The following is a 262,529-nucleotide window of genomic DNA, read 5'->3' on the forward strand; positions in this document are numbered from 1 at the left end:
GTCGAGATGTGCGCTAGCCTATGGGTTAGCAAGGGCCTGATGCATTAACATGCATAGGCCTACACATGAAAGTCATGTCAAATAAAGAAATAGCTCATTTCAAGTGGTCAGTGTTATTTTGTAATGAAATTGAAACTGTTCAGGTATGATCTAGGTATTAGTCTTTTCATAGTAATGCAAGGACTTTGGCAATACCTGCCTATAGCCTCTAATATATTATAATATAATAATATAAATCTGATCAGTGAGTGTTTATCTGGGTAGAGTAAGCCATTCTGACGTTGAAGGTTCTTTAAAGTGGACAGAGTGGAAAACATGTTGCAAAATGATCTGTGACAACATGAAATAACATAATTAGGCTTATGTTATGTTTCATGGAAATCATAGCCTACAAGCTAGAGAAATCAGATCAGAGTTATCTACAAGTTGCTGGCTTCATCTCAATCAATATACTATTATCACAAAATCAAAATCTCCAACTACCTCAAACACTGACTGTCAGGGCTCAGGCAGGGACTCAGGCGCGGACCACGGGAGCTTCGGGTTCCAAGCGTCTTTAATAGAATCGTGAGGCAGAATCGCTAATCAGAAAACGGGCAGGGTCGAAAACCGGGAGACAGTCCGTGGACAGAGCGAGGATCGGGAAACGGGAGCAGGCAAGGTCGGGAACCGGACAGGCAGGCAATCAGGCGAACGAGACAAGGAGGCAGGCAAAAACGAGGTCTGGGTAAGAGCAGGGTCAAAAAACGAAAAACAGGCAGACAGAAGCAAAACGCAAACGGCGGGGACGAAACAGGCGAAAAACACTGTGACGAACTAGCAACAGGACAGGGAAAAGCAGGGAAGATATAGGGCAGGGCAGACGAGGGAATGGGAAGCAGGTGTGCAGGCAATCAGGCGGGCGGAGACCGGGCGGGGAGCGGGGCAGGACTAAAACACAAGGAAAACAAAAGCACATGGGCAAGGAAAAAACAAAAACACAACAGCTAAGGAGGCGGAGCACTGACACTGACAACAACCCATGCATTTTAGAGAAACAGTCGAAATGTTGCACCAAAATTGAAACCTTTCTCGAAGCAGCAGTGAAATGAGGCTTCAAACGGCACAGGGGACGTCATTTCGCCAAAACAATACAAGCCTCAATACGGAGCTCCGACAGGACGTGCTTCATGTTTTTGACACAAGCTTCGAAACCTCGGTTTCAAGGGTAACACCACTAAGAAGGAGACACTTGGGGAACAAGTGCCCTGTGTTGGTGATTCGTAATTGCAAATAGTTATTTATTTGTTTTGTTTGTAATTGTTGTATAGCACTATTAAACGTCTTGTCTTCGTTTACCCCAATCTCTGTTGTCGTCACCTGTTTGACGCTCTCCGTCGCGTCACAAGCACCTCGTGTTGAGAGAGTTGTGTGTTTTTCACAGAAATGACCTGTTGCATGAGCTGTTTTCTGCGGGGGTGGAGAAGCTGCAAAGAGTGGGAAGATGATCTGTGTTTAGAGTGAGAGGTGGGGCAGTCGGGAAAACTGGGCGTTAAAGGGGAGCTAGCTGGCAATGTGCAGCAAATTCTTTAAAAAGCTAAAAAGTTTTTATAAAGCGAAAGAGTCAAGTTTGCTTTTTTTTAATCTGTGAGCACATGGGAGTATGTGAGTGGTGGAGGTGGCTTACCTTGTGGTGGTGTGCTTGGAAGCTAATGTAAGGTGGACCCTGTTGTGTTGCTGATGGAGGATCAGGGAATCTAGGAGGAGTTGATAGGGATAAAGGGGATGGTATTCCAATCTGGCCAGCAGGTACTGACAGGGGGCGCAGAACCTGCAGGAGCAGGAAAAGACCACACTCGCTACCCTCGTAGGCCTGTACGAATTCTGGAGGGTGGCATTCAGTCTCTGTAATGCTCCTGCCAACTTCCAACACCTCATGCAGGGCTCTACAGAATGAGTCATGACAGAATGACTAGACATACCTCCATGATGCAATGGTGTTCTCTTCCATTCATAAATCCTACAGCACCCTGAACAGGGCTTTGTGAGGCTAGCCCAGTGCAGGCTTAAGATGCGGCCTCAGAAATGCAAGCTGCTGGAGGGGGAGGTGTGGGTACCTTGTTGAACTGGGCAGGGGTGGCAACGGATCCAGAGAAGACTGCTATGGTCCAGGATTAACCACGTCTAAAGACCACTCGACAGGTCCACAGATTGTTCAACCAATTCATTCAGTACCCCCCCCCCCCCCCCCAATCTGCTTTCTTTATTTGACTGCTTCTCTGACAAAAGTGTGGTGCCAGATGCACTACGGCTCATTATAAGAAAATGCAGCCCATAAAACTACTTTCAAAATTCTTGAAAATAGTTGGATTGAACCATGAAACATGCAAACATGAACATATGAACGTGCATTCCCTGACCTTTGACCTCAGAAATTGCTTATTGATCTCTCTGGAGTAACTCTTCAGAAATTCATTACTTTTTGACATTTAATTACTGCAGATAACATTTCCATATGTCATTGATGTGAAACACTATACATTGTACCCATATCATGAACTGACAGATTCAAAAATGTTTCATGGTCTCTAATGCTCAGGTGGTACGTACTGAAACAACTTACTTTCACCACTACAGCGATCTCTTTTTGGCCTTGGACAACAAAGCTTCAAGTGCTTCAGGAATTAAAAAAGAGGATTACGTAATGCAAATATCAAGGAATTTTTCCATTCGTTGTCAGATGCATTGTTTCTGACAAAGAAAACAAGCTGGAAAAAACCTGTAAAGCAATACAAAGGTCATCTTTTTCCATTTATTTTCAGGTGTGTTGGAATTCTGGTAATGCCTCTCAGTTTCTGGAAATACACATCCACATGAGTTTCTGTGCAGTCCATTGCGTGTCAAATCGCAACAGGAAACATGTAAAAACCTTGGTGTTTTTCCTAATATATTCTACAAAAATATGCATATAATTGAATATTCTATCCAACGTTTTGGAGGAAAAGAGTCATATTACTGTATTACAATATTACTGTACATTAAGGGTACTCCTTATAGTTTGTATATCAAAATAGACAGTGATATTATTCTTTTCCGTCAAAACTTCAGATAAATCCCAAAATCAATAAAGATGACTTTAATTCACTATGAAACCTCATTCCACATGTGCTTGCTTTTTTGTGGGTATTGTCATTGGAATTTGGCTTTTGAAATTAAAGTTCATTGTATAGACCAAATCTTTTACTGCCTTTGTACTTTCAGTCACTTGGGTCAGAATAAGTACTCATTTATGATACCTTGATTTGTAATTGTAATGAAACAGACTGGGATCCAAATGCGGTTTACGGGTTTTAATGACAGAATCCAAAAACGCGGTAGGGGGCAAAACAGGTTGGCAGGAGGAATCAGAAGCACTCCAAACCAGAATCAAAAAACACACAAGCAAGGTCCAAAAACAGGCGAGAGTTCAAAACACAGGAATAACACAGTGGAATGGCAGAGAGCAGGCTTGGTAATGAATCAGGGAAACAATACCTCACAATGAGGTAACTGAAACTGAGTCCTTATAAAGGCAGGGCTTAATTGAAGGAATGGATCGCAGGTGTGCTTGAGTGGGTGTGGTTGAGTGGGTGTGGTTGAGCCAGGCTGAACTGGGCGTGGCTGAGCTGGCTGACTGGGAGCGGGTGTGACAGTAATGTACATTAGTGTTGTTACAAGGAGCAACGTGAATCCAAGTGCAAAGGTGAGGCAGGACACCAATAGGCTCAGTTCAAAGAAAATAATTTTTCCTCTACTGAGGACTTGAGAGAGGGCACAACAAGCTTTGTACAAGATTTCACACAACAACAACAACAACAACAACAACAACAACAACAAGCATAGCAGCTCAAGACTGTGCAAATACATTGACCAAGTGCAGGGCTTAAATAACAGAAAATGCAGGTGAAGCCGATAACTAATTAGCACAAGTGAAAGACATTAACTAAATGAGACATAGAGCCCAGAAACTGGTCATCTTGGCAAGCAGCAGCTGAATCCCTGATAAGTGTGACATTTGTAGCGTGAATATTTAGAGAGAATACGCTGAAAACGAACCAGTTTTCACCATTTTTAAATTAGCCCTGTATTTGTCTTGGTGATTTGTATTGCTGGTGTGCAGTAGATCTGCCAAGAAAAGAAACAAGAAGTACAGGGGAATACCTTCCTCGGCATGTTCTGCCAGTCCTGGGAAATACCTACAATCATTTTTTCCATTGATTATTTGCATGATTAGGAACAGCACCGTCTTGTCTGAAAAAAGTTCAAGTTTTGACTTGTCATTCTCAGTGCATATCAAAGATCACAACATGTCAGAGTCAGTGCAGACCTGGAAGGGTGCATACTGTAAGAGCTAAAACTTTGATTAATATTAATCTGTTGGCATATGCAGCAAACATCAGGGTGGGAAAAGGGTTCTGTTGACACCCAGGTGGTTGGCTACAGAGAGACATTTAATATGATGGCATTAACGATCAATGAATAAAATCTGATTTAGTGAGTAACCATTTTTCCAAGTCATTTTTCATGTCAATGTTGACAACAGGTGTTTTATTTGATGGCAGATGAAGCTTGAGCAACTCCAGCAATTATGAAATAATAAACAGAAGAAATACAAATTTGGAGAATGTATCCTCAGAAGAGGTATGTGCAACAGCCATGACCACTTTTGAGCGGATTCCAAATGTTTTTAACTAGTACAGTTGTAATACAGAGTTGAAAACACTCATGGCCTGTGTTAGTGTTGACATGTCAGGGTTTTCTCCAGATCAAAGTGTTGCATACTGTGTTTTTTACTGAGACTGTTTTGAGTTGTTTTCAAATAATGTACTGGACAGTTTATTAACAGCGATAATTAAAAAATGTGAGTGATTTCTGATTCTGTACTCTGTTTGTAACATGGTAGTATTACATTATACTAACAAGTATATTGTTATGTTATAATAACAAGTATAATAATAATAATAATAATAATAAAGAAAGTGTGACTCCACTTTCTTCACAATAATAAATTCACTGCAATTACAATTCATTCATCTGCCATACAAATGCAGGTCTATTTGATTTTCTCCCTCAGACAAATATCGACTAAGTTCAAGATGACTGAAGACACAAGGAGCACTGCATATCTTTCTGAAACAGACATCCTAGACAGACCATAATTTCTCCTCAGTTTAAATTGTACACTTATACGACTGTAAATGATTTCCATGTCTGAGCCAGCCTGAAAAAACAAATGTATTTTCTCTGGCAGTTTTAATTTTGTACCTTTGCATGTGAAATTGGTTCCATGGAGCTAAAGCAAAATAATGGAATATGACATATAGTCTGAAATGGTGCTATAACACTAAAAGAAGTGATTGGCTTAACATGATCGTTGCATTTCCTATGAGAGTATATTGAAATCTCTGTCCTTTCAGTTTCATTTACTCTTAGGTGCTGTATAATGTAGTGATACTCCTGTATGTGTGCATTGTACAGAATGCCTATGGTTGTTTCCTGACAGTAGAGGGCAGTGCTGTATCATCTAGGGGAAAGAGGTTTTGATGAGGCAAAGTGCTGTCTTCTGATGACAAAAATGTTGAGTTGTGCCAAATCTGTTTTCTAAGATACATTCATTTTTATCAGATGCCTTTTCCTTTAATATAAATAAATACATGAAATAATTGTGCATGGTAAAATCATAATCATTCTGGTGCTAGGTATCAATACTTAATGGAGAATGCCTGTAAAAAGCATATTTCAGACATAATGTATAGGAAAGGGGTTCTAAAGAAATAACAGCTTGACAAATAATGCACACATGACGATATGTTCACTGCTGTTTTTAAGATATTTTAGACAGTAGTGATGGACAGTAGTGTTTAGCAATTGGTTTGTGTTGTAATATTACATTTTAGGATCTTAAACTTAGACAATGCTGTCTTCTACAGCATTATCATCACTTCCTCTGTTGTCTTAAAGGTGGTTGCACAGTATAGTGCTGGTTCTGTTTGTGCTTATTTACCATTGAAAAAAATGAATACTTGTATGTTTCATAGGGTATTTATGTTATGGTGACAAGATACAATGGCATCATTTTCTATGAAGACTTAGTAGCTGTGCTGGAGATTAGTTGGGTTGCACAACATTTCTTCTTAACAACCTACAATGTTGAATATCACCTTTGACTGGTAGGTAAAGGAAGTTAAGTGTTTATAATTTTTCATCACCTTCTTTAACTTTTTTTTTGAACTGTATACCTATTTCTATTGGTCTGTGTCATATGGTCACATGTTTAATGAGCAATTCCCATTGGCTATTGGAAATGTCAAAAGCAAGTTGTGTTTTGATTGGTAATGAGCATATCATGTGTGAACAGGGCTTGCCTGACTCAGCCATTTCCGAAACCACCCTGAAGAAGAAATTGCTGAAACACATTGATGTGGTTTTAACCAATAAATTATTCTTGTAGCCCAGTATGTCCCCTATAGTGTAACTATATGTAACTAGAATTACATTGCTATTTCTCAGAATGTTTCTACATGAATGTTTCTCATGAATACTGTTCTACAACTCTACAACTTAGATGACTTGACAAGAAAAGCCGTTACTGTAATGTCATCTATGAGTAAAGCCGCAATAACAGAATGAAAACTTTTTGCACAGGCATTTACCACAACTGACAGCTGTGTCCATCCACCATTTCGTTTGTCATTTTCAAAGATGTGTAAATGTCTACAGCTCTGTTAATGGTCACTGGCTTCATCTGGAACTCTTTCACGCTATCAGTTTGAAAGAGGACAATTAGAGGAACAGCTCTTGCTGTAGAGTTTCTTGAAAATCAGGTGAGTTGGACTTCCAGCTTCTTGTAAAGCAAAAGCGCACAATGAATAACAACGGACTTGTCTCACACATGAATCCAGAGCATACAGAATCCAGTCAATTCGAATTACTGACCCTGTGACACAATTTCCCTTACCTCCCTATTGAATACATAATATTCAATCTAAAGCAATGGCGTCATGTCCTTAATGTTGAGTAAAAAAGTGTCAGCAAGTATTCCAAATTTTAGCTTGGTACACAAGATATTTCGTTTATTTTCAGAGGCTGCCAAACTAAATGTTCCTAAAAACCTTGTACCCATTTAAGTCACCCATTTAAGTGTTCATGAGCAACATGCCAGCAACAGTAAGTGCCATAGCAGTATGACAAAAGTTTCAACGGCTCCCCTTCTGATCATGTGTCAGGACGTGACTTAAGAGAAACGGTGACGATGTTACGTGAAGTCTGTTAGTATTTCAACAGTTCAAACTCATTTTGTCCAGTGGGCAATTTAACACATCTTGATACATTCACACATAATGCAAGGTTATCCTATCCAAACCCCAAGCGATTGACATCACATGCTCCATTTGCGTGTCCCAACAGCAGCTTTGAAAACCCCTGCTGTAAGTGGTCATATGTCAAGCGATTGAGTCAATAGATGGTGGACTCCACAGAGGTCTGCAGGGCTTCAGAACTGTGGGGCACTGACTCATTTTTGGTTGTAGTCATCAGAGTTGAGGGGGTGTCAGTCTGAGGGGGACTGGGGTCTGCATTTGTCATCGGCTAGTGCAGGCATAAGAAACCATGACCTTTTACAGTGGAGTGGAAGGAGTGGAGTGGTATCATCAATTAATGCAAGCTGCTAGGAAGTCAATGTGTCAAGGTCCATTTCATTTTATGTGGTTTTAAAAGCTCACAGGAAGCAGTGTGACCACCTCTACACCTAACCCAGAATACATTTCCTTTGAAGGGCCTATGTGACATTGTGAGAGTATGTCAAGTACTGGGGCTCTGAAACAGTCTGCATTTAAAGGGCACCAAAAACATCAGTCACTTACCTTACAGTTATTGTTGAACCTGTATGAATAATCCATACAACTTAAGTCATTTTTTCTGGGGAAAGTATGCCAAGAAGTACTTGAATGTGAACCCCTCAAATTTAGCTTCACTTTACCAAACAGACACCAAGCTGGTCACCACTAAGCTGATTTTTAAATGATTGGTATGTCCAATAAATATTTTGCCCTGGGTTTTATTTTTTCATTTTTCCCCTTTAGTGCCTTTTAAGTTACATTGCATTACATTACAATAATTTAGCAGGTGCTCTTATCCAGAGTGACCTCCAGCACAAGAGAACAGAAGTGGATCTGTTAAAGTTGAATGAGCAACAGTGCCAGACCAGGCTAACAACGCTCCCAGACCAGTGAGTTTGAGCATAACACTACTCAGGCCCTACCAAAAGCTAACTTGTGCAACCTAGGTGTGAGATGAAGTGCTAGTAGCCATATATTTAGCACTGCTTCACACTCAGATGTGACTGACACTTTTCCAGTTGGCCAAACGTTCCAGCACTTTGGTCATTGAAGATGAATGCCTTTCACAAAAGGGTTGGAAATAGGCATTTGCTTTGCCAGTGAAGTCGATTCTATTGTTTAAAAGACTACTGTAGTGGTTCTCTGACAAATTATCAATACTTTACCTTACTATTGCCATTTATCATATGTGGGAGGTTCTCACCATGTGCAAGAGACTCCTGCTAATTGGACAAAAACTGTTGATGCTTTCCTGTGCCTTTCTGCATTTTATTATACTTCACTAATGCTAAAATCTCTTGCACAAAGGGGGATTTGTTCCATGTTCCAGGTATGGCAACAAGTACATTTAAGTATAAAAATATGTAAGACTGCAATAAACAAGTGATCAGTGTATACTGAAATTAATACATACATTCATGGGACCAGGAGTACTAGTGCTGTCTGACAATTACATGAAAATAATCTGAAAATCTGTAAATGGTAAGTGTCTACTGTACATGGCATTTTAGGCAAATGATTTCTGCAACTGTGACAACAACGTGTGGCAGCTTCAACGTCCTCCTGGGGACAGATGACGCTCCCTCTTATCTTCCTGAAGTGTGAAGTGGCTGCCACACAGGGCATTTGGTCTGGGTGGCAAATTTTGGTTGTAGTGAGCTTTGGCAATGCCAGTTGAGCTTTGGCACTGCCCCTCCCTGTGGTCTCGGACCAGGATTTCTTTCCGAGAAGACTCAGCCCTGGGGTAAACCACACAGACACCCAACAGCCTTTGAGAGTCACTGCCCTGAATAAGATTATCGTAAATAAACAGTGGTAATGCCACGTACCGTGCATACAGTGCGCGGTGTTGCACCACTTTGAGAATTGTGGGTGCTGGTGGCAGGGGTGACAAGAAAGGTCTTTCAAAAGAACTGGCTCTTCTCTTTCATTTGAGCACAACTGCCAAGCGCTGGTACCAAATCTGGGCTTCTTTGAGTTTCAGACTTATATCCAGTTCTCTGTATCTCTCCCTATTAACCTGGAATATAACAATTTATGTGATGTATCTTAAAGGAAATGTGAAAAAGCTTATTTTTTGTTTCCACAGACAGGGTTACAGCTGGGTTTAAATTGATGCACTGCAGTGATGCATGATAAAAGTGCTTTATTGAATTGTATTCTTCTCATTACCATTTCTTACCATAATATAAAAAACATTTACAAAAGGTATAAAGCTGTGGGCAAGTGATAGTTTGCAGAAATGTGTATCAGTTGGGTTATAGCACTTACATTGTGTTTAACTATATGAGTCTTCCTGTTCTTTCTGTCACTATTGAAAATGCAGGCTTCTGGGTGGCAATGGCCTTGTCTTGATATCTGGCTGAGCCCTATGGCCTAGATTCAATCCTAGCCATGTCATGAGCCAACAATGACCAGGAGCCCACAGCAGTAGAACAATCTGGCTTTCTTCTTCTGACATAGAGATGAGTATGTTGGCTGGGTTTTACATTTCGAAACATAGGGTATTTATTTTTCTACACTTTGCTGTTTCAGCGTCTTCAAACATTGTTTTGCAACCGACTGCATGTCATTTCAAGAGTGACTTTTTCCACCTGAGGAATACAGCTACGTTTAAACATTTCCTGTCGCTAAAGAAAGAAAAAACAACAAGAAAATTTTATCTATACATTTTTCTTACTGTCAGACAGCCCAAGCTTCATCCTCATTTTCCTTCAACAAGCACTGGATACTGCGACACAGATCCTACATAAAATCAAAACTATCTGACCGCACCAAAAAGGGAGTTAGCAACACTTCACTGACAGGATGTAAAGTTCCAGGTTGACTAGTGCTTCTCCTACCCTTGATGTCTGTCAGCACTGCAGTCTCAAAGATTTCATACGTTACATTTGTCTAATTTATTTGTCAATAAATTGTAATAATTCAAAGGTTAGCCCAGGGCTGCTGATGTGTAGAATGAAATGTGAACAGCTTAGTGGAGATTCCCAGAGAATTCAAGCTCAGACCTTAATGATCTGGAGGAAATAAACCTGACCTGCAACCACCTTTTGATCTTTGAGAGGATAAAACCCCTCACTGAATATTCTTGCCACAGTCACTTGTGTGGGACTGTGAAAACCACTTAGCAATTCTATGGGTGATACATTATTACATTTCATTCCATTATTGTAATTTAGCACGTGCTCTTATCCAGAGCAACTTACATAGGTTATAGTTTTTATCCGTTACCCATTTATATCACTGGATATTTACTGAGACAATTCTGGGTTAAGCACCTTGCCCAAGGGTACAACAACAGTGCACCAGCAGGGAATTAAACTGGCAACCCTTTGGTTGCAAGTCCTGCTCCTTACCAATATGCTACACTGCCGTCCAAACCTGCAGTGGATGGACTTGAACATTGGCCTCCAAAGAGACTGAAGCCTCAATGCAGCATCTTAGACCACTCAGCCACAGTAGTGTCATTTTCATATTTCAATAAAAGTTGACTGACTGAGTGAGTGAGTGGCTAGCTGACTGGGTGGCTGACCAATAAACTTACTGACTGGGTGGCTGAATGACTAATGCACTGTACACTTTTTTTGTAGCCAGTTCCCACATCCATTAATGGTCAATGGTTTAAGGAGAATCTTCTGGATTGCAGCCCTCCAGGTCCACAGTTAACTGCCCCTGGCTTAGGTGAGTTCAGACACTTTTACTTACAGTCTTTGATCAGCTTTGCAAGGAAGCTGACAGTAATATCGTGAAACGGGACAAACAACTGCACTGCTTCCTGCTTTACTGTAAAGTTGTGAAACATTTTAACGAAATTACTCTAACCAAACTTCTGAAAACAGCACACTCGACTTAAATGACTCATGTTTACTTTTATAATTGAACCACAGTAGTTCATCAAAAAGATACTATCAAAGCCCGATTTGATAGCAGTTGCTGTATTGCATTTTTTTTTATTTGAACAGCTATAATAGTTTGCCTGATTACATAAAATACTTTTTTTTATTTTAATCCCAAATCACACCATAAATCCAATTGTCCAAAAGAAATGTGTTAAGGAAATAAAACCTCTGCAAACACATAGCAGTTAAGAGCCACATTTCAATATTTGGAATGGATTTAAACCAAAAGCTTTCCTTGTTCCATATATAGTATTTTTGTCATTCATTTCTGTGTCACTTACTCTGAAATGAGCTGCACTTTCATCAAGGGCTTGTTTCTGTCCTGTTCATACAGTTTAGTGTTGGTTTAAAAAAATCAACCAGCCCTTGCTCCGTGTAGTTTGAAATGATCTAGAAGCAGACTGTTTCGTAGTACTTTGATCACTGGTCACTGTGGCTGGGGGCCAGTTTTCTATCTCACCCTAGGAAAGTGATGCTCTGTTGAAGAACAGTGCTGTGGTTGGTGTGGCTTTGAAAAAGACATGGATCTCCATGGACAGCTTCACTTCTGACTGAATGACACACTGTCAAATCCTTCTCCAGCTACAGTTCAGAGTATCCCACAATGATGTTTGCAGCACATTGAAAGGCATTGGTGTAAGGAAGTCAGCTGGTCCCCAATTGTCTCCTGAAGCTCACAGTGTAGGTAAATTATAGGTAAAAAAAAAAACATAACCCATATTTTTTATTTTTAATGGTCAACTAATTCTATCCCTGCTGTTTGGAAATTGGCCTATGTCTTAATCTTTTCAAAAAGGAGACTCTTCTGATCTAAATAACTATCAATATATTTCTAAGCTCTCTTATCTTGCCAAGATATTAGGGGCCAATGTGAACAACCATCTTGAAGATTTCCTGGAGATGAATTTAATCTTGAGCAATGTCCAATCAAGGTTTGGACAAGGCCATAGTATTACTTCTGCCAGTTTGTCAGTAATTAATGGCATTACCCAAGATGTTGATTGCAAACATTACTGTGCCACTCTTTTATTGACCTTTTCTAAATCATTCAAAACTCTTGATCACATCTTATTACTGCAGAGATTACAATGCATAAGAATTAGAATGAATGTTGTTAGTTGGATTCAAAATTCTCTCTCAGATATCAAGATATCAGATATCAAGGATTTTGGAGGTCTCTAAAGGGGCCCCTCAGGGTTCACTCCTGAGCCCAGTCATGTTCACTCGCTATTTATATTAACAACACTGATTCAGTTATGAAAGCCTTAAACCCATATAAATGTAGATGGTATTGTTGTTTACGCTTCCCCCACCTTAACCCAGGAAATGACTGAACTGCAACAGATTTGTAACTGTTCAGGTCACTTTTTACCAATTGAAACATGTGCTTAATTCAGATCTTGCCAGCTGACACAGAATGATATAAACATGTTTACTATCAGTGGGAAATTTATTGATGATGTTGTAATCTACAATTACTACAACCTATTAATTACCATACAATCAAAGCTTGAAGGTTGCATTGATGTGGTTATAGTGGTACCTTATTTGGTTTTGAGTTCAACAAAAGGATAGCACCGGGACAAGAGCCAAAGTTATTGACCCCCCCCCCCCATGTGGAAATGGGGAAAAGAAAGGGGGAGATGAGGTGGAGGACAGATGCTCTAAACAGCTTATGCAGAAAGGAAGTGGAAAGTGTGATTCTTATATGGGATGGGAATGGTTTGTCTAGGTTTCGTTAATTGCATGGTAATTGCCTATGAATTCTCCTCCAGACTCTTTGCCTGGAACTTCATGTATCATATGGATCAACAAAAAACTCATATTGACAACCTTATAATGAAGGAAGCTGAAAGTGAAACTGGGTTTTAATTTTCATATAGCAAATCCTGCATTTCCTTTGAAGTCAAGCATAATCTTGTCTCAATAACATTTGTAGTGATGATTGACTGCTGAGATATCATTTACATGCTCGCGTCATCCACATTTTTGAAATCATTTGACGCAGCTTATCATGGTGCCTTGAGTTTTATCACCAATGCTAAGTCACTCATTCATCACTACCTCTTGCAGGAGACGGCAAGTTTTCCTACTTCTTGGTATTTCTTCCTTTGCAAAGCTATCCTTGCTTTAGTCCTGTATTATCTCTGCTCTCTTCTATCTTGAAACCGCAATAACTACAACCTTTGTTCCAACTCATTTGTTTCTTACTCCTTAAGGTACCTCATACTGTCTGTCAGCTGGGAAAGATGGGTTTTAACTACTATGTACCATGGTCCTGAAATTTGCTACAGAAAGAAATGTAACTGGATATCCTTATTCCTCTTGTATTGTTCATATGCTTGGTATATAACGTTAGTATTGTGTAATGTTCCTGCTTTTAATTTGTATGGATGTACACTGTGACTGTAATGTTTTAATCAAGGAATACTGTACATTAATATATTTTGTGTGTTTATGTAACTTTACCTGCCTTTTGGCCAGGCATCCCTTGTAAAACAGATTACTATGTCAATGAGATTTTCCTTGTTAAATCAAAGATAAATAAATATAAATTTAAAAACTTAATAAAATGCTGATTGTTGAGAGAGCTGAGTGGCTCATAACCAAAAGATTGCTGGCTTGAGTCCCAACTAGGGCACTGCTGCTGTACCCTAAGCTTGGGCAAGGTACTTTACCCAGAATTACCTCTGTAAATATACAGTGATATAAATAGACAGCATGTAAAAACTGCAACCTATGTAAGTTGCTCTGGATAAGAGCATCTGCAAAAATGGCAATAATGAGTGCCTCGGAAGCAGATTTTAAGAGCAGCAAGGAAAATATAGGGAATATAGGGAAACTTTGCAATTCAGGGAAAAAAATAAATACAATAAAGATAATTTTACCTTCACTTGCACTCCATGGTGGGGTTGGGCTGAGAGCATGCCATGATATTTAAAGATCTCACTTGTATGATTCTGAATTGTGATAACTAGGTATATTTAATATGGCAAATAGTGATCTGTGATCAACTGCTGCTCGTGGTAAGAAGAACATTCTTTTTATTTCCATTATATTCACTAGCACTCCCTGGGTCAAAGCAACACATATTTTCTGACTTTCTTTGCAGTCAACAGCTGAGGGAGTGAGCAAAGTACATAGAACTGCCACAGCTTATCACCACATGTGACCAATAGTGGGGTAAGAATCACATTACACCATAACCTCTTGCTGTTCTTTTTTTTTTCTCCAATCTATTTATTGAATTTAGACATGCATACACATATACATGCAACACTAAAAGGGACAGAAATAGAAACCATTCTAAAAAGATATTAGAAATATTCTAAAGAGAAAGAAAGAGAGATAAAAAAAAATCACCCGCTGTTCTGTACATCAGAGACAGAGGGAGCGTGGAAAGTGTAGGTTGTATGGATTGCATTCATAGTGGGTGAAAGAACGGACAACCTTGAACCAAAACCATTATTCAAACTTCCAGGTCAAGTGAGGCCCCACAAAACGGCACTTTCCATCATATCTGATGCACTGTAACTTGATCACAGACAGATCCAAACACCCAAGCTCCGTTTGCAGTAAGCCTGCCGCACACAGAATGAAAATGGTTCTCATCAGGAGCCGACCGCAGAATTGCAACCTGTACGGTGGACACCTAACCATTCTGGCTTTACCGCAGCAACCGAACACGAGTGTGGGGCGCCGGACCGACGCTAGCAGCACTGCCGCGCAGTGCGAAAGGAGAAGCGAGAACGCAGCGAGTTGGGGTATACCTTAGACGAAGCCCCAGAGGGTGGTAGGCAGTGTGCGGTTCCCCTTTTTTTTCAGACTGGGAAAGACCCCCCTACTCCCACACGCGGCATGATTCAAGAGCACATGAGACAGCTGTCACTGACCGTACTTCCATCACCTCATCGCCAAAAGCCCCCAGACCTGAAACCCCTGCAGAGACACTCCCCTCGCATGTGTGCCCTGCACTGTGTCATAGTTTGGGGACCAGCCCGACTACGACCTGCTATCACTGAGTTAATGGCCTCCCCTTAATAATATATAAGATACTTGCAACAATGACTGATTGCCTTTATTAGAAAGTTTCAGGTACACAGTAGCATCTTGCCCTGAAGTTTACACCCCTTGTGTCTTCTGTCTATAATGTGAACAACCAAGAGTGTCCTTGTTGAAGTGTACACATCAAAGTGCTGTGTGCACTTCAACCTGTATAAAATAATTATTCATCAATTTTTTTGTCTGTTTTATGTATTTATTTATTTACTTATTTACTTATTGTTTTTTATTTTTTATTTTTGGCATTTACACTACTTTTTACCCAGTTTCACTCACTTTCACTGCACTGAAATTGGAAGGAAGATCAATTTTAAAAAGATAATGCAATGTTAAAACACAGATTTCACTCGTGTTACTAATCATTTCATTGATAGGAGATATTTCGGTGAAAACAGTAGTGATGAGGGAATTCTGGGGTGGTGTAAGGACTGTTACATGTACTGTGGTTCACTTTAGGTAAGGAGAGCAGAAACACTCACTGCGCCGTGACTCACTCTCACCACGATGCACATTTGAGTGGGGCTGTCATTTCTCTGTAAACTCTTGCGTTTCCTAGGCAAGAACCACGACACTTCTGAGGAACTAGAAACACTATGCCATACACGCATGTGCACATTCACGCACACACACACACACACACACACACACAGACACACACACACACACACCACACATACATTTCAAAATATAACACAAACACACAATCATGTGTACTCCCACACACATACACACACACACACACACACACACACACACAAAGACTACTCACATAATACACACACATATACACATGTGCACACGAAGGACCTGGGTGTCTATTTTTAGGTAGTGAGGGAAATCTATGCACTTATCACTAAAATCTGAAATAACAGTCAATTCACACAGTAGTACCAGAGAGAAGTATCAGCCTCATGATGTAACTACCTGAATGGAATCTGCATGTGGTTACAAGTAGTGCACAGGGTTGTAAATCTGGCTGGCTTCTCATGGTAGACATAGAAGTGATGTACAGTACGTTTGCCTGTGTTTCACTCCAGTGTCAATGGACAGCATCAGTCAATGCACGGTGAACAAGGATGTTCACTCAGAATGCTGAAACTGTACCAGAGGGAGGACTCCTAAATCATTCACTCACTCAAGAGCCACGACCGCAAGAAGAGGGACTGCCCCGAACTAAAGGAACATACTCCTCAGATTACAAAATACACCAGATTCGTTTATTCAAGAATAACCAGGCAAATTTCTGGGTCAATGATTCCCCACATGACCAAGTTCAAGGGAAAACCATTCTGATTTGCATGCAGGTGATGCAAGGAAACAGAAAACTTGCCTGTTGAAAGTGCCTCTTTGTGTGAGAATTTGTGGTCGATGGGATAAGAAGATCTATCAAATTGCAATTTGAGCTGTTTAATGGTGGTGGAACTTTGAGGGGAGAATTTACTACAATGAGACTATACCCTGTTGACACAAATCTGTAGTTGTTTCTTTCTCTGGTTTGCAAACATATTTACTAAAACCCCTGTTTCTGTAACCTTGGACCTAGTTCCAGTAAAGTACTGGTAACGTTACACTATTGGGTTCAGTGTGAATGGGGCATATGATGTGAATGCAACTATGTCACCCACAGGAATTTTCCGTTTTGAGATCTAGTCATGAAAGTCCTAAATTCTGTTTTCAGTGTGGTGTGAATAGAAGAAAAAACATGTTATATGTATTTTGTAGACCACTCCAAACATGTTTTTCCTCACACAAGTAGTATTACATGCAAGTGGTATGCAGTCATTTTTGCTGCTGTTTTGTTTTGTTTTTGCATGCTTTTTTCCACTGTTTTTTTTGGGATCATCAGTTGTACACTACCCTTGTGTCATGGCAGCAACGTCTGCACTTGGGCAGAGGCACTGAGATAAGGCTGATGCAATCCTCCAATACACTCAACAGCAGCCATGGCTATTTTTGGCACTACAAATCACACAATGCACTGCAACAGAGTCAGTGTACTTCTGCCACTCAACAGATACCACCTGGGCTTTCGTTAAACATGGCTTATCTTTTATGGGAATCCATTAAATGCTGTAACACAAGAATTAAATAACGAAATGCCTGATTCAGGTATAGGGGGTCTGGTGGATGAGGGGTCCAGTTTAGGTGCTGCAGGTCCCTGCCACTCCTCTCTTAATCACAGTGGCCCAGTTGTTCAAAAAGTTTAATCTGGATCAGAATGACCGGATTTGGAAATGAAAATGTTTTGCCATCCAGGATCAGGTAATCCATCTTACTTTTGTGCCGGTTTTTCAAAGCAACATTGGATTGGATCACCCTGATCCAGATACAGATTTTTCAAGATTACCAAATCCGGATTACCAGTGCTCTAAATGGGACTACATATTACGATGTAGGCTACTAGCTATGTAAAGAACAACAGATAGAATAGCCAGCGTGGGGTCACTTTAAGTGTTTTTATTCAAAGAGACAGAAAACAGCACAGGGAGCGTGCAACATAATACTTGCCTGTATTGTCCTGCGCAACATCGCTACCAGGCGCAATGTCCCTCTCTGTGATGACGTTTATGATGCACCTGAGCCTGTTGAAGACCTGGACCAATCTCCAGCACTCTCTCTGAATGAGGGACTGACTGGACGTGCGATAAGGGATGCAATTGTTAGTAACTACTTTTGACTGGTTCATCTCTGATGATTGTGTCATTTGTAAATAATATACAGTGATAAATGACAGTTAAAAATAAATATATTATTTTTGTTTGATATTGACAGCTGTTTGGGAGATTATTTTATAGGGACAAAATCTTTTTTTTTTTACTTTACTATACTGAAAGGCTTAATAGGTAGCCTAATGTCTACTGTTACGACCCTGTCTAGGGTGGGGTGAACATAAACTCAACGTCCTCCGACCCCTGCTACCTGAACAACACACGCACACACTGCGTCTTCACGTCAGCCTTTTTCATTTTTTTTTTTCTTTTGAACAAATAATACTTCAGGGGTTAGCCAGGCCAAAATAATAAACAAAACACAACTAACTGGGGAAGAGGGAAGCTAGCTAACCTACCGAGAAAAAAAAAACAAAACACAAAACAACTTCCCTAACTCCCTAACTAACAAAAACACGGGAAAATGGTCATGAAAAAAATTGCGCCGTAACCTGGAAGGGGAGCAATAGGGAGAGAGGGAGAGAATACATACACAAATACGTCTTAGGGCGTAACACTACTTTATCTACTTTATCACTGTCCTGGTTAAGCAAATCAGGTGCAAAATATAAATAAATGTATATATACTACATGATACAAATGTATTATTTGACCAATTTTAAACTTTTATTACATTTTGTTCCTGAAATCCACCCTTCTGCTGGGATCAGGATAATCCTGATTTTTTGGATCAAAGGTATCCCAATCCTACTAAAAAGTTTTGAACAACATTTACTGAAGGTTTGATCCAGATCAAAACCGAGACTGGATTACGTGATCAAATCCGATTTCAGAATCCTTTTTTTTTCTTTTGAACAACCCATTTTCAAGATTTGATCCAATCCGATAGCCAAAATCCAATCAGATTACTTCTGAACAACTGGGCCAGTGTGGTGAATATGAATGAAACATGTGGCAATGGAATGGATGGCAATCATTTACTATAATCAGAAGACCATGCTGTGTAGTATGACATTTTCATTCAGTTACATTACATGTGCCATCAAGTCTCATAAAGGCTGTGATTCAGAAACTAAATATAAACAACAATACTTGCCATCACACTATTCTTTCTCATCACCAGAAAGCACAAACTGATATTGATTTAACAACCTATTAATGGAAAAGAGAACAGCTGGAATGCCAATACAAAGGTGTGATGGATTCAAAATTTGAAGCTTCTTGGGAGATGCTGTCGCCAGAGGTACTGTGACTAGACTTGCAACCCTATCCTTCTCCGTGGGATGGCTGTCATATGTAGATATTTGAGGAAGAGAGACAGGAGAACAAAAGTTAGGATTGATTAAGGTCAGAAAACATTGTAGATAATTTTACCATTTTACTGTGCAGCAAGCTAACTTATCAGCATACTGTACGTGAAACATATGTGTTTCAGATGCACTACACTATAACAAAAAGCTTTTGGATAGTTATGTATTTTATATATAAAGTGATTCCATTTATTTACAATAATTTTTATACATTAAATTCAGTAAATGTAAATTAGATTGTCCATTTTTATAACAAAACATACATAATGGTCTTTTTTGTTGAGAGGCTGTATCATTGTGATTTGTCTCTGTGGCAGCTGCCTCCCGTAGAGACTACAGATTATGATATGACCAGTTCAGCTCCGCCTGAACAAGGCAGGGTTTACTTTTTTAGTTTACATCACCTTCACCTACACGTTGGCCCACTCCATGACCAGTCTCTGTAGCTCACATTCTCTGGAGGAGATGCCACCTCTATTCATACTGACTACAATAGCATTTTGTGTGATTGATAACGTATTCATTCATTCATTCATTCATTCGTTTTTAAGTCAACCAAGGGGATGGGACAATTTGGAACCGTGAACTAAATGCTGGTTAATTCATGCCAGGTAAGCATTTGGTTTGTAAAACAGATGAAAAAAAAAAATGTGAGCCCAACAAGACCTCCAAGTGACAGTGTGGCAAAAAATTAATTATCCACGCTTGTAACAAGAAGGTTAGGTGTTTGATTCCTAGGTGAGGCACTGTCTTTGTCCTCAAAGCAAAACTACTGTACTTCCCCAGAATTGCTATAGTAAAAGTGTGTGTCATCCACCTGCTCAAATGTAAGTCAACTGCGATTTCAGAAATTTCCAGCCAAATAGACCAAGCATTAAAATATTTTTTTAAAAGGCACCACGCTGTCACAGTTTTTAGTTATACGTGAGGGCAACATGAATTAAATCAAAAGCTTAAACTGAATAGTAAAAGCCTTTATAACATCTGCAATGTGCTCTGTCCTTGACTTGGAGCAATGAATGTAAATGTGTCACATTCATAAATGTGTCTTTTTTTGGTTCTTATGCAGACGTTTCCACTGATTTCCTTTATCACCAAACTCAGAGCATTGTCCAAGAGACCCAATAATAAAAAATAATACTTGTTTAAATCTATTAAAGCAGAAAATACAATACGGTTAAATTAAATAGAGCCTTCAGTCGCCCTCAGTCACAGTTCCCATGTTCTGAGTCATCTGACCGTCAATGAACAAGACAGAACTTTCATATACAACACATATCGCAAGGCTGCGCAGTTCAAGAGAATTTCGCATGAAGCTGCATATCAGCTTTTTTTTTTTTTCTTTGCTTCACTTCTTCCAACCACAACCCCAGGCATCAGTTTTTGAATGGCTGGCGTCTCTGGTTCAGAAATTACTCTGGCGACTCTCCGGAGCGACGCATGGCAGTTTGTCATTCATTCATTCTGTGTCACTTACAGTCATCGCTGTAGTGGTCACCCCCCGAGCTGTGGCAGAGTGTCACCATCACAAGCACGGTCTGACTTCTTCCAGCCCTTATCTGCCGCCTTCTCACCGGCCCTGCTCTCATATTGTATCTTGTGTCAAAAACAAAACAAAACAAAACATGACCATCTCTTAATGCAAATGATTTCTAGTCTGAGAATGGGGTCAAGAAACTAAAAATGAAGGAACCGATGCGGTCTAAAAAAAACATCATTTAAAAAAAAAAAAATGGCCACAAGCTGGAAATGAATATTTCAGTCAGAAAAATGCATCAGTCCAGCTGTCCGGCACAGGCAATCCTCAAGAGTTGAAAAAAAGGGAGGTGAAGATAAAAGACCTGATAAGTTAGGGCTAAAAGCAGAGGCACGTTCCACCAGGTCTGCAGCTGTGGGTTCCCTTCATTAGAATGAGCAATTAAATGCTCATATATGCACCCCCCCACCCCCCCACCCCCTGTTCCCTGCTAATAATGTGACTCAGTGATACCAGGCAGAGGTACTGTGACGAACGTTAAACTGACAATAGAGGGGGCCTCACAGGTGGTAGGGGGGAGGCGGGGGGAGATGTGTGCGTGTGTGGGGGGGGGCTTTTGATATTACTGTAGGGTTTAGCCGCATACCAGCACCCCACACAGCGGCCCTCCCCCTCGGACCATCTCCGGGCCCTGAGTTTTGAAGGGTGACTGTTAATTTGCAGAATGCAAAGCGATCTTCCTGGTAGCGTCGGATAAGAACATCTGCGTGAGGTCCAGAAAGCTGGCGTTCGACTCATCTCAAAACCAAAGGTGCAAAACGTTTCTCCCATGTTCCTTTCCAAGGGGAATCCAGGACGCCAATGAAATGAAGTGGATATGAACTGAATCCATCAAATTTTTACCGTCAATAACTCTCCGTGCCCTGGTGAATTTCATCAGCATCCACTGATGACACACACTGATGGTTATGAGGACCGCTCATGCTTACATCAGTGGCGTTGTTAGGTCTGATCACGCGGGGCTATGGCCCCGAATATTTTAAGCCTAGCCCCAAATATAAAGGTAGATATAACCTCTCCAACCTACCGATGCCGATCTCCCTTGAAAAAAAGACAAGCCCCAGGCAAAGCTGACTTAGACCCTGTTCTTTTCAATAGCTAGAAACACCCCTGGCTTACATAACTATTGAAACTCGGTCATGCAGCGCTTCTAATATTGTGACTCCGTGTACGACTTTTGCTTGTGTAGTACTCGCCCTCACTCGCAAGTTGCTTTGGATAATAGCATCAGCCAAATGAATAAATGTAAACGTAAATGTACACACAGTAGCTACAATCATCTTTGGGCAAAAGCCTCCCAGTTTAAAACAAGCTCATTTTATCAGACTCTGAAATCAACAGCAGACTGCGGATATACATCTTCTCACGACAGACCTGCGGGGATGGTCTGTGGCGGTGTTTACTACTGGTACTGATTCTTGCAGTCTAATGTGGTTGTCGCTGCTTCCTGCTGCAGAAGGGGCTGGGGGTGTATTCTGGATTTTCCTGCGTGCCCGTGGCTCGTGGCTCGGTCAGTGCTGCATGAGATCAGAACTACAGGCCTGATTCAGCTCTCCCCGCCCCAGTGCCGTGCAGCTGAGGTAAACCTTCTCAGCCTTACTGCACGACACCCATTCGACGGTGGTCGAAACGGCCGTGAAATGTCACGAAATTAACTTGAGTAACATCAGTTCTCAGACAAACACTAGGGGAGTTAAGATCTGATCCACGGCAGCCAGACCACGGTTTTTCTGCTTTCCTTAGCGATCGGCAGACTTTATTGCAGGAATTTATTGTAACCTGGATTGTGATTGCTTGCCACATTTAACAATGGACTTCTACTAATAAAAAATCCACCGGTTCAGATTTGGATGTTAACTAACTATGAATCAGCAGTTAATGCTGTTCATTTATAGTCATTGCTGTTGATTTTCGGTATCTGATACATTCATTATGAAATTACAGATTTTATTTAATGGTTTAATAATTTGTACGCTCAATTGTTTGGTTTTGTTTTGTTTTTGTTTTTTTTTTGTTTTTTTTTTCCAAGAAATGCTATTTAATATTTCAAAACATAATGCAAATTCAAAGTGATTCCATCTAAGCGAATATAGAATACATACCATTTCATACCAGAAACACAATTTCTGGTACAAACTCTTTATTTTGACTTCAAATAATTCACTCCACAAGTTAATTGATTACTTTCACCCACACTGGTAGGACAACACTAAAATTGATATGCTTTAATTAAGGCACAAAATAAAAAATAAGAGTAAATGAAGAGAAGTAGCACATATCAAATAATATATATTTTTTGCATGATTTAAAAACCTTCCATGTAAACAAAAACAATATGATGAATACACCAGGTCCATGTTTGTAAGAGTGATATTCCAATTCAGGTGAAAGCAGGGAGTACAATGTTAACACCAAATATGCTTGATGTGTGTCTGATCAAATAAGTGTTTCCATCTTTCAGCTCAGGTCATGAGTCAGCAGAGTAGTCAGAGGGCTTTGCGCTGAGAGAAAGGCATGGGTGGGCTGGAAGTGGGGGGAGGGGGAGGGGGAGGGGGGCTGGGGGTGGTTGGATGTGGGGGGGGGGGGGGGGGGGGGGGGGGGGGATGGGCAGGTTACTTGTGGCAGGGTAGGAGGGCGGAGTAGCTGAGGAGGGAGTAGTTTGGGTTACTGTATGTACAGTTTGTGAATCATTGTGAAACCGATCAAGCTGTGACACTATGCTGGCTTGTTTATGGCAAGCCGCCACAGACACGTTTTTCTTCATGAGTTCTCCCTGATTCTGGCAACAGCTCTGCGAAGGGAAACGGGGGAGGAGCCTTCAGATTCATTGCACAGGTCAAATTCAAGCTCCTTTGCAACTCTCATATTCCTCTCTTCCATTTGTTGGTCACTGGTGGAAGGAGCGTGAAGAGACAGATAATCTCTGTGACCCCGCTATGAGTTGGTTATCAGAGCAGCACTCTTAACACAAGCACTAACAATATGACGAATGTGAATATGACCATACAATAAATTAATTTTCAGGTGTGTCTAAGTTGCTAACAATGCTAACAATGTGTTTTCAGCAGTGTTATAGGTGTTACAGGCATACCCAGACAGGAAATGCTAACAGAAATGTTGAGGAAACAGTGATCATGTGAGATAACACTACCCCTGAAGCCGTTCATGAAAGAATTCACCACAAAGGATAAAAATGTCATTTGTACACCTGAAACTCACAGAATTTTCTGTCCTGTCCAGTGCCTTTAATATTTCTTGAAAGCTAACCTCACGGGGTAGAATAACTCGCATTTCAGCTCCGCTACTTTTACTACGACACAATCCCTCCATCTTAAAACACCCCACAGAAAGCTGCACAACATCCTGTAAGAAATCTGTGCTCAAATTTATGAGACACCTTCAGTTCAGCTCATTTTCACGGTTCTCTGACTGTTACACTGACTGTTCTCTGTTCCTTTTCTTATTCTCGATCATTTCTGACCTTTTTAATGAAAAGCATGGGGGGGGGGGTTCGAGCACAAACGTAACACTGACAGACAGAACACTCATAGGCTTATTAATCTTCCATTAGTGACGGAAACCCCCTCCTGTTCAGCATGTCTTTGTCAGTGAAGAGGACTCAGTGGACAATTTTTCGCCCTCAGACACACGCCACCCCCACCACGGCTTGTAGGTCACCCCGTGATGAAAAATAAAGTAGAGATGGAGGAGAGAGATATAAACTCTATTTTTAAAAGACTATCAGAAAAGCTTTCAAAATTTAACTAGTCATGTGGAAGGGAAGTTAATTTGCATCTCAGAAAGACTGATCTGTCAAAATGCAAAAAAAAGAAAAGCTTGCTTGCTTTTTGTTCACTTGCTTTGTATTTTTTGGTCCTTTAATTATTTGGTTTGCATCATGTTTCCATGGAGGTTGTTATTGTGACTCTGAGGTTACAATACACCCACAGCTCCAAATCTATAGATCAAATCTTTGTCTGGAAGCTCTTTTTTCCCTCCTCTAAGCACAAATTACACCATCAAACATGATCTTTTAAACATTAAGACACCAGTTTTTTCAAAGTCTGTTCTTATTATTTGCATTCTTTGCAAGATTTGTTTCTTAATATCTGAAATATGCTTTACAATGATGCTTTTCATTGCTTTGCTTCACAAAAATGTGGAATATTTTGCAACATATTTTTTCAACAAAGTCCACACTGTCTGACAAACTTCCAGAAATGCCAAAAAAAAAAAATCTTTTTGGGGTTAAAGTGTGGGCAAAGGAATTAGAAATGAACATCAGTATTTGCTCATGTAATTATTTACCTTAAATGGTTGGTCTGTGTTAAAGTGTCTCCAGATGAGAGCCCGAACTTCCACAGAACATCGCTGACCGTCTGTGAATTTTGGAAAGCTGTTTGTCTCATATGCAAAACCTGACATTTCTAGGCTGGGGAGGGGTGGGTTGGGGGGTTCCTGGAAATTCCTGGACCAGTCAGATTGTTCAGTGGGCCGCCCACAGGTTGCACTGTGTTTCGGAACATTGTCTGTAGCTATGGCAAGCAGTGGCATAAAGATCTGGCTGCTGTCGGTGCATAACAACAGGGTCAAAGGTACAGGCAGAAAGGAGGTAACTTACAATGTCACCAGCTACAGTGTGCTACAGTAAGCTCCAACAACGAGCCTCCAAGCCCCATCTATTCTCCAGATCAACATTTTATTGTGCATGCATGAAGGTAACACATACATGAGTGTGCTTGGATGTAGAAGTCTTATCCAGGTAACAGTGCCAACGCCTCACTGAAGAATTCTTGCCCGTGGGGGTGTGGGGTGGGTTGTGTGAGGCTGGTTGGGGGGGGGGGGGGTTTGGGCTTGAACCACTCAGCCCAGACTTCATAAGTTCCCACAAATGAAGTCACTTCTCATATAATCATGGTTTTTGTGTAACCAATTAAAACTTTTTTTTTTAACCAAATTCAGTGGCTATAGTGGAGGAGGAGAAAAAATGACTATATATACAAAGACCCACACTTCATTAATAGTTGATTTTTGTGATTACCATTTTGTGATGTCACCACTGATTTCAGTTCAGAGTGCCAACCTCTAACTAACCATAAAATGTAAAGCTAAGAACCTAGGATCATGACAACTGTCTTCATGAAGATAGTAACAGCTTTCTTGACCTCATCAGAAATTAGTACATTTTCAAATTGGCGCTACTACGTTTTCAACTTACTAAATCTTGCTGGGTAGTACACAAGCTGCTCTAACATTTAAACAACTGTTATCAGCATTTCAGTCCTTTGTGTCACCAGCTAGATTAGCGAAATCTAACTATACCAGGTAAATAACTATATATCTATGTAAAGTACAAGCTTTGTCTGACTAACGCTGTACTGAGGTTTCAAAACGTGAATAGTTGCTAAAAGGGACATTAGAAACATCCCATGAGAAATATTTAAAATGTAACTCATCAACTTCTCTGTTCTGTAATTTCTAAATTGTACATTTATTTACAAGTTATTTATTTTGATGTTATCTGTTTTTGCCACTTTCACTGCAAGAGCACCAACTAAGTAGCACTGATCCAGTTTGTATTTTTTCATTTATGCTAACTGCAGGGGTCACACAGCAGACAGCAGTGTGTTCTCTCAGGTATTGACAAAGTGGTTTGCAGCCTGCTGGAAGCCTGCCATCAGTGCCTTAAATATCCAGTCAGCAAGGGTGTGCACTCATTGCACAAATAGCGACCACGATATACTAGATATGATGTTATACAAGATGAAATTCACAGTCATTATTCACTGGTGTTTGTTAAAACAAGGCTGGGTGCGGTATTGCAAATTTCTGACTTGCACTATGGTCAGCACTACATTAAATTACATTACTGTCATTTAGCAGGTGCTCTTAACGAGTGTGACATAGGTTACAACTTTTACATGTTATCCATTCATACAGCTGGATATTTACTGAGGCAACTCTGGGTTACGCACCTTGCCCAAGGGTACAGCAGCAGTGCCCAAAGGGGGGAAACGAACCTGCAACCTTTCAGCTACGAGCCCTGTTCCTTACCAGTACACCATACTACCGCCACACTCCGCTAGAAACTGTTACGTTCAGCTGAAGTCTCAGTCAGTTCTTTTTCATCTTGTGTTGAGCTTATGGTTACAGAGCAATGCCACGTATGCTGCACAGCCCTGCACTGCAGTACCAAGATGCAACTCTGAGGTAAACATGAAAACAGTTTTCCATTAAGCCACACATACACTATATGGAAAAAGTATTTGGCCACACCTGTTTTTCAGGGTTTGGGCTAGGCCCCTTATCTCAAGTGAAGGGCAATCTTAATGCTTCAGCATGCCAAGACATTTTGGACAATGCTATGCTTCCAACTTTGTGGCAACAGTTTGGGGAAGGCCCTTTTCTATTCCAACATGACTGTGCCCCAGTGCACAAAGCAAGGACTATAAAGACATGGTTTGATGAGTTTGGTGTGGAAGAACTTGATTGGCCTGCACAGATCCCTGACCTCAACCCCATCGAGCACCTTCGGGATGAACTGGAACGGAGATTGCGCGCCAGGCCTTCTCGTCCAACATCAGTGCCTGACCTCATAAATGCTCTACAGAATGAATGGGCACAAATTCCCACAGAAACACTCCAAAATCTTGTGGAAAGCCTTCCAAGAAGAGTGGAAGCTGTTATAGCTGCATGAGGGGGACCAACTCCATACTAAAGTATATGTATTTGAATACATGTCATTACAGTCCCAGTTGGTGTAATGGTCAGGCGTCGAATACTCCGAATACTTTTGTCCATATAGTGTATGTGAGGCCCACATCATCAGAATGGAACCCCTCACTTATTTTAGTCAGCGTGTCACAGGAGGCACAGCCACGACCCCTTGGAGCCTCTCTTGGCTGTGTTTGTCACACTTCCTGCCAAAGGTGGACGGAGCCAGTGATCTTTGGTAAGAGTTTGACTTTAAACCACATCAAATGCGGAGGAGTAGAAGACTCTGCAAAGACCTGTGAGAGTGCATGTATCTGTGAAGCGGTAAAAAACATTTGTTGTTTATAAAGTGTTTGATATCATGAGATCATGTTAAACATGAGATCATGCAATGCTCTGCTTTCTACTGTGTGTTATGCATTTGCATAAAGGCCCTGCATGATTTGTGCTAGAGAACAGCTGCTTCTTGAGAAAGGTTTAGCAAAAGGATTAGAAAGGAGCATCTTGGCTCACCATTTATTATTGCTTTTACACTTCTTTTGACATGACCAAGAGTGGAAGCATCCTTAATGTGTTCCATAACTTTCAGAAAATGATGTTGCACATAGAAACACCATCATTCAGAAAACCTCATGTCAACATTTTGAACACTTACATTTGATTCATTTGAACTTGGGAGGGTCCTGTATCCTGAAAATGCATTGAACTAAAATTCCTGTTCTTCTTCTTCTAGTCTTACACAATTAGAATAACATTATAGTGCATTTTGGGTTTTTTTGGACAGCATAACACATTGAAACCTTTTCAGTTGTGACATATGTATGAGATAAAGTAGAAATATTGGTGTGTGGTCTAATGGTTGGTGTGAATTTTAAGTTTTGTTTGTTAACTTTTGAAGAACAGCCCATAGCCATAGAAATTTGTAAAAACATTGTGTTGTCATAAGTGTCAAATGTGACTTTCTGATACAAAACTGCAACAGTTCCCAAGTGGTTTGTGTGTGTGTGTGTGTGTGTGAGAGAGAGAGAGAGAGAGAGAGAGAGAGAGACAGAGAGAGAGAGAGAGAGAGAGAGAGAGAGAGAGAGAGAGAAAGAACTATTACATGAAAAACATGGGTAATATTGACCAAGGTGGGTGTTTGTACTACCATACCCATTACACACAATTAATCAGCAGCCTTACCACATATATCAAATACAGGTTTGTTTTCCTGAAAGCCATTTCTTTTTATCTGTCACTTGAATAATCTTTAGATCTAAAAAACTGGAGAAAATTAGAACAGTCCTTTTACATGTCAGTCAGAATTCGCACAGTCATGGCATGGCGTGTCATTCAAACCAATCAGCAAACATAGACAGTCTGTTGCAGAACCTTAGGATTAAGTTGAAATATTCCTTATAATAAATATTCCTTGTATCCCATACATTAATATTGACTGCTTAGATTTTTTTGCACCATTTCTGGTCCAAATCTGTAGAAAAATTCTCAGCCAAACATGTTTTATTGCATATCTCAGTAATGATTCACAGCATGCATTCATTCATCTCATATTGGCCCATGTATTGGGCATAGACCTTTGATGCTGTATGTGCTGACAGCCTACTATTAGCCTTGAGCTTTGACTATATCCTGCAAAGTCGAATTTTTGCACAACGTTACACAGTATTGTTTGAGCAGGCTAAAATTGGGTACACTTACTGCACTTGCCTACATGCATACATGTGCCTAGATGTGAAATGCACTGTAAAACATTGTAAAATGGATGGTATCAAACTCATGTAAGTCATTCTGGATACAAGCAACTTTAAGCAGATAAGTTAATTTCCCCAGCTGTCAAATGTATTTTACACAATAATGGTGGCATTCACTCATTTGTATCACACTTGGCACCTGTGTAAGGACTTAAGATGTGTGACCTGCAGGTCAAGGGTCTACATATCTAATTTTGGATAGTCTGTAAGTCAGATTTACCAGCTATGTAGCTACCTGCAAAATGTAGCTTTCTTTGAAACATGGTGCCAAATAGAAGAAGTAGAGCTAGTTTAATATTTGTTGTTGTGGGTAGGTTATGCTGTAGGTGAGACTGTGCTACACCCAATAAACTTTCGGGCAGATCACAGATTTGTTTCTGTCATTTCCTGACTTTAAGCATATGTAACATACAGAACTGCCTTTGGAGACCCCTCTCCCCACTGACTACTCTCTAGACAGCATTCAACTGTCAACATCAAGGCAAAACTAATCAACAACATCCCCCCAGCTCTGAACGTGTTTAACAAGAGAACGTGTTATAAAGTTTTAACTCTTACACTATCAGAGAAAGTCTGACAGCAGAGTTTTAGGTTACATTACTGCTAAGGAAGACACTTTAAGAAATCAATGTCTTTGGAACAAAGCAGGTAAAAGCATGCTTATGATTTATACTCAAAGAGGCTAATCACAAAAAAAAAAAAAAAAATGTTCATGTTCATGTTCTTGCACACAGCTCTCAACAGCTTTTAGCTTTTTGAAGCTGATTCTTTTACAGGAGCAAGACTATCCTCCTCCAGCTCCTTCACCATTGTTATTCCTGACACATATTCTACTCCAGGTCATACTTGTGCTGCCTCATTCAGAATGTTTTTGATGTTATGCAGCACTACTGAAAAAGGAGCAGATGTAGGGGAAATGTATTGAAGTGAAAAAGTACAACACTGCTTTAGAAGTGGCATAAATTAAAAGCGAAATTATCCCTAAATTAAAATTCCAAAAGCACCAAATCCAGAAAGAAAAGAAAAAATTCTTAAGTAGCATAACCTAGTGTGCGTGTGTGTGTGTGAGACTTCTCACTCCTGCTAGTGAGACCTGAGCTGCCATCTCATTTTGCATTGATGTGCTCCTGAAATGGGCCCCATGTATCGTGTGAGAGTAAGAGAGTGAACTTCCTGAGCAAGAGGGAAAACAGCCGCACGTCACATTAGCTTAAACCAACGTTGACTGCATGCAGTGGAGACTGGGGTATAGGGGGTTATTCAAATGACCCACAGCCCCACCGTGTCACCATTAATCACTTACATTACATTACATCACATGCATTTAGCAGACGCACTTATCCAGAGCAACTTCCAGCGAGACAGAACATAAGTGTATCCATTCAAAATGAGCAACAGAGCTAACAGCTAAATGAGCAACCTAACCTTTGCATCCTGTGCTCCTTGGTTATGGGTTTTTTTACTGCTCAGTAGCCTGCTGCTTGCACAGAATTACCTTAGCTTCTTTATTCTATATAGCAAATCAGGGTCGAGGAAAGTAGACATTGTGTTCGAGGATTACAACCACTGTGCATCAGTCATGTAATATGCTAAGAATTTTAAGTTCTGCCAGCAATGTAAAAAAATAGGTATAGGGAGGCACTCAACATGAAATGAGAGGAGGACAAGGTGTGGGGGACTTGTTTAGATGGCTATGAAGACTTTGCTGTGGTTTACATATTGTTTGGATGGGGGGGGATTGAATCCGAAGCACAACATCCAAAACCACTCAGCGGTGAGTGTAATTAGACTGTAGGCGGAGGTGTTGCTGTTCATAGACCTAAAGTAGGGACAGGAAGGATCGGTGCATTAAAGGTGTCATGTCCAAACAAAACCTCTGTGTGTGTTTCTTTTTTGGTAATGCGCACAGCAGTGGGTGCGTCATTTTCCTGCATAGTCTCTTATCTGATCACAAACAGCAACAAGACATGCATGCCACTGATGTGTTTGTGAGGATGTTCAGAATGTGGCATCAGGTGTTTATTTTATGTTGTAAATGGATAGATTGTGACAGATTCAAAATGGAACCAAGAATAACAGGATCAGAAATGGCATGGAAATAAAGACATTCATCTTTGAGAAGAATTGGATCAAAATTAAATTTGTCAGACTGAGCCAAGCTTCATATTTCCAACACGACTAAGTGAAACTATAAAATGCAGTACAAGTATGAAGAAAAACAAAAGAAACCTTTGAAAAACCATTAGTTTTGCCATTCAGCAAGTTTTATCTTTCAACTAGCAGACACAAAAAAAAAAATCAAGTAATACCAAGAAATACATCCGCAGTCTCGTTATGGCATTGGTGACACCACTTCTTTTCCACCTTCGTCATCTGTCAGTTTCTCTTAAACCCCATGAAAGCCCTGGATGAAAAATCATACAAGATTTGATTAAAAAAAAAAAAAAATTCCCACACACTGATGAGAGAGGTTGCTTCACTGCCATGATGCAAAAAGTGTTGAATAAACTGTTTGGACCTGTGCGTCTTCATAAACATAACATGCTGCCTGGATGAAAAAGGTCAGAATTAGAACAAAACACTTTGAAAATGTTAAGTAATACTTATATTTCACATATTGAGGCTTTATTCGTATTTACAGTAACTCATATTTGTATTTGCAAAACCCCTTACACAGAAGTAATAGTGTTGTCCAAGTGACACTTGACCCGCAGTAAAAGTAAATGAACAATTTTGTTGCAATTATTAATTTTAAAAAAAGCAATTATTGTCATCAGCAAAATTTACAGCATTAGAACTGGCAAGTATGGTGGTTTTGTAAAGTCCTACTGCAGTTCAAAGCATTGATTTCACAGCAGACAAAAGCACACCAAAGCTCTGTATCCACCAGTCTGAGAACTGGCTAAAATTGAGGGGGGAAACTGTTGAAATACAATGAGATGAACAGCAATTCCACTGGATCTGGTTGTCAAGATGTTAGCAGTGCAATTACCCACGCAGAATGGGATCTCTTACTCCCACTTACCAACAGGACTATTCCAAAAAGTTTAAAAACAAGTAGGAGGATGTATGTTGTAGATCCACAGGTGCACCAGACATCACACTTTCCACAAAGGTGAGATAAATGAATGTGTTAACAACACAGAGTCAGGTTACCAGCTCTATCAGCTGATTATAAAGGCAGTCATAAGAGTCATTACCTATATTTGACCCAAATAATATGTATTATATTTTTTTTTACAAAAAAGCCATGTTTCCAGAGATTGAAACCAGTGAGGTGTAAAAGAGGGGATTTTTTTCTCTCCACCTCAATTAACATTAGAATTTGATGAAGCAAAGTGTTTACCGGATTTTGTAATGAGAAAATGGCAACAGAAAAGGCATCCTATTAGAAAAAAAAGATGCGTAAAGACAGATAAATCCTGTAATTCCATTAATACTCTCAAATTATCTGTCAGAAGAGACCCACAGAAAAGACCCCCCTCTTTTCACTTAATCATCTTTAATAATACTTTCTGCATACATAATAAATGATTCTAAATAAATCAGGGGTCATTTGGATGAATAAACAGAATTTCCTGTCACTTGGTGCTAAGGGATTTTCACCTATTATTTCTATGTGTGCAAAGGCTTCCCCTTAGTGTCTTTAAACCAAAGTGGTACTTTCAGTTCATACAGATAGGCAGCCTTACTTTCTTCTACAACTACAATCAGAGACCAGCAGAGTGAACTTGCTTTGGGTTCCTGAGATCAGACAGGTCATTCTTGATCTGCTCTTGCTAAATTGTGTGCATTTCCATATGATTTATGGATACCTGGGGACATCTTGTGCAGGGCCACTAGAATAGAGTCTGCTACAGATGTTTAAAAAGCACCCTGAGCTACTCTCTGACATGATATCTGCAGTTTATCTTGGAATTTTAATTTAATTATAGGCATAATCACTTACATCACACTATACACATTTGAAATTAATGTTAAGACCTCTGAAAAAAAAGCCAAAGTATTTGATGGTGAACTTCAGGGAATTCATTGTTTAGCAGCATTCTGTGTTAAGGAGGAACCACACAGTCATAGCTTCATATACAAGTCCATTTGCTAGGTTCTCCAGTGGCACAAAAAAAGATATTATTACAGAGTTGGTATGATTACAGAGTTGACTTCAAATCCATGAGAATTAGAGGTTAGTTTGTATTTAGATGTGTGACAAATTGCAACAAAACTACAACTGCTAACATTTTTTGGTCTTTTGGAAAACATAAAAGCTTGTGTCAGTGACTTTATTTTATTTATATTTTTATATAGAATGTGTTCCTTACACTTTCAGCAACTTCAGTAGATTTTATAAATACATAATTAGTCCCAGTGTACATTTTTATTTGGAAAAAGTAAATGATAATATCTGATGGCAAAGTAAGCACATGAGTCATTTGCATAATATTTTTAACTGAGGGGAAGACAGTACTAGATGAAAATAAGTGAAAATACAGCAACCAAATGTATTTTTTCTATAATACACTTTGAAGAATATCAAACTGGTTAATAAAGGCTGATTTTATTTAAGATTTATCTCAATCAGCAATATTGATAATATTGACAATTAGGTAACAGTGACTGTTTTAGTCAATAGCACATTCCCCCAAGAGGATACAAATGACCCACAAAAAAACAAACAAAAAAAACCTACTTATTTCTTTACCTTGTTTTTTTCCTCCACTCTCACAGTAAAATAGTATAATCCTCACAATTTTCACCACTGATTTTTTTTTTTTTTAATTCAGTTATTGACCTTATCAGTTGCAGTTCACATGCTTAAGACTTTTTCTGAAGAAGCCAGGCAGGCATGGGGAATTTGACTGAGAGAGTCATACACCAATCACTTTTCACGGCTGAGATGGCCACAGACCAATGCAAGAGCAGATAACCTTCTTGAGGGGCGGGGCTTTGCAGAGGTGGCTGCTTTGCCCCTCACCTACTCAGAGACAGCGCGATCTATGTCATTTCAAGCAAAGCCACAATGCGTGTCTGTTCAGCTCTCAGGATGGAGAGTGAGCTGAGTCACTCGTGAACTGGTGAGTCTAGCCAACAGATTGTGTGCTCTACACTGACTGCTTCTTTTTTTATGGCTTCTAACTCCAGTTCTCTCTTCCTCTCTGTCTGTCTGTCTGTCTGTCCGTCTGTCTGTCTCTCTCTCTCCCTCCCTTTCTCTCTCTCTCTCTCTCTCTCTCCAACTAGCTCTAGCTCATCTGTCTGTGGTTTCAGACTCAAGCTTCAAATCTTTTTACTCTACAACCGGCTCAGTCTAATTTTCAAAGAAACTGGGGCCCCCGTTCTTGTCAATTTGCTGTGAAATCATGGGGAAGATGTGTCACTGTCAAAAGATTTTCCCCTTCAGTTTGGCCTTTTGTGGACACGTACGAGGGTGGATCAGAAAGTTTGCATCCTCACCTAGACGAGGACACCCGCCTGTCCTTTTGTGGTAGTTTGCAATTATCTACGTACACTGTGATATGTCACACAAAAGCATGCTTCAGTATAGAGCGATATCTTCATTTACAGTAAGGATAGCCACTAGAGAATTGGCAGGGCCGTGTGAGGTCTAAACTGGAAAGTGGACAAGAGCGAAAAACGGGAAGTAATGACATACCTGCTGAAAAATCATGAGCCCCATACACCATATTCTTGTGATCTAGCACTACTTGACTTCAACCCTTCACCACAGTGTCGTGTCCCTCTGAGTGGTAGGGTTTTCATCAGTAGTGTAGCAATTGATGAAGTAATTGCTTTCACTATGGTGGGATATAGCAGCTGGGCGTATCGTACTGAATTCAGTGGGACTCATTCTGGAAAAAAAATAGCATTTAAGCAGTTTCAGGATGACCTTCTGAGAGACGCTGCATACTTTTATGATCCATCCTCATAAATTCGTGTTTTTGGTACATCATCTTTACCAGGCATTAATAGCTCAGTTTATCAAACCTGATGTGGTACACACGTCTGACACACAGAAATTGTCACAAAAAAAAAAAAAAAAAAAGATTGTAACCCTGTAACCACATGCAAGATTGATAACGCTGCAGCTAAATTCAGAGCTGAAGCTGCAGCATTTGGGGAAATTTTGGCTCATGGTTTACGTGCTGGCCTGCTGTTACCTGTATGTTTTCCTAATGTGTTGCTAATGTCACGATGTTCAACAGCAGGCTGCAGACTTCATTGGATGCTTCGGCATTCGTGTCAAATTTTTTAGCCAATAGTTTAGACTTTTCCAGTGGGCCACTGGATCTACTGCGAAACAGTCAGGACAAAGTGCATGAAATAAGTCTATCATGGCGTCCACTCTGGTGCTAACCTTTCCTTTATGCGCATCAGACCATCTCTTGGTGACATTCCAATGAAGACCAATATGTAAACGGAGGATTACGGAAAAGTAGCAAATGGTAGCAGATCTATATGGACGTATCCTACAGGATCTATCATTCTTTTATCTGCCAGAGTTTCTACGTTTCCACTTCAACATAATGTGCTTGCTAAGACTATTATTATTCATGCTATGCCAATATATCTCCAAATATTGATGTACCAAAGGCAGTCAATTTGCCTCCATACAACAGAATAGTTCACTCACTATCGTAAGGCCCAGTGAAACCTACTGCAGTTCACAAAGCCGTCAGTGAGGTTTGCATGTGATATAGTTGCTTTTTTGTGTAATGACTTGAAATCATTTTGTATGAAATATATTGAGGCATACCAGTATCATTGAACGCCTAGCTTGGTACATTTGAGATATTCAACAACGCTAGCCATTTTGCAGCATTTAACTGCAATGAAGTGTTTGGCAGATTAGCAGTGTAACATTTTTAGCATTCTATAATTTTGTGCAGGCCAATTATTTTTGTTCATGTTGTTCTTTATCAGTCTAATTTAGGTACGAACTTGAACTGTCCTGCATGCACCCAATATATTGCTCTCTGCTTATTTCCCTACTTATTTCTCATGCTTAGTACAAATCAAAGGATTTTCAACAATAATCCATTATGGAATCACTGATTTGAACACTTAAATCAAGCACATGACACTTCGTTGACTATATGTTTGCGATGTTATGTATTCCTGAAAAACATCAAATGCACCAACTTAGCCATTTAGCCTACTCAGTCAAAGTATTTCTTCACTGACGTAAAGTATTAATTTAAGCTTTTTTGGCTTTTTAAAACTGAAGCTCAAAATCAAAGAACACAAGCATTACACATACACAAACATAATATAAACATGCTCTTTGCACATACACGCCAGAATATGAAATTGAGAACATCAAACGCTGCTCTCAGGTTGTAGATATTGAGATAAGATTAATTTAGTCAGGAAATGGTAGCGGAATAGGTCGATTTTTCTCTTTTTTTCCACCATGGCCTACATACGGTGTTAAAAAAAAAATTGTTTAAAAATAACACCAAAGCATTTTGCAAACCAAGATCGTACTTAACCAAAGGTCAGGTACAGTGTGTCATGAATGAATTGTACCACTGGCACTCAATAGCATGCTGTTAAACACAGCTGCAGAATGACACATGTGTACTATATAAGATACCATTTCTTTTTAAATATACGTAGTTTAAACACAATTCATGCTAACTCTGTGTCTGAGCTTAAACACAGACCTGAGGCTGTACACTATATGTTTAAACAAGGAACTAGAGAGTCAAGGATTGTTTTGCACAGAGTGAGACAGATTTTAATATTTTTGCTGCTTGGCAAGTAAAATTCAAAATTCAAAAAAGTAAACAATCAATGCATTAAATGTAGAACATCACCTGTACATATTTGGAAGATGTGAGTGTATTCAGACTTTGTTATGTCTTTGTAAGATGCCAATGGAGAGATCACATATGTCTGATCCTACTGATGTTGAAACACTAAAATTAGCATATGTAATTAAGAGTAAATGCTGTCTCACCTTTGATGGAACAAAAGTCAAAACAGTATTTGTTAAAGTAATTTCTGCATTGACAGTGTGGGTTCCAATTTCTCAACCTCTCCAATGCAACTAAAATGCCATACATATAGTGATATAGAAAGATACAGTAGCGAAAGGGAGAGAGAGAGAGAGGGAGGGAGAGATTTTTTAATTGCTGCTAGTGGACACCTAGGAAAATGATAAATGTGTTTGAATGTAAAAGCTACTCTGTATGGATGCTTATGCTCTCCTAACATGAAACTTTCTGTTCCTCGTAATAAGACGGTTATTGATCTGTGTAATATTTTTAAATGGCATCATGGGATCAAGCTCTTCCGAGAATAATTTCTCGATATTTATCTTTTAAATGCACATTTACTTGAAGTTTTTTTTTGTTGGGGGGGGGGGGGGGGGGTCTATCGAAGAAGATAATATTTGCATATGTGAAAAAATACTGCAAACAAATTTTGCACAATGCTTCTCGCATGAATCACTGTTTTTTGGTTCAAATGATGCCAGATGTTTCAGCTGCACAGACCTTTTTTTGTAATCATTCAAAACATACCTCCTATATTCTGGTAATACAGGAAATGAAAAATGTGTGCATTCCGTTATACAGCACTTAAAACACTATGTCCAATAATTATTTTATGTCTCACTTACCATATTTCAGGAATAACAGCAATCGATAGCAAAGCACTGTCAGTTATGGTTCAGAGCATCTAAGTCAAAAGACACAAACAATTCAAACGCAAACATTCTTTCTGACCATGTATGTTATCGGCCGAGAACGGAAAATCCCGATCCGGATCTGTAATTATATGATAATTGGCATAATTGAGCAAGATGCCGTTTAATGATACAACATACCCATTAAAATAATTGATATGAGCTTGACAGAAGGGTGTTGACCAATAATGAAATTTGAAAATGATTATGCATGACAAACTATTTGACAGCGATTGTTATGTTTAAGATACATACATGTGAAACACAAAGTACAGTAAAGTATAGCCCTACATATGCACATACGTAGTAATACTTATGCACCAAAAAGACCATACAAATTCCAAATTAAAAACTGGATTGATTTTCCAGAAACTGCTAATGGTGAAAAAAAAAAAAAAAAACTTTAACATGCTTAAGCTATGAACAAAAGAAAATCCTACCCGCTTACATGGGTAGGATTTTCTTTTGTTCATGTTTTGTTTATGTTTACAGCTGAAAATTTACTGAGACGATGCGGGGTAAGCACCTTGCCCAAGTGTAGAACAGCAGTACCGAACAGGGGAATCAGATTTCCAGCCTTTTCATAATTAGTCCTGCTTCTTACCACACAGCCACACAGCTGCCCCAGTAGCACACAAGCGTGAGACTGAGACTGATGCGAGAATGGGAACAAAACTGAATATTTCAGTTATTGCAAATAGTGGTAGCTGTAACTATCATAAATTCATAGAGCAGTCTATGGTGCAATGCCCGGTGCATCACATTGATCTGCGTAAAAATTAATTTGCGTGCCACGTTATAAAAATGCATGGCACAGTCAAAATGTACAATAGCAATAGAATGCTATCTGTAAATAAAGTGTTGGATATGCAGAGAGCAGAAGTCAACCTTTGGTATGCCCACTTTCCTTGCAGTGTGTCCACTGTTGCTGTACTGTGATTGGTCCTCCGTTCATTCATTAAAAGGCTATACCTGCATATATACCTTGTGGGTTTTTGTAGCAAAAGAAACCATCTTTGCACATTAGAAAAACACTTAGTTGCATAGTTTCCAGAGTGCATAATTCATCTTGGTGAATATGAATTGGTGGTATGAGCATAAACAATATTCCAATAATTTACTGAGCAGAAAAATTCGACAATCCTTCGCAGAGTTGGAAATTTATCTTGCAAAGAAAATACGTTGTGAGAAGTCATGCTCAGTGCGTGCTGCCCAGTTTCTTTGTTCACACTGTCGAACAGTAGAGCACTAATGAGTTTAAGCATGTTTCTATTCTCCCCACAGGGTCCACATATTATTGTACAGATACCATGCTTTCACCTGCCTATCACACATGCATGCATGATTGGTTGTGTTACTCAACTCACATGTGTGGGTTTTGTTACAGATTTTTATTATGTAGCACTAAAAAAAAAACAACAACTGTGAATCAGATTTTCACACAAATCAGACTTGTTACCTACACATCTTTTTTTTTAATTGTCTGTTTTTCACAGTCACTGACATTAGAGTGATAGTAGTGTGTATTTGGTTTACTAAACCTGCAAGTGGCACTGTAGAGATTTCTTTTCACTGTTTTCTTTAAACCAAATGCAACTAAAAAAGCTCTGAGTGGTGAGACTAGGACACACACAGGAGCTATACGAGACAGACAGGTTGACAAAGAGGAATGACAGAATATCAGTGAAAGTGACTTACATGGTGTGCAAAACTCTGCAGCAGTATTATGGGTTTAGGGTCAGGGATTTTTGGTTTTCAACATCGTGATGAAGTTTTGGTCTATGTGTACATTTTTGGGTTTCACAGGTCATCACAGAGCAGGTCATCACAGTTGCAGCATTCACTGGGATAGTACAGATGACCCAATCCTCAATCAAAAACCTCAACAAGACAGACTCTGCTGTCATTAAAGATCCATGAAGCGCTTCACAAAGTGCATTTCTGATGCTAATTAACTCATTTTCACATGCTGCTCTTAATAGAATTTGTGGGTTGATATCCTACTTAGTGGAAAAGCCTTGAATTCCAGACATCATTATATCATACTTTTTTCCAATAAATTTGTGATAGAATCAGTGGAAAAGTACACACATACTCCACTAAGTTAGTGCTACAACTTGGACGTCAATCTGTGGCATACACAAAATGCTGCTAATTTTAGCTTCATTAAAAAAAAAGGATCAGATAAGGTGTAGTGTTACCAGAGTAATGGTAAAAGAGCAGAGTAAAATTTCAAACATACACCCGAAACACCAGTCTAATGGGCCACCAGGCCTGCAAGAGGATGTACCAGTCGCACATGAGATATCACAGATGCATGAATGCAAATACTGGCAATTACTGCGCTGTACAGACTAGATAGTGCTTTCCTTTAATCAGCTGCAAGAACTGTACCTATCCGCCATTATCTTGGGTGGGGGAGGCTGCATTTACGGAAATAACCATGAGTGCCTTGTCTCACTACAGTGCATCTTGCATTGGGTTATGAGAGCGAAACCATCTGAAATTCTCCTCTGCTCAGAGTGTGTGTGTGTGTGTGTTTGTCTGAATGCGTGAATGTATGAGCCTCAGTTCCAGTAATCACGACAACAAATATCGTCATTTCAGTGTTTCTGCTTTCCATCGAATCTACCTTCCTCGTCAGTTTGAGGAGGAGTTAACGTACGTCAGCGATGAATTCTGCGTTCTCGTCTGCACCGCGCGCTGTGAGGGAGGACCATGGGTTTTATATCAGACTTCTGGTTTTAGTCACAATCTCACTATAATCAAATTCACATTCGCCAACTGAAGCGCATCTGTACTCTAAGCTCCCAGTTATGTTACGTGAGGTTCCCAGCAGATGCAGTGTCTTGGCACAGTTCCCGTTAAATGCCCTAACTGATCGTAGTCCATTTGTACTCCTTAAAATTCAGTGGAACAGTACCGGTTGGATAGGGCATAAGCAGTATCCCACTTGGTGGTGGTTGAGGTAAGTCACCGCCCTCTCCTTCACTGTGAAGCACCTTGCCATCCTGGAAATGCACAATTTAAATTCAGCGTGTCATTATTTATTTATTTATTCATGAGCACAATAGTCGAATCATATATCCTGTATGCTGACTATGTTATGTTAAAGGACATGTTAAAGGGTGGCAGTGTGGTGTAGTGGTAAGGAGCAGGGCTTGTAACTAAAAGGTTGCTGGTTTGATTACCCTTACCCTTGGGCAAGATACACTATATGGACAAAAGTATTCAAACACCTGACCATTACACCAACCGGGACTGTAATAACATTGTATTCAAATACATATACTTTAATATGGAGTTGGTCCCCCTTTTGCAGCTATAACAGCTTTCACTCCTCTTGGAAGGCTTTCCACAAAATTTTGGAGTGTTTCTGTAGGAATTTGTGCCCATTCATTCTGTAGAGCATTTATGAGGTCAGGCACTGATGTTGGACGAGAAGGCCTGGCTCGCAATCTCCGTTCCAGTTCATCCCAAAGGTGCTCGATGGGGTTGAGGTCAGGGCTCTGTGCGGGCCAGTCAAGTTCTTCCACACCAAACTCATCAAACCATGTCTTTATAGTCCTTGCTTTGTGCACTGGGGCACAGTCATGTTGGAATAGAAAAGGGCCTTCCCCAAACTGTTGCCACAAAGTTGGAAGCATAGCATTGTCCAAAATGTCTTGGTTTTGATTGATTGCCCTTCACTGGAGATAAGGGGCCCAAACCCTGAAAAACAGGTGTGGCCAAATACTTTTGTCCATATAGTGTACTTAACCCACAATTGCCTTTGAAAATATTCAGCTGTATAGATGGGTAACATATAAAAATTGTAAGTGTCTCTGCATAAGAGTATCTGCAAAATGACAATCATGTAATGTAACGTGTTATTGCCGGCATCTGCTAAGATAATCATTTCTGTGCCCATTGTCTCTCATCATGATTTATTCACATGATTCCTCTGCTCCACACATAATGATCCTGTTTCTTCATACAGTTGCAGCGTGTTCACTGTCTTCCGCCATTTTATTCATTACCTGTGTTAGAAAGGCCAAGGACTGCAGCAGATTGCCCTGCGCGTATGCGCTTAGAACTGTGTCTCGTGCACATTTCATGACCTTTTCATTATGCCAGCCTCCCTCACTCTAATTACACACATTCATAGCCAGGAAAACTGTATACACCATCTGTGTGTATCTTAAATAATAATTCATTTTCATACATCAGATGTGCTGCTGTTTTTGTTGATCAAAAAACCTGCCAATCCGTTTGCAATCCATATGTGTAGTCTTGCCATTAGTCATGGTTTCGTATTTTGAAGAGGTTTGTGGCTTTAGTGTTTTTGTACCCGTAACCAGAATTTCAGAGCTGACACAAAACTCTGTTTCCACATGCAGCCCTGACAAGTGCAATCCTCTGAAATGGTTTTAAAACAGAGCATAAAAAAATTCTATCAATAGTAGGTTTTGTCTGTTACTGTACTTATAGAATCCATTACACCAGTCAAAGTCAAGGTGGTATATTTTGTACCATGTACAGTATTGACAGTCAGTGACTGAGAAATGGAAGAAGAATTTAAACCATTGACCGTTGTCTTTATTTATTTATTTATTTATTTATTTTGCCAAAAAAAAAAAAAAACACCAAAAGCAAAGCATTTTTAAATTCATGACTAACAAAATGCATTGAGGTGACCAGTACTCTTACACAAATTTGTGAGTTTAGCAGTTACAGAAATTAAATTAAACGTATCATGTGAGACAAAAAAACTTTAATATCTTCACTGATGTTTAAGAAGAAAGCAGACTGAAGATGGGTTGACTGCTTTCACAGTAGACAATAAACTCAGAATCGATCACCACCTAAAATCGTATTGGTTGTTCACTTGCAGCTGTTGAATTCTGAAAAAGATATGCTGCCTCTCAAAAAAATAGTGTTTTACTGTGCAAGGTCTCTGATTGCATGAAAACAAAGTTCAGAAAACAAGGTTCATGTTCTTCTGGTGTGAACAATTTTGTGATTTTTATATTTTCCTTAAATTTTTCTTCTGCTACAGGTTGGATTGCCAGAAACTACACTACTTTTTTCGATGATTAAAATAATCTTATAAATCAGCAGAAGATTAAAAATCAGTTCAGTCTTTCCATTCCAGCCACCTTAATTTCCACTTAACGACTATCTATCATCAAGATAAGAAAGCTGATATTATCACAGCCCCATCAACGTCTTTCTCACCACATAACTTCAAAAATATTGAAATGGAAACAGTTTTGGAAAAACAGAGTGGGTACAGTATGAACTTCTGGTGTGGGGATATTCAAATCGGATCTTAATTCTCTCAACTCTAGGTGTACTTTCACCATGATTTTCCTCTTAGTAGTGATCTTTGAGCGGAAGTGTTTCCACTGCAGAGAACCCTGATAACAGGCATACGATTCAGTTAAAAAATGGCAATTCTATACTTAATATGAAAGCTAAAATCTTGAATGGATCAATAGGTAATATAAGAGACATATAAGAGACATATAAGAGAACTGAGTTGCACGTACTTCTATTATAGAGAGTATTGTGGATTATTTAATCATTTCTAGTACTATTCACAGCTAGAGAGGTCTGGCTAAAGATGAAAGACTTCTACTGTATGGGTATGGTTAAAATGGTTGAATGAGGAAGCAGAACTTTGTGCATTTAAGAGGTACTGTACGTGGTCTGTTGTGGCTTCTCTGTAAATGCTCTCTCTGTTCCAGAATAACATTTTCCAATGAATCTTAATAATCAACATTTAAAAAAAAAAAAAAAATCTTTAATTACAGTTCTGTTGTCATTGCAGATTGTTGTTTCAATTTTTAAGATAATACCCCTCTTCTGTTGCAAGAAAACAGTGATTTACCCACTAATTTAAAATGTCAATAATTTCATGTCTTTAGCACATTCCTAATTAGGCCTTTTCATTCTAACCATTTTTTAACCTTCTAATTTGAATGAAATCAAATTAATCCCCTGATTTGATTAAAACCTCTGCATATATTGGGTGGGATTAGACAAAGAAGTCTTTACATTTTTACATTAAGAAAATAGAAAGAATAATAATGAGCTTCGGTTTGTTGCAGGTAGAACAATCACATATATCATACAGCACCAGACAACATCATATCAAGAATGTAGTCCCTCTGCTTTAAAACAATATTTACGCAACAACCCAAAAAAGCCTATTCTGACATGATAGCAAAGCAGTTAAATGAGCTTAGATCGCTTAGCTGAGAATGTTTTCAAAGGATTCTCAAAACTGTAAAAATGGGGAAAAAAAGTATTGTTATAGCTGAACACATGCACAGATGAAGGCATTATTTGCAGACATCGTGAAAGTTAAAGTGCAGTCACGCTTACCTTTGGTGAGGTAAGTCTACTGGAGCTTATGTACATTAATGGCAATGATTAAAACATCATGTGGTTTACCTGGGTCAATCAAATATCAAATGAAAGCTTTAGCATGACTAGACAAGGCAAAGTAGAGGAAATGAAGAAAAGAAGAAAAAATTAAAAAGAAGCTGAATTTTACTCATTTTAAATTATTTTTCCCCACATGCTCCCCTCTTTTCTATGCACCCCTCATTTTGAAATTGCCAACTGGCTGATATCATCCCCCTCCCTGATGACCTTTGTGCTCATGCGGGAGCACAAGGTTTAGCAAATGCAGTCCTCCGATAGGCTCGTACACCAGTGTGATGATAAGTAGCTATTGGAGGTTGGTGCACAGCTTTGCTGACATTATCTGAACAACCTGCAGGCGCCCGATGAGTCACAAGGTGCCTGATGGCGGTGAGATGAGCAACGCCTATCAGTTCACCCACCCCTATCTCCAGCAGAACGAAACCAGTTTGGTCCACCAACATGGACGACCAGTCATCATCAGCGGATGACATGGCTGGGATCAAACCCAAGCCTTAGAGCTCAGCTTGCTCTCAAAGCAAATACCTTTAGCCACCTGAGGTGATTGTGAGTCCTATGAAATTTGCCATTCTAAAAAATGTGAGTTGGTTTATTAAAAAAAAAACTGACATAAATTGTCAGAAAAAGGCTTTGTGAGTTTATTACATTGTTCCTGCTGTGGTGAACTGTGAACTGTGAACTGTGGTGAACTTTGTACAAGCAGCACAAAGCAGTCATCATCATACATTTAAGTGCAAACTTGTGAATTTGCACTTAAACATATGGAACATAGATTTCTCACTAACCAGTCCCATGTCTCTGTCTCTGTGTCTGTCTCTGTCAGGTTGGATGGAGACCTCTTTCTTGGCCTTTAGACCCCGCCCTCATCATCTCTCCCTCTCTCTCTCCAGCTCTCCTCCCCTTCTCGCACTCTACGATGATGGTCCAGCTCCACAATCGCCAGTACCCTCACCTCCTTCGCCATGCCGACAAGCTGCGGCAGTCGGGCGTGCTGTGCGACACTGTGGTGGTGGTGGATGGCCAGGCCTTCCAGGCCCACGGCGTGGTGCTGGCATGCGCCAGCAAGAAGCTGGAGCAGCAGCTGAGGGATGCAGAGGACGGGCCGCGTCGTCAGTGCACCATCAGCAACCTCTCCCCCCGCACCTTCCAGCAGATCCTTGACTACGCCTACAGGGAGACCCTGGAGGTCTGTGCCGGAGACCTCCGGGAGCTCCTGAGGGCAGCTGAGCTTCTGGAGATGCGGCCGCTGGAGGAGCAGTGTCTCGAGCAGCTAAAGATGGTAACAGGCGCCGGCCAGGTCCCGGAAGCCCCGGGAGTGGCCAGCGCAGGAGGGGAGGCACCGTCCTCGGAGGGGTCCCCGAGAGTCGCGTCCCTGGAGGAGCACTCCGACGTCGAGGTTGTGGAGGCATCTCCGTGCACGTCCCCTGGCGGTGAAAAAAAAACGAAGCCAGATGATGTTCCACCACAGGCGGCCCCGGCACCCCCCCGCGTCAGCGTGATTGCCAGCGCCGCCACCTCGGTGCCCTCCAAACTCGGGTGGAGCTCGGTCACCCCGCAGGGAATGGCCCACACCAGCACCGACTTCATGGCCATCCGCTCCTTCCAATCTTCCCGCCCCCTGCTGGCTTACTCCATACCCTACTCCGCCCCTGTGTGCTCCCTGTACCCCTCTCCATCCATGACACAAGTCCACGACTCCATCCTGGGATACGCGGGTCTATTCCACCCCTTGCACCACGGCCTCCTTCCAGCGGCGCAGAAGCTGGGCGTAACCATCAAGCAAGACCCTCTGGGGAAGAAGGCCTCGTTCGACGCAACACTGATCGGCAATGTGCCAGAGGAAGAGGAGAGGTAAGACGGTGTCCTGGTGGAAGAAGATGTCAACCAGGATTTGCTTAATTCCACTTCTCGGTTGTAAAATGAGCAGATTTCTTCTGCTTTTGGCCCCGCTTGGGTCATATTCCCTGTTACAGCAGAATTCAGAATCCCCCTCATTTGCCTACATGCCACACAGCTAACTGACTCACAGGTGTGTGCGTCTGTGTGTGAGAGAGCGAGAGTCTTTTCCTCCTCCTGTACTTTCCCATGTTAAGTTTCCCCTGTCGATATTTCCCCACTCATCCTGAATGAATTAGTAATGGAAAGGTTGGAGAAGGCTGCTCTACATTCTACCTGTGTTCTCTGTATTTGTCCTCTAACATTCATTCATCAATTGCTCTTAATTAATTAATTAAATAACTGCATTTATGGATCTGATATATGTTTACTGACATACATCTGAAGAAGATTTTTTTTGTAACATTTTACAGGGGTATTGCAAAAGTACCAAACCATAGCTACTACTCACTAGGATGTATACTGTGAGTATGGTTTGATTAGCTGATCAAAATCTTGATCAGACAGTCTCATTGCATTAGATATGTTATCATTCACAGTGGCTTTGGCACAAAGACCATTTTAAATTTTATTTGTCAGTTTTATATGCCATTTTGCTGTATCCTGTGGATATGCCCCTGACCAAATTATTAATCATCAATACTTGTAGAGGATTTGAATAAATGATTCATAAAAAGAAAAGATTAATAAAAACAACATGCAGCGAACAGGTAGAGGAGGAACGCTTCGATTAACGGGGAGCTATTTTAAAAGTTAACCTGTAGCACTGCAGGGGGATCCCCCTCTATTTCTCCCCTCCCTTGCAGCTAGGCACATGAAAGGCACACAGGTCCACCCACTGATCTGTACAAGCCGTTTCGCTCTCATTCTTAGACACTGCCTGATCCCCCACTCCCTACAACCTCATGACATAAGACGCACAATTCCGATGATCAAATTTTCCCCCCTCTCCTGCTTTGTCTGCTTATCTTGTTCTGCTGGCCGAATGCTACCTGAACCAACACTCGGCAGAATCTGAGACCAGAGCCAAGGGCCCAGCTGAGGCTCGTTTTAAAAACAGACCTGGAATTTGCGGTAGACCTCAGAGCCATCTGCAAGCTTCTTCAAGCTTAGCAGACTGAGATACCCGCGGCCCGAGAGAATCAGGTCTCAGAATCTTCTGTGTCGCTCTCTTTCTTTCTCTTTCTCCCCCAGTCCTGCTGTAGATCTGTATCTCTGTGTGTCGTATGAGGGGGAAGGAGAGTCAGAGAGCAGCTCTGCTGACTTCCTGTGGCCCACACAAAGGGAGCTCTCAGATACATGTTGATTTTTTTTTTTCTTTTGTTCATTGTGATGGATGAAAATTCAGGACCGACAGAAATAAAAAAAAATAAAAAAAAGAACATTATTGGAAGCAGAGAGTTCACATGCATTCACAATTAAATCCTTTTGTCATTATCCTACAAACCCTGGAACAATACAACAACGCTGGTCAAATCAAAGTGCAATATTCTCAGCATCCTGGAAAGACATCTTCCTGCTTTCTTTATGACTGGGGTCTTTGTCCAAATGATTCAGCCATTTTTTCAGCAACCCAATCTGTGTTTGCCCATTTTTTGTGTTAGTATGCCAGTGGTTTATGAACAGCAAGAAATTTGGCGCGGCAGTCCTTCGGGAACACTACCGATAGGTGTCAACAGTGCTGTGTCTCTTTATTAGTGCAGATTTAGTTTAAACAACTACTTCTCCATCTGAGTAATAATCCCACCCACAGCTAATTGTCACTCTTATTTTTTTTTCTCTGAGATGGTGAAACATGGTCAAATGTCTAGAAGGCATAGCTGTCTACTGATATATAAGTGCTCATGAAGATTCTTAAGATGACTTATTCAGTATCTGTTCGTTTTAAAGTCCATGTGGTAAATTATAATGCATTATTAATGTGAGGATTAAATAGGATGTTTTTATAGATGCAAATTTAGGTTTAAATGTAGAGCCAGTTTTGCTGAATTTTGATCAAAAATCTGTTTCAAAAACAACTAGTTCATTTTCTTGAAGAAAACACGCACAGATATCAGTGATGGAAGTTCCTTATGGAGTATTCCTCAGACAGGATGCACAAGAATCTGCTCCCAGATCATTGATCTTTCACAGATTATAGGGATACCCAGTGAATGAGTCCACAAACAGTATGCTGACTGTATGGCAAAGTTATCAAATAATTTGTACAGACTACAGCTCACGAACAACATGCTGACCACATAGCAGATGATACACACAGACACTCTCGAACTGAAGACATGATAAACCATACATGCAGAGTTACCAAATTCACACAACATACTATTTCAAATAGGAAACACTGACCCTGTAAGTTCTTTCTTCTACTGTGGCACAGAAATAGAGCAACAGACATTTTGTTTTTTTTTAATGAGACCATTATTAGCCATGTGTTTTGACACTAACAGGAGGCTATTAAAAGAGTAATACTTGTGTGCAGTGGTCAGGGAGTGTATGTGTGTGTGTGTGTGTGTGTGTGTGTGTGTGTAGGTGGAGGGGGGTGGTGTTTAGACCTGAGTTGTGCTTTGTTATGTATACATGAGGCACACTTAGTTGTTTTCACACTATCTCTTTTGCAGCAGACCTTTTTTTTTTTTTTTTCTGAGAAACACATATGCAGACAGCCAAACCACATGGTCACACATTGCACAAAGGATATTTTAAAGACAGCTTTATTCTTTGGTTCGTAGCAACAATGACAACATCTCTGTTGTCATTAGCACTGCTATTTGTAAAATACTGCCTAAAATGCACACCATTTTATGACATGTATGACATTTTATGTACATGTACCTGGAACTTTTAGCGAGACCACTGCTCATCTCTGCGGTGATCTGTCAGGGTATACAAATGCTCACTGTCGCTCCTTCTTGTTGGGCAGGAAGCTACAAGGAAGCGCAGACCGGATCTTCCGCTGCCTGCATTGCCACAAGGAGTTCCTGGACAACCGAAGACTGCAAATGCACGCCATCATTCCCTCACGTAATGTGACAAAATTCTGTCAATCACCCCCCCAGCCCCCCCACCCCACCCCCCCCAACAACTAACAGCAGCAACAAATTAGGGAGGCAGAGAACCGACCTTTAAACTGAAAAAATGTCCTTGAAGCTGTTTCCAGCGCTTAACATGCCTGCCAACTTTAATTCAGAATTACCCTTCAGCAGGTGATTCATTTTATCTTACTGTATCTCAGATTGAATTAAATATGATAGTGTAACCCTTGTCTATTCCACATGAAAGAAAAAACTGAATCATAACAGTATAATGATGAAAAGAAATCAATTTATATGAGCTCACTTCAGCTGGAATTTTTTTCCATATTAATGATAATGACTTGTGATGTGAAGTCTCACAAATGTAATGCTACAACATTTCAGTCAATCACTTTGAAAGGAATTAGTTGCTGATGGGTGATGCTTATTTAGACATCCTTGCTGGATAACCATTTGATTCGTTTGATTACTGCATTTATAGGTAGCTAAATTATGAGATGACTTGGACAGCTCTTTACTGTGCTGATTTTAAAGTAGCGCACAGCGCACCCTTTGACCCCTGATGAATCTTCGGTAAAGCAAAGGGTGCAGAGAGCATGCAAGAGAGAGAGAGATTGGTAGGTTATGAGCATTAGTGTGGTTACTAGGCGGAACGAACAGTATGTTCTGGAACGCACTAGTGGTTTTGGTGCTCTGCCAGAGGGGAAATAAAGCTTACTGTTCGTATGTATTTTTTTTTTTTTTATTTCTGCTTCAATTCCGCTCACACGTTACAGTACATGCATACCGGGGTTAAAGCTCTCTGGGCATAGCGAGACAGATGGCAGCAGGTACTGTATCTGACAGGAAGATGTTTATCTCCACCGGATTCAACATGCAAAGCGAGACGTGCCATGTCAATCGCACACTCAGCCAATATCAATATGCAACGCAGCATATCTAATTTCGAAAAAAGAGAAGGAGTGCTCGAAGTGCACTTTCCTTAACACCTCATGCATTACTGTTAAGGCACCGAGGACATAATCGTGAGGCCGTGGGTCCATGCGTAAGCACCACGAGGGACTTTACATGGTGCAACAGCATGCAGGGCTCTGAATAGTAACTGGCAGATCACATGGGGGGGTCCAGACCTCAGAACGCAGACTTTGGAGTGGAAGTGCCAGGCTTATGAGGTTTAACCAATGTTCGGCAGTGCGAGGGTTAAAGTCGGTCTGTCAGTGAGCGCGTAAAGCAATGAGCGAGGGCCCCTATTGTTGTGGTCGTGCGCTTCCTCCCCGCTCAGCATCCTGTGAGCTCTCTGCAGGCTCCGCGCTCTGACTTCAGCGCCGTTGTTGAAAAGCATCAAGCCACCGAAAGTCCAAAAAGAGTCGACAAGCGCCTGCGTAAAGTCGCGCGGTGTTGCAACTCCACGCCGAGGCGCTTTGATGAAGCAGAGCAGCAACGTGTGGGCACTTTTTCTGGAGGAAATGGACCATTTTTAACACTGTTGGAACAATGAAGGGAAAAAAAATGGCCAGCAACAGTATCCCATTGAAAGGACACACCACTGTGAATAAAAATCAGAGCAGAGCTTAACCCCTGGGTACTGATTAAAAAAAAAAAACAACTGTCAGCTCATTTAGCTATCGCTGCATTCAAACGGTTTAAGTAGTTCTTAAATTTGCACATGTAATTAACAGATATAACAGCAAAGATAGGCAGTTCAACTAAGTACTCACTACACATACAGACGCACACCTGTATTCAGCAACACTTTGAATTGCTTTCTGGGGACTAGCGTGAGCAGAACATTTTGGATGCATCAGATACAGTATAATTCTGTTGCATCCGTGCCAGCACTTCAGGAGATTTTGTGCAAGAAAGTGTACAGTAATAAGTGGTGCAAGACTATATTTGAGAGGGTTTTAGCTTTTAACCTACTAAACTCTAGTTTTGTAGGGCTACGGTCCAGTTAATTTGGAGGGATTAGACATGTTTTTCAAACAGTAGCAAGGTTGACATCTGGAGCAGAAAGAGAATCAATTCTGAGCCAAAGTAAATAAGACCGTAGCTGGACTGGAGCTCAGAAGCAGGTGTTATTTCCAGCGAGCTTGTCCCTGATTGGTGTAATGGCCTCACAAGAGACTGCCCTGCAGAGGGTGCACTTGCAGGAACCCAGAAATTGGATAAAAAAAAAAATGGCTGTTGCGGGCTCGGGCTCAGCCGTGCTCGTACCTTCTTATTTCGAGCGCGAAGCACAGCCTTGGCCCAAAATCAAAACCCAAATCAACAGACATCCTTTGAACGGCAGGTTTTGTGGGTGAAAGGCAAACACAAACAGACAAAACAAACCGCATCCTTTCTGTAGCTATTTATCTGATTGGTTTCAGTAGCATGCCCATCTGACAGGCCCTTTGTTCTGCACAGTGGATTACTGTACAGTTAAGGACTGTGGGTGGCTGATGGCTGCCAGCGGTGAGGAGACAGATACAGAAATAAAACCCACCCAAATAAAGCCACAAAAAAGGATTTAATACAGCAGCTTTAGCAATCCCTGGCAAAACCGTTCTCTGTGAAGCCTGCCTTTAATTAGTCTGTATTATAAGAGTTATAAAAATTGTTTGTCAAAGTTAAGTCAGACCCTTACACCATAATGGTATTCGTTAATGGTTTTTCTCTAAGCACATACTGATAGTCCATTACCTATCACATGCACACTTCACAGTGTGACGCAGTGGTAAGGAGCAGGGCTTGTAACTTAAGGTTGCTGGTTCAATTCCCTACCCAGGCACTGTTGCTACACCCTTGGGTACTTAACCCAGAGCTGCCTCAGTAAAATATTCAGCTGTATAAATGGGTAATATGTAAAGTTGTAACCAATGTAGTTCATTCTGGATAAGAGCATCTGCTAAATGCCAATAATGTAATGCAATGTGCTCACTCTGACAGGACAGGACTTTGCGCGCTCTCAAACTCTCTCTGCATAGCAGACACACTTTCACATCATTCTTTGATGTTATTAATGGTCAGCACTGCAAGGGCCCTTCATCGTGTCTACTGATAGGTGTAAATATGTATGTGAAAGCACTAAAATGAATGTGTACATGGTTATAGATAGGCTTAAGGCAGTCTTTGGTCAACAGCCACATAAATGTGTAAACATAGTGGTAACTATGTCGGTGGTCAGACCTGTGTGTCATGGCAAAAATATTGGCCCAGAGAGAACGGAAAAGATGTGATGAGCATTCTGTCTGTCTGTTAGATGTTGAAAAAGTGATAAAATAAATGAGTGCTAAATGAGTGCTAAAATAAATGAGCTGCTCCCACAGAAAGAGTCAGTTTTCCCAGTTTGCTCAGTTTTGGATCTTTGCCTTTTTCACATTGTGGTTTTAATATGCTCTCTGTAACCCTCTACATGAAGTGTCACTATCCTGCAGATTTACTAGGTATTTCAAAATTTGCAGCCATTGGATTCCTTGAAGACAAGGTCAGATGGATTCATTTATCACAAATAACTGGGATTTGGACAGAATTAGAAAATACTGATGTTTCTATTACAGTATGTTATTGTTATTTAGCAGACACTTTTATCTAGAGTGACTTACATAGGTTACAATCTTTGTAATCCATTTATACAGCTGGATATTTACTGAGGCAATTGTGGGTTAAGTACCTCGCCCAAGGATACAGCAGGAGTGCCCCAGTGGGGAATCGAACCAGCAGCCTTTCCGTTACAAACCCTGCTCCTTACCAGTATGCCACACTGCCACCCAATACCATAGATTTACTAGGTCTTTCAAAATTTGCAGCCACTGGATTCCTTGATCATGAGGTCAAATGGATCAATTTACCACAAATAACTGAATAACCAAGGGTTTGGACAAAAATAGAAAATACTGATATTTCTAGCTTTCCAGGTGTAAGGTATCCTTATCCTGTGGTCAGTAGAACGATATAGATTTGTAGTAATCCCTCTCATCTACTCTCTGCAGTCCCCTTGGAACCCCTCTTTTGTCCTTTCTGTGGCAAAAGCCAGGGAGCCCGAAGGGGAGCCCTGTCCCAGCATGCTCGGAGGTGGGGTCACCTCTGCCCGATCTGCAACCGGTCCTTTGCCAGCAACACTGCCCTGCGCCGGCATCAGAGACTGCACACAGGTTGGTAACTCCCAAATAATTAACACTGCCCTGCTCTGGCATCAGAGACTGCACACAGGTTGGTAACTCCCAAATAAATAACACTGCCCTGCTCTGGCATCAGAGACTGCACACAGGTTGGTAACTCCCAAATAAATCCACAAAAGACAGCTGTCCCTTCAATTAGGGCACTAAGACTGGGTACGGCAAATGATGTCCTCACCATGTAATACAGACTCGGGCTAACATCTACATCCCAGATGAGGAATGGCTGCTTGCAGGCTATGTTCTGTCAGTCGTTCCAGTTAGAATTCAGATGTGTGACTGAATGTACGGTATCATAATCAGAATCAGCATGCTTTTACACATGCAAGGAATTTGACTCTGGTTCCAGTGTCTCTCACAGTGCTTTCATATAATGTCATAATGTCAATAAGTGACAACAACAAAAACAGTAATGCAGGACACGTACTTGGAATAAGGAAGGAATGAATGCGGTATATGTGAACAGCTACTGCACAATGACATGAGTTAAGGTGTACATGAGCGCAGGCTATGGATATGTACAACTATAGTTACACAAATATTGCACTGTGAACATGCGGTAACAGAGACACCGTTTAACAGTTCAAGACTGTGATGGCATGTGGGAATAGGCTATTCCAGTGTCGGCTTGTTTTGGTGGGTAGTGATCTGAAGCACCTGCCAGAGGGAAGGAGTTTTAATATGTGGGGGCCAGGAAGCAAGGGGTGAGCAATGATTTTGCCTGCCCAACATCCTGGTTCTGGTAGGGAAAAGATCTCGATGATCGATGATATTTTCTGCAGTCCTGATGGTATGCTTCAGTCTTGTTTGGTGGCAGAGCCAAACCAGACCGTTATAGAGGTGGTGAGAACAGACTCAATGTGTGAAGGGGTGGAAAAAAAAGAGTATTGTATTTTATGCTGGCCAAGATAAGGCCATCCCCTGTACAGAATAATGCATGTATATTTTAGGCTACATGACAGACAGACAGACAGACAGAAAGATAGATAGTCAGACAGACAGACACAACGATTCACACGCTTCTTCCCCCTTTGGCACCCCTCTCCCCGGGTCAGGCGAGGTGTCCTTTGGCTGCGAGTATTGCGACCGCTGCTTCAGGGACGAGAGCTCCCTACGCTCTCACCGTCGGATCCACAGCGGGGAGAAGCCCTACCAGTGTCAGCGCTGTCTGAAGAGATTCAGCCTGAAGCACCAGCTGGACACCCATTACAGGGTGCACACCGGTACTGCCCGCTCCCTGGGTCCATGTGTTAGTGTGCTTTCACTGTCTCTGTGTGCGTCAGTTAGATCTTATTGTGTCTAATCGTGTCTATGTGGTCTCACCGTGTCTGTGTCTGTCTCAGTGGTCCCCCCCCCCCCATGTCTACATGTCTCTGTGTGATCACACTGTGTGTTTGTGTGGCCTCAATGTGTCTGGGTGGTCTCACTGTGTCTACACACATCTGTGTGTTGGCATATTCTTACTACGCTGTGTGTTATGTTCATTTCTCACCATCTATCTCTCTGACCTCTGCCCCCCCCCCCCCCACCCCCCCCCAAGGTGAAAAGCCCTTTGAGTGCCGTCTCTGTGGCCAGCGCTCGCGGGACTACTCGGCCATGATTAAGCACCTGCGCACCCACGGCGGCGCTGCTCCCTACCAATGCACCATCTGCCTGGAGTACTGCAACAGCCTGGCCGCCATGCAGAAGCACCTGAAGACCCACCCCCACCAGGACTTCCCCCCAGACTGGAGCATCAACAGCACCTACCTGTACACCTCCCACAGCTGAGCCCGTGAGGGAAAAGACCCCTCATGCGGCAGTGTGGTGTAGTGGCAGGGAGCGGGGCTCGCATCCGAAAGGTTGTTGGTTTGATTCCCTACTGGGGCACTGCCGTTGTACCCTTGGGCAAGGTACTTAACCCAAAACTGCCTCAGTGAGTACCCAGCTGTATAAATGGGTAAAATTGGAACCTATTGTAAGTTGCTCTGGATAAGAGCGTCTGCCACAAAAATTACAATAATAATGCAAATACAATGTAATCAGACGAGGAGACATCAGAACCGTTTCAACACATACCTTTGCATTACCCAACCCGGGAGTGAGTACTGAGTAATGACACGACCCATCTTTAAGCAGATGATCAGCTAGCAAACCTGCAGTTTTGAGTGTCATTTGGTTATTCCTTTGGCATAGCTGCACATAGGCCAAGCTCAGATATCAAGATGGGACAAAGAAGGAATGCACAAAGGTTACAGCAACACAAAGATGTTTGGTCACATCAGAACACGGGTAATTCACACTAACTACCTGTACATCTCCTCCAATTGGGCAACAATCATATGGGGACATTAACAAATAAGCACAGACAGATACGGGTTCGTCATAACCATCATACTTTACCATAGTGACTGTCAATGACTGTCATTACCAAGAAGCGTAGCACATCAGTCTTAAAAATAATACCATTGTATGAGCACTAGGAGGAGACAAAGCTACACAGCTGCTTCTCTGATTTGAATGTAGAAAAAAACAGCAGCATTATAGAACCACATGAGTGATTTTTGTGCCTTAAATGTGAATGACAATTTTGTGACGATATATATATCATTCTAAACATTTGCCTTTTATAAAGCTTTACAAATTTGCTTTGATGTCGGGCAGTAAAAAAAGCTTTTCAGTGCATACAATATACTGTATGTCTGTTTGTTGAGGGGTATTAAACAAATCATTGAAAGTTCTTCTTTCAGACCATAGTATGGTACATTTAATTTAGATATTATTAATATATTGGGCCTTTTGTTTCCTGTGATTTTTTTTAATCTCAGTTTGAAATACAGCAGGGGTCTCTAATTGATAAAGATGATCACTAAATTATTTAATTGGCTGTGATTAAACATGTTATTTCAGGTGATTAAACATTAATTGTTTGCTTAAACAGAACAATGGCAGTTTGATACAATCCCTTATATTACTTCATAAACAACTGTTTTAGTGAGAGGTGAAAATGGCAGTAGACAAAAGCTTACACAAATGTGTGCAGCACACCAGGTAGGCATATTTTTGTTGATATCAGTCCCTTGAATCAATTTAATGCAGCAGTCTCACATGTGATTTGGGCTCCATTGAGAAATAATTGCCTTTAATAAACCTGAATACTTTGATTATTCATCTATTTAAGAAGCTAAAGCGTATGAAATAACTTGTCAAAATTTGTCAAATCAGTATGAGCATTGAATCAGCAGCACTATAAAACTGTCCAGAATCCAGTTGGAACGAAACCAACGTACACAGTGCGTAGGCCTACCAAAACCAGGATTTAGAAACACTTGTGCCAGACTATGAAAAGATGAGATACTGCTCAATAAAATTCGATCAATTAAATCTCTAATTGAGATCATTAAGTTACCGCAACTGTACGCAAAGCAGCTTTGTTGGGCGTCTGTATTTCAGTGTATCTAAATCAAGAATCAAGTCGCAGGGAACGCAATGGCCCTAATGATAACAGCAAAGCTTAGATCACGAATGTCCGAAAGGCGGTTGACCTCATCACCCCGAGCATTTAAGGAATTGCTTGGTCGTGGTATGTTCAAACGTTATGCTTTCATTGAGCAAATCTCGAATTAGCTGCAGTTCCATGTTTTAGTGGAGCGTTCATTATTACACCACTAGTGTGTTGCTGAAGTAGCCGTTCAATTTTATGAATGACTCAGAAAACTAGACGGTAAATAGTCTTTTCAAAAGCTTTGCAGAACTACACAATTTTCTCAAACCTGATGACAGGTTCAACGCAGCTGTTGTATCCTTTAGAGTTGTACTTTTACCTTGATTACTAGCGGGGGGGGCAATATTCCCTGGGGGTGCATGCCTCCACTAAGTATATCTTAATCGCAGACAAATGGAGACGTGGTGGATTAAACACATGAAAAATGTCCCAATGACAAAGCTTTGATTACGCTTTTCTGAAACTCTCTTCCTCACTGAATTTGACTGAGCTTAATGATGTTTATATATGTATGTGAGCTCATAAAACAGTGTTTGCTGATTTTTGTCCGACTTAGCCTTCTATGACCTCAGTGTTACCTTCAGCATCAGTGTACATGCATATTAACCTATTGGTTTATAGAAAAACCTTCTTGTATTTGTAGTGCTTTGAGTGTGCTTGTGATTAAATTAGCTGTAACACGTCACTTTTAAATAAATAAAACTTTATTTGAAGCTGCTTCCAGTCGTTCACTATAAATCTCACAAGGAGCGCATCGGATCATTTAGAAGTAATTTCACTTGTGCATCGTAAGTAATAACCTTCTATTTTTATGGGACAAAGCTGCAAACGCCAAAAAGCCTTGCCTTAAAAGTACGTTTTTTTTTATTTTGCTGCATGGCAATGTTTACTTTATAATACCTCAGAATGTATTTTAAAACCACACTTATAAAATTACGTTTTTGTGTAGCCAGTGAGAGATGTTAAACTTATATTTAATTTCTACGGCTCAGAAACCACAAATAAGCCAGCTGTGGGACTTTACAGCCGCAAATGTGTATCATTAAATAAACCAAACGTCTTACCCATTTAATCAGTCGCTAAACTAGCATTCATTCAACTCCGAGACCCGTTCTTCCTGGATTTTATCAATACCAAAGCCGTGAGTTTTCTGGACCTCTCTATCCTCCCCTTCCTCGCAGTCGTCTGCAGCCCCCCACTCGCTGCTGAGAGTGCCCGGGTCGCGCTGTTCAAGGTCCAAAAACATCTGGAGCTGCTGCGTCTGGCGAGCGCTGCACAGCGGCACCTCGTAGGTGCTGTGAAAGCGCCGCAGGTCCACACGGAAAGCACCCTTCTCCATGGTCATGCACGGCTCGAAGCGGGCGCCCCACTCGATCTCTGTCTCGATGTAGGACGTCTTTGCCTGGCACATCATACCTGAAACGGTAGCGATGGGCCGTTATAGCGTCCGCGCTGGCTGCGGTTTGAAGTGCCAACAACGTATCTCACACACAGCAACCATACAAAACACCTGTTACCACCGTGATAGGCCTGAAATTGAAAAATGGGTTATCAGACCTTATTTTTAGGTATTTAAACTATCACCTTAACCAAAGGGGAAACCTAATTACAATAAATTGAGGTGCTTTCCCACAAACAAATGAAAGTGTATAACTGACAGACTTTTTTTTTTTTTTTTTTTCGCGCGGCTCAGTCGGGAACACGTCGAAGCAGTAGTCTCACATAGCAGTTGGTAGTAAGGCTAGTAACACAAAGGGTGCTGGCTGAAGTCCCTGCTGGAGGGCACTGCTGTTGTACCCTTGGGCAAGGTGTTTAACCCAGCTACCTTATGTAAATGCCCAGCTGTGAAATGGATGCATATGAAGATGTAAGTTGTGCAAGTTGCTATGGATGGGACCGTCTGCTTAATAAATGTCATGAAACAGCCATGCATATTCTGCACAAAACCAGAAACATTGCTTTACATTATTGGCATTTAGCAGACACTCTTATCCAGAGCAACTTACATCAGTTACAGTTTTTTTTTTTTTTTTTTTACTACTCGTTGTGCTACACTGCCACCCAAATGTCCAGCTCCCTTCATATCTTAACTGTTTAATGGAATGCTGTGACACATACTCTTGTTTGCTAAATAAGTTCCTGAGCAATTTGTCTTCTCATATTTTGCAGGTTAAAATGATGTGAAGGGTTTGATGATGCTTCTGTCACCGATCAGAATGGGACTCCTCCATGGACTAGTTCATACATTTCAAATTTGAAACATTTCTTTTCACAGTTACCATCATTTACATGATAAGCTTGCCAGTTGACACTCCTCCTAAGTTTCTGTTAGCTATTGAAATTGCTAGTGGGGAGGTCACCTCTTATGATGTCTCACTCTGAAGCAGTTTCTGACATGCCATAAATACACTGGGACCCATTGCAGACTTCTTGCAGATCTTACAAAGGCAATCATCATGAGGTTGGCCTCCCAATCAGACAAACCAACCCAAACACCCTGATCCTGCCCAAATTATATCCAGATCTTTAATGATGGTTGGGAAGATGCACATTGAGGAAAAACTGGTGAATTTGTCACAGGATATGTTTGTCATAACTGAAGGTATTGTTTGAGATATCCTTTACAGGCAAGTCCTAGTTATACAAAAGCTACTTTTGTTTACCAGTTGCGAGTCTACAACTGAACCTGGCAGGCCTGTCATACGCAAAGAAAGTGAAATTATACAAAAGCCATATTCTGAACTGAATTTAACTTGGTGTTTTAACTACTCATATCTCAGCAGGTCGTTTTTCAGACATATATGGGTAAGACAGGAGGCATACGGAATAATCTGAAAACTGAACTGCCAACCATTATTCAGATCCATGTGGCAACTTCAACTGACAGCTGGTAAATGCATCAGTTCAAGACCATGTGATGGGCTAACTATGCATTTACTGCAATTGACCACATGGTGTCAGTGTCTGCTAAAATATGAGAATAATTACGAATGTAGGATAAAGATAATGTGAAATAAACAATTCATGCTAATTATTCATACTTTTAGCTAAATGGCACAAGCATTATTCCATGACGTGTAATCTAATATAATCTGTTTAATGCATTTAGTAGTGTCTCTCTGATAAATGCATTACATATGGCTACATATTACTTATTACTTATATACTTACACATCTTGCAAGTTTTACACCTTAATCATTTATACAGCTGAAAAAAAAACACATTACACCATCAACATTTAAACCATCAGTTATTGAAATTAATTACATTTTAAATATGTATAATACAGGATGAACAAGTTCAGATATCATACAACAAAGATTCTTCACTGTACTTGACTGTACACATCACTGAGTGGATCCCAATGCAAATTAAGTGTTGCAATATGCAGGTTATTTGATGGCCAGTATCTACTGACCTGAATTTATAGTCAGTGGATCTATGACAAGGGTCTCCAGAATCATATGCTTTGCATCTATGAAGTTCACGCTACCTCTTTACTGCCGATGCAGAAAGACCTGGAAGAAGTTGTAGTTTTTTCTCAACTGCTCTCGACAAAGAACAAAAGCTGAAGCTCATGTGTCAAAACTCTAAACCACTCCAGGCACATTTTACTTGCGTTCACTTATTGCAATTCCAGTTCACTCTTTTGTGGAACACCTCACAAACAGCTCTACACTCACAGCACGAGAAAGCTTACAGCACAGGTTTCATTCTGAAATTTCCAGACTGCACTCACACTTCACCTGTACAAACTCAGATTGATTAACTCTTCATTACACTGCATTACACTACATCACATTACATTCATTTAGGAGATGCTCTTACCCAGAGTGACTTCCAGCACAAGAGAACAGAAGTGTGTCCATTTAAGTTGAATGAGCAACAGTGTCAGACCAGGCTAAACAACACTCCCCAGACCAGTGAGTGTGAGCATAACACTACTCAAACCCTACCCTTAACTTGTGCAACCTGACTAGACAAGGGAAGCCAAGTATACTACCATACATCAGTCACTCATTGTTGAAGAACAATGAAACCAAATCAGAGAGGGGTAGAAGAGGCAGAAGAGACTTTTACCAATAGGGCAAAACCTTTGTAGTGACAATCTTGCAAAACTGGTAAAACATATCATCAAACAATGTTTGATGTTGGGTTGAGCATGAGGGAGGCTGGTCAGCCAGTGGAGCCCAATTCAAGTCATTTCACTGTCTTCTGTCTTTGTACAGCACCATACAGACACAGTATGCAATACAGAATGTAAGTGGGTACAGAGAAGCACACTACTGAAATGAGGGACAGATATATTTTACATGTATGTGAAACTGGGAGTTATCGACCCACATGTATATTTGTCTGCAGAGTTGAAACGCCCTCTGCTGGTGGTATAAAGCATTTCTTCAATTTACAGCAAGAGACTGCAGCAATGGACACAGGGCTGCCAAATAATGCCATTGGCCTGAGATTCAAAAACAAATAATTTTGCAATTTAAAATATACGAAGGTCCTCCACAATAAGATTTTATCAATCTGCATCTAAATCCTGACGGTAGTTAGACGGTATTTGTCGGTATTTGTCATAATAGTGTTAAATTTGAGGGGTGTTAACATGGTTTTATTGATACTGTTCCATTTGGCATATGATTTTTGAGGTTCTGCTGAGGCAACAAACTGTCATGAGCATTGTATTAATAGGCCTGAGAACATGAGATACTGTGTCATGAAATATGTGTACACAACTGAGAGAAAATTAAGGTAGTGTCTCATCATCTAAATACATACTATTAACCATAAGTATTTATCTGCCCAATGAAGAAAATGTCATCATCTTAATGTCATTTCACAGGAAGTCACACCACACTCATCATCTTACCAGCAGGCCAGGTCATTTTACACAAATGTCCTTTGGTGAGACAAACAGAATTAGAGAGGGTGTATATGTAAGTACCCAATGAGGAACATGCTACCATCTTTGGCCATATCAGAAATCATGGTCTTTCAATGTGAGAGGCTGGGGGAAGGGAGCAGCACAATATTAATGGATCAACGGTAGGATAGATAAGGCTGGATTTGGCAAACAACATGGCCGAGTGGAAGAATTTAGCGCTGCTTCTTCATATTTTACCTTTCTTAACCCTATTGGGAAGTTATTTGCAGACTGGCAATGAAAGGGTCTGTGGTAGCTGTCGCCAAAGACATGTCATTACATTACAGAACATTCATTTAACCGCTCTTATCCAGAGCGACTTCCAGAACAAAAGAACAGAAGCGTATCCATGCAAGTAGAATCAAGTAGAAAGCAACCCTGTCACTACCCAATGTGCTGAATACCGATTGTCCTGCAACCTCTGCATTAAATTGCCAGGGCAAGAGATTTTTCCCTCCCTGCATTGTGAGGTAGACTGTTTTTACGCTACACTACATTACTGTCATTTAGCAGACTGTGATCCAGAGTGACTTACATAGGTTACAAATTTACATGTTATCCATTGATACAGCTGGATGTTGGGTTGTGGGTTAAGCACCTTGCCCAAGGGTACAACAGCAGTGCCCCAACGGGGAATCGAACCAGCAACTTTTTGGTGACAAGCCCCTCGCCTTCCCACTACATCCACACTGCTGTTTTTGTGAGGTGAATCCTGTTTTGGGAAATGTACACTGTTTTTGAGGAAAAGTGACTCAGAAAAACTGGGCACTCACCTGTGGCCTCCACAATTCCCTCCAGGATGACTATAATCTCAAACTGCTGTCTCCTCAGCTGGTCTGGCCCCACTTCCCAGAAGGGGCTGCTGGCATCAATCGTGTGCTGGATGACCTGCGGCTCCACCAGGAAGAGGCGGTCGGAGCCGCTCTCGTAACCCAGGTCGATCTCAGTCTGCTCCAGGGGGAGGAACTCGCCCTCGGCCGTCTGCCGTGACTTGATGAGCTTGGCCCTCACCTTGGCATCCACCATGTGGCTTTCGCGCAGGTCCCCGATGCGGAACATCAGGCACAGCTGGTCGTCGCGGTTGGCGACGACGCATGTCCGGCTGAACAGCAGCGTCTCTGCCCGCTTCTTGGGCCGCGAGATCTTGACGAACATGCAGCCCACGGTGAGGGCGTCGATCATGGAGCCCACGATGCACTGCACCATGACCAGCAGCACCCCCTCGTGGCAGGCGGGCGACACTGTGCGGGAGCCGTAGCCGATGGTTCGCTGGGTCTCCACGGAGAAGAGAAGCGCCGAAATGAAGTCGTCCACGTTGTGGTAGCAGGGCACCCGGTCTGCTGCCGAGTTGCCGGGGCGACCCAGGTCACCACGTAGGTACGCGTTCAGGAGGTAGAGGCCGGCGAAGAAGAACCAGGTGACGGCGTAGCACATCATGAAGAGGAAGAGGAACCAGCGGTACTGGAGGTCCACGAAGGAGGTGAAAATGTCTGAGAGGAAGCGGCCCGTCTCCGAGATGTGGGCCAGGTTCACCCGGCACTTGCCGTCCTTGGTGACATAACGGAGCTGCTGGCGGGCCTCGGGGGTGCAGGTGGGCGTCTGGGCGCACTCGTCCTCCAGGAGCTTGCTGCGCACCTTGACGTACTTCTCCAGCTCCGGCTGCGGCGTGGACACCCCGCTGCGGGAGGGCGTCCCCATCGAGCGGAAGGGGCTGACGCCGGTCACCATGTTGGGGGCGCTCAGGGCATGGCGGGCACACCAGCGGGGCTGTCCGTTGGACTCCCGCAGAGAGCAGCGGCGGAGCTGGGCGGTCTCCATCTCCGCGGGGCCGTAGATGCTGAGCCGCTGCCCGCGGGCGTGGCCCCGATACGGGCTGTAGGGGATGTCAGTCGTGCTCTTGTGCCGTCTCATGGGCGCCTGAAGGAGGCCAGCCTCACAGGGCATGATATCAGGCAGCGGCAGAAACCCAGCGGTCTGGGAATCCAATTGTCTCTCCCCGTCCAACAACACCGTGTCTGTCTGAAGTCGAGAGAGAAAACTTTGACTTTGCAGGTCACTTGTGCAGCCCAGGCACTCATTTTTCCTGGATGTTTTACAGAAAAAAGCCACCCATTTAAACATGATTAAAGACTGTTTATGTATTTAATGACTGTTTTGTTGATTTGAGTGCAAACAAAGGATGGGACATTCCTCACAATTTATACAATTACTCAGGAATAAAAAGGGCCACATACACCAGTGATTTCAGAACTGATTCTTCCTTAAAGCATGCGAGAAAGGCTTAAAAAAGACAAACACATGCTGAACATATGTTTTGCAGAATAGTTTGGAAAAGATGAATTCACTCTTTTCATACTGAAAAAGAGATATTACCTCCAGATCAGATTATGGTTTTTATGAAGTTTTTTAATAATTTATATTTATGAATATAAATTCTTAGCATATATGCCATTTTGTGGAAGTACACTTTCTTTCATGAAAAAGAGGGATGTCTGCTAATCAGGATCAGGTTCTCCCCCAGGATTATTCCTGTTAATTAGGGAGCTCTTCCTTGCCACTGTTGCCTTAGGCTTGCTCTCAGGGGTTCTCAGGCCTGGGAACAATGTAAAGCTGCTTTGTGACAACTTGTGTTGTAAAATAACGCTATACAAATAAAATTGAATTTAATTGAATTGTTTGAAGACTGAGTGAATCATTTCATTCGTTATGAATATGCTGTTGATAATGATTCACTCAGTCTTCATAACAAATAGAATAATAAAATGATGCATAATCAACCCTCACGTTAGTTAGGCTGTATTGGAAGCGAACGCTCTCCCCAGCAGCCCTGGACTGAACCACCATGGTGGACTTGGGCCTCAGGTTGCCAGCAGATGCACGTCTTCCCCTTGGACAGTCCAGTGTGACCCCTAAGGCTCCCCTGGTCTCAGTGCCGGGGGCTCCTTTACTCCCAGCGAGTGTAGTGGAGGTGGCACTATACATAACAGCAGATGGGGAGGGGCACCGCTTGGTCAACAGCTCCTGGTCATTCAAACCTAGGCGGGGAGAAACAACATAATTTTTTTTTTTTTTTTCAGGATTTGCTCATTTGTTCAGTAGTCACCCACAGTTGAGCTCTCTGAACATCAGTTTCATCTTTTAAACGGGGGTGTTTAAAACACTGTTTAACCTTAAAGCGCAGTCAGAGGAAGAAAGGAAGTGCTTAAGATAAACATCTCTGTAAAGCTGCCTGCACTCTTACACCGCTGCATGTGGTGAGGCCTTCGGCTTATTGCTGTATTCCACCTAAGATCGTTTACAGCCGTGTCCTAAGCTCGTTAAATGAGGACAGATCGCCCCATGTGCCCTGATCACTAGTTTAGGGGATTGTCAAGTTTTCCTCCTGCGTAGAAGAAGCTCGGTTTTGCGGTTTATGCGTGCGCTTCGGTCTCGACTGTGGCTGTTGTCCGGAGTGGTCACTCATATGGCCGTATGGTCATGGGGAGAGGGCTTAAATCTGACATAAAGCGGTCACTCAGACAGCCCTGCGCCTAAGCCCCTTTGTCTGCAGACTCAGCAAGTTCCCCCAGCGCAGCGCTGATCTGCCAAATCACTTTCAGTCAAAATCTGGCAACCCCTCCCCCTACCCCTCACATTGCTGCCAGAACCGAACAAGAGGAACGTGAGAACCATATAGGAAATATTACAGCTGGGGCTACAGTTCAGCTGCTGTAGCTACAGTTCAATTAGGCCACAGCAATTTGAGGGATAATAATTCCAGTGTTCTTGACATGACCTTATGCAAACCTACAAGATTCTAGTGGGAGCGACTCCACTGAACATTTTAAGTATCTAATATAATTGATCTAATCTGTAAACAGTAATTTTTCACTCACTAAGAATAATCTCTGTAAGAAACTATTTTTACCATCTTCCAGGCTAGCAAAGCTGCATGCTCTCTGCAATGTAGGGCTTTTTCAATTCTGAGCTGCAGGTACGGTCATAAAAGCCGTCGTCATCATAATCATCATCATCATCATCGCCGCCATCATCACGGGTATCCAAAACCAAAAAGATATATATCGGTGAGCAGACAAACTGACATCTAAATATGTCACTAGATCTGCAACAGTTTTAAAAATCAAAACGAAAAAATAGTCCAGTTTAGGCGTCGAAAGATGAAATCTAAAAACAAAAGAAACAAATCAAGATTTTCTCCTTACTTCCTCTTCCATTTGAAGAGCGTTCGGCACAGAATACGCTTGTAGAAAGGATGCGTATTGATTGAAGGTGTCCTATGGCTCCTTGCTGTAGCCCATACTGCGTACAGCCATCAAATTGAATTGACGCACATATCTTCTTATGGTTGAGCTGGTCACGTGTATGCTGTTTCAATGGTTTGCCGCGCTGAGGTTAAACCAGCTTAAACTATTTAAAGTCAACAATTCAATGTCTTACAAAAACAACTTAAAGAATATGAAAAGTTTTAAGAAACGTAATTTGCGGTGCAATGTCAGTGTAATTCTTTTATTTCATCACTGAACACACAAACTATAGAGATAAACTATAATATAAACTCTCTCTCTGTCTTTCTCACTCACACACACGCACTCTCTAATACCTATATAGATCAGACTTCTTGAACGCGCTTGGAGAACCAGATTTCTCGAAACTATAGCTTGTACGCTATAGATATACATATTATCCAGGACTAAAATCAATCAATAATGTACCCCCACATTATGATGTATTAATTTGCAACAAAACCTATGTATACATCTTCTAATACAAACACGTTTTCAGTTTCTTTGTACTGAATTCTTCTTCGCCTTCTCGGAAGCCTGAATATGTAAAGAAATAACTTAACTAAAAACATGTGACGTTGATAGGCCTATTTGTAAAGAAATTTTGCCACTCGCTGCACACATTCACCGAGTAATCTGGTTGTGTCCTCGGCTGTTCTCTCCTTTTTTTTCCTCCTATAAACTATGCCCGCCCCCACCGCTATATTGTTTCTTCCGCAACACGGTAGGTTAGAAAGACCACGAAGATGCGATTTAAAACACTCAACCCCTTCTTCTATGTTTTTCTCTTCGTTATCCATATAAATGAAGCTACACCTGAATGGCATTCGGCGAAATGTAAGGATAAACTGGAAACTTACTGGGACGGAGGAGACAGGCGATGCGTCCCGTGCGAGGATTTACTCAGCATTTTGGCAGGTATGCCGAGTAGTTTTATTCTTATACAATTTAAACTGGATTTGATTTTTTTTTCCTGAATACAAAGGAAACTAGAATTTTAGATATATTTATTATAGAAGAACTAAAAATGCTTCATTAAGCTGAACTAAGATGTGTCGCTGTTTGCTTGGAGAGGCAACGAGAAGACACCGTGTGTTAAGGGCATCTTGATCAACTCAACAACCGCCGTTTATTCATATTTGAGAGATGTTATGAAAATGTTACAGAAATGTTTTATTTAATCTATGATATTTTTATTTGATCTTATTAGACAAATGGGTATTTTATAACAAATTTACAAAAAATGATACTAAGAAAAGATTAACTTAGATTGTATCTTGTAACTTAAATTAGTCGCAATGTGTCCTTTAAATGACCAGCAATACATGGCATAGAACCAGTCTGAGTTGTCTAACAAGTAGTCATATGTAATGCTCTTGTTATCTGGCACCCGGTAATGTGGACGAAGTTGTTTTTACTGACTGATTTGATGTGGAACAATTTTCCTCAAAAGCTGCTAACTTCACTCGGTTCATAAAATTACTGCTGCCGTCGAACAGTATGAGACTGAGATGGTTAGAATTAAAACAATTTTTAGGATATTTACTTTTGAAATGACAATGACGTGACTGAAAGGTTAAGCCTATTTAACAGGTAATCTATATTAATAGCAAATACTAGAAAAATAAACAAAAATAAATATACACAGTGTGAATTTTTCAAGATTTATCGTAAATCAGCACCGGCCGCCATCTTAAGTATCCAGGAACGCTACATCAACATATGTTTTGCCCATTATCGAACAGTTCTCCTTGCTTTCATATTCTATGGCTTATTTTCTCCAGCACACATTTATTTATTTACTGTGATTATGGCAATGAAGAGAATTATAGTCGTACTTGAGCTTTTATGTCAGTATGCAAGTTTAAACAGTAGGCTATCTAAGATAACGGATGTATTAAGGAAAAGGACAACTGTATCATCAAAAAGGATATTCAATTTTGTGAATACATGTCTCATCCCACGCACTATTTTAAGACGATTGTTGCAGTTAAAATTTATGCATATTAAACTTAAACCAATGATACTCCGCCAACAGTGTCAAATGACACATGCGACATAGCTGGAAAGACAGATGTCCCAATGGAATGTGGCACTGTTGGCGGGGTTGGATGTGGCATTCATTTGTATGTAACACATATTAAATAACACATGTTATGACCTGAAAAAGTGTGTTATGTGTCATGCACAATATATTATATTAATATATGCTTAATACAGTCGTCATGTCATGGTTACAATATGATTACTTTACGTAGTTGTACAATACGACCGAACAATGCATTTCCTTACGCATAATTAAACGCCTGTAAGTGTACCATATCCTAAAGTATTCAGCATAAAACAGCACCAGAAATCCATCTGCCTAATCATTTCAGAAACTGCAATGGGAATGTCATTTAAAGCTTAATTTCTTTTTTTTTTTTTTTTTTGGCATCGGTAGGTTGGAGAGGTTATATCCAGAGTACGAATTATACAATGACAATTGGGGGGGGGCAACTTTTTCTTCTCCAGGGCGTAAAGGGAACCCAGTACAGCGCAGGCGTGTGCTTCAGTGAACTGAAGTCTTACAATCCTTACAGTACCTTGCTTGTTTAACGTAATGTCTGCAGTCTGTAGATGATCATAAATCAAATCCATTACACCAGCTCATGGGGCACGTGCCACACAACAACTTCTGTAGTCATGGGTCACCAACAAAGTATTCTAGAGCAAAACTGCCAGCAAGTCAGACCCACACACACACACACACACACAACAAGACCCACACAATGCTGCCATGATTGTCTTATCCTCATGACACACATGAGTATAAGATAACTGTGATGATTCTTTACTATCAGTGGCCAACACTTTATTAAAAGTCCTAGCACATTAGTTGAGAACAGTAGGGTGTGATCATTGTGCATCCCATCAGTTTCTGAAAGTACTATTTGCCTAAATATCTGGTATGATGGCATACATCTTTAAGTGCAGCCTCCTTTCTAACTCACCTCTTTGCTACTAGGTCCTGCCTGCTCACTGTCCTCCTGACCTCTTCCCGCCTGCTGACTGTCATTCTGGCCTCCCTCTGCTCCCTTAATACAACAGCACATAAATGTAAAACTCACCATCACCCATACTATCCTGCTCAGTATTAAGCCTGCATGACAATCACAGAAAATACAGGCTGCATTACCATCTGTAAGTCCTAATTGTCACAAGTTTCAACTTACTCTTTTTTAGCACCATAGAAGTGGCAGATATCTCCTCTCCTCTTGCTCATGTTGACTCTGTGAATGAAATCAAATCGGAGTTCAATAAAATAGTCATACATTTAACTAATACAATTACTCAGCCTTCAGCACACAGCATGGATTTTGGTGTTGTTCAATTAACCAACCAGGTAAAACTCCTGAATTCCTGAGTGAAAACAAAGGGGGTGCCTATTATAAAAGCTAATATCAAAAAGGCAAAAGACTAACTAAACCACCACAGCCACACAAAAGACTATTAGTTAAAATGAAATAATAAACTCTATATTGATGTCAAAACGTATCGCTACAAAATCTAATCCTCCATTGTCTCACTGCTCATGACTAAGCACCAGTCTGAGCTAACATTAAATAATATATGACATTTTATATTGGTAACGAAATGCCAAGCCAACACTGGAAATGAAAGGGCGCGCTATCAGCTAGCTAATTAGTTAGTTAACGTTAGGTAAGGCAAACGTTAGCTTTAGCTAGCTAACATTAGTTAGCTAAACTGTAACCTAAGGCAAAAGTTAGAAACTAGCTAACGTTAGCGTACAACCGTAGACACTTGACACAATGTAATTCAGAAACTCTGAAGGTAAGAAAGTAAAGTGTATTAAACAAGCTAGATGGCTAGCTTACATTAACTTACAGTGTCTCCATTGGCTTGTGCGATACTCGGGAGCATAGACTTTAATGAGAACGCGAGCCACTGCAATGATGGCAGTGAGGCAGGCAGACGAGTTCCGCTCTGTTACAGTCTGTCTGTTGTTTACTGTAAACACCTCCTTTTTCAGGGTGAAAATATTCGGGGCTAGGCTTAAAATATTTGGGGCTATAGCCCCGAATGATCGGACATAATGACACCACTGACTGGGGGTATATCCGTTTTTTTTTTTTTTTTTACATTCCAGTCATGCCAAGCTGCAGTAAGATATTTATGCTCTCAAACACAACTTCCCTCTGTGAGATTGAGTCATTGGTCCAGAAAGCATCAATGTCTAGACCAAACATACCTGAGGATTTACTGTGCATGTGTTAGGCCAACAAATAAGCTACTGATCTTGGGGGGGGGGGGGGGGGTGGGGAGGGGGAACACAACAATCAATTCATCCTGGACAGCAGTGATTCTTGCACATGGGTGCACAGCATTATACAATGTTTGAAGCACAAACATAAGATTTGATCTGTCTCAGGGCACCAGTTCACTCCAAACTGCGGCCGGATGGATGACGGGGGACAGAGTGTTTCAGCATATGAAGAATGCAAGAAGTTCACATTCAATGATGGGACTTTCACTCAGTGTAAACCCTGCACACAGTGCTCTGAAGGCCAACAGACGTTGTCCTTGTGCAATGCTACCAAGGACACACAGTGCTGCGGAAAGGGGTAAGAATGTTATCTCATGACCTGTTTTGGGACAAGGACAGGGGAAGGCAGAGGATGTGTGCGGGGCAAGATAAAATTGTCAGAATTTATAATCCAGATCCTCCTCAACTGGGGAATGTCCTCTTCATATGTAATGTGTTGATTTATTCAATGGTACAAAGAAGTGTATCAACATAAAATCAATGCATCCAAATATACTTTTTAGTCTAGATTTTGTCTGTTCTGTTTGAGGTTATTGGCTAAATTCGAATAATGATAATAATAATAAAACATTAATGATGATGATGATGATGATGATTGAGTCATTAAAGAATAAAAAAAATCACAATTATGATAGTCTGACATTGAAAAATATTCACTCTCTCCCACTACGCTTTGAATATGTTGGAAAAAGACACACCAAGCAATCAGAAGATAGAGTAAGATATATTAGTAAGATATTTAGTGTCATGGTATATGTAGGTGTGTATAGTGGGTTATTTTCAGGGGTGGGGGGGGGGGGGGGGGGGTTAAAAACTACTTTGATAATGCTGCATATTTCTACAGCAAACAGGTTATTCATGTGATGTTTCCTTTCTCTATAGTGAACTGGTTATCCATGGGCAGTGCCAGTACCCTGAGACCACGGTAAATTTAATATCTTATAAGAAGATGGGGGTGCACAAGTGGTGGGTGGTCTGGGCAAGTACAGAGAAATGCACTTAATGTCTCCTGCAGTCTTGAAGCCACATTGGCGGACACAAGGTGAGTTTGGGTGTCCGTCACAGTCTGTGAAACCCTGTGGCATTAGGGTGGGGGAAATAAAGGAAAAGAGTGGCATTCTAACACTGCATTAAACTGTTTTTATTGCAGAATAATGAAACCAACACTGCAGTTCTGCTCTGACTCTACATCATCACAATCTTTTTATGAGGATAAAAAAGCATTTCCAATTACAAGTTTGAAGTTGATTTAAATTAAAAGAAATCAAAGTCGAAATGGTGGCATTCCTTAATTGTAATGTCACTATCTGAGTGTCTTTAAGGCAGTGTTATTGATATCAATATATTAAGACAGTCTTGGGAGATTACCTGAAAGCAGCAAGTTAAAACAAATTGTACATTTTTCTTTTTACCTAGACTCAAACAACATACCCCACAACAGTCCAAACGGTAAGTATGTATGTTATTTCTTACATCTGGATAGCCTGATTTCATTATGGCATGAGAATAATGCTGTTTGAAAACTCCATATTGGGAAAAAAAATACTATTTATGAAAGTTGGAAAAAAAAAACAATGTAACCAGGATATGAAATGAGCCAGATTGCATTTGGCTATTAAAGAGTTACTGTTATTTTGATTTATTTTCCAGAAGTCAAGATCAGATCCTTTTCCTCCAACCAATACCTCGCACTACCACATTGCTTGTAAGTTGTGACACAGGCAATATGGAAGCCTACACAACAGAGGCTTCTAGTGTCTCAGCAGCTACTGGTTTGAACTGACTGCACTGTAATTCCTGTCTTAGACGCACAAGATGATTCCCCATGTCCGTCACGGAGTTCAGCCTTACCTGTGTTTTCAGGGATTGCAGCCATAATCTTGCTCATAGGAGTCTGTGTTCTACTCATTTGCAAACTAAGGAAAGGCGAACGTGACTTTGAGATGATCGAAGGTGAGTGGGGAGATCATCAGGCAACCACACAGCTGTCTGTGGAGGGGATGGTCAGGAAAAGCACTATGCCAAACAGTTGATTAATCGTTCAAAACAAATGTCCACTGATAATTCTGGCTCCTGACAAAAGAAAACATCTTAGTAGTGATGCAGTATTTTCAGATGTCTTAGGTACCAATCGATAAGCTGTTACTGATAGCTGCTTGCCTGGGTACCAAGGACCTCAAGTTTCAGTAGAAGAATGAGTTAATTACATTACATTACATTATTGTCATTTAGCAGATGCTCTTATCCAGAGCAACACACATGGTTACAGTTTTTACATGTTATCCAATTATACAGCTGGATATTTACTCAGGCAATTCTGGGTGAAGCCCTCCTAATTATAAGAGTTATCTGATGAAACAGGAGTAAATATAGCCATTTTGCTAAAGAGAAATTAAAAATAGCCATGTACTCAAAAAGACACTTCCTGAGTTCATTGGCTGTGCAATAGCTTTACAGGGAGTGAAATTTTATGACCCCAAGGTTAACCCCCCCTTTCCTATTTCAAGAATATTTCATAGTCATAAATACTGGAGCTGCAACTATGCGTTTTCATGTTGTCTGTCTTTTGCCATTTTGTCTAATTTGTTAACCCACCTGTAGCTATACAACTGAATGGTTATTTTGTTTGGGGCTGTTGTGAAACAGAGCAACCAAAAGGATTGTGCTGTAATATCAGCATTAAGGACCTCCTACCACAAAGCAGTACTGAGACACAAACAGTTAATGAAAATGTGACCCTGCTGCCATCTCAGAGTTGCAAGTCACTGGATGACATTCTAGGTGAGTAAGCAAACAAACTGAACAAACTTGAATCATCCACTTAAAAAAAAAAAAAAACTAAATCATATAAAAGGGGACAAAAGATGTATACATAATCACTGAAAGGTGTATTAACTGCATGCATGTATGAGCTATGAAATTACAACTTTTACTTGTGTTGTGCTCTGCCTCATTTAAGTCGTTTTGGATGAAAGCGTCTGCCAGATGAATACATGCAAAATGTAAACGTAAAACCTAAAAATTAATTCAGAATTTTCAGCCTCTTGCTTACATAACCCTTAGTGGCACCATTTAGTTTAAAAAGGAGAAAGAAGAGGAGAAAATGAGCCTGCAAACCTGTGCCTTTTGCCGCTAGCCCTCGGCATCCAGAAGGCCCCTGTGCAGTCGGTGCTGGACAACCTGGACATCCTGGAGGAGCTCATCATGCTGCTGGACCCCGAGACCTCCGTCGCCAAGACAACCCGCCACGTGGCAACCCGCTGCTCCTTCTCATCCACATGGATCAACTACGCCTACTCAATGAGAGAGAGCAAGAGCCCGCTGAAAGCTGTGCTGGAGGGAGTCACAACCAAGTTCCCAGAATGGACTGTGGGAGACCTGGCCCGGGTGTTCACTGACATAGGCCGCAACGACGCTGTGGCGGTCCTGGCCAAGCTGCCTGCAACCCGGTCTTTGGAAACCAAGCAGGAAAGAGTTTTGGAGTAGGCCTCATTCCAGCAGTAATGTGATTCAAATCATTTCACTCTTGTACACTTGCACTAGTTTTCCAAGAAAACACAAGACAATTATCATCCCCTAACTCTAGTATCCTGTACGTCCATTTAGACTCCTTCATTTGCTTTTTTGGTCAGTTTTTACCCATTACATTTGAATGTATGAATTTTCAAACAATTCCAACCACAAACACAGGCATTTCTCTGGGGGCTACATGCCATGTCAACAAATAAAATGTTTCTCCGATATCGAGCTCAGATTATGCAACAGTACCACAAGGGCAACATCTGAGCAGTGTTAAGAAGTGTTAACAGATTCACAATCTGTTATGACATTGACTTTTGTGAGAACATGGGTATCTGTCACACAATATCAAATAATGCAAACTACTGTTTGTTCAAACATCTTAACATCTTTATTAAGCAAATAACATCATAAATAAAAAAGTGCATAGAAAAATTAAACAGGTTTAGAAATATGTATACAATTATGTACAAACTCAGGTTTTCTTTATACAAGGTAACAAAGCCAAGTTCACCACTGATTTTCATCATTATTTTTATGTCCTTTTTATACTTTTTTATATTTTAAAATAACCCTGTGTTGGGGGACACAGCTTTTTATGACAGTACTGGAGAGATCGTCACGGTTAAACTAGTGCTTTGCATCCTTCATTGCACACAAAGGCCAGTTCTGCAGGACAGTCAAAACCAAGCAGTATTTTCGCATTTTGCAATCCTTTACATCTTTGAGCAACTGAGGTAGAATCCTTGCGAAAACTTGGGAGGGAAGGGGGAGGGGGGCACTGCCAAAAAAGTGTTGTCGTATGGAAAGTAACCAGACACGCAGAATCAGTCACTGGTCCAACAAACTGACATGCTGAGGGGGTGGGGCGAGGGGTGGGAGGGAGAGAGGCCTGCCAAGACTGGGTTTCCATTGCGAGTCTGTTTGCGAGTCTATAAAGATAGTCATGGGAAAGTTTAAAAACTTAGATCAAATGGCTGTGCGGGTGGGCGGGGAAATGCTTCAGTAAGGTTTTCTTCCACTGTGTCAAGGTTCCTGTGTCGCACCACCCTCAGGACAGAAATGAGAAAAAAAATTCTAAAACATTTAAAAACCTGGCTCAGTATGACGTTGCCTTTTAAGAGTACTGCAAAAGTTCAAGTATGGGGGAAATAACGGAAACTAGCTTTTAACTGTGAAAGGGTAAAGGGGGAAAAAAAGGAGACGTCACAAAACCTTTCCCAACACCCTTCACATGCCTGGCACACATCTTCAACATTAAACATCTACATAAAAACATGGCTACTCTGCAGCAGCCATTTATGTCTGAAAGAAGGTCATAGTGGTTTTTCTAAAGCTGGATAGTTAAATCTGATATTAAAGCTACCTGCCCCAGGTAATAAGGTGCGGAGTGCTGTAGGGTCTTGTATTAGTGGCACCAGCAGGCCTTGAAAACAAACTTCTGGAGAACATTTGGCCTTACCATGTTACAAGACTGTACTTGTATGGCCAGCGGACCTTTTAATTATGTATGGTCCATGTCCCAGTCTAAAAGGAGAATAAGGAACAAACTGCTTCCATCAGTTTTTTTTCTTTCCAAAAAGCAGCTCAGAAGATAACCAGAACCGTAGAAAATGGCTGATTACGATGACTGCTAAGAGCATGGAACTTCCTACGTTCCTCCTCAGTGCCTAGGCTCACTGAACGATTAGCCAATAGATTATGATAGTTCACTGATGAAGTACAAGTACAGCAAAAATCAAAGTGTTTACCATTGTGGGTTTACTGCTCTGGCAATCAGCAAAGACCATGATCACTAAAACAAATCGCACTGAAATTTCCATCCAAAATTCCCAAGCTTGGGTCAGGTAGTGTTTGCTACTTAAAAACGGAAATTAACATTTAAAAAGACAGCACGCGATTCTGTTTTCAGATTGTCTTTAAAAGTACAACCCTACTTTCTCACCTTTTGGCTCAGGCTGAGACGAACACAAGGGGGGGTGGGGGGTCGCACGTTAACTTAGCACCTTAACGGCCTTCCATTCGGCCTTGTGACAGAAAAGGCCAGCAGAAAGATAAAGGGGACAAGTCAGGATATTCACTGCACAGCAGCAGAATCCACTTTAGGGTTTGCAAGACAAAGTAGTTCTGTGAAAGAGCCCAAAAAAACCCCAAAAAAAAACAGGCACATTAAAAAGACTGACGCTTCTGGTACGTACATACCGGCCAACGGAAGTATCAAAACACCTACGTAACTTAAAATAAGACACGGGGAGGAGAGGGGAACAGTTTGCCAACAGTGCTGCCATGAATATAGACATGGACATATTGTTTTAACAGTTCTAAGAAAAGGCAGTGTGCTTTCCAAGAAGACTCACCGAGTTGAGTGTTCTTGGATAACGAACATCTTTTCATGCAGGGAGCTCAGCACTCTCCTGTGAAGTCAAGCTGAAATGGGATTGTCCCTGACAAGCCAAATGCGCCAGTTTGACCGCACATGTAACACGGTTGGGAAAGTAACCAAAACGATTCAGTGGAAAAGGAGCCAGAAGGCTGTTATTCCCCCTCCAACCTACAAGCAGACTGACAAACCGAGAGAGAATGTGTGCGTATGTTCCTGCTTGTCCGTCCGGTGACCTGGTGGGGTAAAATGGCTTTCCGCTAAAAACATGAAGGGGCGTGACGTGACACCATACATCCTGTCTGTTCAGCGGGAGCAGGATGGAGCAGTGCAGAGGCCGGTGTCATGTGGCATCCTGTCTTCTCAAGAGCGCCTTGCCTCGCGGGCACTTCCTCTGTCCTGTGGCTTCTACCATTTTTCGCACCAATGACTCGCAAAAAAACGTTTCGCCCCCGACTCGAATGCATTGGGCACGACTCTGCGTGCAGAGCGAGGGGGGGGGTTGGGGGGGAATCCTAGGGGCGGGCAAACGCGTGCCGACGTGAGACTCCTCCTCTCCCACCTGTCGCAGGTCCTGCCGGTCTGATCGGCTCCGTATTCCCATCTCTTCCCTGATGAAAGCGCCCCCCCCCCCCCCCACTTTCTGTTTGCACTCAGTCTCTCTCCCCACCCCGGTGCCTTTTTTCCCTTTTGTGGCGCACCCCCCCATCCCTCCTCCTCCTCCTCCTCCTCCCCCCCCCCCCCCCTCCTCCCCTCCGCCCCTGGGCTGCAGCTGGGCCACTAGTTGAGGAAGCGACGGCAGCGGCGGGCCCCACAGTTGCAGCTGAGCTTGTTGCTGGCGTCCTCGATGGGGAACTTGTAGTCGTAGGTGAGCTCCTCGCCGCGGTAGATCTTGCGCAGGGCGAAGATGACGATGTGCTTCTGGCCCTCCACGTTGATGACGCGCGAGTAGCAGTTGGGCTCGCACGAGTGGTTGATGAAGCGCGCCGCGTTGCCGTGCATGGTGGCGTCCACCACGTCGAAGTCGTCGATGCGGAACATGTAGCAGCCGATGCCCTACGGAGGGATACAAAACAAGCTGTTAACTACCAATTCAAAGCATTCTGAAACTTTTTTTTTTTTTTTTTTTACATAACATTATATTCATTTTGACCATGACCGATCCACAGGAGATGTGTGGTGGCAGTGTGGAGTAGTGGTAAGGAGCAGGGCTTGCAACGGAAAGGCTGCTGGTTCTATTCCCCACTGGGGCACTGTACAATTCCGGACAGGGGCACTGCTGCTGTACCCTTGGGCAAGGTACCTAACCCACAACTGCCTCAGTAAATATACAGCTGTATATATGGATAAACTGTAACCTGATTAAGTTGCTCTTTATAAGGGCATCTGCTAAATAGCAATAATGTATGTAATGTGACAAGTCCGCTTTAGACCAGAATGTAGTAAGTCTAAGTCATTACTACAGCGAATGACTGCTTTCTTGCAGAGTAAAAGTAAATCTATAATAATCTGTATGGCCTCTGACTCAACAACCTTTAAATTTGTACAATAATTAACCAGCTGTGTAAATGGATAAATGTTTGTGAAACTGTAACTTATGCAAGTCGCTCTGGATAAGTGCGCCTACTAAATGACAGTAATGGAATGCAACTACGTAATGAGACGACACTGACAGGTTTGAACAACTGTCCCCTGTTCAGGGATGACTTACCTTGCCATCGTAGTATTTCTCACGCTTGTCTGTCAGCACAGAGCGGATGACGATGCCGGAGTACTCGATCACCATCTCCCCTGCGTCTATGTTTCGTTTGCAGAACAGACCCCGCCCGTGGATAGCAGACCTGAGAACAGTGAGAGTGAGAGAGGGATGACTGAGACAGAAGATGTCATTCATCAGTAATAGGAAACATATACACACCCCCGTTAAACTGCCTCCCTGAGGGTGACTGCTAATGCCATCAGCACTACTGTCGTTATGTAGTCTTTAACATCCCATTAGTGGTTATGAATTCTCTAATGAATGTTTTGCTTCAGCAAAACAAATAGGTATTTCCAAGACCAGCAGAGCTTTAAACAGAGAGAGAGAGAGAGAGAGAGAGAGAGAGAGAGATGACAAAAAGATGACCTGTCCTGTGTCACCCTGCAGTCAGCCAAAAGATCTTATTTGGCCCACGCCCCTGCTCTGGGGCAGAGGAAGTGCTGCTGGTAAATATTTAGTTCCTGCTCAGCACAGCAGTGCCGGTGTTGAGGGCATGCTGACCTGTACACCCCTACAGCCTCTTTCGATGTCTTCTCTAGGTGTCGGAAGCGCATGGCCATGGGGAGTTCCAGGCTTGTGGCGCGCCTACATGGGGGAGCAGAGAGGGACACGCATAGCTCATCCACTGCAGAGCAACCTCAAAACACGCACACACAGTCTTCCGCTCTCCTTCTGCGAATACTCTCAAGTCTTTACTGTATAATGACTGCGTTTAAGCTGCAATTACCCGAGAGCAAACTGTACACACAGAAATTCTCACTGACCAGAAATCACGTTACGAACAGCTGAGGCCGAATCAGTTCTACTGTGAGTTCACATGAGGTGAACGTTACATTCTTAATTGCAGATAATAAGCAGAAAGCCACACCATTCCCAAATAATATTCCCAAATTAATGTTCCAAAGGAGTCACTAGGGTGAGATGAGGGTTTCCATGAGGGCTGGGCGTAAACTCGTCTGGGTGCCAAAGTGGGTGGAACGGGGTGCATTGGAACATGGAACATTTCAGACTTCAAATTCCAAAAGGTATTGGGTTCAACAAGCTTTTACTGGCCTTGAAGCACAAACACACAAGCTCACATCCCTCTGCCGTGAAAGAATGTGTCCATAAATCTTAGCCAATGTACCCTATTGTCTGAGGCTTTAAAAGGGTGGTGGTGGTGATGACGACAATGATGAGGATTTTCTCATTCAAGCAGGGGAAAAAGCAGAAGCAAAAGTTTTAAATCCCAACATACATTACCAGTCAAAAGTTTGGACACACCTACTTTTTCATTATTTTTACAGTTTTCCACATTATAGAATAATTGTAAAGACATCAAAACTCTGAAACAAATGGAAATATGCAGTGACAAAAAAGTGTTAAACAAATCAAAACTCTTACATATTAGATTCTTCAAAGGAGCCAAAAATATTTTTTAGTTTTTTTTTTGTTTTAAAGAAATTCACAAAGACAAATGGTGTAGTTGATGCCTAAGAAACCAGTTTCAAGCATTTAAGCATAAGTCTTTGAATGTATGTTTCCCATTATCTTAATCAGGTGTTTCTTAACCTTTGACTGGTGTTGCTGGTCAACTGTGACTTTTTCATAAAAATGGCAATTTCCTGCTAATTATTCTGACATCTGACTTTGACCGAATGCCTCACAAAAGACTGTTAGTTGTTAGTAGCTAAATGTTCTCTCAGTACTGCAATGCATTTCTTCAAAATGCAGCTTGTGCCCAGTCTCCAGTGAACCCGCTGAGCTCAGGGACAGGGAACAGCTGTCTGACCTGGTTGACTTGAGTGGAACCTCATCCTCTTCCTCGTCATACAGCCCATTGTCTGGGAGCTGCCTGTGCTGAGAGGCCAGGAAGTTAAACATGTCAAACGTGGACTTCCTGTGAAGACAGGGAGGAGACGAGATCAACTTTGTGAAGGCAAATGAATAAATAAATAAATAAACGATCCTCATGAGCAATCCCTGACAGGAACAGCAGCCACACCAACGCAAAACCGCCTGAATCAACACACCCTGTGATAGAACGCAGCATGTGCTGGGTTTCATTACCACAAGGAAAACAAACAGATACTTATTTTCAACTGGCACTCCTGCACGTCTAACTCAGATCTAGGACTGAGTATCGGAACACACAGCGCGTTCGTCCAGGGGGCTTCCCGGAAGCTGCCCCTGGACTCGGGCGACCCGCGCGGAGCGGGCCTGTGCGCTCACCGCAGGTAAACCTCGGAGCGGGCGCAGCCGCTGGGGTTGACCGGGAGCTCCTCCTCCTGGTTGTCCTGCTTGTGGAAGCGGAAGACGTGGCCCTGGCAGCGCGAGGCGCCCTGCAGCTGCTCCACCAGGAAGAGCACGGCGTCGTGGAGCATGCCCATCATCCGCGCCCCGCTCATGCCCGCAAAGGACAGCTGCTTAAGCCGCACCGCCGCCCGGGCCTCCTGGACCCCGTCAATCACGGCCTTCCATGCCACTGCGGGGGGGAAATGGCACATAACAGGTCCATAGCTAGTGTTAGCATTGTCGTGCACTTATTTGGAAGTCACTCTGGGTAAGAGTGTCTGCTGAATGACGTAATGTAATGTAATGTAACGCCTGTGTTTCCTGACACATTACAACACTACTACTACTATACTACAACACCACTGTGCTACAGAGCTGTCCCATTTGATCACACTGGATTTGATCACACATTTTTCTGTCCCATCTGCTGTCCTGTTTGATCACATGTAGTGATCAAGAACAATGAGAAAGAACTGTATATACTAAAGCTGTTTATATCGTCTGCCTCCGAGATTCCAGCAGGCCACTTATAAGAATCATTTTGGGTTCAGCTGGTAATATGATACCCAAGTTCAACGACTTTAAGCATGAAATTCGATTTAGATCTGAATGCATTCCTACTTCGAGTGTGAATTCATATCTTCCTTCTTACTGAAGCACCAAGCACTTCGAATATTTTGATAAAGCAGTGGTCCGCTAAATGACTGTGTTCAGGTGTGTCAGGATGCCAGTTGACAAGGCAAGAAAAGGGCCCAAACCTTCTACAGATCAACAATTTAATGCCAATCACAAGGCAGTAAAATGTCTGCCAAAGGAAAATTGAAATCATGAGGCTGATGCAAACTAGAGGAGTACCCATGGTTGAGTTCATAGTTTTTTTGTCCAGTGATTTTCTTGGTTGATCTTGTCACTCCTCTTTCAACTGCTCTAATATATAGTAAAATCTCCACTCCATTTTTATCTTCACTGTCAACCCTGAAAGGGCCGCAGAATCAAGACTTGGAGGGGTACTGCAGACAGGGCTGACTCTTCATCTGTAGGCACCAGGCATGGGTTCATTCAATTCAAAAGTCTCCACCGAATGCACTTGCTCAAAGGACAAGTGGACAAGACTTATTCCCATGCTCCAGCTTCTACAGATGTAGATCACACCATGGAACACCAAGTCATTCTTTTTGGTTACACCCCTTCCCCCGCAAAACCATCACTAGTCATCCATATCTGAGGTTTTTGAGGAAGATAGCATGGAGAACAATCTGGCACTCACTGCTGATTGCTTCAGGGTCTTCCCCACTGAGCTTCCCTTTACAGGGCTACATGCAGTCTTTATACCAGATTCTGCTCTCACAGCCAGGCGTTTGCTGCATTGGAAGAAGGCTACTCCTCTACACTCAATCACTCACACTATGTGTGTCTTGAAACCGGAAAAAATGAATTACACCATGCAATGTTCAAGTGAGACATTTTATCTGGCCTAGAAGCTTCATGTGTGTGTTTGTCTGTGAGGTTGGTGCTTTGATTATTTGATTGAAATACTTTTGAGAAGACTTAATTCAACTAATTAATTGGTTTTGAATGGCAAATAAATAAACGTTTGGCAAAAAAAAAAATCAACTGCTTATAAGAATCAAACTGCCCTGGATGGATGTCATTGACATAAATTAAAGACACTAATATTTTTCCCATTCACATTCACTCGCACAGCTCTCTCTCCCAGTACCATGCATCTAGAGCCCCGGTAATCGCTCACCCTCTATGCTGTCAGCCTCCACACTGAAGCCGTCCTCGCTGGTGATCTCAAAGCGGAGGTGTGGCTGGTCTCGGGAGGGCGGAGGCTCGTCATCCAGATCCGGAGGGGGCATCTCATCTTCCGAGCTCGACATTGCACCTGATGAGCAACCAGATAAGGGTGTGAGTGAGGCTCTACGTGTACGTGTGAAACGCCCACAGCCAAGCAGAGGACTCGGGAAGTGATTCATTCTGACCAAGTACAAGGTTGCAGATAAAGCAGGTAGCCTACACTCCACCCAAGATTATCATCTCGTGTCAGATAAAGCATACAAGCGTGTTGACCGGACAAGTCTGAGCTCACCCTATCCGCTCCTGGGGTCTCTCAGCTGTACAGCACATGGCACAGCCTGGCTTTTCACTTCACTTCTTGATAGGTAAAGCCATTTAGCTGACAGCGCATGAGCATGCGCTTGCATATTTGTGTATATTGTTTACAAACAGTCATATGACAGCAGACACTCAGGCAAGGTTTCAGGAGAAGAGAGGCGTACCTGAGTATTTGTTCCAATCGGTCAGGGCGTTACGCCCCACGCTCTCCCAGGCCTGGGGTTTGCTGTAGCCAAGGTCCACACCTCGGGACACAGACGATAGCCGATCCCAGGGTCCAGGTCTACGACAAAAGAGCAGGAGAAACCTCACTGAAACCACACAGGCCGTCAACCTTATACAATCCATTTCTATGCGCTCTCCAGTTAAACTATGCCAAATGCAGGCAAGCAGACATTTATTTCTGGCAAGACCCACTTGGCTGATTGAAAGAGAATTGAAAACACCTTCATGGTGAAAACTCATTCAATGCAAAATACTACACCTGACAGCACTTGTCAGGGGTGGAAGAAAGCAAAGCAGATTTCTCTTAATGTTAACCCAACTTGGGGTGTGGACAACACCCTGGAACACTAATTTCTTATTTCTGGTTACACCCCAACCTGAACCAACCTTGGACATTTCCTTGGACATTTCTCACAGCCAGTTGCTAATCCATGTGTACTTAATGTGTAAAATGTGGCATTAAATTACGAACCCTACACAGGATCTGAGGATTATGTGGCTGGCAGATAAAGAGCTACAGCTATACCCACATTAACATTCACTCATCACATGAATTATGACAACTGCAACACTTGTCACCCTTCCAGTTAGCCACAAACTTAAGGACAGTCACATACCATCACTGTATAATGAATACAGGGCTCTGTAATGTTTGCTATTGGAACAGTTAGTGAGAAAACACTGCCACTAACTAAACAATTAACAGTAATTAATCCTGTAGTTTTGTGAGTGGGAGGCGTATAAATTTAGGCAAAATTCTAATGAACCCTTTAGGTGGAATTCCCTTTTAAGCCAGGCTTACACTAGCCTTTGAAAGTGCTTTTTCAATGCTAGCCAGTATGTGCGGTTCTGAAGTTTATTGTTAGCTAACAGCTGTTAGCTGTTCTTACTGTGGGGAAAATGGCCTGCATTCCTGCATAGTAACATGTAGGCGGACAAATGTGTACTTTCAGGCAAGTCAACAAATACTAAGGTAACTACTATTCCTTCTCAGTTAAGTTAAAGATCTAACATCCAAGGCCCTGTACTTCATGGCCAAGGAAGTTTATGAATCTAAGCACATATGCATCCTTACAAAATACTTACTGGGAATGATGTTGTCACCATATTCAGAAGCATTAGTCAAAACTAAGAAACTATTTCCTTGCCTGTGGTGTTGCCAGGCAAAATTCTAATGAAAAGAGCTCTGCTCTAGAAAAAGTGACCACACCACCATGAATTCACAGGTCCCGGCAGTGAGACAAACATAAAAAGGGGAAAAAAAAAATGTAGCAGCAAAAACAATGGGCCTCCAGCCCACAGAGCCCACAGGCGAGATAGTGAGAAAAGTACATCTGAAACTAAAAACACCCACCAAGCTATTCCCATCACAGGATTTGATAAGACCAGAATGCAATACTGTCAAGAATCTTGAAAGGAGATTATAAAATACAGTGGTATTAAAATTGGTAAAATAAATTACACAGTGGTATAAAACACACTATTAAATGTACTGTTGTTCCTGCTTACGTGTTGGGGAAAGGGTGCACCAGCCTGAATGCCTTTAATTTTACTCAACAAGATGCTGAAAAGCATTACATGCACAAAGAGCACTATATTACTTGCATCAAACATGTAGCATAACTGCAAATAATTAGCGTGGCTCTATGATTTTTCATAAGAGGAGATTCAAGATAACTTTTTTGAGGTTACAATTTGTTTAGTTTAGATTCACAATACGAGAGGAAAATCCCTCTGTAATAAAAAACAGGCTGGGAGACAGGGACAAGTAACTGGAAACAGTATATTATGAAGAGCTGAGCAAATAATATTAGACTAGTGGCATAATAAGGAAAAAACAGACTCAAACTCTGGGTCATTTCCAAGAAAGCAGAACTCTCGGTCACTGTAGTAATGAACTCAGAAGGGCGATGTCAAACAGAAAACACCAATGTCTCACTTTGATTCTGGACTAAAGCTTACATTACTGTTAATTAGCAGACACACTTACAGAGAGCAACCCACACAGGTTACAGTTTTGTCCATATAAACAGCTGCAGATTTACCAAGGCAACTGTGGGTTGAGCACTTTGCCCAGGGTACAACTGCAATGCCCCAGTGCGGAATCGAACCAGAAACCTTTTGGCTAGAAGCCGCCTTAAAGTCAGTAACAGCATAACCATTTTGATTTGGGAGTGGAAATCCCTTGTAATTACAGTAGTCTCATTTGTGAATGTGCTGTTTTAATGCTAACCAATGTGTGCAGTTTTGTCAGTTTTGTTTGTTAGTATTCTTTGCCTGCCACCCTTTTTGTCATTTTTGTCCTCCCAGTAATCATCTCCATCTCTCATAGCTGGATCATATTACTGCTTAAAGCTTCACTGTGCAGTGCCCCGTCCAAGTCTTGAAACCTTGAATGGACTATTCAGTTCACATATGAATACATTTCAGCTTGTGTTTCTGCATCTGATTAGTCCTTGCTTTCTATATTAATGCAAGAGGTTGACTAAAAAAATTATGCATATTTGGCTATTTAAGAACATCCTAAGAACTTGCATTTTTATATATATCAAATGCATTACAAATAAAGACAAAACACCAAAGCAAATGACATTGAAGGCTACATGAACACATTTATTCCATTTTTGCCTCTGATTTTAAAGAAGGGGATATAAGCATTCACCTCATGTTTTCAGAGTCGCTGTGGCGCTCCTCCTTTGGTTTGTCGAGGTCCAGGACCCCTTTCACCGTCGGGGTTTTAATACGGACACCCCCAGACCTGCTGAGATAGCATCAACAACAGTCAAAGAACACATCAGAGAAACTTTACCCCTATCTACCCTTCAGACACCATTTTCCTCTTTCCCCACCTGGCGGCTGCACTGGTGGCCTTCCGCGAGTCCTCCTGAACACCAGGGGGCTCCAGCTCGATGAAATCCATCTTGGATTTTTTGGTAGCAATGCGGTCGGACAGCGACGAAACCCTCTTCATGCGAACCTGGGTCCGGGGCCGGGAAACGGCGCTCCCAGGGGTGGCTGTGGGCTCGGATTCGACGAGGAGACCCGGCGGCAGGACCACCGAGCTCTGCGCCCGCACCCTGTTCAAGGCAGGAGGGGCTCGGAAGCGTGAGGGGGCAAGAATATGGGTACCTGCCCGGTTGGGGTTGTAGTTGCTGGCCATGGCTTGATTGATTATGGCTTGGGCACTTTCGCTTTTCGTTGCCGGGTTGGGCAAGGGCCCACCGCGAGCTTTGGGTGGCAGGGTGGTGGGAGCTGGCCACAATGATGAGTCTAAGCCACTGGCTGCTTTGGTTTTCTTGGGAATGGGCGTTACTCTCTTCTTCCTGGGCTTCTTGACGCCGGGCACGGCACCCTTGGCAGATGCTTTTGGTTTCTTCCCCATGAGGACATCACTGGGAGATACCGCCCCGTTGCTGCTGTAGGTGATGAGGCGGGCAGTGGTGGCAGGGTTGTGGACCACCCCTGGGGATGGCATGGGGGTCACCATCCTGGGGACATGCGCCGGGACAGCAGCGCCCGCGGCTGTTGTCATGTTCCCCGCGGCCGCCAGGGTGGTGGAGAGGGCGTTGCTCTGAAGGAGGTTAGCAATCTGGCTAACGCAGCCGTAGGATGGGGAGTTGGGACTGGGCAGGTGGAAGGTGTTGCTGTCGGGGTTCTTGACGAAGATCTGGCCAAGACGGTTCACAAGCAGCACGTGCGGGGTGGAGTCCACGTTGGGGCCACCCACTTCGCGCACCGTGAGGATGGCATGGCCTGGAACGTTTGGCGTCAACACTGGCTGCTGGGGTTCCAACGCTGGCCTGGGAGTGGAGAAGTTTATGGAGATTGTGCGACTCCTCGAGGCATCCTTTTGCACGGCTGCAGTGTTATACCCATTGATCAGGATGGGGGCGGAAGTAGGGGTCTGAAGGGGTGTGGGACAGACAGGCTGGTACTGGCTGGCTTCCCTCACTTGGAAAGAAAGGCCTTCTGAAGAGGTGGTGGCGGAAGCAGAAGAGGACACAAGGTTAACAGTCGTGGAGCCTGTTGGCAGAGAATGAGTCGGGAACACAGGCACAGACACTGTCCCATAGGATCCGAGAGGAAGACCAGAGGCTGGTGTCATTGACACTATGGTTTCTTGCTGAGGTGGATAACTGGAGGAAACATAAGTCATGCCTCCAATGGGTGCAGGAAGCCTTGGCTCTTGGTGCAGCAGGGATGTGCGGAAACTCTCCATGGATGGTAAAACTGTTGCCATCTGGGTTGACTGCAGAGGATCGAGCGTGGCACTAAGGCTGGGTGCAGGTGGGTGCAGGACAGGGGCAGGTTTGAAAGTGGGCACTGGAAGCTGGACCGATGGACTGACCTGCAGAAAGTCAGCCGTAGACTGACTGGGCTTGGGGGCCTCAGTCAAGCTGACACTGTTGAGCGGAAAGGAATCTGCTGTGATGTTCTGGCTCCCATTTACAGAGCCTGATAGTGAAACATCATCCTCCATAGCCTCCGTCAAGTTGTTCAAGTAGACCTCCGTGCCATCCTTAGCAGAAACAAAGTGCCCGCTGCTGGGGTCCAGGAAGATGTCTTTGGGGATTTCTGTGGAGTCGGTGTCAATCTGAGGTTCCTCCTGGACTGTTACCAAGTCAGTCAAAGAAGCATTGGGTGACGGAAGGTCATGACATTCTTGGGCAAGGAGAGTCCCGGTGGCCATGTCCGAATTGGAGCCAGATGTTAATAGCATCGCCTGCTCCATCGATCCCTCTGAAAGACCTACGTGTTGCACAAACGATTCTGCAAACTCTGCTGCAACTGGATGCAGTTCTGCAAGATGCGAGGACCCCTTCTTTAGAGTCTGCCCTTGTGCGGAGGACACTGCATTTTCAAACAGAGACGTTACACCAAGCGACTGATGGGATACAGAGCTCATTTCTAAAGGACTATACATGTGGGATGGATCTACTGTTGCAGACTGTTTGAGAGCTTCCAGGTAAGTTGCTGTCCTGTCAGGTGGCAAACTGGAGGTGACAGAGATGGCACCACCTGGCTGGGGGGAATTGCTTGCATCTGGGGGTCCTGAGGATATGTAGGCAAACGGAGTCCCTAAAGTCTTAGAGGTACTACTCCTGCCTGAATTCTCGGACTGTTTGCTGAGCAGTAGTGCTGATGTGGGGCTTACAGAGATCATGCTCGTGTCTGTTAACCCGTTGCTCCGCTTCTCCTCCTGAGGCACAGCCTCGGCCAGCTGGGTCGGCTTCTGAGCCTGTGCCTGACCCGAGCTCTTAAGGCTCTGTGTGCCGTCATTGGTGGCAATGCTAGCGTCGCTCTCTGTCCCATCATCCACCCCATCCAGCTGGGGGATGGCCGTGGTGGAGGCAGACGGGGAGGTCTGTGGCGGGGCGGTACGGCTGACCACGGTGCGGGAGAAGTCAAAGTAATTCTCCATGTCCTCATCGGAGGAGGTGTTGCCCCACTCTTCCCTCGCAGAAGCGGCGGGGCGCAGTGTCCTGACGCGGACCGTCCTCTTGTCTGCCTCACTGTCCCGGTACTCGTCCGGGTTCTCCTCCCCCTCCCCGTCCACCACAATCTGGGCCCCACAGTGCATTGCCACGCCCTCATTCAGCAGGGTTTCATCAAACTCCAGCTCCGTGTTCAGCACAGAGTCCATGGTCACGTCGGGGTCCACCACAAAGGGCGCGTAGGGGAACTCCTGATCCGGGACCAGATGAGCACCCTTCCCTGTCCCTATGGCGACGCTCAGCGGTGAGGAGGTTCCGTTCGCCGACGCTAACTCCTTCAGCTCCGGCGAGGCCATGAAGTTGAGCGGCACATCCGCGGAGTCCGGCTGGTTCAGGTCAAATGTCAGCCGAGGTGGTCTGGGGGAGTGGTGGATGGTTGGGGATACAGAGAGGCTGTCGGGGATGGATGAGGGAGGACTGCCGAGCCCGTCCTGCCACGGAGGCAGGGGAAAGAGTCCTGAGGTAGAATGGGGCGTCACAGTCCCGGGACCCCGGGCGGAGGAGGAGGCACTCCGTCCTCCACCCAGGCGGGCTGGGGGAGAGGTCAGCAGGTTTTCAGTAGCACCGAGAGGGAAAAGCGGGGAGGTGGCCGGGGAGGTTTTGGGGTGCAGGGACCCCCCGGCGCGGAGGGTGATTGGTCCTGAGGCGGAGCCCAGCGGTGGGGAAGAGATGCGACAGCGGGTGCCCGAGCCATGGGAGTGGGGGCTGTGGCGGCGGGGCCGGCGGGTCTCCTCCAGGTCACTGATGGTGAGGATGTGGTGGGACTTGGACAGGGCGGTACCTATGAGAGAAAGACGTTAAGCAGAATGAGAAAGCTGTGGGGTTCAAGAGCTTGGTTTTTCCCACTAGGAAATTCCCCTACTCAAAGATGACACAAAGTAGGTTCCTGTCACACAGTCTTTATTACTTTGCACACACACGAAATGCGGCTACAAGCAGGTTCAAAAACTTGCAGTCAGCTGCAAGCATATATAAGCTACTTTTCACATTTCTTCACTTTATCTATCAGTATCTATCCTATGCAGCTGTCATGCGGCAACACTATCCATGATACATTTTACATGATATTGCCCTAATGATGGACTTAATAAAGCTATGGCCCTGCATGGACTCATGTCTCACAGAGCGTAGCCCTTTATGGATCATGTCTCACAAAGCGTAACCCTTTATGGATCACACATGGCTCCACCCCAATGGGTACTATCACCTTATAGGTTACATTAGCCCACTCTTAAAGGAAACATTACTATAAGCATACTTCTGTTTTGAAAATCATGCAGGCCTAGCCCTGCGAACTCACTGTTCAACCACGACTGCCCTTTAACAGACCTATGCTTTCCATGTTTCAGCACAATGGGGCAGATCACTGCAACGAGTGTGTGCAGGAAGGCATACGCATGGTTAAATGTATGACAGTCTTGAATGGATTTTCATAAAATTTTTCACTTGGATACAATTATGAAATGGATAAACTTCTGTTATATTGTGTTAGAGGTTGCTCTGGATATGAGCATTTACTAAATACATGTAATGTAATGTAATGTAATGCCATCTATGGCTCTGTTTGATGTCCCAGAAGCCTGTAAAAGTTACCTGGTGAGGGCAAAGGGCGAGACAGTCCCCCCGCAGGTCTCCTGGGCTGTGGGTAACTAGGGACTTTGGGTCGAGCTCCTGGGTCCGGTTTGAAAAGGAGGGGTGGGACACAGAGGAGCGCTTCACCTGGATGTGGAGGAGCCGTTTCAACGGTTTCTCGGTTTTCCGTTTCTAATGAAAATACGAAAACATCACAAAGACATTCACACAAGACTGTGTGGACCTTCTGATTAATTTGTCACAACTAAACACTCCTCTTTTCCCACAGCACTCAGGCATATACATATCAATGTGGAACATTGCCATCTGGAGTTCACAGGTAATGGGAGTTTGCTCATTGCATAATCCTTCCGATATTATTCTTCTGCAATGTCAACAAGGCAATTCACGGGAAACTTACACCAAGGCATTTCCGGAAGGGTGGCGTAATGGGGAAGGTTAGGCTTATTATGCCAACATAACACTTACTCAGCACGAGAGCATGCCAGAGCATTCACAATGGAGTGGAAAAGTATATTTACCTTGTGATAAGAGAGAAGGCAAATGAGTGACGCGATATTACCTGTAGGCTCATCCGTTTGCGGACTAGGGCTGTGGGCTATAGTGCAGTTTTCGCCCTGATCGGGAGTCTCCTCTACAGGCTTCTCCTGGACCGGGGGCCGCACCTCCCTCACCCTGCAAGTGTACTTGCAGCGCCGGCGTGGGTCTCTTGTGCTCCAGTACCAGCGAGAGCATCTATCACAACAACAAAGGCAGGGGAGGGGGTGGAGAAAGACAGGAGATTCAGAGGCGACAAAGGAGAGAAAGGTTCTTCTTGTTAGTACCTAAATACTTCCAGAACGCAATAACCATCAAACAGACCACTATTACTGGGGCTGAACTGCCATAAAGTGAGACTTCTTTGCTACTTACTGGTAGCCCACAGGAAACAGCTTTCCTTGACTTGCTGACAGTTCAGTCAGCACCCCTAGTTTATCGATCTGTAAAGAACCTGAATAAAAAAAGAGATCAAAGCCATGAGGTAGGGGAGAGAGCAGGCTTTCTGGTATAAAACTACTGTATAAATTTACTCAATTTGGGAAAGATGAGGATACACAAAAACTGAGCAGCCCACAGGCCTCTCCAGAAACATTTCAATACAACCACACTAACCTATCATCATATTAATGGACTCCGGTTCCAAACCAGTCAGGAATTTCCTACGTAGGCTGATCCCCTCAAAATCCACATACACCCTCCGCAGGACTTCGAACCCCTGTCCAGTGACCATCTGCAGCAAGGAGTGGGAGAGGGGAGAGAGTGCAGATGAGAAACATCTTCATTAAATGTTCCGTTGAAATTTTCTCTGACATGTTCCATTTGGAACTGTCTGTCATTGACCTGTCTGTGAAAGCAGTTTTGAGGAGTGTCTACATAACTGCTTCTTGTTGTTTGTTCCTCTCAGTTATGTTCCCCTTAGTTATAAATACTGGGCTGCTCTCAGCTTATCAAATAAATGAATAATCAAACACACACACACACACACACACACACACACACAGAAGGTTAGGTACTAATCTGATGTCAAGAGCACATCACAAAGGTTTAATTTGCCCTGGCATCACTGACATCAAAATCGATTCCAGCATTGAAATCAATGCCAGATTACGAACTGCAGAAATGGTGATATATTAATTCAACCAGGTCCCACTGCAGGTGGCACAGCTTGCTGTGGTATGAAATCTCACATAGTGATTCTTTCATTTCCTTGTCTGTTCTTCTGCCCAGGCCACCATCCTGATATCTATTTTTTTTTTTTTTTTGCAATCCACAGCGTCTTAAATCCTCTGAATATCTGCTTATTCCTGTATAAGTGGACACTGTGGCTGCACAATTCTCATCTTATTATTTCCAGCCAGACATTTATTTGCGCTACTAAAAAAAGAGGCCTGTACTTCAGCCGACAGTGAACATGGATTGTCCTATATAAGCTCTGGTCACGTGTGCGCCGCGCACTCTTCCTCGGCCCCACAGATCCTCTACCTTCCCGCTGATGAGGTCCCGGTGCTTGTGGCAGAAGACCTTCTTGTCATCCTGGAACACACAGTTGCGGGTGCGGGCACACATGAAGTGGTAGTTGCTCTGGCAGGACGTGAGGCAGCACCCCACCGTGGCCCCGGTCTGATTGCACCGCTCACACCGCTGCGGGGGAGGAGGACACAGCCACACAGGAAGGTCACACGGGCAAACAGAGAGGATGATGGGGAATGAGAGGGGAGATCCCATGAAAGTTGGGCAAAAACACAAACACTGTAAGGTACCGAAGAAAGCACAAGGATGAGCAAATGAGAGGGATCCTGTTGGCACAGAAACCGCGAACACAAACTCAACCAGAGTCCTGCGCCGAAGCATCATAGACAATGGCTGCAGCTGTTAAAGGCAACTGGGATCGCATCAATACAACTGGGTATAATGAAAAAGGAATCTCACCATGAGGCGCCCCCTGGCGACGGCACTGTGCACGTGCATCAGAGAACCATTCTCCTCCTCGAACACCTCGGCGGACCACATGGAGCAGTTGACGTGAGCCCATTCGTTCTGCCCCAGGTACAGCAGCCTACCCGCATCCTGCAGGGAGGAGTGGACAAGAGCCAATCACAAGTTTCCATCAGGGTTTACATTAGATAGAGGATGATGGAAACTAGATACGGAGTTCTTATCTCGTAAAGCGGGTTTCTACGTCTCTACATTTTCACACGCAAAAGGGACGCCATCAGATATCCCATTTTGCTATGCTATTAAGTCATTTGAAAGCCATTAAAAACCACCACAACAGGGCTGTAAAACTGACTTCCAGCCTAAAAAATGTTTGCGTTCTGTCCAACTTTTAATCTTTCTGAAACATTCCTTTCAAATGATTCAGCCTGCGCCTACGACACAGCTCTAGCGCAGCTTCACTTGATTAAAAACAATGCAGCAAATCAAACTGCTACCTATTTTTTATTTACTATCCAGGCACATTTATAAAAAAGGGTACAAAAGTGCATGTGAAAGTCACAGAAACAAGTAACAGACAGAAAATAACAGACCCCATCTGTAATAACTTAGTGGCCTCAAAAATTCACATTTAGCACAACGAATTTTAACGAGTGAAGTTATGGCTTCAAGTAAAACTAAAGAAAAGGAAAATCTTAAATTACACCCAGGCAGGGAAGCTGAGACACAGGTTTTAGATCATAATCAAAAAAAAAAACTACAGATGGAAATGAATATTCAAAAGATAGTCATATAATATTATGCAGATTTTAGTTCTTCTGATTATGAATGCAACAGCTGTTAGTCAACTTACATTTAGATCAAATTTATTTGCTTGGCAGATACTCATACATATGTAACAATTCTTATATGATAGCCATTTATATCTTAGTATTTACTGAGGCATGTCTGGGACAAGCACCTTGTCCAACGGTACAACAGCAGCCCCCCAGCAAGGAATCAAACTGACAACCTTTAGGTTAAAATCCCTGTTCGTTACCACTACACCACCACACTCAACCAAAGAACAGTTTGCTCATTACATGATTACAACATGTAAACTTATGCATTTAAATGCATATCCTCCAGGCCACATGAGTGGTTCTGAAAATGTGCAGCTTGACTGAGTCCAACAGCACTGGACTTCCCTCTGCTTATGCAATTAGAAAACAACAAATTATGAGTCATGCAGATTTGCACAAAAGGGAAAAGAAAGCCTGAACCTGAATGCTTTGAATAAGGACAGCTTTTGAGGAAGGAGAGGAGTTTCGTCAACTTCCTTTTGACAAAAACATTATTACTTTGAATTCATTTCAGATCCATGGGAAATGAAACCACACCAGAAGAATTCCTCTTCTGGACATCCTGTTACTGCAATGAGCCAATATTATTATTACTCTGAGGTTTGTGAAAGCACAGCAGCACAGTAGCAATATAGCACAGTGGTTAAGGAGCAGGACTCATGACCGAAAGGTTGCCGGTTTGATTCCTGGCTAGGGCACTGCTGCTGTACCCTTGGGCACAACTGCCTCAGTAATGAGTAAATCCAGTTGTATAACACTGTTTAAAAAAAACTTACTGATATAAGTCGCTCTGGATAAGAGCATCTGCTAAATGGCAATAGCGTAATGTAATGTGTACAGAGGGAGTCTCATGTCCAGCATGGAGAGGCAGTACTCACATTGGACTTTGCATCCCCATATTTCTGGCACAGGGAACACTGACGCTCATCCTCCTTCGACCACCCGGTATCCAGGTCAGCTTTGGACGGGCGCCCCTTCTTCCCTTTATTACACAAAAAAACACAACAGCACACAGATAAACCCACTTTGCTGATACTGGAGTGAACCTGACAAATGCTTCTATGCCTGCATCTTGGAACTACAATGCTGAAATTCCTGTATGCAAACTGACACTGTGTGGTGACCATGCGAGTAATCAAAACACCTGACCCACACCAACTGCTTTTAATGCTTGCTGTTCAAAACCAATCATAGTGCTACATCAGATAGCAACTGGCTCTACCTTTGAGCTTTAACCTGAAGCTCTTGTTGCTCCTGGAGTAGCTGATGGCTGGTTTTCTGGAGATGGGGGTGGAGAATCGGGGCCCTTCTTCAGTTTTGAACTTGGGGTTCCCATCCTCCTCCTGATGGGGTCCCACAGGCACTCTGGCCCTCTGCTCCTCCCGCTCACGAAACTGGGCGTACAGGTGCTCGGTGGAGGGGGGCAGCACAGCGTTGGGGAGCGTCCCACTGAGAGAGGGGTATGAGATGGAGGGATGAAGGGAAGTTGGGAACTGAGAAAATTACCCAGCTGTCAGTCCATAATTGCCCAAAACCCCCCATCAACACTACTGACACACTTGCTCACATTGTTGAGTAAATGAAGTCTTAAATCAAAAACCCTTTTCCACCAATTAGTGAGTTCGCACACCATAATCTCTTCTAAAAAAGACAAAAGTGTGCTGGCCTAACTCATGCGTGGATATGAGGCTCAAAGACTGAACACCAGCATGCTACATCCAGATACTGACAATCTCAAAAGTTAGTGACTTATTATATACACACTTTATGAGATAAGCCACTGTTGATCACATGCAGAACACATTCTGTATATTCACACAATAGGATTCTCAAATTAGCAAATAATTATTAATTGATGCCTTATTAGTTTTGCATCACGTAATGGTAGTGGTGACCTGGGCCTTGCTATCATGGCTAAACCTCAAAACAAAGAAAAAAAACATGCAATCAAAGCAAAGAGCTCTGCTGGTATTTTCACTAATTTCAGATCAGAAGCAAAACATGAGCAAGTCACAGCTGTGCCAAGATATGCTGACAGTGACTTGCCATGTATGAATCTTTCCTAACATACTGACAGTTTCTACCGTACAGACAAAATAGATGATCATTGGCTTTCCATCTGAAAAACACATTTGAGAGCCTTGATCTCAAATGGCAAACCGCCAGCATGTTATAACAGTGTGGCCAATGTGAGAGGAGCAGACAACATTGTAGTAATTTCTACTGAGAAAGAGAATTTGCTTTTGTTTGTAAAATTTCATTTTTTGTTTCTATGTTTCTATGATGAATATGAATATTAAGTAACTGCTGTTAAGGACCTGGTATCTGCCACAACTGAAAATGTTCCTGCCATGGACCAGATGACTACATTTCACAGTTGGGGAAATCACAGAGTTGTGGAAACTTGTCTGTGCATATTTAAAATAAAAAACCAGCGTTACTTACGCTGGTAATTCTTTGGAGCGTGGATCCCACACTTTGGGGTCCTGGCTATTAAACCAACAGAAAACCTCCTCCAGCAACTGAAAGGAGAGAAGAAGGTAAAGGTGTTGAGTCTCTTCAGGAAGACTAGTTTTAGGCCAAAAAGCAACTTTGTTGGTCACAGAACATAATAAAGTACATACACTACATAGGCAGACAAAATTACAAAAATGAATCCCCTTTTAGACATTAAACAAAAGCAAAAGAGAAAACCATTACTGAACACCAGAAATCAAAGGTGAAGGAACCAATGTGTGTGTGTGTGTGTGTGTGTGTGTTTTATAAAAGCATGATAAATATGAAAATAAAACTGTACAAACGTGGGAAGATATCTGGTAGCTCGGTGTACATAGAGACTACCTTTAAGTAGTAGGATCGAGCCAGCGCCGTGGGTCTCTGGTCTTCCTGAAGAGTCTTCTCTTCTTCCTCCAGTTGTTTCCGAATCACCTGGACCACATCCTCATGGAATGATTTCTAATAAGTAGGAAAGATAACAAATAAGCCTCAAATGAGTCAGTGCGGTTCAGTACTGAAGGGGCTCTTTCACAGCAACAGAGCCAAATCTAACCCAGAAGTTATGGTCTGGTTCACAGCGCCAGTCTAACAGACATGTCAAGAGGCATGAGGAACACGTTTAATCTGTCAGAGCCAGCTCCACAGTCTCAGGGCCGATCGGGGCTAAGGGGGACTTTATCAAGAGACGCATGAGAGCAGTGCATGAGATATGGCCAGAGAAAAGAGATCTATTCCAAGTGTTTAGTCTTTCGGCTAGCACTGTAACCAGGAGAGTTGAGTGATGATCTGCTATCAGTTACAGAGCAAAGGCTCAACAGCATGTGTACTCCATTCCACTGGGTGAGAGTAATGCCAATCGCCGATACATTGCAGTTTCCCAAGTTCACTCAAGGGACTACTTTGTTCAGCGTTGCAGAGGAGCTAGCGGACACACAAAGACTTAAATTTACAAACCATTGCAAAATGTTAGCAAAACCCTCAACAATTTGGGTTTGTAACTGGAATAAACTTCAGGGTGTAATCGCTGACTAGGCAAGGAAAACATGCAGGGGTGATGGGCTGAATTAATAAGCACTGACCACTGGACCCACTGACATACCACACAGCATTATTCCATCAACAGTCTGTGTGTGTGGGTGCGCTGGATTTCGATGAGTTAACAACTGACGTGGTTGAAACAGCATACTTCATCACAGCCTGAAGCTTATCTGGACAAAGTAAATGTTTGGTACATTGAAGTGCTATATCCCATTGATATCAGATGGCCGAACCAGAGATTTACGGCACTGGGCACTCAAACTGACACATTCGTGGCTGAAAAGGACGGACCTGTCTAAGATCTGACAGACAGTAAGTGGCTATGCACTTTGCTAACTGATCTCACTAAACATATAAATGACCTCAACACCACACCTCAGGCTAAAGGGAAGCTAATCTGCCATCTATGCAGTTGCATAAAAGGGCTGAAGATGAGGGTTTGACTTTTCCGCAGAAAGCTAACCTCAAACTAAAGCTACACCTTTTCCCTGCAGGTGTAGGGCTTAAGTCAAATGGAACCACAGAAATTAAATTCCCCCGAAGATCTGCTGGCTGACTCAACATTTACCACATCAAACCTTTAACAACTGTGAAAACATTAATGTTTTCCTTCCTGCAGTATGTGGTTATGTCAGCAGGAGTTTTTCTGCTCAAACTGCTATGGTTTGCTATGATAAGCACTGCAGTGGTTCACGAAGGAGGCCCTGTCAGTAAGGGCCCAGAGGGCATGCTTTTGCACGCTACCACCAGACCAGATTCAGCCCCTTCAACTCCCTCACTCTGCAGTCGGTAAGAAAGTGCTTTTCTCCACCACAGAAATGGCGGAAAGATGCGGAAAGTATCCACAGACTTCAGTGGCAGAGGGTGGAGAGGACGAGGTGGGGGGGTTGAGGCTCACCAGCGTAGTGTAGAGGCCTTTGTCAAACTTCTTCCCCACAGCGCGGAGGTCACAGGCTGGCTGCCCCTCTGATCCGTTGTCGGGGCCCATCACAGAGGCACACTGCAGGACATGTGAGGCCAAGAGAGAGAAGCACACAAGACCCGGAATTTACATCACACAGGAGAGGACACGCTACACAGGACACCTCTAAGCTATGACACACACACACGTAACACAGGAGAACACTATAATGGATATTTAACAGAATGTGTTAAATAAGGACATGCAAATATTATGACTGCGTGTGCGTGTGTGTGTGTGTGTTTACGCATAAGTGGCTTTTTCCAGGTGCCCAGACAATGATTCAGTGTCTAGCTTGGTTTTGCAAGCCCAGAGAATGCTAATGTGCACATCCATCTATACACAACTCACATGTGCTTGTGTCTGAGTCACAGACAGCACGGAAATGGTGCTGTGCGTTACTGGCCTTATTTTTCCCCACTCAGCACACTGCAGCGATGGGCATTTCCACTCTTTCTACTCAACCTCTACGTGCAGTTCAGCATGAAGATCAAAATGAATGCATCTTGTAGAGCGGTAAAACAAGTACATATAACAGGGGAACAGAACACCACCAGCACACTGACGAGGGACCTGACCTGCCTCCATCAGGTCAGAGGGGTAGAGAGTGTACATTTCATCCGTTGTGTTTGTGTGCCAGCACGCCAGTCTGTGAGCGAACGCGGCCATGTGGCTGTTTGTGTGGCACAGCAGCGAACGCGTTGGTTTGTGGCTGCATGAGAGTACACTTAACACAGTGGGGACCCGCGCTGACCGCATCAGTGAGACAGCGAGCTGTTGAACAGGTTCACTGTGGAAGCGTGCAGCAGCAGCATCAGTGTGCCCGTACATAGCTGTGTCAGTGTGATGGCGTGGAACTGTATGAGGGGTTCACGGTGGCAGTGTGCAGAAGCATGTGGTATACAGCTGTGTGAGTGTGAAAGCACACCACTGCATCAGTGTACCATTTCAGGCCTACATGGATTTGCCAGCATTCCACTGCACCGGTGTCCCAGTAGCTGTAAGAGTGTACTATCATACAGATGTATGGGTGTCTCAGCATATAACCACATCAGTGAAAAAGCATGAAGATGCATGAATATAGACTCCAGTGTGACAGCGCGACCTAAGACGCTGCTTTAAGGCCACAGCCTTTTTAAGCAATTTCCTGTTAGGATTAATAAAGTACCAACTTATTTTACTACATACCATTATACAGATGTATAAGTCTCCCAGCATACAACTGCAACAGTGTCCCAGTATATAGCTGTATGTGTGTTCCAGCATATAGCCTCATCAGTGTACTAGCATACAGTGGTATGAATATACCAACATAAAGCTGCATCAGTGTCCTAGTATTTAGCTATAGGAGTGTCCCAACATACAACTGCATTACAGCGTGCCATTATATAGCTGTATGTGTATTTCAATCTACAGCTAAATCAGTGTACCAGTACACTGCGGTGCGAGTGTCCCAGCATAAGGCTGCACCACTGAAATAGCAAACTACTGTCCGAGCGTACCAGGACGTAGCTGTGCAAGCGCACAAGTGCAAAAACGTGAGCACAGCTTGCACGGGGGCCGGAGCTTGGGGCCTCACCTCCTTGCAGGTGACCAGGTGCTGGGTGAGGGTAGAGGTCAGCAGGCAGGCCAGCACCTTCTCCACCCCTGCCCGCAGCTCCACGTGGAGCAGCTCCCTCCAGTTGCTGGGCTGGGTCAGGCTGCAGGGCCCACAGGAGTACACCACGCTCTCCGGCAGGCTGGACAGGATCTCGTACAGGTCGTCTGCAGATGGGGAGGGGGAGCAGAACGGAGGCCATGTGTCAGTTACGACTGTCGAGTTCAGCAGAAAATTACACCCTACGTTTACATGTGAAGTCACACAATGTAAAGGTACATGAGTGCATATATTAAGCCCACACGACCGACAGTATATACAGAATATGGAGGATCACACAAATATGTCTCAGGTGCCACACTGAACGCACAGCACTATCATGAAAGAAATCATGAAAAATTCAACAATGCGGTGAAAGTGCAATAATACCCTGGAGTAATATGTGAGAAAGAGTGAGAGAGTCAGAGGGCAATGCTGATGACACAGGAACACAACGCTCTGAGTGTATGTAGGACAAAGGAAAAGAGGGGACAGGGTGTAAGGATGGTAATCTTTCAATCTGGAGAACCAGAAATCTGAGGGATAACGCAAAACTCCATCAACACCTTTGGTCTTTTCAGAGTGAAGCAGAATCTTTAACAGCTGCTGATGGCAGGGAAGGGAAAGGTAGCTTGTCAAATTTTAAGAAGATGTAAATCATATTTTTTTCATCACAATCAAGATTTTTGATAAAGACTGATACCAAATCTATGCTATCTATGCTTGCACACTAAGCACAAGTTTTCCAGTGGAAAAAATACCATCAGATTGGTAAGCTTAAAGTGAGACTGTGGGAGGACAGTGGCCACAGGACGTGGTTTTCAAAATACCAGTAGTCAAACGCATGCATTTTTTTTAATCTGAGGGGTTTGCCATTTCCATAGAGGACGAGTTTGTTTAGATGTCAAACATCAAATTGTTGAAGTTCAAAATACAAAACAAGGAAGCATAACCATTTTCAGTACTGCTTTTTAAATCCTTTAAGTCATCACAACAGTGAGCTTGCTGGCTTGAGATAGTAAGCTGTTGTGCAGTAAGGGGCCAAAATACAACAGAGAACACAGAACTGAGGCACACAACACATACGGTATGGCTGTAAAGACAGTCAACTTTACTATGACAACAGCTTTTAATAACCTGCTTCGCATACTTCTAAATAAGAGTAAGTGGTTCCTTTAAGAATAACAAGAACAAGAACAGAGGAGATGTCACCCACCTGACAAGCCCTCGCATTTCGCATGGACCCAGTGGTTACATGTGGCACACTGCATCATCTGGCTGTCATAGTCGTTGTCCTCGTAACACTTGTAGCAGATGGGACAGTAGTTGCCTTGAAATGAAACCCATGAGTTAAACCATGTTTAGACAATCTTCAGTGATAATACACCTTTGGCCGTGAGGTCACTTTCCAAAGAGTCACGTCAGCACATCGGTTTAAGCCCAGGGTGTATTCTAGAAAAATCCCACACCAGTGAACTGTGAGTGAAACGCACATAATTAGACGGGGAATTTTGGGCCAACATGCCATGCCGAGTTTTAAACTGGGGAATCGTGTAATGCATAACAACATCCAGGACTTTGCGTGCTGCTTCGTGGGGTTATAAAGCACAAACTAGTCCTGTCATTATTGTGGACTCATCAAATAAAACTCCTCATCATCTGGTTATGCGTTCCGAAGCAGGGCGCTGTTGGGTCTTCCCCGTTACCTTTGCGTCATTCCAATGCACTCCTGCAGTGAATTTACAGGAAAGCACAGCAGCAGACCAAAGCAGGTATGACAGGTGCTCCTTGTTAGCCAATTATGCTGATGAAGGGTTCTTTTTTCCTGAGCTCATGGCAACCTCACACTGCCCTGCACTAAGCAGAAACTGTCACAAATTGATATCCACAGACACAGGCACCAAAAGGTTGCTGGTTCAATTCACCAATAGGACAGCATAATAACAATATACCCTTCAGCCTTGGGACCCTTAAGTCAACATTGCCTCAGTAAATATCCAGCTGTGTAAATGGATAACACGTTAAGCTGTGAGGCACTCTGCATAAGATAATCTGCTAAATGACAATAACGTAATAGAATGTAAAGCTCAGTCAAGTGAGCATTTACTGGCATTCAGAGGACCAGACAAAATACGTGATGTTTGGTGTAAAGCCGAGGTATGATTTCTCAGCGCACGCCTTGAGTTTTACCACGGATTCATGGCAAATGAACCAAACAAGGAAGCGAAAAAAACCTGAATCTAAGCTAAAATGACAATGCATGCACTAGGCACTCTTCTCATCCCATCTCTCACCCTGGTCATAGAGTTTGGTGCAGTCGGGACAAAGGCCCTTCTCGTGGTTCCATTCTGTATCCCAGCTCTTCCCTGGAGTCACACCACAGCTTTTACACCTGATACAAGTCATGCACACCTGTGAAACGGGAAATGGTTAGAAAGGCATTCGCTCAATGACAGGATGTTATTCACGATTTGAAACGGGAAGTGAAATCAAGAGGGAATGGGTGGAGGACCAGTTCTCATTTTGCCTTAAATCTTTTTCTCCTTTTCAAGTACACAGTGTTTTTTTTTTTTTTTTACGTCAGTGAGGTCTGCCACACTCTCTCAGCTCACCCAGGACTTCTTTCGCTTGTTGGGTTTGGGGTAGTTGGGTCCCAGGCAGGAAGGGTGATAGCAGTTCTGACATCGCTCGCACTCCAACAGAGGCTGGTGGGACAAAAACAGCAAAGAACTCACTGTCCTGCCTTGAAGCAGTTCCACTCAAAATCCCCCCTTAGCCTGGCTGAAATGGCATCAGTGCGCCAGGACTCTGTACCTTGGAGTGCTTGTTCCTGCGACCGCAGACGTGGCAGAACTTGCAGCGACGGCAGCACCAGTTTTCCTTGTTCTCCTCCAGGGGCCGCTCTGCAGGCTCCAAGCAGAACCGGTGAAAAGGTTCACAGCACACCTGACAGTACAGCATCTGGGGAGAAAAGATGGCAGCCATCAGCAACAGCTCTGATCAACAGTGCTATTTAACAGTGCAATAATGTGATTTTTCTGTACCAATTACCTCCATAAAATCTGATACTGAAACAAAAAAAATATTTATATGTGGAAAGTAAGCATACAGTTTTGCAATCTCCGCTTATTTTCCCAACGGACTCCAGAGCAAAAATCCCTGTTTTAATTAAAAACCTCAAACATCTTAAAACAATGACAATACTTTTCTTTCTCCACCCAAGGCTCCATGACTGTATAAAACCTGTGAGTGTTGAGTGTTACCTCGTGGTGTCCTTTGCTTGCACAGAGCAGACAGACATACTGAGGGATGACTGGGACCGAGGTGAGGATACTCAGACCCCCCATCAGCCACACGTTTTGGATGTTACAGTCCTCCTGCGGGACAGGGGAGAGGGGCAGTGAGAGGCAGTACTAAGACCCAAGACACGAAGACCCTGTTCTTCAGGGTCTGGGACCAGAGACACAGACACAGACAGTCCCGAGGAAAGTGAGAACCGGAGACAGACAGATTAGACTTAGATGTAAAAGGTCATGTGATGCCTAGCGAGTGAAAAGAGAAAATAACAAATCTGCCACCGTTACAAACAACACACTCAGGTCACAGTTCAGCCTGATAAATGATACTGGGCTGACAGATGTCACGATCACGCTTTGGACAAAATCTGAACAGAAACAAGTTATGACTGAACCTAGTTTCTTCTGGAGGTATAAAATGTGCAAAACAATGCTTTGTAAATCAATTTATCTTTAAAAGTTGAAAACAGATGTTTTGAGTGAAAATTCAGCTTGTAAAGTCAATGCCATTTGGTACTTTACAGTGCAAGCTATTAGGTAGCGTATGGCTAAACAAGATTCAACAAGTTGATTTGTTTATTGTGCCCTCTGCTGTTCAGGAAATTTCATTAAAACTGAAGTGTGGGCATTTTGGATGTATTCAGTAGCGGTTAGTAGCATAATAAGAAACAGGCATCGTGAACCATTTGTCAGCCCCTCCGTACGTACAGTCACGTTACTGTATTGCAATACAATACATATTGCATACATTCCGTGATATTTCAAGACACCCCTAGCGATTAAAAAGTAAACTAAAGTTAATCGTCCCAAACTGAAAATACTTCGTTTCACTTCTCCAGCAAATAAGGAAAAGGAAAAGGGAACACTGAGAACACATGGCACACGAGGAAAAAAAAAGAACAGCACTGACACCCCATGGAAATGTACAGCAACGCTAATGTCAGCACTGGTAATGGCAAAGAGTGGACAGTTTCTTCATGGGTTCAGAAAATAAAAGCAGATGTACTCTGTTCATGTATACCATATATGCCAGCAATTCGACTACACAGGCCATAATATGGCAGGGTTTCCTGCTCTCTCTTCAGCACTGGCACTAGTACCTAAGGGTAGCAACTACATCTGGACAATTAAGACAAAGATCAGCTGAATTCAGTACAACAAGGTCCAGACACTGTAGCCCTCTAGGCAGGCTGAGCACCACAGGGATGCTTAGGGGACAGACCTCAGCGCACCCTCAGTTGTCTCCTTATATCCCTATGTCTATTGACGCCCCCCCCCCGTGGATTGCAGTTGCACCCCACTGTTTTTTCTGCTGGCGCCAGCCCTGCCTCTATGACCAGGGCCGAGGAGGGGGCAGAGGCACTCTTGGGGAAACATGTAAAGAGCCTGACTGCGGCACTACCTGGTACAATGTAGAAAAGACAGTAGAGGCAAGCCAAACAATGTGAGAGGTCTGATCTTGCTGTGGGACTCGAGGAGAAGAGACAATACAGTCGGCAGTAGGGAAGCAGGGGAGCCTGGGCTTACCTTGAAGTCGACGCGGATCTTGTGCGAAGGCTCAGAGGGCTCCTTCTCCCTCTGCGCGAATCCGTTGGCCAGTGCAGCCAAGACACTCGGCGGCGTCTGCTCCAGGGGGCTCTGGGAACGGGGGAGACAGTGGGGATCAGTTTGGGCCTGGTCCCGGGGCCTCAACTCAACCTCCGCCACCGCCGCCTCACCACCTCCCTCCGTCACCCGTGGCGGCATGGCCTCGGTCTCGGCCCGGCCCCCGGGAGATGGTGACGCGCCCAGCTCCCGCTCGGAAGGCGTGTTCTCGAACCCGGAGCGCGCCGCGGCAGCATCTTGTGTGCCCTCGCCCGCCGGGGCCCACGCTGCCTCCCGCTGTGCCTGTGAGGGGTAGGAGCACTGAAGCCAAAACGAAAAAGCACCGGCATTACGCCACAAACCACAGCAAGCGGCAGCGAGAGGGACAGAGAGGAGGGGACAGCCGATCCCATTACCAGAAACCCCCCCCTCCACCGGCACGGAGGAAAAAAAGAGTGCAAATCCCTCAAGGCTGTAATCCACCTAGAGGAGTGTCAGAATCAGAATGTGCATTAGTTCATGCAGTTACACTTAAAGCTGGAATGGGCTTTTCCAAATCTCGAGAGCTGTAGACCTCCCCATTTTCTAACTTGTAACTTTACTGACTGCAAAATCGAACCTGGGGTAGCAGTATGTCATAGTGATGAGGAGCAGGGCCCGTAACTGAAATGTTGGTGGTTTGATTCCCTGCTGAGGTACTTGGTCAAGGTACTCAACCAAGAATTAAATATCTGGCTGTATAAATGGATACCATGTAAAACTGTAACCTACATAAGTAGCTCTGGATAGGAGTATCTGCTAAATTACCACAAAAAAGATACCTCTGCTTAAGTAAATACCAGCAATTTGATAGCCACTTGGAGTTAAACAGAAGTGCTTTTCAGTATGTGACTGGGATTCAACCAAAATATCGCTCTGGAATCATGGAGCTGCCCATCCCTGCTCGACCATGAAAATATTAGTGAGGGAGTGAGGGAGTGAGGGAGTGAGGGAGATCCAGACAAGGTGTCAGGTGTAATCACTCACTCGCCCTGCCGGTTCTTACCTTCTCAGCTTTGCGGCGCACGGGCGGAACTCTGTGCTGGCCGGGTCTGCGGTGCCGTACGCCATCCTCCGATACGCTGCCCGGGAAGCCGTCCAGAGCCACGAAGTCTGCGGAGCGGCAGGAGAAACGATCCCGCGTCTTAGAAACTAAGAAACTACTGGAATCCTCAAGGCACTGTCAAGCACCCGTTTCTCCCTGGGTCGAAATCAACTACTGACGCACTACCGCACTGTCTGGGTATGCAAAACTTTAGTTTCAATGAAGTCAGTATCCAAACAACAACCTCAACTCCTGAGGTTTTCACACTTCACAAGCCAAGAGCCTATTCAATAAATGAATTATGTGATCCATCCCACAAGAAAATGTAGCTTCAAATATGGTCAAATATGGAATAAAGAATGTGAAGACTGTAAAAGTGCTTGTTCCAAGTGCAGGCTGAGCCCTACAGCCTGGGTTTGAACCCAGCGGTATCCCTTCAACAATGACTGGGAGCCAATAGACCCATGAGCCCTGATACAATCCTTCCACCAACAAACTAGCTCCGCTCCACTGGGGACAGGGTGGGTGGGTAGGCCAGGGCCCCTTCCATCACTCCACTCCCAGCCCCACTCTTCCCAGCCTCTCCTCCTGCTCCTACCTTGATTGCGCGGGCCAGAGGCCCTCCGCCTGCCCGGGGAGGCTGAGTTGGAGCCTGCCATGATGTCCAGGTCGGAGTCGTAATCCAGCAGGTCGCAGTAGGAGCGTGGCTTCACGCAGCGGCGTGGCTGCTTCCTCACAGAGGGGCTCTCGCCGTCGGCAGGCGTCGTCGGTGACGACCGGCCCCCTCCGTCCCCACCATCCCCCTCCTCGTTGCTGGAGTGACAGCCGCTGAACGACGACCGCCTGCGTTTCACATGGCCTGTGTGGTGAACGTATCCCATAGAAACAAACAGACAGGGTGTGTGTGAGTGATAATACAAACATCACTGGGGCTGCAGTGTGGCGTAGTGGTAATGAGTAGGGCTCGTAACCAAAAGGTTGCCAGGTCGATTACCAAGCTGGGGGACTGTCGTTGTACCCTTGGGCAAGGTACTTAACCCAGAATTGCCTCAGTAAATATCCAGCTGTATAAATGGATAACATGTAAAACTTCAACCTATGTAAGTCGCTCTGGATAAGAGTTTCTGCTAAATGACAATAATGTAATGTAATGTAACATGTACAGCAGCGGGGTTGCAGTGTGGTGTAGTGGTAATGAGTGGGGCTTGTGACCAAAAAGTTGATTCTCCACTGGAGGACTGCCATTGCACCCTCAGGCAAGGTACTTAACCCAAAATTGCCTCAGTAAATATCCATGTAACGTGTAAAACTGTAACCTATGTAAGTCGCTCTGAATCAGAGCGTCTGATACATGACAATAATGTTATGTAATGTAACTCAGGCCTCAGAAAAGAAGAGGTGTTATTCTGGGAGAAATGGTGACATCTTGTGGATGGAGTGTGCAGGTGGTGACTGACATACCCTTGTGGAGCTTGCCTCCCAGACGCAGTGCCTTTCTCTCCTCGATCTGATCACACCGCTTAAACCTGAAGAGAGGGGGGAGGTTAATTAGTTTTCACTGAAATTATTAATTGGATTACCTACTACAGAAGTCCTTAGCACACTGATGGTGTGTGTAGGGGGGGCTGGGTAGAGCGGAGGGGGTGGCACTTACACGCAGCATTGGCGTTTGGTGTTGGGCCCCCCAAACTTGGGTTTGTCCAGGCAGTTGATGCACTCGCCACAGTCCTCCTCGTGGAGGCACCCCTTGCACTCCCCGCACCTCCGGGAGCGCATTCCAAAGGGCCCGTACTCGCTCCGGGGCCTGGGGCCCAGACCACGAACCTTCGGAGGCTTCTGGTCCTCCAGAGCAGGGCTGTCTGGCTCTGAGGGTGACCCCACACCTGAGGAGGGTGAGATGACTGGTCTATAAAACCACCTCTGCATCTCTCGCACAGGAAATACTGAAGAGGAGCTGGTAAGCAGTATAACAGCACCTTGTATGAACAGAGCTGACCTCTAGGTAAGCGCATCATTAAAAGCTAACTAGACGGCACAAATTAAATTTTTATAAGGACAACAGTTTCTCAAAGTGGTAAGGAGCAGGGCTCATACCCAAAAGGTTGCTGGTTTGATTCCCTGCTAGGGCAGTGCCAGTTTACTTTTGGGCAAGGTACTTAACCCACAATTGCCTCAGTAAATATACAGCTGTATAAATGGATAAAATAGTAACCTACTGAATGCAAGACGCTCTGGATAAGAGCATCGACTAAATGACAATAATGTAATGTGAAGTTGGCACCCTTCTTTGTAAAGCCCAGACAGCTCGCCGCTGAGAGCACAGTATGTCTGCGTGGCTCGAGGGGTGTCACCTTGCGCGGCGGGGGACGGGGAGATGCTGGACCTCTCATGCATCGGCAGGGCACTGAGCCTGGGGATGTCGTCGGACACCATGGCGCGGGGTTGCCCCAGCACCACCGCCGCAGCCCGGCACACGTGCTTGATCCGTGGGCCCCCTCGGCGCAGCTCCTGCAAGGGGGAGGGCAGGGGACAGTGGCAGTACAGGCGCTGATACTCACACAGCACAACGGCACACATTTCCCTAACAGTGACTGCTGTGCGACAGTTTAACTTATAGAATAAAACTCTCATACTCTTCAAAGTAGCCTTACGATGTCCACTCTTAGCATAGTAATGCACTTATCTGTAAGTCGCTCTGGGTAAGAGCGTCTGCTAAATGATGTAAAGTAATGTAGCCAAAATATTTTTTTTAATTTTTTTTTTTTTTTTTTTTTTTTTTTAAAGAAATTCATATATAGGCATTAACTTCACCATTTATATTTATCTAAAAAACTAATTAGAAGCATTTAAGCATAAGTCTTTAGATTAAAATGTCTTTGAATGCATGCTTCCCACAATCTTAATCAGGTGCGTAACTACGCAACAATGGGAAGTCTTTTTCCCACAGATTTATTAATGTATGGCACACCATGTCGGGGTTCTTAGAGGAAACTGAAACCTTTGGATTGTTCAAATCCAGGCCTGACAAAGCGTTAAATGCCATCTATTCTTCAGTCAAACTGATGAGCACAGACTAAAAGGCTTCTATGATACAGCTATTGCTGGAAAGGCATGTCTCACTGCTGCCACTTCTTCATTGATGAAGAACAATTTATGAGAAGGAAGACCTATGGCTTCACTTAACTTATTAGTCAATACAAAGAACATAAGACTCTTGAGCTTATGGGCAGAAAAACAAATCAAAAGAAGAAGTGGAAAAAGTAAAAGGCTCTGAAAACCAATGGACCGTCACAAACATTAAGACATGATCTAACATGTAGAGAAACAGAAGCTCCATTAATTTTCACTATACCTGAGGAGCACCGTTCTTGTTTGAGGAGTCAGGCTCAGGTTGCTCCTTTTGCTTTACCCGCCTCCTCTTCACACTTGCCGTACCTCCATCCCGAGGTCCCACAGCCAAAGGCCCAGACAAGAGCTGAAGGAAACACACTCAGGAATTTCAGCTGTCACTGTGAGGCTTCCATAAACACATCATACTTCTATTCAGAATTATCTCACAAATATAGGGTCATGGGAATGGATCTCGACACAGACTGAAGACCCACCTCTTTAGACTGGATCCCGGTTCCACATCAATCCCCACCCTTAGCACCTGCTGCTTGTTTACTTATTTGCCCCTTTTTGCGACGTGTTACAGATATTGTGATCTAGTGATGCTGGGATATATGGTAGTGTAATGTACTTGATTTCCCTTAGTTTTATAGGCCATGTAGTTTCAGACTAGCATAAATTAACTTGTGGCAGTGCTTGAATGGTGTTGGGCTAACACTCACTGGTCTGGGAGTGTTGTTAGCCTGGTATGATACTCTTGCTCATTTAACTTGAAAGAATACACTTCTGTTGTGCTGACAGTAGCTCTGTATAAAAACATCTGATAAATGAATGTAATGTAATACAATGTAAGGATTCTGCACGACTGAAACATAATGAAGCATACAGCATAAAGCATGAATACCAAAATACAGGCCATGCTGGAGAGGAAAGATTATTACCTGGGAGGACTTTAGCTGTTTCTGCTGATCAATCTTGATGAGCTGGACCCTGGCTCTCTTCAGAAGGTGGAACATCCTCTTGTTGGCACTGGTGAGACGAATTCGTTGGGAGGCACCCTTCTCCTCTACAACCACCCTATCACTCTCTGAACTCTGGTCCAGCTCCGGCTGAGGGTCCTGATTTTCAGCTTCTGTATTGAGTGTGTCACCTTCTTCTGAAAAAGGTGGAGGGGTGGTAACAGGGTTCATGGATTAACAACGAATATGCTTAGGCATGACAAGATATGATTTATCAATTCATATCAACAAAAATCTTTTCCTCAAAATGCCAATTACAGTTATCAATCATCAACTTGATAATCCAAATGTAAAGAACAACCAAACTCCTCAAAGTGTAGTTTCACATTTGGATATAATGAGGGATGAATCATTCCCCTGGCTTGACATAGAATATTTATGACACAGAAGTGGGTATCTGAAAAAGCTATTTTTTCTGAAGTCACACTAATGCTTTTGTATGAATGCATTTACTGATTTGCTAAGCCACAAGAGGTGGTACTATGTTGCCATGTATATAAAGTTTGATAAGCAACACTGACTGTGTCCAAAAATGTGAGAAGATTTTTATTTTACATGTTTAACAGACGTGTGAAGGTTTAAGTAGGGTTAATGTTACAGTTCCCAGGAAATTGCACTGCTCTAGGGCTTACCAAAATTGAAATGTCTAATAATACCTTTAAAACCGCTGTATACTCCTTTATTCTAAGAGCAGTTACAAATGACAAATTTGGTTTTATTTCGGATACAAATGGAAATCTCTACCTTTGGACTTCAGCCCTGAGGAGTCTGCATTCCTGTTCATCTTCTCCCTCTCCAGTTCCTGCAGCTGCTCTCCACATTGTGACTTCAGGACCTCAGAATCCAGACTGCGGACACAGACTGAAACTTTTCGCACTACCCCAGGGGAATTGAGGTCCTCAATCTTCAGCTTGGCCTTCTCCTTCTCCTTCTCCGTGTCTGAGAGAGATTTAGCCAGACTAGAACCTCCACTACCATCATCTTGACCCCTGTTCTCTGTATCAGCGGGGGTGCCAAAATTAAGGCTGATTCCATCCTTCTTATTGCGTTTCCTTCTAGTACCTGGGGGGAGCTTCTTCAGTTTTTTGTAGATTGTTGTGTGTCTCTTCCCCTTGCTGAGCTTGGGGACTCTTTTCAGGTGAGGACTGGCTGCAGATGGGTCTGCAGATGATAGGAAGCTTTTGGAGGGCATCTCTTTCTTGTACTTACTCTTCTGCACTTTGGGTTTAGCCAGAGTGAACACTTCCCCCCCAGCAGCCCCAAGGACACGCCACTTGAAACTGGGCTCCCGTAAAAGCGATTTCCGTTTCCCTGTAAGGCCATCTGTGGTCGGGCTTTCTGCCCCAAGTAAGGAGTCCTGACCGGGTTCCTGGCTTGTGGGCAAATCGGCATCTAATGGGGCTTCAGGTTCAATCTTCGGATCGCACAAAGGCAAATCAGGAAACAAGCCGCCGGTGGCTGCATTGTCTCGTTTCCTGACCGAACGCGGGTGCAGGCCAAGGTGGTGGCCCTTCTTCGGAGTGCTCCTCCGGGGTAAAACAGACATGCCGGCATCGTCCATAAACCTCTTTGGCGTCTTGATGACCCGTGAGGAGCGGGCACTAACAACAGGCATGATAAAGTGGCGGATATTCTTGAGGAACTTTCCTCGCTGAAGGCCCCTGGAGACTGGGAGCGCTTCTCCCTCCTGCTTCACCTCGTGGCTAAGAAGCTGATGGGCTAAGTCCCTTTCCACTTCCTCACTTAAGGGCCTTGCCCTTGGCCGTTTCATCCCGAAAAACTGAAGGCTGGAGGTAGGAACCTGTTTCCTGCGGTACTTAGTTTTTAGGACACCAATTAGTTTGGGTCTTAAAGGGGCTGAGGTGGCCATGGCAGAGCAGTCGTCACCATCAACCTGCTCTTCGGGTAACCTAGGAGGCTGCCCTTTACGCTTCAGTCTTTGTCCGATTAATGCCCTGCGTCGTTTCTTGCCATGTCTGCGGGGTTTCCTGACAAAACACAATGGTTGCTGCTCTGTCAATGGAGGTTCCAGCACCAAGACCTCAGCATCTTCTTTTGACTCCATTTCCAGTTCCTCTTTTACCTCTGGTTGGGTGTCAGTCACTCCCACAGGTTCAGAGAAGGCTGTCTCAGGAGATTCTGCGGTTTCTGACATCAACTCTGTCTTACTTGTAGAGGAACATCCTTTACTCCCTGAAAGTCCCACTTTACCAGTTTGTCGTCTTGGTTTAGGGGTAACAGCTACTGTTGACACTTCCTCAGTCTGGGCACTGGCTTCAGAAGCATGCAAATGTGGAGTGTTTTCAACGCAGACGTTTTTCTTTGTCTTGCGTTTATGGCTCGTCCACGGTTTATGGCCACGTTTCTTTCGTGAGCTGGTGAGGTTAGACCTCGCCTTTACTTTACAAGTAGGTGGGATAGCTACCTCCAACAATGGGGTAAATTTCTCCTCAGGAATTTCACAGATATTTCCTGTGATTAGCTCTTTCTCCTCTGAATCTGGGGTAACTCGACGGATCAAGAGTGATGGCTGCAGAGTGTTGAATTTGCCTGGTGATGAAACTACCTTTAGCTGCAATGGTGGAACGGCCTCTTCTCCAGTTAAAACATCTGCCTCTGTTTGCGTAGCCTCATCTGGATATGCCTGCACTGCTTCTCCCAGTTCTGGCCCTTGCGATGTCTTCTCTTTTTTCCGTTTCAACGACTTTGCTCGCTTCCTTCTGTGCTTAGTTGCTTCTGGAGAAACTTCAACTTTGGCCTCCTCAAGGTCCACTTTCTCTGGACTCTTAATCATCCAAGAGTCAACTGAAGGAGCTTGGTTCTCTAATGTGGACTCTCCTTCACCTTCTGTTACTTTACCAAGATTTCCAGACTCTGGCACATTAGCGGGCTTACTTTTGCCCTTCACTAACGTCAGGGTCCACACAAATTTACTCTGCTTCTTGCGTGAGCCCTTGGAGCCGCGACCACCGGAGCGAGATCGGGCTGAACTGGCCAGCATAGCTTTGGGGTTCCTCACCCTCTTCAGCTTGAGCCCAGGGATTCCCATGTCTTGGATGTCATTTTCAAAAGTTAGACTCTCAGTAGTGTCACCAGAAGGTTTGCTGGGCTCCACTGATGAAGGGATGTGGATATCCGCCGGCTTATAGTCTTCCTCATGCTCCTTCGTGCTCTCCAGTGTCTCCATCCCCTTACTATGTCCTGGATTGTCCGTTGTTGCTGCCGGGACCTCTGATGAGCTTTGTTCTATACTCTCACTTTCACTTTTAACCGTGAGACTTGTACCAGCCTCGGAGAGGGGAGCAACTTTTTTAGACCTCCTCTGTTTTGAAACTGAGGTGTTTGTCTCTAAGGCTCTCTTTCTGCGTTTCCGTTTCTTCTTTTCGTCAGTTTTAGACTCATTTCTGGCTTCCAGCGGAAGATCTTGCTTGCACACAGATCTCTTACTTTCCGTCTTTTGGTGATCAATTTTAGTTTTAGACCTCTGACGAACACTGTTACCTTCTAGTTTCTTGCCTGCGGACCTCCCACCTTGCTTTGTGATTGTGGCTCTTCCTCTCGCTCCACCTTTGCCTTTCGAGGGCTCTGTCCCACAAGTCAGACTCCCTTTCTTTAACTTGACATGGGCACTAGAGAGCTGAGCACCTTGGATTTTCCTAGCTTTTGACAGGAATTTGTATCCCGCTACCTTGAGTTTTTTAACCGGCTTTTGACAGACAACCGTTTCGTTCTTGACTGTCTTTTTGGCCACCAGCCTGACAGTTATTCTGGGCTTAGTGGAGCTCTGTGGCTTGTTCCGTGCTGATGAGGAGGGACCCCCTTTCTTTAATGTTTGAGAGGGGTTGTTTTTGGAACCTTTGCCACTATTTGTTTGAGGCTTGGCATTTAAAGACTTCTGCCTAGGTTCTTGGGAAGCTTTAGAGAGCTTTTTAGGAGCTGGTGACACAGTTGTTGCTGCTGGAAGGGCCAATGCCGGAGGGGGCTTCACCTCTGTCTGCGCTGACAATTTAGTTGTAAAGGAATTGCCTGGAAAGAAAAAAAAACACAAAGGACGAATGAGTAAATAGTTCATTAGTTCATACAAAATGTTTCTCAACCATTTCTCTGTTTTGTTTAAACCGCAAGGTGGCATTCGGCGAATACTGTGGTAAGGAAATTTCTATAGCGTTGCAGCCCTACTCTTCAACATACTCATGTGCACTGAATAGCCGTGGTTACCAGGGAGAATGTTAATATGCATTTATGGTACCGCGATAGACATACAAATCTGAATTTGCTGTGAATGAATGTATGGTTATTGTCAATCAGTCCGCTGAATGAAACTGTGCTGAGTCAGCACTAAAGGAGGATTCTCTGTCATAGCTACAGTGCTGTGGTGGAAAATTTGTATTCTTAAGAGTCACTGCATTTCCTTGCCAATGTATAACAAGATGTTTAAAGAAAAAAATGCAACATGACTGTTTGGAAGTACCTAAAATGATACCATTTTTTGGGAGCTGGTCAAATACCCACTTAAATATATCAAAGGAAGAACTAGGAATGTGAAATTGAGGAAAGATATTGTACCAATATCTATCAGATCTGAAGTGGCAGACAACTTGTATTTTAATTTATGTTGACAACTAAGTGGAAAGATGATACATTAGCATGGTTTTCACAGGATTTTTTTTCTGAGGCTGAATCTAATTATTCCTTCATTAATTCTTAACAGTACACACTTCAAATCATCTTTACATATATTTTAATATGATATGATCTTCTCCATAAAACACACTCTGCAAACCAGTAGTAATATGTTTAAAAAATGAAAAACAACTACACAATTTTTTGGAGCAAAAATAAAATAACAGAAGTCAAGGCATATGAACAACATTTTGGTTTACTCAAAGAAATGGTTTAACCAATAATAACCAAGTAACTGTTTCTTTTTTCAATAATTTATTTATTGTTTTTCTGAGAAAACAAGTATCAAGATTGTATTGTATAAGATGATAGTCCTCTACGTCTAACATTATGCACAATACCATGGACTGACAAGCAGGCATGCATTTATTCAGCAATAATGAACTCATTATCAATGAATTGCAACTGTGCAAGCAATGGAAATTCACCCAATAAAACATCTGCCATCCTGCGGGGCAAAACAAAAGCATAAAATGATTTAACAATTTCTTTTTCCCTTTCTTCAGATATGAAACCCTTAGCCATGCCAACATTTGTGAAGTAATATGGCTTTGGATGTCATATGACTTTTATAAATTGGATCCATAATTAGCTGAACTCTACCTGGCTACATAGAGTAGAGACTGAAATGAATGAAGTTGTATTGATTACATGAAACTACCAATGAAAGTAGTACCTAGTTTGTTACGATGCTTATGTACTGTTTACTAGCTGGGTAACAGGATGGTGTTTTGGACTTGCTGCCTTACTACAAGAACTACTTACTTCAAAAGATACAGTAAACTTTTCATTCTTCGGTAATTTTGTTCAAAGTGAGATGGAACGGATCAGTTACAATATTTATGTTTGTCAATGTTTTAATACCACTGTTCATTGACAAAGCACAAAAATTTCATTTACCTGTGGAATATCAATGAATATGTTCACAAGTGGAACACAAACTGACCAACAGGAGCAATGGATTGGAGCTAATAGTTTGATGATGTACTATCTGTTATACCACTGCTGTGAACTAATGGAGAGAATGAGTCCATCAAGTGAAAATTCCACTGACATGGTATTGGGGGGAAAAATGCATATTATATTGTTGCCAGCTTTCAGTTTCAAGTGTTAATTTGATTTTGCAGTTTGTTATCAGGGCAACAAAAACATTTTGTCATTTTCTCGCTTAAAAAATATTTAAATTATAATTTTTTTCTTATGCCCAATATATACTATTTAGGATGAGATGAAAAGCACATTAATACAACATATTTCAGGATCATACTTTATCTACATCTATGGTTCATCTTGTAAAATTGGGCTCTGACAACAGCTCTGTGCTGTTTTTATTCAGAAAAATTCATTTTTTATTCAATAAATTCATCAAATACATTGTTCATACCACTACATGATGCAAGCTCTCAGAATTTCAAATCCAGTCAGATGAATACAAGTAAAAGTCAAAAAGCCCACCATTCTGTCATGGAATACTAGCACACTCGATGGCCTGGGGGAAAAACACCAATGCCTAAACAAACTCGTGCCTTCGACTGTTGGACACTTGAGGTTTGAAAATGAAGCCAACTTTTTCTCCCTTGATCTGGGGGTATCCTTACCTTTGGAGGGATTATGTCCTGAACGCAAAGGGCTCTTGTAGCCTTCATTGTCTGGCTCAAACCCCTGAAAATCATCTCCCTGGAAAAAAAATGACACAGACGATCAACAAGCCAGGTCATGATGGCATCTGCTTACAACCAAGTCCATTAATTCACTCTGCACACATGGCTTGACTAGCTGACAATCACCAGTTTAATACCAATGATGGCTCATTTGTGTGGTGCCTTTGATGGCTCTCTACACTGTACAGTGACAGTCGGGTAATTCATCTCCACCAGCACAAATGTGTAACACACAAGAGGGTAATATAGTGTGGTGTAATGGTAAAGGGTAGGGCTTGTAGTCAAAATGTTGCTGGTTCAGTCCATAAGCAGCTAACTGCTGGACCGTTGAGCGTTAAGTCAACATTAAGCTGTATAACTGGACAACATGTCAAACTGTAAGCTATGCAAGCTCACTCGAGGTAAGAGTGTCTGCTAGGTTAATATGAAGTAATGATGCATGGCAGCCCTTTGCACATCTCAGGTTCATCTGAGGTAGAATTTTTTTTTTTTTTGTGCCCATTAAATTTTGAGATACAGAGTGAGATTAGGAATCCTGTCAGGACGAGTGAGCATGATATATGTTCCAGTTTTTTAATATAGGAAGACAAATGGAGCAACACGGATTATGGAGCAAAAGATAGCATCTCCTTTAGTCCTGTATTCCCCTTAATGAACTTGGACGCATCGTTTTCCTTCTAGGTACTGAGGAGAAATTGGCCCAGCGACCTCAATAAGTAAGTGGGAACCAAGTTTACCCAGAGGGTCTCCTACTCCTACTACCAAAGCCCAACCTCACATAATTTCAGTGAACAGGGAAAAGGCTAGAAGGAGGTAATGCCGTTTGTCTTCCTGCAGTGCAATCCATTTAAAACACTTACGCTGCATCAAAATTAGATGAGAGAAAGAATAATGCATATAGAAGAATGAATGTACCCACAAGACAGAGCATTTTTTTTCATACATTTCATACATTTTTAAAGCTTAATTAACAACATCTTGAAAGCACTGGCAGCTACTAAGGCTTTGGGAATTGCAGGAGTTATCCCACTGAGCATGGCAGTGCCACAAAGGAGAGATGAAACTTCAGTATTTTACAGTGAGTGTTCTTCCTATATTTTAGATGTGTTATTTCCACTCTTCATTTGAGTGGCATAAAACATGAAAAAGTTCCAACCAGAGACGACACAGAAAAAGGAGCGAAGGAGTGAAATAGGATACAAGGATGTCCAAGTGCATACTGCATAAACACGTTAACCCTTGTGGATTAATACTGTGAAATTACATACTACACCTGTGAATGATATACGAAAATCATCTCCTGGTTCATCAACGAAATATATTCAATGTCATATATGTTATTTCTGAGTAACAAAAATGTATATAAAAATTCTGGGACCCAATCGACAATGCATGAATGTTCCACACTGTGTTGCATTAATGAAGAATTGTTTTCCTTAAGAAATACATTTACATTTACATTTACTTATTTAGCAGACGCTTTTATCCAAAGCAACGTACAAAAGTGCATACAGTAAGTATAGCAACAGTACGGGGACAGGATGTGTACAGTTCCACAATGAGACAGTAGTTCTCAGCTGAGAGCAAGGTCTGTTTGAGGACACAGTACTATCGGATTTGTACAACTACAGCGTACAGGGCAACTAATACGATACACCTTCAAACAGCAGACTTCAACAACTTCAAACGGTGCAATGAACGTCAGGGTAAAGGCGGCAGCAAGAAACAATTTAAAAAGTACAGCAATTTACGACAGCACTGATTGGGGGGGGGGGGCATAGATGGGGGGGGGGTAGATGGGTGGATGTCTTCATAGGGCATCAAAACAGGGGAAACATACTGATGAAGGTCATGAGTCACTAAAAGCTCAGTAAAATAAACATAAAAAATGTTTAAGTATCACAGTGTGACAGAATTAGTATCCATACTAGATTTGCATACATTAAAATCATGCAGGTGTTTTCCACTATCTGACTGTGCTCTGAAAACCAGTTTGTGATTCCTAGTCAACCATACAAATTAAAGCACTCACCCACATTGCTTTGCATAATTTTCTTTTATTCATTTTATTTTGCAGGTCAGCAACTTTTGCAGATGGTATGGTTACAGATGATGCTGAAGATCAATCAGAACTATAAGTTATGGTCTTTTGGGTACATCCAACTGGACTTCCAAAAATCTTTAAAAACCTTTGCAGAAAGTGTAACTTTATTCAATGAGACTCATATTTAGTTATGCTGAAACAACAAGGTCACAAGGAGCAACCACTACATACCATGACTAACCCACAAATTAGCTTGTGCTGACTTTTGCCTAAAATTCTGAAGATGAATTCCAAGGATTAATTTGTTCAAGACATTTGTGTGGTCAGGTTAATTAAAAAGTACAAAAAAACATAAAAATGGTCAAATACTTTTGCTGGTGCTTTAAATGTGTTTGACACTGTCCAATACAAAGAATACTTGATCTTTGAAAAATCTATCAGCTACCTATCTAACAAAGATGATGATGATTTCTAGCAGGTTGACCTAAGTTCAACCGTTTACCTAGCAGATACTAAACAGTATTGGATTTCATTCAAAAACAACACTAAACTGTTAAGGGAACCACCTAGATTATTTAACTAAAATTCTGAGTGGCAAGTGAGATGAGATCAATGTTTTCTGCTGCTAAATACTGTCCTGCCACAGACTCAGGCCAGCATAATATATCAGTCAGAATGTGGCAATAATACTACAGTACTTGATTATACAAAGAGAATGCATATTGTTGCATTACTGCATATGAACTATGCTATAAACAATGTCAAGCACCAACATTTAAAAGCATATCCATTTGTTATAACACAAACCAGAATGCTATTTATTTTAAACAAAGTGAAACACGCACAAAAGCAACTAACATTACTGTATTACTCATATAAGTGTTTTTTTCCATGTAGAGGTGTTTTACAATATTTCCACCCGGGAATCAAACTGGCAACCTTTGGGTTATGCCCATGTTGCTTACCACTATGCCACACAGCTGCTACAAGCACTAATAAAAAAAATTCCAAAGAACTTTAGACTCAAAGCACTAGGCTATTTAAAATCATTCTTGCATTTTTTTACTTTATTCCTGATAAATCTAGATGTAATGCAAGGCAACTGAAAAACAAACCAAGAAATTTGAAATCACACAAAAAATAAATGCCAACGGCGAAAAAAATTATAACTCGGAATTCACAGACCCTCAGAGGACCTCTGTGAAATCAGCGAGTGTATAATAAACTCTACAGAATGTTCCACTCTAAAAAAAAAATACCCATTGCCAAGAAACCACAATCAAATAAACTCTCAATTAGAGACACTAAAGCAAAATGAGACTGTGAAAAAATATGCCGTCAGCTGATGACCCCACTTACAGGTAAGAGCAGACCTTTTGCTACCTAAACGCCTGCCTTAGTATGAGTGAACGGACACACAGTACACCCGCCCTTGTGAATAAAGTAACACGCGAACTCAGACATCTTGCCCAGGGGGAATGTAAAACTACAGACAACACCATTTTGTCATTGGTATTATTCATTACTTTTATCCCAAGGACATCTTGCATGCTTGGTTTTTTTTTTTTTATTATGAAGTTCATGTTTTATCAGCCTCATTAAAATTACATGAATTTCCCAGAAGCCTCTGCTACCTACTCACTTGTACCACTGACACTTTCCCTTGCACTTTCTGATGACGTGATGTCTTCATCTGACTAAGAAAAGACATCACATGATATCAAATCATCAGTCTGTCCCCTTTTACCTGAACACCTGCGCTGCCAGGGGAAGGCTCTACAATAAAAGCGGGGTGGGGGGGGGGGGGGGGGGGGGGGGGGGTGACATTGCTGTTACCATTTATGCAAATGATACTAAGGTGAACATGCTCTCCACCAACCACCCCCACCCAAACCTACATCCATGCATGGTCCCTCTGGAGTGCTCTAGATAATCCTTCAACAGACTAGTCCCTGTGGGAAGGTTTTCACTTGTCTGTTTCGTTCTGGTTTGTAAGCTCCATGTCTCCCTGTGTTTTTCCAAGTCCCACTGAGAGAGATCCCATCACATAAAGACAGTTGTGATTCCAAATAATTTTATTCTTACAATTACAGGTGCACATGACATTGACATGGCTATCAAGAGGCTAAGCAACACTCGGTGTAGCAATGCAATTCCAACAGATCGATGCAGTTGGGAGTTAACATGACAGTTTCATATCTAGTTTGTTAGTTTACAGACCCAATAATGGACTGGGCTATCATAAAGAACACTTGCACATCTAATATGCATTTCCAATACCGTATCTTATCAATAAATTAATCACCTGTTCACCTTGTTAGTTGGTATGGACAAGGACATCCCCCAATAAATACACAGAACCTGAAAGTGTGTTTCTGAGGAAAAAGAAATCAAGTATTTGAAAACAAATTCTCAGTAAAGTGATGAGGCCTAGCACAGACCAAATCTACTGTTCTTAAAAGACAGTTATATAAATGCACAACACGTCCATCTAAACCTGTCTCTGGGGGTTACTTTTTTACTAGACACCCCAGGTGTCTTTAAAGAGCACGAGCCGGTGTTGGTTTGCTAGGTAACAATTCATGTGTGGGATCGAAAATGAATGTTAGCTACAGGCATGGCGGTTTGATTCAATAAAAGCAACCCGGTAACAGTGAAATGCATGCACGATGCAATGCACAGTATCGCCAGATCCAGCTCAAATTTACGAGGCAAGCACGTGCATTATCAAATTGCTAGGACTCGCAATACAAATATAGAGAAACCAACCTGTGTGCAGAAAACTGAACACCGTCAAAAATAGGCCAAGTGAAATAGCTCGAATTTACAACACACGTTATCAACGAGCTAATACTCTACAAAAACACCACAGTAAAATTCGTTAAGAAAAACGTCATTAAGCCATTAAAAGACTTTCGCCGCCTTAAAAAGATCCACTATCTGTAAATGTCAGGTTTTACTCTTGATCGTTGGTTAATTAAACACGGTTGGGGACTGGCCCTAGAACAATAGCGCCTTGGTGTGTTTCTGCACAGAAATGATCGCCCCCCACTTTCCAATCCACTGTCTAGCTACTTCTCTCAAATCTGTTACTTTGTATTCAACCAAACTAATGTAGCTAGCTAGCAACCCAGCCCAGAGAAATCGGCTACAATGTGTCCCCCCGCTTCACCCATGTCGTCCACGGCAGTCAGGAAAGAGGATATAGCTAGCCATGTACTCGGCTCGTTTTCCCTCCATTAACCAGTCACTGTGCAAACACCGCACTCCAGCGACGTTACCTTAACACTCACTTGTCCAAATACTGCAATAACGCGCAACGCCAGAATACGAGATCGCATTGCATTTGCGGCGTTTGCTCAGTGCGTGTGTTTAATAAGCTTCCTCGGTCGACCATCTTGATGTTCATTCTCTGCTACAATGCAGCTAGAATCTAGCTAGCCCCCTCCCCCTCCTCGACACACTGTGCAATACAGTGTATGCCGCTAGTTACACCCAGCATTAATTTGCTGCGCTCTTGCAAAACACAGCACAGCTTCGTGTACTTCTTTATTTAACTGGGGTATTTCTGTCAGGACGGAAACATTTTGCATGTAAATTACGACCGAATGTACACCATCTCCTTTGTTAATGACACCCCCCCTCCTGCTAGCTAACTACCTTGCTACAATTGGCTAGATAGATAGCGATCGTGATATGTGGGCACAGCTGGTTTTTTTCTCCAACGTCTAAAATACTTACACGCTGCAAGTCGTTTTCAACGTGAGGGTGTGACACAGCATTCCTTATTCGAGACGTGCCATGTAATCACGGTTCAAAAGATAAGGTTTAGCGCTCACCTCTTCGCTACCACTAGAGTTGTAACCGGCCTCTCCCAGGCGCCTGTATTTAGCCTCCATCCCCAGTAAACGCAGGTGAGACTGGTCGTCGTTCAGCGCAAGTCCAAGGCTGGCGGGCCTAGGGCCTCCTGTGTCCGTCTCCCCGGCTTCAGTCCCTAACCGGACGAGCTGCGAACGCTTCTCAGAACGCAATCGGCTACGTGATGACCAAGGCCGACCCGGGAAACGGCCCCGAGCCGTGGCCATATTGCTTGGGCCTCCCCCGGTAGCCGCGGTTGCTGATCCGCATCCCGCTGCCGCCATCATTAGCTTCCACAACAACACCGATAGAACCTGGGTGAGACAAGAGGGGAAGGCGCGAGATAGGGGAGGGGAAACCACGGGCTCCCTGGGAAAGCGAGTTTTTCAGCCACAGCCTCAAAAATCTTATTTGTCAACCAAAATCACACTGGCACCTATCCACTAATTACATATTTCTATGGGTGTAAATTGCCACTCGGATTCATGCGTGTAAATATACATCACGACAGCGAAGCAGTGTCATGCTCCGCTGTAATGAGACTGTAACGCGATACTTGTCGAGTGGACTTCAAAGACCAGTGGGACCAGCGAGCACATTATGCGCTTCCTTTTTAGGAACAGCGCTCTCCTTCCTTTCAACTAGGCTGGCAGGTGAACTACAATTCCCCGTGTGCATGTTACTTTCTTACCTGGAGCACACCTCACTGCGTTGACGAAAAGGTGCGTACTGATAAAAAAAGGCTTGATAAAACTCTGTTAAATGTCAGAACACGTGTAGTCTACATTTATTATGAAAAACATTGCACTCGTTTTCTCTGCACGCTCAAAAATCAAGTACTTCATTAATTACCGAAATGAATCTATACAATATTGTATTGAAAGCAGTTTACAGTACTTAGTTTGCACTGCACGCGTGCATGTCACCAAATATATGTATATGCACAACAAACGTCATTCATATCCGATAGTGTTGTTAGAATAAAAGAAACGCATTAGCGCAAATGTTGTACAGTATGTGTAAAATCAGTGAAGAGTTACACAAAGTAAAACTTTGTATAGTCGCTCTGGACGAGAGTCTTGGCTAAATGCATGTAATGTAATATAAAATACTCACGCAACAACTGAAAACAACGTAAAAAAAAATAATGTTGTAGACCTACAGCACAATGCCCCTGAACACGATCGATTTAATATGCGATAATTCAGCGCTACTTCCCTGAGAAATATACCCCCCAAGGCAATACGTTTGCAGCGTTGTAAGAAAGCAATGATCTTCATTGCTGTGAAGATTGGTGTGCAAATTAACCGCTCTTTATTATGTGTATTAGCTGAAGTATGCAAAATGAATGTCAGTGAATCTGCGCATAACTCCTCGCAGCATGACACCCTGACAGCACAACCACTTGTCACCAATTCTTGAGGCAGCTACTTGAGTGTTTCACTTGAACCTTTGTGTGGAGCAATGATCTATTATAATGCCACACAGGCAACACGATTTACTCAAGCAAGATTTGCAGATCTATTTATCCTTTTTAAGACTATTCACGAGCACCACATCGAAGCAGGCGATGAACGAATGTAGGTCTATTAATATTTTATTACGGATACATCAATCCTTTCTATCGCTATCTACGTTATTACCCCATCCATATGATATAAAGATCAGTGGATCTGCGCGGTGCCTCTTCTGAGCTGACGCACAGTAAAGCTTCCGTAGAAGCCAGTAAAGAGGAAGCGGAACTGTTTGAACGTTCACGGTGTTTGTGTGGTGTGTGTTGGAGTTATTGGCCGGCTACACACATTTACTGAATTTACATTTGCTGAAAGACGATACCATTGGAGGTGAACACTTATCCATAGTCATATTCGGTTAGTATTTTTATATGTAAGAAGAAAGTGAAGCCAGTCACTAACGTTAACGCAAATTTGTCCACAGGCTAGTGAGCAATCTCGCTCGTAAACTCTGGTTATCTCTCAAATTTAAATTGTTTACAGACCATGCTTCAGTTTGAGGTTCAGTTTAACGCTTTTCGAGCTAGTGTTGTGTGAAATTCATCCAAGAATGCCGAAATGAAAAGGCGTCTAGCTAGCCAGTCGTGTTTGCTAGAGGATTCAGCTAACAGTCCTCTAGAGGTTAATTAGCTAGCTAACGTTAGCTGCGTACGAACGATGTTTATAATTAACGTTATTGCGGTATGATCGCCAGCTACATCCAAAACATTTTATATAACATGCTTCCAGAAGCACGACAGTTGTCTGTTGGGAGTCCATTTGAGGAGAGCGTGTGACAAGCTCGTTGGAAGCAAGTGTACCTAGCTAGCTTGTTCACATTCAGTTCCGAGAGCCTCGATTGCTAAATTAAATTTCACTCGCCGAAAACAGTTGAGAGACTACGTGCTGAATGCATGCTCAATTTGCATGCCTTCATGCGCGTTGTAATGGAAACTTTCCCGGTGTTAAATCATAATCGTGCCTGAATCATTAATCAGCACACATGGTAGATAGGCTACCATAGTATATTATTATTGTTATTGTCTTTGCAGACGGCATCCATAACACGTTCGATGCTGTAGTATTATTGCGGATTGCATCTAAACCTTTAATTCTAAAACTTTGCCTTTTCACATAAAAAGTACTAATGGAGAATATTTTAATGAGTAGCACTATAGCATTTTATTACTGGCTCAGGGTCAGGACAAGCTCTTTTCTCTCCTGTAGGTCTATCAGCAGATTCCGTAGGACGGACAGAGAAGACAGCCAGAAATTACCATGAATCTGGAACGTGTTCCCAACGAGGAGAAACTCAGCCTTTGCAGGAAATATTATCTGGGTAAGTGAATTTAAAGGGAACAGTCATGGATCAGGACGCTACAGAGGTGCAAACTGAAGAATTCTGATAGATTTCATCCAGCAATGGTCCTTGTCTTCTGTATCTGGCCTTGTGTAGATATTCATCGGATGGGATTTATTCATTCAGACTTTGTTTTACTAGACAAACCAGAAGGCCTTTATACCCAATGGGCAAATTTAACAGTGATTACATTCTTATTTAGTGCATCATTTGTCTGTTTTCTTCTACACTAGTGTACAGTTGCTAATAAGTAGGTTCTTCCAGTTCATTTCCAACTGGTTTTGCAAGTTGCAGTTTGGCTGTAAGCCTATCAATAACAGCAGAGGTTTGCCAGGCAAAATGAGGGAATGTTCACACATACTGTTCTTAAAAATACATGAATAGTATGTGTACATGGGAACAACCAGCTTCTTTATTTGTAAGCCAATGTTGTCCCAAGTATCTTTACTTAAATTCCCTTTTTTCCAGGTGGGTTTGCATTCCTTCCTTTCCTGTGGCTGGTAAATGTGGTGTGGTTCTTCAGAGAAGCCTTTGTAAAGCCCGCATACACTGAACAGCTCCAGATCAAAACATGTGAGTGACAAAAAGTGTGGTTCCTGAAAATTTAAATACATTTAAGTTGCATTGATTTTTTACATATGTGCGTATAGTACTGCGTTTATTTTATCTTATCTAGAGAGACTTAGAAGGCTCTCATGGCAAGATGCTTAAAGCACCTGTCAAAAGAGTAGTACAAAACAAGGGACCAGGGAAACAGAGGCAAGCAACACAGCAGCAAGCTGTGGTGAGCATATACACAGTGCTTAAACTAAGCATAAAAACTAGCAGTACTTTCATAAAGCATGGATATTCCCCATATGCATATATTAGGATAATTCTTATATTGAAAGACAAAATGTCATAAAACCGATAGCTGCAGTTCTTCTATGGTGCTTGACAGTGTATCTAGTATCTGATGCATTTATCCAATTTATGATTTATGTTGCACGTTTAAAGATGTATCCAAAAGTCTTACAAAAGTTTTATTGGTATTGAAGGCTATCATGAAAGTGTATTCATGTTTAATTTTGCAGGTCTGATTTTTTGTTATTGCCTTTATTGCTTTTCACTTACAGATGTAAAGCGATCGGCTCTGGGGCTATTACTATGGGTGGCAGTGCTTACAACATGGATAACCATATTCCAGCACTTCAGAGCGCAGTGGGGTGAAGTGGGAGACTACCTTTCCTTTACCATTCCCCTGGGCATTCCGTGAAAAGACAAGAAAGAGTGGACACAACGTCCTTGCTGCTCTTTACTCCTTTTGTGTTGTAAGCCCCAACACAACAAGTTTCCATTTAAGACTCAGCATTAATTGACTGTGTTGCCATCTGTCTTTATTTGATCATATTAGATTAAGTCAGTTAGAAGTCTCTTGTATTACAGTGAAATGGCAGGACCTAAGTGCACCTAGAAATTCAGTAAAGTAACTACCATAAGTGGCTCTACAAAGCAAATTTGGAAATGAGAGCTGTTTTAAGGTGATGACAGTACTAATGACTGGGTTTTTTTTTTGCTATTTACCATGCTTCCACCTTTTTTCAAGGCTGCATTTTATTTTCGCCATTTGTTTGAGTTTGGTTTGTAATATGATTATTTTTCCCCTTTGCTTTTTATGTCTGGTGATTTAGTTTCAATTCCACAATCACCTAATAAAAACTTTTTGGTGAATTATCACTTGTGTTTGTTTTTCTTTGAGTAAAAGGAAATGCAGTTGTGAACAGCAACATGAAAAATAATGGAAGAGATGCACTCACCTGTCCTTGACATAAATCAGTACATTGGCACTGATTTAACATTTCTGATCTTCACGCAATAACTTTACTGCCAACTTATTTAAGGACTGCAACAGCACAGGTGTTAACTCTACAGCCACCATGATTAATATCTAAAATCTGAAGATAGTAAAGAATTATAAAGGATGCAGTAAGCAGTAAAGTGGCACGGACTATCTGAGATGCTCAAGATGGCTGTACGCCCTCCTATAGTTGTGCTAATACTATGTTGTCATCAGACTTTGTGGACATTTTGAATGTCTCAACAATTGCATACCCAGTGGAAACAACCCCCCCCTGCACACTCATACTTCCCTGTCACAGCTCCAGCCACACAACTGCAGTAAATCTCACCAATCCCAGTTTCAACTCGTCATTCTCTCAGGCATCTATAAATGACTCCCTCTTTGCAACCTTACTCAGGCACCTATTATGAAACACAATCCCTTTCTAGCAATTGCTAACCCCCAGGGATCACGTTGGGGGCCATTTATAGTAGCAAAGAGTCGCAGCCTGGGTGACAGACCCTACTTCTGTTACGGAAGTCACAGAGGACACCTTTGGACAGGCCTCAGCTCTTACCGATTTAACAGTGAATCACTGTTTAAGGGCAGCTGCACAGCCAGACCCTTTCAAAGGAGGATTTCAGCTGAGCATATTTGCTCTGGCCAGCCCAGTGTCTAGGGAGATCACAATAAGATACTGAGCAGACAACTTGATTACGGTCCAAAAGCAGCTGAAGTTTTCTGGTATGTTAACATATTATATAATCGACTCAAGGGACGTGCTGTTCAGCCATAACACTTGATGTTCTTTGGAAAGGTCGGTCTTAGGCAACTCTTCCCAGTCCTTTTAAGAACAAGGTTCATGCAGAACTGTGATTTAAAAGGTTCTCAGAAAGTTGACGACTTGTATGAAAAAGACTTGCCTGGCCCCATCTCTTTTTTGCACCCCTCCCTCTTTATTGTCTCCTCAACAGTTGGCACTTGTTTTAGGGTTAGTTTCACGCAGAAAGATCATTTCAAACCCTACCAACGAAAATGACACAACGAGCAAATGCAGGAAAACGTGAATATACCTAAACTACCCTTGTGAACTCTAAAAATCTGTTTCATTAGCGAATAATGGCGTCAGACCAGCTGGAACTACATGCTCTACATAGTTGCATATTGAAAGCGATGGAAATACATCTCAAGCAATTTTGCTTGAGATGTATTTTATTGGTGTATTCTTGATAAACATCTCTGAGATCGCAGCGCTGATGACTTTGACAGATTACAGCGCTGACGTTTCTAATGAAAGTCCGTTAGGCCGTAGGTTTTAATTAACAGAGACGCAGAAAATACCAGAGATGAGAAATCACCGTAAACATCAATTGGAAGCGTTTGACAGCTAGATGTCTATAGCTAGCTATCAACTTTTCGTAACTCCAAATAAGGCAATCATCCCTGTAAAAATACGTTTCAAACAATGAAAAGTACCCACATAGTCTACAGCATCAGACATTGAATATGATCTAGCAATTTCGGTTTATTTCTGTGGGGAATGTCAGGGGGGAAATCAGCTGATGATTGTTCCCATGGTGATTTTGATTCAACACCTACAACTATTTATTTAACTGGTGCTATTGGGTACACCAACGACGGGGTGTTTATTTCTTGCATAAACTAACATTGGCAACATGTGACGGAGAGTCAAATTGCCTCAGACGTTTCCTTGGAACGTGTTCATGCAGGGATCACCACGTGTCATGGAAAATCAAAAAAGGTTATGATGATAGCAACCTGTATTTTTGCACGTGTCTAGATGTGCCTCTGTCGCGTGGGCAATGCAGGAGGCACGCTCGCGCCAGGAACAGGCTGTAACTCTCCCTCCGACTAAACACACACGGGCACACACACATCTTGCAAGATATTCTTAGATACAGACCGGGAAACCGACTCCCAGAGGTAGAATGACATTGTAACAAAACTCCACTGGCGAGGTGGGGGATGCCTGTTTTCAACATAAAAGCTGGCAATTTCCAGAATGGGCCAGATTTTACAAAATAAAGAGCAGCACCGAGTAGCATGATTAAGACCACAGCATTCGTGTTCATGACATCGTCGTATGACACTGTCACAAGATGTAACATTGAATGTCATGTTGTCATTGCATTGTTGAGGGAAAAGCCTTACGGCTTAGGTCACAAGACTGAAAATAAACACAAAACTTCGCAGGGACCAAACCACAGCCGCATCCAAGTGCCCGGCAACATATTACTCCCACAGGAATAAATTATTACATAACCCTTGCATCATAAATACAAACCCAAAGTGGCTTTGCCAAGGAAAAGGGTATAAGACTAACACAAGAAATACTCAGTCCTCCTACTGGCGGGTAGAACATCACAGAGTCTTGTCGGTATTTCATATCAGTAAGTGTGAATGCATCTATCAAACGCCTTGGGTCAAGACATTGCTCTGTAATCCGCTTTTCTCCCTGCACCCTGGTGCGAAAGGGCTAGGGAGTACGGAGCGTCCGCGAAAATAGTTGTTTTGTTTGTCCGTAGCCTACTCTGTCGTGTGGAGGGGGCAACTGCGTCGACAGATTGACGCCGTCAAACAGGGCTATATAAACTATAGGCTGTGTCCGTAAGCCATTTGCTCGCGGAATCAGAGACAGAACAGGTATCAAGGCATCGCACTAATTTGTTTCACTCGGGGTTTTAAGACCCGTAACTTCAAAAATGGCGCATTAAATGTTAAGCAGCGTGTTTCAATTAACGCGGCTTCACTTTTCTGGAATAACGTTATTCTTTCACCGCAATCGGACGGAATACTTTGGAGTAGAATATTTCTCAACAAAAGCGAGATGCGATACTGAATTTTCACACTGAAATCAGCTTTTGCGCAGAGGATTTAACTGTAGCTATATTAGCATATCATTTAGTTATTCATATTTTTCATCCATTAGAGCGGAGAAATGGACCTCGACCTACCACCTTCTCTTCCTCTTAGCGGCATTCCCTGGGAGAGGGTTCTCCCGCCGCTGCTCCCCCGACTCAGCGGGACACTGGGGCCGTACACCTGGGCGCCATCGGAGCTTCGGATTCCGGCCACTGAACACACGGGTTCCGCGCAGGCAAGTTCTGTCGTGTGCCAAAATGAGTAGGTGTATTTACCATAAAACCGTAACGCATTTATCTTTAGTTTTGTTTGTGTAAATATTTTAATTTCCATGTTTCTGCTGGAAACAGTTGGTGCAGAGGACGTAGACTAGACACGATAGCTGCAGGTAGCAGTCAGACGGGATCCTAATACAGAGTGTGGTTCTTAACCGTGAATTTATATTAAACTAGTTACACTACGCCTGGGAAGTGCTGTGGAGGGACCAAACACATGAAGAGATGTGCGAACAAGTCAGAGTCACTGTATGATTCGACCTGACTGTTAATACCGAGTGTACTGTCACCTTGCTATGCAAACAGGTCATGTACGATCGTGGCGGGTTCACTGTACACGTTGACGTGAAGCATTTCAGCCCAGACGAACTTCTTGTAAAGGTGGCTGGTGATTTTGTGGAGGTTCACGGAAAGCACGAACAACGAAAGGTAATAGTGCAAAACAAGAAAGATGATTAAATTTCATATTCGAAATGCAACTGTTATTAATCAGGCTTTTCCCATTATAATACTAACATTGAATCTCTCTTAAACAGGCTGGTGTGACTTGCTAGTCTAATTAAAGGGCTAAGAACATGAGGCCCCAGGGGAAATTGCTACGCAGTCCGTGTTTTGATGCATTAATTTATTGCAACGGCAGTGGAGCGCATAGAATACTTTGCCAAATGTGCTGCGCTTTAACTGTCTCATCATGATGTAGTGTCGGACATGGCCAGTGCGTGGCAGTAAAGACCAAAGATGGAAAAAATTAGAAGCGCTGTGTAAATAATTCCACTTTGGTTGGCGGAGGTCAGCCAGTTGTCAGCTTTCCATTGAAGCAGTTGTCTTCTTTCTGTTCCAATTCGATAGTGAAACGCATAATTAACATGCTCAGATGATCTTTTTTCTGTTAGTCAGATACTGATCATAAAGAACAAGACGTGTTTCAAGTCATAATGGGAAAGTGAGAGATTTCTGTACTTTTTAGTTTCTATAAAAGGAAAATCCTTAGCCTTTTTTACTTACTATAATCAACACTTTATCTGCACAGTTAGTTGTGCATATTATTTTAATTCATTGTTTAAAACAAAGGCTATATTATTATCTTGTCATTTTTAGTTGCAATAAAAGTGCAGTTAACTAGCCTGTACCACCAGCTCAACGCCATATGTTAACATGCATGATTATCCCTCTGAAGGATGGGCCAGGAATGGTATCACGACAGTTCAACCGGCGGTACCGGATCCCAGAGGGGGTGGATGTGGCCGCGCTGGAATCTGCAGTCTCCCCAGAGGGGATCCTGGTGATCTCTGCCCCATTGCTGCAGGGGGAAAGTTCCAGACCCCTCACTCACACTGAGCCGTGATTGGCACCTTCAGTTAACATTCAGACAAACATGCCTAATGCTCTGTTAGACAGTGACCTGCCTGCCAATAGGCAAACCAAACAACTGATGCATACTCTGCCGCATACTGTATATGGAAATAATCCTACACAAAAGCAGCAGTAAGACCCCCAACACACTAATAAACTTGTATAACATACTGCCCTTCCTGTAACAGACATCTCTACAGAAAAACCATATCAACACATTCTTAACATTTCCCAGTACATTTCTTTGTAAATACTATAAACAATGCTAAGATGTTTTATATTTATTTATTGCGACATTACGTACAAGACTCCTGCAAACTGCAGTCTCGTACTTAATTCCATGTGCACAAATATATTTTCAAGTCCACTAACATCTATGTGCTTACAAAAGAGACAAAAGAGAGTGACAAAGTAAACTCAGAGATTGTTATATATTTCAGAATTATTTATTGTGAATAAAATATATATAGCTTTGGAAATTATCATACAAATATATTTGTGTTTATGTACAAAATAAATGTTTCTATGTAATGTCTGGGTAGTTCTTTTCCATCTGCACTGGAGATGTCAGTCTTCTTGGAGTTCATTCAACACCGTGTCCACCTCACTTAAAAAAAAAACAACAACAGTTATTATAGTAAAGTTATTTTGTAGAAGGTATTCAAAGATTGTTTCAATGACAGTCTTATGATTTACTCTGAACTACATCTGTTGAACTTATACATCTTTGTTAAGTTAAAGTTATGACATTAATATCATGGAAATTTTCATAGGCCACTTCTGTCTGATTGGATTTAAATATTTTACAAATTGGGACAAAAAATAGCCCAATACAGGTAGAAAACATATTATACTCCTTTAACCGTTTCCTTTTTTGTGTGTCCTTATGAACAACAATCAAAAACCAGTTATAACCAAGATCCAGTTATTTCATAACAGGTTTACTGAAGTCTGCAAAATACAAACACATAGAGACTCCATGACCGAGTAACCTGTTTAAACCTGACATGTTCTGTGCACAGAACACAGTTATTCACTGTACCAATGAGTAATTTAACCATAAAAATGAGCTCAAGGAAGAGTCGTTTCCAAAATCAATGTCAATATTTTTAGATTACATCAAGAGCCCTGCGATCCCTCCCGATGGTCACCTGATCTGCTGTTTTACCCATTCCCTTTGCTGTCTTAAGACCTGCAGCAAGGGGTCATCTTCAAACTCCAGCCCGTCTGAATCTGAAACAAATTGAGTAGATCTTGACACTTATGGCAAATGGCCACAACAGTGGTTCTTAATAGAGCTACTGTGCAAAATACCACGATGAAACAGTATTCTAATAATCCTTCTATATAACATGGCTAAACTCAGCCGACCTGCAATGAAATGAATATGTATGACTACTTATAAAACAATGTTGAAAGACATATGTCTTAGCCACAGTAGGCCACCTTACGCCAGTGAGGTAATTTCAGCGATTTTCCCATGAAATACAAATGGGCACCACTACCTCTAGAACACAGTAAGTGTCAAGCCTTGTGTCAAGTATTCAGTAAGTTAGTGTTTGCCAACAGGTGGCAATCCATACGTAAAATGGATGAAAGTTACAACTGCAGTTCAGGTCATCAAATTACAGTGGTATGGAAAGACCATGGGTCAAATGTCACTGTATCAGTCCACTCACCTTCGGCCTCCTGCAACAGCTGAGCTATAACCTCAGGGGCCTGTGGCACGCTGGGGGGAGGAGCGGGGGATTGTGGGGGTGCAGGAGGAGTGTATCTGGGGGAGTCAGAGGAGCCAGGAGTCCTTGGGCGAGGAGATGAATCCGAGGTGGGGAACAGAACCTCAGAAATGACCTGCCAAAGCAACACCAGTTACATATACATCCTCTACAGTCATTCATTTCTGCATTGTAAGCAGACGTTAGATTCCGCAACAAGCTAAGTCGTACCTTGCAAAGCATTAGCTTACCTGTCCCAGGGTGCTATGTATTGGAGAGGGCGGGGGTGCCTGATCACCTGGGCGCCCTTCTCTCCTTGATCTCTGACTCTTCTCCCACTTCCCTTCTTTACTGGACCGCTCTGGCTGCCGAGTGACCTTATCTTTCTCCCCTCTGTCTCTGGTGACTCCTCTCCCTGTCCGAGCGGGCCTTTTGTGGCTATCCACTTGATCTCCTTCTCCGTGATTTCTGTCAAAAAAAAAAATGCACCATAATTTACAAAATTGCATGACTGGTTTCCCAAACACACATGTGAGACTGAACATAGTAAGCCTCAGATTATCAAGGTAAATCCCTGTGGATTAAACTGTGTGAAAATAGCCATCTTAAATAAAAATACAATATTCAATATTCAAGACATCATTAAGACACACATTTGGAGACAAATTCCTTTTAAAACATTTTGTGCATGAAGACACACCTGAGGATGCCCTTGGCAGCAAATGCCACGAATGACTTTTGGTACTGATTAATGTATAAACCAGTGACCTAACCAATTTATTAGCATTATCACCACACTGACATTGCTAGACATGATATCAAATAATATCAACCTAGAAAATAATTCAAACTAGTAAAAACAGACAAATTTTGCTTCCTGTAAAAGGAAGTAACAATGGGCTTTTTCACATGCAGGTAATAATCCTGCGTTACAAGGTTAGGTGAAATTTGATATTATGATTTTAGTTTTGTCTCCTCTGTATTCCCATAAAAATGACACTGTGACTTCTGCCTCTTGTTACTAATATATTACTGTAATTCAGAACGGAGAGTGCCAGCACTTTGTATAGTGCTGGCAGTGAGAGTGAGTGACCAATCATGTTTCAATGACACTTTCAATGCCACTTCCTAGTCTTTCCAAGGACAATAGGATATTTGACCACATTAAATGCATCCCATGACATTCCCTGGTGAAAAGGATTTTAATGGGTTTTCAAAGGATGGATTAAAAGGATTGTACTTGCCCAATATGCCCAATTTTGTCTGCACAACAGGGGAAGCACAGTATTAACAGGGTTACCATTTCTAACATTAACAGGGTTACCAAACTGTCTTTCCATTTACGTGCTGCTCATGGTTGGAAACACGTGAAATGTGATGTGATACCTGGCCGATGTTTTCTTGCTGCAGGATGGCGCTGTCGGCTTTTGGCTTCTCTCAGCCTCCGCCTTCTGCAACGTGTCCTTCCTCTGTCTGCCAGCCTTCTTTTCTTCAGTCAGCCACTGTTCATCGGCTGTCTCGGACGACACTAACGGAGGAGAGGACGACTCCTTGCTGGGGAGCTCCTCGGAGCTGGTTTCTGTGGAGCTGGGGTGGCCCTTCGGCGGGCTGTAGGCGGAGTCCCGGGGAGGAACCTCCCGTTTTCTGGGGCTCCTCCGTCTGGAGGAGGGCGGGTGCTGGAGGGGGCAAGGCAGCACATCGCAGAGGAGGTGCATGTGGGCTGCGACGGGGGCGTCAGGGCGGAGCTTTGGAACAGAGGGGCTGGCAATGGGGAGGGAAGGAGCATGGAGTGGTGGGGCAGGGACACCGTGAGGGAAACTGGGATCCTGAGGGGCAGCTGTGCAGAGACGGGAGACTCGCTGAGGAGGGTCTGAGGGATAGAAGCCATGTTGTGCCTTATGAATGGGAAGAATGGAGAGGGAGAAAAATAAGGACTAAAACTTCAAAATACACTTTGCATTTTAAATGACGATCATTGCAAGAGATATATTAAATAATTCCTTAGGATCTACTTAGGAAACCCACTTAAACAGATAAATTTGCAAGCTTACATACTAGTCACTTATACAGCTGTATAGTTACTAAATCAGTTCATGCTGGTATTTGTGGTAAGGTTTGACTTTGGTGTAGCTTCTGACCTGCTGTGGCTGCCTGCTAGCCTGGGGCTGGTGAAGGGCTGGCCCCTGTGACTGAAGGAGGGGCCACTGTCTGGCCTGTTCCATCTTCCTCCGCAAACGCCACTGGAACAAGATGTCCTCATCTGGGCGTGTAGGAGGAGCCACAAGGCCACCCAGAGAGGGTTTGGATAGGGGACCGATAGGCAGAACTGTTGGGGTGACTACACCTGGAAAACAGACAGTGACAAAGGAAACACGTCCTCAGTGAGCTTTGTTACTGTATGTTATTCAGCTGATGCAGTGAGAGCGGATCCTGTTTCTGCTTAAGACAGACCGTAATACAGAGAAACGAAAAACAAGTTCTCTAATTCACGCTTACTTCACAGGTAAAAAGAACAACCACTTAGGGACTGACTTCACAGAGTACCATTAGGGGATGGCATAGCTGCTTGCTTGCCGGAACCTCACATATTAGGACACATTTTATATTTTTTAGCTCAACCAATCAGCATGCAGTATTCTCTCATTCCAGAACAGACAGTTACAATTTTAAAACCATAATATAAATTTAAAATGAAGTCTGCACTACAGACAGGAAACATGAATTGAACACTAACACGGAAAGGGAAAAATAACAGGAGAGACTTTACAACAGTAGTTAATGTTCGTCTGGAAAAGGATGCTGATGGTGGATCTACCGCCACACCATCCCCTATGACTCACTAGTGGTAGGTTCCAAGAGACTGGCAACTACAGGCCTTCGAACCAGCTCATCTGCACTGACAGGGGAGGACAAGTCTGAACAGCCCAGGCCTTCAGAGCTGATGGGGAGAGAGCCACTGCTGAGGGAGTCTTCACTGAAAGGGAAAAGGAGACGTTTGTGCTCACCAATAGCAGACATAGCTCAGAATAAGTTCAACCTCCTAAACAGATACTGTATAAAGTGGGTCTCAGTAATTCCCTGTACGCATTTGTCATACATTTGATCAATATTGATAATTATGCTTACCCGAACATCATAAAGTTCCTAAAAAAAGCCATAAAGCCTTTTATTGAAGCTTAATGATGTCAGGTCTTTGTTAGGAGGGTGATACTTTGTTTCTCCACTAAAACCCTGTGAAAGCATGTACGTTTTATCTTTGATCTGGACACAGTGCACCTGCTTGTCTTTGCTCCTGTGACCTCCCACCCCTACCTCCTCTGAAGGAGCCTGCTGGCCCTCTCCTGCAGCTGCAGTATCTCTGGGTCTCCAGGGTCACAGTGTGAGGAGTCTGACAAACCCTGAGGGACAGAGTGCACATCCGTCAGATTCCTCAAGCCTGAGGATTCCACCTATGAACATCTCAGAAATCCACATCAAGCTGACTCAAGGGAGTAAGAGTGTTCACAGAACTGATAACTGGACATGCTGGACTTTTGGGCTGCCATATTTCTCTTCACCCTAAGTGTGCATCATAATACTGAACCACTGATGTATATAAAAAGGCTAATAATGTCATTGTTATATATTAAAGGAGCTGTGCCTCTTGACACCCCGCTATGTATAGGATGATAGCATAAAAACAACAAACAACAAACAGGACAAAGGAACCTTCAATGACACTTACTGTTGTGGCTGCTGTTATGTATGGAAGAGGAAGCACTGAACACAACAGGAAAAAGACTAATATGGGTGGAGAAGGGTGCATTGTGAGTCATCAGTTTTCCTAGTGACATGCAATTTCTCTTTAGAAAAGAATTAAACAGAAAAAAACGGACCCTTCAGGCCTCAGTGTATTTGATTTTTAAAGTCAGGTTAAAATGCTGACCCCCAAGGGGAGTTCATTCCACCATTATGGGACCAGTGCAGACAGGGGTCGTGTCTCCTCTCCTCTCATATGTAATGTTAAAAACTGAGGCTGATGGTTCATCCTTAGATCTGAAGTGAAGGGTTTTGTCCATTGCTTGAATATTCACTGACCGTGACACTAAAGTCAAGGGGAGCTCCATTTGGAGAGTGAGGGGGGCTGTGTCGAGACCGTCCTATTGGACTTCGAGGTGTGGTAGTCCGGCTATCTCCATGGGCCAGGGAAGACCCTGTAACCATTAAAACAAAAAAGAGTCAATGATATTTGTCATTCTGTGTCCTGTGCTTTTGAAAAATGATTTTGCCTTACAACTATCCCCTAAAAAAATCCATTTAGCACATTGTTCTCAAGGCCGCAATGGACTTTACTATAACATGCGATGACACCATATTTCTCTGAGAACAGCTGGGCAACATTAGAATGAATCTCAGATAGTGGTTGATGGAAATGATGAATTCAAGCAGACCACCTTTCTGTGCAGGCTGTGTGGTGGTGGTGGTGGTGGAACTGGAATGAGGAGGAGAAGAGGACAGCCACCAAAATGGCCGCCTCTCTCCCGCTGTAACTGCCATGCGCTGCCGCTCTTCTCGACTCTGGGGCCTCCCGTGACGGAATCGTTCCACGTACCTTGAAAAGAATTCCGAAGAGTTTACCGAAACTGTGTTACTCGGACATTGAAGAGTGTCTTCATCCGCTCTGCCGAGTCCCTCACTATCTTCAAGAAACATCTGAAGACACAGGTCTTCTGTGCTCACCTTAACTCCTGTAATGCTACCAACTAAAAAGCAATTTCTTATAAACTTTGTTTTCCATTAAAAAAAAAAAAAATCAATCAATGCACTTTTATTTCTACCAGCTAGCTTGTACCTTGTCTGGTCAACTATTGAAACTTGGTCATGCTGCACTTCTAACATAGTTGACTCCTTATGTGGCTTTTCGCTTGTGTTGTACTCTGCCTCACTTGTAAGTCGCTTTGGATAAAGGCGTCTGCCAACTGAAGAAATGTAAATGCAATGTAAATCTTCCTGTAATTACAACAGCCTCAGCGATTCAGGAAGTTATTAGGGGCCTACTGACATCCCAAAGAAACTGTTAGTGGTTGTTAGAAAAGAAATGAGAAGCCTCTCATAATTACTTTGCCAACACTGAATCCTCTTGGGTGCCAGGTTCAGCAAAGGATGGGGACTTTCCTGAATTTGAAGCCTGGGGCAGAGCTTCGTTGCTGGGGAAGACTGTTGTGTTGGCTGGAGATGATTCACTATCAGTGGAAGGCCACGACTCGGAGAAGCTGGGCTGGACCACTGTGGTAGTAGAGGGGCAGTGGACATTTGGCCCTGTGAGGCGTTGGTCTTCAGGGCCCAGTGACTCCACCCGAGTTGGAAAATGGCTGTGGGGTTTGTCCAAACGCACGGGGCTCAGGTTCTAGAAGAAACCGAAAGAAAGCAGTGAGTGTTGAGGAGAAAAGAGAATAGGAGTGAGAGTATGAAAGTGAAGAGAGGGGGTAAGGATGTGAAAGGGAGTAATTAAGGCATTGGCTTCTGGATGAATGGGAGTTGCTGGAACGGAACAGGGGACAAAATAAGAACGTGTATGACATATCTCAGAATCTGTTTCACTGACTCTACTCACCGTCTTTCGCTGTTTTTTCGACATCTTCTTTTTGGGGGAAGGGTTGTAATGTGTCTTGGGTATGGGGGGATCCGGGGGGAAAAAGCTCTCTCTGGTGAATACTGCACGACTGGGAAAGGGGGGATACAAACTTAACTACATATATAACGTTATGTATATAAAGGGCACAAGCATTAAGCTAGGTTGGCTAACGTGAACCGAATTCTGTTCTTGTGGTATCCTTACCTCGATTTCATGTTGACTCAGATATCTTTTCATCTGTAGTATCGATTTTAAAGAATCCACATCTGCAACGTTAGCGCAATCTCATCGGAATATTTCGTCGGCTATGTCTACTTCGCAAAACATCCACTAGCTACCTCACTGTGAATGCGAAGTTCTAACTGTTAACCGAACAGCGCGCCTTTCCGGGTTTTTGCTTGGTCTCCAAGCAACCAAAAGGAAATGACAAATACAATTAAAATGTTATCATTAAGCATTAAGATTACGTTCACAGAATTCTTAAACGTAACCAGCAAGTGAGATCGGGGTCTTTTATTTCACTTTTGATTAAACGTTCTGTGTTGTTCAAACGCACCATGGATTTCTTTGCATTATGGGAAATGTGGTTTAAACAAACCGATTTTCTAAGAGAGCTACTGACCAATGCAAATTTACGTATTTTATGAATGACGTCTCTATTGACCAATGGAAAGAATAGGTGGCCCTCGATATTCACCAATGAATGAATAGGAATCAGGTTGCGCGCGGAAGAGGAATGTCCGTTGCAGTAGATGGGACAGTAAGCGGTAAGAGGTTGGTAAACAGAACATATATCTGAGTGTTTACGAGTGTATTTATTATTGCTTATTGAGAATAACGTTATATGTTGATAAGCCTCACATTACAATTAAAGATTGATTTAAAAGATTTTAGTTGGATAGGTGTTTTCCACGTCTTTGATACGGCTTGATATTTCGACTAACACAGCTAGCTAGTGAGCTAAATTATAGCTCTATATGTATCCACTGTAGTTAGCTTGCATGGTATGGCAGACTAAACACAAGCTAACATTAGCTAACACAACACAAGCTAACACTCTTAAACCGCTGATACCAAAGGGTAGCTAAGTAGATTGGGTGTGTGTAGTTCACTTGCTAAACAGCTAGGTAGCTAGCTTGGTAGTTAGTGTAGTAATGACAGGTTGGCCGTACATTCGTTTATAATTGATACATTGGCCCACCTAAGTTAGCAATATAGCTAAGCTAACTTGCTAGTCCTGCCAAAACGTTTGTTAGTAAACAAGAGTAGCGCAATTAACTAGATATCAGTTTGCATAGCGACTAGTGAAGCGTAGTGTTAGGAGTTAGGAATAATATTTGCAAGCGGTGTGTAATTGTTTCCATTTGCGTAAAATATATTATGTGGGTAGCTTGCTAGTTAGTCGGTTCTGCATTACAGCTCCAATAGCTAAGTTTATCGTGTATTTGTAATTTAAGGTTAAGATCAGTCGGGCTGACTATGCTGCACGTCAAAATCAAGACCGAAAAACCAGGTGAGCGCATACACGCCATATGTCGCATATGGCTCGTGAGTTAAGTACAAAAAGAGCACGGAAGTGACTCCGTAGACCACCCCTGAAAACATCAGTGCTTTCTTCGAGAGTGTGTCCTGTCACATCAACCTAAATGCACCGCAGAGCTTTTGATTCAACAGCGGTCATCATTGCATAGTACTAATATCCCTGGCCTTACAGATGCGGATACAGCTAGCGCCCGAAGCCGTTTGGATGCGGTACTACAGGGACTGGTGGAGAAGAGCGACAGCGAGAGGTCAGTTGCTCGTCACTGCTTTATCTGTAATGCGTTTTATTTAGGTCTTCCATTAGAAAGCCAAACCAGTATTTGACATTAAATCTGCTACAAAACTTTATGGGCTGGCTGGGAAAGACATATTTCAATTCTGAAGGGGCAGGGCACCAGTTCTCAAGATTTAACAAAATGTAACTGTGTCAGATAGACCCCACATTTATATAAATCCAGTGTGTGTGCATAAAACTGCTTTAGAGTCAATTAACAGAAATTTGAGCAGTATCTAAGTTTTTCCATGTGTAAAATATAAATGAGCTGAAACATGCATTTTAGAACTTTCAAGTCGTATTTCTTTCTTCCCACTGCTCCTATTATGCCTTTTGGCTAAGCTTCCACGCTCTCGACCTTTTAGTCTCCAATGCATGTTTTCCACATTAAAAGTTCCTTCCCATACATAATCAGTGTATATAGCAAAAGTAACCTAATGTACTTTTTGAATGTAGTATGATATTGGTAGTGGTGGGGTGGTAGTGTGCATTTTGCTGTATAGATAAGTATTAGATGCTATTTACATTAAGTAATAGATGCTACTTAATGTAAATTGTTCAGGTAAATAGCTGGCTGTATGGATATTTCATGTGGCCCTCTGGAGGACTGCACACTTCATTGAAAATTGATGTTTTACTAAACTAGTCTTAGATGTACATAGTCTATGGTGTAGCCATTTCTGTGAGCTGATGAACAGAAAATGCAGGCTAAAATGTGCATTCATCCTGCAAAGCTAATATTTGCTAGCGGACACTGGTAACCTGGATAGCTAAAGGAATTGAAAGGTGTCGGGTGATGTCCAGAAACACATTCACATTAGTGAAGTAGATATGTGAAAGCACAAAGGATGAGAGTTAAACTGCATAGGTTTCAGACAGACATTTCTGTACAGATAAATAGTTTTCTAAATGCTATTAAATAGTACTAATAGACTGGATTTCCTCTTTAATATGCAGTTACCTTACTATCACGTGGAAATGTTTTAATTAGTAGGATTATTGGACAATTTATGGAATACTAAAGGTGGTTATTTAGTTGAAACAGTGAAGCTGTTTCTCATTCATTCCAAGAGTTTATTCCTTTGTTTTTGAACATCTATGAAACATTGCTGGCCAAGTTATGCACCCCTATTTGTAAATCTCCTAACCTGTTTCTTGCTGTTTTGCAGGGAACAGAATGAAGATGATTCAGGAAAGACAGCAACAGACTCTTTGAGCAAGTATGAAATATTCTTGCTGAATATCGTTGAAAATATTGCCTTTGCTTGAGGTGGCAATAGTTTGTTCTTTTACCATTCCACAATAAAATATGTTCATACCTATTTTCACCACAGACAGTGAAATTCCTTTAAAATCCTCTTTCCTACACAGGGATTTGTCTCCTTCTTCCACTGGAAAGCGGTAAGCCACTTTGTGACTTTAATTTGGTGGGATAGTTGTTTGGGAAAATTCATGTTAGGAAGTTAAAATGATTGATCTTGTCTTTTATATTCCAGGCCTTCTTCCCGATTTCCACAACACCGGCGGAAGAAACGAAAGGAGATGGATGATGGGCTGTCAGAGAGCAACCAGCACAAACAGAGTGAGCTTCTCTTTGGAAGTCCAGAATCCTCCTTAAAACAGATGAGGAGACCTAAGTCACCATTTCCCCTGTAACACTTCTTATGCTGTTATGGGCTCTTTCCTCCTGTTTTCTGTCATTGACTCATGATAGACAGAAAGCTACCATTTTCCTCTGTCTTCCCTCCCTGGCTGCTTTCTCCGTCCACCATCTCTGCAGAACTCCTTTCACCCTGCCTTTTCTTGCCCGCGCAGATGCCTACGTTATCAAGCTATTTGACCGCAGTGTGGACCTGGCCCAGTTCAGCACCAGCACCCCTCTCTACCCCATCTGCCGGGCCTGGATGCGAAACAACCCCTCCGTTAGGGAGCGAGCCGCCTCCCCCAGCCCTCCCCACAGTGTGGGAGAGGACGAGGTTGGTTCAGACCCGGCACTCGAGTCCCTGGTGCAGAGAGAGGGAGTAATCCGCATACAAAACATTTCTCATTCTGAAATACTGAATCTGAAATGTCTCATTTTAAAGCAGAAGAAGGCTGTGCTACATTGCGAGAATGGGCAAAGCAACTGCATCTTCTTTCCTCTGCCCTTTGTTTATTAGGTAGTGGACATGTTGAATGGGAAGGGGCAGAATGTCTACCGGCTTCCTCCTCCCTCTCCCTGCCCACTCGGCCCCTCTGGAGACCCTGTCAACCTGCGCATCCCACTCACAGACAAGCCAACCGCCAGCAAGGTGAAGCAGTCCCCCACACAACACAAGACCACACCCGCTCCATGCACAGATCACAAATCACCCAGTCCAGTTCATTTACAGTTGATTTGCATACAAAACTCCATAACATATGACTCCACGGAGCAAAAAAGGCATTTGACTACAGCATTCATTATTCCCATTGCATTTTCATTCCTTCCAAGTTGCAGTTTTATATTCAACCCATCCTGTTCCCTGGCTGCAAAAACAGCTGTAAAGTCCAAACAGGCACCCTGGCACTCCCAGCCACTCAGCCTCTGACTGTGTTTATGCCTTAATCATGGTGCAATAAAGACAATTAAGTAACGCTGTGGAGTGAGTGGATCCAAGGGAAAAGAAATGATTGACTGAAATGATGAGTAACTTAGAGGGTCTTGAGTTGTTAGATAATCAGCATTGAATTCACTCTTTGCTTCCTGATTTTTTTTTTTTTTTTTTTTTGTGAAGCAGCCTCTTTTTTCGCCTCACAGAATGGCAAAAAATTTGTAATTTTTGGTTACGTTCCAGAACTTCTGATGGGCATGAACTGTACAACAATTTGTTGTAATTTCTGGTGGTTGCAGTGTCTTGTGTAATTTATTTTTAGATGTTCTTGATTTTATTCACTCCAGCCATCTGAATCCGCCCCCGTGTCAACACCTTTGATCTACAGCCACATGGAACGCTGGAAAAAAATTAGACAGAAGTAAGTTCTTTAACAATGTTGCAGCTTGTGTAAGGTTCTTGCAATGAGATCTGTGATGCATTGGGGAATACATGTTCATTCCTGTTACAAGAAATGTTGAACCTTTTGGATTTCAGTCAGTGTATACTTCTGGCGAATGTAAGAGTGCACAACCACACAGACACGCTCAAAAAGTCTTATACCCCATAACTCCACGTAAAAAGCAGCCATCAGGAATAATACTTAAATATCTGAAATTTAAATGTAGAGGTGATTGGTTGGATGCACCAAGTAGTTCTTAAATCAGTCTAAGTCATTTTGAGGAATTCAGCCTTCCTTTTTCCAGCAAGTATTGTTCGCTCCACAGAGACGTGCCCGTTTTTGAGAACAGCGTCAAGGTTAAACAACATTGTCTGTGTTTCAGATGGAAAGAGGCTTCAAACAAGAACCAACTGAGATACAGTGAAAGCATTAAGATCCTGAAGGAGATGTATGAACGCTAGCTAATCCCACCGCCCACTACTGCCTTCTAGAGGGGAATGAAGGACAGAAAGGGGGAAGGAAAAAGCCAAAGGGCATTGCAACCTAGCAACCTGGAGCAGATAGCAGCTCCATCTGATGACAGGCACAACTCCAACTCTGCAATTCAATGCTGCAATTTTTAGATTCTTTAAATGACAGTATTGGTGTAATAAAGTACCACCTAGCCATACATTGTGTGCATGTTTTGAATTATTTTGATGGTTTTTTCAATTACGTTGTGTGGAAACTTATCACACAGCGTAATTTTAAATCAAAAGTTTTTATAGGTGTAACACTCCAGAATATGTATTCTCTATTTTCAGAGAGAATACTAAAACCACTGTTTATAGTGTTTGTATATTCAGCTGTTTATTTTGTTTGTATGAACATTATGTAACATTATTGTGTTATTTGAAGTATATTACTGAATATTGTGACAATATATCCAAACTATTTTAACATGTCCAGGGCACATTTTACTGAAAATTTGGCCGGACATAAGGCTAATGATCCAGTGGTAAGAAAAAAAATAGCTTTGACATTAGATCTATGGTTCTCTATGCCATAGAATGTCAAAATTTCTAAAAATAAGTCTTTGCAGATTGTATAGCCCAAATAAAACCACCCTCCCTTTGTTCCATGGTAATAGTGATACGCTATAATGTGGGCAAGATGATTAACACTTTGGTTTAGGTCCTTTTGCAGTTACTGTTGTCTGATTTTTCTGTTTCTCATTATCTATTAAAAAACTAGACATGCACTTGCACATGCCTATGCCATATATTTTGCAACCTGGCTTCACACTGCATCCACAGACTGATGTAGTATGTAATGAGATCCCTCGTACAACATTAAGGTCACAAGCAAACAAAAAAAGATTTCATTAAGTGTTTTTATTTCATTTCAACGTGTCACATAATGTATCTGAAACTTACATTGTGCTGAAGAGATGCAAGAACTGCATCTTGGTTATCAAATATCAGAGCATATTGTCTTTAAGGGGAAATCTTGCAGCAGGACCCTAAATCTGTGGTATGGAGAAGTATGTGTTTTTTTCCACAATGAGACATTTAAGTATACAGCGTAAAGATAAAGATAATCCCCCATTATCAAATGATACAAATAATTTTGCCTATTTGAGTCACTTTGACTAATTCCTGTGCTGGTAAAAATGGTCTTTCAAGTTCACCAAAAAGTACATTGATCTGTGATAAGTAATGAAAAGGGAAGCTCAGTCTCTGTCTCTTCCTCTCTCACATTATGTCAGTCCAACACCCACACCCTCCCAACACACACACACACACACTTCCACCCTCACACACCCATATACATGCAGAATAACTTCACTGAGGAACACAGGACAGCAAAAAACTGTCACGGCAGACCCAGAGAAGATACTTTTTGAATTCCCTGCAGCCACTGCAACTTTTTCATGTAAGTGACACGTTTGACTAACAGAATTTGCATACTACACACTAGAACTCAAATGTGTGAAATGACTTGCTGGCAGTTCATTTACGTTTAAGATGTAAAACTAACTCTAACACATGTCAATGCACATTTTATGATTCCAAAGAAAAATAAAGTGCTTTGTAGAATTTAGAATATTTTTATATTCTAATAGAATTTAGAATATTTTTATTATATTAAGACTAAGATTTTAAAATGTTAAAATTTCTCAGTTCAAAAAGCGTCTGTTCTCCACATTACAAAAATGAAGAAAAAAATCCTTCTCAGAATCTGTACATATTGAATAAGGCATCTTATATTTATTAAAGATTTCTTAACCAAGAAATGAAATATGAAAGAGCATTTGAAATATGTGGGTAAAAGTCAGTCTTTGTATGTGCTTTCAGATGTATGTATGTATCTGCAAGATTACAGTTAGTGACTAGTCTTTTCAGCACTTCTTCAAAATCATTGAACCAAGGGAAAGATGTTCTGTGATAGAGTGAAGTTTTCAAAGAAAAATGCTTGTTATTGCAAAGTGTTGAAATAAGAAGTGTGCTGTGTGTTAGGTACAAGGTGTTACACACTCTGTAGTTATGCAACTTTGCACTTCCTCTCGTGTTGAAATGACAGATGCTTTGAATCTCTCCTCTTGAACTGCGCCATATGAGGAGAACAAATGATGAGAAAATACAGATAATCATCTTGTATTCAAAAGACTGGCATCCTGTTATATTCTGTATTTTTAAGACGATAGCGCCTTGCATGCAAGATCTAATATTTCCTCGAGGAGACAAGTCGTTAGTAAATTGCCGTATATAAGAACATCTACCATATAAGTTTCAACATTTTTTCTAAATCATTTTGAATTAACAATATTCAAATGTTATGAACTTGTTCAAATGGTATGAAGTTGTATGCTTTCATGAATGAGACTCAATAACGGTATGACCGATGGCCCGTTATTAAATTTATTATTTATAGACTGATCCTGTTGGAGATGAATGTATAATTTTCAATAGCTTGCAGCTCTGAACATTGTCATTTCAATTTACTGTGATTTTGATATTGTATTTAGTGAAACCATACCACTTAAGAATTTATGTCCTGAAAACTCTCATTTGTCTTGGCTCATGGCTTTACTGTATAATTTGTTTTACAGGATCATGGGAGACATAGAGAATGTCAGCTCTGCTTACAATATCACTGCAAGCCCTGATGAAAACAGAGAGCCTATTCATATGCATTTGCCCTCTATAATCATCTACAGCTTGGCATTTCTCCTTGGCACAACTGGCAATGGGCTGGTGATCTATGTGACAGGTTTCAACATGAAGAAGACAGTGAATGCTGTTTGGTTCCTCAACCTTGCGGTGGCAGATTTTCTTTTCACAGCTTTTCTGCTTTTCAGCATCGTCAATTTGTATAAAGAGTTTGACTGGCCCTTTGGAGAGTTCCTGTGCAAACTCAACACCCTGGTTGGGGCACTCAACATGTTTGCCAGCATCTTCATCCTGACAGCCATTAGTCTTGACCGCTGCCTGGCTACATGGGTGGTTGTGTGGGCCCAGAACAAGCGCACACCACGCAAGGCTGAGATAATCTGCATTATCATCTGGGTAGCTGCCTTAGTATGCAGTCTCCCCTTCCCTCTCTTCCGGGTCGTCAAAATCTACAATACCACCAACTGGAGAGTATGCCAGTATGAATTTCCCAATGGTTTACAGACCTACAAGCAGCTGATAATCTTTCGCTTTGTTGTGTGTTTCCTCATCCCCTTCCTGATCATCGTGGGGTCATACTTGGCTATTTGTGTGCGGATCAGATCCCTCCACAGAGAGAGGACCTTCAAGTCCATCCGAGTCATCCTGGCCGTGATCCTGGCCTTCTTTGTCTGCTGGCTTCCCTTTCACGTCTTTCAATTTCTGGATCTAAAGAGTAAATTACAACCCGGTTCAATCCCCAATGAGGCTGTTGTGAATGTAGGGTTGACAGTGTCCTCCAGCTTGGCCTTCTTCAATAGCTGTCTAAACCCATTTCTGTATGTCTTCATGTGCAAGGACTTCAAGAATAAGTTCCGTAAGTCATTCCAGGCAGTCCTGGAAGGGGCTTTCTCAGAGGATTTCTACTACTTCAGAAATTCACGCAGGTCTCAGTGCTCCCGCAGTTCCCTGTCAACGGGAATGGAGCACAGAAACCATACTGCCACCTCACTAGTCTGAAAGATTTTGACAGCGTGGCGCCACAAATCTGAGGCAGGGGAGTCATTCAAAAGCAGCACATCTTGCACCGTTGTATTCACGGATGAAAGGTTATGGATTATCATGTATAATGTGTAATGTTGACCTGATGTATCAGGACTTTTGCCTCAAACATGATTTGTTGACAGCACTGACATCATACAGCATGTTTTTACAGTCAGTTAGTTAGCTGCCAAATCATCAATTCAGACTCAAGTCCCTGGAAACCGGAATTATTGGTGACTGTTAGCGTGTGGGCCGATGATTAATTCTGTAAATTTTCAATTGAATGGCTGATAAGCAGTTTTGAGCAGGACAACAGGCCTTAGGAGTAGTACAGGTGTATACAAATATTTTCTTCAGAAAAACCTGATATGAAAACTTAACTTTTTTATGTTTTTATTTAAATTGTTTTTTTATTTGCAATGTGTTTACAGAAACAGGGAAACGAAATATATTAAACTTTACATGAATTATGTCTTTGATATGAACTGTTCACAATCCTATTTTGCACTTCATAATAAAGACTTTCTTTTCCCTTAACTGTGTTGTCACGACTGGATTTGTATGTCACGCGAATGGTACATGTTCTATTTGTTTATCAAAGCATATAAACGTAGTGAGATCTCACATCAGCAAGACCCATAATTCAACACAACCATAGCACAAAAATCTATACTTTTCTTGTATTGATAGAACATACTTTAAGGGTTTATGAAAAAGCTCTTTATAAACATAAAACTCGAACTAATCTCTGCAGCTTTCACCCCGGATCTGGGTCTGTATTTGTCAAGCCTCTCAGGGTAGGAAATACGTCCGAAATGCATGAAAATTCTGAGATCTATGTCAGATCTGTCCTACTCTTACTCCAAAGAGTAAAAGCGATTTGTCAAGACTCTTTAGACTTAAACGTAGGCTACTGCAATTTCGGAAAGCATATAGGCGGCTACACTGAGGCAACGTGCATGCACTTTCCGGAAGGGTAAAAACGTTTTGCATAACTTGACAGCTTAGAGTTGTTAAAACTATATCGGTGAGATAAGCAGGGTATTTATTTGTCACCGACCTCCAGCGACATCGTCGACTGTGGGAAGAACGTAACCACTTACTGCTATAATTAAAGTAACGTAATCTCTGTATTTCTTGGCGACATGGATTTTTTTTCTACAATTTGAAAACAATTTCACCCCGCTAGGATGTCACCTACTTGGTGGTAAGGCATACAATGGCTGATGTGTCTATTCTCACGACCGCTTGTACGAGCTCAGCTCAAATACAACAGCTAGCTACACGTCATTTATGTTGCATTTCGATATAACAATATACTGCGCTGTATGAAACCAATGCATGACTGAAACAATATTTCGCATATCAATAAGGAACACAAAAACAGTGGTGTCCTTGCCCATAGCATTCATAAGATCACACTTAGTGGTGTGGAGGCGGGAATTAGGCAGCTAGAAACCGAGATAACACGTTCTCAACGAAAGATTCCTGCAACAGCTTACGCAGGTCTGTACAATATCTGAAAGCAGCAAATTCGCGTTGGAATGTGTCTAGGCTATTATTTCTTAATAATAATATTGTATAATAATAGTAACCTTAATGAAGAAATGAAGCGATATACGTTATCAACAAGCACAGTTCCTAATAACTTTATTTCTTTCAAGTTGACGAAGAAAGGGAGCCATCCGTACACATTTGCTTACATTTATTAATATCTGTGAGATGATTGATCATGTGTGCAAAAACTGCACTGCTACGACCACACAACTGATGTCAACTATTGCATTTATTGGAAGTAACTAAAACACAAGTCTACGTGTTTCATATCAATGTATCAATACTAATTTCAAATTTGTTTTTGTTATGAATGGCGTTTTAAAATCATTACTACTTTAAAATGTGAGGTTCTGAAGCTAAGACAGGTAAATAGTTCGTGTACAAATTGCAGGTGCGTCAGTCACAGAAACAGCAAAATGGTTTCATATGTCAAGAGGGATAACTGCATCAGGAAAGAGGAACAGAGGTTGTTAGTTGAAGCTCACTAACAGAAATAGGCAGACACGTATCAGGATAGATGCTAAAAGCACAAACAGCTTCAAAAATTTACACAGAACTGAATCTACACCTCCGTGACCCAGCTTGATTTAATGACCACATCAGGAAGAAGAGTTACCAAGAAAAAATATAAATGCACATTTTGTCATGGACTGTCCAACTGACGCCACGTTATGGGCCTATCCATGACCTTCGGACGGTTAACTCTAGAGGGACGTCTAGCCAGGCATACACAGCTATATACCCCACTGCGTGACTGCTGGATTATATAATGTGGTCACAAGCTTTAAGTATTTGCATGAAAAAGTACGTCCTGCTCAGAGGGGAGAAATTACAAGGCATTCATACAGTTAAAAAGAGGGAACTAGGTGGAAGGAATGTTGTCAAATATGGATGTGCAGCAAACACCACTTGAACTACAGTTGCATAACAGAAATATGTATTCCCACAATACCTACAAAATGTGATCTTTGGATGTGGCTGAATAACAATATACAGCACATCCAAGAAACACTTCTTTCTTTCCCCTTATTTAATAAAACATCATTACAATCCATCACTACAATAAAAATGCACAGACACACCACTGAAATCATTCTTTTAGCATTTACTGTAATTCTGTACATATTTGCATGCAAGGTAAACCAGGACTTTGGACTCTGCACTTACTGGTTCTCAGAAAAAAATCATATTAATGAGTCTACAGTTTCTTCACATTTCTCTGCTTCTCTACAGATTGGGAAAATGGTTTGAGAAATGATAAAAAGAAAACCTGTGGAAAATGTCTTTGCCCTCCCTTGCCTATGTATTGTGACATACACTATATGGACAAAAGTATTCGGACGCCTGACCATTACATTGTAATGACTTTGTATTCAAATACATACTTTAATATGGAGTTGGTCCCCTTTTGCAGCTATAACAGCTTCCACTCTTCTTGGAAGGCTTTCCACAAGAGTGTTTCTGTGGGAATTTGTGCCCATTCTTTCTGTAGAGCATTTATGAGGTCAGGCACTGATGTTGGACGAGAAGGCCGGGCTCGCAATCTCTGTTCCAGTTCATCCCAAAGGTGCTCAATGGGGTTGAGGTCAGGGGGTTTGGTGCGGGCCAGTCAAGTTCTTCCACACCAAACTCATCAAACCATGTCTTTATAGTCCTTGCCTTGTACACTGGGGCACAGTCATGTTGGAATAGAAAAGGGCCTTCCCCAAACTGTTGCCACAAAGTTGGAAGCATAGCATTGTCCAAAATGTCTTGGTATGCTGAAACATTAAGATTGCCCTTCACTTGAGATAAGGGGCCTAGCCCAAACCCTGAAAAACAGGTGTGGCCAAATACCTTTGTCCATATAGTGTATGTATTAAACATTGGTATTAAAGTCAGTTGCAGGAGTCTATAGTTCATCTTGGAGGTTAAGTCAGCATTTTGAAGAGATGTTTAGAAAAGCCCAAGCTTCCTATTTTCATAAAACAGAGGAAACATTGCATCTTGACTTGATACCCCACCTTGATAATTCTTTTGTTGACTCATTTCCCATTTTTCCATGTCATTCTGACTCACGCTGATGTTGAAAGTTCAGTACCGATGAAACTGCGATTCTCATATAATGCAGTAGATTAATGAAGTTCAGAAGTGAGTGCTTAATTTGACAGGAGTCTCCCCACTCTGTGGAGTGAGAAAACCTACAAATCTCATTACAAAACACATTACTATCTATTAAATGCATGCTTGCTATTTAAAGAATGTTGTAAAATTGTGTCACATTCTTGTTTGTTTCATTTTTTGAGTACTATTATGTTATTACTCCAAGTGTTTGCTTACTTGCCGCAACAACTTTAGATTCATCTTGGAAAATCACATACTATGCTGAATTATTTGTGAAATAAGTTTCACTTAATTAATGACACAATATGTTTTTATTATCATTTACATTGTTTATTATTCAAATATACATTATTATATATGATTATAATCTCAAATTAAATGATCTCAGTCATTAAAAATGATTTTTTTTTTCAAAAACTGTTGAACATTACTGAGTACAAAAGGAAATTATTACAGAAACAAAATATATTTCAAAAAATGTGTACATACATATGTACATACAGCCTACAACACATAATGTTATGTGGTCACGGCTGTGGGTGTGCATGAAACCCCTTATTTTCTTGTAGCCACATGTATATTTGACATAACAGCAGATGTCCTAATTTATGACACAACATGGAAAAAATTCTCTATGCACAACGAACTTTTCCACTACTTGATAAGTATCTATAGATTTTACCATCTTAGCATCTACTAAGTCACTAAATGTAAATGTAACATACATGGATTCACAGTTGAGAATGTTGCTGATACATGTCAGTGCACATAAATTCCATTGCCTGGAGGAGGTTTAGCAAGCAATAATCTTAACACTTTGAAGCAGATTGATGCTCATAAATACAGGGAAAGGTGCTATTTGCATGTTTCTCAAAAATGTATAGAAAGAAAGTTAAATGCATTTTCCAAATGCATCTCTGAAATCTCTGAATTATATATGAATTTAGATTAATAAAAGTATTTTAAAGAGGTTTAACAATGTGCAAGGAACTCTATCATGATAGGGTTTCGTAAGAGTACACTGCATACATTTATGTAAAAATAACATTATTAACCAGTTTTTATTTGGTTCAACCCGGTTCAGGAATGTTATGTTTGGGGAGGAACACAATAACGGAAAAGTTAAAATACTGTTTCCACGGAACGTTTGAATGTTTTGAAAAACAGAACCTTTTGAAAAAAATTTGGGTTTGAAGCCCTGATTTAAGAGTTTCATGAATGTATTAGGAATTCTATCACGATGAGGTACAGCATGGACATTACCTAATTTAAGGCCCATCTATGACATCTTGACAACTATTTCTAGTTGCATTAAACCTGGAAGTCTAGGCTACAACATTATGTTGCATGATAACTTGATGTTGCTAGAAGGACTGGGAGTTTCCCTCTGCGTCTCTGAGTTCAGTGACTTCCACCTTTACAAACGTGGAAGCGCGGGAGACACTCAATAAGGGCAGCTCTTCATAAAAGGCCCCCTCCAGGACCGTCAGGATGGACTGACGGAGCTTTTTCTTGAAGTCTTCACACATGAAGACATAAAGGAATGGGTTCAGACAACTGTTGAAGAAAGCCAAGCTGGTGGACAAAGGCATCCCAATATTTATGGCTTTGTCAAGGGCCTCATCGTATTCACTTTTACTCCATTTTACCAACAAGAACTGAAAGATGTGAAAAGGCAGCCAGCAAAGTATGAAAGTCATGACTACAGCCAGAATGATTCGGATGGACTTGAAAATCTTCTTTGACTGGAGGGATCTGATGCGTACACCAATAGCAATGTAAGAAACTACAATGACCAGAAAGGGTATGAGGAACCCTGCAAAAAAGCGAAACATAACCTCATTTGTAAATGTTTCAATAGTTTCGTTTTTGTGTGCACATAAAGTACCATTCCCCTCTGAAATGGCTGCCCGAGGGATAGCATATGGGAGACTGCAGCCCAAAGCAGCTAACCAGATGATAATGCAGATTATCTCAGCCTTGCGTGGGGTGCGCTTATTCTTGGCCCACACAACCACCCATGTACACAGGCAGCGGTCGATACTAATTGCCGTCAGGATGAAGATGCTGGCAAACATGTTGAGCACCACAACCAGGGTGTTGAGTTTGCAGAGGAAATCCCCAAAGGGCCAGTCATAGCGTCTAGAGCTATTGACAATGGTGACAGGGAGGAAAGCTGTGAAGACGAAGTCTGCCACTGCCAGGTTGAGGAACCAGACTGTGTTCACTGTCTTCTTCATCTTGCAACCTGTTACATAGATGACCAGCCCGTTGCCCGTTGTGCCAAGAATAAATGCCACACTGTACATGAATATAGATGCAAGAGGCCGTGGTTTGGCGGCAGGACTGCTTTCATTGTTGTCCATTATCTCTTCAAAATGAAAAAGAGAGCAATTTATCAGATTATGAGCATGTATCAGCTAATTGGTCTTCAAGGGTACTATAAGGAGGGGACTTGCAAGTTAAAAACAAGACCAGAAAATTTATTTATAATCTGTTAACGTATAATGTGACATTTATATGTCATTGGTACAGTCCCACATGTGATCTTGCTTTTTTTGTCTTCAAGCAAGGTTTGAGTAAAATTTTACTACTGAATCTCCACAAATGTTAGTAAATGTGAGCACAGATTCATTAGACACAAGACAGACCACCTTGAAATTGACATGCTAATGATCCATGGGGTAACATGTCACATTTCAATTTAAATTTCAAATATAATAAGAATGTAATAAAAAAAAACTAATGTTTTTCACGTTCTAAGAACTACACCCTTGATCAGGATACCAGACAATGCCAAGCTCTCATACAATCTATAATGTGTCTGTCAAAATATTGTTTTTAAGAGTAATGAGGCTTTATATAGCAGTAATTACCTTGCTTTCAGCTACCTGTAGTTCTCACATAGCTTGGAAACCAAAGAGTCAGCTGATTACTTACCAAATATCCCTTTACTTGTGTTCATCCTTAGGCTGATGTGCCCAGATGGCAGCTTGTCCACAGTGAAGAGGCTTTGCTCCTTCTCCTAATAAAATGAGAGAAGTATCAAACTGCTGTCTATGTGCATGTGTTTGTGTGCGAAACTGTAATGAACGAGCTGGAGAGGGAGTGAGTCTGCAGAGGAACCTCCTCTTCTGAAAGTTATTGCATACGTCTTTATTTATTACAAAATGGGAAGGAGTACTGCGATATCTCGAATAGAGCTGCAAAGATCAGCAAACCTGACCTGGGGTATGCGGTCTGTTCTCATGCTATGTTTACTCACTTCAGTGTTTTTGAAGTTGCATGCACCTTGTTGTTTGCAACTTGTCTCCTGCTTTGAGTGAATAAAACAGACCTACATCACATTGACAGTGACAGGCAACAAGTTTTGCTTGGCATAGATAAGCTTTTCCTGGTAGTTTTTAAAAGTTGTTGTAGAGACACATGCATGAATGTTAACATTCAGCATGAGCCAAAGACGAATGAATTATTCAGTTTGAATTATGAATTAATTACAGTATTATCTACTGTATAGAAAACAAAGGGGAACTGGCAAGGCGCTGATGATTGATGCTTTGATATCACACAAGACAAGATTGTGATCAAGGTATTGTAGTTTGCACAGTGCCAATTATCATGGAGATACACAACAAACCTACGTCACATTGACAGTGACAGACAAGTTTTGCCTGGCGTAGATTAGCTCTTTCTAATACTTTGTAAAAGTTGTTCTAGTACCTGAGACAAAAGCATGGATTTCAACATTCAGCATGAGCCAAAGACCAACGAATTAGAGTGAGCTACCAAACAGAAAAGAAATGCAAACTGGCAAGGTGCCGATGATTGACGCCTTGATATCACACCGGACAAGATTGTTACCAAGGCATTATAGCTTGCACAGTGCCAGTTATCATGGAAATACAAACAAAATATTGTATAAATTGTTACACAATGCAACAAGATATGTCCAGTTTCAACAAAGAATATCTCTCTTAACGTCAACAAAAAATTACATGTTTTAAAATGTGACAAAGTGCGAAATGTGATGAGGTGTGATAAAGCCCATATGATTTTAACTAATTTAACACACTGTGAGCACAGGGTAACTAATAAAGTTTAGTTTTAGTTATTTGGGACTGAGGGTTGATCATTATCACAGTGCTGCTAGCAAAAATGGGTAGTGCTTTGTAGGGAACCTAAACAGAATGATGTGTTGTTGTGGTTATGTATTTTACATGTGTTTTTCACATTTGCTGGGTTTGTGTCCGGCTTCTTAAGGGGAACCCATTCAGTGCCATCAGTTTTGTAATTGTTTTTCATAAATGTGATGGAACCTGAAGTGCCTGGGAAAATGTTTACGGCAAGGACATTATTAACACAACAGTCATAGCTGAAGCCAGACTAAATCACATGTGCAGCGATCTTGGCACAGTTCACCTGTGTGCACCCTGAGCTGTGTCAGTCCTCTGTATATCTGGATACAACTAAGCTGATTTAAAACTAAGAAATATTAATTGCCCTATTGCATACTCACTCTGAGAAGGAGTAATCTTAGTTGGCTTGTATAACGGAATGAATGTACGTAAAACCGTTTGAAGACGCTATTAAGTGTCAGAAGCCATATCGGACCAAAAAAAGGTCACTGGTGCAAGTCCTTCATAAGTTCATAGAAACACTACATATAGGAAGGAAACAAATGGAAGAGGCAGTAGTCTTAACTGTAATGACCAGGACCGTATGAATTATCAGAATTCTGAGAAGTGAGCAATCGCACAAGCAAGCATAATTCAGAGTAAAGACATCATCAGCTTGGCACATACAGAACAAGGACAACAACAGAAACCCTCCCATTTTATGAAAAACTAACCACAGCTACTAAAGCAACAGGGGGTCATCACTGTAATGTAGAAAAGTACATCATGCTCTTCAAATTCAGTAGAAATGATCATTACTTTTCTTGGTGCATTCACGCAAAGGAAATTATTCACCAGGAGAAAAAAAGTTTGTGCTGGAACCAAAAACTGTTTTTGTAAAGCAAGATGCGATATTTCAAGTGATCCAATGCTCACTGAATACCTTGTCCTCTAGCCTTGATGCAGAAAAATGGTGCACCCATCTCTTTAATTAAACTATTTTGATGATGAAATTGAAAACCTCAAATTCAAACGCAGTTATCAAATCACAGAGGGAGGCAGACTGTATAGTTTTTATTGATTTATTTGTTTGGTAGCTTTAAATGTGTGGTATCACTGTTTGGTGGCTTGTTTCTATACTGCGCTCTTCACCTCCTAGTTGTAGGCTACAGTCTGGTCGATCCAGCTGCGCAGGTAGGACACTCTGGCGTAGACGGCGGGTGCACGCACGTTGCAGTTGCTAGTGCCCCAGGACACAATGCCCACCTGAGACCAAACTCCACTTCTCTCACAGACCAGAGGACCGCCAGAATCACCCTGTGCCAGGAGAGAGGAGAGGGAGAGATGATGCTGGCCACTAGACTGGCAGAGGAAGACATGAGAAGAGCCACAGTAGGTGAAGTGTACAAGTTGGCAAATATCAAGTGGATAAATGAGAGGAATAGGAGAAGATAAAAAAGTTGGTAATAAGTAACTGGTATGTGTGGCTGCGTATGTGCATGTTTGTGACTGTGTGTGCATGCGTGTGTGCATGCGTGCGCGCGCGTGTGTGTATGTGTGTGTGTGTGTGTGTGCGTGCGTGCGTGTGTGTGTGTGTAAATGTGTAGGTGGATTGGTGAGTATGTGTGTGATTACCTGACAAGAGGACACTCCGGAAGCTCCTGCACAGATCATGGCATCAGTGATTCTGTTCTGGCCCCAGTACTGCTTACACTGAGCTGGGCTGAGCAGGGGGAGCGCCACCTGCTGGAGGTAACGAGGACTTGCTGGATGGGGAGGGAATAATATGAGGAATGTGGATGAGGGTGACATAATACCAAGAAGCACAACCATAAAGCAAAAATGGCCGTGGCTGGCTGTGTTCTCCAGAATTAAACCATTATTCTTCTAAATGGCTGTTTGGGGTCAGGGAGGAGAGCTTTTCATCTGACTTATGAACGACTAGAAAACAGACCCCTAGTTCACTCACAGGTGGTTCCAGTTCTGCCCCAGCCAGTGGTGACGCAGAGAGTCCCGGAGGGGACACTGGTGCTGGAGGTGGCCAGGCATACAGGGGACACGCGGGGTGTCATCTGGGCTGGAGAAGACAGCTTTAGCAGGGTGATGTCGTTGTTGAAGTTTTGGCTGTTGTAGTAGGGATGAGTTATAGCCTGTTGAAAAAAAATATGCATTTACTGTTAGCGCATATCCTCTCTGCTGAAGCATATCTTTTGGATATATAGTGTATGCACCTGCACTGTTTGCAGATGTGAAAGTATGAAATTTGACACCGCTTAGTCTGTCTGCCACTGGCCAGCACGGAGGCCCTTACCCTGGCGATGGACTTGACCTGGATCTGCTCGGTGTTGGACTGGCGATCGTGCTCCCCGAGGATGACACGGTGCCGGGAGGGGCTGAGGAGTGCGAAAAACAAAGGGGCTGGGGGTGTGTGCATTGTTAGCATAAAGACGACCACACGCGCATCAGCAGGACTCTGTGGAGCATTTTGTGAGAAGCGTCATGCGTGCACAGGCCTTCTTACGAGACACCGCAGTGGGCAGCAGTGACAACCCAGTACTGGCTGATAAGGGAGCCTCCGCAGAAGTGGAACCCAGTGGCGTCCTGGGGGGGGGGGGGGGCAGAGGGTTATTACTTTGCATGCAGTTTAAAGATTAGAGGCTTTTGATGGAAACTGATAATTTACAGGGGAAGTGCACTCACTTGAAGGGACACCTGCCAGGGCCAGGACCCAGGCACGGCATTCTCTCCGTTGACAATCTTGTTGTACCCGCTCACCTGGGGCTTGATTGCTGGCACTCCGCAACCTGTGATCCAAAGATGTGAGGGAACAGAGGTCCAGTTCACAGTTCAATGACCGTCATAGGGATTGAAGGATGGTCGTGTGTTATAAATGTGTGTGTTATGAAAACATTACCAATACATTGGACATCATATAATAGTGTACACCTGCTACATGAAATTTACAGGTCCTCTCTACTTTGTCTTTGCACTTACTCTATCATTTTGCAGCTGTAGTGTCTCATTTAGCTCTTGGTTATATGTGCTAAAGTCAAAGTCACAAAAGTCAAAGTCATTTCTGTATTAGCTATGCACACAATAGTACACATCTCCAGTGATACTACTATCTTGAGGAAGCAGCTACTGAAAACATGTACGAAAACAACTTCCTTCCACTGCCCGATGCTCAAGATAAAATTTTCCACTGCTACCTTGCAGCTGTACCACTCTCCAAAAATCGCTTACCGAAAGCAGAGCCCACCAGAGCCAAGCAGCTGACGATCCAAAACATGGCCATGTTTCAGGGTGTGGTACACGTCCCTACACCTCGTCCTGCTCCCCTTGGGGTTCTTATACCCTACCCCGCTGTGAACTTTGGGCTTTATATCTTGCTCTCCCCTCGGTGTCCTCAAACAAGGACAGATAGAAGTGGGAAAGGCACAGCATGGCAGGCAGCAGGTGGAAGTGTCTCACTGTGGGGTTTTTTTTTTTCTCGGTACCAGCACACGTTCTGTACTGCATGGGCAAGTCTCCCACTTACATTAGCATGAAATATGTAACCAAATGGAAATTTAAACAGATGCCTGGTGACTGGGTGGTGTGCTCTGCCCTGATTTCCAGCATTTTGCGGTTGTAGTAAACGCAGCATACTTGGATAAATGGAATAATTCGTTGTTTATTTTGACAGGCAGTTTTATGTAGCCTTTCATGCGAGTAAAACTCCAAGGATTTCTGCAATTATAAGACCAAAGACCAGGACAGATTCGCAGATGTGTCTATACACAGGAAAAAGCATCAAATTCTATCATATTTGTATAATAATAAGAAAGATTTTTCCATGTTGTAGCTGCTTCAGAATCTTTGCTCTGGCTCCCTGTAAGATATCAGACTGCATGCTACCACTGCAGAGAGAGCCCTGTTTGGTTCCTCTCACCTACAGCATATGCAGAGCTTGTTTTGGTAAAAAGTGCAAAGTAGCACGTGATACATCTAGTTTGAAAAGCTAATGAAAATCTGTTATGATTTCCTTTGTAATCAGACACCATCTGTCTATACCGCTGAACCTCTCATACTGTGTGAGTGGGTGGGGCTTTTGGGAATTGTCTAGTTCCACTAAACATATTTTTGTCCTCCTAAACAAAATAATATTTTGTACACTTTCTTGTATAAAGTAAATGCAGCCTGAAATATTGAATTTTTACACATACAGTATTGCCTTCTCATAAGGGATCCATCTGTGCTTCCATATGATGGATCAACATCAATGGCCACTCTGTCATTACATTACCTGGTCTTGATCATGACCACAGAATTTGAATTTAATCATATATATTTTATCCAGCTCCTTAGAAAGCCGTTTATCTCCCCAGACTCAGTCTAACTTGCTTTCAGTTTATGTGACTTGTATATCTGATGTATTTCTCCATTTATATACACATTTACATCACTGCATCTTTTAGCAATTTATGCAATGGAAATTATTATTATTATTATTATTATTATTATTATTATTATTATTCTGATGTGCTTGATTAAAAAGTTTGATCAGGGTGACAGAGAAACCATAGAAATCTATTTAATCAGAGCCCCTGCAGACAGAGTAAACAGCAAAGTACTTCAGTAAGTACCGATGAAGATCACATACTTGTATCCCACAAGGATAAACCATGTGTGGAGTATGGACATAATTATAAGAGTGTGGAGTATGGACATACTTATAAGAAAAAATCTATTAAAGTATTAATTCAGTTATTCAGTTAATTCAGCCATAATTTCTGCATTGCAGTGGCCTTCACCTTAGGAGACAATTTTGAAAAAATGTGACAAAACAAAGTTTATCAAAGGTCATGCACCTAAATGGCCCGTTTTTCCATTCTCATTTTACATAAACGTACTCATCCATGTGTACAATCTAGTGGTCACCTTAGTGCATTGGCTGCTCTTGGCAAGAATCTTATCACATGTTCCACCTCCTGAAGTTTATACATACCCAGCAATAATCTAGGAGCACATATGCCCATGTCCCACTGGGGTCCCACTACAAGTCCCACTGAAAAGACCTTTGGCAAGGTCTATGGCAAGAATAGATGATGCAGTTAGTTTATGACATATTACCAGGTATGACAGATGGCACATTTGTAAATCAAACTGACTGTGAATCAGTTGATATCCCACAAGAATCTTTTGCAGGGTTTCATGCACAGAGGGAACCTCATTGTACAGAAGAAAGTCTGTTCACTGAGCTGTGAACAGTTTAAACTGGTAGCTGGAAGAAGATAGGAATCAGGTCTGAGGGAGTATTTGTGGATGGGAAACTGAAATCTTAGATGTGGCTCCTGTATTGCATGTATAATATTCTAATGGGTGATCTATCGTGTAATATTCAGATATGATGTTGAGAATAGCTCCAGCTGCCCCCCCCCCCCCCCAATCTGTCGTAAATTGCTGTGCTTTTTAAATTGTTTCTTGTTGCTGCCTTTACCCTGACGCTCATTGCGCCGTTTGAAGTTGTTGAAGTTTGCCGTTTGAAGGTGTATCGTATTAGTTGCCCTATACGCTGTAATTGTACAATGTACAGTGATAGTACTGTGTCCTCAAACAGACCTTGCTCTCGGCTGAGAACTACTGTCTCATTGTGGAACTGTACACATCCTGTCCCCGTACTGTCGCTATACTTACTGTATGCACTTTTGTAAGTCGCTTTGGATAAAAGCGTCTGCTAAATAAATAAATGTAAATGTAAATGTAAAAAGGAGAGACACAAACATTCGGCAACTCACAGGATTAGAACCCTGCTGTTTATTGCACTGCATCCAGCCATACAAAAATTTCCATTCTGCACACAGGCTAAAAACACCTGGTTGCAAAAATGAGAAAAAAAAAAGTCTTTTCTCAGAGGAAGTATGATAGAAGAAAGGAAGTCACAACACAAGCTACAAACTTCACACAAATACTTTGGCTCAAATTAATATGTGACCACTTGTCACATATTGAATGGCAAAAGCAGTATAGAAATAAGTTGCTGTATGCTGTTAATTCCTGGCATCTTGTAATTATCATATGCCGTATATGAAGGCCGCAGGTTTCAGTACTTAGTTGCTGTTTGTCTCAGACATTGAGCATTATTAGCTGACAAGCTGCAGGAGGTACTTTGATAATATTACAATACAATCAAAGTATATAATATAATATAATATAATATGCATATATATGCATACACATATTATATACTTTGATCATATAATTATATCATCTGAGTTGAAAATCATTGAATCATGTGACTAATCAATTCGGAACTGATGGAATATAAAATAAGAGAATGTGTATTCTTCATCATTTCTTCCCTTGCTGATTGGCAGTTTAGTCCACCTCCTCGATAGTTGGTCCAGAGGAGGCTCCCCCAGCTCCTCCAGGGAACCCCCCCGGCATTCCCCCAGGCATGCCTCCGGGCATACCCCCAGCACCCTGGTACAGCTTAGTGATGATGGGGTTGCACACCTTCTCCAGCTCTTTCTGCTGATGATCGTATTCATCTTTTTCTGCCGTCTGTGAGATACAAGAGAAAGAGATGGATACTGGGTAGGCATTGTCAAAATAGAAACGTCAGATTATTCACTCATAAATACAGTCATTTATGGAAAACATATATGCACAGAGAGTATTAATCTTCCTTTCATATCCCTTTACAGAATGGAACTTTCAGAATGAAATCAAAGGATGTGTCTTCTTTTTGTCAAAGTGAAAACTTGGTATAACTGTGGAACTTTCAAGATTACCTGGTTCCTGTCCAGCCAGGAAATGACCTCGTTGCACTTGTCGATGATTGTCTTCTTGTCCTCAGGGCTGATTTTGTCCTTCAGCTTCTCGTCCTCCACGGTGCTCTTCATGTTGAAGGCCAGGGACTCCAGCGAGTTCTTGGCGGTGACTTTCTCTCTCTGGGCCTCGTCCTCAGCCCGGTACTGGTCTGCCTCCTGCACCATGCGCTCAATGTCCTCTTTAGACAAACGGCCTGTGGGAAAACGCAAGAGGACACTTTTTCTTTAATTTTTTCTGTTTTATATTCCAACTGTTCTTCCTTTGTTTTTTACCCTCATTTAGTTTACACGTTCCTGTCATAACTCACATCCAGATTTTCTCTTTTCCCTAACTCTAAGCAAATGATAAATTAATGAAATTCAGAACTATGCTTCCTGATGCAGCTGTAACCCAAGGTGAAGAATGTGTCTTTTGCCTGCTCTGAGTTCCAGTTTCAGAAAGCATTCCTTTCAAACTGATCTTTCGATGAATTTTAATAAATCTTCAGGAATCCTCCCCACTCAGACACAAGCCCCCAAAAATAGCTACCTTTGTCGTTGGTGATAGTGATCTTGTTCTCCTTGCCAGTGCTCTTGTCAACAGCTGACACGTTGAGGATGCCGTTGGCGTCGATGTCAAAGGTCACCTCGATCTGGGGAACGCCACGGGGAGCTGGGGGGATCCCTGTCAGCTCAAACTTGCCCAGGAGATTGTTGTCTTTGGTCATTGCTCTCTCACCCTCATACACCTGAGTGTGAAATAGAATAAAAGATGTTGGCAAGCGCACTTTGAGGCTAACAGACTTGGCACAGACATACATGTGATACTGTCAAAGGCTCAGCTCAGGCCGGCAATGGCAACACATTGTCAGAAAGACAAAGTTATCACAAAACATTATTACATTACATTATTGTCGTTTATTTACTGAGGCAATTCTGGGTTAAGTACCTTGCCCAAGGGTACATCAGCAGTGCCCCAGTGGGGAGCTGAACCAGTGACATTTTGTTTACAAGCCCAGTGCCTTATCACTATGCCACACTGCCACCCCACACAAATGAAGACATGAATTCATGCAACTATTAATCACAGAGGTCCACTGAGCATTCAGAGAATCACAGTCTGACAGACAGATAGGTGTACGGACCTGGATGAGCACTCCAGGCTGGTTGTCAGAGTATGTAGTGAAGGTTTGGGTCTGCTTGGTAGGGATGGTGGTGTTCCTCTTGATGAGGACAGTCATGACCCCTCCTGCAGTTTCGATACCCAGGGACAGAGGGGTCACGTCCAAAAGCAGCAGATCCTGGACGTTCTCTGACTTGTCTCCGGCCAGGATGGCAGCCTGCACAGCTTGGGGCAACAGGAACAAAAAGATTAAAGTTAGATAACTACAAATTCTGATAGATACACTGATGAACAGACATAGCTGAAAAAATATTTTCATAATTGATCATAACCATGCACCTTGTGAGATAAAGGCTGGGGCACTTTGCACCTGCCCCAAAGCCTGAGACATTTCAATATGTCTGTAAATGCCAAGAATGACATTTAAACAAATTGGCATGAAACAGGTATGCTAGGTTTTTATTTGGGAATATATACCAGCGCCATAAGCCACGGCCTCATCGGGGTTGATGCTCTTGTTGAGGTCGCGGCCATTGAAGAAGTCCTGCAGTAGCTTCTGGATCTTGGGGATGCGGGTGGAGCCGCCCACCAGGACGATGTCGTGGATCTGGGCTTTGTCCATCTTGGCGTCCCTCAGGGCCTTCTCCACGGGCTCCAGAGTGCCACGGAAGAGGTCGGCGTTGAGCTCCTCGAACCGCGCCCGGGTGATGGAGGTGTAGAAGTCAGAGCCCTCGTAGAGGGAGTCAATCTCGATGCTGGCCTGGGTGCTGGAGGACAGGGTCCTCTTGGCGCGCTCGCAGGCCGTCCGCAGACGCCTCACGGCACGCTTGTTGTTGGTGATGTCCTTCTTGAACTTGCGCTTGAACTCCCCAATGAAGTGGTTGACCATGCGGTTGTCAAAGTCCTCCCCACCCAGGTGGGTGTCCCCGGCGGTGGCCTTGACCTCGAAGATCCCGTCCTCGATGGTCAGGATGGACACGTCAAAGGTTCCTCCACCCAAGTCAAAGATCAGGACGTTGCGCTCCCCACCGACCTTGGAAAAGCAATTAAGGATGGCTTTAACTCGCTGTAATCTGAATTCTGCTGTGATTGAGTTCAGGGATCTAGTGACTGTGATGAATGGTAGTATACTTGGCTTCCCTTGTCTAGTCAGGTTGCACAAGTTTAACCTGTGGTAGGGCTTGAATAGTGTTTCTGCTCACACCCCCTGGTCTGTTATTAGCCTGGTCTGTTACTGTTGCTCATTCAACCCGAATGGATACACTTCTGTTCTTTTTTACTGGAAGTCACTCTGGATAAGAGCGTCTGCTAAATGAATGTAATCCAATGTAATGTGATGTTAACCAGATGGACAGGGAGCAATGTGGAGGTCTGAAGGGTGAAGACTCGGGCTATTACACTGCACCTTCTTGTCCAGGCCGTATGCGATGGCGGCCGCGGTGGGCTCGTTGATGATGCGTAGAACATTCAGCCCGGCGATGGTTCCGGCGTCTTTGGTGGCCTGGCGCTGGGAGTCGTTGAAGTAGGCAGGCACCGTGATGACAGCATTTGTCACCGTCTGGCAGCGACCAAGAGGATCAGAGAATGAGGCAGAGGTGAAGTCAAACATTTCAGACAATCTAAACTGAAAACTTGCATGTTCACATTGAGATGGGTACTTGTTTAGCCTTGTTTACACTGCCAGTTTAAAGCCCAATTTTTTTTGTCATCTGATACAGATAATATATTGTTTTCTTCTGGTGTGAACAGTAATGAATACATGGCATCAGATATGGGCATATCTGATTTATTTCCACAAATCTTACCCAGTTATAATGCCTTGTGGCCCGCATGTGGGCGGTCTTATCTGATATATTTTGGTTAACATCTAACTCCTACACATCCCGTGCTGGGAGCGACAGCTGCAACACTGTGTGATGCCGGGACAGCCTTGGGGTTAAGCTGTTGCACAAAAAACTCAAATGTTTCCATCTTCATTCAGAAGTCAGCCATTGCCGCTTGTTAGAGCACCCCTAAACACCCCTAAACACCAGTCATGGCTCCACTCCCTGCATCCGAATCTCTATCTGAACAAAAATGGAAATTGTATGCCAAAGCGGCCAACCTTCTCATCCTTTGTCTGATCATCACAATGAAATTGGTTGGTTTGATGATTTTATCAAGGAAGTTGTGGTTTTACTGCCTGCTAAATGTAACAGTTTACATTACATCATTTAGCAGAGTGCATAAGTGCATCACTATATTAAGAGCAGTTAAACTCATACCACATGGTATGCGTTCGACATAGTGCCTTCTTTTGTTGTTAATTTGTGCACACAGGCCATAACATTAATTTAAATACAGGCATCGGATATGGGCCACTTTGAAAACTGGAGTTGAGTATTGAGGCCTGTAGTTTAACTATAGCTTTTGACTGACACTTCAACCGAATTATGAAGCTGTATTTATTGCATTTGCTTCCTTTATGCATATCTAGTTCAGCTTCCTGAGACAGATAAGGATCTCCTTGGTCTGTGTTTTTGCTGAAGGAAGTTTTAACAAGCGAGACCACATTGCAGAACATGTTACAAGGTGCTCCCACATAAAGGTGTTAGAAACTGCTGATGAAGGAGAGATTTAAACAAATGATATAGTGCAAGTAGATGTAACCATAACATCTTGGACCTTATCTTGCTTTCCTGTTCATATTATTTCTGTTAGAATGTGTGTGTATGTGTGTGTGAGTGTGTCTGTGTGTTTGTGGGTAGGACATGAGGGCTGTGTACAAATAAAATTCTCACAACAGATGGAGGAAATATTTGTGTGCAGCATAGAGCGAACTAAACTAACTAAACCATGGGAGAATTACACATCTGGATGCTGACAAGCGTTCAGAGATATATATAAACAGTTATATATTTCATAATAACTGTAGTGTGCAACTTTAGAGTAACATACAGATCTCTACTGTTCAGCCTCAAGTTTTAACTTATTATGCAAAAGGATATATTGGTAATACAGTACATTATTACTGTTTTGACCTTCGGAGATGGATCCAATTCTCTTTTTCACTGTAACAGAGGTCCCACAGTTTATGGATCGTACCTGTTTTTCCTTCAGCTCACTGAAGACTACCTGAGTAGTCAGGTAAGAGGTTTGCTTCAACACATAACAGATTTTACAGCATAAAGACATCCCCAACACTAAAATGTGGTTACTAATTTAGACTGTTGTGCAAGCATGGGAGTTTGGGTGACGCGTGCTCTACCTTCACACAGGCCTGGGGGCAAAGGCCACCTGCTCACCTTTCCCAGGTAGGCTTCGGAGATCTCCTTCATCTTGGTGAGTACCATGGACGAAACCTCCTCAGGGTAAAAGGTCTTCATCTCACCCTTGTACTCCACCTCCATCTTGGGCTTCCCGCCATCGTTCACCACACGGAATGGCCAGTGCTTCATGTCCGACTGCACCACTGGGTCGTCATAGCGGCGGCCAATCAGGCGCTTAGCATCTGGGAGGGAGGCAGAGGGTGGAGAGGATGCCCAATGCAGTGTGAGTGTGGGGTGGTTTGAATGTTGTAAAAATGGAACAAACCTCATAGTTCCAGTGATTATGTTCAAATACAGGAACAAAGCGAAGTTTTAACCCATCATGATTCAATTTTACTGGACAATGTTAAAATGATGCTGAACACAAAAATGTCTATGAGTGGATGGCTTGGAATGTATGGAGTTATGAGGCCCTCAAGTGGACAAAATTGACACAGCTCTGTCTTTTACTGGGGAATTGTGAGGGGGAGGAATTTGCATTTTAAACCTCAACTAACTTCAAAACATTTTATACATTCCTACATGTGTACTGTACAGTTGTACTTTGTTTTTTTGCACAAGCCACATACAATCCAGCAGTTGCATTAGAAAAAACATTGCAATTAATGAACACATTGCTTATGAGTAGAGAAACAAAAAATGAAGATTTTGCCAACACTATGATACATGATAAGCAATCACACTAAAAAGATTGGTTTTCTTATTTGGGTATTCATTTGCTTGGGATGGCAGGCATTCTAAGAGCTACAACTCTTACCAAATACAGTGTTGGTAGGGTTCATGGCCACCTGATTCTTGGCAGCATCGCCAATAAGCCTCTCTGTGTCGGTGAAGGCAACATAGCTGGGTGTGGTCCTGTTTCCCTGGTCGTTGGCGATGATCTCCACCTTGCCATGCTGGAAGATGCCCACGCAGGAGTACGTGGTTCCCAGGTCAATGCCCACTGCTGGACCCTTAGACATGCTGTCCCAATAAGATCATCAGAGGTGTTAGAATTAATATAATTTTAATGTCCTTACCCGGGGCAACATGCAAGCTTTATAAAGCTCAACTGACACACAGTAACAGCTTCAGCTGTTTTAGACCTTGCCTTTGAACGTTAGATGTGATTCTTAATGTGGCAGTAAAGTCACGGCTAGCTTCTTTGAGGAATCCTCTTTATAAGCCTTGTATATCATAGTGCAGCCCCCCAGTTTCAATAGAAATGATTTATGGCACTCCCACCATTGCCATACCGTGAGATTCTTTATGTAAAATGATACATTATCTGTCCTCAACTTTGTGTCACACTGTGTGCCAACACTGACATGTACTGGTCATATGTACAGCACATCACACATGCTTTCTCTAGCTCTGGTGCTAATCCCAGATCCCACCCCCGTCCCCATTGCCCCCCACCCCCTCACCCCCAGTGAGTCAGGAGGCATTGCAGTAACCTTGTGTCAGCAATATAGGGCATAGGTGTCAGCACATTCCGATGGGAAGAGCATGATGTCTGAGCCTTGTCTAAGTGGTGTTGTCTAAGAAATGTTGGTCTGACATTTTGTTGGAGTCAAGTTCGACTGTTACATATAAGCAGTTTTTTTGTTCCCGTGAGCAGAATTTAGTCTGAAACAAGAGATAGGCCACCATGGTGTAAGAAAGAATGTAAAAAATAATGAAAAATTCAGGTTAGAGGGAAAAATAGGATCATGCTCCTTTAATGAGGATGAAGTTTTTTTTATTTATTTTCTTAGTATTTTAATTTTTATGAATAATGTAAATGGATGCTTGAGAAAATATACAGGTATTCTGGCTGCTGCATTCATTTATGTTTGAAAGTAAAGGTTGTTTATGTTTGCAGATGTTTGCAGAAAGTGTCTGAAGCTGGCAGAACTTTATCTGAAGTGTGTTTACAGGACATTTGCCATAGATAATTGATTTTATTGCCCTTGAAGAGAAATATTTGTTCTGGACATACAGAATAGTGCTGTTGTACATAAAATATATCGTATTTCATAACAGTTTCATACATTTGTTTTTCGCTTAAGCTGTTGTCGAAAACTCAACCTCAGGCTTTGCTTTTCCTACCAATTTCCTAACCCATGCAAAGGACGGTTGCATTTAACGGTGTGTAATAAAAACCAAAGAGTCTAAATTATAGTGAAAAAAAGGCATGGAAGTGCATGTAAACCCCCCCTGGGGCTGCCTGTCGGCCCCAGCGAGGGTGCAGCTCCATGCGGAGTCACAGCGGTCTGTGTGTAACAGACTCAGACGTGATAGCAAGAGCTCTGCAGTTCTAGAAAGAACAGGCCTGGCCAAGCGCCATAAAAAGGGGCGGGGGGCGGGGGAGTTGGGGGGGGGGTGTGGCCAGGCCTTAGTCTAACGCCTAAAACAGCAACTGCTCCGTCAGAGCCAGCAGCTCCCACCCCTGCAACTGAACACCCTTCTGGCAAAGCGAAGAAGAACCGCTCTGATGAACTAACCCTTGTGCAAATGCACGCTTGACTCCCTTCCAGAAGCTGGATCCTGCAGCTCCTCACATTTTGCTGTTCATGTCATTATTGTGAATGATGACAAAAGCGATTTAAAATATAACATAAGAAAATGATATACCACCTGCTCAAACAGGTGTTCAGATTGGTTGTTGTTAAAACAGGGCTTGTTAAAACACAATATTAAAATTCTTACATAATGCAGTAACCCGCCAAAACCCAATTTGAATTCAGTTTTAGTGTGCTATTTTCCAGACTGTAAAAATCAGACCTCTGTTAACTGCGGATGTCGGGATTTCAAATTGTGTCAGGCTACATACTTTTGCCGGGGCAGAGAAAGTCAAATAAAAAAGGCCTTGGCAAAAGCAATGTGGAAAATTTGAGTACTTTCCTACTGACAAAGACCCTGGCTGTTTACCTCTGTCTGCTGATGTCAGTTTGAAAAAAAAAGACAAGGAGTGTTTGTTGGTGAGAAAAAGAAGGGAGGGAGGACATGCAGTTCTAACCAGGTTTTTCAGTATTGCCCTCTTCATGCAACTTAAAAATATTCTTCAGTTGACTTTGTAAGGGTTATAACTGGCTTTGCTGCGCTATTAAAATCTTGCACAAACCCACTCTGTGGTACTTCCATTTTAAGCGAAAAATCACGTCTTGATTTCTAATTTCTCCTCAATGTTAATGAATCACAGGAACAGTGTAGTCCAGATCCCGTTTCCGGAATGTAATTATATCAAGATCTGGCAGTCAAACCTAACCAGCCAACCCCCCGCCTCCCCGCCCCCATCTCCATGATCAGTCTGCCATCACTCAGAGCTTATTTCTGTCCAACGTCCTCTTAAATGAGTTTCTAGAAAAGTACAACATTTGGTAATCCTCCACACTGAGGATGGAGCTCTACAGATGTAAGACAGACAGACTAATTATAAACCTGGTGTGATCACATCCCGTTATTACACCCATGAACTCAGTTGAACTAACAGTCATGCTGTGCAAGACTGACAGTGGCCCTTTTCCAAGCCAACGCTGCCCGAAGGGCGTTCTCATGGTGCCTGGTTTGCGCACACATCTTTAGATTAGACTTTTACTTTACTTTAGATTAGACTTTAGATTAGATTGAGCATCAATTGCTATTTACATTATTTAGATTTCCTCAAAACAAGGACAGTGGTATATGCATTCAATTAAGTTATAAGTGTATGGTGAAAAAATGATACCAGTAATACAGAGAAATGTGTGCAGATCACATTTCTACCATGTTTCCAATGACTAAGACCAGCGTAGTCAAAACATTGTTTGTTTGCATGATAACCAACACATGTTGGTGCAACATGAGTGTGTGGGTGTGATTTCTCTTCATCATCTACAGTATTTATATTAGGAATTATTATCAACATTATAAATATATATTATGAATATAATCTTAGTGGTGTCCTTCACTGGTGTTTTGCTAAAATGTACAGCCAATAAACATGGCATTTTAATGAGTTATTGTATTTGTGAAACAGGACACGGAGAGTGCATGAGCACAACAGCGTCTGTTGAAAGTTTGGCTGCAAGCATCAAATTAGACCTTAAGATGAAGCTTAAATAGTGGACTAATTAAACACAACCAGACAAAAAAAGGTTTCAATGTTGCCAAATCAATCATGGGAATTAGCTTTAGGTTGTCCATTCTCAGTGTTTGTGTCTAAAAGTAATTCTTCTTGCATCATCCTTTACACAGTAGTACTTTTCAAAACACATAGCCAGCTGTATGCAATTCATCTGTCCCTTAGAGGAATTCTGTGAACATGCATGGAAAAAAAACACTGAACCCTCGTCCAGATGTTGCCACAAAATATCACAAACTAGCTCCTGAAGCATGCAAGTGCTCTTTCCTACAAAGAGCAAGCTTTTTTTGTTTGTAGTTTGACAGCAAGCCAAGCAGAAAGCCAGTCAGCCCAGGATTGAATGCTGGGCTTCTCGGGCAAAGCGTTACCTTGCTCGCTCGGTCGTTATGAGACTTGGAAGACTGCAGTAGCAAGTTTCCCCAACCACTCAACACCACTGGTGTGCCCTCGGCCAAACCCCCAAGGTTCTTGCGCTCCCCAATAAGTGGATGCGGACTCTCAACAGCTGGCTCTGCAGTCTGCGTATATAAACTCAGAGCGCTCGGGAGTAAGATTCCATCAGTGGTCAGCTGACTCAGTCACAGAAAGTTCCAGGCCCGCTTCTGTTTAGCTCAAACTCTCTGGCACCCAATAGCAGAACAGTTATCAGCCCAGTGTCAGCACATGAGAAGGGTGGTGCCTGGAAGGGGGGGGGGCAGTGGGGGTGTGTGAGGGGAGGTGCTTTTACTCGCTTTTGTGCATGGTACAAGTTTGGAGCTTGCTGTGTCTGTAATGTAATATAAAAAGTCATTTCAAGGGCTGGAAATCTGATTAGAGCAATTCCTAACCGGTGTAACGTATTTGCTCACCAAGTTGTGTGCTCAAGATAAGTATAAGTGGATTGTGGTAAAGAGCAGCCAGGAAATGGTGAAAGTGTTGACTGATAATTATGCACTGGGTTTCTGTTGGCTGTCCCACAATGCAATGTCAGGATTACACCCTGCATGTTCTATACCACTTACTGTTAACTTTGCTTAATGACCATCAGAAGTGAGCATTAACTGTTCAAATTAATGTGGCAATAAGTAAGGTCGTGGGGTATGCTGACAGTAGGGCAGATGAGTTACGATGTGTTATGATCATGGTAATCATGTCATTTATTATCAGTTGCCAATTTACTGGTTGCCAATGACTTGCGGCCTAAAAGTTAACTTAGTTTTAGCCAGCATCAAAAGAATCTGACCGCTTACAATGTCAAAAAATTCACATTACCTAAGATATTACAAAATATTGTAGCAGATTTTGAAGCAGGTGTACTGACATTTTATAGAACATGGAATTATGTAGATTACCAGGGCTGACCAATAGGGGGTTTCCTGTGCAATCACACGCTAGTTGTGTGTGACCACCCACGGAAACAATAAAAGCTGGAGGGGGAATGCCTCATAACAAGAAGCGGAGGCCGTCTTCTGGGAGTCTGTCCTGTGTGGTATTCTGAGCAGACAAAGGCCTGTTCTGTTCTGTTCTCTGGTCTCTGAGTCCTGCATACCACACACAATCCCAGCTCATCCCTCAAATGGTCAGCGAGACTCAGGTCTGGTCAGAGAGGAATTCATCGCATAACTGTCACATACGTTCTCATCTGAGAAGAAAACCACCGCTACATACACAGCGTAAGGACACGCTGGAATTGTTCCATGGCAGGAAGAGGCCACAGGAAGAGCAGGAAGTAAGCCCGAACTACTTCGGTGATGCGGCACTGTGCAATCATATCGCCATTATTCAATATGAGTGGAGTTCTGCGGTGACTACACACTCCTGCTAAAACCACCACAAACAGAGTTCCCCCTCGACTGATACGATGAACACAACAATCAGCTGATCATTCTGCACGTTGGTGCCATACGCACAAAATTGTGACACGCTATAAAAGAAGACTAGGCTCAGTAGCTGGCCAGTCCAGTTGTTCATAACACCCTGCTGGTCTGTGAGAATCCTTTCAAAGTAGGCATTGTCTAGATCAAGAAGTCTTTGCTGTCTAGTCTCCTGTCAGGATGGGCTGGCAGCAGACATAGATAATTAGATTGCAACATCTATTCAATGTATTAATATTAGCGGCTTTCTTCAGTGACTGCAAATAAGCAAACCATCACTGTGCAGGGTTGCCAGTTTGTGCATTCGCCGAATCAATCACACATGAGAACAACCTTCACACAAAGCAAAGGCAAAGAGAGTCCTGCTGAGTGCTTGAGCTGGCAACCCAGACACTGGTAAGAACTGGGCCCCCATGTGGTCATCTGGCCTGCAAATAATGACTGCGCAGCTACTCCTGCGCAGCTGAACTGCTGTTCATTTGCGAGCTGCTGTTTCTGATGCAGTGGCACCAATGGTAAAAAAAAAAAATATGCTCACAAAGACAGAGTGTGACGAGGTCTCCATCTCGTGGCGTTGTGGCTTCTGGTGCCCTGGATCAAGGCCTGTCGTTGGCAGACTGTGTCCGAAACGTCCTGCCAAGTTAGAAATTTAATTTATGGTTGTGAACACAGCAGATGGCAAAGGATAGAGCGCTGACTTTATCCGGCTGCCAGCACTAAAGAGAAGAGAAGCTGATCTCTTCCAATTAGCACACAATTGTATATATGGGATGTATAACTTACTTTTTTTTTAACGTTACTTTTAAAACCAACGGTCTTCATGTGTTTATCAGGCTACGGTAATAAATACAGCTCTGAACTATATTTTTAGTACAATTTACAGAACATTTTTATGATGTCAGATTTTTTCCTGCTATTTCTAACTGCTTAAGGTATCACTACTTTAAATAATTCATCATCAGTGTCAAAACACAAACTACACAAACTGAAATGTACATATTGAGGGGTGAGAACATGAGGGATGTAAGTGACATTCTGGGACAAAATGAGTATTCTATATCAAATGAAATCTCTTGGTGAACTCTATCTACTGGCAAATGATACATCTGAAATCATTAAGTGCATTGGAAAACATGAGGAAAAAGGACCTGGGTTCAGGTTTGTGCAAAAAGGGCAAAAGTACAGAGAATCAGAGGAATTTGCTTTCACTCTGAAACATTCTCCAACCATACAGGGACTTCTGCAGGTCTTTGCAAGTAAAACTTACTACTGTAGTAAAAATTTGAAAATGTCAGTTATGACCCTCTGGTTCTAAACCGTTGATATGTGTTTTCATAATTATGTAACAGAAATACTGAAATCTCTTTTATGCTTTGATGGTAAGAGAAGATGGTAGGGAAATAAATTTCATACAGACGCATTGGAAATATGTAAATGTGTCTTTTTCAGCTTTCAGCTACAATTACTTTAAACTTATTAAAGAATTTAAACAATCATGTGGGTTTTGGCAGTCATGACCATACTCTGAACAAACTGGTTAGTTTTGTTCGGAAATACACTGCAAACAAATGATTTTCTTGGGACAATTTTTTTGTCCCAAGTGACATAATATCAAAAATACCAGTTTTAGAAGATCCAGTCAAGAGCAGCAACAATTATGAGAGCAAAGCAAAACTGTAAAAAAGTTAATTTCATTTCAGATTTCAGAGCCTCAGGTAGGAGACAACTGCAGCAATACCCACACTTTAATGATCCACATGAAATTGTTTAAATCTTCACACCGACTAAACAGCGGCTAGATTCCGCCTAGCCTGTGCGCCAATGCCTATTCTTCAGTCTCTGACTCATGGCTGCACGGGAGTTGAAATGTCAAGCGGTGATCCTAAAATATACCCCTCCTCCTGCTTTTTTTCCTTTCCTCTTGCTCATGCCGCTGGCCTCCCAAGATCGGTTTTGGATGTGCTGCACCTGTCCTGGGTCCACCAGTTCCTGTCTGGTATGTCCAGGACACACGTGTTGAGAGAACAGAACCCTCCCCAGGGGGGGGTGGGGGGGGTTACTGTGGTCAGCTGTTAACGCCTTGCATGTCAATTCAATAGTAAACCTTTACAGGGTCTGTGTATCAGATCATAAACACGCACTTTAACCACTACCCTACACCATTCAACAGGTCTTCACTGTCATTTGCATATATTTGCAAACCTCCATGGAAGCTGAATAGCACACAAGCAGCAGTAGATTTTGTGTAGCAAAGTCAAATTCTCCTGCCTGGCCCACTTAGACAGGTGGTAGTGGTACTGATGTTTGATATACATGAAAATGATATATATTCTGGTGAATATGGGAGATCATTCTCAACCACCTGTATGCTGTATGTCAATAACATTGTGCATAACAAGAACTTGAAAAGGTCATTTATTCAAAACTTTGAAACATGATGACAGATGCACTTCTTGATAAAGCCATAGCATTAAGAAAAGTTTTGTGATTTTTCTTCAGAATATCTTGTTTTGTTAAGAATGAGGACGGAATTGAAAGACATGGCCAAATGAAAACTTTTGATTTGAAACTGTTGATTTCTTCATTGTCTAATGGATATAATCATTAGAAATGGAAACAGGAATAAAACCTCTGTAAAAAAAAAAAACTTTCTGTTAAAGCCAACACAATAAGTAGAGTGGGCAGTGTGATGTAATGCTTATGGTTATGAACTTGTGACTCGTTGGGGGTTCAATTCTCACATGATGCACTGCCACTGAATCCTTAAGCTTTATTCAAATTTCCTGCATAAACATCTAGCTGTACAAATGCATATTATATGTAAAAATGTCACTCTGCATAAAGCTGTAACAAGTAACAACATTCCCAGATGATTAATGGCATGGATTCTTACTTGAAGAGTTGCACTGGATGTTTAACACTTGTAGTGTAAAATGTTCAGAAGTTTCGGATCAAACAATGATTAAACAATGTTTTCACATTAGATCAACAAATGCAAGAAAAGAGCTCTTCCTCTACATGGACAACATGATGTAGCAATTTCAGCATATAGGAGTGCAGTGTCCCTGTATGACCGTGGTGTGGAATCATGTTCTTATCAATGTAAAAGGAGTTCCACAGGGATGTCCAATGCCAGGGCTATTTCTGTGACGCTGACAGTGGAGAAAACTTTCTTTCCAGAGTAGTAGTGTCTTCTAGAAAGTGCCTGCCTTGGCTCTGATCCATGATCTTTCTCAGAGACCATAGCTTTGAATATGAAGCCTGTGCTATTATTATGCTCTGTGCCAGAGTGACGCATAGGTCAACCAGCATCAGAGTGTAGGACTGGGAGACAGGCCTTACGGCTTCCACAACATGGCTGTTTCCACATAGAGCTGATACTGCTAAATATATCGTTTTCGACCGGTTTCATAACACATGTGCAAGTGATCTTCTTCCATGGAAAGGAGGTCACATGACTTTCAAGCCTTATTTTACAGCACATCATTTCTGGTAAAAATCCTCACGGAAAACCAACTTCTGCTCGGCAAGATAAGCAACAAATGGGAAAAAAGTGGGCTTATCTACCTGCTATTCTGTCATCATCTCTATAATAAATATGGGTTTAAATAGACAAAACATCTTTTAACCATACGATCTCAAACAACCTCCAAATGGAATGGACAGAGTTTGGTGAAAGCAGCATAATTCGGGGGGCAGGGGGGTGGGGGAGAGATGGAGGGGCAACAGTTTTTTCAATTGAACTGAAAATGCTGACTGGACAGAACATGTGATTCAAGGGTCCACCATAACAAGGTTACAGCACGCTGGAGAACAGTAATAATGCTCTTCTCATTCAGCGGGGCACACCCCTCACGAGGTTCAGTCTGATGCGGATGGAGTTTTGGGAAAGGGAGAGATCGCACCCATTCAGTCCCGGTGTCCGAGTGCCTTCAGGAGAAGAGATTGCGGAGGTGGCGGATGAACTGCTCCTCTTTGCTCCTGCGTGACCGGCAGCGGTCGTTCAGGTGGTCCCAGGCCGACCTCTTGCAGTAGTTGTAGAAGAGCTCCTCTGCTTTCTTCAGAGTGCTGTTCAGATCCAGGGTCCCCTGCAAACTGCACAGAGCCAGGGGGTAGGACAGCTATGGATATAGGTGTGCAGTGATCACCTGATCACTTGTTATGGACATGGCTGTCCATAACTAGGTGATCAGGTGAGTGTGGAACAGCTGTCTATTCCACACTCACCTGGTCACCTGTAACACTACCACCTAAAGCAACTTCTTACATCTTAAACTTTGTTTTCCTTTGCTTCCTTTACTTAAAAAAAGATCTAATTGTTTAATGCACTCGTATCTTTAGCAGCTAGCTTGCACCTGGTGTGGCCAACTATTGGTCATATAGCACTTTAATATTGCAGACTCCTTATACGGCTTTTTTGCTTGTGTTTTACACCTCCTACACTACTAAGTGTCTTTGGATAAAAGTGTCTGCAAAATGAATAGATGCAAATTCGTCATTCCACGAAGTGACCATTGACCACTGACCATTATTTCTCTACATAGCAGGATGGAAAACTCCATGTATCGTGTTAGAGTGACAAATAAAAAAAAAAAGTGCACACCCACCTGCTTGTGAACTGGATTAGCTGTACTTCATTCCTGCACCTGAGCAGAGTGTCTCTGTGCTCCAATAAGATTGCGGCACAGATGAACAGCTCAAAGGTGAACTCTGTGTTGATGGCTTGTGGCTCTGACGATGGGTGGTCCTCTGATGGCACCCAATTGACCCAATCACAAGAAAGCAAACACGAGAATTAACACCAACAATGCACCACTTGGTTACAGATGGGATTAGGTCTGCAGATGGGATTTTTGCAAGATTAATATGAGGGGATTGGATCTGAGATGTGGATTTAGAAGCAGGCTGAAGAAAATTGGTTAATGATTGATTGAACTGGCTTATTTTGTTTTTTTTTCCATTTTTCATGTAAAATTAGGGCATGCTGAAATATGAAATAAGTAAAATACACAATACTGAAGATTTGAAACACCTGTTTTCAATGATGGATAATGTTGACTGTTATAGTGACTCTCTGAGCTGTGCAACAGATTTGTATTACAGAGCAGATAATGAATTCAGAGAGGGTTTGTATTGAAAGTGTTGGGATTTTGGGCTGAATGATAACATGGGAGGTATACTGGACAGGTAAGGATGCAGATGAAAAAGACGGCAATTGGGATTAGTGTTTCTGTGAGTGTTACATCTGACACTGTATTCACTGCAAGAGTTACAGCTGAGACAATGACCTCTCCAGAGGTTACAAATGCATTTAGGGTCTCTGCATGGGTTAAGCGGAGGAAATGGGGGGCCCAAGATGTGGATCAGGGGTGTGCCGGTCCGGGGTGATCCCGGTCTCACCTAGGCTGTGCTTGCGGGCCAGCCTCTCCTGGTAATGGGCCCGTTCCACCTGCTGGGAGATGAGCTCCAGGTGGTCGCAGCTCAGTATCTCGAAGAGCCGCAGGGCATCGCTGTGCTCGAACTCTCGCTGGAAACCCAGGAGCAGCCACCTGCACAGGGCAGAACCGTGGCACAGCAGCCCAAAATCAAAGCAGAGCATTCTGCAGCATTACATTACAATACATTATTGTCATTGTTGACTCCTTATATGGCTTGTGTTGTACTCTACCTCACTTGCTTTGTAAGTTGCTTTGGATAAAAGTGTCTGCAAATGAATAAATGTAAATTTAGCGGTCACTCTCATGCAGAGCGACTTACATAGTACTTTATCCATTTATACAGCTGGATATTTACTCATGCAATTTGTTTGTTAAGTACCTTGGGCGAAGGCACAATAGCAGCACCATGGTGGGAAATGGAATCAGCAACCTTTTGGTTACGAGTGCTGCTTCTTACCACTACATCACAATGCTGTCCACAGTGACCACAGTGTCACTTAGCACTAAAAATGTTTGAGCCAGCGAGAAAATATACCATGAGGTAGACTAACACAGTGCATTGGGTACAACAGTGGCACTGAAATACATGCAAGGTGTACAGCCACAGCACAGAAGACAGCTGCAAACTGCATGCAAGAAAGGCTGTGTGACGGCAAAGGCCTGTGTTGAGCACAGCGCAGAGCAGAGGTCGCAGACCAATGGCTACCTGTGACAGAACGCCAGTCTGTCCATGTTGTCCGTCACAAGGTGTGCATGGAGCTGGGGATCCAGCTCCTTCAGTAGCTCCGCCTCCAGCTCTGAGTGACAGATCCATGAAGCCAGTCGGTGACAGTATACACTCACAAATACAACGTGAGTATGTATTTAAAACACATGAACACACAAATGTACAAATACTATGTGAGTAATACAATTAATGTCAACATTAATAATAATACTTAAGAATTCCAAAATAAACAGTAAATACTTGGTAAAGCAAATAAAGTAAATAAATGGTCGTTTATAAAAATGAATCAGTTGCAATGCCTAGAATGCACACGGGATGAAAATGAGCTTTAAAAATGCATTTTGTTATAGTAGCTAAAATACTTTCCCAACTTTTAATGGTTTGTAACTTCATATCCATTTGTGCACTGTGCAGTTGCTAAAAGAGGAAACTCACCAATCTTCCGGTGTAGCCCATCTGCTCGGAAGTCCCGGGAGAACTTCTCCATGTAGCAGGAAAAACTCCAGTAAGTGTCCACTTCAGAGTCTAGCACCTCCAGGAACCGGCTGCAGAGGTCATTCATTCCCTGGGCATAACTGACCTCTGCCCTCACAGCCAATAACACACATGCGCACACACATGCGCACACACACACACACACACACACACACACACACACACACACACACACACACACAGTGTTTCGACAAACAGAAGCACACACAGAAACACACAGGTGAAACAAACTGGTTTGCTAAGATTCATGTCATGCGTGTTTTTTTGCTTTTCATTTTCATATAACTGCTTATTGCACTTGCTAATGTGACAGTTACAATATTTGTCTTCTGCACAAAGTTACAGTAATTAACATTCACATGGTACTCTCCTTTATGCCAAAAAGGATGAAGAATTTAGATTGCAAAGACAAAGGAGAGAGAGACAGTATTCAGCAGTGGAACATACAGCATTTTGCACATTCATACTACATAAGCAATGGCATACACAGACCCAACCAAACTGGAGTTGATGGGCATAATTCATAACGCACTTTCACTACGCAATTCCCCTGCATCAGTCCCTTATTCCTCCACTGTATTGTAAATCTTAATTGTTGCTGGAATATTTCCTTACAGCAAAGAGTGTGTGTTGAGTGAAAACAGAAGGGTGTGTGCAGTGCGAGGCTCCTTGTGCAAAGTTGCATTCCAGGGCTAATTTGTAATATCACAGTCAACCACCAGAGGGCTCTCACAACTCTTGAGGCTGTTGTTCCACTCCTGCTATTCGGAAAACTCCTGAGGGTTTTCTGACAGGCTCTTGTGAGACAAGCATCCCTAATATATTGCATTAAAACCCGAGGAGAAGTGCTTCAACGAGCCAAGGGGAGAGCAGAGAGTAACAGAAGGTCACAGAGAAGGAAGAAGCAACCACTTACCTGGGTGAAAAGCAGCGTATGTGATGAGGATTTCTCTCAGCACCAGAAGATTCCCCGAGCCCTCTCCCCTGCAGACATAAACATCAACATTTAGAGGAAATCCAATTCCTTTGAAAGAGAGAAAGAGGACACGTCTTTGTGCCTGGACACCTTCAAAACACGGGAGCATAGCAAAGAAGCAGCCAAGTGTGCTCTCTCATTACAAACCTCAAAGTAGCATTACGACGGTGTATTACCTCGCTAAATCTCAACTCCAGAAACAACAGCAATAATTCTATTAAGCCGAGGGAGGTTTACAGGACTTTCATTGTTAACAATTTGCTGAAATGCGAAACAGTGCTCAAAATTTGTGTAATCCTCAAAACAGCCCCATGACCTCTACAGGGGACACATCGTGTAAAGTGTTTGTTAGGCTCGCGGTTAAACCATAATCCACATTCACTGTGTGTTGACACAGAAATCATGACCTCATCGTTATCTCTGCACAGCTCCATGTCAATACAGTAAAAGCCACAGCTGGTTTGTTGCTGACTGAGTTTGTTGGCCCCCTTTGCATCATGGGTAAACGACATAAAATAAGAATGAGGCTTGAGTGAGACTATTTCCACTTAACTGCTTTTGAAAACATGAAGACTGGAAACAACTTAGATTTTTCCAATGCCATTTCCCCCACATAAAGTGAATCTAAAAACATTCTGTGCAGGTCCCAAGTAGGTTTTTTGGGGGGATAGTGCAGTATCATTTCAAGTCATGGCTGCAAATAGCAAGCTATAATATACTTCATACTTCATATATATTACAGGATTCGTCCTTTCCCAGAAACATGAATTATACTTAACACTTCCACAGGAAATGGCACTGATTTTTGTATTCTCTAATGAGCATAGCACAGTCACCTAATCATGTCATGATGGCTCATTTTGAGAAGGTGAAAATACTTGTTGCAGGGAGTTTTCATTAATATACATACACTACCAGTTCAGTGGAATATCATATTTCTCCTCTCCAGTGTTTAAGTGAGTAAAAACCACAAAAAAAGCATTTTTTACATTACATTATATGCATTATACATTATATTTACATTACATTGTATTAATTTAGCAGGCGCTTTTATCCAGAGCAACTTCCAGCACAACAGAGCGACTTCCATCACAACATTCAGAACTATAATTAATATAAATATGTAACAGTACTGTGACATTATGTGTTTTTCACTTATTCTGGTTTGATATGTCCCCTTTCTGCATGTCACATCCAGACTGCTCCAACGTGGGCTGGGCAATGGCACTCACAGGTAGTAGGCCAGGTCTCTGTCCGTTCTGGGGACATCTTTGTCGATGATGCGTATGGCCTCCTGCAGCTCCTCTATGTCAAAAGTGACCCTCTCAAACAGAACCTGAAAAACAGGGTCTCATATGCCTCAGTTCCTAGGTGTGCCTCCGTGTTGGCAAAGAACTGCTTCAGTAAATACCCAGCTGTGTCCATAGATCGTATGTACAATGCAAGTTATGAAACCTGACCAATAAAATAAATAATCAATGCATTTCAATGCCAAATGATCTCTTTTCATAGCACACATGGCTTGATAACCCCTACTTTGTCAGCAGAGCAACAAGGACATTTTACTCTGGACTAGCACTTCAGAACTGACCCTTTAAGACTGGCCAGATTTATAGACCAACAGCAGGAGTTTGTGCAGTATGCACTTTTGTGTGGTTAGCTCAAACAAGAGCAAGGAGATTCCACTCGTATTGAAACATGAAATGTAATTTCCTGTAGGGTATGTTCAGAGTCTCTGTCAAGTCATCTTTCCACCATTGTTTGCTTGGAAAATCAAGACGTGAGCATTCCATCAGATGCTCACTGTCAGTTTGTGCCATAGGCAGTGTAAATAGAGAGGACTGCTTTCACACCAGGGAAATCTCAGGATGAACTGCACCTCAGTTAATTCGGAGAGGACCTCCTTGTTCAAATGAACTTGAGCACATTCATTTGGTCTGCACCCAAATTTGAAAACAACAAGCCAAACTCTGGGGATAAACACATCCTGGTCTAGACAGTCCCTTCCAAACAATCCAAGTGTGAAAGCACCCTTAATTAGCTTAGGACTGGCTAACATGGTGTTGCACCTGTGCCTGCAGCTCCAGGAAGGAGAGCCTCTCCTTGACCTCCTCGCTCTGCCCTCGGCACATCTGTTCCTCTCTCTTCTTCCTCTGCTCGAAGTACTTCACTGCTGCTATCAGCTCCGCTGCGCCAGAGACATGCACATCAGCACAGGTGGGGCCCAGGAGACACAAGAGTCAGATGGAGTAGCAAGGAGCAAAGGGAGACAGGGAGGCACAAGGACACTACACATAAAGCACAGCTGCCTAAACCTGGTCTTTCAGGGCTATGAAGACGGCAGGGTTCCTTCTGACCCACATGCTTTAATGCCCGATTGCAGCGAGCATCGCCATAGCTACACCACTTCAACCTGCCCTTCCTGTTCTGAGACGGTGCTTTAAAAGCTGTTGAAAAGTTGCTGTGGAGCTGTGGACCACCAAGGCCAGACCAAAAAGCCTGCAACTTATATTATGAAGACAGCGAGGGGCGAAAAATAAACAGACAGAGACAAATAAGAGAGAGGGCGGAAAATGCACACACGCATGCAAACGGACAACACAACATGGGTGACGCCAGGAGAACGCTGGATCTAGGGTTCCGCAGTACCATCGGTGCCATTCAGCCGCAAACGCACAGCGGCGGGGAGAAGCTGTTGCCACTTCCTCTTCATGACCTGGTAGCGTACTGCCAGCTGCTCTTGCAGCAGGGGGCGCTCTAGAGCAGTGGAGCTGCAGGGGAACATGCCGAACAAGAAGCGCCACACCTGCCGACGCTCAGAAGGGGAAACGCCGCCTGGGGGGGAACAGGCAGGAGACACATTAAGGGTGTGTTTCAATACTACAACAGCTATTGGACTGTAAAATACAAACAGGAGCCGAAGCATACACCGATAACTCTACACCTCTGGTCCAATTACAGTCATGATGCAAAAACAAACATTATACCTTCTTCATCCACAGGCTTTAGAACACATACACTTTTCAACCAGGCAATTATGTTCAAGGTTGATTCTTACAAACGCCTTTTATTGTAATATTTTTTTTATTTTTACACGCAATTTATTTTCTCTCATATTAAAGCCTTGCTTTAATGATTCATTAAAAATAAGTATTATTTACACTGATTATTATTGTATTGTATTATTGTATTGTATTACATACATGATTCAGAAAATAAGTATTATTTATTTTATTTTACTTTGTTACCTTCATTTTAAAATTCAGACCCCAGCATATATGTGAAAACAATCTAATGGAAACACAAGAAATATTATATTAAGATTAACTAGTATTTCAGATTCCACAACCCAACAGAGATAGCAGCAAGTAAGACAGCAGTGACCCCCAGAGCAGTTAAGGTCAGATGATACACCTCAGGGGAAACTGCACAGAGGAGGTAAAACACCTAAAATAGGCAGCGGCCAAACGATTCATTCAACAGGGAACTTCACCCCTCTTCCTAACAACCTTCATCAGGCCATTATGCAACCTCTGAAGCACATGACCGGACGGCCTCACTGCAAAGCGCCTCATGAACATAACAAGACAACGATCCAATTCACACAGCGGTGTCTGAGCGAGAGAGGAGTGTGCCGCAGCTTTGCCATAGCCAGGCGTTAGGTGCCCTTTCCACACGGCCTCGGGTTGAGACAGGCTCTGTTTTTTTTTTTTTTCTTTTCCCCACAGGAGCCTGTGAGACGCAGCAGTTCTCTAACGTGGCCTTCTCAGGCGCTTCTCCCTCCTTCTTGAGGTTTCATCGGTTCAGAGCTGTTTGATAGGGCAAAGTCCACGCAACAATCTGCAGAGTTCCCTCAAACAAAAGCAATGGGTGGTTTGAGTTTACAGATATGATCTGTGAAACACTGTTACATTTGGGTCAATTCCTTTTAAGTGGTTTAGCTAATTCAATACCCTAAACATTGACAAACAGCCCTGATTAAACAGAAACAAAAAAGAAAGTACTTACCATGTTTTTAATTCATGTTTAATCTGGGTTATTAATAACTCTAGAGGACATCGTGTATGTTTTAATCTGGGGCAGTTTTAATAATGTGGCGGCAGTGTAGCATAGTGGTAAGGAGCAGGACTTGGAACCGAAAGGTTGCCGGTTAAGTTCCCCGCTGGGGTACTGCTGTTGTACCCTTGTGCAAGGTACATAACCCAGAATTGCCTCAGTAAATATCTAGCTATATACATGGATGCCATGTAAAAACTGTAACCTGTGTAAGTCCCTGTGGATAAGAGCATCTGCTAAATGCCAACAATGTAATTCAATGTCATCTATAAGAGCAGATACAAGCATAGTGTAGTTTTCCCAAGCCCTCTGATACAAATCTGCACCTCTTGCAAAATGCCACCAGATGTCTGCACGTTACCAAGGGGTGAGTTTAAGAGTCACTCAGGCATTTACTCACTTCTAGTTGTAAATACTTTCTACACTGACACCATGACAAATGCTTTTCATGTGAATCTCTTGATCTATCACAAATTACTTCACCCCTCATAACACCCACCCTCATTCTCACTTGCAACTGTAGAGCCTTTGTTTAAAGTGAAGAAATGTTTTTGTACAATTCAACTCAAGGACATCGAGAGGGGCCAGACCCTCGGCCCACGAGACTGGTCTGTCCTGGCTCCATCTGTATGCTCTTCCGCCATAAACACAGAGATCGTGTGTCACCTGACTGTCGCTTGACTTGCCAGTCAGACGCGAGGAAACCCTCAGGGACATCGATTTTAAACGGCTCTGTGGTGACGGCCAATTTTCTTTGCTGCTCTGGAGAAGATGTAAACAGACTTGCAGTTTATTCACTATTATTCACTGCCTCTGGTTCCACTGTGTGCGACCAGAGCATGACCAATGCAAAAATTAGTAAAATGAAAAATGCCTTATTCCCACCGACCCATGGGTATGTACACTGCAGTTCAGGGGTATGTCACTGTGAGGTCCCACAGTCCTGCAGATGTTCTAGGCTTCTCTCAACAATCAAAACCATGCACACATTAAGCACACGCTTGACTGAGCCAATTTAACCGAATAATTGATTTAATAATGTAATTAAGAGTTCAGACAGAAACTACACAAAACCAACAAAAAGAAAAAGCAACAACTTGGCCACATCTGTGCTGCTTAAAAGTCAGGGTCACCATCTCACACAGCTCTCTGACCCAGAGGTAGTTTAGACAACACTTTCATGAGCATATTTTCCCCGGACAGCTTATATCTTTTTACAACATATTTCGCATAAGAACCCAAATGAAATAAAATAATTAGTTGATAAGATTAAGTTCCATACTTGAAGGTGTGGGTAAACACAGATCCCTTTGCACTTACTCACTATTTACACAATGAATGTGAGGTGTGTACAGTCTCTCAAGACAAAGCACGGCTTTAGTATTTGAATATAGGATATGAGGAGCTACAGTAATAATATATGGCTCTGTGAAACTATCATACTTTCTACTATCACAACTATCATGATGTATAATATCAGAAGACACACTTAAACATTAAGCCATTACTGGAGGCCATTTTGACTGTGTCATAGTATATCACGGTATTCATAATTACTGTTTCATATAGTGCAACCTTGTTTAGGATAAACATGTAAGATTCAATTAATGTGTGTCACTTGCTTTAATGAAATGACGATCAGGAGGTAATAGTGCCAACAAGCCAGAGGAAAATTAAATGATATTGTGACCTGTACTGAAATAAAAACAAAGTCATGGCGCTCGAACACATTAACTATGTAAGGGGAAATGATGTTAGTTTCATATGCACAGTAACTGCTCTCATACAAACATGGCTTCTGAACTGGAACAATGTAAACAGTTTGACGTGCAAAGTGACACAGGCAGAGAAACACGGAGCTACTACACGTATTTTACCGCATAATGCTGTTGACAGCTACAAGTTATATAAAAAGTGTTCATTGCAAAGTGTCAAAATAGAGATACAAACTTTTAAGGCACAGGCAAGACTGGTCAGTTGATTTGACTCGAAGCTACACGGAATTAAAATGCAAGGCTTCACTCAAACATTGCTATATGTTTGACGTTTCTTTAGGATTGAGAGTCAGGGCCTTTAAAAGTCTTCACACGTGGACCGCGGATGAGGGTAACAAACAGAGAGGAAATCCCACAAATTGACGGATGTACCACACGAAAAAAAGGAAAAACGCGTAATCAGCAAACACATGCTCAAGGCAGACTTAGTCAAATTATGCTGGTCTTTTCTCATCTAATCTTAGCAAGAATATGCTTTGCTAGCACGTTTAAGCTAACAGTAAGGGGAAACCAGGGTGACGATATTGCTACTTTCCCGAGAACTCAGATATTTATCGATACGAAGACTTGCCATTTTTGATGATGTGCGTCCGCAGTCTGGACTCATCCACTCTCCCTTCAGCATCCATAACACCAGGTAACCCGAGCGGTGGAGTATACGGAGCAGGTGCGGGTACCGATGCTCTGCCGTAGGCTTCATCTGATGCGGAAATTTTGTGCTTCATGGCCGGATACTTCACCAGGTTCCTTGCGTCCCTGTCATAGTAACCGGCGGTGGTGCAGTTCATTTTCTGCAAAAGTTTCTGCCTAGCGCTCGGGTTATGGATGTCACGTGTAGGTGAGACACCCCCTTCGCGTGAGGGTTCCATTGTTTCCCTTGAACTTCACGCTGTAAAAATGATACACCGGTACACAAACATAGTTTTGTAACCGTGGTCACGACTACAGTAACTACTTCACTTTTAGTCGAAATCAGTTTGGTAACCAACTTTTGCCGTAGACGTTATTGCAAGTCCTATTTTTGCCCGCACTGGTTGGAGCTGAATGTTCCAAACGCATTCTTCCTTCTAACCCCTCGGACTTTCACGTATAATCGACTACTGAAGCGCATTCTTGCGTTGTCTGCACACTCAACTCGTAGACCCCCCTCCGGCGAGTCATATGACGGGAACCTAACTGTGTGCCTAGTCTTATCACGGTTCAAAGCCTCGCTTATGACTGCTGCAGTGGAAATTCTTTTCCGCAATCTTTTAACTCCCTCCCGTGGCGCTGTTGGTATCTGAAATGTTGTGTGGCCAGACAAGATTATTTCTTTCCAACTTTAGGTAATGCAATTATCGTAATCTACAAACACTACATCGAACACATAGATAACCTGCAGGCCTTGATCAATACGTTCGGACATGACGGTTTGGCATAGAATACCTATCAGAGTAAATAAACGCAACCTAGCCTGTTCACCGACTATTTGAGAAAAAGATCAGAGTATTCTAATCTAGTCAGGTCTACAAAGAAGCAGTAGCACGGAAATTTAGAAACCGAAAACCTTCGGGGGTACACCATTCATTCTGGTTAGCCATATAATTCAATTTAACTTCATTGTGATTGTGTTTAAATTAAATATGCTAAGAACCATACACGTTTTTGACATGCATAATATCTCAAGTTTTCCTAACATTACCCCCCAACCTAACATAAACAGTAACATTTTAGATGGTGATTATCAGCAGCTGTAGGCTAGTTCAAGAGTGTGCATTCGAAGATATCCTTGTGCCTCCTTTAATAATTGTTGGACAATATACTACATCTCAGTATATCAGCAGAAATGTAAGCATTTACCTGTGTTCTGAGGCCCCCATAATTTCTGTGGAATTATAACAGCGGCATATCACTACCGCCAAAACGACCTGAGAAGTGTTCGATGGAAGAATCTTATAGTTCTGATCTATTGTTTGTGTTCTCAGTTGTTCTTTCTTGTGTAATTTCTCTCTTTTGGTGAAATGGCTTGGGAGTTATGTTGGAGCACCAGCAACAGTTGTGGCAGGGTTGCAGTTCCTCATTTGATGGTTGTGAGCCGGGCTTGGGGGGACATGGATCAGTTGAGAACATTTTTCACTTTTACATTACACTGATGTCATTATCCTCTAGGATCTGCCATTGTTTCACCATGATACAAGTTATATGACAGTTTTATCTGGTTATATTGTTACGTTGCAAAATAATACCCCATTAACAAAAATACTGTAAAATAAGCTCCAGAACAAACACAATATTAATAATAGTGAAATCAAGATTTTTTGCGAGAACATTGCATTGGATGCTTGCTAATTATTTTGTTCTCATGTTCGTTTTAGGATGGGCTGGTTGAGTAAATCAGTCAGCAGAGGGCGCCAGATATGCAAGAGCCATCTTTCAAATAAGAAATGGACTCACTATAATCATTAAAGAATCCATAGCACTCTTTGTAAAGAGCGATAATGGTAAGTAGTATCCTGGTCACACAGTCAGTTTGATTCTCTGCCTAGCCACCTAATGATCATGCAGTTAAAATAATTCATGCATGTTAAATACTTGCATCATGCAATTAAATACTTGCCGTGCCATTGTGCTACGGAGGCCACCTTAAAGCAAGTGCTGAGTTTAACATCCATCTTGCGATGCTTGGAAGATGTATAAAGTCATTGAGCTGGATCTTAAATAAAACATATACACCTTTTTGGGAAACATGCATAGCTCAGCAAGTACTAATGAAGCAGTGCTGGGCACCACATGTTTCTGGGGAGAGCACATGCTCGACTGTGCTCTTAATGCGGTATTGGGAGAAAAAGGGGAAAAAGTGGAATTTCCAAATTCTTAAAAGAAACTGGGAGTTAGAGAAGAAATCAGATTCAAAATGGTTTACCTGTAACTTCAGTGAATGGGTATTTTTAATTTCTTGGTTTTCTTTTTAAAGGCAGCAACCCACAACCTGTCACTCAAATTAATGGCATTTGAAAATTGCTGTGTCGAAATCCTGAGAAATGTGGACTAATGCCACATTCAGACTGCACACTTTAATGCTCAATTCTGAATTGTTGCCCAGATCTGATTTTTTTTCTGTCTACTCATATTTATGTTTGAAAGTGGCCCACATCCGATATCAGTATGAATTGACCTTCGTCCTGGAAGGTCCTGCATGCAGATATAAACAGCAACACTAGACATCACTCCTGTGTAATCACGCAGAATTATAATGAGAACATTGACCTGTTGTGTGCATAGTGATGTAAAAATTACTTGGGCCACATAAAACATGCCAAATTCTGATTCAAGTGTCCACAATCCAGTTTGTTTCAATATATTCATGTACCCAAATCAGAACTGAAAAGATGCAACTTCATGTGTTTTTAAAGTTAGTCCAACATTACATTGGCCAAATACCTATATAAATATTGTACATGTATTGCATTTACATTGTATTTTAAAACTTTTGAAATAAAATATTGAATGCATTATTGACATATCTCACAGAAAATACAGATGTACTTGTCTGTTAAAAAGTTGACCATATGTTACCATATATCACAGCTCGTAACAATTTTGCATTGTTCTGAATTTTATTAAATCTATGAAGTGTATTCAGTATAACTAATAAGCTGAATCTCAGATATGAAGCAAAGTCTCCAAAGGGTTAAATTGCAATCCTGACCTAAATGGCAGACCTCACCCTGAAATTACTGATCATCCATTTGTGCTAGCCAAGGTTCTAGTCAGACCTGTTTTCAAAGAACCTACCCATTAAAAGCCACACCTCATAACATATCATAATGTAGACGTGAACGTCAAAGTTGATTTGGAATATCTTACCACAAGTCAAGGAATAGGGCTAACTCTATCGGGATGGAGAAGGAGCGCATATTTTCTTTACCATTTCAGTTTCTGTTATTGAGGGCTAATTTCACACATTGACTTAAGACTTCATTATATTACTGTTACTATTATGCTACTATGATATATCTCTGAGAGAAAGAATAGCTGTAAAAGGTTTTGCATATGTTTGTTGTTTTTTTCTCAGATGTGGCACTGGAGGCAGAGGGGAAAAGGAGTAGGATGGTATGGCTTATGACTCTATCATAATTGATGGAGGGAGGAAAAGCCTTATTCCTAACCATGAGGTATATGCCAGCTTTCACAACATACAGAGATTTAATAGTGTCCAACATCACATTGGCTTTTTGTAAGACTTATGACCTCATAAGATATTTTCGGGACCTTTAATCAGCACATACACCATCAAACTATATTTATATATATATATATATGACCAGTCCTCTAGGTTATCAAAGTAATTTTACTAAAACTGATTTAAACTGTTGAGTTACCATTTCTATGGGACTAGCCGCAGGAGACTGATGTAGGCGCTGTAGAAACAGGCTTGACTGCTGGAGGATCAACTGCTCCAGGGGTGGAAACCCTGACCCCAAACTGTACAGATGCAGCCTCTCCAGACTAGTACAGCTATTGACCAGGGAAGATCACTGACATGTAGATATAATTAACAAGAGGAAGAGGACTTGCGACATGAGCGTTGTGACTCTTAGTATTGTGAAAGCTATGTTACAGAGAAATGGTTGGGCATTATGTCACACCCAGATCAGAAGGCTTTGCACCTTTACTGCATACACAGAGTAAAGCAAAATAATAAGGTAAAGAAGAAGGCTTTCAACAGAAGCCTTCATCTTTACCTTAATGTCCAGTCCTTTTGATGTTGGCCTCTATAAACAAATCAGTGAAAGACTACCTCTAAATAATTGAATATTTTGATTTGTACAGTTTGTTCCTTATTGTTGAATGGCTGAAAATGGAAGTGAACAAATGAGAAACATGTGGTCAGAAATTTTCCATTCCTTTTTCCAATGTTCCTCTTCTGGGTGAGGTTTTGCTTACTAAGCCTGTGTGCACAGATGGTCATTTGTCCTCAGATCAGCAGCAGCCCAGTCACAGAGGCTTGTCAGTCATATGGGTTTGCTGGTTTTGTGTGTATTTCTTTTGCCTTTCCTTCATTGCCATCTTTAGAGGAGATTAGGGACATAGGAGACTTGGAAGAAGGACCTCTGAAAGTGTCGCTGGTACCTGACCAATCAGTGGATGTGGTAACTGGAGGGTCTCTGGGAGAGCCTGAGTGGTGGGCACTGTGATGGGGACTGCATTGCCCTGGGTCTGCCAGAAGAGAGGGGACCAGTGGGGAAAACCACCAGCAGGAATGGAGCTGATTCTGTGTGTTATCATACCTTATGGAGAGGATACATACAAATACAAATGTATCATACCAGAAATGGCAGACAGAACATCCTGCCAATGAAAGGACAAAAAAAAATGTTAGGAATCCCTCTTCGATGTTATATGTGCAATGACATTGCTACATGGACAATGAAAAATTTCTATAGGAACCCAGGAAGTTGACTGGCAGAGGTGAGAGAAATGGAAATGTTTTATGATTGTTCCTCTGTTCAACTGTAAAAGTGTAATCGGACCTGACAGATTTTTCAAAAATAAAACCTATTCATGTTGGATTACACATTGAATATTACATGGAATGTGTAATCAGTGGTAAACTATGTGTACTATACGCAGTTACCTTAACTTCCTCAATAGGTATTCCCTCTTACGTGTGACAAAGCTCAATGGACACGTGTCCGGAAAAGACGCCCTACGTTAGCGGAAGAGGAGGATCAGGAAAAGGGCGAAGGCAAAGGGTACGCTTCATCACATGTGAGTAGACTCATTATTATAAATATCTGCTACAAAATTGTTCATTTGGAAGTCATATCCTTTCTGTTTCAGTGCCGCATTAATTCCATGAAGCATTCAAATACCATGCAAAGTTTGCTCGGGGAAGTACTGGTTGTTTCGACATGTGCGGCACCGGTCAGCACGTGTCTTTACAATCCAGTACCATCGCTGTGTGTTTTGTGTTTTTGTATGAACACTTAATCCACACTCATGCTTTTATAATTACTGAACACCATATTGCTATTTTGAATATTGGTCCATGGGAGTGATTCTATAGATGAAGTTGTGAAAATTGATTTGCTAGCCAAACAATTTTCTTAAAGTGAATTCTTCTGTGAGAGGAGGAGCTAGCTTGCTACGGGTATGAGAAAGAACATAGTAACTGAGGTATATTGAGAAATCAGCCAGAGCAAAGGGTAACTCTTCATTCCACTTAGCTCCACTTCACTCCACTTAGCTATCAACTAACTTCAGCTTCAAAACAAACTCATCTAGTTAGCTAGCTTTGATGGAGCTGAATACACAAGCTAGCTAGCTATGTGCACAGCAAATACAGCAGAGTTGCCCAGCTTGGTTGTAAATAATGATTTATATGACATGTCTGCTGTTAGGCTATCTTATATAGTGTGAGGCATTCTTTTCATCAAAACATAGGTAATCTGAGATGTAGCTAAGATGGCCATTATAAAAAGACTCTCAGAAGGCCTGGTCACATTGAAGATGGTGGCATTATGATTTTGTATCTCCTTTATTAGTTGAAGCACTTCAGTTAGTCCCAAACACTACAGTTGTGAAATGATATCTTCTCTTTGCAAGTCACTAACAATAAATTGTGTTTAAAGCTCTAACACAACAATTTCAGCCAACCCATACTACACAGACAACATGGATATATCATGACTTAGCACAAGCTAGTGACTGGGGAATAAACTATTCCACTCTGAAGACTTTGACCTTTTCCTTTTGTGTCCACTCAGCTCCACCTAGCAGACCCAGTCCACAAAAGGAAGGATTCAATTTTTTGAGGTTACCAGTTCATTTAAAAAAAAAAAAAAAACAATAGAGAGCCAACCGAAGGTAGGTGTGCACACTACACTGCAAACACTACGGACACCTACTGGTAGGGTGGGGTAAAGCACTGAGTGAGCCTACTCATTCACACACTGACAAGCCGAAGAAAATAAGGGGGTGGTGTAGCATTAGCTTGTGCCACTCTGTCGGGACAATCTACACCCCAAAATAAAAAAGAAGACCCCATGGAAGACGTCTATGTGCCATTTTACTGCTCTGGTACATTCAGTAATCTGCAAAGTCAAATAGGAAATAAGCAGACATACAGAAATGAAGAATTAAAATATGTATAAACAAGACCATGATAAATAAAAACATGAATTCAACAAAATTTCACAAAAAATGCATTTATATATAAAATACACAATGATGAACAAAAATGAATCAAATACAGCCAAACAAGCAACCACTCCATTAAGTCCTGGCTTGTAAAAGTGGGTTTTAAAAAGAAACTTAAATGAGAATACAATTCTATATAGTCTGGTTTCTTTGGACCGACAACTCCAGAGTCCTGCGTTCTTTTACACAGAGAGCATAATCACTTTTGGTTTGGACTCTGCAAAAGTCAGAAAGGCCTTATCGTATAATTTAAGTGACCGTTCAGTTCTATACTGGTTATATGCTTAACCCTTTCATTAACACTTTTAAGTAAACCTCATCCATCCTATTTTACATGGATCAGAAACAGACTTTTATTTTTCCTTGTCAAATAATATTCTATGTTCACAAGTTTGGACATTCTACAATGTAGATTTGCAGACAAAAAGCTAATAAATAACTAATTTTGAGTCTAGTTCAACAGCCTTCCATTGAATGCTTTCATTTTCTTTTTTCCCAGGAAAATGAAGTTTATTCTGGGTTTTATCACACTGTCAGCAGTTGTACAAGGTACAGTACATATTGATAACCAAACATATCATACAAAACATAATTCATAATTCATTAATGTAGTTTTACTCTTTACTTTACTCACTTTAGAATCTACAAGTAGCTGGTTATAAATGCATGGAATAATGTAGTTGTGTAAACAGAGACCTTTAGCGTATTCAAAGCCAAGCTCGGCACAGTGCTAGATAAACTCTAAATTATTGGCAAACTCACAAACCCAGTTGGGCTGAATGGCTGGTTGTCGTTCAGCTGGTTCTTACGCCCTCTTTAGGATGTGCATCTGGGAATAGATCAGTCAACAGTGGGCAGCAGTGACCTCTGTCACCCCGGAATAGTCATTTGGAATCAAGTGAAGAAAGAAGTACAAAAATTATATGAGTGATTGTATTATTTAAATAACAATTGTGGTTTTGCATCTGACAATAACCTGGTTGATGTTATGTGTTATTATGAGGGGGCTTAAATGTCTCAGTGTATTTACATTTATTTTGTAGGTACTCAAGCAATGTGTCAGATCCAAAAGATCAAAGTAGACAAATGTTATGCAGTTCGCCATGGCAATGATCCCCTATGTACATCTTCAAAGAAATCAGTGGACTGCAACATTGCACCAACACACGTAAAGTGGTGCACGGACAAGCAACTGAACTGCGAATATAATGGCACATTTATTAACTTGAAAGGTAAGATACAGTATCAAATCATGGAAGATTCAAAGTGCATTGCAAACTGTGTGTGCCTTTGCTTCATGGCTTTTGTGTTGCTTTAATAAGCGTCTATTTCCATACAACAGAATATTTTTTTAATACACTTCTAATTCACTTTTGGTAGGAATTGGCAATTCCATAATACCATTTATCATACTCTGTTCCAGAGGAGCACAATTTCAGGTCTCAGTAGAATAATTGTGTGTTAATTTATAATGTATACGTAAACAAAACCATTGATTGTTTGATTGCTTGTAACTGCATTTGCAATTGCAATTCCATTCCAAATCCCAAATAATTCATTACTTTGAAACCCATCAGAACTGTTTAATATTATCTTCAGTGTAGCTATTTCTCACAGCTCCATGAAACAAGTTTAGTGTTACAGTGGACGGCCTGGCTGAGAGCGTTAAAACAGCATCTAATTGTTTGTTGTCAAGTGAGACTTTTCTAACAATTCCATTTTTCCTCATTTCCAGGAGAGCCTGCCATCGATCAGAGCAGTAAGTGCAGGAATTTGCTCACCATTCTTATCATCTCTAATGGAAACCATGACGCCAAAACGCTGGCATTAGCAACTCAGCTTGCAGTCATCAGAAGATTCACTTGCTACCTGTTAGCAGTTCCACTCACATAGCCATAACAGTCAGTTTTCTCTCTGTTTTACTATAGGTACATCTTTTGAAAAGGAGAACATATCAGGTAACATATTTAGATTTTCAAAACGTCTGTGAGGATTACATGTACAACTTTATCTACACAGATACACTGAGAACTGCATTGACAAATACATGTTCATCTTATGACTGTCTTCAGCCTATGATGGTATCATGTTGCAATGCTATCAAGATCAATAAGATTTTTCAAAATAGCATAAAAAGAGATAAAAGTGATATGTCACGTACTTTTGAAATACATTTTTCCTACTTAATAAGGCAGAGGGCACTGTAGGCATGAAACATGGATAATCTGAATACAATCTTTATGTTCAACTGTTAATGGATATCAGTAAGATGCCGCCGGTGGCACTGTTTGCAGATGACATTGACAGGTGTAGTTGAACTTTTAGGTATGTCCTTTGAAAAGGATTCAGTTTTCAATTGAATATGAAAGGTCAAATATGGATTTGTTCATACTGTTATGTTTCACAGTACTTAACCAGATTAGTTGTTTAAAAATTGTTTTTGGTGTATAAGAGTATATTTTGAAAAAGATAGCTAAACTTTTCAATATATGAATATTTTAGATGAGAAGACTGCAACTGAAGTCCCAAGAAAGACCAGCACAAACAGAACCATGGGACAACCACTGAGTAAGCTCTCTGATTTTCCCCAACATTTGCTGCATCATGGCAGAATGTTTGAAAGGTGGGGTTTTGCCCCACTGTAGGTCTGTTGTTGTCTTAAATTATGATCAGTCATAACTTTTTTGATGCAACCCTTACAGTAACGTCTCTTTGTATTACTTAATTATGATTAAGTATTAATCATAAAGTAATATATTTTCAGGTCCTGAACAGATCTGTGCCATTGCCATTTCTGTAGTCTTTGTCTGCATCATTAGCGCCGTGGTAAGCACACTGCCCTTTCCAGTGTCCTGTTTATTGGTGGAACTGTGTACCTCCAGATAATCACAGCTTGTTTTCTACATTTAACGTAAATTCTGAAATGCCGTATTGATGGTTAGTTCATCAAGTGAATTAATTACATTACATGACATTATTGGCATTTAGCAGATGCTCTTATCCAGAGAGACTTATGTCAGTCACAACTGGATATTTACTGAGGCAATTGTAGATGAAGCACCTTGCCCATGGGTACAGCTGCAGGGAGTTGAATCAATAACGTTTTGGATATGAGACCTATTCCTTACCACTACACCACACTACTGCCCACAGTTTGCAGGCTGAAATTAATTAGGCTGAAAGAGTCAGGCTGTTTAATATATTCAGAAACTGGCAGTGCTGTAGGATTGCAGCACCTCAAACCCAGGGTGTATGATCCCATATAGAATCATAGAATCAAACCCAGATTCTGTCTAAAGGAATGCCCTACTGACGTTCCTTTGAATAATGTGTTTCTTTTTACAGGTCATATGGTGTAAGACATGCAGGTGAGCATCATAATACTGTAAATTGCACTTTCCAAGTCCTATAAAGCTCATTGAAGGAAGTAGAAGCTGCAGATCTAGCTGTATGATATGTAATCCTTCTAAGCATCTAGCCTTAGACCCTTCTAAGCATCTAGCCTCACTACCTAGGCATTGCCTTGCCACTGTAGGTGCACAGTCATTTTCTTCACATGATTTTATGCGAGGAGTAGCTGCCTTGTGGATTGTGAGGATGCAGAATATCTTTTGTGTACTCCATGTCTACAGTAGCACTTTGTAATAACTGTAACATGCATAGCATCTTTGTCCTTCTAGTGTTACCGCTTATGAATCCGAATGGATGAAAACTGGAACCAGCTAATATTAACTATCAAGTACAAATGCAGTGTGGTATTAGTGCAGTAATATTGCCAGTGGATGGATAATCTGGAGATTCAATCAATGGGCATTTTTAATATTTTTCTTTCTTTTGGAAGGAATCCACATGAAGCTGTTAACCAATCAGACCCTTAGATCGCACCTTTGTCTGCTCACGAGGGTGAGAGTTCACCTCTTAATGGACCTCCAAACTGGCCAGCAGTCATCTCCTCCATTTCCCTCCAGTGCCTGACAGATAAAAGCATGTGATCTTGTCAGGAATTCAGCTGCCTCTTCCCAAGATGACCACCAGATGGCCTCATAACCTCCTGTGTTGTATGTGTCGTTTAGTTAATGTCTTCAACCAGTGTTAAATACCTATTGGCTTCACCTGTTTTGTTATTTAAGTCCTGCCATTTCTGTATTTGCTCAGTCTTTAGTTGTCATGCTTGTTATAAAGAAATTGAATGAGTAATTGTACTGGATGGCAACAGCTGTACCTTTTTTCACATAGTCACAAAATATTTCACACAGCTGTATTCTATTAGAACAAACACATCGATAACAGCATATTTCATTCACAAAAATTTGATTTAAGACTACACACAGAGACCCTAGTAACCACTATTAAGATGATATTAAGAGTGACAGCTGATTAACTGTGTAGCTGTGAAAAAGATAAAATGTTAAGATGAAAACAAAAATATTAGGTCATTACATTATTTATTTTCATATACTCTGAGCATTTCAGTTGGCCAGATATTTTATTCATTTATTTTTCTAATATAGGTAATGGCCATTTGTCTCACTACCTTCCTAAGTTCTTTCTTTAACAATGGTTGAATACACTGAATAATATCACACTGTTATAGATTACAATTAATATTGCAATTTACCACATATACTGTATATAACTACAAACTGTGTGTCACTGACAAGCTTAATATAACAAACAAGTAGCTTTAGGTAGTCCTTTAATGCATAATTATACACAGTTAAGACAGTGAGCGATGAGCTTTATCTCAGTCATTCAAGTCTACATTTACCTTAGTCTTATTACCTTCTTGTTACCCTTATGTCAAAGGTAGTATAAGCAAAGAGAATGCAATTTTTTCATGTCCTCATACTTTTTTTTCCTACCTCTACATTTTTCCATATACATGTTTAGCTCATCATTATATGCATTGTGATCAATATTATGCCAGTATACCTACATTTTTACTACCCTACCTCCTCAAAACATGCAGAATGTATTTGTTCTATTGTTGGCTGAGTTTATTTTTACAGAATATAAAAGACAATTCATAGTTTAGATTTCAAGACACTCTTCGATGTGCACACAGTATGACTAAATAATCCTGACTCTGGAATTGCTAATAACCCATGTGTGTAGAGAACCCTGTTATTTAGTTTCTCAAAAAGAACCCATTAAAACACACACTTCAGTGTGTTAAGTGTGTAAATCCCTTAACATCAATCATTATTTCGAGGATTGTCCTGCAAGTCAATACATAGAGCTACTTGTATCCTGATATCCTGATGAAAAAGGAGTGTACATTTTATTGAGAAATAATTGGAGACATTGACTGAAGACTTTATTAGATTGATGCTATGTCTATAAAAGAGAGGGAATGTTGTAGGAGGGATTTTAATTCTCTGGGATGTGGTACCTTTACAATGTGTATCAGCTGCGGGCAGAGGAGGGAGGGAGGATGATAATATGGCTTATGACTGTATCGTAGTTGATAGAGGAAAGAAAAGCCTGGTGATTCTGTCCTGACAATGAGGTACTGTATATGCCAGCTGTCACAGCATGTGCAACCATGGGAGTCTTTTACAAGAGAACACGGTTGTCAGGGCTCCACCCCCCTAGCTGTGGTGTTTTTGTTTTTCCCTGTCCAAGTGCTTTTTGTTTTCCTTGTACTCCAGCCCCGCCCCGCTCCCCGCCCACCTGATTGCCCCATTACCTTCACCTGCCTGCCTGCCCACCTGCATCCCATCTCCTCATCAGCCCAGCCCTATTTCTACCCTGCTTGTTCCTGTCTTGTTTGCCAGTTCGTCTCAGCGTTCTCGTACCTGTTTCGTTCCCGCAGTTTTTTGGATTTCTGATTTCTCCGTGTTTTGACTCTGCCTGCCCTTTGTCTTTGTTTTCTGCCTGCCGTCTTGTCCCATTGCCTGATCATTTGCCTGCCCGGTTCCTGACCCTGCCTGCTCCTGTTACCGACCCTGTTTTTGCCTGCAGATTGCCTTCCGGTTTTCGACCCTGCCTGCTTTCGTTTCGCTACTTGCCTGTCGTCATTTATAAACCCGCCTGGAACCTGGAGCTCTTTTGGTCTGCGACTGAGTCCTTGCCTGAGCCGTTACAACGGTCATGTAACATGAGAACTGCTGTGTAGAATCACCTCTTACTCAATTAGTGTGGAAAATCTCTCAACCACAAAGCTAAGCAGTTATACCGGTGTGCATAATACAAATGTGTTTTGATTTTGCATCCAGGAAAAGATCTGATTGGTCACAGTACTGAGGGATATTATTAACACACTGAACATCTATTTGGTTCATCAACAACACCTGAGCTAAACACTTTTCCCTTTTACTCAGTAATAAATGGCAACATGGCCAGTTAGTAGTATCCAACATCGCATTGGCATTTTATAAAACGGATAAACCTCATAAGATACTTTTATGACCTTCTATCAGAACATGTAAAAACAGGCACGATTGGTGGGGGATGCTCCAGGGGTGGAAATTCTGACCCCAACCTGCACAGACAAGTGTAGCTTTTTGTCCAGGGGAGATCACTGACATAGGTATAATTAACACAAGGAAGAGTAGTCGTTAAATGAAAGTTACGACTCTGATATGATTCACACAGCCTGCAATGCCTAACTCAAAAGGCTGTGCACCTTTACTGCATACACAGCCAGGTCTAGCAGTAGTTACGTGCAGTATTTAAAAAGTGGACTCGTTTCACCAATAGCTTTGGCATTGTACCCATGTCTGGAAAATACTGCTGCTGTAAGGTGAGGTGAAAGTAGACAAAGGTCATAGGTGAAGACCCAGGAAATACTGAACCGAAGGTGGGGAATTTCAGTTCTAGAAATTACTACACACAAGCATTGTTCTTATCTAGTTCAGATCCTTTCTGTTTCAGTTACATGAATGACACATTCAAATTCTATGTCATGTGACTTAAGGGAGGCGTAAAGAGAAGCAGTATGTGTGTCAAGAGAGCTGGAACAGAGGTGTGTGCATCATAAACAGCAATCTAGTAACATCAATTCATTGCTCTGAAAACGTCGCTGGTACCTGACCAGTCAGTGGATGTGGTAACTGGAGGGTCTCTGGGAGAGTCTGAGTGGTGGGCACTGTGATACGGACTGCATTGCCCTGGGTCTGCCAGAAGAGAGGGGACCGGTGGGGAAAACCACTAACAGGAATGGAGCTGATTCTGTGTGTTACCGTACCTTATGGAGGATACATACAAAAACGGCATCAATTCTACTGGCAGAGGCAGACAAAATGTCCTGCCAATCAAAGGACAAAAAAATCTTCTCCTGGATGTGATATGTGCTACAACATGGACATGGACAATACATACTTTTTAATCGAACCCAGGAAGTTGACTGGCTGAGGTGAGAGGTAACCTGTAGGAAAGTTTCCCTTTTAAACTGTAAAATTAAAAATGAAACAAAACTGATTTATTTAGGATTACATACTGAATGTTATATTAAGGTGGGACATGTAATCAGTGTTCATCTAGCTATGCTGGAAGCAGTTACAGTAACTGGCTGGAAATGTAATGATCCCTCTAATGTCTGAAAAAACTCAATGTGCACGTATGCAGAAGGTGTAGCGGAAGTGGAAGGTCAGGGCATCAAGACGACAAGACAAGGGAACTCACTTGTAAGTATACTGATTATTCTAAATTTCTATCACATATTAAATGTCCTTTTAAATGTAATATCCTTTTTGTTCGGTGCTGCACAATTCAGTCAAGCATTCAAATATCGTGCAAAGTTTGTTCAGGGAAGTTTTGTTTGTTTCGGCAGAGGGGGAAGAGCACATGTGGCACCGTCAACGCGTGTCTGTGAAGTAATCCATTAACATCCTTGCACGCGTTTCATATTTTTCGATGTACTCCTAACTCACGCTAATGCATTTAGGATTACTGAGTACTATATTGCTATTTTGAATATTGGTCCATGGGGTGATTCTGTAGATGAAGTGGTGAAAATTAGCTTGCTAGCCAACCTATTTCCTGAAAGTGTTTTCTTCCGGGAGAGACAGCGCTTGCTACGAATACGGGCAACAACATATACATATACAACCAAGCTATACTGAGAAACTACTAACAGCTAGAGCAAATATTTCTACTTAGATAGCTAATTATCAACTAAACATAACTCCTACACTCTTGAAGGTGGTGGCTTTATAATTTTTTCTCCTATATTATGAAGCACTTCAGTTAGAGCCATACACTACAGTTGCAAAACTATATGACGTCTTCTCTGCACAAGTCACAGTCGATAAATTGACAAACTGACAATAATTACTGGTAGGCTGGGATACAGCATTGAGTGAGCCTGCACTCAGTTACTCACTCACATACTGTCAAGCAGAAGAAGGTAAGGGGATGGTGTAGCATCAACCCATCTGCTCGGCCTATCTACACCGCAAAATAAGAAAAAACAGGACCCCACAGGAAAAGTCCATGTGCCATGACACCGCCACGGTGTCCTCAATAATCCGCAAAGCAGTCAAGTTGGAAATGAGAGCACATATAGAAATTAAAAGGAATAGAAAAATTAAAAATAATTTTAATTGCATAGGGATTGAAATCTCCTTTGAAATCTTTGTTAGGCTAGGACAGGGGTTATGTGGATGCTTCAGCTTTCTGAGGCAGCTGAAGATGGGAAAATAGGCTACCTGATAACTAAGACATGTATGCAGTGAATAGTAATAATAATTTTACATTTACATTTATTTATTTAGCAGACGCTTATCCAAAGCGACTTACAAAAGTGCATACAGTAAGTACAGCGACAGTACGGGGACAGGATGTGTACAGTTCCACAATGAGACAGTTCTCAGCTGAGAGTAAGGTCTGTTTGAGGACGCAGTACTATCAGATTTGTACAATTACAGCCTATAGGGCAACTAATATGATACACTTTCAAACGGCAAACTTCAACAACTTCAAACGGCACAATGAGCGTCAGGGTAAAGGCGGCGACAAGAGAAATTTAAAAGCACAATTTAAAAAGCACAGCAATTTACGACAGCACTGATGGGCGGGGGGGGGGGGGGGCAGCAATTGTGAGCTGGGTCAGTCCAGGTAGAGATAATAGGTAATAATAAACTTTATTTATATAGCACCTCTCATGCAATGGTTGCAGCTCAAAAGCACTTTACAAACACAAAGGAATTAAAAAACAAATACAACGTCTGCAACACCCACCTAGTTTGTATGACAGTCAACTAAGATGGCAGATTTAATAATTTCACATGTAGCATTGAGGCCTGGTATAATATCCACTAGGAATGAAGTACAGACATAACTAGCTTGTGCAAGGGAAGGTGTTGACAGCCAGACTCAGCTCAGATGAGCTGGCTGCTCCAAAATCTGTCTCATACCTCGGTGTTCCAGTGGTCTGGCTTCCCCGTCAGTGCAATGCTGCTGTTATCCAAGACATAATCAAAGGCAGAAAATCAGCTTTGTTTGTTTAAGGTTGGACAATTCCAGTCAAAAGTTTGGACATACCTGATTAAGATAACGGGAAACATGTACTCAAAGACAAACTTTTGACCGGTTCTATAGCTGTAGCGCTGAAAATCCGACATCAATGCATGCTTAAATCTGCTTATTTTAACCTTGGCCCAGCTGGGAGTTGCACCCTTGAACCAATTTGATAGAAGCATGTCCTACTCTACTAACTATGTCATGCCATGCTGCATTTGAAAGAAAAAATTCTAGGGTGTCTATTTTTTTGGAACTGCATGAAGCAGTTTGACATTTACTCAGAAAACTGATAATCATTCTTGGCTATCATATTGTGGTTTATTTATCATTAGCAATATGTTGCTTATTAGCCTAGTGGTAGTTTTGAGATTTTGTGTGTTATCTGCATGTAAGAACTGGTTCAATTAGGTTGCCTTTGCTTGGTAGGCCACTGAACCCTTTCATTAACACTTTTAATTAAACCTCATCGTTCCTATTTTATATGCTTCAGAAACAGACATTTATTTTTCAAATCAATGTTTTTCAACATATTATTCTATGCTCATGAGTTTGGACATTCTACAATGTAGATAAGCAGACAAAACGCTAATAATATGTAGCTCACACAGATTTTGAGTCCTGTTCAACAGCCTTGCATTGATTGCTTTCATTGTCTTTTTTCCCAGGAAAATGAAGTTTATTCTGGCTTTTATCACATTGTTAGCAGTTGTACAAGGTACAGTACATATTGATAACACAACATATCACACAAAACATAATGGTTTTAAATACATAGAATAATGTAGTAGTGTAAACAGAGGCCCTTAGCGTGTTCAAAGCCAAGTTTGGCATAGTGCTAGATAAACCCTAAATTATAGCCAAACTGACAAACCCAAGCTTGGCTGGTTATTGTGTAACTTGTTCTTATACTTTATTTTGGATGGGTGTCTGGGGATAGATCAGCAAGCAGTGGGCAGCAGTGACCACTATCAACCCTGAATAGCCATTTGGAATCAAGTGACAAAAGAAATGAATCATTGAACTGTTGAAATAACAATTGTACTTTTACATCTGACAAACAACTGGGTTGTTGTTATGTGCAGTTATGTGGGGGCTTAAATGTCTCGGTGTATTTACATTTATGTTGCAGGTTTTCAAGCAAAGTGTTTCATCCAAAAGAGCAAAGTAGACGAATGTTATGAAGTACGCCGTGGCCATGATCCACTATGCACATCTTCAAAGGCATCAGTGGATTGCAACATTTCATCAACACACATAAAGTGGTGCACAGAAAAGAAACTGGTCTGCAAATATAATGGCACAATTATTGACCTGGAGGGTAAGATACAGCAGTGTCAAATCATGGAAGCTGTCAATGCATATTGTTCCTTTGTGTACGTTAATGTCATGTGAATGGAGACTAACAATTCAATTCAATTCAATTCAATTCAATTCAATTCAGTTCAATTCAGTTCAGTTCAGTTCAGTTCAGTTCAATTTTATTTGTGTAGCGCGTTTTACAACACAAGTTGTCACAAAGCAGCTTTACATTGTTCCCAGGCCTGAGACCCCCTGAGAGCAAGCCTAAGGCAGCGGTGGCAAGGAAAAACTTCCCCAATTAACAGGAAGAAACCTTGAGCAGAACCCGGCTCAGAGGGGGAGCCCATCTGCTTCTGGCTGGCACTGGGCAGATAGAATTAGAGAGAGTCTTAAAGTTGTACAATGTACTTTAAGACATTTGAGTTAGATAGGTGGCAGTAATTAACAACATAGTAATTATAAAATCTATCCTATAACGTCCAGTTCTTGGCACGCAGTTGGCTTGATGGGCAGGGCAGCGAGGTAGCAGGACTGTTCGGTTCTTAGCACGCACTTGGCTTGATGGGCAGGGCAGTGAGGTAGCAGAGCTGGAAGTCGGGGTGTAACACTGTTCATTCTTTGAGAATTTTTTTTTTTTTTTTCAAAATCATAGAGAAGACCACTACAGTCCTATCTCATGTGCAACGCCATTAATCTTGTCTGTGTCATTTTATAACCATCAGTTATGAATTAACAAAACAAAATTGTGCAAAAAGAGAACATGAAGGACAGAATAACAGAATAGCAAGGGTTTTTACTGCTGTCTTGATTAAAATGTAATGAAAGATAAATCAAATTAGACATTCACAATTACATTATCTACTCATCTACTATCTATTATCTACTCATTGAACTCACAATATCATTCACCTTGTTTGGCTATTCTTGTAAACTGCATTAGCATTTCATTAGTGCTTGTTGTTAATATAGCTAAATTACTGATTACCAATTGTTGTAAATTCCATATCCCTTTTAAATCTACATTTCTTACATACTCACACACACACACACTGTAAGAGTAAGATTGACCATATATCATTACACATGAAATACTTCATACTACAAATCATAAAAATTCATTTATGCAAATAAATGTCTAAGTAATTCATTATTTCGAAAACCCATCAGAACTGTTTAATATTATCTTCAGTGTAACAATTTCTCACAGCTCCATGAAACAGGTTTAGTGTTACAGTGGACGGCCTGGCTGAGAGTGTTAAAACAGCATCTAATTGTTTGTTGTCAAGTGAGACTTTTCTAACAATTCCATGTTTCCTCATTTCCAGGAGAGCCTGCCATCAATCAGAGCAGTAAGTGCAGGAATTTGCTCACCATTCTTATCATCTCTAATGGAAACCATGATGCCAAAACGCTGGCATTAGCAACTCAGCTTGCAGTCATCAGAAGATTCACTTGCTACCTGTTAGCAGTTCCACTCACATAGCCATAACAGTCAGTTTTCTCTCTGTTTTACTATAGGTACATCTTTTGAGATGGAGAACATATCAGGTAACATATTTAGATTTTCAAAATGTCTGTGAGGATTACATGTATAAATTTATCTATACAGATGCATTTCTTCCATTCTTTGATAAATACATTTTCAGGTTATGATGGTGTCATGCTGCAATGATATCAACATTAATAAGATGTTTCAAAACAACATAACAATTTCAAAAGGTTTAAGGAGATAAAAATGATCTGCCACATACTTTTAAAATACATTTTTCCTACTTAATAAGTGTTGTCAAGACACACAGAGGGCACTATAGGCATAAAATTTTGTAAAAAGATAACTGAACCTTTCAATGTATGAATGTTTCAGATGAGCAGACTGCAAGTGAAGTACCAGGGGAGACAGAGACAAACACAACCATGGAACAAGCATGGGGTAAGCTCTCTGATTTTTACCAACATTTTTTGCATAATGGCAGAATATGTCAGGGTTTCAGAGACTTCTGAAACACTGTCTGTGTTTTCTGTGATCTCTGTAACTGGATTCCTGTTACAGAATATTTAAAGGGTGGGATTTTTGTGATGCATCCATAACACAAACCAGTAACTCCATTATGAACACACCAAAAGTCTGAAAAATGTAATCATGTTGACACATGTGTAATGATGTTTGTGTGATGTGTGACACATGTGTGATGTTTGTATTATCAAAGTATTAATCACAAATTAACATATTTTCAGGTCCTAGAGAGATTTTTGCCATTGCCATTCCTGCAGTTGTTGTTATATTCGTCTTTATTCTCCTAATGGTAAGCACACTGTCCTTTGCGGTGTCCTGTTTATTGGAACTCTACCTCCAGACAATTACAGCTTGTTTTCTACACTTAACATAAATTATACATTACTGTCATTTAGCAGACACTCTTATCCAGAGTGACTTACATTGGGACATTGGTTACATTGGGATGTCTACTTAGGCAACCGTGGGTTAATTACCTTGTCCAGAGTACAGCAGCAGTGCCCCTTGTAACCCTTTCAGTTACGAGCCCCTGTTCCTTTCCACTACACCACACTGCTGCCCACAGTGTGCAGGCTGAAATTAATTAAGCTGAAAGAGTCAAGCTGTTTAATATTCCAAGGCCAGCAGTCTCTGCAGGACTGTTGCACCTCAAACCCAGGATCTATGATCCCACACAGAAGCTGAGAATCACAGAATCAAACCCAAAAAAAATCTGTCTAAGTGAGGGAATGCCCTACTGACGTTCCTTTGAATAATGTGTTTCTCTTTACAGGTCATACGGTGCAAGAAGTACAGGTGAGCATCATAATATTCCTAAGCAGTATAAAGCTCATTAAAAGAAGTTTAAGCTAAAGATCCAGCATCTAGCCTTAGACCCCACTGTATCGCTACACTGGCACTGCCTGGCTTTCTGTTTTGCTACTGTGGCTGCATTAATTTTCTGTAAATTATGTGTGACTGTGTGTTGCCTTGTGGATTGTGAATATGAAGAACATTGCAGAGTATTTTGTGTACTGTTTGTCTACAGTAGCATTTTGTAATCAAAATTGGAGCTAAATGAATATAACATATGCATAGTACCTTTGTTCTTACAGTGCTGGACTGCTTATGAGTCCAAATGAATGAAAACTGAAACCAGCCAATATTAAGTGGGTAAATCAAACACAAATGCAGTGTGGTACTACTGTAGTAATATTGCCAGTGGATGGATAATTTGCTAATTCAATCAATGGGCATTTTTAAGTTTTTTTTTTTTTTTTTTGTCTTTTGAAAGGAATCCACGTCGACCTGTTAACCAATTAGACACTCAGATCACACCTGCATCTACTGGGGGTGAGAGTTCACCTCTTAATGGATCTCTGAGTTTGCCAGCAGTCCCGTCCTCTGATGCCCGCTCCGATGAGCGCCCGATGGAAAGAAGTGTCTGATTTTGAGGGGGGAGCGTTACAGGAATAAAGGTTGCTGCTCTGTGCTACTGTAGATTTGCCTTGCTTGCAACATACTGATTTTGTCCTAGGATTTTTTTACACTATAATTTTTTAACCAGTAATCTGCAATAAAGCTTTTTATGGCTATTTTTTAGCTTTCAGGTGACTAATTTGGGTTGAGTTTGCAATTGTATTACTGCTTGTTGCAAATTATCTACAGACAATGAAGTTACACGATGTTCAATTTGGAGAGTGACTCCATTGCCCTGCTTTTTAGAGACATTGGTGTCATGATTAACTCTCATCTCATCTTCAATCACCATACTATTATTATTATTATTATTATTATTATTATTATTATTATTACATTTACCTTAATGCCATTAGCCCACCACAATGCTGGTCACCAGTAACCATGACAACCACTACAGAACTGAAATGTTCAATACCCACAAGCCATCAGGCTGTCCTGAAAAGCACCCAACCAATGAGAGATTACCTTGTAGCCTGCTGCCCAACAGATCACTAATTCATTTCTGATGTTTCTTAATTTGAGATCATTTCACACATGTACAATCCTGTATATAACTACATATTGTGTGTCCCTGACAAGCTTAATGTAGTAAATAAGTAGCTTTAGATACTCCTTTAATGCACAATGATGCAGTTAAGACAGTGAGCAACTAGTTTTATCTCAATCATTCAAGTCTACATTAGTTTACATTAGTGTTGTTACTTTTTTCTTATCCTCGTGTCTGTTAGTATAAGCAAATAAAACAATACTGTTTCATGTCTTCATGTCCTCTTATATGTACATTTAGCCATATATGTGGATGTCTATATATTTACTGCTGTTGATGATGTTTATTTATTAGTTCACTTTATTGTCCCGCAAGTCAATGCATAGAGCTAATTCCTGATGAAAAAAGAATGTACACTTTATGTATCTTTTTCAGTATCTGTTCTTGAGAGGTAACTTGAGACAATGACTGAAGACTTTATTAGATTGCTGCTATGTCTGTGAAAGAGAAGGGATGTTGTAAGAGGGATTGTGGAAATTTTAATTCTCTGGGATGTGGTACCTTTGCAATGTGAATCAGCTGCAGGCAGAGGAGGGAGGGAGGAAGATAATATGGCTTATGACTGTATCATAGTTGATGGAGGGAAGAAAAGCCTGGGGTGGCAGTGTAGCATTGTGGTTAAAAGAGCAGGACTCGTAACTGAAAGGTTGCAGGTTCAATTCTTCTCTGAGGCACTGTTACTGTACCCTTGGGGATGGTACTTAACCCACAATTGCCTCTGTAAATACCCAGCTGTACAAAGGGATAACATTGTACAAAAAAAAACTGTAACAGATGTAAGTAGCTCTGGATAAGAGCATCTGCTAAATCCAAATAATGTAATGTGATTCTAGATCTGTCATGAACATGAAGTATATGCCAGCTCTCACAGCATGAGAAGTATGTGCAACATTGGGAGTCATTTACAAGAGAAAACGGTCATGTAACACATGAGAACTGCTATGTAGAAATGCTGTTGTAGTTTAGTTAAACAGGTATGTACAACACAAATGTGCTTTGGTGTGGCATCCAAGAAAAGATCTGATTGGTCACAGTACTGAGGGTATTACTAACTCACTGAACACCTGTTTGGTTCGTCCACAGCACTTGACCTAAATACTTTTTACTGACCAAAATACTTTTTACTTTTTAATGCCGTTTTACTGCAATACACGGCAACACAGCCAATTAGGAGTCTTCGACCTTGCTTTGGCTTTTTGTAAAACGTATGACCTCAGAATATACTTTTATGACCTTGTATCAGCACATGCATCATCAAACAACAGTTGCTAGACTACAGGGGTATTCTTCTCCTTTTATGTTGACAATTTGTCCATCTTGTCCAGTCCCTGTCTTCTTCCCTAACTGGGACAGGCTATAGAAGACTGATGTTGGAGCTGTAAAAACAGGCATGATTGGTGGAGGATAACCTGCCTCATGGGTGGAAATTCTGACCCCAAACTGCACAGACAAGTGTAGCTTTTTGTCCAGGGGAGGTCACTGACATAGGTATAATTGACACACAGGAAGAGGAGTTGTTACATGAAAGTTATGACTCACAGAGGAGTGGTTGGGCAGCCTGCCATGCCCAACTCAAAAGGCTCTGCACCTTTACTGCATAAACAGGCAGGTCTAGCAGTAGCAGGTGCGTCCAGAAGTTAAAAAGTGGATTCATTTGATAGGTTCGGGACTGTCCTTTCTACAAAGTAAAGCAAAATAGCACAAGGACTCGAGCAGAAGCCTTTTTCTGTAACCTTGACGTCCATTCCTTTTGCCACTGGCTCATGTAAACACATCAATGAAAGGCTACGTCTAAATAGTTAAGTATTTTCAATGAGTTTATCACTCATTGGTGAAATGATTCTCAGAAATTGAAAATATACATTATGTAACGTAAAAAAAAACAATTGAAAATAATGTTGATTGTAAATAAATGAAGAATGTGTGACCCTATGCAGTTAAATATTTCCCATTGTTTTCCCTGATGTACAGTACCTGTTTGGGTGTGTCTGCCACATTCGCAGACTATACGTGCACTTGATGTTTCAACAGAAGCCCTTTTCTTTACCTTGACGTCCAGTTGTTTTGTGAAAAAACTGTAAATAATTAAATATTTTCATTTGTACAGTTTGTTCACAAAATGAAAGTAATGTTGATTGTAAACAAATGAAGAACATGTGACCCTATGTGGTCAGTTATTTTCCATTGCTTTTCTTGATGTTCCTGTTATGGGCATGCCTGTCACACTTGCAGACTACGCCTGCTGACAGACAGTCATTTATCTTCAGATCAGCAGCAGCTCAGTCACAGAAGCTTGTCAGTCATACGGGTTTGCTGGTTTTGCAAGCATTTCTTTTGCCTTTCATTAATTTGCTTGCCATTTTAAGAAAAGATGAGGGACACAGGAGAATCGGAAGAAGGACCTCGTCGCTGGTATCTGACCAATCAGTGGTTGTGGTAACTGGAGGGTCTCTGGGAGAGCCTGAGTGGTGGGCAGTGTGATGGGGGCTGCATTGCCCTGGGTCTGCCAGAAGAAAGGGGATCAGTGGTGAAACCCACCAGCATGAATGGAGTGTGTTATTTTACCTTATGGAGGATACATAAAAATGCAACATATATCGTACCTGCAGAGGCAGACAAAACATCCTGCCAATCAAAAACCAAAAAAAAAAATTAGGAATTTCTCCTCAATGTGATATGTGCAACAACATTGCTATACAGACAATGCAAAATTTTTATAGGAACCCAGGAAATTGACTAAAAAGTTGAGAAGGAAGGAAAATTATGATTTCTCTTGTAAACAGTGTAATCTGTCTATCCATCCAACCTCACAGACAGCATTTTCAAAAATAAAACAAAACTGATTCATGTAGGATTACGTACTGAACGTGGCACATGTAATCAATGTTCCTCTACCTGTCCTTATAGCCGATAGCATAGGTGGAATTCCCTCTAATGTGGAAAAAAGCATGTATGCCTGCTTTAGCATTGCGATGCATATTATGGTTTCGGAGAAGGTTTCCTGCAATGACCAGCAGGCGTCCTCGTGACAGCCTGTCTGTCCCGGTTGCCTGCTGCTTCCCTCAGCCCCCACCAGAGGGACTTTCTTCCTGTTTGTGTGTGCACTGTGACTGTCTCATCATTGTTTTAATGTTCACATCTGTTTGTAATTTGTCTTTGAGTGTTTGGTGTATTTAAACCCCACCTGCTGGGTTGTTCCTTGCTCAGTCTTGAGCTGACCTGTGCCCTCCTGGGCCAATGGTTTGCTTGTTCAGTAAAGTGTCTTTGTTTGTTGTAATCCTCCCATGTGTTTTGAATCTCTGCATCTGGGTCCTGCTTGCCCCACTGTTACAATGCAAGTGTTTGGAAGTGGCTCTGGGTAAGGGCGTCTGCTAAATGACGTAACATTTAGCGTCTGCTAAATGTGACGTAATGTACGCATGACTGCTCAAGGTGAAAGTTGGAGACGAGGGAAATTCTGAGCTGAAGGTGAGAAATTTAAGTTCTAATAATTACTACGTACTTGCTCTGTTCCCCATCAGATTCTTTCTGTTTCTGTTTCACATTCAAATTCTAAGCAAAGTGACTTCAGGGAGGTCTTAAGAGAAGCGGGACGTGCGTGAAGAGAGCCGGAACAGAGGCACATGCGACACAAACGGCACGTGCTCTTACAATCCAGTAACGTTACTATTAGTAGTAAGCATGTCCATAGGACTGATTCTATAGATGAATCGGTGTAAGTTAGCTTGCTAGCCAACCCAAACAAAAAGTGTATTCTTCCGGAAGAGATGGAGATAGCTTGCTGTCAGGATGAGATTAAAAAAACAATGTAGATAGCTAGCTACATGGAGTAATTGCCAATAGCAAGAGCAGATAATTAATTGGCTCATGAATAAAGGATGTAGACATCCTTTTATTGCACATAATGTACACCAATGTGTGTGAGAGCAAGCCAAGTGAAACACGTTCACTTGACTTGGCATGATAATGAACTAAAGCTGTACCTACCTAGGGGGTTTAACCTTTGTGCATATAATAAATAGGGAATTTTATTTGGATAGCACCTCCATGAATATCTCACAGCTTTGTATTTTAAAGAGGTTTTATCATGAATATTATTTGTAATGACAATCAAATTTTATTTGTAGCAGTGATTTTTTTACAATGGATACTGTCCCAAAGGACTTAACACAGTTGTTGCTGTATTGAAAAGCAAATAAACAAAAAATGACTATCATGATCACAATTTATATTTGCCTAAGAAAAAAATTCAAGCATTTAAGCATAAGTCTTTAGATCAAAATGTCTTTGAATGCACATTTACCCTTCTCTTAATCAGGTGTGTCCAAACATTCACAGAGGATCTTATCATTGCTGTATTGAAAATCAAATAAACAAACAAAAAATAATACCTACAATAAATTATTCTGATCATGATCGCAGTTCATAGTTAGCTTCATGCTCTGATCAGGCAATAACTGTATTCATATTTTCTCTTGTCTAACAGAAACATGCGACTACTCCAGCTATGGTGTGCCATAATCGGTCCTCTTCTTTGGAAGGGTAAAGTACAGTTCCATGAGAAAGTAAACCTAAGAGGGGTAGGGCCTGAATCAAAACCGTACCAGCAACACACACATACAACCACATGCGCACACACACGCACGCACACACAAACCTGTTTTGCTTTAATTTTGACATTTTTTGAAGTGTTTGGATTCATGCTTGCAGAAAGGGTAAAGTTTTAGTCAACAGTATGTATTCCTGTTCAACATCCCTGGCCCTGATGTTTCTAATTACAAATGTATCTGATATCATTACCACAGGGAATACATATTATTATAACTGAGCTCCTCTATATAGCAGGTGCACTGGCTGGGAAGTGGGTCCAGACCTTCTCATGTGCACCCGTTGCATGTTTTGAGGTCATGGGATTTGAGGACCCAGCTTGCACACCCAGCAACCCAACGGATACCTGTAACATCTCCGGCCCGTTTGTCAAGTGGAATTCAAACAAACCCTTGAAATGTTTGTGCGACCAATCAGAGCCATCTGTCATAGCAGGTATAATGCTAATATGATCCTAATCTTCCAGTTCCCATTTAATTCCATGTCAGTGCTTGTCACATCAGACATGTAGTCATCTCAAGATTCATTCAAGACACAGTGGCTGAAACTGGAACAAAAATGATTTGTAAGCTACAGTAGGCTTAAACCGTGGGTAATGCCACCGAAAATGAACATATAAATTACTGCTCATATCTTACACTTTCATGGGTACAAGTATTAGAAAATGAGTAACCAGTTTCAAAAGTGGTACCAAATCTTTCTTTACATCCTAAAGTCAGTGTAAAGCATTCCCCCTTTTATTTGTATGACCACTGAATCAATACTTGATTTGAAACTCTCTACATAAGTCAGTTTGCATGTGAATCTCTTAGAGGATGTACAGATAAGGCTGCTGCAGGTTTCAAGCCAGAGAACAATAAGAGATTGTTCTACACAGAATAAGAGTTACACTTATCTTGCTAATCTGTAGACTGATTGATATATGTATGAATATATGAATGTCTATTCATACTCTTACTTAACAAAAATTCATCTATGAAATGGAATCAATTTTCCTGCACACATTTCCTGTAATGTGGATACATTATTATACTGCTCCTTTGAAATTTTGTAAGAAGTTGTTTTTCCCCTTCCTCTCCTTCAGACAAGCGTGCAAAAGATCAAAACAGTAAGTTATACACTTCTCAAGATGACACTTGTTGTTGATGAAACAAAGAAAATGAATCTGAGGCATGATGCTAAAAGGCCGGTACCTGTATGTGAAGAAATATTAATGAGGCAAAGTAAAAGCTTAACTTACAAGACTAAGTAGCTGTCAGTCAACTGCTATAGATGCAGATATTTACCTGTGGTTGAAATTCAAGGTGATGAAAGTGATGAGGTATACATCAGACAATAATTTTTTCAGGTATGTCCTTTGAAAACGAGTCAACATCCATGAAGAATCCAGGTAAACTGGTGACACACCTAATTCCTTAGCGCTTCACAAGGCATAAACAGCTAAGCATATTCAAGGCTCCAGCAATTCATATAATATTGGTGGTGGTGGGTGAGAGAATAGGAAGTAATAGTCTACTGTTTGTGCCATTATGTCTATCTGAACAGGACAGAGTCCTTGCAATCCTTCACATCACTCTGAGATGGAATCACTGTCATTTAATGACTAATACATTGTCCATTTAACATTTTCTCTTGCATTTCCAAGTTTTTCTTGATTTCCCTTCGTAAGGGTCAGGGAAGCATTCCCCTACAATTTCAGTCTCAGTTTTTGTCAAGAATTTTTATTTCCTCTGGGGAAAGGGTATTGCATATCACTCTGTAACAATCTGGCTGTAAAGGGCACTATGTCAAATAAAAGCTAATTGATTGATTGAATATTCCACAGATGAACAGCTCGGTGCAACTCAAGTTCCAGAACACAATGATGCTACGAGATGGGGTAAACTTCCTGATTTTTCCCCTCACCTTTGTTGTACTGCATGCAATGATGATCTATACATCTCATCACAAGCCAATGTGATTTCAGGATTGGTGGAGCTTCTGGGACTGACCGTGGTGGTTTTAGTCATTGTAGTGGTAAGTATTCTCTATTTTGGTTTGTCACTCTCCTTAGAGTGGAGTAATATTAGTAATATTAAATAAATAACTTACAAGCTAGATTTTTCTTAATGTATATCACAAAATCTGGTGCAAGAAATTGACTTTGTTTGTAATGGCCATATATGCTCAAGGTGCTCAATAACCGATCGTTTCTATACATTACTGTGAAATGTCTGTCCGTGTAGAAGGGCAAGTGGAATTTGATTCCAGCCTCTTGGATACAGAAGGAACTGGTGACACATCAGGTTTTCCCTACCACAATCGGTCCCCTTTATGGTTGTTCAATATAAAGATATAAAGATATAAAGTGCATAAAGAATGTAAAGATATCCGTGTTTTAAAAGAGATGGTCCCAATGTTCTTTAGCAAATAGCAGAGTTTTACCTCAGAGCTGGCTGTGGGAACATAACTATGACACAGAGTAAACAATATGTTCAAATGGCAATACAGTTAGGTTGTCTCTTATATAGTTAGTGTGGATCCCCTCTGAAGTCTGAGACAACAGCTTCTGTCCTGACTGCAAGTCGGAGTTGCGGCACCAGTGTTAAGTTAAATACCTCCGTTCCCTCTAGAATGCAATCACACAGAAATGACATCTTCACCGGCAGTGAAACAAATGTTGCTAAAAGATCAGGAGCTTAAAAATGCAAGATGTTATCTGTGGGCTCTTAGGCAAAGTGGTGCGTTTCCAATACACAATACAATTCAGGGTTAAGATCAAGGTTAGGCTTAGGGTTAGGTGACCCTGTTAGGGACACTTGAAGATATGGGACAATTCATGAGGGAGAGCAGGTAAACAAGCATTCTGATGCAGTGAAAGGTGAGGGGAGTCTGGCTCAACACCAGAAAACTTGCATTCCAACCTCACATCTGATCATTCCCGAGCCAGACCACACCTATAGGGAGTGACATGTACATTTGCTAAGTGATGCTGTTTTCCAGAATTACTTAGACAGCTGACAATTACATGTTATCCTTTCCTACAGCTCATTCACTGAAGAAATCTGGGGATGAGCACCTTTCCCAAAGGTACAATGTGAGTGCTGTGACAATGTCGCCCTACAATTAGGATCCTTGAGCACAACCTTTTGAGCACGTCATAATGAAGCATTGCTCTGTTGCCCTCTAGTGGATGACAGAGGCAGAGATTATCCTCAATTGACTCTCTAAAAGTACTACTGCTAATCTTACCACTGTCATTTTTTTTTTCTATCTGCTCTTCATAGCATTTGTATTGTGTATATGCCCATCAATCCACACAGTCTCTGTCATATGACACTCCTCCTTGGAATATTGGTTTTATAGAGTTAATCTGATTTGCTCCAATAAATGAAGTATTTTTCCTAGAACAAGCCAAAACGCTGATATATGGTTGTTGGAAGTTGCTCTGGGGAAGAGCATCTGCTAAATGACGTGATGTTTTGAAGTGTCACTGATTCATCTCAAAAAAGGTCCTGTAATTTTAAGAACCAACTCTGAAGAAAAAAGAAACAGGAACGTAACTTTGTTCTTTAATTTGCAAGATTTTAATGTCCAAGGATGGAAATCTTAAACATGTTTCAAATGTTAAACGAACAAAGGTCAAGTTGTCCAAGGCACAGTTTTATTGAAAAGTCTCAAATGTAGATAGAGAAATGTTTAAACCATGATGCCATTGATACTGTGGGTTATGAACACTGCACACAAATTGCAGTCAAAGGGGTAACAGACAGAGCTGAATACTGTGTTGAATACTGTCAGCTAGTACACTTGCAGTTTTTAGTTGGAAAGTGCTAAAACAGCCCACACCGCAAGCGCACACATGGTCCATCCTGTCTGTTTCTCTCTCTCGCACGTGTGCACACACATCCCACATTAGGTTCTTGGAATAGAACAGGAAATGAACAACCTTTTTTAGCCACAATAGCATTTGCATTGAAAGCAAAAGTAGAGTGTTTCTTGAAGTACAAAAATTTAATTTACGGAATTTTTGTAAAGTTTTGTTTTTGCAGAGAAAAAAAAAAAAAAAAAAAACTCTGGTGCTGGATGCTTATCTGTGCCACTTTTCATACTCTTAGCGTTGGAAGGACAGTATAGCGACGGCAGAAACAACCACCAGTTTCAGCGAGAGGAGAATATAGAAGGGAAGAGCAAGGAGCCCATCTTCATCCCTGTCATCCACCTCTACATGTAAAAACAAGAAAGAAACTCATTTCAACAGATTCCATGTGCAGAACAATTGGTATGGTTGATACATCACACTGGAAGGCTAACCAAAAAGCAAACTGTAAAATCATTTAGGCTACAAAGGTCACTGGTGAAAAGTGAATGTGATCACGCTGTAAGCAGGTACTGTTATTAATAATACAGCAAACCTCCAGATCAAATCAGTGCCTATAAGAGCCAGCAGAGCTCAGGTTTCGGTTTTAATATTTTTGCCATAAATGCCAGGTTTCCTACATTTATGAAGGTGTCAAATAATTAAATATCTAAAAAAAAAAAAAACCCTGAAATTAATGTCAAGCAGTTGAATATTTATCTTGAATGTGGGGAAAAAATGTAGAATTTTGTAACCCATACACTGTTTTTGAGCCCCTTTTTCTGGTGTATGGTATCTGCCTTCACGTCAGGCAAGATGTGCTCATTCCTGATACTGTGGTGGGCTGCGAAGGCCTCAACATAGCATGCTAATGCACAGTGCCTTAATTTCAAAAGCTACATGTCAGTACATCAAAAATGCTAGCAAAGCACTTGCATACTTGGGAATGACTGCACAATGAAAGTATTAGAATGGATCTCAATGTCAAGGTATGTATTTGTATGTAAACGTACTCGTGCTGTACCCCAAAAACCTGTGCTTTTAAAAAGTAAAACAAGCAAGTAAAATGGAGTTTACCACTACCTGGAGGTACAGAAGCGGTAGCAGGTAGGATTTGGCTGGCAGGGCACTTGTCATCACAAACCTCAATCTGTGTTCCATTGCCATGGTATTGCTTGCTCTTTCCGTTGATTTTACACATGAGGGTGCAGTAATAGACGTCAGTGTCGTTCATGTGTAGCTCTGTAATGGTAAACGTGGAGTCTGTCGCACTGGTGTGCGCTTTGCTGAACCTCCCTTTCAGACGCTGCAAGCTGCCCACCTCTTGCCAACCTGATGGTTCCTGTGTGTACCACAGCGGCTGACACTGGGAAATATGATCCTCGGTATCGGAATGGATTTCACAATTCAGAGTGACGTTACCACCAACTGTGCCACTTGCTTTATCCTCTGACTGTGTCACCCAAATACGGCTGTAGGCTCTGCCTGTGAGTCAATAACAGAAAAAAAAGAGATAACCGAAAACCCAGTGATAATTCTCACGTTTCATGTCTGTTAAAAAATTACATGCGTATATATGCATGCACACACACCCATGCACATGAGCAAATCACACACAATCTCACTAAAGAAGAGTGAGGCATGAATATACTGTAGATGTCAATGGTGCATTTTCTACACAGTCCACAGTGTGATGATCAGTTAATGCTGATTCATTTCCTCTCCCTCCCTTTTTTCTGCGCTGTACACAAGTAAAAATAAATTAAAACATTACCTGACATTTGACACACAAGGAACAAGAAGATGATGGGCAGCATTTCTCTAAAACTGAGAAGAGATAGATATAAAAAAGGTTACAAAAAAGAGAACACATACGAACACATAGCAAATCACCAAAATAAACATAGGTGTTTAGGTAATTTGTAGGGATAGTGTCAGTCATTCTCCTTCTTTCTCGGTGATCAAGATATTTACTTCAGTAAGAAAAATCGACAGTTGCATCTATAGGCACAACGATTATGTAGGTACTGACAGATGTAAGACTGCCAGGGGTCAGTGACCTCTGTCTCTGGAACCACATGTAGCTCCTTGACTGCCCCCTTGCAGCTCCTGAGAAATTTATAAAATGGGAAATTAGTGGTCCAGCATAGTTGTCTATCAGGCCTTTTAAACAGACAGTGGGTCATTGTCTGTACATTCAGTCTTTTAGCCTGCAAGCCTGCCCATGCAAGATCAACATCAGAACAGGAGACTACCTTTAGCTAGCAGTAACAGTACGTCCTAACATGAGTTAACTAAAACGTTTAAACCGAGATGCTGTATTTTGCTGTGCAATATAATTCTGTTGGCTCCCATTTCAGCTAAAGCCTATTCAGCATTAAGTCAAACACTAACATTTGATTTTTTGTTAAAAAAAAAACTACCACCTTGGATTCTTCAGTTTCTTCCATTTTCTTATAAATGAAAACCTACTGTGAGTTTCGGAATGTTGTGGCAATGCGAAATTAAAAAAAGGCTCTTCCTGTCATTTGGGTTGCTGACCCCTGGCATGTTACTGCCTTCTTTTCAATTTCCTTGTTTGCGCAACAATGTCTTCTTAGCATTAAAGTTGCCAGTCAGAGGAGTGTCTGCTAGCAACCTTGAACTCATTCTTAAATAATCTTTATGGTGTGCTCAGTTCACTGCATATGCCAAGAAATACATCAAAAGATCTGATAATCAGCATAGCACAAAAGGAGATGTTTTATTTTTGTGGTTTTCATGAATATTCACAAGCTGGGCATATTTAATGCTGGCTGCCTTCTGAGCCTGTAAGCATTTCAGGCAAAATTCACAGGAGGGATTCTCCAGAATCAGTGAGGTAAGTTTTTTTATATGTCACCGTTTCATATTTCAAATATCCGGTCCTTTTTTAGCCGCCCAAAACAGTGCTACATTTGAAAAGATATACACTGCAGTTACATCACTGTAGCTACTGTCCATGCATAATGGACAGGTGCCTTGATGATCCAATCTCAGTACTAGTATGCGGGCTATAAAAATATATACTGGATACACTTATTTTCTTTTGTGCTGGATGTCGCTCTGGATAAGACCATCTACTAAATATATGTAATGTAAGGTAATGTATACAAACACGCATGTGGTAACTTTGGGTTGTACTTCCTCAGTTACTTGGTGGGTACTGAGAGTACATGAAACCCCCCCCCCCTCAAAAACTGAGAACTTGTCACTCTTGTCGAAAGTCATTGCATTAAATCCTGAGAATTTCTCCAGAGCAACTTTATTTTCACACTCTGTTTGGTTGCGTTGTTCTGAGTTTGTTTTGTTTCACTAGATGATAAAGCTGTCAGGAGGGTAGAGCATATGTGTGACTTAACACACAGTCTGCCAATCACAACAAACAATGAATACAGCTGAATCACTAAAGATTATGAGTTGAGTGAATTATAATACAGCATTATAAAATTCATTACATTTTTTTAAATTTGGATATTTCATATATATATGATAAAAATGAATATAATGGCTAAACCAGGAAATGCAAGTGAATCTGAGAAGACACTGCTACAATCAAGTATGTCTTTTTCAGATATTACATTCAAAATATTTGAACATCTGGCACCACACATGGATAGTGCAGGATATATTCTATTCAAATCATAGCAAACTAGCAATGATGACAGATTCCATTCCATGGCTTACCTTTTTATTGTGTATATCTACAGATGGTTTAACGAAATAAACTGAAACCACACTTCCATTTCCTGATCACAGAAGAAGCGCCCACCTGACCGCACAAAACAATGTGGGGGGCTGATTTTTAAAAACCAAGATAAACACACCATTTCCTTGTTAGAAACAGTATCTGTAGCATACACCTTGTGACAGCCCTATATGCAGTAATCTTTATGGTATATTTATTTAGTATCATAATAATTAGTATATAAGTGTATAAACTCTTGCTATATTGCCAGGGTTTAGCCGAACACATGGAGTAACAGAACAGCTGGGCCATACAGCTGCGTGTGGTTAAGATCGGTAATAGAACCTAATTGCCCAGGGTCTTCGATCGTTGGGAGAGATGGCCTTCTCTGCTCGTCAGTGCTAGTGCTACATCACAAGACACACACACACACATACATACATACATATGTGTGTGTATATATGTACACAGGAGTGAACGGGTTTACTGCAAGCTTTTACCACAGCTACAGTGTTGCGAGGGGGAGGAGTCAGGGTTTGGGGAGCCAAGATGTACTCTGAATAGGTGGGCTTTCAGCCCAGAAAGTGGACAGTGACCTCACTACCCCTGACTGTTGTGGGGCCAAAGCAGAGAAGGGACACAACCAAGATGAGCAACCTTTCCAGAAAGTGATGACTAAGCGACCAGATGTGGAGGAATGGAGTAGTCTGGCTAGAGTGTATGCTTTGACATGAGACTGTAAGTATGATGGTGCCATTTTTGTTACTGCGCGGTACGTTAGAAACCAAGTTTTGAATTTTTCCAAGCCATAACAGGTAGCAAATGTAGAGGTAAAGAGAGGTGTGACATGACAGCCATTTTGATTAACTGTAGATTAGTCATCCAGTTGCGTTCTGAATCTGCTCCAGGGGCCTAATGGCCTCGTGAGATACCTATATTCCAGTAATGCATAGTAAAAAATCAGCTGCAGGGACTGCACCACAGAGGTTCAACATGTAATGTCCACACTGACACCTGTACGGTGATGCCTTACATGGTGAGGCATCCCAACCCTCCACACACCAGTACCACTTGGAGGTAATACTGGTACACCCCACAAGTGAAATTATATTGTAGTGGTGGGCAAGTGCTGCATGTTGTACTGCTGTCTTTGTCCTGTCTCCATGCCTGTTGTGCTAAATGTTGCTCATTGTTGTTTTGGTGGTGTGTACCTTTTTGAGACTCTGCCTGTGTGTCTCTGTCCTGTCTTGTTAAGTAAAATTGCCTGCCTTATGGACTTCACCTTTTAATAAGCTGGTCATGCAATGTTTGTTCTGAAGCGTGGAGCGTGGAGTTTGGCTGCACTCCACGCTACAATATGTTTGCATCGAGGTACCTTCAAAACTGACGGGAGACTTCAAGTGTCAACTAGTGCAAGAGCTGCGGAAGAGAAACTGCTTAGTGAACAATGGCATTGACAGAAAATATTTTTAGAGATGCACCCAGAAAGAGGTGTGAATGTGGCTACGAGCAAGCAGGACATAGCACGCAGGTTTTTTTCTCTGTTGAGAAGATAACTGCTAAGTTAGCTAAGTGAGCATTGATGCAAAGTGCTTACCACAAATTAACTTGTGCCCTTCAACAGACATAACAAAATTAAGATGTATATGTCCACATCTCCAAACAATTTTAATTACCTTTTTGCACAGAAACCACCTACACACCCAGGAGGGAAAAAAATACACTGAAGTATACTTAATTTAAGTATACTTAGTATACTTCCATGCACTCATGATTAATGTACTTAAGTGTGCTATTTTTGATGTACTAACTTTGTAGTTAGTGAGCTAATGAGCTAACTGATGTACATTATGTTTTGTTGTGGAATATAGTGAATGTGCATGGAACCTCTGCCACACTTTTAAACAATACTGTATTTATTACAGTTATACCTTTTTAAAGAACTTTGCTCTCTATGAAGACTTTTTGAATGTTGGGTTAATAGCAATTCATGCAGCTCGGCGTGAGTCTACTAATGGCAAGCTAAAGTTCATTCAGTACATATGAATTTCTATGCAATCGAAGGAAAAAGGCTACAACAGAGCTGTGTGTGGCGGTTGTGTTTGGCTAGCTACGGGTCAAGGCTGTTGGCACCCTCATTTGGACATCATAAACAGGGAATAGAAAAGCGGAGAGATAGGGTGGAGGAGTGGTGCCCTGAACAGCTGACAGGGCAAGGAGGTGATAAGGGGGATTTTTTATAGTTGCATAGGTATTGTCTAAAAATTCTCCCCCGTGCATCTTTCTTTGGAGACTTCATTGTAAAGAATACCAGAAGTATAAACTTATTTGGAGTCTTAGCTTCTGCATTTTGATTACTTGTATTCAGTAGATAACATGTTGGGTTTCTTGGGGTGTGGAAACCTGTTGCCCTCTGGGAGTACTTTGCTGAGTCCCACGAGTGATTGCTGTGTTATTATTTTCTGTTTTTTTGTAGGGCTATTGGTTCAGTATTTCATGTGTTTATCTGCAGGATGGGAAATTCCCTGTGTTGTGTACTTTCATGTGCATGTGATATCAAGCTATTAACATGAAAGATACTACGGTCAGTTCCCTTGGAGGCAGTGTGGCATAGTGATAAGGAGAAGGGCTCATAACAGAAAGGTTGCTGGTTTGAGTCCCCGCAGGGGCACTGCTGTTGTACCCTTGGACAAGGTGCTCACCGCAGAACTGCCTCAGTAAGTATCCAGCTGTACATGTGAATCCAAGTGTACATGTAAAAAATGTAACCTATGCAAGTCCTCTGGATAAGAACATCTGCTAAATGACAATAATATGATGTAATGTAATAGCAACACTTCTCTGTTAGCATGAGGTGGCACAGTTTTATTAGTGAGTGGTGGTGGGACTGTCTCAGGGGGCACTTGTGGGGTGGATATATTGGCATTATCATTCAGACTGATGCTCTATGTTGCAGAAATTATGGTCTGCTTTCTGACTAACTCTCCTGACAAGGAATTATAATTGTTGGATCCATGGAACTCTACCCACCCTAACACTATAGTGCTTCCATCTGAAAGCACTGACCTGGTTTGAATATGAGCTAATCTGATTCTTGTGATCTGATTCTTGACAATATAAATGTTTTGATACGTGTGGCTTTTTTGCCAACAGCAGCCATTTAGGTTTTCTTTTTTACTTACCCAATCATGACTATTTAACTGTGCTTCACCTCCTTACTGTATACCTCTTTCCTGATTCCTCCCAATGGCAGTGTAGCAAGAAGTGGCATAGCTTTCCCCCAAGCAAGCAGACCTTAGGGGCACCTCTATGGATGGAGGGCTGAAATGCTAAACCTAATTGGCCACATGATTATCTTAATAGAAAATCAATCTTTTTTAATATGTTGTACTGATATGCCGGTAGAGCCTTTCTAAAGATGCTAACTATAGATTGTATGTGTTCTGTGGCTGATATATATATATATATATATATATATATATATATATATATATATATATTTCTCTGCTCGTCACAAAAGTGTGGAAAGGCAGGTCAAATAAATACCTAGTTTGGCATTCTGGTCTGCGCCTGGGTCCTTCCACCTTCCACCTGAAAGCCTGATACTAAGTTGCAATGACACATTGCTGCATGGTGATATTTTGTATGGTGATGTGCCATGATCCACTACTGGAAGCATATGTTTACCCCAAAAATTGACCCAGAATTTCAGTTATCTAGTGCAAGAGAAAGAGAAACTGCTTGTTGAACGGTGCCAATGACAAAATATTTTTAGACATGTACACAGAAAGGTGTGAGCGTGGCTAAGTGCAAGCAGGACATAGCACCTAGGGTGTTTTTTCTGTCAAGAATAGAACTGCTGAGATGGTAAAATAAACATTAGCACAGAGATAAATTAATTTGTGACCTTCAGCAGATGGAAAAAATCAACTGTACATGATAGTGTCTTCAAACATTAGTTGTCTTTGCTCAGAAATCACCTGCACACACTCTCATGTACTCTCATTTATACACACAAACTCAGGACCACAGAAGTTCCTGTACTAACATTTAATGTGTTTATGAATTTATTTTAGCTAACCTGTTCAGATATTGCTTGCTTGCCACAGCATTCCATAAGAGTTATCCTGTTGTAGATGCGTGATGCTGTGTGGGCTTTGTGAAGTGCTGTGTTTGTGAAAATGTCTCACAGTTAACCAAAACACGTGTTAGTGTTTTGTAAGGCACTGGAATTAACATCTGTGAGATCTTTGATTTTTCAATTGATTAATGAATGTAAATGGGCAATTACTGTTTAAAATGCTGTGCCTTATACTTTTTGCAAGTGGCATGACTTTTTTTTGTAATTATGCGTCTTAAATATTTATCAACAATGCACAAAAATCATGCACAGAAAGCATCACTTTTAAAGCCTGACCTCAGATATTTGTAAGATTCTTGACATTTATGAAAACAATTGTAAAAGGAAAATAAATATTTCCTAGTTGCATGCTGGAACATTAACTTGTGACTTCATAAGCAAAGAAGAAACGTGACTACACTAAACCAAAACGATTAACAATGGTAAAGTAACTATTTGAAAGTAAAAAGTTGAAATTATCTTTATTTTTCAGAAGTCAAGAACTGCAGTTATCCTCTTTTCTCAACTTATTGTAAAATACAGTTGCCTTTAAACAAGCAAATTTAATCTGAAATAGAAGGAACTATGCTTTGAAACTGCTCTGATGGAATGTACCTATTTGGTAATACATTGTAAACAGCAGTGGATTGTATTGCAAACATACTCTAGTGTTCCCATGAATATTATTCATAATATGAAAACTGTATATCTTAGGACATGGAAACAAACTTTAACTCTTGATTCTGTGCAGTGGCAAATTATGTTAGTCTTCCTGAGAACCCCTAAATAGTGGTTTGTGGTCCACAGGTTTTGTGATCTGGAGTGGAGATGGGGCCCAAAGTGTGGCCGGGGTACCTGTTCATTCACTGCCTCTGCCTAAAAGGTAAGACAGGGAGCAAAGCCCAAGTGAGACAAACTGGTAAAGACAAGGCATGAGGTGATATCCATAATCCCTAACCACCTAATATTCTTCCACATGATTAGAATTACACACACACACACACACACACACACACATACACATACACAGGTAAAAGGTATTGAAACATATATAAATTAGCATGATAAAATGGTGAAATAAGTGTAGTGCTGAGTTTGCTTGCACTGTTTGTTTTTCAGCACTTTACGCCAGTAAATGGACTGCAGAAGTGCCAAAAACCATATCGGCTCTGCAGGGGTCTTGTGTTGTGGTTCCCTGCAAGTTCAATTATCCAGGCCCTGAGAGGAAGCCTTCCGACTTGATGGGAATATGGCAAACGGAGTCTTATGAGAGCATTTACGACCCAGACCTATCTAAAGTGATTGACAGGTTCAGGGGTCGTACAAACCTGATTGGAGAGCTTGGTAGAAAGAATTGTTCATTGAGAATCAATCACTCGCGGAGCAACGACAATGGCCCTTTTATGTTTCGGATTGTAATCAATGACTTCGATAAGTACTCTTACAGAGACAATAAGGTCTCCATTGTTATCAAAGGTAAGCGTGAAGATGTATGATTTTTGTGGGTTATTTCTAAGACAATGTTTAGATCATCAGTAGACCTAATCTTGGGTTGCATGGTGTAATCAGTTCTCAAAGATTTCTGTTGTGGTAAAATGTAAGTATTCCAGAGAATTGTTGATTTAACTAAAGACCAATATGTATAATTGTGGTATTTAACTAAAGACCAACATATATAATTGTGGTATTTAACTAAAGACCAACATTGATAATTGTGTTATTATAATTTACACATTCTCAGTTGCTCAGCCTTTATCTTTGACCAGCATGTATTTTCTCCATGGTGATGAAATACCTTTTTATTGTACGAGACTGGCTTTAATTGCAATTGCAATCAATTGCAAACTCTTTATGGAAATGAAGGTCTATAAATATTGTAAACATGTGTTTCTGTTCTACCTAGAACCTACAGATTACTGTATTCAGGCTACAGCAATAATACTGTCTCCTGTAAATCTGTGGAGGCAAATCATGGCTGGGGTTTTGTCAGTACTTGGATGGGAATTCTCATGGAAAATTAGGTTGTTGCTGGAGGGGAATTTGGTCGGACATTAGAGCCAGTTTAGATACTTGTGGGACAACCAAGGTTTCTGTGCATTGATGGGCCACTGTGCAGTAGGAGGTTCCTGTGCTTTGAAAAGGTGTTTCATCAAGGTCCTGATTCCCTGTGTTCATTAAAAATCCCTGGCATATTCATCCTGGTTACTGTCATTAATATTATTACTTTGCAATTTCTTTATTATTTCATTTTATTATTTCAACCATAGACTCTCCTGAACCCCCTTCACTGACTGTGAGTGAGCAGGTCAAAGCGGGGGAAGCTGTGTCTGCTTCCTGCTCTATATCCCACTCCTGCCCCTCTGAACCTCCTCACCTTACCTGGAGCCACAGTGGAACACTCACGGTCCAATCAGAGCAGCTGAAAAATGGCATATGGAGAGTGACATCACAACTAAACTTCAATCCTGCAATCGCTGATCACAGGAAGAATCTTACCTGCACAGCTCAGTATACCGAAACGAAAACTGCGCAGGATTCTAAAATACTGATTGTCAAATGTAAGTGATAATATGATTTTTCTTGTGATATTGTATGTGATTCATTGAAACCAAATAGTTTCTGGAGAAGACTCTCTCCTGCAGAGTTGATGGATACAAACAATACATTTGTGCCAACATTGAACGTTTTGAAGGTAATATAAGTGATTCCGGATATGATATTTGCTGCAGTATTGTATGTAATTACAAAACTCCAAATCATTCTTTAGGGGAAGAACAACAACAAAAAAAAACTTCTTTTTAACAGTGTTTCTCAAGCCTGGTTTTGGTGGACCATTGTTGTAAACTGTTTATTGATCCAGCTGAACCTGTAGTTAGCTAGGTTTTTAGACCTTTCATTTGAATACTTACCTGCATTTTCATTTGCTACATTGTATAAATACAGGGTGAAAGAGGTGTGTTTTTCCCTATTTGTCTGCATTAATAAAAATACAAAATAAAATTATTTTTCTGTTACTTATGTAATTATATACTGTTTAAAGATGTTCAGGGTAGAACGTCTTTTATTGAAATTAATGGGTTGTTAAATTTTTATGAGGCCTGACAGCAGTGAATTAATTTAACATCCAACACATTTTAAAGCTACTCTGAATATCACCCATGTTGGTATTTGAAGAGGATCACAAAATTTTGAGAAATGCGTTTATTTTGACCTTTTTAATACAGTGGTTCACAAAGTGTGGTCTGTGGGTCACTGATGGGCCATAAAGGCCTCTCAAGTGGGCTAACAGCTAATGCAGACTTATTTTAAAAATTGTAACAATAGTTAATTTGGTATAAATTGATAAATGTAGCATCGATGTCATACTAAATAAAATTAAATACACTGGCCTACATGTTTTCTTTTAAATATGATTTGATAAATATGACTTGATAATCATTGATTTTACTCTCAGAAACTCACCTGTGACACTTTGGCTCTTAATGTTGAGAATCACTGTTTAAAATAGTACAAATTAAAACTATTCCTCCACCAATTGCTTAACAGCAAATACGTGGCTAGAGATTTCTACTCCAGACAAGTCATCAAATGCATCAAAGTAATATACATGTAGTGCATTTGCATCTAGAAACTTCCATTTATGGTCGTGCCATGCCATTGCTGTCATTTTTCATCTGACTGTGTTGCAATGTTCAGTGTTGATGATGTCATTCTTCCAGACGCCCCGGTCAGCGTGAGGGTTGATGTCGAGTCCGCAGTGAAGGAGGGGGAGGCTGTGCAGATGCAATGCTCCAGTGACAGTAACCCTGCTGCCAGCTACCAGTGGCACAATGCTGCTGGAGCTCTACAGTCTGAGGGAAAAACTTACACACTGCAGAATGTGTCCAGACACACCGGAGCTTTCTACTGTACAGCCTCCAACACAGAGGGTCTGCGCAACTCCACTCCAGTCAAGATCAACGTTGAATGTAAGTAGAGTCATTGCTAATACAGCAAAGCTGTAAATATCAAGTAGATATTAGAGTAGACTAATAACAGAGTAGCTATTTTTAGTAATTTTTCATTTTCATAAAATAGCCCTATAAGGTTCTTTATGACTAGTTGTTGTCTTATGGAGCAATGGTTAGCAGTTGGCATGAACTTAGATTCCATTTCCATTACCTCCATCAGTTTGGTCCACCCTAGATCAATTTGTAACATGACTACTATGTAAAAGATAAAGGATGTATGTATGGAGCATTGTTCCAAGTTATTATCAGTGTCATTATCAGTTGCCTGAATGTAGGTAAGTTTGATGGCAGTCCTATTCAAAATCCAAAAATTTGAAATGCAACATCTCAGTTTTGGCACTGAAGTGAAAGAAATGTGTTTGTATGTCAATACATTTGCATACTGACTCAGTTGATGAGGGACAATTATTCCTCACATTGTCAGAGAATTCTTTCCTGCAGTTTTTATTTAAAAGATATGGCTGAACAATTAGCAAATTCATCTATTTTTTGAACCCTGAAACATATTTTAAAATAACTGAATAAACTGTCACTGGGTAGAGAGAGCTGAGCAGTTTATGTTGAATGACTTGCGTCAGTTGGATATGTTGAGCCAGGAAATGAGATAGCTAGTTAGACAGAACAGATGTCGAAGGTTGGTTTCTACCTTAGTGGTTTGATTAGTGCCAGTTTAAAGGCATTGGGAACGCAACCAGCTGTCAGGTAGAAACTCACTGAGCAGGAAATGAATGGTGGAGGAGCAGTTGCAGAGGCCTGTATCAGGGAAACCTTGTGTGCAGGGAAGGACTGTACCATTTACATTTTGCATCTCTTCATTTAGCAGAGAGTCTGTTAGTTAGCAGTGACTTACAAAATTGCATTCAATCGGGTTAGGAAATTAGCTTCACTGACTATGAATCTTAAGTGCCATCCTTGAAATGTCATTCTATTTTGGGAAGCAATACTACAGTTGAGTACATGCTGTCATAGGGCACACAAACTTAACTTTTGACCTCATGCTGTTTCCGGTTCAGTCCCATCGTTTCCTGATAGGGCAGTATGTATAGGGCTGATAGGGCATACAAACTTAAACTACCTGATTAAATCTGAATGCATCTCTAGCTCAAATAGTTATTTCAAACAGATATATTGAGCAGTTCACAGCTGCAGACAAGGATTTTTTATAGTGATATTTCCAGAAGGTATACAAAGGAAGATCAGACAGACAAATGTAAAAAAAAAACATAATTTTAATGCTTTATGTAAAGTTAGCTGAGAGATTTTTTAAATAAATCTATTAGATAAATTTAATCCATGTTTCAAACTTAAATCAAAGCAGGCAATTTTCACCGTATTATGGCAGATTAAACAGTGAGGTAAAAATAGCAAATAATTTTTCTTATTGAAATTAGAACAGTAATGGCTGACTGATTGATGAATAATTTTAAATCAGGAAACGATGGGACTGAACCGGAAACAGCATGAGGTCAAAATAAAGAGAAGGACAAGATTTATATATGCACAACTGAAATTTCTTCCAGACATGCCCAAGATTGGAAGAGAATCTGCCTGTACCACAGACATCACTGGGGTGACCTGTCATTGCTTTGTGGAGTCCAAACCTCCCAGCAAAATCACGTGGATCATTCCAGCAGATACCATCAACAGCACAGAACACAGAAATGGCTCTCTGCATATATTGCAAGTGCCCCTGGGATATGACATTATGTCATCATCATTGGACACGGTGACCTGCAATGCTAGTAACAAGCATGGCCACGATGCACGCGAACTGCCTACCCACCGAAGAGGTATCACTTCATATCAGGACCTTACAAATGTTACTGCATAGCTGGTTAAGGACCAATGTATAAAAACTGTTACCTCAGTAGATGTGTCCTTCAACATATGTAATTTTGCACCATTTGACATTGAAGGAAAGCTGCCACCTGGGATCCAATGGCTGCCTCAGATTTGATCTTTTGGTAATATGCAGGTAATCTCTCTTCACAGGTGTACTTATGGTCATCTACATAGGAAGTTCAGTCTCATCTGCCTTCATACTCACAGTGATAACTGTAGTTCTGTGGAAGTGCACAAAAGGAAAGAAATGGTGAGTGCTGTGATTTGAACGCCAGACATATAGGTGTACATATATAATTTGAGAAAACTCACGGGCATTATGTAAAATCTCCCCTTTAAAAAGTGTGTAACCTACAATTTTCAATGTCATCTTTTGAAATGCTTACACTGAGCCTCAACAGCTAACTTCTTTGACTTCTGTAAGTGTTCTTGCTGGTCATTCTAGCTCAGCAGAACTATGGCTATATTATTTACGATATCTAAAATATTTGCATTATTTCAATGCTAAATGTTAATATGATGCCAAGCTTTACCCCCACCCCAGACTAAAGTTGTTATTATTGCTCATTTGAAGTTCAACTGAATAAAATCTTTTGGCCAGCGCCGAAAATATTTAAACAAACGGATTCTGTATTTACCAAATTAAAATGTATTTTTTTCACAGTGGAAACAAAGACATGAAAAATCAGAACAATCCTCTCTACACAAATAAAGTCCAGTAAGTTTCAAAAGTGTGCCATAAAAATATACAGATGTTTTCAATATACATAAGTAAATAAAATAAATCATTTATTGTCTTCAACTATGTCATCTAACAGAAGTGAAAAGAAGCCTGGTGAAGTTTTGTATACAGACGATTATCATCGTCATGTTAACACAGGGGTGAGTAATTAGTTTCTACATTATTTATGGATACTCAATAAAATGAGTCACAAACTAAAACAAAATTTGTTTGAGCCAGTGAGGCTGAATGGGAAACACTGAAAGAAATTTATTTTGCTTTAAAAATCTTTGACTCTTTCCTGTTTCTAGGCGCCGACTGTTGAAGAGGAAGACGACCAAACAATATATGCAAACTATTTTCAGGAAGACATTTATGCAAACATGTAATTGTAAGAGAACCGGCAAGACTGCCACTATGCGAGAAGTCAAACGTATGTAGCTGACACAAACACCAAATGTGCCTTTCTAACACTACATGATGTTTGCCTTCAGGAAGTCTTGACCTCTGTGAAAACATTTCATATATGACAGTGAAGACCATTTTCACCTAACTGAGACTGCATGTCAAGTGATTAAAACTTGAACACTGTTTGATTTCAGAAGCAGTATTTTTAGATCGTGCACATGGCTTGTAAATGTTGAAATATCCATCAGGTTAAACAACATATAGACATATTTCAAACACATGATGTTTTTTTCAGTTTTATTTCATAAAATGTAAGGGGCCTATTATATGTATATACAAATATTCAAATTTTGGATGTTAAGTCAGGTTTTGTAGGCAGATAACTTAACAAAAGTCATCTGTTACAATAAGCGCATTGGCAAACTGAAATTAGAAATTATGTTGAGCAGAGCTGCAAAGACGTTGCTTTAATTTGGTGGTCGGATGAATTATCAGTTTTAAAAAATGATTAACCCCATCAGCCCTGAGTAGCTTCTGTTCACTTTACCATGAAGTTATTATGTTCATTTTGCAAATTTTGTTTGCTGTATGTCATATTTTTTGGATTGTCTCATTTCACTCCCTATTAAGATGTTAATGGCATTTACTTTAATAGCCCAATATAACCATTTTCAGCATCTGTTGATCTGCATTAACAAAGTCTATCAGCAATTGATACATTGTTGTTCTGTAGTTACTTTTAACACCACTCTACTTCCAACAATAGACAGTGATCAGGTCATTGTACAAAGACCCAGGTCCCTCAGAAGTAACAGAATCTTGTGATGTAATCAATCAGAAGTAATCAATCTAATGGAGGAAATGAGGAGAAGCTGGTTAGAGGCTGGTTGGTTGTCACAAAACCACACAGAGGAAGAAAAACATAACCAAAAACGAATAAGTTATTTTAGATCATTTTAGATTATTTTAATTAGTTAACCAACAACCACTCTGAGCACAGACCGACCCCTTAATTGGTCAGGTGGGCCCACTTAACCAATTATCTGGTTCAAGACTGATACACGCCAATGACCAGAGGCTGTTTGCAATTAAATTAATTGGATATAGACCATTTGGCAGATAATTGCAAATGGAAGACAGAGGATCCTCATCAGAATAAATACAACAAACATCCAATTAAATACTTAAACACTAAAATCGATCACATTACATTAAATTTCTCCACATAAATTTCTCCTTTTGTCAGTATGGCCATTATCTTGCCAGAAACAAGACTGAAATTTCCTACCCATAAGAAGAGGCATATAATGAATGTAGCTCAGTCACTTTCATTGTTAATCTGTTTAGTCTTTCCTTGGAGTGATTTCCAACCAGATTTGAATTTATTTTAATGATGAATGTGGCTGTATAATTGCTGTTAGCCTTTTTTGTCTGTCATAATCACAACCTGTAAAGTCAAAATATATTACACAATTTTAATCTTCAACACAAACTATATTTTTGTGTCCTTAGCATTCCTCCCTGTAAAACATGCAGATTGACATCAATTGCTTTGATATAATGTAACCTTGAAAAATGTAAACGTGCTTGCTATTCACCATTACTGGTTGTCATTTTGCTTTATACATTTTCTCCTTCTCATTCAAGGCGTTTATGGCATTTTTCCATGGTTTTATTATACATCTGGGAATATTCATGTACACATATCTAATATAGTGAGATATTTGTACAAATGGGTCTAGTTCAGATATATGGCGCATAACAAATAATGTGGACATTTGCATTACATTTTAATCATTGTCATTACAAAACTTATTCATGCAGTATTAACACACATGTAATTTGTTGTCCAACCAATACACTCTATATTCAAATAAAATGTAATTTATTACAGATGTGCATGCTAGTTAGATGGCAAATATCATGGCAATATCATCATATATATGCTCTTTTAATCCCCTTTTGATATGAATGTGGTGAAATGTGCCGTTTCAGTATTGCTTGCTTTATGTGTTTCCAATGTGTTTACATAAATTCAAGATCACAGTCACAGACAATGAGGATGGACTACATGCACTGTCACTGGTGACATTACATGTATGACTGATAAAGCAATATCATTCTCCTTTACATTATTTATTTTTTGTTATTATTTTCTTTATTAACTTTGCTCAATAATTCAGTGCAAATAGAGCGAATGTCTTTTCTGTTGTTCCGGGCTACTGAATAAACTTCATGTACAAAATTTGTGTTGAAAGTTTCAAGAGTTTTTATTTAATACTCAATCTACTTAAATAAATGTCAGTGCGTTCAATGTGGCAACAAATAAGAGTACACTGATTGAGTCATAAACAGTGTCTGAAGCATTGATGAGTTGAGTGCTGTATACTTTGTTTGCTTCTCTGGTGGAAATCCAATGAGTTGTTTTCTTCTTCACAAATATTGTAGTTGTGGATAATGAACAGAGAGACACATGCCTTTTCACATTAGAAAGGGCTTGCCTTTTGTGTGTGGTCAAACAATGGCTAAAGTCTTGAGCTCCATTCAGACAAGTATTCATCCAAATGCTCCAGGCAAATGCCCATGAAATTATCAACCTTGGCAAGGCAAAACTAACTAGATGAGTGAAATCAAAACACTGAGTGATGTCACAGAAAACATTTTTACAACTTCCTGAAACAGTATAGTTTTGAGACACTCGCTAAACATTTTAATAATTTGTAGATCACCTAGGGATGATTTTTTTTCCAGTCCTCTATGTTGCACTGTTGTTAGAAAATGGGCATACATCTCAAACTGACAAATTTCTGGGATTTGAAATTTACCACACTGTATGCATGCATTAACTGCCTGGTTTGGCAGGGAAAACCTTTGAGACCCTGTAAGTCTCAGCAGAGAAAGTATAATAATAAATATTATGAATATATGAAATAAATACACATAATGATATGCCTTATTTCTATATGCAAACAAAACATTTTTAAATTAAATTAAACCTAAGATTTCAAATGTAAAAGACTAGATAAAAAGGAAAAAAAACAGTGACATAGATATGACTTTTTATTTTGAGTAGTTTTATGAAATACAGTGATTTGTGTTAAATCCACTAAGCCATGCCTAGTTGTTTTGCACACAGATTGGTATACACAGTATGATAACAACACTTTTGTAAGTATCAGTAAATATAAAGATCCAAGTATGGTGAAAGTCTAAAATACTTTAAGAAAGAGTGAAATCTGCTTAGCAAATACCCAGACGAATATGATACTTTCTAGGTCAATGAATCTTAACAGGTTACTTATTTATCTTGTATGTCTGTTTCATTCTAAATATTTGCATAAGTGGCATCCTCCTGGTTCACATAGATATCACAGTTCTCAGCCTGCAGGAATTAGACCAGAGAAGAAATAAAAAATTATATGAATAAATCCAGCAATATTCCAATAGTCTTCCAAAACAGTGAACTAAAATTATATTGAAAGTCATAATAATATTCAATTGTTAAACAGCTGATGCATTAATTGCAGGAGAGTACATCAAACCTACACCACATCTTTTAGAGCATTGTACCTACCTCAATATTACCATATATCGGTGGACTGAACTCAGGGTGCGCATAGACTGAATTATTACAATTTTTCTCCACCTTTCTAAAAAAAAAAAAAAAAAAAAAAATTATAATTTTTACAGTTCACATTACGGATATAATTTCATCCATAAGGCTTCCTTTATGATATTTAAATGGAGAGATTGATCAAAAATCTGATGGGTTTTAAAGTACACATCAAGAACTCACATGCACCATTGAGCCTTATCCAAAACAAGCCATATCTTTTCATTGGAATGAGCAAAGACAAACATTTTTCTAGTAGGCAGGTCTCTGATCATGTAAAAACATCAAACAACGTAATCAAATTCCAATGCTTAGACAATGACTAAAATGCAAGATAACTAGCCCTAAACATAAGCAAAGAAGAGTGGTAATAGAAGCACACTGTATGGACTACAGCCACAAAAATATTTGCCGGTCAAGAAATGGGAGAAAAGAAAACAGTGAAACTATGACACAAGACCAAACAGGATGATATGTGGTTGTAACTTATACCATTATTTATGCTCTAGTGTTGTTGTGGTCTCATTTTGTTTCCTGTGTAGCAGGCAGGACCCAGCAGACACCACATTGTTCACCGCCATTTATTATTTCTGCTGAAGGTCTCGGGCCTTTGTTTGTCGCACATTTCATTTGTTTCACCAGTTTCACTAGTCGTCAACCAGATAGTCTAACTAGGATACGTTTGCACTTTGTCTATTGTCTGTTTTATCACAGTCTGTTTATTGATGTAGAGTTTATACTTGTAAAATGCGCTGTCCATTAGCCTTTGGATGGACCATTGTGCCAATAGCCTTATAGCCCCCCTGTCATTTTAATACTGAATCATCTTTTATCAATTTATTGATACAACTACCTCATAGCCCCCTATATTTTGAGCCTGCTTGCATGTCATGTTTTTAAAACTTTTGTTATCAATAAAGCCTTGTATGAATTTTTATATAAGCACCCGCCTGTATTATTTCATTAGAGTAGCTTGTGCAGGGCCAATTGCCTAACATCAGGGTTCTTCCCCTCCCTTCATTAGAGCAGTGGCGTTGTCAATTACTGTAACATCTTTTAAAGTTAAGCATAGTGAGGGTGGTGTTGGCGCCTCCCACAGGCCACACCTTGCTCAGTTTCTAACCAATGAATTTGTCACCAATGCCAACTCCATGCAGTGATATTGTAACCTGTACATCTTTCTTCAGGTCTTAAAATGATCAGAAAGCCAACTGTGGGGAAGCAGCAGTTTTGGATGGGTTTTTCACTTTACACTAATGGAAAACTCTGGCTGGTTGCATCATGGATTGGAGTGTCAGTGTCAGAAAAGACTGACAACACTTCCTATATATCAGACTGACAAAGGGTAGAGTAGTCATTTGAATGATCTTCACTCAAACAATGCTTAATTTACCAATTTTTCTGAATGTGTTTTCACCAAAATACAGTGCAGACATGGACAGAATACCTTGATGTCTCAGCGTAGGAGGTCTTTTCCATCACAGTAGCTATGTCTTTCATAGCAGTGACAGGCTGGTCATTGTTGCACCTGTGATAGAAAATGATGCAAATGTAAAAATAAAAATAAAAAGAAAACAAGAAATGTATGAAAATATGAGCTCCAGGTGTCAGATGGAATAGTTACTGTGAAGAAAGTGTATTTTACCAGCGTCTTTTTGCCACCCACACCAAAATCGCCATGACGACTATCAACAGTACAGTGACAACTGGAATCAAACTGTACATCAGTTTTTCTGCAGAAAGAGAGACATTCATTTAGTCTTGCAGTGGAGTGGCAAACGTGGTAAAACTGTGGCTGAGTGCTTCGTCTGTGGAAGTCATCATCCTTTACATCCTAATATATATGCCTCCATGTACCACACAGACACAGTACAATGGCATTGTTGATACTAGCTTTTACATTACATTATTGGCATTTAGTAGATGTTCTTATTCAGAGTTTTTCACAATGTTATCCATTGACACAGCTGGGTATTAATTAATGTACATATGGAGGATGGTGGCTTACCATTCTGGGGCAGGAAGAAGGTTTCTGTGGTGTTCCCGTGCAAGTTGCTAGCATGGCAGGTGACTGTGTGAGAGCCCACCGACCTCAATAAAGTGCTCAGGGTGACAGAGCCATGTCTCTCTGTGCTGCTCCCAGGCAGGGTCTCCCCTGGAAGCACCCACTCGATCTGACAGGGGGGGTTCGAATCCACAATGCACAAGCAGGTCACTCCAGAGATCCTTGTTGTGCAAGCTGATCCCCGTTTGATCTCTGGGGGATCTGAAAGAAATGTTGGGCAATGTGAATGTTTAGATCTGAAAGAAATGTTGGGCAATGTGTAAATTTAACCAATGTTGAAATTATAGAAATTGCAGAAAAACCCCCACATCTACAGTGTAAGGATTTAACTGAGGCTTTACCCCTGGTGCCTAATAAAATATGTACTTGATATTTACAGCTTTGCTGTATTAGCAATGACTCTACTTACATTCAACGTTGATCTTGACTGGAGTGGAGTTGCGCAGTCCCTCTGTGTTGGAGGCTGTACAGTAGAAAGCTCCGGTGTGTCTGGACACATTCTGCAGTGTGTAAGTTTTTCCCTCAGACTGTAGAGCTCCAGCAGCATTGTGCCACTGGTAGCTGGCAGCAGGGTTACTGTCACTGGAGCATTGCATCTGCACAGCCTCCCCCTCCTTCACTGTGGACTCGACATCAACCCTCACGCTGACCGGGGCGTCTGGAAGAATGACATCATCAGCACTGGATTTCACCCACAACCAGCAACTAAGCATCAAAGTTTTCATTTTAGGATACAATAATGGATTCAGATGTAGTCCTCACACATGATGCCTTTATGTTATTTATTTAGCCGTGTTAGACAGTCTACTGCATTTTTTTTTTTTCTTTGGAACATCACAGTTTTGTAATCCAGATTCACAGAATAGGGAGCACTGCCTAGCAACAAGTACAGAATTACAGATGTAAAATCCATGAGAGGAAAGAGGTGCTTTGGATAAAAGCATCTGCCAAACGAATAAATGTAATGTAAATATACAATAAGAAATTTCAATTAGGCCAAGGGTTCAGTTTCAATGATTTTATACAGCCACTCTGATTTTGTTCAAAGGATGGATAGTTACAGCCACAAGTTGAAGGATAAACCTTTTTAGCACAGCCAAATTACCAAATACACACAGCACTTATCCACTTCAGGCAGATGCCATGGTTTCTGTATTTCATTGGGGTGGGCGTGCATTTACAAAAACGTGTGCAAGATCCTTTTGCCTTTACTAATCAGTTATCTGTATTAACTAATTAGACTGACATGTATGCTTACTTAACTAAGCCAAGATTGAGTCCTGGATCATATTAGAACAGATGGCATGAAACAGAATAAGTCCGATTTTGACTGACTGAGCATAACAATGAACTGATTGTATACATTTGAGATTGACAACAGCTTGAATTTGTCAAACCGGGTTCATGAAGGCTTAAGAAACACCATAAAAGGGAACTGTTGTCAGAAAAGGGGAAGTTGTGTTTGATTGAGGGTAAACTGACAACTTGTGTTAGTTTCCTTTTCCAAGAACTGTTTGGATTGAATGAATCACATACAGTGCCACAAAAAAAAAAAAAAAATCATACCCTGTATTGCTTACATTTGACATTCAGTGTTTTAGAATCCTGCGCAGTTTTCGTTTTGGAATACTGAGCTGTGCAGATAATATTCTTCTTGTGATCAGTGATTGCAGGAGTGAAGGTCAGTTGTGATGTCACTCTCCATATGCCATTTTTCAGATGCTCTGATTGGACCGTGAGTGTTCCACTGTGGCTCCAGGTAAGGTGAGGAGGTTCAGAGGGGCAGGAGTGGGATATAGAGCAGGAAGCAGACACAGCTTCCCCCGCTTTGACCTGCTCACTCACAGTCAGTGAAGGGGGTTCCGGAGTGTCTACAATTGAATAAAAGCAACAAAAAAGACAAATAATAACAATAATAATCAAAGATATAGGCTTTTCACACTGCACTTAGCCCAGGGCTAAGAGCATTCTTAGAACCTTCTTAGCCCCAGGCTAAGAAAGCTTTCACACTGGCACATTCGAAAGTGGTGTTACGGGTATGCCTCATGACGTCAGGTAAAGGGTGCACGGAAGTAGGGGTTATGGGTCACGGGTGCACGAAGGTGTGCACCTCAGGTAATTTAAACGTCTATGGCGGCAAGCACATAGACGTTTGGGAATTTGAGTGATTACCCGCGTGGTAAATTGTGCGAATTTAGTTGTTTGCTCACTTCGTGTTTAAGAGCAGCTTTATGTGTAAAGTTCGTGAGACGGTGGTGCATTTTTGTCGAGTTTATTTTCTAGTTTTGTTTTGTTGTTTTGGGTAGGACGGTGGATCTCTCCAACTATCTTGTCTCTGATCCGTATAAATTATGTTACGGCCAGACTTCTGCCAAAGGTGAATACAGGCAGTCACAGGGCAGTTGGCAGGATAAATACTCCGCACATAAAAGTACAACAACCCGGCTACTCACTCTTCCGTGTTTGATCCAGCCGGGCAGAAGACGCAGCGGCGAGTGCTTCGCAGTTTTAACTGGCTGAACATTTATACGGATCAGAGACAAGATAGTTGGAGAGATAGCAGTGCACGGGAGTTTTAGAAAGAGTGGTTTGAGAGAGGGAAGAAGGTAATGTGGAGTAAGTGGAGATCTGGAGATCGGTGCGCACAAGAATGAAATAAAACGGCGGAGAGTGAACAATGGACTTCGCGTTTTTGTTGTCCAATCACACGACTTCTTCGTCATGTCATTACAGTACGCGTGTGCTTTGTGTTTACGTTATAACTACTAACCGAAACCGGCAATATTCAGATGTTAAAGGTACGTAGCAAGCTAGCAAACTTAAAACAATAATATTTCCAAAAAGGAAATATTATTGCCGGAAACGGCATTGTTCCTGAGTTTGTGGTCGGAAAAGTCCGTTCAAGACAAACTAGATGGAACATACCGCAACAGAAAAGTTTTTCACCATCTGTCAGAAAGCTAGCAGAACAACTAAAAAAAATCTAAAAAATAGGATTTCAACACCGCTCTCACATAAAGCCCTGCTAATGGCGACATTTTAATGTTACTGCTTGCTGTTAAAGAGTAGTCACGCGTCATTCTAGAATGTAAACATTAGTCGCGTGTTCCAACGGACATTTTACTCAGGGCTAGAAGAAGTGCAGTCTGAATCGTATAGCCCTGGTCATAGGTTAACCCTGGGTTAACAATGTGTGTGTGAAAAGGGGCTAAATTATCCCAGGGTCAGCTCTAACAATATGTAGAATGAAAAGCCTTATAGAAGTGCTATGGATTGCTTGCTGACCATCAGAATTCAGGACTTTGATTAATGACAAAACTTGATATGTAATCCATTTTTTATAAATGATTGTCTCCAGAAAGAGCAGGCTTCAAATAAGCATTTTCACATATAACAAATAACTGACTTGGCTACTACTTGGCAGTAGTACTAACAGTGGAGACCTGGAGACTTAAATATATTTAGCCCAAGATTAAATCTGATCATGGTCTTAGAAATAACCCACAAAAAGTAAACATCTTCACACTTACCTTTGATAACAATGGAGACCTTATTGTTTCTGTAAGAGTACTTATCGAAGTCATCGATTACAATCCGAAACATAAAAGGGCCATTGTCGTTGCTCCGCAAGTGATTGATTCTCAATGAACAATTCTTTCTACCAAGCTCTCCAATCAGGTTTGTACGACCCCTGAACCTGTCAATCACTTTAGATGAGTCTGGGTCGTAAATGCTCTCATAAGACTCCGTTTGCCATATTCCCATCAAGTCGGAAGGCTTCCTCTCAGGGCCTGGATAATTGAACTTGCAGGGAACCACAACACAAGACCCCTGCAGAGCCGATATGGTTTGTGGCACTTCTGCAGTCCATTTACTGGCGTAAAGTGCTGAAAAACAAACAGTGCAAGCAAACTCAGCACTACACTTATTTCACCATTTTATCATGCATATTTCATATATGTTTCAATACCTTTTACCTGTGTATGTGTGTGTGTGTGTGTGTGTGTGTGTGCGCAAATCTAATCATGTGGAAGAATATTAGGTGTTTAAAAAGATATCACCTCATGCTCATTTTGCTCATGTGATCAGCATTACATTTACATTAACATGTATTTGTTTAGTTTTAGTTTTAAAAGTGACTACCACAGAAAAGGAAAGTGGATGCCTTGTCTTTACCAGTTTGTCTCACTTGGGCTTTGCTCCCTGTCTTACCTTTTAGGCAGAGGCAGTGAATGAACAGGTACCCCAGCCACACTTTGGGCCCCATCTCTACCCCAGATCACAAAACCTGTGGACCACAAACCACTATTTATAACATTTATAACATTAGCAATAATGACGTGTAATTTGCTGTTGCATAGAACATTATATTATGGATAATGGTTATGAAACATTACAAAACATTTGCAAAACAATGCAACAATAACACTTCCATTCACAGTTTGGTTGACACCAGAGAAATGCATTTCCTGAGAACAGTCACAAAAATATAAATATTTAAAATCAAAGCAATAAATGCCTCACCTTGTATACACGACCTGAGATATTTGTGACACTGTTGACATTTAATTAATGACCTCAATAGCAAAACTACAAGAAATATTATCACATTAAATCAAAGGGATTTACAGTGATCACATCATTATTTGTGAAGCAAAAGGTTAATTATACCTTTTTCCCAGCCCACATCCAAGTTTTCTGTGGAATACAGGTTATGATTTGAAGTAGAGTAGCCACTGGGACAAACCAGTCAAATTCAGTGCCAGAAGTTCTCAGACAAAAAATAAAATATAGAGAGCTCCCTATGGTACATATTATATGGATATTCAAAAATGAAATAAACCTGATCACTTACAGATAATTCCTGTGATGTATGTCAGATATATCCAACTCTCTCCTCATTTATCCACTCATCAACAGGGATGCTTTCTGATTTTGACTCTGATGCTGAGTTCCTCTTTCATTTCCACTGAGATGTCTTTATTTTTGCCATTGTTACTTCCCACTTTTAAGTCTGTTTTTAACTAGCAGAAAGCGTGGTTACATGCCCTGAAGTGGCACAGTGTGTGTGTGTGTGTGTGTGTGTGTGTGTGTGTGTTTGGGGGTGGGGGGGGGGGGGGTGGGCATGATGAATAGGATCTATGACATTTGGAATTAGAGAGACTTAAACAGATAAATATAATATAAGGGATGGGGCCGAGAACAACACCACTGGGCATCATATATGTATAACTGGATATTAATAATGGGTGAATAATTCCTCCTCAGTTATAACTGGAACAATGTGTCAGGGTATGGAACATTTGAACAGGAGCTCTTGGGTATCATAAATTAATATTTTAATTCAATGGTTTACTTCCCCTGCCAGAGTAAATTCTTGCCTTTTTGATGCAACAATCCTGGTGAAAGTTGCTAGTAAAAGTGTTCATGTAGCTGACCCACCAGAAAACACATTGACAATACTGTCTTCTCCAGCTCTAGGGTTATTTGTGTTAGACAAGCCAATTTTATTAAGGAGAGAACTAGAGCCTGAGAGATCTGTAGGTGACGTATTCCTGAGGTGGGAGCTGTCCGTCAGCACTGTGCCCCTCCTGCTCCTCTGCCAGGGTACCATTCCTTCCTCCCTTTCCTCCCAAATATTTAGATTTGCAGAAAATTACACAAAAATCACAGTCTAGAATACCACATACAGTCATATCACACAACCATTTTTTATCTAAAAGTGTTGTGTATGTAAATTATGTGTTTAGAATTATTAAAATGTATTATATGCCGAGAGTTTCCATCGATAACGCCAACGCCATCCTGCTGTAATTCACACTGAGCAGCAACTATGCGGAGGTTGCTGAGCGCTCGTCCTCAATGAAGACTGGGTTGCAGAGTCCCCCCTGTCCCCGACAGAAAGGAGACCCTGGCTGTCTGTTGCAGGCCGGAGGACTTAGTGAATCTGACTGCTCCATCTGAGATGCATTTTGGTTCTGACGCAGACCCTCCCGGACTTAGTGCTTGTGTTTCATCCTCCTGTCTCATCAGGGAGTCCTCCAGTTTAACCCTGTCTTCTTTACGCTGGAAACGGACCGTGTGGGCGCTGGATCCTCCGTTTCCCATGTTCAGTGTGAGGAGCGGGTTCGGTGGCCAAAGACGGTAAAGAACGCTGGCAAGCCTGACCTGCACATGGATCCAAACAGAGCAGATGTGAACATCTGAACATAACAAGGGGTGTGAACAGCATCTAAAAACAAGGATAAACCTTGGACTAATTGTGAGAGTCAGTCAAAAATAAAATGTTAATACATTTTATACATTGTAATGCCTCATAAAGAAGAAAGCACTTAGATGCATTGACTGGGAGTCATAAGTTTCACAATCGTACCGAGTTCAAAATTTTTTTCCCCAAGATGTAATGGTTCCAAGGGAAACTATAAATGAACAACAAATAAGAAAATACTGATTGTTCTGATGAGCAATCACTATGTTCTTATCTGATTTAGGCTGCTTAAAGCAGCAATCACATTACCAAAATTAGTAAATAATTACATCATTTCAGACTGTGGTACTTGGCAGCCGTGTATATTCCAGTTAGGGTTCAATATTCTTTTATCCATAGGCAAATGTAGGTGATTAATTTTTATCTAAGACAGCAGATATTCAGTTGGGTAATCAGTTTTACAGGGCTCACAATTTGCCTTTGTGTCGCTGTCTATCACGTTGTGTGTGTGTTTAGGTACGTGCTTATCATTCTGACCGCCAACATGAGTCATTAGCCTAGAGATCTTTATGATGTAAATAAAATAAATGATGGAAACACTCTCACTGTGCTATCCATCACATGAGCTTGAAAAGCTGTTTTTTTTTTTTTTTTATCTGGGTATGTTACAGCTCTTTAATGTCTGTGCATAATGTACATTTCGTTACTGTTTTTTTCAGTTTAAGCCACCGTGTACTGTTGTAGCTCTTCCCGTTTCCTTCTTTAGCTCGTCTCAAAATAATTTTTGATGAATCGTATTGAAATATTTGGAAAAAAAAAGTTCCATAACACCAATTGAATTGTATCACAGATTGCTGCCTTTCACTAATCTGAAAGCCCTCGCAATGGGGAGCCCCAAGAGATAAGGTGCCTCCCCATAAATTTTTCCTACACTGGCACGGACCACAGTGACTGTTTTCATTGGTACTGCTTTTACTTAACAACACATGACTAGCCTTTTTCTGAGACTTGCACTCAGATTTTGTTTTAATACGGCCCTGGGTTCTTGTGTACTTGGAACTCAAATATACACAGGAAGGCCTTAATGGTGTACCAGTTCCTAAGATCACAAAGTCCAGGCAAAGTTCTCTTCCTTAACAAACAAAAGCATCCCATTGCTAGCTGATCATGCAGACCAAGAAGGAAAAAGAATAGAAAGAGTGGACTTCTTACCAGGGAGAATATTTCTTATAGTTGATGCTTGCAGTAAGGTTCCTCTTGCTCACCTGATCTTGCCATCGAGGAGCATTTTATTTTATATGAGAGTAAAGCAAAGACCCTTGAGCTGTCAAAAAAGGTGTGAATCCTTGAAGAGTTCATGTAAATTCCTGATGGGATTAACATGATGCTTAGAAGGGTAGCTGCCCCTGAGTGGTGTGTGGAAATCAGATGGTTAGTGGAGGAGCTGAATGCATCATTTTTATCATTGATCATTGTGAGTACTTAAACAATTTGTGAAAGACTACAAAGTGCTCTGAAATGATTAACTCTAGATTAACCTAGTCAAGAGGACAGTATGTGTAATCATTCAAGCATAAAGTTGGTACTGAATTAAGGAAAAGATTGTAGCCATAAAATATTTTCTGCATCTTATAAGTTAATGCATTATATTTATTATGTTTATTTTCTTTAGCTTTTGCTGCTTGGTTATAAGTGCAAAATAACAGCATTGCTTGTCCTAAAAAAGGAAGAAGGTAAACAACTCGAGGTCTGTTAAGAGGGGCTAAACGTAGTTATGATCTTTGAAGGGAAGGAAATGATGACAATTTCACACCTCTCGAGGTCTCAGTGGACCTGCTTCATCTACTGTAAAAAAAAGTCTAGTTCTGTTTTCAATCATTTCGAGTTCATGATCACAAGAGCACAAAATCAAAACCAGTTCAGTTGGATTCCGGTCGAGGCCACCTCAAATTCGTTGTCACAGTTGTTACAGAAATCATAGCAAGGACAATAAAGGTAAGAGCACTGCCTGTGTAATATACTGTTAAATACTCAGATCAAAACCTTGGATCAAGGCCAACTGAACTGTTCTGGAAATACAGTTACACTTTAACTTAAGCAAGTAAAATAGCAAACCTTGGACCAAAGTCTGAGACTAGCCAAATTTCACAGTTTGTGATCAGTCGGGTCAGTCAGTGTTTGGGATATTTTACATATGTGATATGATATTCAGTTGCAATAGCATTCCTAGTGTTTAATGTAAATAAAAAAAATATTTGATCATCACAGACGGAAATGACATGACTAGAGCTTTAAAATGTACACTGCAAAACACGGAATACTGAAATACATGAAAATCAGAACTAGTACACTTATCAATATTTTCTTTGGTCATTATATATGTTTAAATTTGTGGTATTTGCTGATTTGCTGGAGGGTAGGAGTTAAGGAGCATAGGAGGTCTTTTCCATCACAGTAGCTATGTCTTTCATAGCAGTGACAGGCTGGTCATTGTTGCACCTGTGATAGAAAATGATGCAAATGTAAAAATAAAAATAAAAAGAAAACAAGAAATGTATGAAAATATGAGCTCCAGGTGTCAGATGGAATAGTTACTGTGAAGAAAGTGTATTTTACCAGCGTCTTTTTGCCACCCACACCAAAATCGCCATGACGACTATCAACACTACAGTGACAACTGCAATCAAACTGTACATCAGTTTTTCTGCAGAAAGAGAGACATTCATTTAGTCTTGCAGTGGAGTGGCAAACGTGGTAAAACTGTGGCTGAGCGCTTTGTATGTGGAAGTCATCATCCTTTACATCCTAATATATATGCCTCTTGTGGGAAAAAAAATCACACTCCATGTACCACACACAGACACAGTACAATGGCATTGTTGATACTAGCTTTTACATTACATTATTGGCATTTAGTAGATGTTCTTATTCAGAGTGACTTACATTGGTTACCATTACCATGTTATCCATTTACACAGCTGGATATTTACTGAGGCAATTATGGGTTAAGTACCTCATGATGTCTTTATTTTTGCCATTGTTACTTCCCACTTTTAAGTCTGTTTTTAACTAACAGAAAGCATGGTTACATGCCCTGAAGTGGCACAGTGTGTGTGTGTGTGTGTGTGTGTGTGTGGGGGGGGGGGGGGGGGGGGCAGGGTGATGAATAGGATCTATGACATTTGGAATTAGAGACACTAAACAGATAAATATAAGGAATGGGGCCGAGAACAACATCACTGGGCATCATATATGTATAACTGGATATTAATAATGGGTGAATAATTCGTCCTCTGTTATAACTGGAACAATGTGTCAAATTAATATTTTAATTCAATGGTTTACTTCCCCTGCCAGAGTAAATTCTTGCCTTTTTGGTGCAACAGTCCTGGTTGCACCAAAGTTGCTGGTAAAAGTGTTCATGTAGCTGACCCACCAGAAAACACATTAGCAATACTGTCTTCTCCGGCTCTAGGGTTATTTGCGTTAGACAAGCCAATTTTATTAAGGAGAGAAATAGAGCGAAATAAAAATAGGATGGATTGACGTCTTGACTGCGGTTTGCCTAGGTTTGGTTAATTGCATTGGGGCTGTCTGTAAATTCTCCTCTTTTCATTTGGAACTTGTTAAATGCATTATTCCTACATTTTGCCTAAACCAAGTTGTCACTCCTTAACAATGTCCATTATTCTGCCCCCAACAGAATTTTATTGTTGTGAGTATGATAAATTTTGCGAAAAGTTTAAAACTGTGGTCTCCTAATCTCTCTTGCACAGGAGTGCTGAAGTACAACAAACAGCATGTAGCCAGTGCTTATTTCTCACGCTGCTAGCCTCACAGTGCATCACCGGACATCAAGCGCCCATTGAAGGGGAGGAACTTTTCTCACTTGTGATCACCTCATAGGTGATTCATAGGTGCCAAAGAGCCGATCAGCTCCTTGTGATCAGCATGGTCATAACTGTTGCACAAACGAGGTGATGTAGTTGCAGCCATTGTGTCTGTTCACACAGAGGTTTCGTGCCTCCTGTTGTGCATTCACAGGGTTTTGTAACAATGCGTAGGGGTACGCATTGAAGACGACTGGAAGATTATCGAATTTGATAATTGATTGATCATGAACATTGTCATCACTGGCATGCAGATCGACTGAAAGAACTGGCTGTTTTGGCAGTTAGTACATGCAGCCTCATGCTGCCCGCAGAAATGCAATAAGCATGAAGTGTCTTGCTTTGCCGAGGCTGGTGCCATGTCTGCGTACGGTTTGGTGTTCACATGAAAATCTGAAGCATAAATCAGCCTTAAGGGATGACTAGAGGCACTGATTAGTGCCGCAGTGATGGCCCTCAGCCCAGATCCTGGCTGATGTTACCAACTCAGACCCAAAGTTACTTATTTTCCTCCACAGGCTGCCAGATATTTTTGGCTAATGACACAATCCAGACCCAATCTTGCAATGTCCTGGTCTGTAGGACTCAGGAACCCCATAGTTAGCATTTTTATAGAATTGCATGTTCCCTTAAAATGGCCTTGAAGAATTGACTGAATTCTGGACTGAATGTCTTTAGTTTCAGCAAAGTCAGACTTTGGAGGTTTTGCTGTGGTGTTTAAAAGGGATGAACTGGTGGACTACACAAGTCATATCAAGATAAACTCATGTCTCAAAAAATTACCGGTGAGGCATGGGTGGAAATTAGTGAAACTTAAACTTCACACACTAAAAAATACAACTTGTTTGTCTTTTTTGTAACACAGAGAATTGTTATTGCATTGCATGTCTGACCAGGATGTCATGTGTAATCAGGGAGAGTTTTAGAGGCTTAAGACAGTGCTAGATGTACTCTAGACCATAAACTAACAAGACCAGATTGCCTATTCGCATCAAGAAGCTTCTTATAATAATATGTCTCTGCCAAAGAGTCGGAGTTGTGGCCGTGTCCGTGTGTTGGACTGGGGAGAATGAGTCACGCAGAGACAGCAGGAAGGGTTTACAGGAAAACAAACAGTATTTTTAGCTTGAATTTTTATTAAGCACACTATACAAGCCGTGGCTCAGTGGTTGAACAGTTGGTCATAGTTCAGTTAAGCTGTCTTCTCTCTGGTAGTGGACAGGACAAGAGTGCCAAGCTGAGCAGTAGAAGGGGTTGGTCCCCTCCAGGCACAAGTCTTTTCACCAGGGTCATGCAGGAAGTGAAACATGAAAAGAAAACAAGATGCAGAGGCTCTGTCTTGTGGTGTAGTGGTAAGGAGCAGAGTGTGCAAGCAAAAGGTTGCTGGCTCAATTCCTGACTGGGTCACTGCTGTTTGTATCCTTAGGCAAGGTACTTAATCCACAACTGCCTCAGTAAATATTCACCAGTATACATGGATTAAACTGTAACCTGTGTTAGTTGCTATGGATAATGTAATAGCTTGAAACCTTCCTCCAGTTGTTACGGGGCGATTAGCAACATCTGCCTGATTGGGAAAGTGCCAGCAGGTGTTTACCTGGTTCAGCACTGGACAGGTCCGGTGCAGTGCGGTGACCCTGAGAGATCTGTAGGTGACGTATTCCAGAGGTGGGAGCTGTCCGTCAGCACTGTGCCCCTCCTGCTCCTCTGCCAGGGTACCATTCCTTCCTCCCTTTCCTACCAAATATTTAGATTTGCAGAAAATTACACAAAAATCACAGTCTAGAATACCACATACAGTCATATCACACAACCATTTTTTATCTAAAAGTGTTATGTATGTAAATTATGTGTTTAGAATTGTTAGAATGTATTATATGCTGTATCAAGCACAATTACTTTAAACTAAATTTAGAATATTTTCTTTAATTGCTGTGAATAGAACGTTAACCCATGCAATTTTTAAAAAAAAAGAGGTAAACAGATTCCATGGTGTTTATCCTTATTTTACAAGTTTCACTTGTTCTACCATGGAATGTTACAGTTAGTACAAATAAATAGGGAGTAAAGTTTCTGAGCAGGCTAAATATTAAATTATAGAAAAAAGGACAAACAATGTGGACATTATCTTTGCCTGCACCAAAATCCAAGATTTTTCAATACCCAAAATAAAAGATGAAGGCAGTTAAATATGAAAACACACACCTTTAATAATGAACAAGTTACCACTAAAGAAATATGTTCTAGCCAGGGTTGAACCTGCAACCCTAGTGTCAAGAGTTCACAGTGTACGCTATTTTTATTCAGCCACGCGTTCTTGCAGAGAGTTTCCATCAGTAATGCCAACGCCATCCTGCTGTAATTCACATTGAGCAGCAACTATGCGGATGTTGCTGAGGGTGCCGCCCTCCAGGGCAATTCAGAAGAGCTCTTCCTCAATGAAGACTGGGTTGCAGAGTCCCCCCCTGTCCCCGGCAGAAAGGAGACCCCGGCTGTCAGTTGCAGGCAGAAGGACGTGGTGAATCTCACTTCTCCAGCTGAGACGCATTTTGGTTCTGACGCAGACCCTCCCAGACTTTGTAGCTTGGGTTTCATCCTCCTGTCTCATCAGGGAGTCCTCCAGTTTAATCCTGTCTTCTTTACGCTGGAAACGGACCGTGTGGGCGCTGGATCCTCCGTTTCCCATGTTCAGTGTGAGGAGCGGGTTCGGTGGCCAAAGACGGTAAAGAACACTGGCAAGCCCGACCTGCACATGGATCCAAACAGAGCAGATGTGAACATCTGAACATAACAAGGGGTGTGAACAGCATCTAAGAACAAGGATAAACCTTGGGCTAATTGTGAGAGTCAGTCAAAAATAAAATGTTAATACATTTTATACATTGTAATGCCTCATAAAGAAGAAAGCACTTTGATGCATTGACTGGGAGTCATAAGTTTCACAATCGTACCGAGTTCAAAATTTTTTTCCCCAAGATGTAATGGTTCCAAGGGGAACTATAAATGAACAACAAATAAGAAAATACTGATTGTCCTGATGAGCAATCACTATGTTCTTATCTGATCTAGGCTGCTTAAAGCAGCAATCACATTACCAAAATTAGTAAATAACTGTGGTACTTGGCAGCCGTGTATATTCCAGTTTGGGTTCTTTTATCCATAGGCAAATGTAGGTGATTAATTTTTATCTAAGCCAGCAGATATTCAGTTGGGTAATCAGTTTTACAGGGCTCACAATTTGCCTTTGTGTCGCTGTCTATCACGTTGTGTGTGTGTTTAGGTACGTGCTTATCATTCTGACCGTCAACATGAGTCATTAGCCTAGAGATCTTTATGATGTAAATAAAATAAATGATGGAAACACTCTCACTGTGCTATCCTTCACATGAGCTTGAAAAGCAGTTTTTTTTTATCTGGGTTATGTTACGGCTCTCTAATGTAAATATCCAGCTGTATAAATGGATAACATTGTAAAGAACTGTAACCTATGTAAGTCGCTTTGGATAAAAGCGTCTGCCAAATGAATAAATGTAAATGTAAATGTAATGTCTGTGCATAATGTACATTTCGTTACTGGTTTTTTCAATTTAAGCCACTGTGTACTGTTGTAGCTCTTCCCATTTCCTTCTTTAGCTCATCTCAAAATACTATTTGTTGAATCGTATTAAAATATTTGGAAAAAAAAAGTTCCATAACACCAATTGAATTGTATCACAGATTGCTGCATTTCACTAATCTGAAAGCCCTCGCAATGGGGAGCCCCAAGAGATAAGGTGCCTCCCCATAAATTTTTCCTACACTGGCACGGACCACAGTGACTGCTTTCATTGGTACTGCTTTTACTTAACAACACATGACTAGCCTTTTCCTGAGACTTGCACTTAGATTTTGTTTTAATACGGCCCTGGGTTCTTGTGTACTTGGAACTCAAATATACACAGGAAGGCCTTAATGGTGTACCAGTTCCTAATCACAAAGTCCAGGCAAAGTTCTCTTCCTTAACAAACAAACGCATCCCATTGCTAGCTGATCATGCAGACCAAGAAGGAAAAAGAATAGAAAGAGTGGACTTCTTACCAGGGAGAATATTTCTTATAGTTGATGCTTGCAGTATGGTTCCTCTTGCTCACCTGATCTTGCCATCGAGGAGCATTTTATTTTATATGAGAGTAAAGCAAAGACCCTTGAGCTGTCAAAAAAGGTGTGAATTGGTCCTTAAAGAGTTCATGTAAATTCCTGATGGGATTAACATGATGCTTAGAGGGGTAGCTGCCCCTGAGTGGTGTGTGGAAATCAGATGGTTAGTGGAAGAACTGAATGCATCATTTTTATCATTGATCATTGTGAGTACTTAAACAATTTGTGAAAGACTACAAAGTGCTCTGAAATGATTAACTCTAGATTAACCTAGTCAAGAGGACAGTATGTGTAATCATTCAAGCATAAAGTTGGTACTGAATTAAGGAAAAGATTGTAGCCATAAAATATTTTCTGCATCTTATAAGTTAATGCATTATATTTATTATGTTTATTTTCTTTAGCTTTTGCTGCTTGGTTATAAGTGCAAAATAACTGCATTGCTTGTCCTAAAAAAGGAAGAAGGTAAACAGCTCGAGGTCTGTTAAGAGGGGCTAAACGTAGTTATGATCTTTGAAGGGAAGGAAATGATGACAATTTCACACCTCTCGAGGTCTCAGTGGACCTGCTTCATCTACTGTAAAAAAAAAAGTCTAGTTCTGTTTTCAATCATTTCGAGTTCATGAACACAAGAGCACAAAATCAAAACCAGTTCAGTTGGATTCCGGTCGAGGCCACCTCGAATTCGTTGTCACAGTTGTTACAGAAATCATAGCAAGGACAATAAAGGTAAGAGCATTGCCTGTGTAATATACTGTTAAATACTCAGGTCAAAACCTTGGATCAAGGCCAACTGAACTGTTCTGGAAATACAGTTACACTTTAATTTAAGCAAGTAAAATAGCAAACCTTGGACCAAAGTCAGACTAGCCAAATTTCACAGTTTGTGATCAGTCGGGACAGTCAGTGTTTGGGATATTTTACATATGTGATATGATATTCAGTTGCAACAGCATTCCTAGTGTTTAATGTAAATAAAAAAAAAATTTGATCGTCACAGACGGAAATGACATGACTAGAGCTTTAAAATGTACGCTGCAAAACACGGAATACTAAAATACATGAAAATCAGAACTAGTACACTTATCAATATTTTCTTTGGTCATTATATATGTTTAAATTTGTGGTATTTGCTGATTTGCTGGAGGGTAGGAGTTATATTGATTACAGCCCAGGCTGAAGAATAGACACAGACGTGATTAGTGGGTGTGAAGTTCCTTATCTGTTGAACGTGCAGCAATCCAGATGTTTCCTGTGTTTGAAACACTTTCTTTTTGGTTAGTTTTCTGTAATGGTGGTTTTATTTAAAAAATAATGTAGTCTTCAGTCCATTAGATACAGGATTGATACATTTTTTGATATAGTCATTGTGTGGCAATATGATTCTGATTTACAACTGATGTTTTAGTTAATTAATTTATTTATTTTGCTCTTTATTATTTTAATTTTTGGAAGAATTGTGGAAGAGCTTGTGAATGCATTTAAAAAATAGCTGTAAATGGGGAGATTAGGTTATTTTCATCACTGTACTCCAGGCAGCCTAGCAGCATAAATTTAAGATTGTCCCACCTATTATCAGTAGCAGTATGACATTGGTGTTGTGTCATAATGTTTTTTGGACACTGGTCATGACACACACACACACACACATTATATATATATATATATATATATATATATATATATATATATATATATATATATATATATATATATATATGTGTCATGAAAAATGATGCAGTGATTATGGTCTCTAAGGTATTATAAGCGGCACATCACAAAGTGGTGTTTGATGTATAGTGTGCTACAAAACAATATCACTAATTTACAAATTAAACTTTAATTGTGGTGAGTGTTACACTTGGAATGCCCAAAGTAGCTGATGGTATAAATATTAACTTTACCAGGACTGTACTTTACTGCACTGTAAGGTAAAGGTATATGTGAAAACTGATTTGTGAATAGCTGTGTTTCAACAGGTTTTTCTGTGATGCATGCAAAAGGCCATTCACCACTGTAGCACAAAGGTGTTTGAATTAGATCTGAATCAAGAGAACATGCTTTTTAGTATCCGGGCAACAGTTACTGTCCTCAGGACCTGGTTGGCCACAGCATTTGCGGGCATTTGAACTTAGGTTTAAAACAGGCAAATCACTGAAAACAATGCCATTGTGAAGGAGTTGGCTTCATTGTCATGTTTTCACAGTGTCCTTACCCAGCTGCAAAAAATGAACACAACTGCAAGACTGTGGCTGTGCTGTCTGTACCTGCAAGGTAGCCATCTCCTTTGCCTCAGCTTCACCTTCCTCCTGAGTATACAGTTGTGGGGCTGAGTACTGTATATCCTACAGCCCACTCTCACTCTGTCCATCTACAACTGCTCCCCACTACTAACTAACTTAATCAACTAAATTTACCAACTGGGATTTAGCCTGTTTCAATAATAGGTACAAATTTTCATTTCTTCCAGCCATTTCCTCACCAGTGTTTTCTTCTGACTGGGAGGCAGAGGTTGTCCCCAAAATTAAAGCACTGACCAGTTCCTGTGTGGTGATACCCTGCACTTTTACTCACCCCGGGCATGAAATGTCGACTTCACGACTCAGGGGCGTCTGGCATGAAAAGGACAATTGGAATAATAAAATCTACTATGAAGATCAAACGAAGGTGGTGGACAATTTCAAAGGTCGCACAAAGCTTGTGGGACAACTTGGGAAAGCCAACTGTTCCTTGGAGATTGATGAAATTAAAGACCATGACAATGGCCCATATTGCTTCAGGATTGAAATTGACAGCATGGACAAATTTTCCTTTGTGGAACAATGCGTGATAATCAGCATGATGGGTATGTCTGCTCACCATCTCTGAATATTTCTGGTAAAGCATTTCATGTTTCTGCCGTGCATTACATCTGTGTCATGCTTTGATTAGCTTGTTTGGGACAATCACTGCTGTGTGCAGTCCAGGGTAGCAGCAGGGTTCATAACCCAAAGATTACTGGTTCAATTCTGAGATGGGGCACTGCTGCTGTACCATTGAGGAAGGTACTTAAGCCTAATTGCTTCTGTTAGTATCCAGCTGTATGAATGGAAGATACGTAAACGTCTCTTCATCTGCATTACAATGTTAAACAGTTGTAATGTAACTGCTGTCCTGTAGAGTGTTCTGTCTGAAATGCATTAGACTGATCTTGATTTATTTTATTTTTTTGGTTACTGTTTATGCAGCAGAACCACAGCCACCCAAACTGACTTATCTCAAGGATTGCGAAGAAGGGACTCCCTTCCCCATTATTTGCTCTGTCACTCACACCTGCCCCTCGTACGTCCCAAAACTCTCTTGGAAAGACGTTCCCGACAAACAAGTCATTGTGTCTCACAAGGACAACAGCCATGGGAACTGGGAGACAGAGTCCATCCTCACGATCACCCCGACGGAAGACGACGACCACAGAGAAATCACATGTATGGCCTCCTTCCACGGAGGAAAGACGTCAGAGACCTCCTTCACTCTCAACGTAAAACGTGAGCTAAGCTTTCCATGCCAAACGTTACGATGCATCCTAAACATAATCTAGGGAGGACATGATACCCACCTCTGTGCAGTACCAAGAATCACTTGAAAGTACACAAGGCATATTACATACAGTACCTGCATCTCTAGCCTGTATCTCTAGCCTACCTTCCTCCCTATCTATGTCTATCTATCCTATCGATTGCTTTTTTCATTAAAAAAAAAACACACTACCTTAGCACTTAACTTTGTATCTTACTGATCTCTTGTAATACTTTGCACTAACTACTCAGCATAGTGATGCACGTATTTGAAAGTCGCTCTGGGTAAGAGCATCTGCTAAATGAAGTAATGTAATGTAATGTAATGTAGTATCCATGAAACCAGCTGTGAGGCACTTTACTGATGTAGAGTTACAGTGTTGTTGTGCATGTGATGTAAATCTGTGTATTTTATATGTTTTTTTATAGGTAAGGCAAACATGCTCCACATTATCATCCCTGTAACAGCAGCAGTGGGGACAGCAGTCATTTTTGGTGGACTGTGCATTCTGATGAGGAAAAAATATATGTAAGTTACTGAGAAGGGGAAGTGGCAGGGGAAATTTCATGTGGGTGTTAAAGTCTTGGTCTGACTAACCATGTTCTGTATCTGATTTTGCTGTGGTTTATCATATCTCGAACATTCTACAGGATTCACATCTTGGTGCTCTGCAGATGCGCTTATCCAGAGCGACTTACATAGTTTACAGTTTCATTCTTGTTTTTATATTATACAGTTATAGAGCTGGACATTTACTGAGACATTCATGGACTGAGGACCTTGCCCAAGGGTACATTAATAGTGTAACATTTCAGTTATGAGCCCTGCTCCCTTCCACTTAGCCACCGCTCTACGGTGTGGTGTAGTGGTAATATACAATACTACAGTACATTATGATTACTGATTAACAGACACTCCCATCCAGATTGATTCACATAGGATACAATTTAAGTACCTTGACCAAGAGTACAACTGCATTGCTTTATCAAGCAATCAGATCGGCGCTCTCTGGGTCACAAGCGCAATTCCTTACTGCTATACCACACTGCTGTCCCTACACTACAGACTCTCTAAAAATTAATAAAAGTCTTGAGACTGTGATATGGAGTATTGTGCTGTCATGACAATTGGCGGATGACATTAGCTGAGAACACATTGTGCTTCGGTTTCCTCACCTCAATGCCGCCGCTGCTGTCTTTTTGCAGGAGACGTATACAGGACCTTCAGAGCAGAGGCGATAATGGGCAAGTATACTAAAACTTACTAATCATGGGTAAACACCGGCTTCTTTGTGATTTTTTAAGTTGTTGTCCCTTTGATTCAAGTAAATCAATATGAAGCTGACGTTAAGTTGCGATGTGAAACTAAAGGACTCCGGCTGTGTGGGGCCATAATGATGACCTGATGTCTGTTATTTGTTTTTCCAGAATCTGGAGCAGACTTTCACGTCTGTCACGCAGGTAAGAAAAGGCTCAGGTCACCATAAAAGGCCAAGCATTTCAGCGTTGCATAAATATTTTGTCACTCTTTACAGCTGAATAATTCATCTGACAGACTCCAGTGTGCACTCCATTCTTCAAGGGAACCATACTATGTTTAGTTTAACATGCGTTAGTAAGTCAGGAGTATTTATGTGACCTGTTGTATCGTGTGTGTGTGTGCGTGCGTGTGCGTGTGCGCATGTATTTTTTTGACTTATTGTTAATTGCTTGCATCCTGCCTTGGAAATTTACTAAAATTTTCCATGTTAAAATTGTTTCCTTGATAACTTATGTTCACATATGACTCCCACAGAACACGCCCTGATGATTACAATGGTGGGCCGCCACGACCTGAAAAGAGGTGAGTAACTTCTGTAACTTTTTCCAGACTATATAAGATTCTGCTGCTGTTTTCAAAAAGGACACAGCTGACTGAAGAGCAGAATTAACTTGCATTTCATTTGCATTTTAATACATCAGTATTTCTGTTCCTCTTTTTTTTTTCTCACAGGCGATCTATTTGGAGTAGGTTTTCTAGGTAAGCTGACAGAGTTCTGCTAAAACCAACGGTGGTTGTTCTTAAGTTATTTTAACCAGGCAATCTGACCTTTCTCAGGGGAGAGTGGTTGAAAGCTAGTATTAAAAATTCATTGATTTTCATAAAGTGTTTGTGGTTGTTCTCATTACATCCTGACCTAACGTGTATCCCTGTGAATTTCCTGAGTACACACTGATTTTACATTTTACAGGAGGGAACCTTGCAACTCTGCTGACACGAGCGTTGGTTACAGGTTTGTGCCTTTTTATCTCCTTAACAGTTCACCCTCCCAGCAAAGAAACAGAATGCTCAACAGTGCTTTTGTTCACAGGGCCAACAATGTGACAGCAGGTGGAGCGGATATGAAGGTTTCCAAACCCCGCTGCCCCTCTCCTAAAAGGTATTTTGCCCCTTTTGTGCCACTGCTGCAATAATAGTGCAACATATTCCAATATTGTTTATGTGTTTGATATGTAAGGACATCTGCTAAGGAAATTCTGTACTTCCAGTGATCAATGATTTCAAGATGATTATGTGATGCAGAATTGCATTTTAATTTTGTTTTGTAGTACCCAGAAATCTGCCAATGTCAAGTCTGTGAACAGCTATGAATGTGGTGGGGTGAGTATTTGATAAGTTGCTTTCACCAGTTGCACATTTGTAAAATCTTAATTCATTTTTGAAAGATAAGGTAACAAGCCAGCTTATCTCAAGGAAACACCTCACATCTGAAATATGCAAATGACCAACTGTAGCCATGTGCCATTTCCCAGCTTATAGAAACAAATGTTGAGGACATACTAGAAGCATCACAGATATTGAGCCTCAAGGTTCAAACATTGTATTAATAACTTTCTTTATCTTCCCTCAAAAATACTAGAACGATATCTACACCAATACTGCCGATCTCAACGTATATGGAAACTTGTAGCTGATGACCGCATACATATGGAAAAATGGAAGACATCAAACTTCAGCCATTCCTATCATTACATTGTCTCTCTTTCCTCAACCATATGAATCTATATTAGCTACTATAAAGTAATGCTGGATGTCTCATCACCTTTCTAACTGATTGAACTGAACATATATCAAACCCATGGTTGGTTTTAGACCATTGGGTTTGCTCATAAACTGCTGCAAGTTTTAAATAGGCTTATTATGAGTATATATTTTTTCAGTATTACACATTTTTCTTTGCAGGGGTGTTTCTAAACAAAGATATACAATGGGACAGTACAATTATGTGACATATACTAATGTTTTGTTTGCCATGTAACTCATTTTCTGCATATACTGTACTTACATTAATAAAAAAAAAAAATCAAAGTTTTAACAACATTTTTATGGCTTTCTCCTTGTTCCTGTATCCATGTCATTCTTTCATCAAGTAATAGAAAATAGTGTCTAAGGCTACAGAAGCTAGCAAAAATTAGTACCTCATCTTCCACTGCTCTACTTGGATTCTGTCAGAGGAAGAGTATCTGAATCTGACAAGCTGATTAGACCTGTCCATCACCTGAAGACTGCCACTCCCTTTCAGTAACATAGTTTCACCTTGGAATCATTTCACCCTGCAATGGCATTCCGTGTAATCCCATTCATTATACACTCACGCAAGATATACTGCAGTAATAATTGCTGGATGTTTACACCAATCGCATGTCTGCCACAGTTCAATACGATGCACTTTCCAACCCATGCTATGGAAGAATTAATTATTTCAACCCTTTCAAAAAAGGTTTAGAACATTTCCACTCAGAACTAGCACTATGTTTCAATTAGAATAAATGTATTTTACCTTTAAGAGTTTTGTGCAACTTACCTTACGGAAACTGGCATTATGCACCAAAACGAAAGTCAGTTGACTTTATAAAAAGTTAGGCCTTACAACATTTCAGATGATGTGAAATAATCAGCCTACAGTATATGTGCATCAAATCTGAATGGACACCTGCAATCACACAAAACTGACACTGAACCTTAGCCAGATTTAATATTTTCAGTTTTAAGCTTGGATCATTCATTCCAAAGCAACCCTTATCTTATGGTAAGACATGAAATGTACTCTTACCTATTGCATTTCACTGAAGTAGTATGGTTGTATTGTTAATGTTATGTATGCATACAGTGGGGTCCAAAAGTCTGAGACCACTAGTCAAAATACTTTTATTTTGCATTTGTTTTGAATGTAATGCTATTTTTTTTTCATTACAAATGATAATATCAGCTCAACAATTTGAGAGAAAAGTTGAATCTTTGAAAAATGTACATGAATTTCAGAATATCTTAGTATTTGGTATGTCCCCCTTTTGTTTTAATGATAGCATGCACTCGAGCTGGCATGGACTCCACAAGTTTGTGCAAAATCTGATGACCCATGTTATCCCAGCATGATCTGACAATGTTCCAAAGAGCTTCTGGTGATGTCACAGAATGCTTGGCTTTCTCAGTCTTCAAGTGCCCCCATAAATGTTCAATGGGGTTGAGGTCAGGCGACTGTGGAGGAAAGTCCATGACAGTCAGGACTCCTTGGTGGTCTTTGGTATTCAAGTAGTTCTTACAAAGATTTGAGGTGTGTTTGGGGTCATTATCCATTTGGCCTTGTTTCCCCTCCTGAGATGTGGTTTAGAAACTGCTACTGATTCTCAGACCACTACAAGACAGTTTTTGACATTACTTTTGCTGATTGGAGTCTTGCGTTCTTTATTTAGCAAATTCTGTATCTGTGATGAAGTTGCTTTTCTATCTCTCAGGGAACTAAGCTTGATCTTCTGATGGTGTGGTCACTTTTGGCCTGCCTGATCATGCTTTGGATACAACTGATCCAGTTTCTGCAAAGCCTTTCAGAGTTCCATGCACTTCCCCCTTAGAAACCTTTAGTCTAGCCACGATCTGATGCTGAGAAAGCCCCTCTTTGCTTAAAATAACAATTTGACTTCTGACACTTTCACTTAGTTCTGATGCCATTTTTCCCACTATCACAATGCTACTTAGTAAGCAACGATCTGCTGGAAACTTGAGGCACAGCCATATTTATAACAGGTGAACACTAGCTGCAAGTTGAGTTACTTAAACGAGCCTCTGATGAGTAGATCAAATCCACTTGAGTGTCATCTGAACACACGCTTCAATGGAAAGGATACAACTCAAGGAAATCTGGCCTTTTATACAAATGAGTTAAATTGGTCAATGTCCCAAATTTGCTTAAATTTGATTGCTGACCTAGAAATAGTGCAGAATCTTAAATGGTTCTGAATCCTCAAACGTTTTGATTATTTCCAGCTTTACGTGAAAATATTAGAGATTTTCTATTTGGTCTCAGACTTTTGGACCCCACTGTATGTTTCTTGCACGTAACCAATAGAACAGACTCCCTGTAAGAAAGAAACCGCTAAGACAGGGGGTGTTCTGTTTGGTCCAACCACAGCTAGCTAGATGCATGTAGTGAGAAAAGCATATTTTCCTTTATGGTATTTCTGTCATGTTGACTTTACCATCTAAAGCAGCACTTCCCAAACCTCTCCTGGAGGACCCCTTGTCCTGCATGTTTTAGATCTCTCCCTGCTCCAACACAGCTGATTTAAATGATCAGTTTGTTATTAAGCAGCTTCAGGAGTTCATAACGAGTTGATCATTTGAATTTACTGTGTTGGAGCAGGGGGAGATCTAAAACATGCAGGACAAGGGGTCCTCCAGGAGAGGTTTGGGAAACGCTGATCTAAAGGAAGTTAAACCAAATTAAGAAATACAACTTTGCCCCCTTGCATTAAGGAAATTCACCGGTCTTTTTTTTCCCCCACACTCTGGAGAGCTAATCTTAAATCGTAGTTATATGGAAGATTGTTAATTTTGGTTGGCATAACGCGTAAACTAACGTACCTTGGTATCGTTTGGATCTAGTCATTTTATCTGCTGCGTTCAAGCAATCACCACTTTGCAGAACTGATGAACTTCCCCCTTACATTTGTATATGTGTGTGTGTATATATATATCTGCCCATGTTTCTAAGTCAGTGAATGTCTGAATTCAAAAGCATAAGCATGTGAAGCTGTTTTCAACAGCTGAAGACCTGTGATATCTCAATTCTCTTTTTTAGAGGGTCACAAGACACTTTACCTCAAATGAATGCCTTAATCAGTCTCCAGTTCCCCAAAGGTTGCAGAGTGATCTGGAGTATTATTCATCTAGGCCTGGAAAAACAGATATCCTGTCACTTCCATGACCCTGGGCAGACACCTCTGTGATGCAGAGTTCTTGAAATATGACCTACTGCAGCCATGGACCATTTACCAGCTTCTGGACACTTACTGAGGACTATAAGAATGACGGATCTTCAAATCCCTGTACAATGAGAAAATAATCGTTAATTTTCTTTGTAATTCCTCAAAGAAAAGGAGTACGATGACTGCACCAGTGTTTCTCATCTTAGTGTATACTTGCTACGGCAACAACGGCCCACACAAGGAAATGGAGGAGGCCTCAGACTATTGCCATTCCTATCAAGATATTGCCCTTCTCTTTATTCAGTCACCATTTGATTCCTTATATCTTACCAACAATTCATACTGTGAAAACACCTGCATGTAGCCATAGTTAGCATTCAGATTCCACTTGGTAAGTAAAATATACTCTGTGTTAAGCGTGGTAGAGAAGCCTTGGTCCAACATATGAATCATTTTGTGATTCAAAAAAAAGTCATCTTCCCCTTTATGTACCTTTATGTACCCCTTTATGAATTGTTTCTGCACGGATCACCACAGCTCTGAGCATATTTTCTGTTGCGTTAAAAACAGACCAATTTAGGTCTCACAGGTCTTAACATGCATCCTTGAGCTCCACCTTGGTATCCAACAGGCTCAAATGAGCGTAACACACGAAACGATGAACCAAAGGTGTGTCTATTTGTAAATCTGTTGGTGCCTGAGGCAGGATCAGTAGTTTCCATTATTACATTTTTGGCATTTAGCAGACGACTTCCATCAGTTACAGGTTTTTACAATGTTGCCCATTTTATACAGCTGGGTACTTACTGAGGCAATTGTGGGTTAAGTAATTTGCCCAAGGGTACAGCAGCAGTGCCCTAGCAAGGACTCAAACCGGCAACCTTTTGGTTACAAGTCCTGCTCCTTCACCTCTATGCCACACTGCTGTTGCTAACATAGAAACATTTAAAATCAAAGGAGGAGACAACAAATGTCATTTTTCTGAGGTTCTTATATCCACAGAGAACATTTTACACTAATGAGATGATAAATGTTATGCACAACTATTTACACGGGGCACAGTATGAACATAAATGTAAAATTAATTATATTGAAAATGTTATAGGAAGTTGGAATGCCAATATCAAATTAATCATTGCGTTTGACTATTAGTATTACAACAATGCAAATACACACTGGATATTAATTGTAAATTAGTCTCATAGTATGGGCACACCTGCTTGTGCTACAAAGACCACATGCCGCTAATTATTCAATCAACCATTCATTAGCTGAATTGGAAACAACCGGGAACACACACATATGCAATAATGGGAAGCAGAAAGGCCTCATCACACCCATGCAATGCTAACATTTCCTCAGCTACACATTATCACCATCATCCTTTGTAAGACCTAACTAGCCACAGTATGTAGAAAGCACACTCACCTTGTTTTACTGCTAAGTATTTCAATTCTAATGATGTGTATTTTTTGCAATTTACTGGCTGGATAGCTAAAATTACTATATATTAAACATGCATTTTACATTCCCTCTCGTGCTTAGAGCCGTTACTGTTTTACACATTACACAGCCTATGGTGTTGATGTGCAATTTCAACATGCATTTTTCACATTCCAATTAGTCATCTGAGCTCTGAACGATTATTAAAAGAGCTAAATCTGGGGGAAAAAAATTGGACAGACTCTACTAAACATAAGCCTTATGTTTACAGCATATGCTTCCATACCTTCCATACCCATACCGCGGCTATATGTACTCTCTCTCACTTTATGTACTTGAAAGACTACAAAGTGCACTGAACTGATTAGATAAATGTTTTCAAGAGGACAGGATGCACAATCAAGAATAAAGTACAAATTCCTATGTTGCTATACCTGTAATATCTTTTCCCTGTGCTCAAAATTAATTTGATGACTTTTTTTTGTATTCATTGTATGTTTAATTGCCACATTCAACAGTTCAACACATTCGGCAAACAAGATAAGATCTGCCAAGAGGGGCTA

The 262,529-nt window shown here is 41.4% G+C and overlaps 14 protein-coding genes across 17 annotated transcripts; 7 read left to right on the forward strand and 7 right to left on the reverse strand.

Moving 5' to 3' along the window:
* Nucleotides 1–34,308: 34,308 nt before the first annotated feature.
* Nucleotides 34,309–55,267, forward strand: zbtb32 (zinc finger and BTB domain containing 32). Its single transcript, XM_036538579.1, has 7 exons — nt 34,309–34,369; nt 45,303–46,263; nt 49,229–49,334; nt 50,623–50,784; nt 53,278–53,473; nt 54,553–54,720; nt 55,038–55,267. Exons 2-7 carry the CDS (start codon nt 45,329–45,331, stop codon nt 55,265–55,267), a joined length of 1,797 nt encoding a protein of 598 aa, XP_036394472.1. The 5' UTR covers nt 34,309–34,369; nt 45,303–45,328.
* A 2,798-nt stretch (nt 55,268–58,065) lies between these two features.
* Nucleotides 58,066–64,761, reverse strand: LOC118784367 (G protein-activated inward rectifier potassium channel 3-like). Its single transcript, XM_036538580.1, has 3 exons — nt 64,694–64,761; nt 62,683–63,928; nt 58,066–58,397 (listed from the first exon to the last, which is right to left on the reverse strand). Exons 1-3 carry the CDS (start codon nt 64,751–64,753, stop codon nt 58,066–58,068), a joined length of 1,638 nt encoding a protein of 545 aa, XP_036394473.1. The 5' UTR covers nt 64,754–64,761.
* Nucleotides 64,762–66,890: 2,129 nt separating this feature from the next.
* On the forward strand, nt 66,891–74,457 carry igflr1 (IGF-like family receptor 1). The gene is made up of 8 exons (XM_036538602.1): nt 66,891–67,110; nt 70,625–70,817; nt 71,402–71,498; nt 71,936–71,968; nt 72,170–72,224; nt 72,326–72,472; nt 73,166–73,300; nt 73,656–74,457. The coding sequence occupies exons 1-8, from the start codon at nt 66,939–66,941 to the stop codon at nt 74,003–74,005; spliced, it is 1,182 nt and encodes a 393-aa protein (XP_036394495.1). The 5' UTR covers nt 66,891–66,938; the 3' UTR covers nt 74,006–74,457.
* Nucleotides 74,458–77,184: 2,727 nt separating this feature from the next.
* Nucleotides 77,185–121,961, reverse strand: kmt2bb (lysine (K)-specific methyltransferase 2Bb). Of its 2 annotated transcripts, none has more exons than XM_036538025.1 (37): nt 121,652–121,961; nt 115,706–115,784; nt 110,169–113,450; nt 109,347–109,561; nt 108,647–108,769; nt 107,646–107,802; nt 106,949–107,177; nt 106,756–106,820; nt 105,893–106,153; nt 105,256–105,362; nt 104,154–104,264; nt 102,594–102,707; nt 102,145–102,291; nt 101,943–102,035; nt 101,625–101,742; nt 100,547–100,660; nt 99,274–99,458; nt 97,632–97,733; nt 96,041–96,154; nt 95,645–95,721; nt 94,422–94,648; nt 94,078–94,181; nt 92,352–92,489; nt 91,905–92,063; nt 91,035–91,152; nt 90,795–90,873; nt 90,445–90,617; nt 89,883–90,053; nt 85,644–89,070; nt 85,457–85,552; nt 82,734–82,852; nt 82,202–82,339; nt 80,389–80,641; nt 79,949–80,056; nt 78,679–78,762; nt 78,130–78,259; nt 77,185–77,474 (listed from the first exon to the last, which is right to left on the reverse strand). In XM_036538025.1, the coding sequence occupies exons 1-37, from the start codon at nt 121,955–121,957 to the stop codon at nt 77,199–77,201; spliced, it is 11,799 nt and encodes a 3,932-aa protein (XP_036393918.1). In that variant the 5' UTR covers nt 121,958–121,961; the 3' UTR covers nt 77,185–77,198. The 2 variants fall into 2 exon arrangements, with proteins under 2 accessions (XP_036393918.1, XP_036393916.1); XM_036538023.1 differs by having other exon boundaries at nt 85,457–85,555.
* Nucleotides 121,962–123,396: 1,435 nt separating this feature from the next.
* psenen (presenilin enhancer, gamma-secretase subunit) lies at nt 123,397–126,239 on the forward strand. The gene is made up of 4 exons (XM_036538068.1): nt 123,397–123,541; nt 124,391–124,502; nt 124,992–125,096; nt 125,639–126,239. The coding sequence occupies exons 2-4, from the start codon at nt 124,442–124,444 to the stop codon at nt 125,776–125,778; spliced, it is 306 nt and encodes a 101-aa protein (XP_036393961.1). The 5' UTR covers nt 123,397–123,541; nt 124,391–124,441; the 3' UTR covers nt 125,779–126,239.
* Nucleotides 126,240–128,656: 2,417 nt separating this feature from the next.
* On the forward strand, nt 128,657–131,322 carry hspb6 (heat shock protein, alpha-crystallin-related, b6). 2 transcript variants are annotated; one of them, XM_036538064.1, is made up of 4 exons: nt 128,657–128,753; nt 129,293–129,460; nt 129,807–129,929; nt 130,678–131,322. In XM_036538064.1, exons 2-4 carry the CDS (start codon nt 129,302–129,304, stop codon nt 130,843–130,845), a joined length of 450 nt encoding a protein of 149 aa, XP_036393957.1. In that variant the 5' UTR covers nt 128,657–128,753; nt 129,293–129,301; the 3' UTR covers nt 130,846–131,322. The 2 variants fall into 2 exon arrangements, with proteins under 2 accessions (XP_036393957.1, XP_036393958.1); XM_036538065.1 differs by lacking the exon at nt 128,657–128,753 and adding an exon at nt 128,812–129,006.
* Nucleotides 131,323–132,000: 678 nt separating this feature from the next.
* proser3 (proline and serine rich 3) lies at nt 132,001–138,543 on the reverse strand. Its single transcript, XM_036538604.1, has 12 exons — nt 138,387–138,543; nt 138,162–138,270; nt 137,668–137,954; nt 137,002–137,159; nt 136,646–136,761; nt 135,881–135,966; nt 135,409–135,542; nt 134,707–134,912; nt 133,955–134,463; nt 132,820–133,036; nt 132,533–132,704; nt 132,001–132,086 (listed from the first exon to the last, which is right to left on the reverse strand). Exons 1-12 carry the CDS (start codon nt 138,395–138,397, stop codon nt 132,001–132,003), a joined length of 2,091 nt encoding a protein of 696 aa, XP_036394497.1. The 5' UTR covers nt 138,398–138,543.
* Nucleotides 138,544–138,913: 370 nt separating this feature from the next.
* On the forward strand, nt 138,914–143,674 carry lin37 (lin-37 DREAM MuvB core complex component). 2 transcript variants are annotated; one of them, XM_036538054.1, is made up of 10 exons: nt 138,914–138,956; nt 139,640–139,695; nt 139,897–139,972; nt 141,168–141,218; nt 141,370–141,399; nt 141,495–141,580; nt 141,814–141,974; nt 142,158–142,289; nt 142,919–142,992; nt 143,396–143,674. In XM_036538054.1, exons 1-10 carry the CDS (start codon nt 138,919–138,921, stop codon nt 143,472–143,474), a joined length of 783 nt encoding a protein of 260 aa, XP_036393947.1. In that variant the 5' UTR covers nt 138,914–138,918; the 3' UTR covers nt 143,475–143,674. The 2 variants fall into 2 exon arrangements, with proteins under 2 accessions (XP_036393947.1, XP_036393948.1); XM_036538055.1 differs by having other exon boundaries at nt 138,920–138,949.
* Nucleotides 143,675–146,183: 2,509 nt separating this feature from the next.
* LOC118784374 (C3a anaphylatoxin chemotactic receptor-like) lies at nt 146,184–147,164 on the forward strand. The gene has a single exon (XM_036538605.1). The coding sequence runs from the start codon at nt 146,184–146,186 to the stop codon at nt 147,162–147,164; it is 981 nt and encodes a 326-aa protein (XP_036394498.1).
* A 5,048-nt stretch (nt 147,165–152,212) lies between these two features.
* Nucleotides 152,213–153,214, reverse strand: LOC118784375 (C3a anaphylatoxin chemotactic receptor-like). Its single transcript, XM_036538606.1, has one exon. The coding sequence runs from the start codon at nt 153,212–153,214 to the stop codon at nt 152,213–152,215; it is 1,002 nt and encodes a 333-aa protein (XP_036394499.1).
* A 2,879-nt stretch (nt 153,215–156,093) lies between these two features.
* On the reverse strand, nt 156,094–158,258 carry LOC118784066 (chymotrypsin-like protease CTRL-1). The gene is made up of 7 exons (XM_036538056.1): nt 158,207–158,258; nt 157,664–157,767; nt 157,485–157,564; nt 157,275–157,356; nt 156,933–157,113; nt 156,599–156,729; nt 156,094–156,280 (listed from the first exon to the last, which is right to left on the reverse strand). Exons 1-7 carry the CDS (start codon nt 158,256–158,258, stop codon nt 156,119–156,121), a joined length of 792 nt encoding a protein of 263 aa, XP_036393949.1. The 3' UTR covers nt 156,094–156,118.
* A 2,481-nt stretch (nt 158,259–160,739) lies between these two features.
* Nucleotides 160,740–170,837, reverse strand: hsc70 (heat shock cognate 70). The gene is made up of 9 exons (XM_036538039.1): nt 170,638–170,837; nt 166,943–167,148; nt 166,162–166,367; nt 164,283–164,435; nt 163,355–163,910; nt 162,900–163,102; nt 162,305–162,503; nt 161,737–161,969; nt 160,740–161,506 (listed from the first exon to the last, which is right to left on the reverse strand). Exons 2-9 carry the CDS (start codon nt 167,145–167,147, stop codon nt 161,321–161,323), a joined length of 1,941 nt encoding a protein of 646 aa, XP_036393932.1. The 5' UTR covers nt 167,148; nt 170,638–170,837; the 3' UTR covers nt 160,740–161,320.
* A 4,984-nt stretch (nt 170,838–175,821) lies between these two features.
* si:dkey-238d18.4 (TBC1 domain family member 15) lies at nt 175,822–186,377 on the reverse strand. Its single transcript, XM_036538607.1, has 10 exons — nt 186,161–186,377; nt 182,408–182,593; nt 181,828–181,946; nt 180,991–181,094; nt 179,699–179,766; nt 178,723–178,869; nt 178,267–178,357; nt 177,523–177,671; nt 176,730–176,871; nt 175,822–176,217 (listed from the first exon to the last, which is right to left on the reverse strand). Exons 1-10 carry the CDS (start codon nt 186,375–186,377, stop codon nt 176,055–176,057), a joined length of 1,386 nt encoding a protein of 461 aa, XP_036394500.1. The 3' UTR covers nt 175,822–176,054.
* A 65,047-nt stretch (nt 186,378–251,424) lies between these two features.
* Nucleotides 251,425–257,228, forward strand: LOC118784377 (myelin-associated glycoprotein-like). The gene is made up of 12 exons (XM_036538608.1): nt 251,425–251,452; nt 252,930–252,997; nt 253,194–253,568; nt 253,951–254,247; nt 254,707–254,806; nt 255,484–255,522; nt 256,073–256,120; nt 256,271–256,297; nt 256,509–256,550; nt 256,629–256,697; nt 256,867–256,918; nt 257,178–257,228. The coding sequence occupies exons 2-12, from the start codon at nt 252,952–252,954 to the stop codon at nt 257,226–257,228; spliced, it is 1,146 nt and encodes a 381-aa protein (XP_036394501.1). The 5' UTR covers nt 251,425–251,452; nt 252,930–252,951.
* Nucleotides 257,229–262,529: the final 5,301 nt, after the last annotated feature.

Source organism: Megalops cyprinoides, chromosome 10 (genome assembly GCF_013368585.1).
Source record: "Megalops cyprinoides isolate fMegCyp1 chromosome 10, fMegCyp1.pri, whole genome shotgun sequence".
Lineage (NCBI taxonomy): Eukaryota > Metazoa > Chordata > Actinopteri > Elopiformes > Megalopidae > Megalops > Megalops cyprinoides.

Bases quoted from the DNA above. Each gene is read 5' to 3' on its own strand.
- zbtb32 (XM_036538579.1), top strand. From the start codon at position 45,329: ATGATGGTCCAGCTCCACAATCGCCAGTACCCTCACCTCCTTCGCCAT. The intron at 46,264-49,228 runs GTAAGACGGTGT...CTTGTTGGGCAG, and splicing joins GTGCCAGAGGAAGAGGAGAG to GAAGCTACAAGGAAGCGCAG. The intron at 54,721-55,037 runs GTACTGCCCGCT...CCCCCCCCCAAG, and splicing joins CCATTACAGGGTGCACACCG to GTGAAAAGCCCTTTGAGTGC.
- LOC118784367 (XM_036538580.1), bottom strand. From the start codon at position 64,753: ATGGTGGTTCAGTCCAGGGCTGCTGGGGAGAGCGTTCGCTTCCAATAC. The intron at 63,929-64,693 runs GTGAGGGTTGAT...TCTCGACTTCAG, and splicing joins TCCAATACAGCCTAACTAAC to ACAGACACGGTGTTGTTGGA. The intron at 58,398-62,682 runs GTGAGTGCCCAG...CTACCGTTTCAG, and splicing joins GGGAATTGTGGAGGCCACAG to GTATGATGTGCCAGGCAAAG.
- igflr1 (XM_036538602.1), top strand. From the start codon at position 66,939: ATGCGATTTAAAACACTCAACCCCTTCTTCTATGTTTTTCTCTTCGTT. The intron at 70,818-71,401 runs GTAAGAATGTTA...CTTTCTCTATAG, and splicing joins ACACAGTGCTGCGGAAAGGG to TGAACTGGTTATCCATGGGC. The intron at 71,499-71,935 runs GCAAGTACAGAG...CTTTTTACCTAG, and splicing joins ACAAGTGGTGGGTGGTCTGG to ACTCAAACAACATACCCCAC.
- kmt2bb (XM_036538023.1), bottom strand. From the start codon at position 121,957: ATGATGGCGGCAGCGGGATGCGGATCAGCAACCGCGGCTACCGGGGGA. The intron at 106,821-106,948 runs GTAAGTGCCACC...CCCTCTCTTCAG, and splicing joins ACCAAACGCCAATGCTGCGT to GTTTAAGCGGTGTGATCAGA. The intron at 91,153-91,904 runs GTAGAGGATCTG...TCCTTGCTGCAG, and splicing joins GGGACCTCATCAGCGGGAAG to ATGGTCACTGGACAGGGGTT.
- psenen (XM_036538068.1), top strand. From the start codon at position 124,442: ATGAATCTGGAACGTGTTCCCAACGAGGAGAAACTCAGCCTTTGCAGG. The intron at 124,503-124,991 runs GTAAGTGAATTT...CCTTTTTTCCAG, and splicing joins TTGCAGGAAATATTATCTGG to GTGGGTTTGCATTCCTTCCT. The intron at 125,097-125,638 runs GTGAGTGACAAA...TTTCACTTACAG, and splicing joins ACAGCTCCAGATCAAAACAT to ATGTAAAGCGATCGGCTCTG.
- hspb6 (XM_036538064.1), top strand. From the start codon at position 129,302: ATGGACCTCGACCTACCACCTTCTCTTCCTCTTAGCGGCATTCCCTGG. The intron at 129,461-129,806 runs GCAAGTTCTGTC...CTATGCAAACAG, and splicing joins AACACACGGGTTCCGCGCAG to GTCATGTACGATCGTGGCGG. The intron at 129,930-130,677 runs GTAATAGTGCAA...ATCCCTCTGAAG, and splicing joins GAAAGCACGAACAACGAAAG to GATGGGCCAGGAATGGTATC.
- proser3 (XM_036538604.1), bottom strand. The intron at 137,160-137,667 runs GTAATTATGAGA...ATTCTTTTCAAG, and splicing joins GAGGATTCAGTGTTGGCAAA to GTACGTGGAACGATTCCGTC. The intron at 135,967-136,645 runs GTCAGTGAATAT...TCTGTCCCTCAG, and splicing joins CCCTTGACTTTAGTGTCACG to GGTTTGTCAGACTCCTCACA.
- lin37 (XM_036538054.1), top strand. From the start codon at position 138,919: ATGTCCGTTGCAGTAGATGGGACAGTAAGCGGTAAGAG. The intron at 138,957-139,639 runs GTTGGTAAACAG...TTGTAATTTAAG, and splicing joins GGGACAGTAAGCGGTAAGAG to GTTAAGATCAGTCGGGCTGA. The intron at 141,975-142,157 runs GTTGGTTCAGAC...TTTGTTTATTAG, and splicing joins ACAGTGTGGGAGAGGACGAG to GTAGTGGACATGTTGAATGG.
- LOC118784374 (XM_036538605.1), top strand. From the start codon at position 146,184: ATGCATTTGCCCTCTATAATCATCTACAGCTTGGCATTTCTCCTTGGC.
- LOC118784375 (XM_036538606.1), bottom strand. From the start codon at position 153,214: ATGGACAACAATGAAAGCAGTCCTGCCGCCAAACCACGGCCTCTTGCA.
- LOC118784066 (XM_036538056.1), bottom strand. From the start codon at position 158,258: ATGGCCATGTTTTGGATCGTCAGCTGCTTGGCTCTGGTGGGCTCTGCT. The intron at 157,565-157,663 runs GTGAGTGCACTT...CCCCCCCCCCAG, and splicing joins CCTGGCAGGTGTCCCTTCAA to GACGCCACTGGGTTCCACTT. The intron at 157,114-157,274 runs GTAAGGGCCTCC...TTTTTTCAACAG, and splicing joins AGGTCAAGTCCATCGCCAGG to GCTATAACTCATCCCTACTA.
- hsc70 (XM_036538039.1), bottom strand. From the start codon at position 167,147: ATGTCTAAGGGTCCAGCAGTGGGCATTGACCTGGGAACCACGTACTCC. The intron at 166,368-166,942 runs GTAAGAGTTGTA...CCTCCCTCCCAG, and splicing joins CCCTACCAACACTGTATTTG to ATGCTAAGCGCCTGATTGGC. The intron at 163,103-163,354 runs GTATATATTCCC...TGTTGCCCCAAG, and splicing joins GGCCGTGGCTTATGGCGCTG to CTGTGCAGGCTGCCATCCTG.
- si:dkey-238d18.4 (XM_036538607.1), bottom strand. From the start codon at position 186,377: ATGAACTGCACCACCGCCGGTTACTATGACAGGGACGCAAGGAACCTG. The intron at 178,358-178,722 runs GTGAGTTTCCTC...TCTGTCACTCAG, and splicing joins TGGGCTACACCGGAAGATTG to AGCTGGAGGCGGAGCTACTG. The intron at 176,872-177,522 runs GTGAGACCGGGA...GGGTGCCATCAG, and splicing joins GGCCCGCAAGCACAGCCTAG to AGGACCACCCATCGTCAGAG.
- LOC118784377 (XM_036538608.1), top strand. From the start codon at position 252,952: ATGAACACAACTGCAAGACTGTGGCTGTGCTGTCTGTACCTGCAAG. The intron at 256,551-256,628 runs GTTTGTGCCTTT...TTTTGTTCACAG, and splicing joins GACACGAGCGTTGGTTACAG to GGCCAACAATGTGACAGCAG. The intron at 256,919-257,177 runs GTGAGTATTTGA...CAAAAATACTAG, and splicing joins ACAGCTATGAATGTGGTGGG to AACGATATCTACACCAATAC.